Genomic DNA, 288358 nt, shown 5'->3' with positions numbered 1-288358 from the left:
TCAAACGCCCGTGTGAAGAAGGTAGCAAAGGTGCTGGCAAAAGCAACAGTTCTGTCACGAGTGGCACAACCAACTGCAACACTCACCTGAAAAGAGGGAGATTGTACAGGAACAGTGAGCTCATTTACTCCAAGAGATCATCTGTGGGACTTCCTACTGTAAAACTTGAGCAAGAAGCTCTCAATGCAGATTAAAAATCTCTGTCCAGTCCTGCTCCTAATTGTTTGCCTTTCCAAACAGGAAAGGAGGCAACTCACTCTGCCAGTATCTGTCCTCCAGCATCTCCTCTGCTCCTTGCCTCAGCTGCTAGCTGTTATCATTGATCATTACTGGCAGCTTCTTTCCTTCATCTGCTCTGAGCAGCCATTCACAGAGTTTTAAGACTTATGCCCCCACCTATCCTTTTTTTTCATGGATCAAAAGCTTAGACTTTCAGTCCAAAGGGCAAGGTTTTACTATCTCCAGCAGATAAAAATTATATTACTAAGTGGGAATGGATTTACCTAAGTTAATGGACTGATATTTACTAAAAGGGCCATTCCTCATTAAGATGGAAATTAGAACAAGGGCCTTAAATTGTTTATTGCTACAATTATCCCACACATTTATTTTATACAGAAATTGGTCTGCTCTTCATGGGAAGTTTCTCCTAAGCTGCTGTGCATATAAAATGTCTGACTCAAGCTCATTAAACTGCCTTAGTATGAAATTTGCCATAGACAGTCCATGGGTTCTTTGGTTATAAATTTTGTCTTTAATTTCATTTGCTTCAGTGAACCCATACAGGTGGCAACTGAAGACTCAGACAAACAGATGAGTTATCAAATTTAGTCCTTTATCTACAAATGTCATCAGGCTAAATTTATTAACTGTTTCTCTGTCCTCATCTTTATGGCCCAATCTAGCACAAAACTTGTCATGTTGTGACATTCTATTTCCTGTGAAGAAAAAAAGCCACCCTAAAAAGTCTGTTCAGAGTTAAATCTCTACAAATCACACTGTGGAAAACATTACTGTTTTTTACATGCTGCCACCTCCTTGTGTTCTGCTGAAATGCAGACAATATGACCAAAAAAAAAAAAAAAAAAAAAGGAAAAAAAAAAAGGAATTTAGAAAAGGTTGATCAGAAGCACTCCTGTTGTATGATACTCCTAAGCTTTTGTTCTAGCCTAGTTTTTCCTAAGAAGTGAGCAAGTCAAATTAAGTATCCATGAATATACATGTGAAAATTAAGTATTAAACCCCCACTCTCCAAAGACTCAGACTGAATAGGCTCAGATGCGACTGTGTAATACCAGCATTTCATGGAACCAAGAGACCCCTCACCATGTTCTGCTCAGCAATGTAGCACTCGATGTAGCGACTGGGATGTTCTTTCTTAAAAAGCTCTGAGAAGGTGGAGTTCTTTGTGTCTCCATCCAAAGCAATCACTCGATCATTAGCATGGCCCAGTTTTGCAAGTGCAACACCATAAGCTTTGCGGGTAGCCCACTGGGAAAAGAAAAATACAGCAATTCTGTTGGAACTGTCTTTTTTTTTTTTTTTCCATTTTCTTGTATTTCCATGAGTGCATGCACATGGAATTAAAAACAAATAAATAAATAAAACCATAACACAACTAAAAACATTTTAAATGTTAGCAGTATCAAAAGTACACAGGAGAAGAGTGACACACAGAAGAGTAAACAAAAATACAGTGAAGCATCAGGACACATCTCTGCTGAAGTCAGCAACTCCCTGCCAATCCCGCTGGGAAATTTTGAAAACCTTGATTTCCAATTATGGAAATTCACTGAACCTCATAGAGTTTATTTAATTACACATAGTTTGGAATATACATAGTGATCACAAAATGAAGACGAACTATTAGAGTCTTTATATTTTAATATATTCTTTCAATACCCAGTGAGTTGAATATCAGTGTGTCACACCACAGAGGTTGGTGTTTATCAGGACACTCGAAATAGGAGTGAAGAGGTGATTCAGTTGAAATTGTGACAAGGGATAACACCAACCCTCCTGCCACCCAGTATACAGCCTGACACTTCTAAGATACCTGACAAACAGTGAAAAAGGGAGTACCTTTTCTCCCACTTTGTAAGTTGGTGGAGATGGCATCTTAATGTTTCTAATATTTATTATAGGTGCATCTTCTTCCGGGAGGGCTGGAGAAAGTTTTTTCTTATTTTGGATTTTGTCATCTATTTCCTGAATGACTTGTTCAGCCATGTTTTTCGGAAGGGGCTTTCCATGCCAGCTTTCCTTATCTTCAACACCTGTGTAAGTAAAAGTACATTACAAATAAGAAAAAAAAACAATTCAAGTTTTTTGCTGCAGATTTTGCCCAGATGAAAGTGCAGTGGAGAATGATAGTCTAGTATAGTCTTCCAAGGAAGAACTTCCTTATTATTCCCACTGTAAACAATTACAATAGTATTCAATTGCACTAAGACAGACATGTTTAAATATGTAAGAAAAATAGTCAAATTCCATATATTCCAAACTAGTGACAAAATTCCAGTGTCTTCTAATGAAACTGTTTTTAAATTGTCATCTAAAAGACTTGGTCCCTAAGTGTGGCACAAGTAAATCAGTATGAACCCTTAACATGAAATTTTAATAGCTAGGCCTAAATAAACAAACTCCGCTGAGTTTCAAACAACAGTTAACCAAGCTGTCTAATTCAAACAAGACCTGAAGTTTTACAGGCTTTATTTTACTAGCTTCTCATGTGCACTGAGCACTAGCAGCAAAATTACCTCTCTAGCTGCTATGCTGCTTTTCACTGAGTAAGTCACTAAGAATAATGAATTTTGCTAGCTTACTCAATAAAATGGAATTAATATATTCACACTTGTTGTTAACATTTATCTGGTCAGAAAGGCAAATTCACAGGATGCTGCTAAAAGCTGTAGCTGAACAGAATCATGGCAACCCCTGACCCACTGAATGTGCATTTGCTCCACTCTGGATACAATGCTCAGCAGCTAGTGCACATCTTGCTTGGAAGAACCAAAATAATTTTCTTAGCACTAATGCTGTTGAGAAGTATGAAGAGTTTGAAAGACTTTCTGCATGCTATTGCTCACCCATCTGTCCACTAGACAATGACATTTAGATATGTTTCACACCAAGTGAAAACTACCAAAGGATCTTCGAGGCATCAGAAACTCCAAAATTCAAACAGCTGCTACTCTATGAAATAATCTACAGACTACTGTATCCTGTATTTCAACAAATTGCACATCAGATCATATGGAATAACCTGCAGCATGACCAGGCAGTTTATGTACCACGCCTCCTGCAGTCTTGTCAAAACTGTCAATGCAGCATCTCTCCCTGGTTTCCATGCATTTACACTGGACTAGAAAAGACTGGAGTTGTCACTCTCTAAAAGGTACAGCTGAGAGCAGATGAAATCCTACTCTGAACCTGGGGATCTGCAAAAGCCCACTCAACATGGAAGTGCACCTGCTGGATAATGTGAGGAACCAAGAGCCACATCTTTGCCTGCTTCCAAGAAGCACCAATCTAATGTCCTCCGTAAGAAAAGGTAACAAATTAAAAAATAACAATAGGGTGAAATCCTGAGTTTTCAGACTGTATGTTAGTATGAACAAGTCAAAAAGCTGATAGGATACCAATCTTCTCATTACGAAATCTTAAACTATATTTTTTAATGACTGCACCTTTATTGCAGCACTACGTACATATTATTAGATACACATGTACACAAAGCAATAGATGTTTTATTACCTGATATTCCTTTGCCCTTAAAAGTCTTTGCAATGATAGCTGTTGGCTGATGTTTGGCCTGGCCAAAAGCTTTGCAAAGTTCCTCCACACTGTGCCCATCAACGATGATAGCATGCCAGCTAAGAACACAAACAGATCAACTGTTGCTAAAGGGTTTTAGCATGTGATGCTCTCTGGTAGTCAGCAATAACAATAATGAACACTAACTTCATTCCAGTGCAGTGTATTTTTAAGAGACCCAAAGTATGCCAGAAACATGAACTAGAATTCATTTGAGATCATAACATATCACAGTCCCTTTTTTATAATGCAAAATGAGTCTCAGAGGGTTTAAGAGCTACTAGCAAAATGCAAACCCCACAGATAACTAAGTTATACTAGATATTTTCAGGCATATTAGCTATTTTTAATCAAAAAAACAAATTAAATACCTAGAAATCAATTAAAAATTGACAATGGGAGTTGATTAAAATATTGAAAATACTCCATCATAATTTGCATCACTGCTATGCTATCTGACAGTTCTTGTAATGGATTTTTGCATCTAAACAGGAAGATACATTTACAAACTAAATGAAACCAAATACACTCTTATGAGTAATGGCTTCCATGCCCTTTTTTCTGATCTACTTGCTATGACAGTACATTTTGTCACACAGTTATAAAATCTGTGTTTAATGTGATAAAAACTGCTTTAGGATCCTCTGACAAATTTGTCCTTTTATTTTTCCTCTAAACAAAAAATACTGCTATTTTTAATATTCCTGCAGTACAAAATCAAGCATTATGAAAGGCCATCTTTCTTGGTGATGGTATCCTTTAAGACCTGAAAACTCTTTTGAAAAATTCTGAAAAGCAAATAAAATATTTAGTTTCAAATAGGAGACTATAGTGAGCTTCTTCCAAACACATACCCAAAGGCTTCACAGCGTCTCTGGTAAATTTCAACATGATGCTGCAGAGGCGCAGGGTCACTTTGTCCAAGACGGTTAACATCAAATATAGCAACAAGATTATCAAGCTTGTAAAACCCAGCAAAGGCCATGGCCTCCCAAACAGAGCCTTCAGATAACTCTCCATCTCCAAGCAGACAATACACTCGATAGCTAGAGAAGAAATTAAAAAGAGAGAAGTTCGATGAGTAAACAAAACTGAATCAAATGCAAAACGCCTCTAACAACTCATAGTGAGAATCCACTGCTTCTTCTATCACAAACTCAACTCCCATTGCTCAGTGCCTTCACTTCAGACACATTATGTAACCTTAAACAAATTAAAATACTTCTGAGCTGCTACACATGAAAAAAATAAAACGAGGAATGCTGTACTCCTTTTCAAACCTTTGCCTCAAAAAAATCAGGTCTTAAGCCTCCTATTACCAGGCTTGAATGAACAGGCCCATTAAACGCTGTCACTGTGACTCAGCAAGATCCCTAACAATGCAGGAGAGGTTACTGTCTGCTTCCTCATTCCTACCACATACTATCTGGAAGGATGACCAATAATTTAATTTCAGGAAACCATAAACTGGGGATGAACTCAACTTTAGATTAAAGCATGCAGCATAACCAAAACCAGAATTAAGGAATAAGATAACCAGTATAATCATGACACTGCAGGATACTCTTCTAAACATCGAAGCATTTTATTTAGGTAACTCAGTTAACAGGAGAACTGCCTGATCTCTACAGAATTCAGCTGCTGTATTTTTCTTGTATTACCCCGCTCCTTTTTTGATGACAAAGCTTTAGAAATGTTTATTACCTATTGAAAGTGAAAAAGATTAATAAATCAGCCTTCAGATATGTAACATTAAAACAAAATAATCAAGATGGCTGTTAACAATTTCTTTTTCACTAGACATTAAGCTGCAACAGACTTTTGATCTGAACCCCACCTGCCTTCAGCTAAATCTGAACTCCTTCCACATAAGCTGCTCCCCAGTACTGCATCCAAGACCACCTTTTTCTTCTATCATGTAGGCACTGGTTAGATTTTTTCCACACGTAGCATCTGCTAAACTCAATTAAAATCAGCAAGTCATCTTTCACAGAAATGACTTCAAGCTAGTGAAGTGTAGGACGCATTAACTGGGCAGCCTATGCTCGAATGTACTAGAACTGTCACATAAAATACATCAACTCCATCAGGCTATTTTCCTCCTCATACATACTTGCCTTTAGACATCTACTTTTTTTGTCCACAAAACAAATGGCAGACGCAGTCATTTTTGTCTCTATGGAATCAAGTGCCTTTCTGATAACATTTTGAAGCCCTACTTTATGATTCAACAGTGCTATTATTGACCGTAACAGTTCTTACCTAGATACACATTCTCCATTATTTGTCATCTGACTTTCAACAAACAAATTTCTAGTTTGCATCTTCCTTCTAAGGGAACAAATACCAGTCTCAAAAAGGCTATGAATTCTTTTCTGGAAGCTGAGACTGCTCCAACAACTTACTGTCTGCTCTGTTCAGGAACATCACCTTGCAATGCTGTCAGGTTTCAAAAGGAATGCACAGATGCACTAATTCTTGCTAATCTTTAAATCCTTGGTAGTTTCACTGGCAATGGCTTTGTAATTATCGGGCTAGTAATCAATCGTTTAAAACCTGAATTTAAAATTTTGTTTGGGACTGGAGAATAAAGGAAGGTGGGGTGTTTTTTCCTGATGGAGATAAGAATATAATTTATTTTCACAAAATATTGCCACTGAATGCCTATAGAAATGAAATATGGAGATGGAATTACCTGGCTCTGTCAAAGAATTTGCCAGTGTATGCCATTCCACACGCAGCACCGAGGCCCTGACCAAGCGACCCAGTAGCCACATCAGTAAATGCTTGTCTCTGAGAAGAAAAAGACAATTATTTTACAGTTAAGAAACAGAGAAACTAAATTTCAGTGCTAGGAGATGGTTCAACATACATCAAAATTCAGTTTCTCAGACATAACAATAGAGTGCAAGTCCCTACAAATCCTGCCCTGTTTCCTTCCTTCCATTGATGATCAGTGTCACAAGCCAACTAGGCTCTCTGAGAGGTAACAGTATCTATGGCCCAGGAACTTCTCAGCTAGGCCTTCAATGGCAACAGTTAACTGATGACTTTTTGTAAAAAAGAATTCACTGAAACAACTGGCTGGGAATGGAAAGACTAATGAGGTGACCAAAGTTGATATAAATTCTTTAAATACCTCAAAGCTTCTCAAGGGATAAGAAAAGCCATGCTGGAACTTCATATAAACCTTTCTTAAAAGGAAAATACTGACATACAGGACTGTTGGGGAACTTCACTGCAACAATAAAGGTCATTTTTGCATGCTCATTCAAATGCAGACATTGAGGAAGTTCTGAAGCCATAAATACCATCATCCTTCTTAAGATTCTCTCTCTTTCACTGTGGCTGGCAACCAAGACTTGATGTGAAATACACGTGCTTCTTGTTTTACAGATAGTATCATCTTATATCAAAGGTTATGAACACTCACTGGCACTGGGTGTCCTTCTAAGACAGAATCAATTTTCCTCAAGTTCAGTAATTCTGCTTCTTGTAGAAAGCCAGCCTCTGCCCAAACAGAATATAAAATGGGTGCTGCGTGACCCTAGAGAAAAACATAAATTTTAAGCAAAGCACAAATTTCACAATCTCTTAGTATCAAGGCAAAATTTTACAAAAGTTGACAAACCCCAGAATGAGGTTTTTATGTCCACTAAAAAAAGACAGTTACAACACACTTGTACAAGGCAACATTCACACTGATGCTTGTTCTGAATTCCTTCTCGCCCCTATTTAGAGTACCCTAGATAGCTGACTACAGTTAAGACAAAGAATGCAGCAATCTCAAGGGCTATTTAGGTTGTCCTTGAGAAAATCAACATGAAACAGTAAGAAGGTCTCTCCCAGACAAGTAGCTTTGGTATCCCAATAAAAAACAGATGAGGAAGTGTTAACCCACTAGAACTTCTTTAATACATGTGTATTCAAGGCAAGTTGCAGTGAGTGAGGACAGGCAAAATTGTAAGCTTTATACATTCAGTCATTAGGAGCCAAAAAAGCATGCAGGCTTGAAGCCATTTAGCAGTTCTGGGCAGAAACCCTCATTAATTGGAGAGGTAAAGCAAACATGAAGAACTGATTCTCTTTCATTGTTTTACCACCTAAGCAACTGCAGCTTGCTTCTCATCCAATTACTTATTTCAGCAGGGCAATCACAGGTGGCAACAGTTCCATCCAATGCAAGGATTGATCAGCTATGCAGCACTTTTGCGAGTCACCACGTGAGGAACTCTGTCTCAAAGATGGAACCTGCCTCACTGGAGGCTCTTCATCTGCCATTTTGTACATCATGTTTTATGAAGGCCCTTCAACTGCCTTTATGTCATATGATCAAAATATCCCTGTGATTTGCAAGAGCAAAATGCAAAAGGGGACAGAAACTCTAATGGCCGGCCCAGATTGTGGTTTTAGGTGTTTTCTGAACCATACGGGCTTCAGAAGTAGTAGTGACTTTAATACCATACTGGCACAGTAGGAATGCAAACTACTCAACCTACCATAACAGTTTCATATAATGCTCCCTGAAAAGCTGACAGTAATTAGTGCACACTGTGCTGTGACTGCAGGCGTAACAGCATGGCTGCATTTAACAAGTAGAGCACAAAAGCTAATGGTGACTTACTCGTTAGAAAATTGGTTATGCAAAAATAATACAGATATTAATATTTCTTGATAGATTTTATAAACAATAAACCAACATTTATTATTTGGTATTAAAATGACTTAACATAGTGATGTTACGACCTTATCAAGACACATTATACAGACACTCTTAAATTATTTTTGAGTTTTGCTACAACGTAACTCAACCAGCTTTTATTTATCTTTCTGAAGCAGACAATTCCAAGCTCTCAAATATTTCCGATATATTTCTGTGTACATGGAAGCATAAGTAAGCATAAGTCAAGGAAGACAAGTCAACATAATTTACAGACAGACAGCTCTTTACAGACAGGCTGGCTCAATATAGCATAGCAGGTTTTTTACCTTTGAAAGAACAAACCGGTCGTTGCTGGCATTTCTGGGATCTTGCACTTTGTACCTCATGGTATGGAAAAACAGCACAGACATAATCTCTGCTGCACTGCAACATGATGTAGGGTGGCTACAAGTCAAGACAGAGCCAAGATTACCATTTTTCATTACTGTTTACTCAGGGTCGTATCTTTAAAATATCACTTTACCAGTCCCCTGGTCCTCAGCATTAAAAGACACAGTCTTAAGTGTTTTTGATAACCCATCCCATCTACCATTATCCCAATGCCAATCAGTCATCCTTGGAGACAACGGCAGCCTTCTTATCTAGTTTAAGTGGATGTTAAAAGACAGAGCCTGGTGACACCTCAAGGACATATACTGGAGCTCTCTGTTCCTCTTCATGCCAAGGAACACCATCCTAATTGGTGAAGCAGTGTCACCCTGTGCCTGAAATCATGCTCTGCCATTTATCTGACGACAGAAAGTCACACTGATGCAGAGGAAACAAAGAGCTTTCCACAGGACTTTAGCCACTCACTGACTGAAGGAATTAAAAAGCATGGCATTATGACTTGTTCAGGCCCTGCTGCACAGGTAGGGACTGGAAAGACAAGACTAACTTTCGCAGAAGGTTCTGGAGTATTTAGAACGGTATTACATAGGTACCATTTTATTTTACTGTGTTAGAGCTGATAGAACTAGAATTCTGATTTCTAAAGAGGGCATTAAATAATACAGTTCTTGTATTTAATATTCTACTGAAACTGGACACAGACATTTACTGTGTCCAGCAAACACCCAGATAAACATTGTAAAATACTAATCTGCTTAATCTTTGGCGAAGAGGAACCAACATTTTCAACATTTACATCTATATAAATTTGAAATATTTAACTAGTTGGTTTATCAAACACTTGTAAGTATCTGGGATGGTCTCTCCCAGTGAACTGTCTGGGATAATTTTTGCAATAATTTCCCACAGTGGCATAGCACCAACGAGAAAATATAAAGTAACATGACAAGGGTTATTTCCAAGTGGCAAATACTGAGTTATTCCAAGATAAGACAAGGTATATATTTCATTTGAAGTGTAATAGAAGGGCATACTTTTTATTTATCTGCACTACTGTAATTTAAATAATGATCACTGTACTTCTATGCACCTTGAAGGGGTGGCACTCATTGACCACTTGAGTGTGTCAGTCTTTTCACTTGTGACAAAGCCTAAAAGGGGTAAGGAGGCTCTTTAAAAACCTTTATTGAGTGTGGAAAGTAGTATTTTTCAGATTTTACTGGTGTAAACAGGATCATTCTTGACATCAGTGGTTGCTACTGAAGTACAGGAAAGTGAATGATGAACAGCAAGAAGGCTATTGCTATAGAAATCTGCACCAGCTTTGAAAATAACTTGCAGTCTCATCTGGCTTTCTCTTCTACCAATATTTTCCATCTTTAACACAACACTCTTAAAATATCTGACCCTACTTGTAAAGCAGGAGAAACTTACTATGAAAGTGTCACATTTCATTTCCCACATGTACATTTACCATGCATGTTAGGATTAGACAACACTTTCACTAGAACTTTAATCAGAATGTTCTCTCCTGGTAGTAATAAATCTTCCCTCCCAACATCCCCAAAAGTGCTGTAATAAGAGAATAAAAACATGCAAAACACTAGCAAAATATGAATTATGGTTAGTGTCCATCCCTTAGTAAGTACTCACACAAGGGGAACCAAAACAATTAGCTTTAAACCATGGTTCAAACATATTAGTAAATATATATGTATTTGAGTTAATCAGTAAGCCTTACATGCTTGTTTAAAGCTTTCATTCCTTTAATTTTATTAACTTTATACTTAACCATACTTCTATGAACTCCTGGTCTTGGTAAAAAAAGTTTTAAACAACCTAAAATGGTAGCATGTGGAAATAAAAAAAGTAGAAAAATTTAATAAATTACCTGAAAATTGGAAGAAAAATGTTCTTGTTAAAACTACAGGTTAATTAAATTACTTTCTACTAACAGAAATTACCCAAAATTTAACTACATATTGGATACCAGAAATCATTCTGAAATTAATGACACAAATTTTTACCTTAACCTATATCTATTGGTCTTCTATTAGCTCATACTCTTCTGTATAAGTTCTGTTAAAAGAATTCCTTGTTAAGCCTAGCAAAGTGTATTTGGACTACTTGTACAAGGGGAGAAAAAAACCCTCAGCAAGTCACTCCCATGATTCTGACACAATCTTCCACATTTTGTTCCTGACTGGATCAACACCCTAGAGCTTTGCTGCATGTCTGGCACCTCTGCCAGATTGCTCCTACTAAAGAACTGCCCTAACTTTGGAATATAGCTCTTTAGTGGGAAACCAAACCAAAGTACATGAGAACACTAAAACTCTGGATCCACACAAAGCAAGACTAAAATAACTACTACAACATAGTTTTATGTGTTTTGTTGTGGGTTTTTTTTTTTTTTTAATTACTCTGCATCAATTTATATTATCTCTATCTACATATTTTGACTAAAAATAGCAGTGGAATGTTACAATGGAACACTGAGTGAAAGACAAAAGCTAAATAATTGAAGGAGAAAACCTGTACCAAGTGATCATACCACATGTTATGAAATTTAACTGCCTCTTAAGAAACTCTTGCAACTTCCACTTTTAAGAATTTAACCATCTCCTTATTCTAGGAAACCAAGTGCTGTTTCAAAACTGCAGAAATTTATCACTAGCTACAAAAGGGACCAGTTTGGATGAAAATGTCTGCACTGCTTATCTAAAAGAAAAACTACTTCCACACCCAAAACCAAGTACCTTCAATCTTTACAACTAACTTAATCCTTTTTTTTTCCCCACCTAAGGCATTTTAAGCACACAAAATGTTTTTCCAGTTCAGTGGTTTTTTCCACTGGCTGGTAAACTACTTAAAGTGCTGTTTGAGCATCTTCAGGATCAGACTACCTGGTCCTTTAGCTCTTGTCCAGACAAAGGCTGTACTTTCTTTAACAAAGAAAGTACAAGTAAGGACCGCAAAAACTGGTGTGTCACATCTACCACAGAACCACCTGTGTTGCAATATATGCTACAGTTTACAAAAATTACTTCCTTGAAAGAAGTAGGCAGGTCCTGTTTCTTTTGAAGTGCTTTTCTTGCAAGTATTTCCTTCAGTTTTACATACTACACCTTTAACAAACAAAAATTTCCTTAACAAAGTCAATGCAAGCATGACAATTCTTTTTTCATTAATTGTAAGCTTCTATTTAAATTTAACTCTCACTCAAACATCTTTCTCCATTCTTAGTATATACTAGCAACTTAAGCAGAGCTTCCTGTCTCATTCAGGTTTTGGAAAACACATTCATAATGTGTATCTCTTTTAGAAATGTATGTGATTTGCCTAACACAACAGTTTCCCAGTGTCTTTTAGGTACATTATTGCACCATCATCTTGGTAACCAAATTAATTAATTAAGAAAATATATGACTTGTCAAGAGATTCTTCCATCCATAGCCCATCTTTCATAATCTGTTTATTATCAGGTTGTGTAGTAATTTCAGGCTCTGCACAATTCTAGTGTCAGAATAAGCTAGAGTGATTAATGAAATGCTTTTGTGCAAGAAGGACTCAGTATTGTATTCATGTATACATGAACCAGGATGACAAAGCTTGAGTAAAACTACTTCTACTGTTTCTTCATCAGTACGAGGGAATGCTTTTACTGTTGAATTTAATGGACCACAGAAAAGAAGCAAAGGCTGTGGCAAGATCCTTATTCTTTACTAGCACATCTGACAAAACAGGGAAACAATTTTCATTGTAGGTAAGACAATTGATACCAAACATGTATGTAGCCTGCTTAAAATACACATTAGAAGCTTGAGACTGGAGCCCAACCTCTGCTAAGCAGATTTAGCACAATTTTTCTTGCCTACACTTTCACACAGGCTTGTGTAATGCTGCCTGTACACTGCAGCTTTAAAACAAATCAGGAATTAAAAGAGCAATTGTTGGTTATCTTGTGCTTCTCTCTCCAGGCTGGACCAAACAAGCTACAGCTTTGTAAAAGCCCACTCGTAGGGCTAACTGAGAAGCTCTCTGTGTCTCAGCACTCCATTCTACAGGAAGAACCAGAGCATTTTCATTTGCTGTATGCAAAGGGAACGAGTAAAGTTCAGTCCCTGTATGCCTTGAGAAAGAGCCATGTGAGGCAGCACATGCCAGACACAGGGTGGAAAGTATAAAGCAATTCAAAGAAGCTCTACAATATTTTACACATCACCTTCCTCCACACAAACCGCAGCATCCAAAGGATTCCTTCAAATGTATTAAAAAAAACCAAAACAAACAACAAAAAGCACTTCAGCCAGTTTCAAAGAAGTCCAAAGGAGGAAATTGCAACAAGATGGGAAGCGCTCAAATGTATTATTAAAGCAGAAAAAACTGCTTTAATTTTACATGAGTAAGAGGGGATTGTTTGCAGAGATTTTTTTTCCATAGGTAAAGCACGATCAAAGGAAGGATAACCCTGGAATCTGCACACATCAGAGCCCACGCAAAATCCAGTCCAGAGGCCTGAATAAACTGCCCATTTGAGTCCGCGGGCATTTCACAGATAATCCCACTTGGGCTCACTTGAAATTCTGTGCAGAATTAGTTCCAACTGACGGGCACGAAATGAAAAAGAAGCCGCTTGCCCCTCAGGCACAAATTCTTTGGTTTTCAGTCCTGCATCAACTTAACATTCCCGGCCTCTCTCCGCAGTCACAACACCCGCCGGCCCCGGCACGGCCCGCGGCGGGGCGGCTGCTGCCCCCGGGCCGGGCAGGACCGGGCAGGACCGGGCGGCCTTTGCCCGCGGGAGCCCCGCACCTCGCCCGCGCTGCTGCCTCGCCCACGGCCGCCATTTCCAGATGCAGCGCCTCCGCATCAGGCAGCTTGGCGCGAACCCCCCGGCGCGCCGGCGGGTGCAGGGACCGCGGGCGGTACATGCGGTTTGTCCGCGACCCCCGCGCTGCCACCCCCGCCCCGCGCAGCGCAAGGCCCGCCCAGCCCGGGAGGCACGTCGGGCCCAGCATCCCCGCCCGCTCGGGGCTCCGCAGAGCGGGGGAGCGGGCTCTGGCCTCGGGAGACACCGGTGCCCCCCCCCGGGCAGCGGGTAACGGGCTGATGGGGCCCGGGGCAGCCCCCCCAGCGCCGCCCCGCCTCGGCTTCCCCGCGGAAGGGATGCCACGAGCCGGGACGCGGGAGCGCGGCTCGCCGGAGGGGCGGGCGCCGCGCACCCGCGGATCCGACCTGCGGCCGATCCGCCTGCCTCACTCACCCGGAGCCGGCCGCGGTCGTGGCCTTGATTGAATTGATGCGGAGCCGGTTGGCCGTGTCCTTCAGGGCCTGCAGCGTCTGCTGGTCGGGCTTGTGGTAATCCTCCATGGGGGCGAAGCAGCAGGGCCGCGGCGGCAGCGGGGCTGGGGCGGCGGCGGCACCGGGGGCCGGGCAGGGACAGCGGCGCGGGGCGAGCGGGCAGCGGGGCCGTGCGCGGGGGGCGGGGCCTGCGGGGGGGGCGGGGCTTGTGAGGGGCGGGGCCTGCGCCCGCGGGAGGGGGGTGTGGGGGGAACAGGGAGGCCCGCGCGGCGCCGCACGTCGCGGTCTCGCGGGGCCGGCGGCGCCCCCTGGCGGCGGCTCGCGGGGCCCGCCCTTGGCCGCGCGCCGGCGCCATTTGCCGCTCGGTGGCGTCAGGGGGAGGGGGCGGCGGCTCCGCCCGGCGCGGTGAGTGGGGCCGGGCCCGGGGAGGGGATGGGCCCGGGGAGGGGCCCGGGGAGGGGCCGGGCCCGGGGAGGGGCCCGGGGGTTCCCGCCGCTCCCGCCCGGTGCGGTAAAACTGTTCCCCAGGGTTCCCGCCCCAGGCCCGTCCCTGTCTGCTAAAGGCCTCCTCACAGGGGCCGTGCTGCTCTGCAGGGAGGAGCAGCAGTGACAGACCCTGTGGGTTCCTTTCCATCAGTAATTCATACTCAATAGTATACATGTAAAAATTGTACAGATTCAGAGATTTTTGCATAAAAGGTTCACGTCACCAGCCATCAGTCTGGAAACGGCATTTTCTCTATCAATTCCAAACACTATGACATTAAACGTACACACTTAACCAGGCAAGTTAAATATTTTATATTTGTTCTAGGAAGCTCAAGCAACACTAGAGTTCACAATCTTGGGAAAAAAAATTAAATGCTTAAACTGACAAGAACAACAAAAAATACTTCCCTCCTTGCTCATGAAACCTGGTATTCCTACCCAGCACGTATTTCAGTGTTCTGTCCACTGGTAGGTTGTCCTGGAAGCTGTATTATGTGATTTTGAACTATTTTTTAATTTTTAAATATATATTTTAAAATATTTTAAAAATCTGTTTCAAATGTAAACTGCTACATCTAGTGACCCAGTTCTATCACAATCTAATTTCAGAAGACACTAGGGATGTGCACCATTTATGCTAAAAAACCTTCACCCTTGTCTTCAAGACTCTGAAGACTTTGGGTTTCAGAAACGAAGCCATCTGCACAGAGTATCCACCCCTGAGCACTTGGGAAATTGCAGCTAAAAAGTAACACTTGAAACTCTTAGCAAGGTAAGATACTTTATTCCAAAAACTAACCAATTTATTATAAGATATAAAAGCCGACACAATTCTCTTAGTTTAAGTGTTTTCTTAAACTGCTCCATGAGTTGTCTCTTCAAAAGTCCTTTTAATAAACAACCTCAGAGGAAAAACTAAACTGGAAGTAGGCTATATGCCAGGAAGAAGGAAAAAATGGAGCCAAACAACCAGACTTGACAGTAGCAAAATGCAGAGTTCATTTTAGAGAGCACTAGACAAAGGTTAGTTGCTGCAACTGCCATTTGCTATGCTCCAAACTATATTCTACTTTCAAATAATTTGGTAGGTCAACTACTTGATTTTTTTTTAGAGAACCAGTTAGCCTTTTTTTTTAATTTTGATATTACATTTTGAAGTGATATTTACAATAAAATCTGGATATGGAAGAGCCTAATGAGAATCGCATAAGCCTTGATTTAACTTCAGGAACTCTCAAGACATGGCTTATGATGCCAAGAGCTTCCAAAGGCAGAGCAATGCCCTCTCTGGGCACAGAACCAAGAACTGACCTTGTGAATGCATTTCAAGGGTCATTGTGCAGATCTGCTACTGTGTCAAGGTACAGAAAGCCACATCAGATACACTGTAACATGCTATGTCTAAATGGCAACTTGGAAAAATAAATAATACTTGGTAGCTAGAAATGAGCTAGCTGTGTAGGAAACCACAGCAAAGAGATCCTACCTGAGGAAACAAAAAGGACTGCTGGACATGGTGGAAGCAATCGACAGCCATTCTTAGCAGCAGTTTCCCCATAATATTCCTGTTGAAATCCACTTTGGTTCAAAAATACATGCACTTCGTTTGTCCTTAAGGTATGATGCCCAAAGGAATATGGTCAGTACTGGGATTGTGAAAGATCTCAAGAGTTACAAGTAGTGTCTACAAGAGAATTACTGATTTAGGGCTCATTCTTTTCAGATTTTCAACTATAAAACCTACCTTAACAGTTGGAGAAATAACAGTAAATTCAAACCATAAGTTCCACATAGACAATCCTTAACTGAACCTTATACTTGCTATATACCAAAAAATATCTTGCTGGGGATCTGACTATGCCATAGACTCAAATAGGCCTAAAATCAATCTACTCTTGTAGAGGAAGGGTTGCTATTCTCTACAAGCCAGTTACACAACTTTCCCTCTTCCACTTTGTCCTCCCTTGCATCTTTTCCACTGTGTCTTTGCCTTTCTCAAGGCAACACCATGCTTGATTCCATCTGCGGCCTTATCTTCAGAAGGTAAGTCTACAGTATCCTGAGGCAGAAGTTACTGTCCTGGAACAAATACCCTGATCATTCCTGCTTACTGTGCTTTGGCTTGCCCTGCAGAGCAGTCTCAGTCTCATGAACTAGTTTCCTTTCAAATCAAGATGAAACAGAAGATTCAGTCTGAGGAAGCAGCTATTATGCCCCAGTTATTAATGAGTATTCAGTCCAACAGGACAGACAAGAGCTAGTCTGGAGCAGAATTCAAAAACACATATGTGGATATTGAGTCTTCAGCACTGTCTCATGTGCTCTATGTCCTGCTATACTGGAATCTCCTACTTGCTGGTGTAGACAAAGACACACAACTATGTAACTAGCTCAGCAGCATTTATTAGCCTGAGCTCTGCTCCATCCTTACTGATGAAAAGCAGAAGGGCAATTTTTCTATCATCCCTGCTGTTTAAACATCCCTCTTTAAATAGGTGTTGACATTTGGCTCAACCATCATCTGACAACAAACTTTGTTTCCTCCAGTGTTATCTGGACGATAGAAAGGCTTGGCTTAGATAATGTCATTGGGAGACGACTGCTTGTGAGTCACCCTCCTTTCCCTGAATCCTCATGCTGCATCACCGAGTGCTTATTTATGGTATTGTGTTGTTAAAGCAGCAGCTGAAGCATACACAGGATGAAATTCCACCTTGTGTCAGTGCCTCCACTTTGATCTACTGGAGTGGCACGTTATTTCTGCAACTTTGACTGTGTGATGGACTGTAAAGCAATAGCTAAAGTCATGGTATACCTTGTGTACAACAGTCAACATTTCTTCCACATTCTTGGCATTAGCCTCTGAAACCACATACAATATTATTACGATGAGGATGCAAATGTATGGACAAACAGTCTTGCTTCAGTATGTGCAATCACATCTTGTTAGCTTCAGTATTAATTACTAGACTAGACAGCTTCTTAAACACAGGCACAGGACACTTGGATTTTTCCATTGCCTCTTCCCCACATTTCACAGTCAGGGCATTATGTGCAACAGAAGCATGGAGCTGAGCTATGGCTATCATTTGCTGAGATACTGCAAAAATGCGTTGCTGACCTAAGTGGATGCAACCCTGTTTACCAGTGCAGGAGCTGCATGGACATAGCACTGCTGAAATTCAGGCCATACAGCTACTATGGGGCTAGGAGCCCAGTTATGCCTTAAAAACTGTTTTCAGTAAGAACACTGGGGGGTCAGGTAGCTCATCACCTACAAAATCCAAACAATAGTAAGGGAAGAAAATGAGTGGAGGCATGGAAGTAGACCGATGGGCTGTGTGCAGTTGCAGTTTAAGCATGGCATGGATTCCAAACTGTACTGTAATCTGCTAATCACCACTGGCATGAATTGTAACCTTGTTAGTCCTGAACATCTCCAAATAAGTGTACAGGATTTGATTCCATTTGCAAGGTACCTTAAAAAAGACAAGTTATGCAGTGGAATTCCGATCATTGTAGTCTGGTGAATGGGAATGCAGTATGTTCTCAGGCCAAGTCCCCTGCTGCAACGTTTTTCCGAGATTCAGTCCATACTGTTGTATCTTACTCAAAATAAATTCTGTTCTTTTGTCAGTAATAGCAAGTGGTTTTAGTTAAGCACAAGTGCACACTCAAGTAAACACTCTGTGAAAAGAATATTCAGCAGGCTGTGAAAGAATGGTTAGCTCTGCAGTTCCCACTGGAGCATGAAAAACACTTTAAACATCCTTTAGTTTCCATAGAACAGCAGTTGTCTCTGCCATGCAGGCTACAAACAGCTATAACCAGCAACCTGGAAAATTCAAGGTTCTCATGCAGCACCTGATCCAGAAATACCCAGACAGGGAAATCAATTCACTTTTGAAGTCCTCAAGAGCAAGATACAAGGAAAAGATACATACATGCAGAATGTGTTTGTCGTTCAGCTCAGCTATAACCTTTTCCTCAGATACAGCTGACAAAGTGATATGTAAAAGAAAAAAATTTATAGAAAGCTTCATAACAGAAAAGACAATTTTTGAGCTACAGGCAGCCAAATATTGGATTAAAATAATTTAAAAGTAATAGTAATTTTTATATCACCTCTAAATAACGTTATTTAGTAAAAAATAAAAATAAAAATGTAAAACAAAGAAAAACTTACAAAGTTTCCAAAATAGTGACATTTCTATGATATATGAAAAATGTTCAGATTAAGCCAAATAGGCCAAACCATTTTATACAGGGACTTTTTTTACCTCTGTCTAACAAGTAGCATATCAGAGAAAAAAAAAAATCATTGCATGTCTTAGTTAAAAGGAACTCACTGTGACTGGTTATGGAAATTGCTCTGCTGCTTGAGGATACTTAGGGAAGTATTTCTGCTAGGAATGCAACAAAAGCACAAAATTCAAATCGAAGTTTGTAATGCTAATACAGCAATATATGAGGGTATTCAGATTTGTTTAATCAATTGCTAATATTATTATTGTTTACAAAATTTTTGTAAATTCACAAACCAAATTTTCACTTTTTGCAATTTCTTCATATTATCTGCTAACATAAATACGAAATATGTAGTAAGAGTTTGAAGCACTTGTATCTTTGTCTGGAAGACCTCCTGAATACTTACATGTTCCACAGTCACTTTATCATGTTTCCATTCTCTAATTGATTATTAATAATCCAGTTTCTATGATGCTTAACTCTTCAAACAAGCTGGGACGTTACTTGTCACTTTAGACTCTGTTTAAATGAGTATCTGTATTCAAGTAACTGAATTTGGTAAAATTAAAAGAATAAAGTCATCATAAAGAAGTTATGCTAAGAACAACCTCTCAAGCAGCAATGCTTTTGTAGGTTGTGTAAATTTAGAAAGAAGTTGGGAGAGACTGCTATCATGACCAAATAAAGCAGGATCTGTTTATGATCTGATGAGTATAGAAAGAAACTGAAGGAAATTTCCTACAGACTGTCCTCTGCAAAACAATAGGCTTTAACTATTTTTGCCTTTTGAAAGAACAGCTGCAACAACAGCCTTTCAAGAAGGGAACTGTTCAAGAATGGGTGAGATGGATTTATGCCCAAGCATCCTCTAATTATGCATCACCAGCACATCCTTCCACATTTGCAAAAATACAGTGACTTCAGTTACACATGGAACAGATTGTTCAGCTAGCCTTCAGTAATAATAATATTTAGTAGTTAATGAATTTAAAGTAAAAAAATGTAATTAAAGGATCTTCCAATTTCTGTGCCACATAGCATCACAAATTGTAAGAAATAATTATATGTACTGCATGGGAAGTTATAGGTGTAGAAGTAAGATCAGGCTGTCTTTTTAAACAAAAATAAAACTACAGGTAGAGCTACATCATGGACACAGGCTCAGGCACAATGCATTATGCATCTGCATTACTTTCACATCTTTTATCCTAGCACTTTCCTTCAGACAGCGTTCCTCAAATCCTCAGAACAGTGATTTAAGTTTATTTTCAATGTACTGAGGGTATTTCTAACCAAGCCTTTGGGTTTTCTGTGAGGGTTTCTGCTGTGGCAGGATTTTTCTATTAAATCATTAGAAAGCAGAGATCTCTCCATATAACGGGTGCCCTGTGCATTCCTTCTTGATCATTACACCAGAAGCAGGGCTTGCTGTAAACCACAACAGATTCTGTACACACTCGAATCATGTAGGCTTTCATTTAACCCTTGTATCTCAATTCTTCTGGTAAGTAAATCTCATAAATGTCAAGTCTACATGAGAAAGTCAGGTGGATAACTTGCTAAGCCTTTCCCATCCCTCTTAGGAATCACAAGAAGTAAAGCAGGATGTGCAAGCCGTATGTTCTCTAAATTAAGACCACGTACTTGAGACAGGCTAAGAGATCTTTGCTTTGTAAATACTTTTAAAACTTCTTGACTTATTTATGAGGAGAAAAGAAACACAACTTTTGCATTTACATCACATACCTGCATGTTTTCCAGTAAGGCCTAAGGCAAAGTGCTTTCATTTCAGCCAGCATATAAAGAAAGCTTACTCCTTTGTGGTTATACTTCCCAAGGTTGTTTTGTAAAAAGCACCTTCTTCAATTTTAAAGAATGGATTATGGCTGCAAAATGGAAGATAAAGGACAACTAGGTATGAGCAATAAAACAAAGATAAAAAATGGGTACTGCTGTGAATCAGCCAGCTCCATTATGCAGTTTCATAACTGGAGGTTAAAAATCCTCATAGCAGACCTGGCAAATAATGTATTGCTACCTCAAGAGTTAGAGCAGGGAAATCATGCCTGACCATCCTAATTTATGAACACACCCTGAAATACCCTGCAGTCTTATAGGCAAACCACATTTGAGCTTTGGAAATACCCGAAGAAGGCATGCAGCAGTACCAAAACAAAACTAACTTAAATTCTATCCTTCAGGAAATAACAACACAGGCTGTACTTGTCTGTCTACAATATTCCTTTCACATTTACTTACACTCTTCTGCTATTCCTTCCCTTGTTCACTTCTCAGGAATGTTCTATTCACTGATTATTTTATTGCAAGTGCTCTTTCAAAAATGCAGCTACTGATAAAAATATTCTCTTCACTGCCCTCTTTTCCCAATGAACCTAAAGAGGGGTGTTGTATGAAGAAGGAAGTGAAAAACTGTTGCATAACTGATGAAGATGAGCTTTGCCATTAATGGCCATATTTCAGTTACAGGTCTATCACTGAATTTTAACTCTCCTAAATTAGTAGGTCAGTTCAAAAGTAAATCCCTCAAAATTTGGGAAAAAAAATGATTCACACTTGAAGTTGTGTGAAGATAGGAGGAAAAAAAAAAAGTCCTGTTGGGCACTGAAAACTTTCAAAATTGCTTAACATAGATTATACTTTCTGATATTTTGATTTTCATATTAGGTCACTCAACTCAAGAGAAATCTACCCCAACTATACTGAAGACTGCATTTAGTGATTTAACTACATCCCGTTCATAAATTAAGAGTTGTATGAATAACAGGTTTCTTATCCTCCATACTAGTGTTAACCCCCCCACTATCTTGTATATGGAGAATGAAACTTAGGTGAATCCTTACCAATTAATTTGGCCCACAAACACAAGCTACAACTTTGTTTAAAAATGCCATTTTTGTTCTTTTGGTCCCCAAGCCTGTAAGTGAAATTTGAATTTCAGAGGATGGGTTTTAGGAAACCTAATGGTTACCCCTCAACCCTATCTACTTCTGTATCGCCACTGTATGAGGAATTGACTTTATGCTCTCTCAGAAATCACGACTGTAGGACAAGCTAACAAGAGAGAAAAGGCCAAAAACATTTTAGTTTGCCTCAATTTTTTTGTACGGTGTCTGGTTTAGCTGTAGCTATACATATTAAGTCAGAAGTGTTATATTATTTCCAAACCAAAGGGCACTACTGCATAGGAACAACAGTAACCAGGAATATCTGGATCCAGAGAAGACAAAAAGGTTAACAGCATCAACAGTGAAAAAAATACTTCCTCAATATTGACCAAACAGGCAACATATCTAATACAAGCTCAGTTATATTCTAGGCCTTCACTGTTTCCACTTTTTCCTGAATTATCTTACAGTAAATCCATTAGTTTGGCCCTTGTTCTGTGTTGTAGTCTTCCATTAGGAGACTCTTGTATACAGTACAGGAGCCAGTTCAGTATTAACTACTAGAGCTGCAAAAACCGTTCCTCAGTAGCCTCTCCTGACAAGCGGTATGCCTTGCCATCTCTAACTTTTATGGGTATGTAAAATAGGAATAAGCACCTAGCTAAGATCAAGGGAACTGTGGCATAAGGTTTTGTTGAATTTCAAGATCTATTACAACAGAACTTCTGTTATGGTTTTCCTCCTCCTCAGCTTCCCTATCTTACTTTGTGAAATTTGGATCTGTCAGTTGCATGATACCAATCAGCTGTGGTAAGAGGACAACTGACATTTCCAAAGTCTATGATCAAAGACCAATACTGGATTGACTATCACGTGCCATGTCCAGATGAATGAGAGGGGATACCACAAAAACAAAGTGATAAGGAAAGGCACTACCACCTACAGCTGTAATTATGAAACAGGGAACTTGGCAGCTGCAATTCTTAATGTGAAAGGAAATTGGTCTGTTTATCAAGTCTGAAATGCAAGCCCACTTTACAGCAATACAGAGGATAACAACAAGCTGCTACAAGTGCTATTCACAACTGTCCTTCCAGCAGGCATTCTGCATTTTCTTTAGTGAATAAATGCACTTTGGTTTTGATCCCACTACTGAAGTAAGAAATTTGAGTTTCTTCTCTTGAAAATCTTAACCCTAAAGAAAGTCTGAACTTACCCTTCCAGTAGGCTACTATGTCTAGAAATAAAAGGAAACATTGGAAGATTGTAGGAGGTGCTGAAACATTTGTTTTGAAGTTTTATTACAAAAATAGATTTGCAAACATACAAAATTTTGGATGAAAAAATGCTCATTTTAAACATTTATGCAATAACTTAATAACAGCAAACATACATAGGTGCTATAAAATCCGTATCATACTAAAAACGTTAATGATGCAGTATCTACATTTATTGACTGACAATTATTCTCAGTTTCCAGAGATCTTTCCTGAATCCCCCCTTCCCCATAGTCTTCATATTGAAAGAACATGCAAATGGGTACAACTGGTGCATCCACAGAAGTGACAGAAATTACTAAAAGCACATAATGTACATAAAAACCCCTAACTAACCATATGCCCATACACTGAATAGATAAAAATAAATACACCACCAAATTAGAGATACTGCAATTTCTCCAACTAGAAATGAAAGGAAGATATTGCATATTAACATTTTTGTAATGTTGCCAGACAAAACTGAGGTGATACATATTGCACACGTTCCTCCTGTTAAGATATGCAGTACAAAGCAACTCAAATACTTGGCAAAAAAGGTGGCTGATTTGTTTAGAATACTTTTAAAAACAAGTAGTCCCAAATTAAAGTTTGTTTTCAAAAATATTTCAGAAATTGTATCAATGACTACACATGGCATAATGGTTGTCAAAAATATATAAAAAAAAGTAATTAAGAAATGCAAGCAAAAATGAGATACATCCAGCAGCAAGTGTGTAAGTATTGAGTTATTTCTACATAGAATTAAAGATTTTATATTAAATCAAGATCAGTTATTTTTTAAAATCTTTATTCAATCATTCTGTGAATCTTCTTTAATTTGGAAAGATTCTGCTTTTAAGTTAATAATTGTTAGGCACCTTTCATATAAACTTCGCATTATTAAATAACAGCTGATAAAGTCTATCTACAACACTAAGGATTTTGATTTTCCTGAACAATTCAGCAGCTGCAGGTTTTAAAACTTTCTTTTACTAGGTGTGAGTTTGGTGTCCGGTTTTTTTTTGTTACTTTCAAAGTGACTTAATGCTAGCCACAAAAAAATGTGCTTAGATAATAAAATGAATTTGAGGAGTATAGTCTAAACTAATAATGTTTTAATTCTCAAAACTAATAGATAAAATCCCATTGAGCCAGTAGTTTTAAGAAATAATAAAAAAAAGTCACTTGAAAATGGTCACAATAGTTTGTGATGACCCACAGTAACTTGCTACACACCAGTTATCCCTACATGCAGCTAATGTGAATCAAGCACTTCGGCAAGCTGGTAATTTTAGATTTCTACAAAAAGTTAAAACAATCAGGAAAAAGGTTGTTAAATAGCACAGTCCACATTTAAAAAAGAGATTCAAATTTTATACTGCAATTGAGCTTGTGTTTTACAATGTAACTTTTAAGTAAAGAGTTTATCTGTTAAACACACTACCATGGCACTAGCCATAAGCGGCAAACTGTAACTCTGTGGTGGTTCCAGTGTCTTGGCTACACGTAGAGAGGCTGGAATACACAAGTTCAGGTGCTCAAGATGAACAAGTTTGCTTGTAGAAATGCCTGCCTAGTTAACTATGTTTTCAACTGTCTTCCAACTAATTGTGAAAGTGTGTGAGGGAGTAAACCGATGATGTATTGCTTCTAGTACACTACAAAGCCAAAAGTAAAGCAAGGATTTGCCAGCTGCTTGTGGGGGTTCCTGGACAGCTGGAAACAAGTTAAGGATACTCAAAGTAGAGTTAAACTCTCATAACATCAGCGCTGCTCTAAACAGTATTACTCTTGTCAGCTGTATGTGACTGAAGAACTCAAAATACAACTTCTTCCTATCATTTCTATAGATCTTTGGATACAACTGCATTTAGCAAACAGTACCAACGTATACTATCAGCTTCCAATATTTCTACTTTTAGAAACTTTTATCAAATCTTCCTTTGAAGAAACCAGAAATTGTCCCTAAGAAGTAAGAAGTTACAGACTTAATCTTTGCTTAATCCAGATAAAAAGCAACTCTATTTGGTTTAGGCTATCCATTTTTGTTCAGAGGAACTGCTCATTGATTTGTCCCTTTTAGTGAAAGTTTTTCTACAAAAGCAAATTAGTTTAGACCATAGATGTAATTTGAGTCTCACTGTTCATGAGCATACACAGTATTATAACTCCAGAATTTAGGTATGAAGCTCCTATCTTCCTTAAGAAAGCTGAGTTTATATTGCTGAATTCAAATGCTACCATTAAAGACAGCATATTTCTTGATGAATGTGCATGACATTAGCATCTTTCCCTGAATCTTGCACATTTTTCTAACAAAATACTATATATTTAACTGCAAACACTGAACGCAAAGGCTGAGAGGAACTCTTTAGAAGGCAGGTAGTGCTAAAAAATATATATTTTCTACTAAAAAGCTAAGAAAAGAACTAAAATAGATCAAATACATAAAAATGTAAATATCTGTTGTATCTAAAACATACTGATTTGTGAACAAGTCACAATTAAAGCTCAATTACTAGTTTCCAATGAAATAAACATGCACCTTGACTATGTCAACATCAGCTAATCCTTAGGATATATATACATATATGTAAGGAGACAAACATTTTTTTACTTCATATTTCAATAGTGCTTGAGGGAAAGAAAGAAGCAGTGCATCACAACTCACTACAGATTATCTTTTTACTCAAACCAAAACTTTTCTTCTGGAAAAGCATCCTTTAAAACTACTATTGCTGGGAAAAGTTGGGACCTGAAGTCTTATGAATTACCTTTGCATGCCTTTAAGAAATAAACGCAAGCTATGGGCAAACCAACACAGCAGCATAAGAAACTATAATTAGAAATTTTCTGATTTCAAATGGGAAAGTATCCAGTTAAATTCTTACATTAGTTAACAGAGAATTACTAAATCACCTATAAGAAGCAATAGCATTTTAATTAGATAAACTTCAGACTATGAAATATGCACAAACAACCTGGGGAGAGGGCAACAGAAAAAAAGCATGCATTTGTTCCCCATCTGCATAGTTTTCAACACCCCAGTTCCAACACAACTGAGGAATGAAAGCCAACATGGTCCATTCTTAAGCTAAAGGGAAACAAAGTATTTCAATGATATCAAACACTGCGAATAGGAAGAGGGTCTTCCAATGGTGGTCTCCTAACTGTAAATTTAAACCAACTTCAACATGCAACAGAGCTACTCTGTTGCTTTAAAGCACAAACCAAGGAGATACAATCACTGAGGATTTGCGTATTTCTTATTTTGCCTTTTTAGAGAAAACCACCTTACCCATTTGGATACCTGTTTCATGTCAGCAATGCAGAAACAAATGTGATTAACACAATATTTAAAAGATAAAATTACGTGCATTAGATAGAGACTGTCAACATACTGAGCAAATCACATTTTTAAACATTTTGTTAGCTCCAAAGGCCTGGCTTGCAGATCTGCTCCTTTCCCACACCTGCCAACTTAATCACAAGGCATTTTGCTTTCCTCAGTCCCTCAGACTGGAACTAGGTTCCCACAACTGAATTTTGTTCTGCTGTGGTGTAGTGTACTGTACATAGTATTTGCTGGTTTAAATAGTATTGAGTCTGTAATCCTTAAACAGTGAATACAGCTAGGCATGAAAGCCAGAGCAAACATTTGCACATTCACCTTATGCTAATGAGAGCTCAAATGCAACTTAAGTCCCCTCCCCAATAAAAACAAAGGTTTGCTGGTGATGATCACAGTGAAAACTTAGATCACTTCTGAGAACATTACTTTTGTAAGTATTTAAGGAATAGTCTTTCCTAACAGGTTCAAATTCAAGACGTTGAAAACTAAATATTCTTTTACAAAAATAATAGTTTTATAGACGAGGCATAAATGTTTCTAAAATGAACACGTTTTAAGTAGATCTAGCTTCAATTATAGCTTAATGTTGTCTGTATTCTTGGTTAGGACTTGCAAGTAGACTTCATGAATAGTGCTGAGAAAACGGGAATCATTCTGCAGGAAAAAAACCAACACATTAGAAACATTAGTACAAAGATGCAAAAAAGTTTGATGCCATGTAAGTTGTGCATATGGATTCCCTGCAGTGCTATCTTAGAGTTAAGAGAAGGGAACTAGCTGCATACTTGTACAAAAGGCAATGCTTCTAGGACAACACACAGACTTTGAACCATGAAGCTGGTTAAGATAGCTAAAGAGATCACTAAGCACATTGCATGCTCAAACAAACAAAACAGGGATCACTAGGTCAGCCTTTGCCACATCATGTCACTTCCCTCCAGAGTCCAAACCTTATACACAGAATTCCATCCTGTGTACAGGCTCCATAGTCTGCAGGAGTGTCAGAAGCGATTTCGGTCAGACCAGCCTGAAAGGGATTGCAGTATGTTGTACAAGAATTCTCATGTCAAAGCATGACTGGGAAGTGAATTAGTTGAATCTATAGGCAGTATTTAGAGTTATTTCTTGAGTCTAGTTATTTCAAATTACAAGTTTACAAAACTGGCATTTAATCAGATAACTTGAAGATGTAATACACTTTTTACAAGACCTGAACAGCAAACTTGGTATCCTTCTTGGAGTGCTGTGTAAGTACTCCCATGCTGCAGGGTATGCCTATTTTGGTCTTTACTCAGCTATGTCTCTATATAAAGATAAGACTGGAGACAAATATTCCAGCTTTCTAAAGTCACCACAATGATGTTTTCAGACTACTGGGTAAGAACCAGTGTGCTGTGTCTCTACTGAGAATGAGAATTCTAGCAGTTGAGTTCAGCTGCAAGACTTACTGCTAAGGTAAAGTCTTTAAAGAGGAACAAACCATACACACCAACACAGAAAACAGTTATGGAAAAAGGAACAACATAGATAAATCAGGCAACCTAACTAATGAAGGAATCTGGTAATGGGCCTTTTTCGTCCTAAAAACTTCACTGCTGGGAAGGTATGATTTGTTATTTTAAGATGTGCATTTTGGGTGTACGCTCTACTAACGTCACCATGGAGGGTGCAAGAGAATCCTGAGTTAACAAAGAACGGTTTGTCATCCATCCTAACTTCACCATGACATGAGAGGTCAGAACTATCCCAATGCATGTCTACTCCCAACATCACAGATTTAATTCCACTGAACTTTTTAGTGCCTAGAAATAGCAGAACTAAAACTTTACTATTTCCATGTCTAAGCACATGCTTAGGTTAAGTATTAGTAACAGTTCTAGAGAACTGGAAACAGAAAAGCTCTCCTTAGGAAAGCAGCAACAAAGACAAAAAAACTAAACCACTATCCCATACCAGGACTTCTACTAGTGCAACTTTTTCCTCACTTGTCTGATGTACAGCTCTGTCCTTTTAAGTCTTTCGTCTCGCAACCAAAAGGAGCCAGCTGTGCCATACTATGTGCACAGTGTGGAGTAATCTACCCCTTCCAACAGAAAGGAATAACTTTCTTAATGTTTCAGGGCAAAAGGAGTTACAGGGGTACAGAATTTCTCAGTACTGACTACTGTCCTTGGAACCCCATCCCTCAGAAATTGAGCTCTGTAAAGTCAGGACCTTTATTAGATGTATCAGTGCTTCTTGAAGCTGAGACCTACTGAGAACAGTAGGAGGTATCGTCTGAATTTCTGTTGCTCCCAGTGTTAAAGGCGAAGAAGAAGTGGCTTTATTCTCCACTTCAGTAGCTTTAGTAGATGATTGCTGAAAGACACTTGGCGACAAGAGGATTGAAGGTGTTACTGTAGTTGTGGCTGTAACAAACTGTGGAGGTGCAACCTGTAAAAGAACCAAAAATTATCAAGCACTGTGTCCAGTAAGAACGAATGCTGTTATGAAGGGTGGAGAGATGAGCATTAAAAAAAATACATATATATTGTAATCACTATTATTCAGTCAGATATTACAGAATAACTGCTCTTGATGAATAAATATGAAGATTAATATAAATAGTAATTCTTATTTTAAAAGCTAAGGGATGTAATAGTCTTCAATATTCTTGTATGCAGAGTCCTTCCTCCTCATGTTGTTGCTACCTTCCATAATTTTTGAGATATAACACATTGAATAAGAGATTTTTACCTGCATAATCAAAGGATCAAAGGAGCCTGTAGTTGTTTTGCAAATTATTATTTTCCTTAGGAGTTTACAGAAAGGCCAGTCCTGCTTGTTTCTGCCTCATAACAGCACTGTAAATATGGTCAGTGGGCAACAACTGAGATACCAACTGCTTACCACAGTTCCCCCCCACCTTTATTTTTTTTTTCAAGAATACCAACAAACATTTAGCAGAACTATTTATTCACTTACTTGACTTGCTTTAGACAAAGTCTTCGGCTGTGGATATGTTTCTGATTCCTTGTTTTGTTGTACAGTCTAAGTTAAAAAGAAAACATAATTCACATGTTACCATCCACAGCTCAATTTCCAGTGGGGGTTCTCTGTTTTAGTGAAACCACAAAAATGCAAATTTCAACAGATTTTGGATTTAATTAAATCTATTATATAAAACTGATATAATCAATGGGAAGTTGGAAAAAGAGGAAAGATCTGAATTTATGTGTGATGGTTTCAGTATTACAGCAAACCTGTGAAGCTGTAACAAAACACTTCTGAAGGAAAACTACTATGGTTAAAAAAATAATCTAAACATGAGCACACTGAAATTGGGAACAAATCAAATGCTACAAATTGAGGAGTTCAGTACCTTGTAATCACTTTGGTAAATTGCCAGGAAGGTTAAATTCAATATGTTTCAAAAAGTTTTATTTAACAACCTCCGTAAAAATTAAATGCTGTTTTCTGCTAGAATTTTATAATTGTTTTAGACCTTTACCAACAGCATCCAGATATTTCTTTAGTCAGATTTCAAGACTACAATATAATACAAGTATTATAAGATATTAGAAAACACAATAAAAGGCATGTAGATAAGGTACTTCACTAAATTCCTGTGGCATTCTTCAAAAGGCTTATTACAGCCATTTGGAATACATCTTGGCAACATGTAACAGGAAAAACCCTCCACAACAGACAGTAGTTAGCTTACTTGAATTGCAAGGAAAAACACTTCGGGGATTGACAGTCCTTAATGACAAAAATAAAGTCAGCTTTATGAAGGCGTGACAAGCACAAGCTCAAACTCTTAAAATCTAATTACACAAGAGTTAAGTCTTTTGCTAGTTTGAGTATATTTGGACTATGGAGAATTTTGTCTAATAAAAATATACAGACACAGTGGACATCGTGGAAGGAAGAAAAGGTTCTAAGACTGGCATGTTAAGAGCTAATTCCCAAGGCTATCATCAAGCAGATGCTGCAGAATTGCTGTCAAGGGCAGTTACAGATAAACCTAGCCAGCTTTTGTAAATGCAAAAAATATCACAATTTTCAGTCAAATCTGTACCAGGCTTTAGTAGTACAGAAAATAAAAATATTGCTCAGAATGTACAGCTCTTCAATACTAGATCAAGATAGCTGCTGTACTGGGACCTCCTCCTCCCTCCGCAAAACGAATCAGTCCAAACATCTCAAAAAGGTGCTCACAAGTAAAATAATGCTAGCACATAGCAGTCACAGCCTTGAAAATTTTCAATAGCAGTAATTAGAAATTACTGTCATCCAGGGACAAGCACTGGATGATAATAAATATTAGGAAATTCATGCAGATATGAGTTTTTTTGTTCGGCATTTTTATTCTTGCTTTATCACTGTACCTAAGATGAAAGAAGACATAAATCAAACACTGGTTTAGCCTGCATGAATGTGAATAAAGTAATAATGCAACAAAATGAAGTCTTTGGATAACCCCAGAGGCAGGCACTACAGAAAGTTACTCCTTTTGGAGAAAAAAGAAACCCAATAACCCAAACTCATTAATGTCTTTACTACTGAGGCAGCCAATTATACAGCAGAGCAACACTAATTGATAGAAAACCATTTATGATAAAAAGCTACATGCATTAACCTTTCAGACTAGCAGTCACATTTTCTCCTACTCTCTTATAACAGATTTACTGCTTTGACTTATAGATACTCCTTCAATAAATAATACATTTCAGAGGTCCTTTGTAAGCAATACTACGATAAAACAACCCAAGGTGGCCAATTAGGCAAAATAAATTAGTTTATGATCCATTTTCTTAGAATCATGGAACCATTCAGGTTGGAAAAGACCCTTGGGATCACCAAGTCCTACCATCATCCCTACTCTACAAAGTTCTCCCCTAAACCATACCCACAAATGCCACATCCAAATAACCCTTAAACACATCCAGGGATGTTGACTCAATCACCTCCCTGGGCAGCCTATTCCAGTGTCTAACTGCTCTTTCTGTGAATATTTTTTTCCTAATGTCCAGTGTAAACCTGCCCTGTTGCAGCTTGAAGCCATTCCCTCTTGTTCTGTCACTAATTACCTGTGAGAAAAGACCAGCACCGACCTCTCTACAATGTCCTTTCAGGTAGTTATAGAGAGTGATGAGGTGTCCCCTCAGCCTCCTCTTTTACTAAATAACTAGAAATATTTCAATGTAGCCCACAGGTATCCCCAGCAGAAAGGGGTCAACACTGAGTGAGTAAAAAAATATTAAACCAAAAATAACCAGAAGTGGGAAATTGTTAATTAATATAGAACAGCACATTTTACAGTGGAAAAATACATGTAGTCTAAGAACAACCTAAAGCTTCATGGATATAAAAACCCACAGAATACCTGAAGGGGTGAGATTATCTTGCTGTTCAAGGCTGATGGCTTACTGTGAGATTCTTTGAAACTTTCTGGTGTTGCAAGCTGGCCAACCGAGGCAGAGATGTTTGATGTTAAGGAAGTCTTACTGAGAGGCTGCTGTTGCATTTGGTCATGCTGTGGGGTCAACCTGAGTTTCTGGAGAAGATCAACACTTGTATGGGATGTATTTGAGACAGTTCCTGTATTTGTTGATGTCAAGGGTGCTATAAGCTGGCTTTGTCCAGGCATTAGATTTTGTGGAGTGTGGTTCACCTCAGATGGCGGCTGATTCACTAGTGGAGTTATCTGCTTGGCAGCTTGCTGCATAACTTGCATTATACTGTTGCTTTGTTTCAGTCCAGGAAGCATCTGAGCAGGGGCAGCTTCCATTGTCGAGGCTGAATTAAGAACAGGGCTTAAACGAACTGAATAGCTTGAAACGTTTTTCACATCAGGCTGGGAAACTGAAGCTGGAGGTATTAGCATAGGTGTTAGACATTCTTGCTGAGTCAAAGGATTGGCACTGGTTTTAACACTTGGACTTTCAGATTTCCCTAGTGATTGTTGTATTACTGTTGACTGGTCAAAGGAAAAAGGCAAAAGCAAATTGTGCTGCTCTCTGGCAGAGGCGTCAGTCTGTAACTTTTCCATTCTCTCTGCACTGGGATATGGGGCTGTGGGCTGTTCCTTTGGTACAGACATTCCAAACAGTTCCTCCAAAGTCAGATGCTTCTGCCTTGACTGAAATGGCTAGAAAGAAGGGAAAAGTAAGTTTTTAGTTCAGAAACATACATACCACTGTGCATCTCACATCACCTATTGCAATTTCACGAATACTAAACTGAAAGACAACTAGGTAAAATGCATTTAAAATACAGTTTGGATATCAAGCATGCCCTATTTACAGGAATTTTTTACAGGAATTTTGAAATACATTTCATTTACAAGAAACATCCTGTCTAGATAAGTTTGTTCACTATAGCCTTCTATGGAAAGACTGTGGACTAGCAGTAAAGAAAGGGGAAGGTTATGGATTCTGTCATTAAGATGGCACCTGCCATCATCAACCAGCCCTAGCTACACAAGGCACTTTGGCGAGAAACTTGAAAGGTACATGACTGATCTTGCAAGATATGCTATAATGGAATAAATGTTACAGTATGTAAAATAAAACTGTATAATCCTAAGCAAATGTGTGTCTATATATATATCTCCTTGAAAAGTGTATACACACACACAATTACATTTTCCACTCATTTATTCTCTCCAAAAAATAAACATCTAGCCTACAGCACCGACACTGTTAGAAAAGTCTGATTTTAAATATACCATCTTAATGTTTTGCTGAAGTTGTTAAAAATGTTTCACTGAAGAGAAAAGTAACAGCTATGAACACCCTTAATCTCAAAATTTTCCTTTTTTTTCTTAATAGGTCACACAGAACCAGAAGTTATGTAAAACAGCTGGACTAAAATACAACATTCTGTTCAGAAGACTGAATGGCCTGCAGCACAATTCCAGTGTATTCTGATGGTATGTCTAAACAAAGATGCTATTTTACTATGACAGCTACTGTACCATGACATTGCTATGCTAGCTCTAATTTTACAAGCACAGTTAACAGTGTGAAGGTATGACAGCACAGGTAGCATGCAAGTAGCGTAATAAGAAAACCTTGAGCTTGAAATCATACTGACTTCTGCCCAGGCTACTAATCTCTACTGCCATTGTTATTAATTTTAAACTAGCTTAAAGTCAGGCACACTTTAATTTTGCACCCGAGATATTCTACAGTTTATAAATCTCACTAATTATGTCAGGAATTCTTCCTAAGAAGGTTGTTCTTTGTCTACAGATCTTACTGTTCTGGAGACCTGTCCTTCAACTGTAAAGATTCTGTTAAGCAGAGAGTCACACTTGATCTAATTTAAACCTCAGCTTTTCACTTTAATATGACAAATTGACTAGCTTTTAGTACATTACAACATAGCTATTAGTACATTACAATATTAAAGTAATAAACAGGAATGCTCTAATTCAATCAGACTAGCCCTGTATGTGGACACGATCTCAGACATTTATCATATGTACACTTGTTTTAATTTCACTGGTCACCTGTATCAATTAGATGAAAAATGCATCTTTACAGCTGAAGTGGAATGTTTTTCCAGTAGTCTTTCATTTGTCCATGTTATTAAAAACATTATTAGGAACAAACACATTTGTGATATATTTGAACTCACTTAACTTGCTTTACAGAATTATCACTTATGTTACCCAATTAATTTTTCCAGTATCTCTGCAGCTATTATTTTAAATAGCTCAACATAATTAAAAATATGTCATTTAACCTGTTCTATAATCAACTGTTTCCCTTTAATTACTTCAGAGCAATTTGCTAGAATCTTCCCAATTTTTCCTTTGCTAGTTACTTAATTTCTGTTCTGCAATTCTATGCACTGTCGGGTGGGGCACTTCAGCTGACTGTGTACAGGGAGTGACCCAAAAGAAAATACCTTCTTTTAAAATAAAGCCTCAGACAACCCAGCTCCCAGGTCTCAAGATCAAGTATGCAGCAAGCAGAGCTGTCTGCCAGGACTGAGTCTATCGCTTGTGCTGATCCAAAAGTGCATGTTCTGCTGAGGGGAACAAGGGGCTGTGACAGCCAATAATCCCAGCCAACTCCCCACTCCTCATTCTAATTCATTAACTGTTACTACCCCATCCCCTAAAACATATTCCTGCTGCCCATACCCTAGCTCATACCTGTCCTACAAATTATTTACTACTACTACAAAATATTTTGCTTTCAAGTATTAAATGCAAGGTTGGACACATTTTCATCCGGTATTTAATTTTTCAAACACGGAGGTTTATTGCATCAGAAATGCAACAGTAAATAAAGCAAGGACAGGAGGCAGCCCCTGCAGCTCACCTCTGTGGGGCATCTTCTGAGAAGAATTACTGCTGACCTTTCAGTGCCCACTGGGTGGCACTCTAAGCAGGCCCAAGTTACCGACGTCTTACAGTTACTGCATTTTTTTCCCAAATTTATCTCTAAAAAATGGAGCCAGATACTCAACTATTGCTACCTATTCCAGCCACACCAAAGATACTAAATATTTTATAACAATTTTCCTGTCGTTCAAAAGACAACGTTTATGTAAAACCAAGGTTACTTTCAATAGCATCTTCACTGTGGTTTGAACCTGAGCAACACCAACCTTCAGAGTTTGTAGATATTTGGATACATGCCAATTCAACATGCTGTATTTAATGCTTACCTGAAACAGATCACAACACTTCTATCACCACAATTTGAACTACATCCTTTCCTAACACCACTGAACTTTTTTTTCTCCCCAGAATATTTCCCTTCCTGCTGAGGAAGGAATATACTGTCAAAAAGTTCTTGACACAGGTAAAAAAAATCCCAAACAACACTCTCACTGCCCCCAACAAAACAAAAAACCCCAAAGCAAACCAACACAAAACCACACACACTTCTTCACAATCTAAGTATGAAGGAATTGGCCAAGCTGCCTGGTATCACTACCCAACAGTCATACAAGCAGAGCCTCAATGCAAGCTATTAAAGTGTGGGAGAAGAAAAGCAAACACATTTTCAGTTATGCCAAAGATAATTCGGTGCTGCCATGATGGAAGCACTTTCCATTTCTTGTCTAGCAATTCACTGTTTATTTATCTTAGCAAGACTGTAGCTATAGCTTTGAAGGTAGCACAGATAAACCTTAAATACATGCCTTAAACATAAGAAAACAGGGCTTAAGTTTATATATGAAAGACTACAAAACCAACTGATGCCAGATTCAGTCCAGTAATGTGGCAGAGATAATTTTTTTCTTGCTTCTTGACTCTGCAAGTCATCCTGCACATTACAACAGACTGACTAATTATAGAATGAAAGTTAACCCATTTTAAAATACTTGAATATTCATAGTAGTGTGACATAGCCTCATGTTTTCAAATGCTAAGTCAAAAACCAGAATTTAAGATGCTAAAAGTCTTCAAACCCATTAGTTTATTTAAAGCAGCAACACATTCAGCAGACAACTCTGCAGGCATTCCAAGAAGAAATATTTTGCTACCAAAACAAAGTAATGAATGAAAAAAATAATAGCACCTTATTTAGGCTTGGCTGAAACATACCTGCTCTTGCACTTGTAATGTTTTTTGTTCTGAAGGTTCTGTGCTTTCTGGCTTTGGAGGATTTGCATTTTGTTGTATTCCAGAACTTGAAACAATACTTAAGTCATTGATCTGATTCTGGGGGGAAAAAAGTTAAAAAATTAAACACAAGTACATGAGTTTTAAGGCTACATTTATCCACTACTATAATCCTGTTTACATGGCACTTTGACTGAAATACAGACAGTAAAAAGACACTGTGGAATGCACAAACTTTAGGAAATAAAAATAACAAGACATCCACCATCTGGTATGTATTCATGCAGCTTTTACTCTTATTATTAAAAAAAGACAACTAGCTTAATACTTTCCTCACTGAAATAAAAAAGGTAGACTTTTCAAGTCCTTAATCTGTTATCGGCCAATGAGGAAGTTTGCTGTACTTCATTAGATCAGGAACCCAAACTATAAACATCTTAGAAAAAAAATCATGTCAGAAATCATTCTAAGTAACTGGAAAGAGAACTTGTCACTGATTTACTTCCACCAGATTTAATTAACCATGCACATGTATTTTCAGAAGGTGTTAATTTGGTTTTCTGTGAACAAGGCAAAACAGAGTTGCATTATAACAGGCAGTATGTTTACAGGTTGAGTTTCATCTTTAATATACATATAAACAAAAACAGAAATTGTATTGCAGGTTAAATCACCAGTGAAAAATCCAAACTGTAGAACAGTCTAGCTTTCAATAGGTAAACTACACATTATGCGTAACTTAATATTATGCACTATTATGCTTAGCTGAACATTAGCACGACATACAATGATTGCTCTGGTCACTTACCCACAGCAGCAAAATACGGGTTAAACTTTTTAGCAGCAAGTTAAAAAACAATCTGAGTTTCATTATTATCTTGTTTTCAATTTCTAAATTACAACAATAAATACAAAAATATTGTGATTTAGGGACAGAGGTGAGAAGCAACTTCTCTCATCTTTCTGACTTCTAGCCACTAACTTGAAGGTTAAAACTGTGTCGGAAATGCTGGATGCCTTATGGTTACAATAGCACAGCTTCCTTGTCACTACAGGATGTTCCCATGCTTCTACTGAAACATACACACAACACCACACTATAAAAAACATCCATTCATTTAAAAATAATCTCAGAACTCATTCATTTTCACATATGGACTTGATGCAGTAAGCACTTGAAGGATTAAGCTGATTTGGAATCCTGGATTAAATCACTCGGACCTTCATAGATCTCTTTTTCGTTGTCTCTGCCCCCTACACATGCTGACACTCTGCCAATCTTATGTGGGCTGCACACAAGGATTACTGTATGATCCATCTGGAATGTCCCAGGCAGATAAGTACTTTCTGCTCCCAAATACAAATTCATACGTAATTACCAATTGCCATAAAATAATTAAAAGAAAAAAATTAAGACAGGAAAAAAATTCTGAAAAAGCCATTTTTAAATCAAGTTGGTTACCTAATCATGTTAACACTAACACACTTCAGCTACAAGGAGTTCCAAAATTATTGTGCCAAAGTTTTATTGCTAAAGCTGAGGTGATCAACAGAACATTCTCCAAACAAGTTTGCTTGAAAGGTGACCAACATTGCTCAATTCTGCTTATCTGGCAGCTTCTACACAACTAGCATCATAGCAGGCTATGGGATTATGTTCAACAGATTCTGTTCAGAGTTCCCATATGCACACACAAAAAAAGAAATAATTACTCTAGTTTCAGTAGTGGTCTAAAAGCATCAATATTGAAACATACGTAACAACACAAGATCAAGACACAAAAAACCCCAATTACATAGTAGCTTGACTGCAGTCCACGCCCTGTGTATCTGCCTATTGTATTACAGGCACCACAGACATTGACCATCCACCACAAAACCCCCAGAACATTGCCTGTTTGTCTACTTGCCTACAGAGCTTCTTACACGATGCTTAGGAACTTTGCTTCTAGCAAAAGCTTTTCAATGTTCTCACATTAAAAAGAACTGCAAATTAGTAGAGGAGAAGCTGCTATATCCTGAGTAATTTTTAAGCGCCGTTTGTGGAAATGTGTATTATCCAATACTGCAAGGACAAAGGGAGAAACACTTCATCACACCCCAAAAGGGTGGCACCACCAAAACACTGAATTTTGTTTTGTTTTATTTTTCTTCTTCCCAAAAAGCCTTGGGTATCTTCAAATTCATCTCAACTAATATAAAACTGAAAGATGCGTCATTTAGGTTTGATGCTTCCTTCCGTACTCTCACAAAAGCTGTTACTTCCATGATGCTGGCCTTCATACAAAGACACCTGTTCCCAAACAGCACTGATGCTCAGAGAATCAGAAGCAATTTATTATTTTTTTAAATCTGTATTTAAAGCATTGAAAAAACACACTACTGATTTTCAGAAACTATTATCTAGCCTGGGTCAGATGTATTTTATGGTTTGTCACATTCACCTGCTCTCAATCTAAATCAGAAAGTGACAACTTAAGTTCATTCATACAGGACTTAATCCATGTGTTCATTCTTTTTTTCTCATCCCACATTGTACTGCGAAAATACAGAATCCTACAAAGACTCAAATCCCAGGTATTCAGAGGCATTCTGCTGCACAAGCAAGCTTCTGGAAGGAATTGAGCACTGTACTAATCTGTTAACTCTTCTCCCACCAGTAAAGCCGCAAAAAACATACCACAGCTCTGCGATGTTATACTCACATTATTATTGCACACTCTTGTATTATTACACTTGGGGAGAGGCACATTCAGAATCTTTGTTTCCTTTTTTTGAATATGTTCATCCTACATGTACGAATTTGGTCCTCAGGACTATATAAAGTAATTATTTCCTAAGATAACTAATGTTACCCCTCATTACGTAAACTAGTGAATTTAACACTGCGAAAGATACTAGACTCATCCTTCTGAAATACATTTATTAAGAGGATAGACAGACAGTAAACAGGACAGAAGCAGTAAACTGGGGAACAGAGGGATAGTGGAACAGCATTGTTATACTTAGTCTACAGCTATTAAAAGATGTGCTTCACAGAGTCTACAAATGTACTGAATGACTAAATCTCTAATCCCACAAGACTTCTTTCGAGACTAAGCGACAGATGCTGTTGGATACAATTTTTATTTGCTATTCCCAGAGACAAAATTTTCTCATAGCAGTAGAAATGGTTGTAAAATGGGTCTATCAAGCTACATTTCAAGACAGAACACATCATCAGTATTAAACCTATCTTGACTGACATCAAAGACTGTTTTGTAGTATAGTGTACTTGAGAGAGGGAACAAGACTTCAATCTGAAAACAAGGTGATTGAAGCAATGGCAGAGAATACTCTTTAAACAAAACACAGCTGTTGTGTTAAAAGGTAGCTTTCTTAAAAAAGAGAAATAATGAAAAAGTAGGAGAAGAGTTGCCCACTAAGGTAATAATTGCAAAAATGTAACTTTTGAATTCATGAAAAAAAAAATATTTTGCAAACCCCCCACCATTTTATAATATGAATTTTTCCTGACATCACCCCTTCTCTCTAAGTCACTGTGCATCTGTGCTTGTATCACAGACATGCCATAATTCACAAAGTTTGTAGGCTTTTATTATTCAACATGCCAAGGCATTTTATTGTGCAGCTCTGTGAACGCTCTTGATTATGGCCTGAATCATGGCAGATTTCCTCCAGTGACTTTCAGTACAGAGCAAAACACTGAAAAAACAGTGTCAGGCACTATAAAGAATATTGACAATAATGTAGCTTCAAGATCACAAAACCAGACCTTTGGTGGTACATTCTTCTACTCTATTACATCTGTACCTATTTGTTCACATTTCCTTCGACAAAGATCTCACAAAACAAGACAGTAGATGAGTACTGAGATTAAGCAGCATTTGCAATGTTTTAGAAAAATATTTTGTTGTGTCTGCATCTCCAGGTATCAATTTTTAAAACTGTATTTTTTCCTCCCCAGAAAGTAGCAATTAAAACTTAAAGACTACAGAGGCCCATTAAATTATGGGTGAGGTGTACAACTGTTCAATCTTGAGTTAGTGTATTGCACAGGACAATTTAGTATATAAGAATTATTCTCTAACACCCCTCTTTCAGAAATCACAAGGCATGCAATTTCAGTGGAATCATGAGATATCCTAAGCCCCTTATTCAGAAGTAGAATAAGTGTTTTTACTTGTTCATAGTATCAGGAAAGAAAAACAAAAACTCTCAGATGTTTCCTTACTCGTTCATATTCATCCTTGGCTTTACTGAGCATTTCCAGGATGTCAATGGGTCTGTTTTCATTGCAGCCATTGGTCCTGCTGGGACTTTTTCTGTCCTGGGAAACTTGCTGTGATCTCTGAGCTTCTTGTTCTACCACTCTGTAACAGGAAAGGAGAAAGAGGACATGAAAATTTTACCTGGAGTTAACACACTGCAAAAAGCAGTGAAGTGTACTCCCAGCTCCCAGCATATTAACACCTTGTGTCCTGCCTGAATACAAACCTAATACATAGCTGACCGAAGTTTAAAAGTTTTCATTTGCTACAAGGTTTATACAAACTGTCAAATCACTGTACAATTTATTTCCAATCCAGACAGCACTGGTCTGTCTCTCATGACATTTGCCTACAGTAAACACAACTTCTGTAAAACCATCATAGTTGGACATTTTTTCAATAAAATACGTGGACATTCAAGCATGTGTTATATAAAAAGCACACATATTATACCATACAGAGTAAATTACATTTTTACTCTTTACTTCCTAACATGCATTTTTTCTGTCTTTAACCAAATCAAGCCATGTTATTGAACAAAATAAATTACCTGCAGGTCTACAACACAACGTTTTTTCCAGCCTTTGGTGCCTACAGTTCATTCACCACTTCTACTCCACTCCTACCTGCCTCAAGTGCCAAAACCCTTCAATTTAAAAGACAGTTATGATATGCAAGATGTGTCCTTGATACATTTAATTAAAAAAAGGCAGCATACACTTCTACTTCTAATCCATATGCAGTTCACAAGATATACACGGCTGTGCAATGCGCTAAAGCTTATCCTTTTGAAATAAACACACACCAGCCTGTAATCCCTTCTTTTTTAAGCCTGCATTAATGAAATATGTTAAGGAAAAACAAGCGCTGTAAACAGGGCAGAGCTCTGGAGCTGGCAAGTCACATGAGAACTCTCATATTGTGGAACTGATGGCTGATGGGGGAGCCAAGAGGCACCATCATAACAATCACATAAAGTGTCAATCATTTCAGGCTCCAGTTTCTTGGGGCACTCAGGGCTCAGGAGTAATTCTAGATTTTGTAGACTGTAATTAGATATTTATATATACCTGTATGAGACATCTCTAAGGAAAAAACAGGTCGAGTCTCAGAAATTTCTTCCCAGTTTTCTAGCAACTAAACCCATTTACTTCAGTAGAGTTTAGCTGCATTTATCTGAAGAAGGATTAGATGGCTTTTAAAAACTCAACATAGCTTTCAAAAATACTTGGAAAATGTTTAATCATACAAGCTGCATATTTAACCAGTTTATCATTATTAGTACAGCTTTCTGTTTGTAAGCAAGCACTCACCTGCAAAAAGAACTTGGAATGCAGAGGCCAATTGACATTGTCTGACAATTTCTAAGACCTGCAGCATGTGCTCATTTGGATGAAGCAGCTCAATACTGTATGAATGTTTCTATGGTGACACCCTGAGAGAACATTTTGTTCTAGCTCCCCACGTGGTCATACAGTCCTGACTTAGGACTTGTCTAAACTCAACTCGTAAAACTAGGGATGAGAAAGGGCAAGATAAAAGAACCAGAATACTTTGAGATTAAGTGTCAGAGTAATTGTATCAGAAAAAGTAAGTAGTTCAGTAAAAGGGAGAATTCTAGACAGCTGAAGTAATGTGTGTGCTGCCTGACAGGTGAAGCAAAGGCTTCAGTCTTGAGATCCTCCTTCTGCTCTTAACTAGGTGGTCCAGAAAGTTTCAACAAACCATCTTCCCATTAAAATAGTACTAACTGGTCTCATAGCAAAACATCTTCAAGGAGTACCTCCATTTCACAGAGATTTCTGAAAATCATGTCATAATAGTTTTCAATTGTCCATTATGAGGTGTAACCTTCTTATATTTGGGTTTTTTTAAAATAAAAATTATCTTCTTATGTAGATAACTCTCTAATAGCTATTCCTCCAACTTCTGTTTTGTGTAGATTACATTCAGATGGTGGTGCTGGAGTAGGTGTGAAAGAGTACCCTCACAAAACCTCCTGGGACATGCTCCCACTTTTAGTTTACTGCCTGTATATCAGAAGTCAGTTTAGGTCTGACTGTTAAAACAGGGTAATAAAGCCTATAAATTAACCTAAAAATAAAAAAACCCCTACAAATTTATGTCAGAATGCAACAGTTTCACAAAGATTTGAAAAACCCTTGTTTCTGTCCTACTTCTTCTAGAAAGCTCATCCCTCATAAACAATCTTGACTCAAATTAATTCCCTCTAAAGTTAGTTTGTTGAGTCCCATATTTTTTTTCAGTTCAGAAAAACCTAGAATTCTTTAAAATAAACCAACAGAGGAGTTCTGTGAGGCAAATGCCTTTGCTGGGGACATAAGTAAACTAATGCAAATCTGTACACTGAGCATGCTCTGCATGCAATCCAGGATTAAATCTTTTTTAAGCAAGGCCTGCTGTTTCTTTTTGTTATATCAGATAGTGGAAGAGGCACACATTCCTTTGGGGACACAGTAGCTGCTGTGACAGTTTGCTTAAGCGTATCTGCAGTTACAGCATTGAAAATATACCTGGCACAACCTCACAGAAGGGCAAGGGGAGGGAAAGAAGGGGAAGGAAGAAGAGGGGGAGAGAGAATGTGAGAACTGAAGTCTGTGATTACAAAGCCCACAAACACTAATTTACTTTTCTTTGGAAAGATAAGCCACCAAAATATAAATGGATGGCCTGCAATCTTGTTAACTCAGTCTGGCACAATAAGGTCAAGTCAAACAGCAGGAAAGGAGAATACAAATCTCCTTGAAACCTTTTATGGTTAAGTTTTTGAAGCACTGAGGTACTAAAAAGGCAGTACTCCTTCTTATCGGTGATACAGACACCCACACCTAAATGTAAGGGTGCCAATCCAAATTTCCACCCAAAACAAAGACAAAAAACTGTAGAACAAAACTGATACTCCAGGAAGACAACATAAATATTTATTTCAAAATAAACTGAACTAAGCCTGATGGAGCCTACTACCATGTGCTGAAACGCAGCTTTCCTTCTTTAAGACTCTATTTTTAAAATTAAAATGTGTATTTTAAGTTTTCTTGAGTACATCTTTCACCTCGGGATGAAATAATTCCTGCAATTTCATCCTCCTACGTGCAGAAAAGCACACAGAAGTATCAGCATTTTAATTTTTCTTCTGACTGCCTTCTACCTATTTTGGGTGAGAAAAAAGTTGATGTTTGTGGAAACAAATCTCAGCAAAATAGTATCAACCACTTTTCATTAAGTTTGTAACTAAAGCCTCCAAAGCGTAGCTTTTCCACCCTACAGTAACATGGAACTATAATGCCTTAATTTCATTTTCCCTAATACGAATCTTTAGATACTCAGAAGCTCTAAGGCACGCGCTTCCAGGTGAAGTGCGACTTCATTTGACAGGATTTTTAAAAAAATGTATGTAAATATACTTACATTAAATACTTTTCTCACCATGAAAACAACTGCAAATACTTGTTACCCCCAAATCAATACACAATTTAAAAAGCAACCCACAAAAAACTAGAAGTATTCAGACTTTCTATAATCTAATCATGAAGAAAGGCTTTAAGAAAAAAGCACTCAGATAATAAGACTTCAGGCTAGCAAAGATGATTTACACGTTTTTTATCCAAGTTAATGGCAGCAAAGACTAAAAATGATAGTAAAGTGAGGTCCTAACCAGCTCAGCAAAATTTAACTGTCTGCATGCTGTCAACATCCACCCAATAGATCTTAGGTGCACATTTGATTTCTCTAGTTTAACTTGTAGAAGTCTGAAGTGACAAAGCTCGATACGTATTCCCCAAAGTCTGCTTGATGCATTAACTCTAATTTCAGTTTCAAAGATACTTTTAATCCACAATCATTCCAATACCTACCACAAAAAATGCCCACATTTTCAAAATACATTTTAGCTTTTTGACCTTTCAAAATAATTTGTAATCTCAAACTTTCTAGGGTGCTGAGATCCTCCCACCACATGAATGTGTATCTGCATCATAAACCAGGGCAAAGCAATAATGCCAACTCTGGCACTTCTGCCTCTCTGTGTTAATAAAGGGAGGGGGGGAGAAAGGGAAAAAAAAAAACCAAACAACTTAAACAACAATCCAGAAGTTAGCAGCAAAAAGATTCTATTATTTAATAGTTTTGTTTACTCTCCTAACATCTCTTTAATTCTCTAAGATTCTACCTACTTCTCCCCCTATGCTCCAATGTTTCCACTTTAGTTAGGAATAATAACAAAGCCTTTAAAAAAACCCCAAAAACCAAAAAACAGCCCACCACCAAACAAATCACAAAACCAACCAAAACACAGTGGCCATAGTTTATTTGTATACACTTTCTGCATCAGATGATCCTTTGCCAGTATCTCTATACAAAATCAAGTATAAAATAAACAGTGTTCACACTTGCTTTCCCTGGAAAATGTCAACTAATACTTCAGCTCATTTTGTTACCACTTAACTGAAAACTTCAATGCTGCAAATTTTTTTAACCCCCACTTCTCCAAAAAAGCCAACTCACACCACAACATTTTGATTACTAAAAAAATTGTATCAGCAAGAACATTAGCATTTTCTGCATAAGGAGCGACAAAAAAAATAAAACACATTTAAGAAATATATTTTTTTTCTATATTGCATAAAAAGAATATTACAGAATAATAAGACCACAGTACTTACTTAGCCATGAGTTTTGCTATTCGATGACAGTCATTCTTGTCATAAAACCAGATACTGTAAATTGACACTTGGAAATAAGAAAAAAAGCAAGTGTAAGACAAACGGTTAAAAAAAAAATCAAATCATTAGGAAAAAAGAAAAACCCCCTCAGCAGTCCATTAGATCTGCAACATATGAATTGCCATCAGTTTTCACTTAAAAATTCTGTGTGACAGATTACTATTTAAAAAATAATCAGAAATAGCACGTGCAAATAAATACAACTTCAATCATATGAAATGCAAGAACTATAAGATGTTGACACTGTAAATAAGAAGTGGCAGGAATATGAAGTTTTAACTACCAGATTCCTTCTCACTACAGTTACAACATTCTGTTTTGAATTACTGATTTCATCACTTAAACTAGGCTAAAAATTTATTTTTTTTTTTTTAAACACATTCATTTAAAAATCCGTCAATTTTTGAAACTCAAGTATGACAGTTCAGTCAGAGGCTCTCTGGAATGTCCCCTCTCCAAATTCTTTTTATAAGAGAAGTAACTGTCTAGGAAAGAGGAAAAGCTCCAATCATACTGTCACATTCATGGAGCAACTAAGATTCATATTGAGCCCTACTCTTTGAAAGCATCAAGTTCACAGCAATGGGGGCAAAAGGGTTCCCTCTCAGCAAGACACTGGGCCCCATTCTGGCTTTCAGAATAAGTAAAATTACACTGAAAGTTGGCAGATTTAGACCCTGATCACTGAGCTTAAAGATACTCCACTGGAGTGACAAATTTTGTCAGTAGTGCCATATGCTATTCTTCATCACAACCCCACTTCAGAGGCCATTTTTACCCACGTACATACTCTCCTCTCTGTCCCCACAGTTGTGCCAACAGGACAAATCTGCAGAACTCTTTCCAACCCACTAAGCAGGTTATTTGAAATCTTGGTTCACCTGTAAAGTCTGTCAGCACATGGCGTATAAGTACATCAATGGCAACTGGACACCAAGTACATTACCATTACAATATTTTAATTCCTGAAAAAGACACTTTTAGCCTTTTAAAACTCATCTATATTCTGTGGTTCATGCCAATGTTTTTATGAAGTTGAAATCACTAGTTGATTAAAAAAATATGACTTAAAAGTGAAGGAAAGAAGTGTTAAAAAAAAACCCCATACAGCCTTTTCCAGCCAGATGTAGATTTTTATTTCAAGTTAAGTCCTTCCTCCTGCCCCCCAACTTTTTTTTGGCTCCTCAAAACACTCAAAAATCTCAACCAAAGCCCACTCAAAATTATTTCAAGCCATAGCCAAGAGGGCAGTTATTAACCAAAATTTTTTATCTAGACCTATTTACCCTTAGCTTACCGACCAAAACCCTTAAAAAAGTCATGCCCACACCTCACTTCTGTAACAATATCCTAACACAAACTCAGTTCTACTTTGCTTCTTTAAAAAAATTGTTTTATTAAATAATAACTATATTCCTTTGGGTGTTAGTTTATTCAGAAGTTACAGCTTAAGGAATAGACAACAAAGCTGTCATAAAAAATTAATACAGGATAATTTAAGGAGCTTTCTTCTTGTAAAAGATATAAGCCAATAAACAATAATTTCATACATGTAGCCAATGCTTATGAAATGTTTATTAATATTTACTTTTTAATACAACTGAATGGTCTACTCCATAGAAACCTGCAAATGTTTCCAGTTTGAGCTACTTCTTCAGTCATGTAGTATATTTTAACACTGAAGAAAAGCTCTTTCCCTTCCCTGACTCCATTATCAGACAAACTGCCAAGAGAAGAAAGCTTCTTCAAAAGCATGCTTGCTGAAGAAATGAAGATAAGGAACCTATAATGATATCTTAATGGGACACATGATAAAAGTCACACTTAATTCTGCCAGAAACAGACCTACAGAAGACCAGAAGTAGATTCAAATCTCAAGTTTAGTGTCCAGAGTATGAGGCTTTTTTCCACTTTGTACTACTGGCAAGCAATCAATAATGCAAAACATGAACAGTATTACAAAGATGTAAAGCAGATTATGAACAAGTAAACTTGGGCATTAGCTTAGATATGGTCCAACAGGCTGGAATGTTAACCTTCCTCTTTTCAAAATAGGACTAATTTATACTACCAGTTCTGCTCCCTTGCCCTAGAAGTTTGTGTGTGCATCTCAATGCATTTGATATATTTCTTGCATGCCATATATATCAACTGTATCGGATATATTTCTTGCATGCCTGCAAATTTAGCTATGAGCGTCCTTTTATTAAAACCAGAGAAGGCAATTACCAGTTCTTTTCAAATCATAGAATAGTTTAGGTTGGAAGGAACCTTAAAGGGACCCTTTTACTACACCCAGCATTAACATTACCTGAATGTTCATGTATCTAATGGCATATCTTTCTACTGCTGTCCTTTTAAGAGTTTGATCCAACAGCAGCTACTAAATTAAGTGACTCATTTTTCCTTTTAGTTCAACACTTTCTACCCAGCTTTTTGACACAGAATGCTGGACACCATCTTTAGTAATCATGTAGAAACAGTCTATAATCATCATCATCAATATCTTTCAGTTGGATTCACACTACATTTTAACACACACAAAGTCATGAGTAACTAATATCTCAGACAAATCAGATTCCATAAAATTAAAATAAGTAATCCATTATCTTAATCTACATTCTTCTCTGACATGTCATTTTTACTAGAATGAAACACTGATCCACAAATATTTATTTAAACACATAACACAACTTTTTTCCCTACTTGACTGGATCACAGAATCACACAATCAGAATCACAGAATCAATCACTAAAACTTGGCTGAAATTACTATAGGAAAAGAAAGAAATTCTGTGAAAATAAAAGCATTATGGAAGTCTTCCTGACCAAGACTAACAGCCAGATACATCAAATGGAAGGTCTCAGTCTCTTCTAAGCTGTGCTCCCATTGCTTCATGGGGCCACCAGCTTACTGTTCCCGTGCCACCCAGTTAGTAAATTTGAATTAAGAGTGGGAATAACAAAGTGCCACAGTGAGACAGAAACCTCTCTCGGTGGCAACATAAAATGAAGCTGCATCCCAAAGCTGTAGTTTCACCTTGTTTTTCATTGGAAGTAAGCAGAAAGAAGCAGTGTCACCATCCTTACTTTCCCACAACTTTGCCATTAACTCATTCTACCCCAATTCCTCCCTCTCCTTTTATGTGAGCTGAGTACATTTTAGTCCAGACAAGCTCCTTAATACCGTGCCAGTTTCAGAGATTCCAGACACCATAACTGTAGAAGAGTTTTATTTTACAGTTTCAATTTACATGTTCCTATACAATGAAGCAGAACAACTGAAGTGGGAGACAAAAACCTTTCAAACGCTCTCAGTAAAAGACTCATACTTTGAAACATGTCATACAAGGTAATAATGGAAACCAACCCGTTCTCATTCTCAAAGAAAAGCACATATATGCATCATTTGCATATGGTATATGCATCATTCTACACTTCAAACAGATCTCTCAAAGTTCACATTTCTTCCAGTAGCAAGGTTAGCTGAAATGCCACCTCTCCTCACTCTAGTATCTCCTTCATTGAGATTCCTCATTCACTTCTTATATTTTCCTCAATTTAAACATTAGCTTGACACATGGATTTATAAATCATTAGAATAAACTTTTTTTTTTTCTTTCCTTATTATTTTGAATATCTAAGGCCATTTCACAAATACAGTTCACAGCACAATCCCCCATGCAGTTGCACTGGAGTAAAGCAGCAGGTGGCAAACAGCATCCAGGATCAGGAACAATTTTAACAAACTGCCATCTGACAGTATAGTGCAGAATGAGAGGGATTACTGCTTTGCAAAGCTGAACCACAGTGGAACACCCCTTCTAGTTAGAGTGCCATCTTTTAGGTCAAACGAAATATTTTTAGAACTTCTTAACAGCTTTCAATAGTTCCTCCCCCTAGTTTGCATTGCTGCTTCTGTTATAAAGGTATCAAGAACAGGCTCCTTTCTTATCTCAGACTAAACCACTGGGTTAATGTGCTTGCTGGAGACCCATTCTGCTTTGGCAATCACAGAGATATGTTATACTTAATGCACTGACAGCCAGGAACAAAGGTGATAGTGTGAGACCTTCCCTACCAGTAAAAATGTCCTGTTTTGAAACCAGTCAGGAGCTCTCACAAAGAACTTTAAAAGGCATTTGAAAGAAATGTGACTTATTTTGCTTTTGCTGTTCTGAATGAGTTTAATTACTGATAATATAACAAGTCCACAAGACAGCACTTTGTAACTGAGTTTTCCACTTAGAGGTGTAAATTACCCTTGGACAGGAATAAGAAGCAAGCAAGAAAATAGAAAAAAACAAAGAACCCCACACCAAACATCATTTATTTTAATACCCGAGTTTGATGCTAAGCATCTCTTTTTGCAGCACCATGGAAATCAATCTCTCTGAACTCCCAAATGAGCTAGCTTGGATTAAAAAGCCTTTTAATCAAGACCAACACCATGGATACAGAGGGAAAGTTATAAATGAGAAAGACTTAGAAGAATATGTCTTACAGACTTGAAGAGGTAAGTTGGCTATTGCTTAAAGCTTTGAATAATTTTCCTCTTTTGTTAAGCAAGCTATCAACTATCAGCTCCAAATTCTCACTCTAAAGATGGAAACAAAGCACTGAACTTCCAGATTGGACTGTTACAGGCAGAACTGTATGCGTTTCTTTAAGACAGAGTTTAACATACTAGTCACAAAATACAATCTTAGGTTCATAAAAAAAAAAGTCAATGGGATTCAGTGCTTCATGAACAAATACTCTGAAAACTATAAAGAATGAGCACTCATCCAGAGGGAAAGTAAAGACAATGATCAAATGTACCTGGTAACACATATTCAGACTAAGCAATAATAAACAGCACAATACGTATGAAGTATAATCTAAAAAAATTCTACCTTTTAAAAGGAATTCAAAATTTCATTAAGTCAAACAATTTTTTTTAGTCATTTCTTGATTTGTCTGCATTTGGAGATACCTCCTTTCTTTAATTCTAACAATTAAAAAGTAGAATGCATTTGTATATTTACCACTGTAACTGATGTAATGTCTCACAGCTTCTTAGTCACACCCCTGTCATTTTTACTTTAGGATCTGATGTCTCATGAATAAATGCTTTAAGTTTTTGGGCAGCATTATATACAACTTTTAAAGCAGACAGACTCTCAAACTTTTGGGTTCAAATATTCTTCTACAGCTTGAACCCTATTATGTAGGCAGAATGAATTTGAGAAGAAAAATTCTGAAGCTGGGACAATGTGATATGCAAATCATTCTTATACCCTCCAGCCTCTTAAGGGTTGCTAATCATTGCAGTACATTTCCTCAAGCAAGATACATAAAAACACCCTTCAATAACAGGGCTGTTGCTAACACTCTGTATATGAGTTTTTCCTTGCATAACCCAACAGCCCATCCTCTTCCAGTAATTAAAGGATCTCAGAAGAACTTCACATGAAGCTTCTAGAGGTACACAACATTAACCACTGACTTAAAATTATTATGGAATTAGTCCCAAAAATGCAAAGGTTTTTCATGCTAGCAGGCAGCTGAGCAGAACTGGACGCTCTTCTACATGAAAACAATTTGGACAAGAATGCCCTAGTCTATCCATACAAATAAAACATGTATATGTTGAAGTTTGACTGCAAATAAAAAAAACTCAAAAAACAATGCCACCACAACACTAAGGATTAAGTTTCATGAATACTATGCAGATAGAGGCAAACAGCTCTAACAGTGAACATTTCAAACGTTGTTTTTTTTTTCTAACTCACACAGGGGAGTGTGGGAAAACGTGGGAAACTGCATGTAAGGAAAAAAATAAACACAACCATGAAATACAACATGTAAGGGAGTTAGCAGTGCTGAAATCATAAGGAATAAAAAGCCTAGATGCTGCTTTCTATGCTGTTAAGCTTCTTCTTGAAAAAAAAAAGCAAAGTCCAGCAGAGCACACAAAAACTGATCTGCTGCTTATGTGTGACATTCTGGGAAATAACAGTTGCAATCAGTGTGGACTGTTTCTGGTCATGCTACCACCCTCTTCTAGGAGACAGCACAGTGATGAAAGAAAGGATAATTTCTGATCCAAGTTTTTTTAAATTATAATAAAAAAGATCTAAGAGGAAAAAGAATAGTCTTCTTTACTTCAGAATACATTTTCCATACCCAGTCTATGATATTTTCCTTGCTCACCTTTGTATGAATTTCTTCCTTCCTTGTATTTTTCTATGTCATCTCTATCCTAACACCCATGAACCTCCCACAGATCTTGTGCAAATGTCCCACAGGAAAATGGGAGCTTTTATTAATGAGAGAAAGGCATTTAATTAGCTTTACGGCTTTCTAATGAACTCACACACAGCCTGCCTTCTCTGATTGCTTCCTTTAAGTGAGCCAATAGTCATTCCCACTTGCACACACCATTCCACATCAGCAAGCCCAGCAAACAAATGAATCAACTTCCTGCTTCCCGTATGTAACCAATCTCGTAATTGCAAATCTGTCACCTCATCAGCCACCCTACCCCTACCACCATTGCCTACAGCTCCTCTTCCTTACAAACCAAGCAACCTGCTTAAACATCCAACTAAATGCAGTATTTTTTCCCCCTATCAGTTTCTTTCTAGTAATTTACTTCCCTAATCTCTTAGAATTCTCAACTTGCTGACAAGTTTTGACTTTTTTCCTCTTGATGACCATTACAGAAGGAGGATTTCTAAGACTATTAAACAGAAGTATCCACCTACCTTAAGCTGTTATTTGCCACCATAATGGAATCTATCCTACTCCCCCCACAGATCCTAGAGGCTTTCCAAGGGGGAAACAGGAAGCGATTCACATTTGACAGTTCTTTTAGGTACACTGAAGCATAGCAGTGCTCCTATCTAGAATTCAAGGGAACATTCTGATAGGAAGAAGACATGGTGTTGAGGAAGTGCTGTATCCAGAAGGGATACAGGTTCTCCAAGTAATTCAGTAAGGGGGACCTGTCACTAGACAGCAGCAAACTAGTTTCAAGGACTTTGCCTCGAAAAGAGGACATGAAATTGTACCTTTTATCAGGAGGACCCTCTGCTCTGTGGGGTGCCTTTTATTTATCTACTTCAGTAACAGGAATTTCTTATACACATACACTTTCTGCTCCTCTCTTTATGGCCTACATAATTTTATACTTTGAGCTCTTTGGAGCTCTTTTAGCCTGTACCTAATTGGAACGGTACACTGGGACTCTGATGCTCCACTGATGACCCCAAACAGTTATAGAATTCAAAAAGAAGCAAGATACTGACTACTTAATCTGTATAACCACTATATCAGCACCCAGACTTGCTAGACTCTAGACTCCAGGAAATTTGCTACAGACATCTATTGCCTGAGTTCAAAACCTATTGTGGAAAAAGAAACCTTCAACCTAGAGCTGAGTAATTTCTCAGCTTCTTCAAGTAGCTACTGATTAATATTTAATTTTTCACTTGCAAAAGAAGACACTCTTAGATCTGTTCCTGGTGTTAAATACTTTCAAAGTCAATATTCACTATTCTTCCATAGTTTTTGTTAATGCTATAGCTCTTTAGATTAAACCTATACTAATACTGAACTTAGGATATGCTCTTCCTATTGATAGCAGGTGGTCATCATAATCTAATAACCCAGCTATCTAAGTAAATCTGGCACTGCAGACAGAAAACATCATCAGACATTTTTATTGGAACCTTTCCATTACATTACACTTGAAACAGATGTAACAGTAATCAGAATTGGTCTAAGATATAAAACAGATCATGCAGTTTGTATAGATTAAAGAAAGTTATACTCACAGCTAGCATTTCTGTAGAGAAGAAAAGGTTCATGGAGCTGAAACTCCAAATCTTTATTTACTGGTTCAACCAGGTTGTGCATGTTCAGTCGATTCACTATCGTAAAACCATGATAAGGAGAAGCCGACCTATTGTTTCAATTAAAACAAAGACAAGGATTAATACCTTGGCCAACATATGCAACTTCCTAAAACCGCTATGAATTAATCTTCAAATCTCTGTTGCTTTATTACCTGAAGCTTTAGCAGTCCTGAAACTCTAACAGTTGTTCTTCTATGCCATTTATTGGCATGCCAACTAATTTCATGAGTTAAGTCTTTTATTGTGCCTAAGATAACTTGTTTGAAAATTTCAGCTAGTCACAAGGAAACTTTTTGCTTAGTTTTTTTCAGTTTGGCTGGTTTCCTTACACTTAGTATATCCAAGCTTTGACCTAGAGCAAAGTGGACAGGAACCAGTTATTAGTATCCCTTCACAGTGCCAGGATAAAATATTGTGATTACCTGGCCTATGATAGTCTGTTTCAGGATGGGTTACGTCTGCATTACTTATATCTCTTACACTCAAGAGTGTGTTATTTCATTGTTATATTTCTGAGATGCCTGTAATCTAACACTTAAGTCCATGATGGGTTTTACATGCTGGTTCTCCTTCCCACCCCCTCGTCCCATCCCATGTAACTGGAAAATTCTTTCATGGCTTTGAAAGATCTCAAACTTTTAAGCAACTTTGTCAATTTACAAAGCTGTTAGGAAATTGCAGAAATTAAGTTAGAACAGATGATTTAATATGCCATCTGTATTTTTTCCATAATAAGTTGTAGGCCACAAAGGAAGACTTGGCATTTAACAAACTCAATACATTAACAAATGCTGTTTGATTAACAAAATAAGCTCGATAAATTGGTTTTGTTTGTGTGGATAAATATGCACCATTCATCAGGTTTTATGACTTTTCAGCAGTACTTCTGGGTGCTTTTGGCAGTTATTCACCAATGTGCAGAGTTTATTCTTTTCAAATGAGTACACAGAACTTAAGAGTTGGACAATAATTATGAGTTTACCAGATGCAGTAAACCCAGCGTGAAAACTACACACAAAGCCACCTGAGGTTTGTTTTCTTAAGGAAATTGAAAGAAAAAAAATCATAATACCCCTTACCTTTTGTACACAAACAGGGTCCCTTCTATGTCAGTTTTCTCCTACAAAAGAGAGGAGCTGCATTTAAGGGATAAGCTTATTCACACAGTTATGTAGCTTTTGTATAGCATTTTAATTACAGATTTATAATATTCTTGCCTTCCTTATTTTAAATATGGACAGTTAATTTGTTTGCAAATACGAAACAGTTGTTATTTAAACAGTGGCAATGGCAGCACAGCCAGCAACAGAACAAACAACTGCCTGGACGCTGTTTCATACCTCATGTTTCAAAGCAACTTTCACCATATGCTGGTGACCCGCAAGCACAGAAAGCCATGCACCTCTGGTGCAGCATAAAACAACGTCAGGTTCCACATACTCTGGTTTCTAGTTTTGTGATAAAACTGGCAGTCAAGCAGAAACTGCGTTTTGATGCAAGGATGGATACTAACAATTCTCAAATACCCTTCCTGAATCAGGGCTCTGTTCAACATGCATCAACAACAAATTACAGTTAAATAATAAAAAAGAGTCGACCCAGGAACGGCCACCGAGAGCAAAAGTCACCTCAAGCCCCACAGCTGCTTCGGCCTCAGCTGCCCCACCTCCGCGAACAAGGCTGTGCCCTCCCGTGCCCAGGCACGGGCTCTCCGCTCCCTTCGGGGTCGGCACCTCCGCGGGGGAAGGCACCCGAATCCCAAACTTCCCCGGGGGCGAGAGCAGCCCCCGCCGGGGCCCTGCGCCGAGAGGCCGGGACAGGCAGCTGCCGGGGAGAGGGAGGGCACAGGCGAGCGGAGTCCCGGCCCCGCCACCCACGGTCGGCGCCGCGAAGGTCCGGCCCGGGGCCCCGCCACCGCCCCCCGGGCCGGGCGTGGGGAGGGCCAGACCCGCTCCTCCGCACTTACCCACTCGTTGGCCTTCGGGCTGAAGCTGTAGAGCGCTACCTGGCCGGTCACGTCGGCGATGCTGGTGATGTACGGGTCGTGCTGCTTCAGGGCCGCCAGGCTGATCTCCTGCCCTGCTCTGCTCACCGCCTCCATCTTGGATCCCGGCACCCACCCGCGGGGGGGCAAGAAGCGGCCGCGCGGTGTCACCGGCGCACCCGTCCCCGCCGCCGGCCGGAACGCCGAGCCCCGCGCCTGCCGTTCCGCCGGGCGCTGAGGCAGCCCGGAGCGGGGAGGCTCCTCCCGCCCCTGCGCGGAAAACGCTACGTGGGGTTCGACCTGGGGCGGGGCCGCCGGGCCCTGGCGTGTCCCGCGGGGCTGCCGCGCACCGGGTTAGCGGGCGGCGGGCGCTTGGGGCGGCTGCGCCTCCGGCAGGGCACAGCCGAGCCCTGGGTCCCGAGCGCCCAGCGGGCCTGGCCACGCCGAGCAGGGCGCGGGGCTCCCTCCCTGCTCCCCGCGCGTCCAGCCGGCTGCAGCTCCATCCGGGGGGTGTCAGACGCGTTGTCGCTCAGATTCCCCTCACATTCCTGCGAGGAAAGGACTTTCAGTCCTTTGTGGAATGGGGGATCCTATCAACCACCCTACCCAGCTCCGCTCCCTGTTACTTGCTCCCCCGAGCATCTTGTGTCAGTTTATCCGTTTATGGTTGACTTCCTCTGAACTGCCTCTCCGCATCTGGGCGTGTCATGAAGAAAAACAGCCTTGTGTCAGTGGAATGGATTAAGCTAAAGATCTGTGCACGGTTTACACTGTCAGAGATAATTATTTTTATGGTTATTATTTATTTAAGCACATTAGTAACACTTCTGAGTTTGCCGGAGGGTGACGTGTGGAGCCCCGTGAGCCGGGGCACAGGCGGGAGGAACATCTGCACTTCGGGGGTGATACTGTTGGATCACCTGTTCATCCTTACCTGGTATCTGAGGATTTCACAGTCTGCGGTAGCAGAGTATGGAATTGTTAATATTTTAAAGAATTTTAGAACTAAGTATTTTTTTCAGGCATAGTAAACATATCAACTGTCCAGTTTGTACAATATTAAGTTTCCTGGAACAAGAACAAGATAACATGCAGTGCACTGAGCTTTGGTCCTGCTTTATTTATGTATTTATTTATGTATTTATTTATTTATTTTAAAATCATTAGTGGATTTTAAGAATGGAAAAGTATAGAACATTCAGTAGAACCAAGAACCAAAGCATGAATGACTTCCAAGGTAACATCACTAAGCTTCAACCATCTTTGTAGCATTGTATGCAATCTGACAGGAAGAAAACAGGCTTGTAAATTTCTAAACAAAACCATGCTTGTGGCAAGCCTCTGACCCTTCTGAGAATGTAAAGAATTTCCTCTAAGCTCTCTATTACTACAGGTCATGTTCTTCTACATTGCAGGTGGACATACTTCTGATTTTAATACAGTTTTACAGTATAATCCTCTCTGTCCAATGGCAGACATTTAATGCACAAGCTATAAACAAGGATCCAGCAGTTGTGTGGTTCCATAAAAAGTGTTTCTGGAAAGCTGTGGAAATATAAACTTCAAGTATAATATAATTTATTTTTTTTTTTAATTATGAAAGTAAAGCTTTTTGGAGAGAGCATTAATTTAGCTGTTTTCATGTCAGACAGTTCTAGTACAAAGACATTTATTGGAAAAAAAAAATGTAACAGGGACACGAAATTCCTTTTTCCTTCATCCCCGTATCTCAATCCTGAATCCTAACACCTAAGCATCAGTAAAAATAAATAAATAACATAAAATGGGGTCTTAGAGCTTCATAAACCTTCCATTCCCTTCTAATGGTTTTATCAGAGGAAGGCCCAAGCTAATCCCTAACATTTGGGTTTTCAGTGGTTCTGTTAGTAAAACACATAAAATTATTTCCATCAAGGGTTAATGCCACTTATTATTTTGTCAAAAAATACTTCAGTGTAAAATGTTTAGATATTTTTCAGTAACGAAAAGCTAGTTTGAGGAAGTTAGTGTGAAAACAATAGAGACAAACAACATTCCAAGGGCTAAAAAGAAAAAGACAAAATCTTTTTTTAAAATCTCTTTTTTAAAATGACATTTTAAACATCTGCATCAAACTGCTCCTTTCTGCAAGATTACTGTAAAGAAAAGATATATTTCAAAGCAAAAATCTTATTGGCAAAGGACAGTCTTGTGCTGTGCAAGAGTTTCTCAAGTGTGAAAACTTCTTGGCTTCATCTTGAATTAAAAGTGAAACATGAGGAGCATTGATAAAAAAGAGAAGTGGTGGTTTCAAGTTATGGATTGTTCACTTTCTTCGTCTGCTAATTTCAGTCCTGCATTTTAGTGAATTTACTCTCCCTGCCTTTCTTCACTGTTGTTGCATTGGAGTAAAGTATTTTATGTCAGAAATGAGTCTGCCATCTGCTTCATCCACCTTGAAGTGCACCCCAATATGTGACCTCAGTTTAAACTGAAATGTTAGTTGTATCCATTCTGTGATAATTGTGTATTGCAAATCTCTGTCCTCCCTTGAAGCTGCGCAGCAGTTACTGCTAGAGAAATCTTCATCTATCATTCTCTGTTCCTGGTTCATGCACTGAACCAGGTAGAAGTAGAATCATGCCCATTTTGATGTTTTCTCTCTGAGTGGGACAGATTCCACTTGTATTTCAACAAGAGAAGAGAGCACTACATTCTTTGTTTCAGTTATTCAGCTGAGGTTTTATAGGACAGGAGATGATGATTTATTACCCTAAGTACTACTGTCTACTTCATATATGTTAATATTAAGGTAGAAATAATAAAGACCCTCTTTTACACCTTCATTTGCTTGTGACAGCATGGCTGAGTCTCTCCATTGATGTCTGCTTTGCTGTTTGCAGTTTTTTATGCAAACTCTTTTTCTGGCCCCTGTTTTTCACAGAGCAGATTACTTAAGTATTCCCAAAGGTTATTTGGGCTGCAGTCACTCTCTTCAGACTTCATACAGAAAAGGTCTTCTTCAGGCTGCAGTCTCTTTGGTTTTCCCTTAGCTGAACACTGTCAGGAAAGAATATATTGCTGCTGTTAAGATGATGGAGAAGTGCAGTAAGCATTCCCAGTCAGTTAGTTTTCTGTTATTACTAGAAGTTGAATTAAGGTCCGGTGGAGTCCAGCAAATCTGAATGACTCATAGAACTCATATTCTGTCTTTACTGTCTTCCACTATAAACAATTGTCTGAAGTCTCTGGTTTCATGAGATATTTTGCAAAAGCCACACTTTTTATTGGTTTGCTTAGGGATGTTTTTCCTCGAATTGTAATAGCAGACAATTTGTAATTGCATTGTTATCTATACCTTAAATACCAGTGACAATGACTGCAATTCTACGTGCTACTTAATAGCAGTTCATGTCATGCTTAAGCATATGAGGAAAAGTTACCTTTTCTGGCAGTTATTCTGCTCTCTAGAGTGTATCATAAGCCTTCTGCAGGTCTTCCAGCTTGCAGCATGCTCTTCCTGCCCTAATGCTGCATCCACAGGTACCTTATTGCATAATCATGGTTACAGACATTTATTTTTAGCTGTGAAAAATCTTTCTCCACATTTAAGGGAAAGTTTTCTAAATTGTTACATATTACAGTGCTAAAGGGCAGCAAATTTTTTCCTTTTTACCTGGAGGTTTTTAAAATGTGGATTCTCTGCAGTATCTGTTGGTCACCAAATCAATTTCCTTTTATCCTTCTTCCCCTGGCTACAAAACTAAACTTATTAAAACATTTACTGATTGTCATCAGGATAAAATACCCCCAGATGTACAACTAATATCCTTTTTATTATTATTATTTTATTTTAGCAATTAATTCTATGATAAATTTGTCAATTCATAATGCCATACTTGAGTCATACACTAAAAAAGTTTATAAAAGTTTGTTAAATAAGTCAGTTCTCCATCTTCGCTGGCAAAAGGACAAAATTAAATCAGGTGAATGTGCAGCAAAATTAGGCTGGATCCTAACAATCCTGATCAGTAGGAATTGTTAAGCAATATTACAAGCTACTGAAGGATGGTATCGGGTCTCCTCTGTTGGTGTTTAGGATCTGATAATACAGTATGTGTTAGAGATGATCTTTACATGCTTGTTCTTGCCTTTGTGCAGAATCTTTTAGTTAAGGTAATCATTCCATTTTGCTACTGTATCATTCCTCTCCCACGTCTCTTAGGAGAGCAGTACCCCTTCACTTCTGCCAAACTAATTAAGTCAGAATTATGAAATAAGCTGAGTGTATGTTTCTACAGTTCTTCACACCAAAGGTGACAGTTTCTGGCCTGGGTTTTGTCAATAGGTTGGGGTTTTTCAATGACTGCACTTGCAAATACAACCCAGAGGGATATAGAGCAGTGGAAATCTAAACAATTATAATCCATGGGAGAGGTTGGTGTGTAAAGTGATTCCTGGTTTTGGAGGGTGATCACTTGGAAGTGACAAGGTATAGGAAAATAGACTTACCCAGCTGTAGGTATGGGATTTTTTCCTGTTCTCTGCTGTACCTAAAATAGAGATAATACATAATTACTTTGTAGTGTATCTGAGTTTCTCAGATGTTGCCATACTGAAATCTGAATTTAACTATAAATTACTTCGCTCTGGTTTTGTCATGTAATAATTGCAGTCATGATTCTCTACCAGGAATGGATGACTTCTTTTATTTTTTTTTTAATTCCCCCCGACTCCTTGTATAAATGGCAAAATGTTCCAGGAAATGTGAAGCAGGAAGCATTAAAAACAACAGTTAATTACTGAAATAATGTGGTTTAATAAAGTGCAAGGAAAATTACATAAAATCTATCTATGCGTTTGCTGCCATTTTGGACATGAGTATTACCAGCAGTTATGGTCCTTCTAAGAGATGCTAAAATAAACCATTGAACAAAGAAAAGGCATTAAATTACACTTACAATTCAATAAAACCAAGAAAAAGAAAATATTCCATTCAATTTATACAGTAAAGCTGTTCCCACAACGACAGTGCAAGAGGTTGAAATAGGTCACAGGCAACCCTCCTTACATTGCTCAAGAACATTAGAAGGATTAATAATTTATGGATTATCTCTTAGAAACAATGATCCAGCACAGGCAGGTAATCCAATCTTCTCTGTCATTCTAACCTGGTTTGCCGTTTCACAGGGGATTGTGGAAGGGGTGGCAATTGTTTTCTAGGAAGATACTGACTGCCAGCTTGAAACATGTAAATTGCTGAAATTTTCATCAAAATATGACAGCTCTTCTCTGACAAAGGTAGGTAGTGAAATCAGATGAGTAAAACTAACTCTTTTTAACTAGAGCACAGAGGTTTGGCTCTGAAATTATATCACGTTCACCCATAGCTCTGTCACTGAACAGAGTAAAGAGAGGAGTTTGTCACTGATATAACTTGGAACTAGAGAGAAAATGCTATTTCTGAGACTCTGCATTTTGCATAAATAACCAGGAATGTGTTCTTCTTGACTAAATTTGTCAAAAATTTAAATACCACTCATTTCTGAATACAAGCTTTTTTAGTGATCACAGCCTCTGTAAGTACATTAGACGTAGGTGTACAGCCTGACTTGTATTGATTTACATACTTAATGTAATATATAGGGCTGGGAACATACATCTTTAGCCAGTCTGGTCATATTTTATCCAACAGTAGATACAAGGCGTGCTGCTGAATATATCAGAACTGTAATAATTTGATTACTGAAAATGAGTCTATTGCAAATCTCCATTGTGGCAAATTAGCAATTGGACAAAATATTGCAGAAGCAAAGGTGTGTCATCAGGGACTCTCTATTGCTGTGTTCATTTTACATTTAGTTTCTGTTTTATTGGCATAATAACATTAGGAAAAATAATATGCAATTACTATCATAAGGCAGAGTAGCCTGTTCTCCTAAATTGTACAGATTATAGACTGCATAGACAAAAAAAAAAAAAGACAATTATATTAGGAAGGTTCTGCTCTGTACAGAGCTGAGAAATACATCAGGAATAATCGTGCATCATATTAGATACCCTGAACCCTGAGAACACTACTTTGGTAGGACTATGTCACTTTTTAACTCAGGTAATTTATAAGTATGGTTATCTACCTTAAATATTCTGTGTCAGTTTTATGGCATTATTGTGTGCTTATATTTTTGTTTTCTTGTAAACACGCTTTTGTATCCTTTAAGGTTCCTGAGCCACTTTTGATGTCTCTGTGTATCTAGTCCTTTCAATATTGAGACTACCACATCAATTTTAAAATGTAGGTTTATATGCTTCTTTATCTCTGAAGCCTTGCTGTAACATAACAAGTCAGAATTATTTTTAAATATTTTTAGCTGATCCTCTTGCAAAATATGCACCTATCATGGCAGTCATCTTGAAAATAGGTTAGATAAATTTTTTATGACCAAATGTGTAATTTTCAATAGGCTTTTCTTGATGTGATACAGTACTTATAAAGAAGATGCCATACAATTCTGAGAGTAAATAGCTTCTAGAGCTTTTCAGGCATGACTGGAAACAAATGTAATGTAAAACAGCCAGGTGATTTGGGCTGCTTTTGATACTTCTTAGGTTGTCCAATGTCAGAGGAATGGAATCAGTAAAGCTGCATTCTTTTCATAGGTTATTAAACCACTTCAGCTCTCTGCACCTTTGTTTTCCCAGACATAAAATTAGCACAATGTATTTGCTCATCATCATGAATGTTGTTGACATACTTTTTAAAAGAGTAATATAAACAGTGGGCATTTCATTCACCCGGGGAAGGGCTGGTGGATTGCTGATGTGTCACAAGGCCTCATCTGAAGGTGAGGGCAGCAGCTGCATCGGCAGCTGTCAGCCTAATGCCACCGTCATGACAAAGGAGCAGGTTCAGGAACACTGCTGTGCTCTGGCAGGGTGGGGTTCCTCAGGCCCCTCACTGCCACCTAACACATTCTCTGCATGCTCATCTGCCTACTGGGGTTGGGCAGCAAACTGAAAGACACACACATGTAGCCAGAGACCTAAGGCACAGCACTGCTTAATACTTAGTGTAGGCACATGTATCTCTGCTCTTTGCCTTGTCAGCTTTCTCAATGGTGTGTCATGTCCAAGAGTGTTCAGTGACATAATGACATGGATGTAATGCATGTCATATACTGAATTCTGCTCCCAACAGCTGTAGTCAAGAATCCATAATGTGTTTCTGCTTTGAACTGAAACTATGAGGCAGACCCACGCAGTCTGGGATGGGATGACCTTCCTCCAGGGAGTAAGTAAGGAGGGCGGGTTAAGAATAGAGGGAAGGAGTCACCACACTGGCGAAAAGGGAAGCTTGACTACATAATGACTAAGTAAATAAACTGGATGAGATCCTAGCCTCTCATTTGGCTTATTTTCTGTAATTAAGTCCTGGCTGATGGAGAATTCCTTTGCTGGCTCTCTGAAGAGGGCCATAAAGCTGTCTGCTGGAGATCCTCCGGGAAGCTCCGTGGCTGAGATGTGTGAGGAATGGCATAGGAAGGGCATTTCAAGGGGATGGCATTAACAGGCAATGCTGTGGAAATTTGCAATCAAACTTGCACAGGGCTTAGCATAAGAAGCTGCTGTAGTTCAGGCAGGGATGAAGGGCTGTGATGGGTGGGCAACTGCAGCGTGTAATTTTGGGATCTCATATCGCTTGGCTTTGGTGTTAGAAAATAAGTGATCTGATAATAGTGATTATTTAAGAACAAAAGCAGGAACATCTTATTTAGTTACTTTGCAAATTGTTTGTGTGCAGTTGTATGTGTAAAGCAAAATGGCAAGTAACTAGTAATATATTCAGTGTATAGATTTACTGAATTTTCATTTTTAAAATTAATGTAACTTTAGAGACTAATCTACAAATTAGAATGCTTACTTTGCCATGTTTCTCAAGGCAAAAAATAACTAATGTTTTTTGTGTTGAAACGATCTGCTGCATTTATACAGTAACTTTTCCCCAGTGGTATTTCAATGATAAAGTACTTTTATGAGTGGAATTAGTTTACTGAAATCCAAAGAGCTTGTGTAGGGCTGATACAATTTGTCAGGTAAGGACTGAAGAGCTCATAAGCATCTCTCCAGTAGGTTGTAATAATCACAAATTATTATTTAAACACCTCTTGAGTACCAGTTTACATGACAGGTTCTAGCGGGTTCTTTCAAAATTCATGGTCAATATGATGATTGCTTCTCAATTTCAAAAGATTTACCTCTTCTAAAGCCTATATACGTGATGTGGTTTTCAAAACAATTGAATCTAACAGACTTTGAGAGCTGCAGTCTAAAAAGTACAGATATGCAAAAACAGCTGCAAGACTAGATATTTCTTTTATAGTCTCTAACCTACTTCATGGTGGTTGTTTAATGGTCACACTTCTGCAAAGTGCTCTCCATGGCTGAGTGGCACTATGCCAACTACTGAGAGGATTGAAGGGTAGTAACTATTTGTTTTTAAGCAATGAGAGGCCTACTAAGCAAAATCCACTGCAAGTGAAATCTAGTAACTGAAGCACTGACTTTACCAGGTGAGAGTGGCTGCCAGTAAAAGGGCAGTTTGTCAAACACTTCAATAAAGAAAAAATAAATGTATAATAATTAAGGGAATTATGCAAATCTATTTTATTATCATCATGTCAGCAGTGCAGACAGAAACTAAACTTATTCCAATCCCCATTAATTCTTTATAACCTTGACAAAAAATCAGGGCACAGGATAAAAAAAATTGTCTTTGGTCTATCTATGTAAGCTGAGTTTTTAATTGGTATATCTAATTAGAATTTAATTATTAATGTTGGCAAAAACATATTCTGGTATATGGGCTATTTGCAAACTGTTCACTGAGATTATTATTTAAGATATCTCTTGATTGTTATTTTCAATTAACTTAGTAATATTGTAGTGATTCTTGAAAAGCTCCCAAAGCCATCAAGTGTTTTCCAGAGGTTATGCTAATGAGACATAGAATGGGACATCAAGACTAATTTATTATTTGAATTTGTACATAAAAAGATTTTTGATGCTTTTGTTACTTGTGTCTCATTAAAGTTAATCTAATACTAGGAAATATTTACCCTGTTTAAATATCAAAAGAGAATATCTTCCTGATTTGCATATGTATACACATAGCCAAAGGAATACAGTAGCAGCAGGGCTTGTATATCTACTTCTCTTATAATGAGTGAAACAGTAACAGAGGAAAGAGGCTGCTAGGACATAGATCTGTAGCATGATCTTCTGTTAGTTCTTAGTTTTCTGAGGCTTCTACAGTCTCTTTGGGGCCCAGATTTTCTCATATTTCAGCTGGAATTGCCTTTTTTTCCACTTTCACGGGGCTTATGGAAGAGGAACTTTGCAAATATCCATAACTTATTTTCCAATAGGAGACCTGGCAAACATACGTGAGGCTGTTAGGGGCTTCACTTATCTATGTAATCAGGGGGAGAGGTTACCAGCCTTACTCTGGATCTGAGTGACCCAGACTGACCTCACTGGTGGGCTGTCCCAGGCTGCTGGCTGGGCTGACCCTTTCAGCAAGTCCACAGTCAAGATGGGACTTGCTCAGTCAAGATGGGAATGCTCACTGGTGCTGGTATCAGTGCTATTTAAGGGGGCATCTAAATTTGTTCTCTGTCTAGTCAGTAGCTGAGGGGTATGGCTATTTGCAAATGCTCTTTTGGTGACCTTTGGCTTGCATCCAGGACCTGTTCCCGTCCTAACCTTCGGCTTGTATCTTGGTTTCTGACTTGGGCTCTTGACCTTTGGAAATAAGCCTGATTGCTGGACTTTGGGTGCCAGATTGCTTTTTGTCCTACATTTGGATTTTGGTTTCAGATATTAGCTCTATCTGCTCATTGCAACTTGGCACTTAAATCTTATTCCCCTTAGGCCACAAATTGTACTTCTGACATTTCTTTCTCAGCCTTTATGTAAATAAGCCAAAATTCTTGTAATCAGAACAGCTCTGTGTTGGTCAATTCTAAATGCATCCTTTAAACTGAGGATGCAGAGCCCTTTGGACACTTCTCTGGGAATCCTTAATTCCTACTCAACATGGGTAGTCACTTGGTTGCCTGATCTGCTGGGATAGGTCCTAGCCTCTGCAGGTGGGTGGGTGCCCTTCAGCAGTACCTCAGCCCTAGGTGGCCATGGGAAGTCTGCATGAGGGCTGGATATTCCAAAAAACAAAACAAGTGCAAAACTGACAAATGCCAGCACCCTGTTTGCTAGAAATCTGTTTCTGAGACACCAACATATAAATTCGCTTATTTGGGCAAACATCACAGAATGAAAAACCCTCCATAAATTAAAATTTACATTCCTGTAGTATTTTCAGTAAAAGCACAAAACATTCTGTCAGTTTTGAAGGTCAGATGGCAAGCTTCATGATCACAGGCATGACTACATGCTCATGTGAGTTTGTTTCCCTGGCTTTACAGGGGCTGTTTGCGTGAATGACTATTCCTGCAGAGCGAATAAAGGCGTTTGCAATCTGGTCCCAGCTGGAAACTTACTTCTGAAGCCAGTTCACTCTCTTCACAAAGCACAGATTCTTTACTTTATCTTGCTTTGTCTTGAGTTGAAATGATTTGAGATCTTTGGGTTGACTGCTACTCCATTTCAAATTGCTCCTTTCTGGAAGAGATATACATTTTAGAGCTCTTAATTCTTTCTGGACAGGTATTTCTAATAGAGATATTCTTTTGTCTGGGAGGAGAAGGGTAATTGCTGCCTGCCTGGATATCAGTTAATTAGCAGTCTCCTCACCAGTGGAAGCCTGGCTAAATTCACTGCTCTGCCGAGTAATTTATTAAATAACTGCAAGACTATTCAGGCAGCCCCAATAGTATTTTATAACAAAGCACTAATTACTTGGTATATTTAATTGCAAAAAGGGATGTAAGGAAATACAGGGCATATATTCTCAATTGCTTATGAAACTTTCTGTCACATCTTTCTCTTGGATCACAGAGCTCAGTGAATTAGATTCCTCAAGTGAGGATTCTGCATAATTTGGAGGAGTTACTGAATATCCTTTTCTTCCACAGCTAATGCTATCTTGGCCTGCTTAGGAATGCAGCATAACATTTCAAACAGGAGTCTCTGCCATAGCCTTAGCAATGCTGCTTAGATAGGGAGAATCAGCTCCACTAAGTGCCAAGGCTTGTATAGTGGCTTGGGAAATGTGTGGAGGAAATGCATGATAAACCTTTTGCCTGGCTCCCTTGTCACATCTTCTGCCGTGTGCTGTCCATTAACATGCCACCAGCTCAGGGAGAGCACTGGGCTCTGCCCAGATCACTTGGTAGCTGTCAAGTGGATAAGACAAGCTTTCTGGGGAATGGACTAAGATAATTAGAGGAAGATAAAGTTAAATCGCATACATGTGCTGCACTGGGTGCTGTGAGCAAAGGGGGCTTTATTCTGCAGCATGGGAACCAGATGGAATCCATGACTGTTCTGGTTTCTGAGGGAGAATTCAGTACATATGGTCTGGAATCAACACCTCTTGTTTTTTCAGTTCAAGTCACATCACCTGCACTCTCCTCCTCCAGCCCCTGCTAGTAATGATTTTTATTGTTGTCTTCTAAACAGAAAATCTATTGGTGAGTGCAAGCAGGTATGTGTTAAGGCAGCGTTTTGAAATTATCTGCTCTTTCTCTCTTTTGCTAAACTCCCCTGGGAGTCCAAAAGCCCAAGTTCTTTTCTTGTCTTTCCTGCAGGGCAGTGACAGCTGTTATTCTGAAAAGACAGGCTGTGTATTCTTCTCAGCAATTGGAAAAAAAACAACGAAACAAACCACAAGCTTTCTCTTACTCCAGTGCCTTGTCAGATTATTTGATGTTCATATATATCATATACTACTGTATAAATATTGAAAATGGAAGGGCAGTAGATGACACGGTTAGTTCTAACCCTGTTCTTTTAGGACCAATCCTTGCAAGCATATCCAAGGTATCTTAGTACACTAAAGATACACATGGTTATTTCCTAAGTATTACTTACTGAGTAACTCCAATGGTCAGTTTCAATGCTGGGATATGCTACCCAGGGAAGAAGTGCACTCCAGTTTTTCAGGTACTCCTTTCCAATACCTTGTTCCTGCAAAACTGAAGACATGTGTGTTAAAACATTATTTTATGCAGCTACATTATTTTATGAACTACATCTGTTGCAGCCTTTCTGCAGGGAAAACAAGGATTAGCTCCATATTTTAGCTCACTGAATTATTTAACATGCTGCAGAAAATTAATTTGAAGAGAGCACTTTTTGCAAAGAAGAAAGGAGACAAGCAAATGTAATAAAATTGTGGTCCTGGCTTGGTAGCTCTAGTTTGAACATGTGTGACTGTACTTCATTGTATGGTCATATAAAAAAAATTTAAACCCCTCTACTCTCACTGTTAAAATACTTTAAATTTTAGTTTTATCTAGAACTTTTCTGCCACATTTTCAATTTTTATGAAATAATGAAGCTTAATTTTAAATTAAGTTGATATAATAGAAAGAAAGAAATAATCATTTTAGATATTAATATGTGATAGGCAGAGACTTAAATAATATTTTTTGATGGCAGTTAGTTCTTCCTTGAGTAAATACCTGCTCATTCTTGCGAGGTGTTTGTGGTATTTAGGATGTTTCTAGAGGGTTGGATATGGGAGGTTTTACAACTGCAAAACCTCCTCTCTGATGGTTAAATGGCCTTTATCCTTCTCCAAGTATGTATTAGCAAAGGATTGTTCTGGCTGCCTTTTTTGTCCACTGTAATTCCTATCTACTACATGAATCTTACACTTAAATCTAAAATCTAATGGCCTTGAGGAACTAATAAATTAATATAACTTTCTACTGGGAAAATTATTGTGAAAAAAATTATTTTAATCCACTTGTGGACAAGTATTTGTGTTTTACCCTGAATCAGATGTACTTCCTCTGCTCTGTCTTCCCCCATGTAGGAGAAGGTGTACTGGGTCTATTCCCGCATTCTGCATGATACTGGCTCCTTTTCCTCTTGCCAGAAGTGGGCTTGGACAGGGAGGAAATAGTGCATGAAGCATCCACCACAAGGCCATTTCTCTGTTGTTACATATTCCCATGTCTAACAGGCTTTCCATAGTACAAGTTTGGAAGCATTGCAGGAAAAGCCAATAATGCCTTTCAGTGGGAGAGTTCCCACCTTGAAGAGCGATCGAGTGATGGAGTAGTGTCTATCATGGCCTTATTCCCCTCAAGTTCCTTTAGTACCATTCTGAAACTGCACCAGGACCAACCAGGTGGAAGTTCCCCCCTCATTCCCAGTCCTGGCAGAGACACTTGCAGAGCATACTAGACCTTGCCCAGACTTTGTGCTTCAATGTCTTCTATACACTCAGAATCCCAATAAAAAAACAGGGCCTTGGTTTTGGACAATAGTATGGTAACAACTGAATAATTAGACACACATTTCTGACCGGCTGGTAGGTAATTTAAGGCTTTGAAACTAAATTTGTCAAAAAAGGTGATGTGGAAACTATATTTGGGAGAAAAGCAACTTTTTGGTGTTTTTAGCAGTTAATGAGGATGAAGCCTGGAGAAAGATAAGTATTTGTTTATATATTTTCAAGAATTATACTGTAATTCTTCTTTTTTCTGTTAATATAAAATATTGACTTAACAAAATGCCCAGTGCATTAGCTTTTAAACACCTTAAAACTTCATAGTCTCCAAATTTGATATAAGCATTGAATTAGTAGAAGCTGTTTCTACTCTCTGTTTTTCCTCTGTCTCTGAAGATGGATTGCAGATACAGGATGTGTGATTTATAAAATCGCAGACACATTCCTAAAAGTTAGGGCAGCTTCAGTTAGTTCTTTTGAATTGTACTGTTTTTTGAAAGCTGATAAAATAAAATTTTTCCACTGAGCTGCAGAAAAAATAATTTTTGCTATTGGAAAACACCTAGTTCAAAATGTCTTCTAGTAATATGGAAGAACTTGATATGGAAAACATTGAAAATATTTTTTAAAAAATAATTGAATAACACATTTCAACATTTCCGTTTTTCATTTGGATTTTTTTTGTGTCCAAACATTTACACGTACATACTGCATGGAAAAATATTTCAACAGTGCTTGGTTGATATTTCCAAACTAGAAGAGAGTGAAATCCACATTTTACTAAACTTTTTGGGATTTCAGTTTTCTTTTTTACTCACTTAGGATGAAAATAGATTTTGGAATGTCTGGATTTCCCAAAGGATAGGCAATTTATTACTCCCACTCTAAGGGTTTTTGCCACAGAGCTCCATAACATAGGATCAATACCAGTATTAGACAAAACTGTGGGCTGGACTATGAAAGCATGAGAGCTGTTAGAATGAGAATCAGAAGAAAAGATGTATAGCATGTAAGGACTGTATATCAGTAAGACTTAGTTTAAATTTAAAAAAAAATTAAGACCAAAAAAATCATTTTTCTTTTCACCTTAACACTAAATCAAACAAATGTTCATTAACCTTGAGACTAGTAACTTCAGAAAAGAATGTTTTTTTCCCAGGATTTGTATCAGTGGAAAGCCCTTGGTCTCCAAATAAATAGCACAGAACTGTTTTGACAGTTACAAGGGATTATTTAAAGGAAAAAGAAGTTGCATCAAGATTTTTAGTCTCACTGATATCCGTGAGCATTGGATTAGGTGCTTAGATCCTGTTATGTAAACATTTCTGTAACATTTTTAGACTGTAATGTTTGGACTGTTACTATAGAACACTGCAGTGCTTTAATAGCTTGAGGCTTTAATACCTACACTTGAAGAGCTTATAATTTATTTTCCCTGTGCTACACCCTCCTCCCGTGTTAACCTATACCCTGGTGTTTAAGAGTATCACTCTTTCCGTTCTCTTCTCATTGAAATATGTGAAACAACTGCCTGGGGTCTGAGAAAACCTAAGAATGTTGCTGGGCCTCAGTGATCCTTAATTTGTACCAGAGGAGAAGTTGTCCTCTGCATTTTATTTTGCAGCTATTTCCTGTTTACCTGTGGGTAAGAACAGGTTCTTTTTAATCCGCTGTCCTTGCTTCTCATGCCTAGTGAGTGGAATAAATATGGCCACCCATCCTAATGCTGCCTTGAAGACTTTCAACCTATTTTCTCTTTTTATTAGTCTTTATAAGCTTTATCCTTCTATAGCTTTGTCCTTGTATAAAGAGTCCGTGCAAAGTCTGAGGTCATTGCCCAAGAATGCTTAATCCCAAAAAAAACCTTGCTACAGGTGTTACTTGGGGCTTCAGTGACACAGAAAGTCTTCGATAGACTTCACAGAGGAGGCCTGGAGGCAGAGGACTAGGGAACACTTGGTTTTGATTCATGGAGTTGGATGTTCACGTACAAGATGAAGACAATAGCCATCATTCTGAGGTCCTGTTAGAAGGAAATAAGGGCTTCAGGCTTGAAAAGACCAGACTCTTCCTTAATTCTCCATATGGCACTGACTTTTTCCCAATTTTTCTAAAACCGTATCTGACTATTCTCGGTAGCATTAAACAAAGGCAGCAAATTGATCTGAATAGATAATAGATGCCTTGTATTAGAACTGCTGAAAGATTGCACGTTGACAGAAGTGAATTGTGGTCCCTCACTTATTGTTCATTTGTTCTACACTCCTGTGTCATCTGTTATACCAGTGACACGTGAAATCATTGCATCTCAAAAGCATCAGCATTTGGCACAAAGCAGACTGAGAGTGCCAAGAAAATAGTGTTGGATATGTGACCTGTATCTTTTGCAAACAACATGCCCTTCCCTGACAACACAGGCAAGCAGGAGAGTGGAGTTCCACCTGTTCTTTTAATTTTATAATTAGTATTATAATTACTTTATAATATGTAAATTTTATGTTATAACGTGCATGTGTGTCCTGATAAACTTATGACAGAACTGTGGTTCTTAAGCAACAGCATTGTTAATTACTACAGTGAAAATAATTCCTTTGCTACCAGATTAAACTGATGTTGCATGGGCATGTGCTTGTTTCAATATTGCCTTTAATTCCTGTTTCCTACAGCCATCAGAGCTCTCATATGATGAGAACAATATGAACTTTCCATGTTAAGCAGCTCCACTGCTTTAAGAATGATAGTGCAGCCTCCTGCTCAAAGCAGGCATCATTACTGATCTCAGATGAAGTTGCTCAGGGCTTTGTCCAAGTTAAAACGGAGCTACCATAGTTTAGCTTAGCTTAGTTTTAATATAACTCAGTTCTTTACTTTGGGTCTTTCTGCATCCATATGGATATTTAGGCGGATGAAGGAGCTGAAGGGATGAAGCAGAAGGGCAAGTGAGATGATTTATTTCAATAGCAGTAATAATTCATGTGACCCTACAATGTAAAGCTGACTGTTGAAGTGTGAGATATTTTGATGCTATGCTCAGTCCTGCTTTCTTGGATTTGAACATTTGTTGGAGAAGCAGCCTCTGCTCTGAAAGGGGAAGAGAGAAAAGTACACTACACTGCTTGAGAGTAATCTCTTGTGTTGGTGGCACTTTTCATTCCTCAACCAGTCCAAGAAGACATATTTTCAGACATTCCCTAAGTGAAGTCGGGTATCAGCTGCTCAGATGTAATATTTGTGTGTGGCCTGGTCTGCCTCTCCTTTCTTATTTCCCTTGTACTGCAGCATAAATTTAACTTAAATGACCATATTAATACTAAGACTTCCTGGATCTTTTTAGGCATTCATAGTAGTTTCATAACAGTATATCTCACTTTATTTGTGAGCTTTTAGTGCAGTTCCCTCTCTATCACACCATCTTAATGAGAGAGGGATAGTTCTTCTAGCTTAAATTCTTGCATCGTACTTTGTAAGATAGTGTTTGTTCCTGACATGTGAAGGTATATTAGGATACCATCCTTGGAGCTTCTGCTTTCCTTTTCACTGTGTTCTTACTGTGCCTGTCTGTACTTTAAGTTTTATGTTCTGCCAAATTTTAGCCTGGAGTGACAGGAGAGAAAAGAGCATTATAATGAAAGTGCTGACAAACCCTTAGCTGTAATGACGTGAATGGCACAGCTATAATTTGAGTTTGCTGTGTTCTTTACTTTAAATCTTTAATGCTATTTTCTCTTTTTATCCTGTGTTGAGAAGTGGGATTACTCAAGTGATTTATGGCTTAGAAGTTATGCAGTTAAGTGAGTTGTTCAGTGGGGTGGAAGGACTTGTCTCTGGGGGCTACCTTCTTCATTTTAGAGGTGTGGAAAAGTTTAAACATTGAGGAGGAAAAACATGTTAGCAAGATGTTCATTGCTGCATTGCCCTTCCAGTGTTGCCATCAACTTTTTCCCCTGTGACCACTCACTCTAATGACATCTTATTTTGTGTATCTCTGACTGACATAAGGTCAGTGTCCTCTAAGGTGGAAGAAACAGGGCATTCTGTATTGTAAAATGGGGAAAAGAGAGATGCTTTAAAAGTGAGATTTTGCTCATGTTGAAGAAGTATTAGTTGATGATGTAGGCATTAATATTTCAGACTGTAAGTAATTTGAAGCAGGATGTTTGCATTCCTGTGCATATGGGTGCTGTCCAAAACATTTCTGACATTACCACAGCACAAATAATGAATGAACTAGATATGAATCCATACTGAAGTGCCCACTCACTGTCTGCATGTACCTGACATTGCAGCAATGGAAGTAAAGATCCCCTGGAGTTTCCCATTGATTTCAGTGAGAGCAGAAACAGTTTTTCAATAGGTCTTTTGAATTAGATCTCCAGCTTTTCTAAAATGGCAGGAGTCCTTTCATCTTGATTACACCCTGCCATTTTTTACTAGACAAGGACTTGGCTCTGAGAATTGCCTCTGGATGTTATCTGCCTGATTGCAGTTGGTTGCAATTACCATGTAGGAGGATGTGTGACTCTTGCTGTACCACATGACCAGGTAATGCTAAAGAAAAGGGGAATTATAATCCCTTTAGCTCCATCATATTATCTTCCCATGGTGACTGAGATTAAGACTGTACTAATTTGAACAAAATAAATGTAGCATGCATATATTGAAAAAGATAAAACAAGCTATATGATCTGATGGATGCTAACTCCCTATGGACATTGACTGACATGAAGATCAGCCCCATTTCTCCAGTGGGTAAATTAAACTCTCATCTTGGAACTTGGAGAAAACTTGACTGGGCAAGGCTATGAACAACCTGCTCGGACGTGGTCCTGCTGTGAGCAGGGAATTCAACCAGGTGACCTTCAGAGGTCCTTTCCAGCTGATATCGTTCTATGAATCTAGTCTACTAAAAGGAAGATTAGTAGTGGAATAATTGTTTGTTGTGTTGTGAATCTGTCTAAGCTACTGAATCAGTGGGGGCTTAGAACTGCCTGGAGGGAGAAAAACAGCACTGACAGGATCATTGAAGGAAGACTGTTCAAGAAAGGGAAGACCTTGCTGTTATACCAGGAACAGATTAGCTTATTGCTGTCAGCAAAATTAGGGTACAAATTTCCCATGCTTCCCGGTTTCTGAGATCTGTATTTCTCTCATTATTTATCATGATCTTTGAATCAAATTGTTTGTCTGTAGAATTCACCTGCTTTGTCTGAAATCATCCCACTTTTCCTTCACTTTACTGTATGGAAATTATGTTGATTCATGGAAAACAGATTCCTGTGCATCATACCTCCCTTTGCTCCCATTTTCTTTTCTTCTCTCCCTGCAATATATCGCAGGCCTTGCACCCACTGCTCAGGTTCTCTGAGGTATGATTTGGAGAGTTCCTGGAACTGTATGACACAGATGTGACTGCCCCAGGGAACACTGCTGCAAGCTCCTTTACTTGAGAAACAGCACAAACTCTTCAGATCATTGTTTCTCTTTTACTCCCCTCGGTCTTTCAAGATTTCACTACTTGAAGGCATGCAGACACACTCTCTATACAACTTAAGTTCTTAAGCTGGCAGCTACCACCATTGTCTTTAGAGGGACAATGCTTGTAAGAATGAGAACAGCAGCAGTTGGGGTGTTATCGTGATTCTCTGAGTCAGGTTTGATTAAAGAAGGTAAGAAGTCATCAGAGGAAGCTTCTGAGAATCAGAATTGCAAAACAGGTGATAGCAGCCTTCTCTAATTAAGTCTGACTCTTCAACTAATATAGTTTTCATCTCACATTGCCTCACCTTACCTCCAGTTAAATTTGGATTTTTGATTAATATTAAAAAGGAGGATTAAAAGCTTAATCCATTCATCTTTGTATAGTATTTTGAAATGTTAAGAACACGTGAGTCTAAAGGCTTGCTGATTAGGAGCCTGCTGTGCAGTGTGACAATTGTAATAAAATCCAGATGTGGTTTTTTGTGAATGTTTTTCTGAACTCTTGTTTTGCAGTGTGATGTAAAGAGATCATAAAGAAACCTTGGCAAAAAATGCACTTATACATCACCTCCGGAACAAGTAGATTGTGATCTCAGTAACTCCTGGATTGGGAATATAGGTACAGGAGGCTGATACACATCTTTTCTTGAGTGTATGACCAAAGTTATGCAATTATTAGTAAAACTTGAGTGTTAAGTATTATTCCAATTTCATTATGATTGCTCTTTGAGATGCAGATAGGAGCTGAAGTAGAAAAAATACTGACTTGTTGAGTGTCTAGTAAACTTTGAAAAAACTTCGAAAACGACCAGCATAACCTCAAGTGTAATAAATTCTAGACTTTTTCCCCTTTGTGCCACTTTTCCAAATAGCTTTTGGGAAGTCCAAGAGGAAAGCTCTAGAAAATCAAGTGTAAATATATATTATGCCCAAGAAGCCACATCATTTAATATCCCTGAATACTGAGGCAATATTTAACACTAGGACATCATGGCACGTGTACATGGCAACATGTAAATGCATATTGGTTCATATTGACACTTGTCTGGTTTAGCCAGACAGGTGTGTGGGTGTGCTCCCAAACACTTCTGCCCAGTGACTTTTTTTCTGGAAGCCTCCTTTCCACTGGATGCTAAGAGAAAACCAGAATTTAATTTTCAGAGGGACTGTGACAAAGACCTGTTGGAGAAAACAGTCCCTTCAGCTGCCTCCTTGTCTTGGGGCTCACTCACCAATTTTGATTAAGTGCTGCTAAAACTTTTCCTAACTAGTTTAGCATGTTTCCCTTTTCCCCACTTAAATGTATGTATTATGTCATCAGCAAGTCTGCATTCTATTCTGGGAATTACTTTCCTGAAGATTTCTCTGTGAAGATCTAGCATGTATCTTGCAGGGAGAAGTGTGTCAATGTTTGACACATTACATTTTCTTCTGTATTTGCGCTTCATCTTTGTACAGCAAGAGGCTAAAAATCGTCAAGGATATTTGTTGCTTGTCACTCTTATTTGTGCATGAACATGCACATACAGCCTTATGCAGAGACATAGAAATGTTGAATTTTAAAACAGTTAGAAAAGGTTATATATCCATGTTTATCCTCTAGGCACTGTGCTCTCACTTCTCTTTTGATGCTGATGGGAAAAGGCTTATTAATGGGCTGGTTCAATAGGCTTGTTAAAATATTTTCTTTCTAATAAAGGAAAAAAAAAACCTTTCTTTGAAATTCCATCATAGAATGAAATTACATCACTGATTTAGTCTTTATTTTCTGAATGAATAAGCATCTCATTTTTATACAGAATAAAAATTATTGTCAAGAAAAATTGGTCACAGTTCAGATGTTTTCTAACAGGGCATCAGCTGCATCATTGGAATGGTTTTTTCTCTTTAAGCTGAGTATCAGTTTATAAGAGAAAGAAATGATATGCTGAGCTCCACATTTTTCCTCCTTCCTTGGGAGCATATCGTGCTCCATGGCTGTGGTACATTAATTCTCTTGTGACCCAGCCATTCACAAATTAGCTCTCTCATCATCATCATTACAGAGAACATAGAATTGCGAACTTCAGTCAGGCAAAAATCTTGTAGGTCAGCCCACTTCATTTCCTCTCTGGTGAGAGATTGGTCTGATACCTCAAGTCTATGTAACCCTCCACTAGTGTGGACTAGGAGCAAAAGAGGAAAACAAGAAAGATGTGTTTGTGAAGGAGTGGGGGAAGCCAGTGGCACTGAGTTTCCAGATTATTCTGTTGGCATAAGTAGAAACTGGGACAACCACCACTGAGATACTTATTTTCCTCTCCCTGAAGAGTTTTAGACTCTTCTGTCTGTCCAGTGAAGACCTTGTATTTTTCTGTTTGGAAGTATTTCTTCCAAGGAAGAGTCATCCTGTCCTTTTTCCCTCAAATTTCCATGCAGGACAGAAAAACGGTTCCTGTTGTTCAGAACATTTGGCAAATATGTATCTGATATATGAGAAACAAGCTATATATTTGTTCTGTACAGCTTGAAATGAAGGCAATTTAGTAATTTTATAGAGTTAAATCCTCACACAACCATTTGTCTTCAGAAATATAATCCCTTTCGTTTTTCTGTTTAGAAGGTCATTTAGGAAATTATTTTTTGACCTTGTCTGCTCTTACAACTATCAGATCCACTCTTGTACTACACATTGTACACAGCATCCAAAAGAATTTGGAATGCTGTGTTGTGTTCACACAAATGGTATGTAATTTTTGCCTTCAAGGTTAAAGGAATAAACTCACATAATGCTGCCTTACTTTAGTATAAAAGACTTAATGCTTTATGTTTAAGAAAATGTAAAAGCTTAAACTCTGGTTATATTTTGTAGATCCATTTTGCAGTATACTGACTGAAAAGCTCATAGAATATGATAGTTCAGCTTTAAAGTCCCTCATGCTTGTGGGCCATAAGAGTGGAAATGTGTTTTGATAATGCCATTAAAGCTATACATCTAGCCAATTTACAAATATCTGTTTCAATTCTCTGGGGAACCTTGCTTTACTACCATGTCTTACTGGGTGGACATACAAATACATTCCCTAAGTAGCCAGTGACAAAAAAGATTATTTTGTATATTTATTTTGCACACGCAGTGGACCTCTCAGTGCCATTACTTATAGTGATGGGTTGTGGTCACTGCTACTGAAGTGAGACTCAGTCTTCTGGAAGATACAATTCCACATGATTCTAGGATTTTCTTGGTTATGAACACCAACTTTATTCAGGTCAGGCAACAATTTCATCAGCTTAGCTAAAAACATCTCAGGAACTCCTCTAAGGCAGTTAACAAAAATTTCATTCTTATGACTGCTGCACAGCTTTGCACGCTGCATTTCCATTTTGGACTAATGTGTAGGGTGACCCCAAAGTCAAATATCTGCTGGGATTTTAAACTTAGTTCTTAGGTTCAGATTGAGGATAAATGAAAATGGACGATTCTGCAGCTTCTCTGGTGTCAGAGCTAATTGTGTTTCTGCATGAACTCCTAGTCGAGATGAAGCCTGGTAGGGACTGTACTAAGCAAGAACATTTAGTTTCTTCAATAAAGCCTTCTCTTTACGGGCATGAAGCAATGTTCACAGAACCAAATGGAAGAAATAATTATCTTGTGATAGCTAAGCATCAAAATCACACACACACACAGATGCGAATTGTACCTGCTGTTGTGAATACAATCTGAGGAGTGACTTAAAAAAGAGATGCAATGATGAGACATAAGTTGAGGGGCAGGAAAAGTAGAGAAATAGTTATTTAATGTTTATGCAAACATTTCATTGCTAAAAAAATTTCATTTTTCTGTATGCCTTTAGCTGGGAGACATTCTGCTGAGATTTGGCTACAAAATAATCTGGATTATTATCTCCCTCATTGTCCTTTATACTCAGTAACGTTAAATGCACATAAACTGAATGAGAATCTTGTTCAGTGTGAGAGCAGAGAAAGAGAGGTTGAAACAAATAGATAACATGTATTTTAAAAATACTCTAGAATTATTAGATACTCAAATAAGTACTAATTAGCAGTTGATGGAGAATTTAAACCTGGCAATTTTAATTCCCAGATTTAAAGAACTGAAGTCGAGGGAAAATGACTGATGATGTATCTAGATTACAGAGATTGCTTGATAGGACCTTCCTGGGTTTTAAAAAAGTGAGAAATGCAGACACAACAATTCAGATATTCAAGGCATAGGACTAATCAGCCCTATATTTGGCATCCACTTCATTAACTGTATTCACACTGATTGACTCCCTAAAATAAATTAAAATACTTTTTGGAGAGAGGAATGTGCATTGTGTTAGAAATGGACAGAAAGCAAATCCTAAGGAATTAAACCAGTAACATTTTATTCTTCCTGTGCATATTTAGCTGCTTAGGAAGCCTATTTCCAAGGTTCTGTGACTTTACTTTTTCAGTTAACATTTATGAAGAAATGATGGGAAGCTCAATAGTTGCTTTCCCCCCCCCAGATTTCTAGTGGATTTGTGCAGGGAAAAGCTTTTTACAAATAACGCCTTCAGGAAAATGTCTTTTTGCTTTCTCTGCAGATGTATATTGCTATGACCACTAAAATGTGAGTTTGGAAATGGAAGCAGGCAGTAGCAGATGAGGCACCATTACCACTGTCTTGGGAACTGGAAAAAAGATGTGATCACAAGGCAACAATTCACTACTTTTTGGAAATCTAGTCACTATATTATTCTGTCTGTTGTAGTTTCAGGAGTAAAGGGAATTAAAGACATCATATTTATACATGAAGAGCTATTTCTGGTCAGTTTTGCACTCAATGTGTGGTCATAATTTTGAATACTATTTTAAGAAAAGTATAATATGTGTAATACACAGAGTATGATCTTTTAAAAATCAATGTAACTTAGCTGAGCACAAATGTGACAGGTCATTAGTTTGTATCTTCAGCATTGTGAGTGAAATGGCCGATTTAATCACAACAGTAGAATGTCCCAGCCCACCACCATGTGATACCTTTCCCTCTCTTTTAATGCATTTTTAAACTGTTAATCCTGCTGGCTCTGACACAGGCAGTCTCTAGCAAAGCCATTGGCCACACCTTCAGCTGCAAAAGTCTCATTCATGTCCTGACTACCAGAGCTGAGGCACCTACCTCAAGTGATGGCAATCATCACTGCACATTTAGAAGAACTAGAAAAAAATCTTTTCTAAAAAAAGAGGCAAAGAGTAAATAAAGTACAGTGCAGTATATATACTCTACAAATAAATCATGCATGACTAAAGCACAAAACTTGCAAAGCTACCAATGTCAAACAGGATTTTGTAACAGGATGCCAACTTATTAAGAAGGAAAGCTTATTCAACTGAAGAGTCAGAGAGAAAGTTCCACAAGTCTGTGCTTTCTAGATGGAAACCTCTCCAACAATGGTAATTTAACACAAGAGAAATATTATCTCACAACAAAGTTCTTATTCTTTTCACAAATGTAAAGTTACATTAACCTAAAAGAACATACACATACATATAACTTGTCATTTGCAGTCAGGTTTATTTTTGCTAACACTGTTAATTCTTCTGCTTCTTGCCTCTGATGCTTTGTAGCTGCTCTGCTTCCTACTAGCTTAGCTGATGAAATTATATGTGTCTGAGACCTGTGCTTCTTGTAGGTCCTCACACTGTGAGCTTCTATATACATGTTTAAATTACTTTCAGTAGTTTCTTATGCTGTCTTACATGCTTGTCTTTCTTAACAGGCAACTGTTTTTATACCAAAGTTTCACAGACTGAGACAGATCCTTGATTGTTTAGCTGAAATGAAATTATTCCACATAGAGGTGAACATTTTTATTGCATCTTTCTAGGAGGAGCTCTGGTCAAGAGTTTACTTCCTTGTTTCTGTAGAAATGTTAAAATGCTTTCTGCAAAATCTTTTAAAAACCTAGATTCACTTAACAGTGATTCTACATGACAGGATATAAAGTATAGAACTGTAGATTTTAAAACCATAAGAGATCACTGTGACTGTCTATTTTCATCTATCATTGTACCACATCCAACAGCTACAACTGAAAGAAAACTGGGCTTTCAGAAAAATATCCAACCTTGATTTGAAGATTTTCGGTGGTCCTTTGCAGGCCCACATTATGCACCTTCTTCGTAAGGTACATCTGTAATACATTGTATGCCACACTGCTGTTACCATCCTAATTTAGTAATCAAGAGGACAGGTCAAATACCATAGAAAACTTTAAATATAATACATTAATGAAGCTATTTTATCAAAACATCTCAATCTCAAAAAAAAAAAAAAAGTAGCAATGTGGTTTGAAAGATTTATTTTCCATTGCCTTGTTTTGACTTGCATGAATTACATTACCTTCCTTTAGTTTTTGTTACTTAAAAATTCCAGTGCTGGCTTTTCTATTATTTTGTCCATGGTTGATGTCAGGTAGATAGACCTATAATTACTTTTGTCTTTCCATTTACTCTGTTCAAATTTGGCACAATTTAGCTGTTTTCTGTCACCTGAATTTTAGTATTGGATTCTCCTTCCAAGCCAGGACATTGTCCTTGAAATTGTTAAAAATAACTGACACTGTACTGTTCACATCAGGAGACCACCAGCAACTGCTATTGAGGTATAAAACTGTTTTCTAAATAATTAAGCTTGATGTTTAAAAAGAAACAACAACTGTAGCAGTGGAGGAAAATTTAAAATAAGACACTTTTTTTTAAAAAAACAACTTTGCTGGAGTAAGAATTGGAATACTTATTCTCTTGAAGTGTTTCATGGAGTGGTCACTGAGCATAGGATGACTTTGCAGCACTGCAATTTCTGCACACTGAAGTGCAAATTGGAATGATTGGTTGTATGACTACTTAAAGATTTATAGTAGTTAATTTAGAGGTCAAATGGTGACGAGTTAACAGAGAAGGACCATCTTGCTAGTTTTTAAATAATTTGTAAGGCAAATTAATCTTCAGAAGTCAAGATAATCCAAAATAACAGACAATTACAGGTTCCCCATTTTCTCTAGTGCCCTTTGTACTAGATGTATCTAAGGGGATGTTCATTCCATATTGCTGTGAATACAAAGTAATTACAATTAATTCCAGACTAGCCCAGACTTGAAAATATATATAATCCTTCATCTGGGTTTTTAGAGAGGATGAGGCATTGCATGTCACTTCTAAAACAAATTTGACATCCAAGATAAATGAATCCTAAAGTAGAAAGTAATATTATGCTTTATACAGGCTGCCCAGGTAAGAGGTTCAGTCACCATCCCTGGAGGTGTTCAGAAACACCTCCATGGTTTAGTTTCATGGTGGTTTTGGGCTGATGGTTGGACTTGGTGATCTTAGAGGTTTTTTCAACTCTTATGATTCTGTGATCATGTGATGATTATGAATTCAGGATGGTTTTCCAAGAGGGCATTCTGGTTTACCAAAGCACTGCATTAAATTTTGAAATATCAAGGAAATGAAAGACACTTGAAGGCTTTTCTGGAATGGCCACATTAATTCTTTCTTTCTTGCAGACACACATACAAAATCAAATGTTACTTTTAGTAATGTTTAAAGTAACTTTATCACAATGGATAATGAGTAAAGTCTTTATGTTACTAAAGCTCTCTAAAAGAAAAAGAAAAAGAATTGTTTAGGAAACTTTTTAAAATTAATATGCCAGTCTCAGTTTTCTCAGTAGACTTTAAGAGATTTACTACTTTAATACTTTACGTCCCATACTAAATAGTAGATGATGATTAAAATTAAGCTCTAATGTTTTTTCTGGCTGCAACTTCATTGTGAAAATACTGTGGTTTGAAGGGTCTATTTCCATTAAAAAGTATTACCCTCTTCAAGACAATGTACTTTCCTGAAGATTTGTTGGTTTATCTTAACAAATTTGATGCTATATATGTCTATTCTGCTTCAGTGCCCATTTTAATGTCTTTAAATTACTGTAAGTTACTTCAGTAGTATTATGTATTTTTTCACAGTTGTACTCTATCATAGCAGTATTTAGTTTTTTCCTTCTCCTTTTCCATAAAAAATTATTTAGTATTAAAATATTCATCTTAATCTCATTTGATAATATTTTTCCATGTGTTTGTGGTTTTTTAAAATTTATTTTGTTTACAACTACTTTTAGTAGTGATTCTATTGCAAACCATGAAATTTGTGTGTATTTTACAGTGTGTAGAGTCTATTGTGAAAAATCCTATGTAATCCTTTGATATAAATAAGACTATTAAAAATATGGATCTCAGTTCTGTCTACTTGTACACTGCATTGCTACTGGCTTGCTATCTAATATCAGTGAGTTTTCTTCCATTTAATTTTCATTAAATCACTGGAATAGTTCCTGCAGCAGAAATTTAAGACCTAACACTATTGAAATTAACAGCCGAGCTCTCCATATTTTCAGTAATTCCATGATTTTATCCTAAAAACGTGAGCTTTCCTGGTGTTGATAAAATCAATATGAAACAATGAAGGCTGCTGTTCTGGGGTGCCCAGAAATCAGATTTATTGTAATTAAAATTCATTCTGATACAGACAATCAGTGTTGTGCTTATGTGGGATGCAATCCTACTGAAACCTGATTTTTTGGTTTCCTAAGCACATGCATAAACCTTTGTGGTGCTGTCATTGCAAGGGTGAATTTTGGCCTGACAGAAGAGATGTCTGCAGTGGGATTTTGCCTGCTTGCTCCAGCAAAACACTTGGCTCCAAGTTCTGCGTTGCCTGTGGTCGCTCTGTAAAGCAATTAGCTAACTAGCCTTGTTCTTAAAGCTATGCTGACATCAGCAGTGATGGTGGTGGCCAAAGAGTTTTGGCATGAATCTCTGTAATGTAATGTCATCAAATAGAGCATCCATAGAAGTTTCAGTACAGCCTGAAACACAGGATGGAGTGGGCTATTAGGGAAAGGTCAGTAAGGAGATAAGGAGCATATGGACAGACATTTAAATGAAGACTCATTCAATGACACAAACATGAAAAAAGCCACAAGGTTGTTTGAATGTTTATTTTAAAAGACAGGTATCTACAGAGAAAAAGAATTGCAAGTTACATAGTGTTGAGTTTATTTAGTGTGCAAAATCTGGGCAGAAGTATTCTGAAGCTGGTGAAAAGAACAGTTGGATTAAATGTATTTTGCAGCCTATTTTGGCAGCTCTTAGGCTTCAGACATCACTTTAATAACCTCTTCACAGCAGAAAATGTGTTAATTAATCAAAGAAAGTAAACAGTGTCACTGCAAAATTGCATGTAGAGAAGCAAAGAAAGCACTAGCTTCTCTTTTCTGTGGTTGATTTAATTACTTACTTGATACAAACATTTAATTAAACTAACTTTAACTTACAACAATTAGATAATTTCATTATTTATTTTTGTCTGATAGTATATTTTTAATCTAATAGGGTCAGTGAGTCCCTTCTTTGATGCTGCTAAATCTAAGGATGCAGGATGGGCCCGCTGACCTTTTATACAAAGAGCTAGTAGAATATAAGGTAAATACCCTGGCGTGAAGGTCTTTCAGCTTTGGGGTTATTTTAAAATGCTGGAATAGGTCTCCTGACCATGCTGAAATGCCTATTATTTCAGATCTGCCATCAGATTTTAATCAAATCAATGTTAAGGTTTCCTTGACACTGTGAATATGGGTGCTGCTGCTCTCCAGTGGTTCGCCAAAGTTTCTCCAGAGACCAGAAGCCACTGGTTTCTCTGAAATACAAAGACAGAAACTAGGGGGAGATTGCAGAACATTGTCTGAGACTTACTTAACTTTAAAGTAATGAAAAATGAAGTTGCAAATATACTATATTTGCAAAGTTTGTCCCATTGTAAATTGCTATGAAATGCTTTTTATTTCTTCCTAATGCTGTACATGGTTACTAATCTCAGGCTTAACCACTCAGGTTACAAGGAGTCATCTCTGCTTTCCTAGCTCTTTCTGATTTGATTTCTGAAGGCTCTGTTCATCTTGAGCTCTTTCTGCAGAATCACTGTTAAAGAGTCACTGTTGTTTGAAGTTTTCTTTCAAGTAGATTTGTCACAAATAATCTGCCCTCACAGCTTCTCTGTGTTACTGGTTATTCTAGACAGTACAAAGGTTAGTTCTTACTGTATTGGTCTTAAAATCATATTTATACAACATCCTCCTCTGAAAGTTGTGTTCTCTTTTCTGGCATTTCACTTCTCTTTACTTCATGGATACTGAATAGAAATGTGTATTCACATTTCTAACTTTATCTTGTTTTGTTACACATGCACAGGTTCTATTAACAGCTCAGTATGTAATTCCTTGTTGATCATCATATTTTGAGATCCTCTATTGTTTTTCTTTCCTTTCTGAGCAATCTTCTCACTTTGTCAATTCTAGCAGCCTTAAACAGTGCTGTTCTTGGGTTTGGGTTTGGTTTGGGTTTTTTCTACAGCCTTTCAGTTTCAGTTCATAATTCTCTTAATCCTCTTCAAATTTCATGTTTTTATATGTGTCATATACCCTCTATTTTTCCTCAAGAGCTCTTCTGACATTCTTAGTTATCCACATCAGTCTTACCTTTCTTTTATGCCTAGAAGAGCCAATCTTGCTCATGGTCTCACAATGCCTTGACCTCTCTCCTGTGACCCAACTCCTATTTTGTTCATTATTTAGTACTGGATGTGGCTGGATTGAAAGAAATACCAGATCTCACTGAAGTCAATGATATTGAAGTGTCTGCCTATTTAGGGGAAGCATTGATGTTTAGCTTCAGTGGTTCTGAGTCAGCCTTTGCCCCCAGGCCAGAGCCACATTGCTGGCTCATTTGAACAGCAGAGAAGGTGGTGCTTGGTGGTGCAACAGGCACAGACTGAATAGACACAGGTTTTGCTTGCCAAAAGGTAAATCTGTATGTGAGCAGGATGCTTAGTCAGAGGTAAGAATAAACTTAAATTGCTGCATTTGCCAATAATGTGCTGAATTTCTAGGAAGCCAGAAAAAGTCATGTAGAGTGTATCAGCTGATACCCCATGTGTACATGGCATCTGGTTTTACAGGTGGGCACCTGTGAATTGGAAGCAAGATCAAACTAGTTTTCTGTACACATTCTCCAACCCCAAACCTTTGCATTTGAATGTAATTTAAGTAGTGTTTGTGATGAATTTATAACATTGAAATATCTGAAAACAGAATTAGAATGGGAAGATGGAGAAAAGAATATTTCACATAGGTTTACAGTGTAGACTATTTGACAAAAATCCAACCTACTGAAGAAGCATTCCTGTCTATTTTTATACAGCTTGACTCCTCATGTTTTCTTAGTAGTTTAACAGCATATTATTCTAAAAAAAATAAATTCACAATAACCCTTTTTTGAAGTCTCTATGACATTTGCTTTCTGCACAGTTCTGAAGCTGTACCTCCCAGGCATCTCAGCACCATGCCTCACTGCCATCAACAAGGAACATTTTAATGCCTCAATATAATAAGCTACTCCCTAACTAGGGTGAGTGTTTGTGTGTGGGCATACATATGCTGTGTGTACCTCCATGCATTTCCAGGCAAGATCTACTGTTCAAGAATATGGGCAGCAAGAATATCAGCATTAGACTTCTTTTTGTGTCAGATATCAAAAGTAATAAAAGGTCTGCAGTCTTTTTTTTTTAAATTTATTTTATTTTTATTTTGCTGTTGTTGTCAAAACTGTCTGAAATATCTGAGCTCTTTCTTCTTTCCACTCTGAAAGAAAACATTCAACTACAATTTGTCCTCCAATTAGAGCTGCTCTATGGAGAGAAGGCACTGATGGGAAGAGGTACTTTGCAGAAGTCTTTACATTTTGGCAATCCAGGATCATATCTAGGGGCTAGTCTAATACCTGACATGCATTAATTTACCTTGGAGACTCTTCAAGTTTATGGCTGTCTGCAAGATGCTAAGAAACGGTATCCTTAGCCAGGAATCTCCTTGGCAAAGGTCACAATCATTTGTATTTCCGTTGAGAACACCCTGTGCTAAGGGCTAAAGCAGTTCTGAGGTTTCTCTGAGACAACAAAACTTCAAAAATAGTTAGGGTTGAGAAAAAGTCTTTGCTAGGCTTTTTAAAACAATTGTGTTTGTCTCAACTTTATTTCAAAGTTGAATATTTTCATCAAAATGTTACAGGAATTTATGAGACTATGTAACATACAAGGTACAGCTGTAACATGCCCATGTTTTGTGACTTTAGAATAGGATTTTGTATGCACAGGGCACTGAGATGTGTTTTATATAGCTAGATACCTGTGTTAGCTTTCAAGGGCCATACCAAACATCCTTTCTCTCTCATCAAGGGTTGTTTTACCCACTGAATACTACATGAAGTAGGTCAAAGTGTGCTACGGCTAAGCAGAGCCCTTAAGCCCAAATCAACTTAATCTAAATTGAACTTCTAAGTGAAATTCACCATTTAGTTTGTTTACAATTTTGTGAATTCATATGAGACAAGAGGAAGCAATCTGTATCTTTAGAGAATTAAAATATACCCACAAATGAACTCAATCACTGGCCTTTGTACAGATAAAAAAACCCAACAAACCCAACATACACTAAATCAGACAGAAGGTGAAAAGAAATTTTGAGACTGTACTCTACACTGTTGTCTGTCTGGTTAGGGTTTCCTTTTTTTCTTTGTTTTTGTTTTTGTGTTCAAACTATTTGTCTGGAACAGCAAACACATTTTGTAATTTTTATGGCTTCGGCATCTGTCCCTTTGCTTTTATTCACATATTTTCATAGCTATAATCTCTAGTTTCTTATTTGATGATGCAAATTTTTCAAAAGCAGAAATGGATAAAAATCTTGAAGAGCCTAGTGAGAGTAATTTTCAGGAATAATCCTTTTTTTTTTTTTTTGACAGGAAATAAAGGCCCCAAGCAAAATAAAAAAGCATCATCATATTAAATGACTGAAGATACTAGTGTCCAAGGTTTTCATAGCTAGGTTTCTGCATAAAGAAATGCTTGGAGAAGTGCTCTACAACAGCAAACTGGAAAAGCTCTAAGATATAATCCACCTGAACCAAAGTTTTATTTTGCATGCATAACAGAGCTTTATTGTGTTTGAAATTGCAGATTATGTTGACAGGTCTGTCAGCTGTCTCAAGCAGATATCCATAATGGGCTACATCCCCTTCAATGGCACTCTAGGTTAAGATGCCAGTTCCATGGTCACTGAAAGGAGCTTTACACTTAAGTTCAAAGCTGTAATGAGCTGCATCAACAAGCCAACTGTGTGAGGCAGGTGATTATAGAATATTGAGATTTGGCTGCACTCACTATTTTTCAATTAGTTTCAAGGGCATGAAGAAGAAAGCAAAAGTGTAACAGAATTTGTTACTTGTTTTAGGTGTATTATCATGATGCAAAACTGGAATATTTCCATTAAATTAAAGACATCATAGCACATCATCATTTGACATGCTTGGGCAGTAGTGTCTCTGCTGAAAACAAAACAATCCCCAAAGTTTCTAAGTAACAAGCCATACCCCACTAACACTTTTTGGTAATTGCACTTACTAGCAGAAGAGCATAAAAGAGAGTGTCCATTGTATTCCAAAGAAATTTTGCTATTTGCAGCTACTCTGTTACTGATCGAAAGCTCCTCTGTTGCTTTGTCTACTACTAGCATGATCCCTCAGTGCTTTTCTATAGGGATTTGTTTCCCTGGTCTTTGTGTTGTCAAGGGCTACACAGTGAAGTCCTATGATATGAAAGGATATTTACTTTGCTTCCTTATTTATGCTTTTGCCCTTTCAAACTCTTTGAACTCCAGTGGAAACACAGTTGTCAGAGATCTGACCTAACATGGTTCCATGTTTTGCTCAATATCACCATAAAGCCTGGAAGAAAAATTTTAGGTAGGGTAACAATCTTGATATCCTTTAGCATTCAGAGAAACAGGGAAAGGAATTTTTTAATATGCAACTCATAGATGTGTTTATATATTCATAAAACCTAAGACTGAACAAATATATGCAACATTCATGCTCAAGCCAAAGATGGGATATTGACATGACAGTCTCTGTTCTAACAGTGAGGCACTTAAAAAATGATTGGCATATCATCTGCTCTTGAGTTTATACCATCATTTCTGAAATATTTAATAACTGAAATCCTTTACTTCTGTGAGTAATGCATCTCATTGGATCTACTTGTAATAATGTCAGTTTTTAAGGAAAAAATGCTTTAAAAGCTTCCTCCACATCTGAAAACCTAGACTTGCATTTTACTTCAGTAGCATTTTATACTTTTCCCCCCTTCTCTGATGCAGTTACTGTGACCCCTCCCTCTTTTTATAAGCCTGTAATTTTCTTATTATCTATGGTTCCTCTGTCAGTGTGGGGTACCAACACCACCAAAGAGACATGATTATATTTTCTGTAGTAAGTACCAATTAGCACAGATAGGAACCTTTCTTTTCAGTTGTGAACTCCTACTTTAAAACTTATTTGTGCTAGTCCTGCTTATTATGAAACAGGTATGGGCAAGTCCTGAGTGCCTTTGCTGCAAATAAGTTTGGAATACAATTTGTGTCATATCCATTGTTGAATACATAAATTAATGAATTGGATGAAAGGATAAATATAAATATTTCCTGTCAGTTTCTTGCTGTAAGTGTAGGCTGTCTTGCACACTACACTGTGTGTATTCCTGTAAAAGGAAGAAAGAATCATGTGAAACTGTGTCATGATGCAGCCCCAGAATGAAGTAGGACATTTCTTGACCTTGGTGTGCTCAACCATGCAGCTGTAGTCTCCTACTTTTGACAAGGAACGTCTCTCGAAGTAATTTTAAAAATATATTTGGGAAAGATTCTTCAGAGAAATTAGCTAAATTTGTGTTTCTTGTATATGGCAAGTGAGAAATATTTTTTCAACCCCCATTATTGAGCTGTGTTTAGTAACTGGAGCAGAGACAGGTAAACTTGAGAATTTTATTTCACTCTGTACTCTGCTGTATGTTTAAAAAACATGAATTTTCACTTATTCCCTAGTATCTCTGTGAGTTTCTTAATAATTAATACAGAGCTAATGAATTTTACTTGTTCTGGCAAGAATACTTCCAGATACCACAGGAGAACGAGTTGGTTTAAATGGGCAAAGTAAGTTTACATTTGAAAGGACACCTTTGGACTTTCAGAGGGGAAATCAAAAGGGCTTCACAGGAAGAGCCAGGACTCTTGCCCGAAAGCGCAGTTTCATTTGTGCTGGGCTCCGCTTGGGAGCGGCCTTGGGCAGTGCCGCGGGTGGCTCCCACGGGGTGCGGGTGCGGTGGGAGCCGCTCCAGGGGCTGGAATTCCCACTTGGCGCTGTCGGACCCGGCCGCCCCCTCTCCCGCCGCCTCCCGCGGCGCCTGCCGAGCGCCGGTGCTGCCTGGCTGTTGTCTCCTGCAGTCGCTGTGGGAGAGCCCACACACAAACGTGTTTGCTTCAGTCTAAAATCTGTGCAGTGTTTAGTAGTCTTCCAGCCTCCGGTGCGGGGTTTTGAAACTCCATCACAAGCCACCATCAGAATATCCTGCAGAAGCTGGAGTGTGGCTTGTATTTATAAAAGTTACTTGTTTGCACGAGGCACATGTGCTGGTACTGTGAGTCATCCGTCCATTTTACTGTGACATTGTCAAGCACAATTATGTGTAGTGGAATTTTTTTGGTAGCTGGCTATGTTGCCCATCTGTGAAATCATCATTCTACTGAACACTAAAAATAGAGATGAAACTCTTCAGAGAAAATTTTGAATCTACTTAAATGACAGTTTGAAATGTGTTCTTGCAGTCAACAGTTTAAATATTTTCTCTCCTAAATATGGATACTCTAAATTTAAGGTGATTTAGTCCTGCTGTCACCACTTCAGTTCACCTTGTTAGCACAGTGATATAGTTGGAAATAATTTCTGGCTAGGAACTCAGTCTGGTACCCACCAAAGCCAATTTACTTGGGCCTCAAATGACTGGACTGGCATGGACATGTAGGTGTTCTGGAGGGTGGATACTTGCAGGGTGGAAAGTATTCATTAGTAACAGCTGATAACTAGAGAAAAATGTGAAGACAATCGGTGTCTGTAGGTCAGAGGGCAACCCGGGGAAGATGAAAAAGATTACTAGGAAAGGAAGCTTTGAGATAAAGAACAATAGAGTATCCAGTAACTTCTAATTGGCTGTATTTTTAGTCAAAGGATCAAAGCAAGTTAGTGAAAAGATATGATTAACACTGAACATAGCTAGGAAAAAATAGCTAGAAAATAGAGCTATAGCTAGGAGAGGGAACTGCTGGAAGAATATAAACTGTGTTGCTGAGTAATAGTATCCTAATTAAAGCCACAGAAAGCCAAAGAATTTAATTAGTCAGGAAAACACATTTCACTGCATTCTTAGTAATTTGTTTTGAAAAAATCCAACTGGATTTTGAATTTCACAGATTTCAATATGTTCAGAACAGATTACACTGTTTATACTTGCATATAGAGATAATGAAAAATATAGTTTCAGAGACAAACAAGAAAGTGTTTAATTAAAAATTGTGTTTGCAGTTGTTCCTTACTATCTGGGTACCATTATATAAAGTTCTGCTGAGAGGACGATAAAATAAATTAGGGCTTCTGTTGAGTTCATAAGCATTAGTGGAGACCATCACCTATTTCTTTAATCCAGAGACAGTCTGAGATATACTTCAAGCTGTAGCTCAGCCAAAAAAAATTGAAAAGAGCACTGTCTGCAAACCCCACTGCCTTCCCTCCTTCTCCCTCCTTCTCCCTCCCTGTTTCTGTACAAGCTTTCATAATGAGATTTTTTTTTAAAAAATGTACAGCTAAATCTCCAGCTAGACTGAAGTAGTGTTACTCATTTCATTTACATTTAGCTTTCAAAAATGTGTATTTTTGGTGAGCTTATATGCAAATGTTAAATGGGAAGACCTCAGTGTGGTAGGTTTATTGCATCTTGGATGATTTTGTTGAACAATAAATAGAAGAGGAAGAAATAAAAATTGTGCTTAGTATTAGGATTCTCTGCTAATGCAAATTAATAAAAACCCAATTAGAAAAGCCATGAAAATCTGTTCTTACAGAGGGCAAAAATTTTCAATGTTATATTCTCTTGGTAGTTTTTTTACCTATTCAGTCTCAAGTGTGGAGATGGTCAATAACATGGACAATTAAGCCTCCATCTCATCATCTTTATTCTATAATGGATTAATAGATTTTAAAATGAATTTATGCACATTTTTATCTGTTTTTGAGATACCAGTTAATGGGTTTTCAGAAGTAGACACTTTCTATAGTTGTCCATATAAACTAAATTAATAATAACAAAGTGATATTCTAAATTTTTTAGAGAGTCACCATTACTTGTTCTGACTTCAGAAAGATGATATTCATTGATCTGACATAAACAATATATGGACATATTTAAATTTCATCATTGTCTTTTTAAGATAAGAATTCAAACATCTTCAAACTCAAACTGTAGCTCCATATTTTTCAGACAAGAAGAATGAAAATTTTGGCATAAAGGGGAATTGCCTGAAATGATCAGCAAAATTAAAAAGAAATACATCAGATGGACAAGAATGCAAGTCCTTATTTGCAACAGAGCCATCTTTCACTAAAATATTCCTCCCATGTATAAGGATAGTAAGAGTTTAATATATATTAGCATACTAATAACTTCAGCTGAACTATTAGATTTAATAATGGATTAACCTGCATGAGTAAGAATCCCTGCCTGGGTAAGGACTAAGCTAGTTTTGTTGCTTCCCATTTTTTATAAAATTATGTGTGTGTTACGTAAGTTCCTCCCACATGCATTGCAATTGCATTTGTTCTTTATCCTTGCACTGAACTGCTGCACAATATTGCTGTTCAGTGCTCCACAAGTTCATGGTGGCTGAAGTTTTGGTTAAGTAGGTTTATGCTTCTGTACAACGCTCCTAAATTCTTCATGATGTCCAGAAGAGGCTGCTTCTTTGACCTTACAGAGGGAATAAGTCCCTAAAAAGAAAAAAATGTTATTGAAAGGTAAATGATGGTAATTTAGTTACAAATGTGTAATAACAGTATGATAATATTAAATGTATGTGTATGCTGCTCTACCATTCTTTAACATAAAGTAAATACACTGGATGTGTTTTTGTACAGAGTGTATGACAGATGAGGACACCCATGTTTTTTCTCTGAACAATTTCTGTTTCCATTGAAAATATCATCACTTTTTTGGTAACTGGTACACATTCTAAAACATCTGTATGATGCTGGCCATTTCATTCAGGAACGAGTAACTGAAATCAAAGTGACATGCAAGTGAAGCAATCTTAGTGAAATAATAACACAAAAATTTCTAGAAGAGAAAACAGCTGTTTAGAGAATAGTTGATGGCTACATTAATTAGCACTTTTATATCAAAATGGTATCAGTGTTCTCAAATACATTCTTAAAACTATCTAAAAGGACTTGCATTTCTTTTTTTAACTAAATTTTATGTTTTGAAAATATAGTAGATAATTTGATCTGGCAATAAAAGGCCAGTTAGGTTTTGAAATTTGCAAAACTATCTGCTTGCAGGTTTGGACCAACTGTGAAAAAAAATTATTTTTATGATTTTATTGTGAGAGTCATGAAGTTCGGTTTTGAGGAGTATTTGGTAGCTTCCAGTACATATTGCTATAAGTTGGAAGGACTGAGGTTAGAAAGTAGGCATCAGCAAGGCCCAAATGCAGGAATTTCATGAAAACTTTTGCAAGGGAGGCAGCCGTTTTCTATAGGATGCTTTTTGCTTGTTAGATTCAGGCTTTATTAGTTGTGGATTTCTAAAGACTGCCTCAGTGCTTAACTTTGTAAGCCTTATTCAAAAAAATTACTTAAGATACCTGAGTCTGGATTTGTAAAGGCACTAAGTGCCTAAGCAGGTTAGGCACTGACTCCTGATAAGCAGGGCAGGTGCCTCCTTCCAGGGCTTGCAGTGGCTGTTAGGCAACTAGTCTCAATTTAGGTATTTTTTAAATGTACCAAGTATTTTTCACACCTAAAGACCTGACTGTGGAGAAAAGAAGTCCTAGTGACTTTAACGGACATTTAAGGCAAGTACCTGAGTACATAGTAGGCTGTTTTAATATGTCAATCATATGCTGTAATGAGAGAAACCTGCCAAGTGGGTGTGGTACCTTCCTGATTAAACCAAACCAACAGACTGGCTCAGAACTGCAACAGCTGAATCCACCAAATCAGCAGATTATAAAAAAGGAAGCGCTCAAACCAAGGTCAAGAACTGGTATTGGGATTTTCTCTCTTTAGAAGATTTCTAAACCAGCCTTGCTGCTAATAGTTTTTGTCCTTTAACTTGCAAAGTTAATTCTAGAAGGGTTAGGCTCCATTGAACAGAGGGCTTCTTTTAAGGCTGGAGAATGGGCATTGTTCACCAGGTCCCATGAGAATATCAGTAGTTATAGGGTTTTATTGTTCTTCTTCTAATTGCTGTCTGTAGTTGTTGTTTCTAATAAATTAGATAGTTGTGGATGAAGGATGGCTAAAAGAGGGGATAGCAACAGGAGTAAGGAAGCGGCAGAAGAAGGAGATGGTAGAAGTAGTTTCACTGAAATGTTTTATTAACAAAATAACACCTTTGTCAAAGATGAAGGTTCAAAACCATCGGCTTTGGTCACTGCTTGTTAAAAAAAAAAATCATTAAATACTCTTTAAAAAACATTTGAAAAAAGTGCCTTGCAGAGCAAATGAATCTAAGTTCTAAAGCATCGATTCAGTTTTGAATTTATATGTCTGTAATCCTTTGTTTTGTGAGCTACTTTTTGTGGTGATTAAAATACTTGCAGTAATTGGAGGCAGCTGTCCTGAGTTTTCTCCTTTGCAAGGAGACCTCGTGGACCCTCCAGCCGTGTCTATCGGTACACAGCGCTTCTCTGGTAGTTTCAAGACCCCTGCAACCTAAATAAAGACTCTGGGGTTCTGCAGTGACAGGAAAAGTAAAAAAATAATTTTTTTTTTTTTTTTCAAAGGAAAATTTTTGTGAAATTATTTGGATAAAGCTTGAAAAGGTTTCAGGGTTAGCCTGGAGTCGGCAGGACGGCGCTTCAACAGGTGCGTGCGGGAAGCTCGGGGTTGGGCTCAGGTGCCGGGCAGGGCGCGGGGAGCGGAGGGAGCGCGCGCGGCCGGGAGGAGCGGGAAGAGCGCGAGCGCGCTGTGGGGCAGCGGGACAGCCCGGGGACACCGGGCAGGTGGGACCGGGCCGGTGAGGCTTCAGCTGTCAGTCGCGAAGGACGCGGTCACCGGAGCGCGTGGGAAGGGGAACGCTAAAGCCGGTCACGTCTCGCTGGCGTCCTGGGCGTTACTCCGGTGCCTGCCGTGTGGGGCAGCGCGAGGGGGACCGGAGGGGAAAGGGCTGAGGGCGGGTGGGCTACGCGGGGCGCTGCGCGGCCTGGGGCGGGACGGGTAAGCGGGGGCTGCGCGGCTGAGGAGCAGAAGGCGGGTGTGTAGGGCAGGAGCCCAGCCGGTGGGACCGGCTGCGCGGCGGCGAAGGGGTTAAGGCGGCCGCAGCTCTATTTGCGGCTCCCGGAGCTCCGGGCGATTAGAGAGCAGCTCCGCGTCCCCGCCCGGCCGCGGGAGCGCGGCGGCAGCAGCAGGTGGCGGTGGCAGCAGCAGCGAGGGAGTTAACCCTGTGGCGGCAGCAAAGCAGCGGCAGGAGGAGGGGGCTGAGGAGGAGCAGGCAGCAGCAGGAGGAGGGGGATTGAGGAGCAAGCAGCAGGAGGGGGACTGAGGAGCAGGCGGCAGCAGCAGCCGGGTTGCTAGGGATGGAGAGATCCCGTGTCACCCGGATGTGAGTGTCATGTTGGCCCAAACTCTGAGGGATTTGGCAGCGGCGAAGCAGCAGCAGCAGGAGGAGAAGGAGGAGCAGCAGCCCCTCGCGCGTCGCTAGTCGCTACCATGGGGGTCGGGTAGCTGGGAGCGCAGGGGCAGCGCACACCTGGCTCGAGGTGGGGTGGGGGGGCGTCTGTGCCCTTTTTTTTTTTTTTTCCATTTTCCTCTCACACGCTGGAGAGAGTGAGAATCATGAACCAGCACCAGCAGCCGGAGCAGCACCCTGAAGGTAATAGCCGGAGCGCCCACCAAGGGCAGCGGCGTGCCCGGGGCTGAGGGGAGGGAGGGGGCAGCGGGGGAGGATTTATGAGGGATTTGGGAGTTGGGGATTGGGGGGGATTAGGGAAGGGGTTCAGAAGGGAGTATGTTTGGGATGAGCGGCTGGATTCGAGAAGGGATCGGAAAGGGCAGGGGATGAGCTGAAGGCGGCATAAGGTGCTGCCGTCGGCGTGAGACCAGCAGGGGAGCGCGTTGATGTGTGTCTGTCTCTTGCCCCGAGGCCATCAATATCAGCTGGCCGCTTTGGGGGAGGACGCGGCTTGGTCGACGTTTCCTTCATATTTGTGTAATTGTGGATAAACCTGCCCGGAGAGGCGGCTCTCGAGGGGCTTCCAGGCGGTGGGGCGGGAGGGCAGCGAGGGGTACGGGCAGGGCAGGGCGTGCGATGAGCTCGCCCCCCTGCCCTGCCGGGGCGCATGGGGGCCAGACGCGGGGCTCCTCGGCGTTAATTTCTTCCGCCGGTGGGCTCCGGCGCTTCCACATCGCCCACCGTTGTTTTAAAATAATTTCTCCGTCCTCAATTAGCAGTAAGTTTCTGGTTTTGCCCCTGCCAGGGGGCAGATACTCCCCCGGGGAACGCAGGCACCCGGGTTTTGTTTCCCTTTCAAGTATTGATTTAAAAAGACGATGGATGGATAGATGGGTGGGAGGTTTATTTGCGCCGAGCCACGTTTCATGGCATCCCAAAGGGCAGGCGGAAGGCGGGGGAGATGGCTGTGCCATTGCTTTTTTATTTTGGGGGGTGAAGAAAAAAGGAAGGAAGGGAGCAAGGATGCTTTGGAAAAATGTTGGAGATAAATTTCCCACCTTTGCCCCCGAGGCGGCACTGCCCCCCGTGTCACCCGCCAGTCGATGCGCCGCTGGCCAGAGCTCTCCGCGCCGGTACCGGGTCCCCGCGGCAGCTCAGCCGCCTCCGTGGGCGACGCGCGCGGTCCCCGGAGGGCCCTCCCCGACCCCCCCAGCCCCCGCCGCCATCCCGGGGAGCCATCTTAGTGCTCCCGCCTCCCCTCGCCCCCGCCGCGAGCTCCGCACCCACTCGTGTTCGCGGCTCTCGCGTCTTTCTCGTTGCCTCTTTCCCCCCCGTCTAGAAAAGGAGGGGCACGCTGTTTGTGGCTCCCCTGCTCGACGAGCAGCATCGCTGGGGAGCTGTTTTCCTCTCCTGCCTGGGTAGATCCATGTCACAGTCATCCCGTCTGCCAGCCCTCATTCCCAGCACGTATATGGTGCCTTTCCTCCATTTTTCCCCCACCCAGGCATCTTCAAGTTTTGAATTTCACTTAGGAGTCTCTCCTTCCTACAGGTGTATGTAGCAGTAGGCTCTGTTGCTCTAGTCTAAGAGCTTCCGAGGAAAGATCCTTACGGGGAATGTGGTGTTTTGCCTCCTTTGCTGTCATCTGGATAACAAGCAGTTTATTGTTATTTGTAAGGTGCCGTTTATTTTGTAAATTCTGGTGAAAAAGCAAAATAAACCCCTGTCCTTTTACAGTGGTATCACAGTTCAGATTTTTACTGGAAAGGGTACCAGTGCTTTATGAACAGGTTTATCAGAAGACAATATTGAATTTTTCACTTGTGGGAGGCATCCACAGATTCCTTTCTGAGAATGCAGAATAGGGCAATATTTAACTTCTTTACAGGACTTTCTGCTCTCTGCACACTCCCCCCCCCCCCCATGTTGGTTATTCTTAATTCAACAATGCATAAGAACTTTAAAATGTAGTGAGAGAATGAGGAGGTATGTTTTAATAGGTAAACATGGTGACAGGAAAGCTGCCATCCAGTTAGGAAACAGCACAGTGAGAAGATTAAAAATGTGAAGTGTTTATGTAGCACTTGACACTTGGACTAAACTTGAAGTTATAATACTGATTCCTGAACATTTTTTGCTAATGTTCAATCACATATATATATATATGCATAAAGTTGTGCTCTGTAGTATATGTAATGGAAGCATCACACTGCCAAGGGGTCTTAAAATAATATTTATGTCAGAAATATGACACATTTTAGCATTAAAAATTATAACCAAGTACTATTTTCTTTTGTCCCACAGAGGCAAACTATGCAAGTAGCACCAGAATTCCTCTCCCTGGTGACGGACCAGCTATTCAGTCAAACAGTTCAGCACCACCCAAGCAAACTGTTCTGTCTTGGCAAGCTGCAATTGATGCTGCTAGACAAGCAAAGGCTGCCCAAAATATGAGTACCACCACAGCCCAGCCTGTAGGATCTCTGTCCCAAAGAAAACGCCAGCAATATGCCAAGAGCAAAAAACAGGGTAACACGTCTAATAGTCGGCCACCCCGTGCCCTTTTCTGTTTATCCCTCAACAACCCAGTACGAAGAGCCTGCATTAGTCTAGTAGAATGGAAGTATCCTTTGATGCAGTTATGTTTTTACAGTGTTCCTTGAGTTTTTGAATGTATCAAGGGGATTGTTTGACAGCATCAGAGCTAACACATTTTTTTGCTTGCAGGTGTGGTTAACTGTCATTAATGTTGATAGCAGTTCATTTTGCTTATGTTGCTGTTAAAGATACTCTGTGTCACTGTGACACAAATTAAGAGGCTATCATTCTGCAGAAGTAAGTATCTCAAAGTCAGAAGAGCTTATAGCTGTTCCTCTTGTACTGGGGGAGATAGGGAGCACATTCAGAACTTCTTGAAGTTACAAGATTACATTATATTCCAGCAAATCTCAGTTGCATTTGTTGCCCTTCCAAATAAGGGATGTATAGGAGTGCATCTAGCAGTGTTAATTGGGAGATGACCTAAGATGGCAAACCTGTATCTTTCATATTGCAATTTGGTTATTGCAATTTGGTGTATTGCCATTAGGGCAAATGAGTCAGATGTAGAAATCTTTTTAAAAAAGATTTTCCAAGTACTAAAAATAGGGAAGATTCTTAGTTAAGCCAAGGACTCATTCTAAGTACATACAAGTGTCTGAAATACATTAATCTTCTGAGCTTTTACAACCTGTGTTTACCACCAAGCATGTATGGAGGCATGTACGTCTGTAGATAGGATATCAGATATGCTGGCCTGTATTAATGATAAATTATATGCTGGGAGAGATTGCTTTATCTTTGGTTCAGTGGTTGTGATATGGAAGTACGTGGATTTCTTTGGCAGAACTGATAGCATGTTGATTTGGTATCTAATTCTCAAGAAAAGGTTTGAAATAGAAAATACGAGGAGAAAAATGTTTGCCTGTTAGCCATGGCAACAACCCTGTAACAGGAAACAGCTATTCAAGAGAGTAGATTACTGAAGTAAAACTCATTTTGTTACTTTAAACAGAACAGCCGACCTGGCGGTAGGAACTGTTACTCATTTACAGGGCTTGTTTTTTTTTTTCAATTCTTTGAACATAATTCAATTGCAAATTAAAGACTGTGCTTTCATTTAAACTGGTAGAAGTCCAACTAATTTCAGTAAATTGGCCTCTCCTTGGCTAAGGTCAGTTAAATGAAATTACTATGGATCTAAAGTGGGTAACTCAGGGCAGAATTTGTCCCAGTAGCACTACCTCATAAACCAAGGTTGTCAATCATACGCTGGTACCATTTGTTCATTTCAGTCTGGAGAATGCTGTGCACTGTGTTGTAACTTTTTGTACACAGCATAGCAGCTGTTGATAGGCTTTGTAAATATCAACTCAGCTCTTATTTTATATTAATTTGTCTCTTGAATTTAAAATAGTGTGCTCTGACAGTGAGAGTAGTAGTTTTGTTTTTTTCAAGAAGAGGAGGACATTGAAATATCATTGTAGTGTAAAAACAATATGGTATAGTGACATAACTAAAGGTGATGAAGTGTTTTTTCACAGCAATCAGTCAAAAGACTGCCTTAAAAGCAAGACTTGTAAAACAAGTGTTGATGCTGAAAGGTGAACTTGACTTAAAATTTTGCAGATACTCATACTTCATGAATTCCTTAACAAGACTTTTCCAGACCATTTGACATATTTATACTACTGTCCATTTTTGCCAATTGTGTGGCCTTAGCTGTTTACATCCCATTCCCAGAAGATGATTCTAATTCAACTAATCATAATTTGGTAAGTACTTCTGAGTTTTTATATTTGTTTGCTATACTTTTAAGTTGATGGTCGTGATTAGCTGCTAATATTTGTGACTATTTAGTATAAAAACAAAATTGGTCTGTAATGATACTTTAACATAAAATGTACACGGAATTGCTTTGTTTTTAAAAAGCTTTGATATATGCTCCCTCTGTTTAAAATAAGATTTTTTTCAGCAGTGATATTCTTTGGAGGAGAATGCACAGTAACATTGTGCTGAAAGTATGTGTGTGGTATAAAAACTGGAACTGGAGTTTCTAATGCTTAGATTGATTAAATATATTTTCTAGCTGTTACTGTGTTTCTGACACTTGTTTCAGTCCTGAAGTTTTAATGCCTTTCCTAGTATACTTATATATTATATACTGGTCTGTTTTCAATTTCTAGTGGTGTTATCTAGCTGTGTATTTTACTAGGTATCTTAGTTTTGAATGAGAGGATGGTGGGAAACCTTACATAATACATTTTAAAGTGATAGGAACATCAACGTGCATTTAAAAAGTGGTCGCTGCTGATATAAGTCATCTTTCAGAAAGGGATGGTACTGCAGTAAGTTGTGTGTAGAGGTGTATTTCTTTGATTGAAAATAGTGTACTAGTGTTGTGCTTGAAAAGTATAATAAAAACAAATCTGTTTTAATTCTCTGTTTTACTAAAACTTATAAAGGCTATCATACCCCAGGGCATTGTTGAGTTACATTGCAATAATTCATTTCTATACCAAACACCATCTTGAAATAGTGGAATTCAGTGGTTCTGTGCACTCAAATCTGCATGTAACTTTTATTTTGTGGTTGATACGTGGCTGTCTATTTGGGAACATGTTTATATAATTTGTGGTGTGTAGAGTTGTTTATTTTCCTAAAAGTGATCACTCTGTGCAGATGACCTATTTTATTTATTTTTTTGTTTATCAAGATTAAGCAAGTATAAACATAAAAAATGCTGGCAAATGGCAGAATAATTCAGGTCAATGTAAAGAATGATGTATGCAGCTGTGTATCCAACCAACAGTCTTATCTCTTTTTTTTTCCCTGAGAAACTCAGGGCACCAATCTCCATAGCTGTCAATCCGGCAAGTGATCCGCTAATAACTAATTTCATAAAGCATTATATGAAAAGGGTAAAGCACTTACTTGTGTCAGAGGCTAATAATTTAGTAAGAAATGTTTTTAGCATTACTTTTATTAGGCAAACATCTGGTGTTTCTGACCTAATTCTACAATGCACTGATATTTAGATAGAAACAGACATTTTCAACCCTGGTGATTTTTCTTTTTTTCATCTAATGTGACCAAGTTAGTCTAAGCAAACTTTTTTTTAATGTAAGAGATCCTTATCCATTTTAAGTAGAAAGGATCTGGAACATCCCCAATTATATGTATGTAAAGTTTATTTGGGCATTTAAATTTTCTCAAATCCCCACTTAAACTTGCATTCTGTTTATACTGATGTTGAGTAACTCCACTAAGTTTGTTCAAAGGTGGAATTTATCCTGATGCTGTACTTTCAGGTGCTGGGACATATTTAAGCCTGATAAGGGAACACATGGGCACATCCTGTATACATGACCTAATAAAAGAAATAGTTCCGGAATGAGAAGCATTGGCTTTTCTTACAACTAAGGTTCTACATAATGAAATACAGTAACCAGTGATCTGGCTTCATGTTTCTTTCTCTGGGATTTGACTGGCATTTTTTTTAATGTAAACCCATTTTGTTGAACTATTAGTGTGGATTCAAGCTTACTGTGAGGAACTAACGTAGCAGAGCTGAGTTAGGAATCTTCCGGCTTGCTTGGAAGACTGCTTGAGCATGTTTCCTGATGCTTGAGGTGTATGTATAGGTCAGTATTTCAGAGAGGGCTATCAATTGTCTTGAAGAAGAAATAGAAATTATTCTGTTCAGCAATGCTCAGATCTTTTGTGATACTGGTCTAAAAAGCAGACCAAATCTTAAACATGAGTATTAAGTCTTACAAATAGGTTTGGTAGGATTTTAACCCCCTGCATGTAGACATGTTCATCTTCTGCAAGCCCTGCACTGCCAGATTGATCTTGGTTGGAGACTGTATCCCACTCTGGCTTTAATTTGAATTAAAATGTTGAGGAAAATAAGATAATCTCCCTCCAGCCCAGCTGTTTGGTCCTGTCAGCCCCATAGCCTCTTATCCATGCTTTCTCCTCTCAGGACAGACATCCATGGACACTGTAGAGATTGCAACACTTGAATCATTTAGTGCTTTGGGAGAAGAGACCAGAGAGAGGAACAAGGGATGTGGTCTGCCTCCAGGGCCTTCACTTCCTCATTATGTGAACCCCAAAAGTTCAGCTTTATAAACTTTACTTCACATATGGATATTATATCTAGGACTTGGTTCTTAGGGAGTAAATCAATGTTGCTTCATTGAGTTGAATAGATTAATTGCTTTCCATCAGCTAGCTGAACTGTCTCCTAGTTATAAACAGAAAAAATATTTATGCATGTGGATTTTTTGCAAATACTGGATGCACATAATTTTTAATCAGTCATGGAAAGAGGAAGCAGTGGTACAAGAGGGCAAAAACCCGTGGAATGCTATTAAGTGGGAACCACAGATGTAAATTTTCTAGTTTTTCTTGGGCTAGGGAGATGATTGCTCACATAGATGAGAAGTTGAGCAGTTCTTTGACTTCAGGAAATCTGCAATGGCAGCCTCAGTCCAGGCTGTACATGCAGAATGGATATGCATCCCCCTTGTGAGGGGAAGTTAGAAGACAGCTTTTGTATGATGGAATTTCCAAGACTTGTAAGAGAAACCATTTCTGAGTCTGTTTGCACCTGTGACTGAGCCAGTGAAACACTGACCGTATAACAACCAGCTAACCACTGGCTGAGCTGTGAGTGAGCCCTGTTCTTACTTTCTCATGAATGTTTCAACATGTGGTGTCTCATCAACACAAAGTCAGTTATACACAGAAATAATGGCAGAAGAATTTTTAGCACAAATTAACCAAAAATGCAACAAACACATTAAGGAGGTAGATGTGTCTTAAGAGAAATAATAAATAATTTGTATGCATTTTTAAAAAATGTTTTAAAAAAATATATGTATCTTGGATATCTGTTATTCTTAAATCTGAATTTATTTATTTTTTTCTTTTAAATATATTTAGATGTCTGTGAGAAGGTTTCACACCCTTGTTTGTGGAACAATTGACTGTATATAGAAAACTCGCAGTGCAAATCAAGTGTACTCATGGACAGGTGTGTGTTTCTCTGTTGTTCACACACCTTTGCTGAGATGCAAGTAGTGATTATTGAGGTTTTTGTGATAGGGCCAGAAGTACCCTATGATACAAGAAGGAAACAAGAAATGAATTGCATTGGTGACTCTAAATTCTGTGTGGTCATCATCAATATGGTAGGATAGGAGTCCCTTTCATTACATGTTTTTTGTCTATCTTTTGATTTTCTGAGTTGACAAGCTTAAACTTCTGCCTTTTTGCTATTCTCTGAGTGTGGAGTGTCCACTACAGCTATTTTCTTGCACAGTGGATTTGGTGTCATCTTTGTTCTCTTTAGAGTGTGCTAGTACTGGGAGATACAAAACAATGCATTTTAAACAGAGCAGAAGTGCAGAGATAAATTTCACTGGATAGTGCTTAACTACATGCTGATGTTACAGTCCTTGATCTGTGGAAAAGTTTATCTCATCCCATGTCTAAAACAGCTTGTCTGTGGTGTGTGCTGGGAGATGTAGGAGGAAGAGAACTTGTATACTTTTTTATGGAACAGTTCTTGCATATCTCTCTACTGCATGGAGTGCAATACAGACCAATGAACTTTAAAAACAGTGCACTTGATTCTGAATTCTACTTAATAATTAGTCCCTAATCAGTTAACATTCTTTCGCAAGTGGGCCCAGTTCTTCTGCAAATAGATGCGTGAATCTATTAGTGAATGAAAAGTTATTTTCCCCTTCTACAGCAGAACATGGCCAGTGTACTCTGAGATGAAATCCTTAAGCTCACTACATTCGTATTTTAATGTGGTTTCTTACATCTGCCTTTGGCAGTTTCAGGTGAGCTGAAGTTTCCATGCTTGATTCAGCTCTTGGCAGTTTCATGTCTGAGCTTGATAAGAAGCAGTTTCTGGCAGGATGGGTTTCCTGTATATATCTGTCTTCTGTCTTTTCCATTTTTTCCCTGTCTGTGTTATGTTATTTCCCTTTGTGTCTTTTGTCTTTGTTAACTTCCCACTCATTTCTTGTTAACTTTTGTCTCTGCCCTCTGGCTTCCCTTGTGTTTATTCTTCTGTTTGTCCTCTTGTGCAGCATGCTTTGCTCTATTGCACTCTCCCACCTCAAGTTTTCTATCTTCTAACATTCTGCTGTACCATGTTCTCTTCTCCTGTGCTTTGCCTTCTACTGACTTTCCCATAGGTCTGACTAGCACTGGTCTTTTTTAAAATGTGCAGGCAGACAGGCAACATACAAGTCTGGATTTCTGCACTGATTTAAATGGTTTTGGTTATTCTTTCTTTCCTTTTTAAAAAAAATAAATAAGAACAGTAAGGTGGCATCCAGACTGAGTCTTTGAGGACTTGACCCCTGAAGTTTGCAATCAGTCTGCTTTGGTTGTACTGCATCTTGTGTGACAAGACTTTGAAGGTTTTCACTGGTCACACTGTTCTACTTGAGAAGAGATTGAGAACCTGTGCATTTTGGGAGACTTATGTGCATAAATTACAGCAAATTGGCAAATGCAAAGTCACAGGAGTAAAGGGCTTGACCCTGATGCATAAAGGGCTGGAACAAAATTATAATTAAAGACACTACGCTGCTGATAGCAGGATTCTTTAGCCTGGTTTCTGACTACCATTGTTGGTGGGGAACCCTCTGAAAGAGTGAGTTTCTGCACTAAAGGTCTCTCCAGCCTGTGCTTACAGAGGAAGTCAGATGATGGTCTCAGACACTCTTTTCACCCAGGCAGTTGGGACTGGGAGTGCTGTGGTGGGAGAGACTGCTACAGAAAGATACTGTTCGTATCCTATTTTTTGAGATTTCTTCTCTAAGATTGAGTTGGATCTTCCAGTGCCTACAACAGTAGGAAAGCCAGAGTTGTCCCTGAACTGTTAGTTGTGCCTTCAATCTAGGACACAGCATCAGAGTACTCTGATAAGAGCCGATTGAACTCTTGACTTAGAGGTGTCAGGCTTCCTATCCTTATCTCATTAGCAACCCCATGATTCATTCAGTGCTACAGCCACATGACCAATTAATCCATCCATTGAAAAGGTTTCTGGTTTTTGCCTTGCATCTAGTTAACCTCTATATATAGCTCATCTGAAAAGATTATTGCAGAATGTTATTGATTTTAATCACATTTAGAATTATATATGAAAGTTTTTTGTTTAATTGCTTTATGTTCTAAAATGTATTTTAGAAAGACTTCTACGTATATCTGCTGTCTGAGCCATGTTTGGTTTTTCAGTTCCAGGGTCCTTGATTGTTTCTCCCTCACTTAGAACATCTTCCAATCTGAGTAACGTTTTGTCACCGAGTTTCTGATCACTTTTCTGCTTTTGGATTCTTAGCTAATGCTTTCTCCTAATGTCTATGATAGCCGACAAAAAGTCAGTCAAGTTTCAGAAGAGATTAAGGTTAATTTGGACTCTACTGAAAAGACCTCCTTTTGCATAAGGGAAATCATGATGGAGACATTGCAGTGTTTTGTGTATATTTAGCCAAGTACCTAAATACTGACACTAAAGGCATTAGCTTAATTCTTTGTAAGGGAAAGTGTAATCAAGTTTAATTTGAAAGAAGATTAAAAAATATTGGATCTGATTGTAACTGGTTTATCATGGGAATTTTAGGTTGCATATCGATCCAAGACAGTGAAATGTGTTTATTAGCTCTGTGTATGAGTAGCCAGGGGGCCTGAGCGAAAGTCAGTACTTAATTTTGAAAAACACAAGTGTTAGGAGCTGTCTCTTTTCACACAGGCTTAAAAAGAAGATTGAATTCTCTCCTCATCAGGTTTTATGTCTATATGCATATGTAAATGCTCTGAGATAGTTCTGATATTTTTTTTTCTTCCCCCCACCCCACCCGTTATTTTTAATGTACGTTGATCAGCCTGGCATTTATTTTCTCATTCTAAAAAACATGAAGTAACTGTTTAACTACTGGAGCAGCCTGATTTACCTTTCTGGGTATTAGTAGTAGAGCTATTTGATAGTGATTAGATGGGACAGTACGCATCAGTAAGTAAGCTTTGCACAGCTGCAAGAATTCCTTAAGAGATGACAATTCTGGAAGGCAATTCTTAAAAAAATATTTTAATACTGTACTCAGCCTTATCTTCATAAATCACTTTTTAATATTAATGGCAGCCCAAAACTTCTATTATTATGCATTAACTAATTATGATTATACAATTTATTATATAATTTAACTAATAATTATTATGGATTGATTAGACTTTTATCAGTGCAGATGATGTATTTAGAACACTTTTTTCCTATGTGTTGTAATGCACACCTTTGCAAAACTGACAAACATTCTGAGTTGGTAGTGTTTTACACCCACTGCAGTCAGTTCCTGGGCTTATTCTGGCTGCTCCTGACTGTTCCAGTAGTATGAAATAGCTCTTGAGTTTTGTTGGTAAATGTAATTACCTGTGTCAAGCCCATCTCAAGTGGTCAATTAAACAAATTTTATTTCACACTCTGGCTTAAGAAAAGCAACATTCCTGAAAGAAAGATATGACTAAGATGACTGGCAATTTCCAACTGGTAGAAGGGTCACTTGGGTTTGTAGAGGTTTGGGAAGAACACAGACTAGTCTTTGTACTTCTTTATTTTACATGTCCCGATCCAACGTAGGATCTAGCTATTTCAACACAGATAAAAATAGCTGTTTGAAGTGCAAGAGTATCAGAAGAAGGTCTGCAAGGTACTTTTGCAGGTTTCAGTTAATGGCACTGCAATTGTGTGTGTTTTTTTTTTTTTTTTTAATAAATGCAAGAGATAGATTCTCAGGTATCCAAACCAGAAGGCTGCTCACAAAGATGTACTTAATTCCCATTTGAAAGGAAATGTTTTTTCCATGTTAAAAGTTGCAAGTTTGTTCCTATGGGGAATTCCTGCTAGGGGCTTGTCTCTCCTTAGAAAGATTTGCTGTTAGTGCGTTGCTGGCAAACTGCCTAGTGGAGGTACAGGATACACCAGAAGGAGTTCTTTTTCTATTATAGCCTGCAGTCCATCTCCCAAATAGAATAGTTCTGCACAGCTAGAAGGTGCTTTTTTTTTTCTGATTTAATTGTGCTGTGAAGAGTAGTGATTCCCTGCTCTTCTTTTGCCCTACTTCCTGCTTGATAAAAGTGCCTGCAAAACTTTAAAGAATAGATGCACCATGATAAAAGTGTATCTGTGTACTTCTGAATCACAGAATAATCTTATTAATTACTGTAGCAGTTGAATGGTTAGTGGGGAAAGTAGTTAGATTTGGTGTTAAAATTGTAGTTAAAATCTAAAGTGGCCATTTAAGACAAATGGGAGAAGTTTGTGTTTTTCATACTAACTATGGGAACAGAGTAAAAATTGATTATCAAATTCTCTGAAAAAAAACCTGAGCAAAACTAGGTTATAAAACCAGTTTATTGAGTGTATGTAAACAATATTGAACACGTAAATTTAACAAAATACTAAACTACAGTTTTATTCCTTGACAATAGCTCCCATGCTAAAAGAAACCTTGAAAATTGTTTCTGAAGATTTTAGTCAAATAATTAACACATACAATTGAATTTACATGTTGCCATATATCTGTGCCACACCAAAAGTAGATTGCCATAAATATGACTTGGATTTGTTTTATAAAACCTCTTTTAAAACTCTAAGATATGCAAAATGTAGATGATTCTTTTAAAAACAGGCTGTGTATTGTGTTTTTTTTATATGGTGTCTTGGTGCATGTGAGCACTGTGCCTTGACATGCACAGAGTTGGGATCCATGGCATTTAAAAGTGCTGGTCAAAACTTGATTATTCTGAGCAGGAACAGGGACATTCTGTGTGCTTTTAGAAAGTTGGCCCCTGGATACTTCAAGACTCATGTAGCTGTTAAGTTGCACCAAACCTTTCTTTGGCTTGGCCATCTGGAGGGACAGGGCCATGCAGAAAGGATAAATGTGTATATATATATTGATAGTGGATTTGGTTTTCAACAACAGGGTGTTTTTTTATTGTGTAATGTGCTGCAATACCATTTTAATTTAATGAATTGCAAATACAAACATCTCCCTCAACCCTTCAGAGATTGAGAGCAAGTTCCTGCTTGTATAAAATACACTTAGTAGCACTAATTAGCATCTCACTACTGTTAGTGTTTTTTCATGGTAATTTTTATGAAGAAAAGTGCTTTTAGAGCTCCATTCTTCTTGAAGAAGCCTTCATTAAACTGAGGGTGATTCTTTGCAGAAGTCTTGCATCTTCAGCATTTGAAATCAAACTCTTAATAAAGACTTTTAGATTTATGCTTGAAGTTTAACTATGAAAATAACATTTTCAATGATGTCAATACAGTTGACATGGATACATGATTTGCCTGTTCATGGTTAGTAGGGAGTATTCTTGAATAATGCTGTAGGGATTGATAGTAATGTAGAACTTTGAAATTATGTGCAGATTGATTTGCATGGATTTTATATGTACTTATGAACCAAGATTTTTTCCCTCTTATTTACTATTGAAAGATATTAAGCGAGTATGTGTTCAGTTTAATTGCAGACCTAAAAGTCTGGGCAGTGCCTAACTCTGTTGCCATTACATGATAGTTTTCAGAGTGGTCACTATTCATGTGAGAGCTGCTTACAAGCTTGAAATCTTGTAAAATTATACCTTTTGATAATGTCATTCTTGAGGATCTGAATCATGCAGTTTGTTACTGTGGTAAATTGCACAGTACAATCTGTGATCAGTGTTGATCAGTATAGCAGAAGGGATGATGACAGACAAAGAATTTGCTGAAGATCAGAATTTCCAAAACTTTTTTATTGCGTAGTTTCGAAGAAACTAATATAGGATGTATCTTGAGGAAAGTTGTCAAGCCCAAAGATTAATTTGACCAATTTTATCCTATGATAAGAGGACATCTGAAGCAAAACAGGTGGTATGTTGAATTTTATCATGCTTGGCAGCTTAAATATGTTACACAGAACTACCAGGTTGCATGTCAGTAAAATTTAGTGGGAGATCCAGCAGCACAAAGGAGCATACAGAGCCTGTTACATTTGTATGGCATAAAGACTGAAAAGCTCTTAGCAATGTAAGAACATAAGCATGAGAAATGTTCATTAATAAGGTTCAGTAGTTTAATAATTATGCTTTTCTGGGTTGGCTGAGTGGCTGCAGCAGTGCAGCAGCCTCCAGCAAGATTGCATCTTATGCTGCTCAGCTAATCAGAAAATGCAGTCCTTCCAAGGTACTGAGTAGCAAATACCCCAAAGCTGTATTATGCTTATCAGACATTTTGTTAGAACTGTTTTCACTCTGATGGATTTACTATGATGCCATTACTTTTTTTTTCAAACAATTACCCAGAATCCTTTAAAACACATACCAGTGATGTATGGCATGTCAGTTATTTATCATGAAATGCTATTTAAGTAATTATATGCTTATCTTCATCCCAAGAAGTTTTAATAGCTCTGTGTTCAGGTAGCTTTATTTGTTCAATAATTTATAGCAAAAGAAAAGCTGAAAGAAAACCTACCAAATTGTGTAGATCTTGTATGTTTTTTTAAAATAAGCTCCCAAAATCTCTTGACAATACTGACTTAAAAAAAACCCACCAAAACCTGAATGATAATTCAAAAAGTAATACAAAAGAACAATATTTGGCCCAACTGTACCCAAAAGTCTCACAGTATTAAATGATTCTTACTGCAGTCTGGGCTCTGATTTACTTTTAGAGCAAAGATGGATACTTCAAGGTACAAAGTCTCTGGCCTGCATTAGGAGTGCAATGCAGCCAGCTCTGTTTCCTGCTGAAATGCCTCAGCTGCTGTAATTATGGAGGCATAGTAAAGAAAGTTTCTCTATGTTCCAAATGGAATGGTACTTAATATTTCTTACATTTTGTCTTAAATGTAACAAAGCTATAACATTTAACTAAAAATTCCCTAAAAAAATGTTCTCTTACTGGCTTGTGATTCAGTTTTGTGTTTGCAATGTTGTGTGTGCTGGCATAAGCCCATTTAGGATCAGATGTGCTTGCCTCCTGTATTCTTAATACAGTAAGAAGATCTTACCCTGAACTTTGGAAATTGCTGGAGGCTTTGCAAGCTTAACACCTGGAGTTAATGCAGGTTGAGCACAGATAGACCAAGTATGCACAGACCTGGTCTGTCAGCATAGGTTATATTTGTGACTTTTTAAAGGACTTTGTCTCCTGTAGTAAAAGACTCTCAGCTGCTTCTCACTTCTATATTTTCCCTAAGCATTCTGTGGCTGAGAGTGTTAATCAATGTGGTTGAAAAACATCTGGACCACGAGTTGTGATGTAGCTAAGGTATAGCTCTGGCAGTCACATGCTATAGATACATATCTTTGAGCTTGTGACATCTGAGAGCATGATTGTAACCAAATGCAGCACATTTGGTTGAAACAAAATCAACAGACATTTCAGAGTTATTTTTACATGTGTTTTGAGAACAGGAGGGGAGAAACTTTGTGTTCCTCTTTTCTCCTGAAGGCAGGCTGTAGCAGGAGCCCACGTCATGCCAGGACCCATCAACCAATGCTGGGCTGTAGGGATGAGGTTTTACTCATTTTCATGCTTACAGAACTGCTTGTCTGATCTAAGAGGAACTCTGAATTATGTGGGTTAAGGAAATCAAATGCCTTGTTGCCATAGCCAAAAAGGTAAGAGAAGGTAGACAAGATGTTAGCCAAGAACTTCAGGAATGAGCATTGAAGTTTTTGGTTTGCCCTTAGCTTGTGTGTTCTTGGACTAGCTGTTCTTCTTTTTAGTGTTTTAGTTTCCCACCTCTAAAAAAGCTTTCTGCCTGAAAGGATATCAAATGGAAAAGTAAGTTTGAGGCTGTGAAACATTCAGGTGTGGTGATAGGGTTCCTATGATCAGTAGAACGAGATATTGGGAGTTCTCTGAAAACAGATTCTTGGTTTGCCTTTATTTGGAAATCCTTTGGATGTCTTTCTGGTGAACACTTTCTGGTGAATTTTGTTGTCAGAGACTATATTTTAAGTTTGAGAACGTAGAATGTTTTGGCAGCAAATTCTGGCAAAAAGTGATTGGTAGTGGCTATATAAGAACAGAAGGAACAGCTACTGTTCCCATAGTGATACAGCAAAAGCAGTGACATTTAGGTAAACAGCAGTAGGAAAGGAAGTTTGGGGGAGTTAATGTTAGATGTCTCAGAAGATACAGTAGGCTTCCATAGGATGTTTCATGTGTATCTGAAAATGCTAATGTTGAGCTTCTGCTTGTTATATTAGTAGCACAAACACCCCTCAGTGTTTGTTTGGTGGGCAGTTCAGTGGCTTCTTCGAACAGGTGATATTTGAATGAAGCCAAGGCAGGCAATATCCCTTTTAGCAGAAATTGTATGTAGCAAAAAAAGCATGATATCCTGAGTCTTCACAAATATGCTTATATGAACTGTCCAGCTGGTGGAAATGGTACCACTGAAGGTGTTTTTAGCATAACCATGTGACACATGGATGACAAGGGTATTTCTAGAAACCCTTGCAGCACTGTTACTGTTGATCCAAATGTTACATGCTTCTCAGTGCCAAGTAATTACTTTAAATATATGTATGAAATCTCAAATGCAGGACCTTGCTACTCATTTTACTTGACAAATGCTAGAGCTGAAGCACTGCATGAAGTTGTGTGTACCTCTCTGTTTATGTAGTGGTCAGTGCAAATTCTGGAATCATGTAAGGACTTCAGCTTGTGGACAAAGCAAAAAAAAGTGCATAAAAGTTTCATTTTTGGAAGAGTTTGAAATAAGTATGATGTACAAAGAAAAGGGCATTAAGTACAGGGTAGTGTTGTGGGAGAAACAGAATTTTGGAGACTATTTTACATTGAAACTCTTAGGAAAGTTATCAGTTAAAGCATGGATTTGATAAACTGTCTTCTGAAGGTTGCAGCCTAAGTGTAGGAGGGGTGAAGAACACTGACTGAATTAATGTCCACACAGGGACTCTACAGGGATGTATCTAGTCCCCTTTGTCCATGTTTGGGATTAAGACTGCTTCAGATTTTGTTTTTATTTTGGCAAGTAGTGGAAGCTCATCTGTCCTTCTGTGAGCTAAGTCTCAGATACAACTGGTAAGGAATCTGATCAGCTGTCAATGATTTTTACAGTATTTTGTTTCTTCATAGTCCTTGTCTGCACACAGTTACACATAGTCTGTGTAACTGCAGGGTATAGTGCTGATGCCTCTTCTTCATTGAAGTATTAGTGAGGTCACTGTTAACTGAGATACTTCAGTCTCCTGGATATTGGGCAGAATCATTTGTCTGGAGGAGGCATTTCCTCAACTGACAAGCAGCATTCAGTGTGCCAGACAATCCAACACAGGGTCAGCACTCAGCATGTAAGGTGACCATGGAACACCAGCTGTTTCTGCACTGTACAATTTGTAACTCCTTCTCAGTATGTGAAGAAAAGGGAAATCTTAGTGTATAAAAATGAAAGTTTTCCTATCCTTTCTCCTCTAGAGTTTTGGTGGAATAATAATGAGTAAAAAGTCCATAAGGTGACTGTACACAGGGACATTTCAGGACATACCCCACCAAGCTGTGATCATGTATTTTAGCAAAGACTTGCAAAGTCGCAAACTCTTCCACCCTTCTCCTTGCTACTCCTGGTTACTCCAATAATGAATAGTGCATGGTAACACCCTACAGCAATGAAAGAAAACCTTCAAAGTTGGATCCTTGAATTTTAATGTTACTGTGCTAATTTAAGTTTGTGGTGGAAAATTTGTTTCTCTAAAAAAAACCACAACAACAACAAAAAAATGAAAGAGCAGGAAGAGAGTAGGTTTTTGTCTTGACTTAGAAAGGGAAGTTAAAAGGACTTTTTCTGTTTAGGGTTGCCGTTCTCTCTTGAGGGTTCTGGACTTGTGTATTACAGATGAAGCTGCATTGCTTGAAGATTTGTCGTCTTCAATTTAACAATCTGACATCTTAGCAGTAATAATGGTGGTAGATGCTTCACTAGAAATGCATTTTTTTAGCTTTCATTTTTCAGTGAAAAAATAAATTTCACAAACTCCGTTAAAATAGTAACAAATATTATTATTCTGTCCAGAGGATAAAATTGAGACTAGAACCTTTAAGATTCTGTATCATTAAAATAAATATAAATCCATCTGCATCTCTATGTATTGATTTGATTATAAATGATTAGATGCTGCGCTCAGACAATCCCACTTGAAGAGTGTATCACCTTATGCCACGTTTTTGATGGCTGCTCATGTTTTAAATGAATGTCTTCTACTTGCAGTTAAGACATGTTAAATGTGAACTCTTTTAAACTAAGCCTAGATTGTAAATACTGTTTGTAAAAACTTGCCTTTCTAAATAACTAGGTCCTTAATTCAATTAACTGTACCTGTTTTCATATAAGAAGAAGGTCATCCAAATTTAAGTTTATATTTTACCATTTATAGTATTAACTCTGTTATGGAAACTTTGCACCTAGTCAACTCTTTCTCAAGGCTCCATACCAAAGGCTGTGCTCCTCAGAAGAAGAGTGAAGAGTCCACTCATGTTTTAAAACCTATAGATAAGTAGATTACATCAAAATTCTCAAAAAATATCAGAGGGGAAAAAGAAAATTTCTGATAAATATCATGTCTTCATGATGGAGTTTACTCTAACTGTTAAATTGATAAATGTTTATGAAAACTGATTAATCAATTTGTAAGTGAGTTATGTGTTATGTGCCTATTCACTTTACCAAATAGTTGAATTCTGGCACTTTTTATTCTATAGCTTTTCCTAATGTGGTTTTTCTTCCCATACTAATAGATTTTCACAAATAGCAAGATTTCTGTGATGAGGATCATGGCACTTCAAAATACATTAAATTGGTGGTTTCCCTCAGCTTCAGTAAGAGTTGGATGCTGCTGTGTTTTTCACTAACATGTGAAATGATTACTTGATAATTTCGTGCTTTATCTATTCAAGCATGCTGTGCATGAGTTAGGAAAAATATTGCATTTTAGTGTATAGCCCTGTGATTTTGTGTAAGTAAAATGTGTGCTATGTGCTTTTCAGTGACCTTCATTGCTAGGAATAACTGTAAGAAAAATATCAAAGACATGCTTAGAAATTCTTTGTTTGGAGGGCTTGATTTGGCCTGTATTCTGCTGTCCTAATTGTGCATAGTGATTGGAGACCTTTTCAGCTTGGACAGACACGAATCTTCCAAAGGGCAGAATCAAGCACTCAGTTTTGGTTTTATTTTACAATATTCTGTATACATCAGCCTAAAAGAGAGCAATGTGTTTCTTCTGAGCTATAGATTTCTGGTCTGTATACATTGTTTTATGTAAATTTAAAAAGCACTTGTGCCTCTAAAAAGGATTTAGAAGACTATTTTTATCAGTAATTTAAGCATCATAATTAGTTGGAAGTTAAATGTCAAGATTTTTCTTTCAGTTTGGATGTGCCCCAAAATTAACTTGGTCATGCTAGAAGCAACTCTGCTTTAGCAAGATTTTCCTTAACATAGAAACAGGAAATTATAGCAGCAGCACTGGGTTATAGCATCAGACCCCCAATCCTAGCTCTGACACTTAGGTAGGGGTCATGTAGAGAATAAAATGAATGCACAGGACTGCATCCAGTAGTCCTCATCTCAAGAACTTTCTGAGCTAGAGGGTAAGGTCTTTGTGTTCAATGGTTTTAACTGAGACACTGCACATCACAGTAATTCAGAAGTTCAATTCCCTATGTTCTTTAAGCATTTTGGAGGACTTAATCTGGTCATTATGCTTTCTTGTTACTAATTTTTTTCTAAAGATGTTTCAGCTGAGAGAAATTTTCTGACATTTCTGCCCACTGCCTCTGGAAGAATAAATGGATGGTAAGGAAATTAAGGGTGATAGTAGAAGCAAGCTGAGTGTGTTAATTCAGACCTAAGTTTCCTACTAAAACTAAATTTGGGCCAGGCTATTTGGCGAAAATTTTGTTTAATATTTTTGTTTGAAAGTGAAGTATTTAATAAACCGGAATAGTTTGTTCTGATACTGGGCGGTGTCCCAGTTTATGATGTGGCTGGGATGAGAGAGTGTTCAGAATGAATACTGTTGAAAGCTACAGTAGAGGCCTTAATATTGAGGGCATTTAAGTATTAATCAGGAAAATGGCATGCAGAGGGAAGTAACTATGTTCTTATGTAAACTTTGTTACTTTGATACAACAAGAGATTGTTCTCTTACAAGTTAAAAGAACTGGATTTATTCCATTTTTCAGACATATAAACTAGGAGTTTATTTCTAAAGTGTACACATACAAAAATATTTCCCACTTGACAACTAAATCTTTGGTGGTCTTGGCATTATAAGCCATTGTAGGTTTATTACATTAAAATATCCGTATGTGCTAGCGTGGGAGTGGGATTATTTTGTATAAATATTGCATTTAAGCTATTAAGTGTTGATGATGACAGTGCAGTGAGTCTTCTGACTTCCTTTGTTGATGTGTAGTTACTTTAATGAAAAGGAGTGTGGTTAGCCTTCAGGAGGGTAAGTATATATTCTACACCATTAAAGTTTCCATACATGGATGACTTGGGAATGCATTCTGAAGAGTTTCATATTTGCAATGTTTTCCTGCATGTATAAACATTGATGTATCAAAATTTGAAATGGGGTACCTTTTTATAATGGGATGTAGTGCTGATGAATATCAGAACTTAATATCTTGTTTTCCTTTATTTTACCAGTACCTCCTAAGTAACTGTTACCAACAAAATATTCTTTGAAGTCTGGTTTATCGTAGCAGAAATGATGGCCTTAACAGGACTTTCTTTGTTTAGTAAGAGTTTCAAAGAAGAATGATGATTTGTAGTCTTGGATGTCAGATTTATTATTTTTTTTTCCTGGTGGCGATCTCTGATGGAATCAAGGGCTTAGGTACTCTTCAGAAAAAGCAAACTCAAGAATTTATTTTTCAGAGGAATAGGTTTCTTTGTGTTAAGCTACTTTTCAGGTTGGAAGGAGACTAAAAGTTGTTTTATGATGTGTGTTAAGACTGTACAAATCTGATTTTTATATTCTGAATTTTCTACTGTAATACATTGATAATTAAACAGTGAAAACAGTAGAAAATCTTTGTGGAGAAATCTAGCTTTTTAGAGAAATTGTGTTATAAAATGAAGGAATGAGATACCAGAGAAGTGAAAGAGTATTTTGCTTAGTAGGATACACTAGCTATTAAATTCCTGGTTTCCAGTTTTGATTTTGGCAAGCTAAATGACCATATATTGTTTGCAACATTTTTGTGGGACTGATAAGGAGGGAAAGAGAGAAGAAAATTAATTTAGAAAATTATCAGCATCTACAAAACATTCAGAATTGTCAAAAAAGCTTAGATATAATTCTGAATACTGTGGAAGGTGAATGCCCAGTGTGTCACTTTTGGTAAGCAGAACTGGGGCTGCAGGGTGAACAGTGTCGGGTTAAGGCACCCAACCTGGAAAAGGTGTTGGTTGATCTAGACAGCAGGACAGTGGTCTTTTTCTTAAAACCAAACACTTAAAATATAACATGACCTTTAGCTTGAAAGGTAGAATACATTGGCAAAGGTGGGATAGATGTAATTTGTGTAAACTCATGTGGACATGTTTTAGAAACCTGTTAAATGCTATGTTAAGACTGATGTTTAAATTTGAAGTCAAGTTCACTTGTACACAGGAAAGATGTTAAGAGTAGTTTTAAAAATATATTGGAATTTATTAAACTCCAGATTGATCGTTAGCTCCTGTCTCTTCCTCTCTGCCAGAAGAAACCTTTGTCTCAGATCTGCCAGCCAAACTGTTGCTGTGGTTGTTCCCTACTCTGATGTTTCAAAGTGAGTTAACTGGAACAATTTAAACCATAAGCCTCACTTTTTTTTTCCAAAATAAGCAGTGATGAGCAGCTAAGAACAGACTGAATGAGGTTCTCCTATTCCATTCTACAGCTGGATCCCGATGATGTTTATTCAGTTTTATTTCCGAGTTAGACATGTAACCTGTGACAAGGTTTCCCTTCTATGAGGGATTCTGCAACCAGAATTTCCTTCTTTTTATTGGAAGTGCAGGAGGTGACAGAGATTAAGAGCTTTCTAATACACAGTAGCAAGGATTGGACCAAAGCAGGCAGAGGTGCTTGAGTGAGGAACTTACATGAAATGGTCTACTATGGATTGCAGTCTGTAGGATTTTCTTTCAATAATTTTACAACATTTAAATGCTGTGAAACTTCCTTTGTTTGTGGAGGGATGCAATTTAAGCATGAGTAAAAAGAGAAGAAATTCTTGGAATGGCAACCTGGGATTTTTTTATTTTATTTTTTTTCCTCTGTGAACTGTTTTGCAGAGAAATAATACTTCCATTAGCACTAGCCTAAGATGTTTTGTACTAGTTCAGGTAATTCAGAATTCATATTTTTCAATGCTTCATTGCAGATGCAGTGTAGAAAATTTAATACATACATGAGCATACAACATTTTATAATGAGACATTAGTATCAATTTGTTAAGCGCACAGATGGTACCTTTAATGCTATACAAGGAATGAAGAGATGTTGCCAAGTTCTTCTTCTACTTGTACTGATGTTGACTATAATTTGACAGTTTTAGAATTATATCTGATTTTAGTGCTGCCCCTGGGGTGGGGGGGGGGGGAAGTGGAAATACTGTATCTGAAAAATAATTAGTACTTTTTTTCAGATACCAGCAGAAACAGATGATTAATTATTGCTTCTAACTTGTAGTGAGAAATTCTCTTGTGATGCATACATGGAATGAAGTGAGTTCACATCTACTCTTGGGTGTATAATTCTTTTTCTTCTGCGTTATTGAATATGTAGAGTTTTCAGTTAGGAACAGCCTCTCTGTTTTCATATTTTGTAAGGTAAGCTGACAAATGCCTCTAACAGCCTACATACTTCTATATGAAAAGCGGGGATATAATTCAAATCATGTTGTCAAGCTGCCATTATCTTAAGGAACAGTGTGCTTTGCCAGTAATAGAGCATCTGCTCTCTGTTGACTTTGTCAGAGGTTGAGGTCAGTAATGGTATTAAGGGCTCCTGTATGCTTAGCAAAGAGCAGGGTGAAGCTTTTCTGTTTCTAACATGTTTTGTGAGTTGTTTTCCTCCACCACCATCATTGATGTGCCTGATTATAACAAACAGTATTGTTTGCAGTTTCCTTACATGTATTTGCATGTTGATTTTACTGTCCTCTCAGATGTGAGAAGCTGCTAATATTTCAGATGTTTTCAGACACACTTCTGGTGAATTTAACTTCTCTGATCATGAGGATAGTATTCTCATCTGAGTATCATATCTTCTGAAACCTGGATCTTAGAAGTAGAGGTCTGTACTCAGAGATTATATCACACCAAATCTGACAGTGTTGGGTAGTTCTGAGAAGTGATTAGGAAGGCTTAAGTGGCATCAGAGGAAACTATTAAGGATAACAGGTAGGAAACCAAGGTATAATGTAGGTGACCTGAATACAGCCCCTCGTGTCACCAGGTGCAGCAGAGACAGGGTATGTGAACAGCAGTTGCTGTCACTGTATTATTGCAGTGACATTCTGCTGATGCAGTAAAGCAGGGGCCATAGCAAATTGTACAGCAGAAGTGTACTTTCCTGGATATGTTTTGCTTGATGATTCTGAAGCAAAAGATACCTGAAAGGTGCTCCTGTGCCAGTGTAAATGCTGTTAGCTTATCCATTTCTGGTTGAGTATTACTATGTATCTTTTCTGAAAAGTGTAAGAAACTGAATTTCCCTCCTTCCTTTCTAATGTGAAATTGTCACTAAAGTCTGTTGTGATCTGCCAGTGTAACAAATGTTGAAGTATTTCAACATTAAGTCAGAAGAGCTTCTTCATTGTACTGGGTTACTTCATGAAATAACTTTAGGAAAAAATAGGACAAGATTTTTGCTTTTAATTAAAATGCAAATTCATCATTACAGGAGGCACATATGACCTTAAATTACTATGTAATCATCCATTTCTTGTCAGATCTTCTAAATAGTGCAATAGCATTAACATTCCTTGCAAGAGTTATTTGGGTGATCAAAAGCAGCTTCAGTTCAGCCCAGTATCCTCTGGTCAGCAATAGATCTTGGGTACAGAGTTTGTTTTTAAACTTTTTGTGAATGTCCTTCATTAGGTCATAAAGTACAGCTTCTTGAAACATGACTAAAAGTATATATTTTTGATCCTGCAAGCTGGTCTATGCATACCAACCTCTACTCTTGTATGGAGGCCTGTTAATTTTCCGGGTGTGCTACAACAGTGCCAGGAGAACGGAGGACTGTGCTCACACAAGGTGTTTTTAGCCTCACTTAAGTGCGTAAGCAAGGTGCTCAGAGTTGGAATGTGTTACTAGGGATCTTTTAAATACATTTTATAATTGGTTCTTATTGATTGCTTTTCCTTTCCCTCTGTGCTAGGTAAATATTTTAATACATTTGAAACACAGATAATGACTTAGTGTTGAAGTTGGGCTGTAGGCTTTTGAAGCTTTTTCTGACTGGCAGTGCGAGGACAATTCTCTCCTGTCACTACAGAGTTAAAGATTTATGGTGTTCCATATGTGACCCAGTGGTCATTTGTGTTCTTAGTCTAGGATACTTGCATACTTGATGGCTAACAGGTGGTACAGGTATCTGTCATGGTAATTTTGAGGCAATAATCTTGAATTTTTTTCCTTCAGAGAAATACTGAAATCAAGATAACAATTTAGTCTTAAATAATCTCAGATTTCTTATTTGAACATGGAGTTAATTTCAAAGCAGCAGTGTTGTTTGTGGGCAACTCTATAGCTTCCCAGAGCTGCTGCAATTTGAAACAGTCATAATCATTTTTATGATGATAATACACTAGACAGATTGTTCATTTTAAAAAGGAAAAGAAATGCACATGAAATTATGGGAAAAGATAATTTCAATGTCTGCTGCTCACATAGGATTAATTTTCAGATGTTCTCTAACAAACTGGAGTACAGGAAAGATGAGAAATAAACCACAGTTATTATGTACAGTTACATCTTAGTTTTTTTGGCAATGTTTGCAAAAGCCTGGATGAACACTTAGAGCAGAATGACTAAAACCAAAGTGAAACAATAGTATTTTCATCTTGTCTCTTGACTGCCTTCATGATTATTTGCAGGATCAAATCTTGTTTGAATTTGGTTGTGTTGTACACAATACAGCTCTTACGCTGTATATAAGTTCTCACAAAAGGAATGAAGCTATAGGATTTACTTTTTTTTTTTACTTCAAGGAAGTAGTGTATCTAGCCTGGTTCCTTGTCCAACTGCTTCTTGCCTAGGAGTTGTTCTTTTCTGAACTCAGTTTTGTTTGATTTTTAGAGAGTAAAAGTAATATATCATCTTTGGAGGAGACTGATTTCCTCAATTCTCAAAAATAGTATATTTTCTCTGACAAGAATAATAATGAAAATGAACACCAATAAAACTCCTTCTTACTGCACCAAGTTAACTAAACAGCATAGTCTAGTTTGATTTAAATGTATTCCAAAATTACTAAGAAAGAACTGGAGACCTGTTCCAACATGATCCATACAATTTTTGCTGACTGTGTAAAAATATATTAAAGTGATCATGTCTTCTATGTTCTTACATGCTGTATCTTAGGAAATGGGAAGCAGTGGTTATGTATACTGGGCACAGAATCTGCCTGTAAAGTTCTGTATTGTTACAAACTCTATGTTCTTAAAAGTAAGATTGATCATGATGGAAAAAACATTGTACTGGGCTGGCATGGAGATATACTGGTACAGCACTTTTTACCTGAGTGCTTTTTTTATATTTTGATCAGGTTAACTTTCTAAGTAAATGAACTGCACCTTTTGTAAGACAACAAAACCCCACAAAACTGAAGTTCCCTTCTTTAAGCCACTAACCTTGTATATGAATGTGTTACAATTTTATATTTTTTCCAAGTCTTGTGACCAACCCAAACAATTCACCACTGCAACTTGAAAAGCGGTTGATGTCTTTCTGTTTTCTGTTCTTGGCTAGGTCTATCTGCTCACCTGATGCTACTATTTAAATTCTCATACAGAGGTCCAAAGCATGAAGAATTACAACTTGTTTTTTTTCTTTTAACTTCTCCTTGTGATTAAAAAAAAAGCCAACCCCCCCCCCCCAAACCAGTGCTGTTCCAGCACTTCAGATTGCTCTCAATGGAATGTTATGTTTTTACTGGTATTTTTTGTGGATGTTTTTGCAAACTGGTTACCAGGAGCTCAATTGTATAATCCTGTTTTAATCACAGACTAGAGCAAATTGAAGGAATATTTTACATTTAAGCCAAACTGATCTGGCTCATTGGCAGAGACCTGATTTTTGCAGGAAGACCTGCTTGGTTTTCATAAATAAAAATAGCACAGGTGACCAGTTAAAACCTTTCTGGGAAAGATGCTGGCTGTGCAGGTCACAAAATGTTTGAAATTGTCATCCCTTCTTCAATGTTTTAGTGTCTTTTTAGATGTACTGGAAGAAAAATAAAGCACAAGTGCCTTGGCTGTGTTCATGTCTGAAATTACAAATTTCTGATTTCTGTTCCAAGCATAGATAGGGGAGAAAACACTTTCTAAAGAGAAATGGTAATTCCGTATAGGACCTTATAGGGTTTAAGGTGTTACCTAAAGCTTCTGATAAGGAAAGTGCAATGCAAGTGCCAACTAATAGTAGCAGTTAATCTGAGAAAAAGGATGATAGGTTGCTAACCTAGAAGAAAGGTTATCTATAACATATGCATGTTTGCCACATTTTGGAACACTTTCAGCTTAGTGTATCTATGTTTTAAGACAGTTAACTAAGGAATTGCAAGAACATAATCTGGATATATTTAGAAAAAAAATGAGAAATGTATTAATAACCTTGTTTTATCTACTGATACGTCAAATCAAAGATAGTTTAAATATATTCTGGCCTGGATTACTTTGCATTTCTCCTTCAGTAGTTACTCTATAGAAGTTTTCCTTATGGAGTAGTAAATGACAATGAATGTCAAAGTCATATACCCTGGGAACTCGTTAGCTTTTCTGCAATCTTGTAATCAGAGCTCCATATAAAGAAAACTTCCTTTGTGAAGGTATTCATATAAGAAGTAGGTCTATATTAAATATGTAATGGAGATTGCTTTAGATGCAATTTCCAAATGTTACTTTGCTACAGATGACTCTGCTCTTGAGTGATGTAACATTTGTTAATATGCTTCAGAACTTTAAATCAGCTTTGTCAAAAATAAGTAACATATTTTGTTTTCCATCAGCAGTCATCTGTGACTGTCCCTTCCAGGAGCAGAATTGCTTTTATCCTATAAAATCTCATTCTTCTTTTTTTGGTCCAGACCCCAGAGTAGGAGAAATCTGAGTTGATCTGCTTACTATGCCTTAGTTTTTCAAACCTGCTTTTACACTTCCAGTTGTGTAAAATGTTTCAGTTGTAGTCAAATGAGTAAAATGTCTGAACAAATAATGAAACATTTTAATCATCCTGTGGAATGGGCAAATACATGGATTGTGTTTAACTGTGGGACGTATTTTAATAGAATCCTTATTAATTTAGTAATAATATCCATATGCAGCTGCAAATTATTTTTTATTCAGTTGATTGATTCAGAATGTTTTGTTAACTTACAGTTAAGGATACCTAGGTTTATTTATTGTTAGTGTATTAATTTAAATTCCAAGAGGCAATTTAAATTCCAAGAGCAAAAGGCAATACCCTTTTAGTATTCTCCCAATCATTGTGTTACCCAAAATGAGATTTTTGCAAGCAAAAAAATTAATTTTCAATTTTGGTGCTCAAGCATGTTAGTTTAACCTCACTTAGCTGTTCAGCACTTTATTTTATAAGTAGCAATACAGGTATCTTTGCAATAGTTAAACAATTCTGCTCCTAGATTGGCAGTTTTTAGTACAGTATATCTGGCTCCTCTCCTTGCATAAAAAAAACAACTAAAGCAAGAGTATGACTATTCTTGCTAGAGGAGAAGTTTAAATATTAACTATCTTATCTGCAATATCTGTCAGGTTGAACAGGAAGAGAAACACTGTCCCAGGATTTATTAACTCTTATTTTATGGCCTGTAAAATAAATTACATCCATATAGAATAAAAAAATACTCAGAATTACTAGAACTGCATTTATTTAACAAAATAGCTTCTACAGAATTTTACTTAAGTATCAGAATAGGTATTAAAATGAAAATGAGTACAAAAGTAGAGCCTATGAGCACACAATGGCATGAGAATTAAGTTCAGCTGGTTTTATTCTAAATACTCAGTTACAGTGGTGCAGATCTTCATTGTAATAAATCATAGCTTCAAAGAAGCTAATGAGCACACAGCCCACAGCCTTAGTCAGTGACTAGCCAGTTGTACAGCCTTGTATTTTTCTCCAATTTATTCTGAATCTTCATTTGAACTGGAGTTCTGGTGCTGAGGGTCACAGTTGGGCACCAGACTAGGGAGAGTTAGCTTGATGGTTGGACTTTTACAGCCAAAACAGTTCTATGATTCTATTCTAAAACTTTTCTAACATGAGTAATGAAAAAAATTATGATCTGGAGAAACAACATTACCTGTTTCTTTCATAGAGTTCACAGCATCATAACGGGATTCTGACAGTTTTTTCATTTTTAATAGTGATTCAATCTTTTGTAGTATGGATACTATGGGAAAACAAGTTTTTAAACAGTGTATGTAAATACCCCATGTGCCTCTGTCTTCTTCCAAATAAGAAAAGATGTTGATTAATTTGAACAAACTAGTCTGAAAAAAAGATTTTTCTTCTGTATACTGAGGAATGCATGATTGGATTCTCTCTTGGAAATCTGGGGGAGACTTTATTACCTATTTTTTCCTTAGCATGACAGTTTGGACAGAGGAGGTTGTTGAAAGCATGCTAGTTGGACACTTGGTTATGGCTAAGTTGTGTGAATTCATTAAAGTCTTGAGGTAGAATTCTTAGATTACTTTTTTCTTTAGGAATCTGTTTCTTAAGGCATCAGTGATTTGTTCATTAAATACTGAGCTGTATTCCTGCAAAGAGCAAGAGTTTTTCTGAGGTGGTAACTGATTTTAAGTGTCTGAAGTTGAGGCACTCCACATTATGCCTATTCTACTTAAAATGGAAATAAAGATGTTATTCATCAAAGATCATGTGTTGGTTAAAAAACCCATGAGGTTAAAAAAAAAAAAAGCATGTGCCTTCCAGGCTTTTGCAGGAGTAAAAAGCAGAGACACCTGTTTAATATTATTCTGTACCTTTTCTCATGGTTTCCAGAAATTGCTTGGTCTTACAGTTTCTGTTTATCTGGCAGTTAAAAAAAGTTTATCTTTGGAAGGAAGTGTCCAGCTTCTGACACTTTTTGCCCCCAGCAGGCAGGTTCTAATGACTGTTTTGGGGGCATGTGGGTATTAACTGGAGAGGTCATTTGGAATAATTCTGTTGGCACATTTTCTCACTCAGCTTACAAAGTACCAGCCTTGCTACCCTATGGACTTGTGTCAGCCCAGGCCAAAAAAATTGCTCCCCCAAATGAACCTTTTACTTGGTTTACTCACCAAATGGACCAGTGGCTACTTCTGCCATTTTGTTAGTTCATAAAATACAGCAAATGGCTAGTGATGAGTAGGTTCTTCAGCAAAATTTCATGAGGTTCAGGTCCCACAGACACTCCAGCTTGATTCCAAAAGTGAGAACTGGTATTTTAAACTTGTTATCACATGTAACCCATTATAACTAGTGAAATCCTTTATGCATACAATGGGACCTTTTAAAACTTAGGGTATGATTCAGTTGTTCTTGCTTTAAATAGTACTTGCTCAAGGTGTAATTCTATTTGTTTTGATTATTAGATGGTTATTGTAACACTTAATCAGAATGACTCCACTTTTAATTCGCCTCCAAGGACATTTTGATGTGACTCATCCTCATGCTGAACTATTTTTAGTAAATATTTATATTCTTACATAGTACTGAAGGGAAATTGACCCTAGTATTGTTGGCAAAGTCCCTGCTCTGGAGGTGTTTTAAGGTGTAGATTAAATAGCAAGCTTTTTTTCCCATGCCTGACTCCTATGAAATTAGGATTTTCTAGACCACGTTATTGCTGAGCATGAACAAGGATGTGAGAGTTGGACATAAGCAACAAAATCCAAAGAAATTTAAAATAACTGTTTTCAGGTACATGCTAATTTTCTGTACTTAATGACCACTGCCATTTCCTTGACTGTGTTGATAATTTGGATGAATACTTTATATGTGCAGACATATGAGAGATGACTTGTTCAACTTCCTATATGAGGCCAAATTAGAGCATGAAGTGATAGTAATACAGAGATGGAACTGGTTTGTTGAAAATGCGAAGTTTTGTCTTTTTTTAATATTGATATCATTCAATGAAAACTGGCTTAACAGGTGCATTGTTTTCCTTCCCCTGGGTATATTGGAAGTCTATTTTTTCTGCACTGCCATCACCATGAGCACAGGTTTTCTAAGTTTGGTGCTGTGCTAAGTTGTGCTGATGTTCTCCAGAACATTGAAGCTTTTACTTTATCTTAGCCTGTCTTTGTGCTGTAAATTAAAGATCATATCATAGCAGGTAATGAAAGACTATTCAGCACTTACCTACGTTCCATTCTGTACAATTTATGAGCTTTTCTCCTGTGTAAGATTTTGATCTCAGTATTCCCAAATAAGGTAGTAATATTTCAAAATTGGAAGAAAGTCATGCTGTAAAGCATACTCACAGAAATAGTAAAGTTGTCAGCATCAGCTTCTAAAATACATCCTTGTTAAATATTTTAGCGTTCCATCATGTTCTCAATCATTTCCTTAGAAGGGACTGTTATCACAGTAGAGAATGTGTTACTTTTCTTTGAGCAACATGTCTGTAGTCAACAAGAAATAGTTTGAGGCTGATGACCTTCTGAAGTCCTGCCAGAATTCTAGTTAGGAAGTTATTCCATGGCTGTAAGGAGGGAATTAAGAATCCTGATGCATGAGAATGGAGGCCTCTAGGAGCAGAAGGTGATTTACATGTACCATGCTTTTCCTGAGGGGACTGTATTCAGCCGGCTGTTTTTAAAGCAGCAGCTTTAAAAAATGACACATAATTTCTGGGGACAGGTAATTTCCATATTTTTCTGCAGACTTTACTGTTGGCCGAAGCCTTCAGAGACATTTTTTGTTTCATTGCACCAAGCTATCAGAAAGGTGTTCTGATTACCTATTTGAGCAGGTCTTTCTGGTTATTGGTACTGGGGTGTTCAGATAATAAGAAGCAACAGCATTAGAAACCTGGTATATTCATGGTGTGAAGATATGAGTGAAATTTATTCTGATAAATTTTGAAAATTATATTTGTGTATTTGGGTCCTTGATAGGTAATCACCTGTTTTACCAAAAATAATTGCATTAAGAGTTTTCAAGAAAATAATATATCTAGAACTTCTTAATTAAGCTGTAGTAAAGATGAATAAAATGTAATCTGCTAACCAAAGCATCTCTAGTGGTTTCAATAATATGAACTATTGAACAAAATAAGCTGTACTTTCTGCAGGTCATTTGACATAAATATTGATGCATTAGTATAGGCAGTTAAAACTAATTTAGCTTTGCATTCTTAAAGCTCCCTTTCAGTTTCAGTGTGAATCCAGTGATTATTAATACAGTTTTTGCTAGATTTAGAAAAAAAAAAGTTACATATAACCAAGCTGCAGGATATTCTGTAGTGTACTAGGAACATATGATTATTTCATCAAGCGTTTGAAGTAACTTGTCACAGCGCAGTACTCTAGTGAGGAATTTATTTGGAGTAAGATTGTGCAGCACATGTCACTGTTTTCTTGTCATTGTTAGTGCAGTTTTACTAAATATAGTGAATATGAAGCAAAGAACTTCATGTTGGGGTAAAGTGGAACTTTTGCTTAGGTCTATCTTGTGAAATCAGGAGTCTGAACAAGGTTACTTCTGTAAGCTACAGATACAGCTATAGGAGCAAAGAGAACCTGAAGGTGTTCTGGAGGAGAAAAAAACAATTTGAAAAAAAAGATGATTTGGTCAAAATTTTATCTGCTTTGTAACTGGGCTGTAAAAATACTTCCTATCATGATCTTAAAAAGTCAAAAGGCTTCCTAGAAAGTACTGCTTGCTCAGCTCTGTTGAAAATACATTATTTTATTTAAAACTATTGATAATTCACTTCCCCTTCATTTAATGAAATAAACTGGGTCAATCTCTGCAGTCCCAAAGAAAACCATAATCTATGAAAACAATTTACATGTCTTTTTCTTCCCTTAAGTAATCCAATTTGTTCCCATTATCCATTTGATTGCATGACTTAGCATGGTGAAAATTACTGTCTGTGAATTTATGGTAGACTTGCTCAGTTTTTACAAACTTGCTTTTGTGTAGGCTGACTTAGTTGTGACTACCGTTAACTGTCTTTGTTCTTCAAATTTTATTTTGCTAATCAGCTCTTTTTTTTCTTGCTAGTCTAGCTAGAGATGCTGGTATCCTCTTTAACCTTAGTTACATCAACCCTCAAGTCTTGTACTTGTAGTTCTTTCCATGTTTTTTTGATAAGTTATTGTACATTGTTATTAATTTTCAGAGTAATCTGATCTGGAGTACCGAAGGACATTTTATAAAGATATGTCAATGCCTGCATATAATGGGGGTGAAAGAGTTCTGGATAGGCTGTGAAACATTTGGACAACATTAATGTTTTTTTCCATCCAAATCCTAAACCTCTCAGATACAGTGATTGTAAATGTCTTAATGCTGGATGCTGAAGCTATGCAGACTCAGAGATGTATAGTGAAAATTTTTGAATAAGTGGCATAAATAACACTACAGCTGTTTGGCAGTGGTTTTATTAGATGCCCCACTTGCATCTGACCATTCTAAAAATCTTGATGGGGTGCTCTTTGCTCATTGGCATGCTACTCAAAGAGAGCAGAAGGAAATATGTTTTTGGAATTGTATACAAGGTTTGATTAGGGACCTGTCAGAGCTTTTGACCCAGCTCCATAATGAATGAAGGCTTGAGTATTCACTCCTAATACTTAATAATAATTTCGTGTGTTGTCATTTTCTTCTACAAGTTTACTTAGGGTCTCAGCCAAGAAAGAGTAGAGGAGGTCGGAAATACACTTAGAGGGCAAAACTTGACTTATTAAAGGACACTTCTTTTTCCATAAAATAATTTCCTTCCTTTAGGTTGATTGAAGGGCATGGCTTTTTGGCCTGAAGGAAGGGAGAAGCTTTTATTCATTGAGCTGAATCACTCTCGTGTTTTTGTAGCTGTAATATCAAGTCTAGTTAAAAAACATTTCCCTGGGTTGCTGTGGTAGTCATTGTTGTCAGGCTGACTAGAGGCAAATCCAATCTAGGCTTTTGTCGTATGGGAGATGAGATAGCTATGATTTCTGCTTGGTTTTATAGCTCTGTTTTTGTTATTGGTAACTTCTGTGATTCCATCTTCAAGTTTCTGAAATACGAGTTCTGGTATGAAGCTGGCCTTGCTTTTTTCTTTTCTTCTTGTGCTGAAGTTACTTAAAGGATCCAGCTCTTGTTGCTACTTCAACAATTCCCCTGCTAGATGATATATCTTCAGTTATTATTTCCTGTGTATTTTCATCTTATATATGAACTCTATCTTCTGAAATATTTGGGGTTTTTCCCTCAAAGGTAGAATAGCTAAGATTTTAGCTTCATAAACTGTTTTAAGTTTTGCTGCTCACTTGATTATTGCCTTTGTTCTGCTGCTTCAGCTGTGCTGGTGTAACTCTGTACAGGTGTGTTGTGAGACTGAATTTGTATTTAAGGGGTCTCTCCAACTTTTATTAAACTTTTTAACATTAACTGGATCAGCAGATGCCCACTAGTTGTTCTCATGTGGTTGAAATGGTGTGGCCTTTGAGAAAGGCCACTGACAGGATGGAAAGAGGGAGAAACACTTGGTTTAATCCAGTACCACTGCTGGGAGAATAAAAGGCTTCTCAGTGTCCTTCCTGGTATTTCTTATAGCAGATTGGACCTAAAACTGTAGGTGTTTTGTCTATGTAGAATGTAAAATGAGGAACTGTGGAAAACCTGGCCTTTAAGTCCAAGTCCACTAAAATACTGCTTGGTTTAAAGGCTGAAAGTGCAAAAGCATAAATGCCATATACACCTGATGTGCATTCTGAACTCGTGTAAATTCATGTAGCTGATTCTAGTGTGTCAAGTGCTCTTTGAGTAGATCAACTTCATATTGACATGTCGTGCAGTGCAAATGTTGTCTCTTTGGCCTACTCTGTCTTTTCCTGGTTTAGGGGTCATCTGACCTACTAGAGCTGTCAAAAATTTCTGTAAGCTCTATGTTACATGCCATGAACAATTAAAAGAAATATGTTCATGGGCCATGTCTGATATGAGTAAGAAGTTTTACTGCTGGGTGAACTGACATGGATATACTGTGAATGTACAGTCACAGCCTCCACACTGGTCTCAGTTCTGAATTCTCACAGTAGGATTTCAAGGGAAGAACATGTTGGCAAACCACTGGGACTTGTGGGCTAAGACCTTCCAGCTGTGGATTTATGAAGTTTGAATGAATACATGTGAAATGATTGCAAAAACATTCCCCAACACTATGGTAAAATAAATTTCTTGCGACATAGTATTTTGAAGAATATTTCTGAATTCTGTTTTCTCCTCTGTGTCTTTCAGTATTGTGGGCTAATGAGTTTCCATTTGGAATGGGTTTTGGAGTTGATAGTTTGATTTGAAGTAAATGGTCAAGGCTGCCTCTGTCACTGGAAGGAGGACAAATATGTGCAGTTGTTAAGTGACTCAAAGTATAGTTACAACTATACAAGCTGGGCTGCAGAGCATACAGTATATAAGCACTTGTAATGCTTTGTGTGAAGATAGTAATGAAAACATTAGAGGGAAAAGGATACCAGCTTAATAGGTTATCTTGGTTTTGTGTGATTTTTGAATGAATGTAATTTCATCCATCTAACTGAAAGTTAAGGATGTGGTCTCAGTAGGTATAGTAATTGATCTTCTACAGTTCAGGGATGAAATATCTTACACTACATTTTTAAATGTTGGCATGGTTTCATTATTATTTTTAATGCACTTTCTAACAAATTGAGGTAAGGCAGCATGCAAACATATTAACAGTAAAATGTCATGTAGGTGTGTGATTTCATATTAATAAATATTCTATTGCAAATTAAATGCCAAAATAGGTTTTCTTTCATAGCTGATGAATAGAGTAAGTTCTCACTTGTGTCTTTCATGTAAGGCTTGTGCAACATTCATCATATTGGTATCTAATGATCTGCATTCTTTGTGGAAAGGGAATTTATTGCTTGAAGCAAACGGAACTATTTTATCTACAAAAAGATACTATCCAGACAGTCTGCATGGAAGTTGTCAGATGTTTTATTGTGAACCCCAAGTACTGTAGTTACTGTTATCTACTTAAAACTTTCTGTCTGGGCAAGTGATTGAAGACATGTTAAGATGGATTCTGAAGAACTTGATCTAAACTTTATTAAATTCAGATACTGACATTTTTCAAGTAGGCACAATGTAAGCACTACAAAGTTCCTGCCATGTAATCTGTAACTCAGGGCAGATTTCCCTTAGTGTGCCAAAAGGATTCAGCTCTTTCCTTGAGTTCTTCTGTTTTCACGCTTGGTAGAACAGAAAATAGAAAAACAATTGTTATGATTTACAAACTTATTTCTCTCTAAGTGTACATATGATCCTTCATTTATTTAAATGGTCATGTCAATAACTGAGTTTATCTGTACTGAATATTGACTTCAAATTGTGCCAGACTAAATCTTTGCACAGTTAAATACAGTCTCTAAACTTCAGTAATATTTACTATCTGGAAAATAACTTCATCCACAGTTCAGTCAAGGGTAAAGTTAGAGGGTGTTAGTTTTTTTGCTGTTTCTGCCAGACAGATTGTCCAGCTATTTGTTATGTGGACGCACATGGTAAGATTTGCTGTGAGTGTACTAGTTGATTATACTGTAGGCTAGAAGAACACTCAGAGAATCCAATTTGTTAAATGAATGATGGAAAGGTGAAAGGTTTCATATTCTGTTACAGTTTCTCTTCAACTGTGTTCTCTACTGATCTCTTCTTACATGAACTTTCTGTATTTACATTCATCCTAAGATGAACACACACAGGGTTTTCAGACTTTTTTTGCCCTAATCTCATTTTCCTGCTGAAAAAAAACCCACTTGTTTGTAAATGTAAATCTTAATAAAATGAGTGTCATTGATGCAATTTTAAAGTTAACAGCAAAGAGAAGCTGCCATCTTATGAGAGGCAGCCTTTAAAGAGAAAAGGTGTTCAGTATAGTAGGAGGCAAAAATTAAGGAATTACAATATTATATTTTAAAGAAACATTTGGCTGCATGATGTTGATGTGTCAAGGAGAAATTCTCTAGATTAGAATGGAAGCAGGTATAACTTGGATGTAAATAAATGCTCTGGATTTACATTTTCAGTGTCTTACCTCTGCTTGCTTCCTCTGGCTCTGTAGGTAGTGGTAAAGCAAACACGAATAGCTTCTGATGGATATATATTTGAATTTTCTCCCTTGCAGTCCACAGTAGTTGGCCAGCAGACAAACACCATGAAATACAACCAGGTCATACTGACCTACTTTATTTTTGAAGGGCAGGAGAATATTTTCTATCCTTGTTCTGTGCTTTAGATGCATTTGGAAATAAGCCCAAATAGAGGGAATTGTTTTGAAGTCTCACTTTCTTTCCCACTTCTTGGAACATTCTACTACAAGGAGTCACTACCAGTTACAAATATAAAAAAGTGTTGTGCTTTCCACTCTACTGTGCCAATAGTTTGTATATATACAGACTATTACAATATATGGACTACAAACTGTATATTTATCTAAGGTACCATTAAGATGTTAGTGAAATGCATGTAGTATTGGTTCATAGCAGTCTTTTAGCTGTCCCAGCTCCAGCAGAATGGTGTTGGGCTGGATTCCTGGTTTTAGTTTGCAGTGCCTGGTTTCATCGCTGCTGTATATGTTAGTGGGAGGTGGAGTGAGTGTTTCTGCATATGTTTCTTAGATGCTGGAATAGAGACCCTAGACTGCTAGAGTGCTGTTTTTTTTATCAGATTATTTCTTTTCCAGCCAATTCCAGTCGGTGGCAAGGGGTTTTGTTGGGAAAATACCCTGCATCAGCCAGTAGCTGAACTAAGTTTTCTTGGCCTATTCTTGGAACTTTTAATGCTTTTTCAGGGGGGAGAATAAATGACATCTCAACACAATTCTTCAGAAATTAAAATATGCCCTGTAATTTAATAATATTTGATAACAAATCTGTGCTGCCCCTTATATGACGAACCAAAACCTGAGGTATCATTAGTATTCATTATTCTCGGTTGCTAGATGGGATAATAGTTGGAACAATCTATAGTCTAATTTTCACACTGTTGTCTTTTAGCTTGACTAAGGAGTAAGTAATTATCTGTGTCAGCACATGGTATAGGAAAATAGTTATGTAGCATAGTCCCTGATAATCATACTTCTGGAAGACTGCAAATAAAGGTTTTTTTTAAAAAAATAATTATTTTAATGTGAACTCTTTTTTACAGAAATTTGGGCTTTTTCAATCTCAAGGGCTGATTGCCTGGCTAACTTCTCTCTTCTCATTTCTGTCACAGAATCTGAATGACAAGTATGTAGCCTGAAGACTTAATCTAACCGTATTTTGTAACAACAGTAAAAAGGCTTTGTATTTGTCCAACATGTTTCATACAAATATTGCTACAATAAAGTATCACTGGATACTTTCCAAATTCTGGATTCAGTCCTGCTCCTTTTGACTTAAAGGGGAATATTGTTTAACTCTAGAGATGATAAATACATGATAGTGCAGGCATCATCAAGGCTTATGTAACATGGGGGAAAAAAAATCCAAATAGACCAGAGTAATCCTTTTCTAAGAAAATGCATGTATGTTTTGGGGGTCTCCACAGAAAGGACACCCCATGTGTGAAATGTTACTAAGCTCTACATGTTTATGTAGAGAGGATAAATAATTGCAGTGCCCTAATGGAAATAACCTGGGGTCCCTCCAAAACTAGCCGAAGAAATTTTTATAAAATGAGATTGGGAAAAATAATGTTGATTCTTTGGTAGAGCTAAAGTAGAGAAAACTAACTCTAAGGATTTGAAGGTAGTGAGTTTAGAGAGGTTCAGTGAAACAGCAATATATAAGAAATGCATGTTTTAAAATTACATAACAGATTTATATGCATACTTTGTCACACTGGAAATTGCTTTCTGACAGAGGGTAAATTAATCCTCCTTTCCTGGATCAATTCAAATAAATAGGTGCAGAGGAAGGATAGTAGGATGACGGTAAAGAAAATATTTCATAAGAGGAAACTGTAGCAGCATGACATTTTTCAGCTAGGAAAACTGAAGAATGAGAGAGATTCTCATTGGGGAAACATGAGGGTGAGAAAAAAGCTGCTTAGGCTAAGGATAGTGCTGAAACAAGAACAACTGAGTATCAACTACTTGTGAGTAAAGTCACATTAAAGATGAGAAGAGCTTTCTAAACAGTAGAGGAGTGAGATATGGGAACAGACTTCCAGTAGGAATGAGCAGGACATTAATTTTTGCAGGATTGGGTCCCCCAGCTTCACATATTATCTAAATGTGGTCAAGTCTGCTGAAAAGAATGCAGCAAAGAATCAAGAAATAAAATAAGAAAAATATATAAATCTGACATATTAATAAACTCTCTTGGTCTACCCCTAAAATGCTAGACTGTACATTTTTTTTGTGAAATTGTTGAACAAAAAACCTGTTTAGAATATCTGCAAAACCATGAAACACACAAAGGTTATTCAGAACTGTTGATCGATGCTGCCTTTCTGAGAGGTGACTATAATATACAAGGCAGAATCTCTTGCTAGTGTTTTTGCCCATTTTTTCTTTAAAAAAATCCAACATATATAAACCCCAAAACAAAAAAATGCAAACAAAAAAAGTTCATATGCTTAACAAGGATGTGAACTAAGCCATGAATATGGCTGAATTCCCCTGAAGGAGGAGGAAGGTGTCAGTTACGATTAATCTGAACAACATTTATGGCCCTTGAGATGTGACCTCTCGTTACAGTAAATGTGACAGCATGAATTATTTTCAATTACAGTGAACTACATTCAGCTGCATTAGTTCTGACACACCTCACTAGGAGTCTGCTGCCTTGATAGCATTAACCAAGGGAAAAAAAGGCAAAACTTTTGGGTGCAAATGTGTATGTCACTTGAGCAAAGCCATTGGATTCTGACTATGACATATTACTGCCCCAGGTTTTACAAACTTCTATTACATCATTTGTTATATCCACTGGCACTTTCAGGTTTATGTCTTATGCACTGGATATTACAAAGCCCACCTTTTAAATATGCATGTATAATAAATTCATATGCTGATTTTTTTTTTGTGAGGAAAGATATGAATTAACCATTTTTCATCAGATAGTAACCTGCACCTTTACTTGGAACTATGATAAGCGAGGTTTAAAAGCTATCAGCATGTCCCATTTGTTATGATGTCCTCCCTTTCATGTTCATTAATACTATACATTTATCCTAACAAATTAACTATATCTCAACACAGGATATTTGTCACTTGACAGAGGTAGTTGTTAAAATGTCATTACTTTTTCCTTCAGAGTCCAATTATCATGCTTCAATTTCTACCTCTAAGCTTTCACAGGAAGAAAATATGCCCAGGGCAGAAGTCAACCTTTCACTTTTGCTACAGAGGAGATGCCATCTATTTCACGCTGTGCTAAGTATTTCACCGAAACATGAGGAAAACAATGCCTGTAGCAAATCAGAAGTTAGAAATAGCACTGAGGAAAAGAAATAGCTTTAATTACAGCACTTTGTTTCTCTTTGAGGACTTGTTTTGCATAGTATTGGGCATTTTTTTCTGCAATGATGAAGACTATAATTTCAAATTCAAGGTATTGGTCTGGAATCACACTAGAAAACTTGCCAGTTAAAGAAAACAAAAATGGTAGTTGTTTATTTCAAAGTGATTCTGAATTAAGGCTGTGTAGGGTAAATTCCTTTTAGACTTTGTCCCATGTTAAGGGCTGCTTTTCAAACCTACCTACATTTACTGGCTATTCAATGTTGTTGTAGTGGATTGTGAAAATATTTGTAAATAGCTATTTTAAATGTCAGCAACTTCCACGCCGTTAAGTTACAAAGATTTGTCTTTAGCTGCTATTAAAACTGAAAATTTAATCATAAAACTTTAGGAGCTTTTTTTAAATCACAATGGGAGTCTAACAGCATTTTAAACTCATGTGTTCTGGCAGTGAATTATCCTCTCTTAGATACTCAGATTCCCTAGAAGTAAATATATTTCTTTGTGCAACAGAGAAGATTTAGGAGTTAATCTGATTATTTTAATTGTTTTAAATACTAAGTTTGATACCAGAGAGATAACAAATGATTTAGAGTAGATCAAATAAAAAAATAAAGTTTGTGGACCAATCCTTGTCTTCCACCTGCATGGTTAAAGAGGAATGGGTAAAGAGATAGCATATTATGTTGGTAAAAATGAATTTTTATCATTCTTCTGGAGGTGATGAGTGCTATTTATTCAGTAATTTTCTTCGTGTATTTAAAAAGGTGGTATTTTATGCCATTTAACCACAGAGAAGCTTCAGAACTAACTTAAGTTAATTTCTTTTCTGCTTTTCATGAACTTAAGTCCTCACTTAAATGTACTAATGGTATGTGACTATTTTTAGTTACAGTATGTTGAATATTACTTTTGGGATGTATGTGCCAACTGATAACTCTTCCTCTCTTCTCAACAAAATGGCAAAATCTGTACGGATTGTCTACGTGGGCCAGGGAGGCTGAGGGTCATTAGTAGAATCATAAAGTCGTGTCATGTATGTAAAAGCATCTGAAAGTTCAATATGAATTTATGAGCACATTTTCATAGAATGCAAATGAGATTAAATTAGCCTAGCTTTTAACACAACCAAAAAATGACATGATTGCTGTCATTTTTACACATATTGAAGTTCATATAAACTGGAAAAAATATGGGGCTGACTACACACAAATATCCTCAACAAATGGATGTTTTTGGAATTCTGTGCATATAACATGAAGGAGAAAAAACTCTTCTGGGCTCTTGGGAGCTCAGTGATTTGCAGCTGATCAAAATAATAGCTTTTTTTTGCTGCCTTGGAAGTAGTAGAGACTCTAGTTCTCCGGGGGGAAAAAACCTATTTTTTTTCCAAAAAAAAGTTGTGATTATTTTTAAAGAATGCATATGTAAATATATTCTAGGGACTATCTCACTGAATAGATGGGAGAAAGTCTCAGACTGAAGTCTTACATCCACTAGAAAGCAGTTTTATAGATGCAGAAAAAGCAGGTGTTGGTAAACTCAAATTGTCTTATAATGATACTGGAAGTCAATTTGAAATGGTGACAGAGCAGTTACAAACAGATTGTTGCAGACAATCTCTGGAAGTCAAAACTGATATCCAAGACAGGGGAATAAAGAAAAAAAGAGTTAAATGCAGTTAGGATGAAAACAATAACAAAATAATCTTCCTGATAAGTGCTGTTCTGTTTGGGAAGTGGAAAATGAAGAAATGCAAAACCAAAATACATCTCCCAGGCTGTCAAATGGTATAGGAATGAAACAAAGACTATTCTTTTTGCATTGTAACTGTGAAATTCTGTTCTGATTAGAAGGAAGGGTAAGGCTTCATGATAGTGCTATTACTAGAACCAAGCAAAATGTGTTAATTTTTTAAATTAATTTCCAGAAGTGTGGACCGACACTGTTCATGAGCACAGCTCAAATCTGAACAGGTATAATAATCTTGCTTGTGGACTGAGTACAAACTGATGTTTTAGCTGTGCTATTTTTTGAATTTTTCTTGGAGGTCCTTGATATTTACAGAGTCATTCCATCTCTTAATATTTCTTCTCCTTGTGCTTTTTGTTTGCAATGTACATATATCCAGTCTACTGTCCTTTTGATTTAGGAAGTAAAGAGCTTCCGTTGAACACTGTCATGGCAAATCTGCTTTTTCTTGATTATGGAACAACCAGAGCATTCTTACTGTTAGTATGTAAGGAAATTTCCTTATAGTCTTTGAGCCTTCTGTTGGAGTTGAAGGGATTATAGAAGTCTTCTGTTTCATAGTTATCTAAATACTTACTGGGCATACAAAATGGAAATCTTCATCCTATATCTGGAATTTTCAAGAGAGTATTTCATTTTAAAAAGCTTTTATCAGTGGAAAAGCTTTGTTTTTAATTATGATTGCGGAATAAAATTGTTATTGAATAGACAATTCAACAATTTGGTTCAAAAACAATCACAGGATAAGAAAAATACTAGGAAGAACTTGTTCAGCAAACTGACACAATCAGGGATAAAATCATGCTTTAACATTTCCTTGGATATTGCAGACCATTCTCCTGTCTGTTTGGATAAATGCATTTTTTTGTTGTTCTTCACATTGTTGCTCTGAAGAGTATCTACAAGGAGTACTCTGTTCTGCCCTCTCCTATAGTTAAAAGTTCATTTCATTAACATCATTGCTGTTGACATTTTTATAGCTTTACTTCTAATGCTCTGGCAGGTTGCTCGCTCATAAGTAATGCAGTCTTCCTAGATTTAAGTGTTATCTTTTATAGAGCAGTACTGCATGCTATCTACTAACTATAAGTAAATTACTGTGTATCTCAGTAGTTAAAAAATTCTTTCTAGAAGAAAAAGATTCCAAAGAGATGATAAAGTATGTAGCTTGTTATCAGAAAGGCATTAGATCTTTCACAGTGGAACATGTTATTTACCAACTATACCTTCCCCTGAGTCTAGTATCATGTGTCCATCATATATTTAATTCAATACCTTCTGTATGAAATTATAGTGACAGCCTGATGTTAGGAAATATTAAACAAGAACTGAATGCATGTTTCTCTGAACAAATGTCTTAACACTGTTATCCCATTATAAGGGATTCACGTCCTCTAGTTCTTTTTAAAGCCCTTGTTAATTTTTTTAATATTTCATACCTGTAGCCTGTTCTGCTACAGAAGATCCAATCATCATCATAGGAGATGACTGCTCTACAAAAGCAGAGGATTTGAAAAACATGTTTTGTATCTTTCTGGCTTGCAGGAGGCAATATTAGACCACAGGTGTAGGACACAGGTCCCCAGTTGACTACTGGTCTAGGGGTCTGCTATTTAAAACTTGAGGATAATTAGAAAAAAATTCCAGTAATGCAATAGATGTAACAAAGTTTTCCTTTCATATTCTGAGACTTCAAAGTCAGACAAGGACATATGGTAGGTACAAATCTTGTTTGAGGGTTTGAAGGCCTTATTCATAGGAATTCCTTTAAGCTTCTCCACTGTACTAAAAAAAACCCCACACCAAACAACAAGAAACCTCAATTAACTAACACAAAGTTATTTAGTCTTACATAATTCAAGTTCTATCCTGCTAAAGGTATTTCAAAAAAACAGGCTATCCCATTGGCTAGTTTTTTAGCAAATCATTCTGTAGTTTTGAAAATTGACAAATGTGTGAAGAGCTACCCAGTCATGTATATGAAGGATTAATGAGTAAAGTACTGTAATTAAATTATTCTATTGATTCTGCCCAGTTCTTTTGTAATCAAAGTGGAAATTAGATTTGCAATCAGATAAACCTCCTACTCAATGAATGTCATTGTTCTGTTTCCCAGCTGACACTATCAGTGCAGAACATAACCACAAAACCAATCTGTTCTCCTTATTGTGGTGTTTTTTTGTTTGTTTTGTTTTTTTTTTCCACAGAGTTCTTACTTAAAACATTCTTAAAACACAATACTGGAAGGTTACAGAGCTGTCAATGAATAGTTAATTCATGGGAATGTTAACTTTTTGGTCTTCTCACCTCCTTTTCATTTGGGATGCCATATTCCTTCAAAGTGACTTGAAGAAAGCCAGCATGGAATATCTCCTGGAAAATCTGATTGTTGGGATACACTTTTGCTTTGGCAAACTCACCTACATAAAAGCTGAGCACAAAGTGACCTTTGACTGCTATTTGAGAGTTGCGCTTTCATACACTTCAGAACTGTTATTCAAAACCATTAAGCAATCTGAATATGACCATAGGAAAAAGGGGATAGGCTTGAATCCAGGCTATTGTAGTACCCCATGAATATGTTGACAAAGTTTTGATAAGTCTTTTAAGAAACATATGTAGCATCAATATAAAGTTTTAAACATACGCGCTCACAGAAGACATGGGAAAGCTCGCATGGGAGTATTTTTAGAGCAGCTTTTTCTTGTATGTTTCATGTTGAAGTGCTGAAATGCATTGAAGTTTGATGTAACTGGGATTTTGGTCTGGAATTTGTTTTAAGGAAAAACATTTCTCTTGCCTTTTTACCTACCTGGCCCTTTTTTTTTGGTTTCCCTTTTAATGTTCTAGGAGGTCTGTTCTCTCCTTGTGGGTTTCTGTGGGGAGAGGATAATTTTTAGGGATTACAAAGTTCTCTTGCTTTACAAATTGTCAGAGTTTGAAGATGCTCAATGAAGTAACTGACATCTAGTAACACTCTCACCCCCTTGGTTTCTAGCCAAAACCTTCTCTCTTACAAATAAATGAAACTGCTAGCAAGTACTGAAATAATGTTACTTTAATGCTTTTTTTGTGATTAGATGCAGGTTTAATTCTTTGCTTCACACTGACTTTCAACTATGTAAAGTAAAACTATGTAACAATGTGAGAGTATAAATACTGTCTCTTCTACTTATTTTGCTGACCTTGTTTTCCAAAATATCATCAGTTAGAGGGTGGCAGAAAGACATTCAAATAATTTGGATTCTATTCCAGTTATATTCTTCAGTGCTTACTTGGCCTGCTTTCTGTTCTGCAATCCAGATTCTTTGGCATACTGTGTTCAATCTTGGATAGGAGTTGTATGGGTTTAGGATTGAAACTCACATAATTTATGTATCACTGCCTTTCAGCATTACCATACCTTGCCTTTCACACCTGGCAAGTATATAGTCACTGCAAAGTGGTTGGTTCACTGTCCCTTGGCTGATAATTTGTCAGTGTGTAGTAAATTCATGGGGGGGAGGAGGGTCTGTTACAGTTTTAGTAATTTATGAGCAAATGTCCAAGATCATGCCATTTACCTTGTTCCTTCAGAACAATATGAAACAGAAAAACAGTCTTTGCTTCCAAGGGAGTGCATATAGTGTATTTAATAATGTACCTACAGAGTGGATATGTCTGCTGTTTCCACCTAGCTGTTATTTCAGCAGAGCTCTGTGGTACCCGTCAGCGAGCCAGAAGAGTTCTGCTTAAATATAGCATAGGAGAAAAACTAAACAAAAAGCTTGGATTTTTCCTATTTCATGTTATGAATGGGAAAGGCATATTTAGCATATGTACTAAATAGAGCTTTTGCATGAACAAAACCAGCATGGATCCACAGATGCCTGTAATCAGTGTGAAAAATTATTTGGATGCAACATTTTCCTGTCTCTACAAATGCTTACTTACAAAATTGAAGTGTTTATCTCCATTATTGTGTTATTTACAAGGTATAATGGAAAAGGCATGATTCAAAATATGAGAGGCAATCACACTCAAAGATAAAATGCAAGTCTACAGTGCGTTTAGAGGATGTGATTACAGGAAATAATGAAAAAAGTAATCAAAGTGTTAAACATGATCTGCTTATTCATCTGTCTCTGGCTGCCAGAAACTGTCAGATGAAAGTAAAGGCATTACTGCTACCTAATACTCTCTTTGAAGGTTGAGATACTGTTTCAGTGATGTGAGGTATTCAAATGCTACTTCAGACTACACTGACAAAAAAGGGAGTTTAAGAAAGTGTATTATGCTTAACTACACTTCAGCATGTAGCTTGCAATTCCATTTTATGTGCTTGTTGTGCTCAGTATTTGTGATGAGATCTAGAGGGTGAACCTGTTGTTATCTGGGACTGTACCAGATACCTGGGACTGTACCAAATTATTGTGAATTATCAGTTCAAATGAGATGAAAATATTTTGTGTCCTCTTTTGGAAACATTTGGCCTAATGCCAGATTCCTGCCTGGAGTTATCCTGCATTTTACCTGTGGACCAATGTGTTAATTTTAGTTTTATTCTTTGAGACTTTCACAACAAAAGCTAAATATAATACACTATTAGTAGTAGTTACTTTTGTAAATTCAAGAACATATTCGGACTCTGGCCGGACATTATCATAAAGGTTAGGAAATGTATTTTCAAAGTTTCCCAAAATGGGTTTCTGAATGCATAAAGTCATAATGTAAGTTAAGATATGAAAGCAGCTTAGCTGCATCAGTACTTTTTCCACTGATCCCTTACAAATTTCTGAATTTCGGGAAGAACTACTTGGATCTTTGTCCACACCTTTGTAAAACATTTTTCTTTAGCATATATATCTTGATGGGTTGTCTGTTTGATAGTTTTTCAGCAATTACTCTTTGAGGAATGGTGCAACTCAACTAGAAACATAATTTAGTCACCAAAAGTGGAATCCATATGAAATACAGTGTCTTCATAAGCTACCTCCTGTTCTCACACTGTCATCCTAATCCTCAGGATTTCTGAGGTCTGTTCAACACTTCATGCACCGAGATACAGGGATGAGGGTGTCCTGGAAGCAATTTAAGGGGGACATTGCTCGTCAAGCATAAAATGGTCTCTCAGAACCATGACAGGAAATGCCATGTGCACTTGAAGTATGGAAACAATGTCTGTTGTCTCATGTCTGTATTTAAAAAGTGTAAATATGGGTATTTGACTACATTTTTTTGAAGTTGCTTCAGAGCTTCTCTATCAAAAGAGAAAGCTGCACTTTTAAGAACACCAGTGCAGACATCTGACACAGATGAGAGCAGTAGCTGTATTCCATCAGGTGGATTAGGACTGATCAGGAAAATGCAACATAATTTAAATGCATTTATTCAAATAGAAATCCTTGAAACACTGTTTACTGAACTTTCCTTTCCTTGTTTGGTATCACGTATCTAAAAACATGGTGAACCCACTATTTATTACCAAATTCTTGAGTGATAAATAATGTTAGTTCTTCTGATAAAGGGAAAGTAATTTCCATGTCTAATTTATTAAGTAAGTTATTTAATCATCTATAAAAGCACAAAGTAAAGCTTCAGGGGTGTTTTCTTTTTGGTAGGTATATGGATTTCATGTTTATTTAGCTTTCTATACTTGGAAACTGCTGTAACATTTTCCACATATGGAAAAACAGGTTTTCTTTTCTTTTTGTATTACCGTAGTGCAGCTCACAAATGATTTTCAGGGTACATGAAGTGAAAAATAAAGGATTATATTTTGAAATGCCAAACTCAGTCACTTTCCTGTTTTATAAATGCGTTTTCCCAGTGGCAGAATTGGAAAGAATGGCTGTTTGCCAAAAAGATAAATGGCTTTGTATTTTGTCAAGGCATCAGTCTCACACCTTATTTAACAGAACATGAGTGATTACTAGTCCCCAAATCCGGAATGTCAAAGATTCTGATTTTCTGTATGTCTAAACTGTAGGAAGTTGATCAGTTTGTTTACCTCTCTTTAACTGAGTCACTTTATCTGCCAAGCAGCTTTTACTCTGATACATGTCACTCTGGATGCAAAAATTTATTACCCAAGTTAAGAAATAATTGGAGCTCTGATGCTCAGGGACTAGAAATTAATGTGAGAAGACTTAATTACATAGCATAATAAATTAACATTTTGCAAATTAATGACTTTTTATTTTGAAACAATCTTGTGAGACATCTTAAGTTAAACATGGAGTTCTGGTGCATCACATTACAACATGTAACAGTAGCTTTCCCTATTTCTTTCAGAGATTTTGAAAAGATGAAGATAATAAATTATGACTAATGTACACCATCTGGCTAGAGTGGGGGAAAAAAATTTCTTACTGAGCAAAAGGGTTTTTGCTAAGCTGATTTACTTAAAATAAGCAAATGCATTTCTTCCCTGAGAAAAGGAAGCTCAAATGATGTCACTGGAACTCTGTGGATAAGGGTAGCCTTTATTTTGTACTACATAATCAGTATCAAAGTGGAGCTCATTGGTCTCTATCAGAAAGGCACCTTATCCTCTGTCTTGTTGTTGCTTCATATATTCAGGAAGAAGATTGCTAAGATGTAAAGGTTTTGAGCAACATTAACAGAAGTGCTAGCCTTGCAGGAATCAGCCTTTCATAGAGAGAGATGACCTAGCTCTGCATGGAATCAAATCAATGAACAAACTGCTATTAATCTACAGCAATAGGGTTAGATCCTTAGTAACACAGACACATTTTTGGGCTCTGCATCTCCTTTGGATTGAGAGCTGTTAGTTTTTTCTCTGATACTTCTGTGATGCAATATAGAACTAAATGCAATAATAGAAGGTAAGAATTATGGACAATTTCTCATTTAATCTGGACAATTTCTTAGAACTCAGGTTGTCTTATCAGTTTCTTTTAGTACAGTTTTTGTTTTTCAGGCAGTCTTACGTGTTTCCTTATTTTTTGTTTGGTTGTCTTATGTCTTAATCTTCTTATTTCTGTTTTTAATGGAATATTCACTTAGAAGCTCTCCAGTGATTTGAAAAAAACAGGATGTTCAGGGATAGTTCTCTCTATTGCAGTGAAAAGAAAGCAAATAAATGTGTGCATCATAAACTATTAGAACTGCAGTCTTCAGTGTGTATTTTAAAATTCTCTTACTGCTTTAGATTTGTTTCTACATGGTAACTCTACCTTTGCAGATCATTCAATAATACTGAAAATGGTACAATACATGAAACTTTGTTGACTCTTGAGTAATGGTTGCTTAAGCTCTGAACATGCTAGGCAACATATTGCCTAGAGTTGTATTGTGGTTGCAGAGGCGAAAATTGATGTCCATAGTGACTGGCAAGAAGTTACCGGAGTGTGAGAAGGAACTGCCAGTACCTTCCTGAGGGTGAGCAGGTTGTCAAGTTTGCAGTTTGTATTAGAACATCTGTTGGCTGCCGACTTATTAAAAAAACCCCAACAGTCTGTAAAGAAAGCACAGCCTGTACTTTGGACTATTGTTATTAACTACTGGGCCAAATAATTCATCTGGCCTCTGTGGAAGACACAATTTGTGATTTGTTTCTTTAAAGACAGTGTGAGAGTGTGAAAGAAAAAAGGAAAAGAGAGGAAAAAGGAAACACTGGAAAACAATAGGCCTCTTTGGCTGTAGTTGTAGAGAAAAATCTGTTAATTTTTTCAAGGTTTTCAGAAAATTGTGGCTCTTGAATTGCCCAGTGACTGTTGCTACAATGCATCTTTCCCTTGTGTCATTGACTCCATTAATAACATGTCTTATTCCATCTTGTATCCATTATGAATATACATTTCTAGGGGCAAACTGGAACCAGGCATATATAGGCTTTACAACAGGGAATCAGGATGGAAAGAAAATTTTCCATTCTTCCACAGAAAGAAAGGAAAACTTTCCCAGTTTTCATTGCTAGGTGAAATTCAGGGGCTTTTACATCTTGTGTGTAGTGGGTGTAGGTAGTTGTACATGTCCTGATTTGATGTGCACTTTTCCCTGTGATCATGTAGGAGCTATCAGAAATAATAGAAATTACAGAATTGCTAACCAGGAGAGACTTCTGGAGGCTACCCAGTCCTTCAGCTCCTAGCAGGACTGTCACCAGCACTGGATTGAGTTAGCAGTGTACCTTTGCCCAGCTGCCTCTCCATACCTTCCTGCTTTGAAGCTGCATGTTCCCTTTCTGCAGTACCCTTCTGAAAGTTTTTCTTAACATCTTGTGAACCTCTGAACATGCAGCTTGTGGCTCTTCCCCTTCCTTTACTGTGTGCTGCTGCTTAGCATGTGGATTCATGACCTTTTTAACCCCTGTTCAACTAGTTGTAGTCTACTGTTAGACCTTCACTTAGCCTTTGCTTAGACTGAGAGGAGTTTGTCCTTGCTGGAGAGGAGATTTTTCCTCCACTGGGTTCTGCACTTTCTCAAAACCCTTTTTGAGCTAAGACATGAAGCTGTAGTAGTGTGGCAGCCTCAGAGCTCTGAGTTGATTTGCCTCTGCTAATGTGACACTGGACATGGTTGCCCTTGAGGTCATATTGGCCCAGGAGATCTCATCCATTTCAGTGTCCTATGTTCCTTTATGCAAAGAAGTAGTTAAAATTTTGCATATATGAAACTTCCTAGTTCTTTTGTCTCAACTTTTCTTTTACTGCTTTGTTTTTGATAAATTTTTACTCCTAGTAAACACCAACCATAATATTTTTGTCTTCCTTCTGTTGTCTTACATTATTTTTCTGTATCCAAGCTGCAGACTTATATGTAGGGAGCTACAGACTTAGTTATGTGCAGGGAGACAGAAATAGCTGTTGTTGTAAAATGTGGACATGGTAGGATTTGGTTGTATTTCAACATTTTTGCAGTATGTTTCTCAGGTTTGCTGATGATTTGTTATAGTCTCTGGTGCTGTCTAGCAATTTTTTTTCCAATAATTGTTCCACTTTATTGGTGATAAAGTATTAGGAAGTATGAGAAGAAAGAGGATGTTCATCAGTTTCTCTGGGCTGGAAGATCTCATGCAAAATATGAGTGGAGTAGAAGCTGCCTTGGGTGAAGCTCTACAGTGTTTATGAAGTGTAATCAAAGCAGAGGAAAAAAAGTATTTAATCTCCATGCTATATTTCAGTACATGAGAGCAGATGATTGTAATCCTTACTGAGCAGTTATGGTCCATGTATTTAATGCTGTGTATAGTAAGTGAGCAATATAATGTGTTCCTGAACAATTTTTTAAAAAATGAATCATTCTCTGTGTCTCTTATTCTTGGCTGTAGTATTTGCATGGCAACAGGTAACTAAACAAAGTATTATAAAAATTGATGAAATTATGGTTTCTGGAGGTAAAAAGAACAAAGGTGCTAACTGATTTGTTTTGATAGCAGTGATTTCTCTAATGTATCAAAATCAAATATGCTATTACTATAGAAGGAAAAAGCCACAAAAATTACCTGATAAGCTAGGAAAAGAGATTCTGTGTGTAGCTCTGTGCAAAAGAAGAATTCTGCTACAAGGAAGGCAATAATAATGTTTTAAAAAAATTGAAACAAATCTGAAGTTTGAGCTTCAGTTGAGCATGTTAGGATGATTTAGAGACATTCTGGTGATTTGGAAGGAAGAACAAATCAATGTAAACTTCCAAGTCAAGATGAAACATTTGCAAGACAGAGTGTAATTAAATTAAGACCCTGTTAAATAGCTTATAACTTTTTGAATCTCCTTAGTATGGCATAACACTGTCTCAGACTCCCTTATTAGGTAGAACTCTGTGGATCCTAATTAAATGAAGGCTGATATAATAGTGAAAGTAAGTATTCCATTGCACGCCTTTTAGGGATATTTCCAGGGTCCTGTTCTACAGCATTTTCTAGTTTTAATGAATGCAAAGAATCCTGCTGACTTGGATGGGAGTATTTGCTTAAGCAAGGGTACAGTATGCTTCCATGTTAGTAGATACAGAGCCTTTTCCTCAGAGAATGTGAAAAGAGGAAAATATCATGCAATTATGTAAATATAACCTTGTCAGCTATCATTAAATGCTATGAAATTAAAACCTGTAAAATAAACTGCCATCAAGTATTATATCTCCTTAGTTGTGATCAATACAATTTATCCACTTGCTGCAAATTATAACTAGTAGAAGAACTGTTAAATTGTGTTGTCTTTCACTGTACTTTTTTGTCTTTTACAGGAAAAAGTAGAATATGCCTTCCTGATAATTTTTACAGTTGAAACATTTTTGAAGATTATAGCATATGGATTATTATTACACCCCAATGCATATGTTAGAAATGGATGGAATTTATTGGATTTTGTAATAGTAGTAGTAGGGTAAGTAACTTACCTTTCATCATACAAAAATTTTAAATCTTTGCAGTGAGGCAGATATAGGTCTGTTTGGCTGTGAGTAACAGCCTACTCTTGATTTCTATTACTTTGGAGTAAAAGAATGAACTGTTATGAAGAAAATATTCAATAAAAAGTTCCAGAAGTTTTCAACACTCTCTGTGCTGCAGGCTGTGTTGCACAATTAGTTTTATAGTATAAGTTCCCAGGGAATTCTGAGTTCTGACATGTATTTTCTTTGCTTGTTGTCTTGCAGAATCTTTTCCATTAGGTTTTCCAAGTTTAACTCCTGATGTCTTTCCATATTATAAAATTTGGTCTGTTCAGGTCCATACACTTACTTCATTTTTTCATTTATCCCTGTACTGTGGTTATGTGATGTTCATCTGTTCTACAAAGACCTCTGAGAGAACCCAAAGTGGAGAGGGAGAGGTCAGGGGAGACAGAGTTAACTGAGTGATTCCTTGATCTTCCTGGAACCTGATTCCCCACTGGGGTGCTGCACATAAGGCGCCATATATATATGATTTTGGCTTGTCTAAAAATGCCTTTTTTCACCCTGTGTCTTGCTGTGCCAGGAAGCCTTGGAGAACTTGTTCTGTTCCTCAGAGGAAGGACTTCCTGAGCCTTATGCAAATTACAGAAGAGTGGAACATCCCACATTTACGTTATACACCTGCTTATGATAAATAAGATTTTGTCAGAAGTTTTGTGTCAATATTTGTGCTAGTTCATTAGAAAATCCTACTTTCAGCTCTCTAGGGTATAAAAATTAAGCCATATATTCCCCAATTCCCTAAATATTGTGGAGATTTTATTGAAAAAAGGGAATTTCCAGTACTGTATATTTTACTTACTCAAAATATTTATTATATGGAACATAGAGAACATTATCCATATATAGAACTTGGAGAATATTACCCACATAGAACTTAGTATGTTGCAGCTTGCTTGAAAAGAAGACCTTGGCATGCAGTGTGCAATTCCAATTTCATTTTTTAGTTCAAACTATATCAGGGGTTGTTTATAACTGACAAGTCACAGAAATTAGAGTGTGTGCAGCTCTTAAGTCCCTTCATTATAATAAGGGGAAAACAAAAGACGCAAAGTAAAGGAATTTGCGGTAAAGTATTATTAAATTTGATCAACTATTATGAAAGCCCAATTTGTAACTGCTGGATTCTGAGATAGTAAATGTTACTGAGAAGATTGTATTTGCGCCAGTTGCTTGATGTTCAGGCAGTTTTGGTCCAGAACTAAAATTTGTATATAAATAGATCTCTCATCAGGTCAGGTCATTCTCAACAGATTGGCCTCTGTGCCTCAAGGGGAAGCTTGGTGGGCAGGTGTGGAGACTATCATACATAAAATCTCTATTCTCTTGCTAGGCAGTCACTTGGATAGACCTCTTCCCTTTTGTCAAGTGACCACAGAGTTACAGTAACCCTGGAGCAGTCTAATTAACATGACCTCTATCTTTTGCTGTGTCCTGAATACATGATAACAAAAAAAATTTCCATTAACTCACAAAACACTCATCATTGGAAGCTAAATTGTTAGGTCAAATGCTCACACTGAATCTGTGGAAAATATGAAGAAAAAAGGACTACATCTTATCAAATACCTAAAATATCGCATTAAGATTTAAATCCTAGCTCAAACCCAGGAAATGTGTAATATAAACTGTTGTGTTGATTGTTATCAGCCCACCCAGAAGACGAGGTGAACCTTTCATTACATATCAGGCACTGACAAAGCTGTCAGCAATATTTTTATTCATTTAAGAAGAACACAGCCCACATTAGCAAGCACGAGTCCATTTATTTAATTAATGCTTAAAAGCCCAGTGAAAAATTGATTTTCATATGTGACCCAAGGTGGATATAGAATCACTTCTGGATCTGATTCTGTTTCCCTAGTTTTGTTGCTAAATTTCATTAGGTGTTTTAATAGCTTTGAAAGAGCTGCCATGATGTCCTATATAGAAATTTGCTTTGTGTGCTTTCTCAGCAGAAACTGTAGCAGTCAAAATGCATAAATCTTAATTATACCAAAGAAATCTTTATTAACAAAATAAAAGTATGTATAGAGACTTTTACTCGCAACATCAGATTTGGCATTTAAACCTCGGTAAACTGTACAGGAAAGTAAATGTAAATTTTAATAAAGGACATTAGAGGTTTTATACTGTAGTGGCTTTACGGTCTGAACATAAAATAACAGAGCTGTAGATATAAATGCGAATGTTATGTTTTCTCCTGACTTTGTCACTTTTGAAACCAGTCAGAGTATGAATTACTTTCAGAGGTATCTACTCCTTGCCTTCATGGTATGCCACGTAATTTCCATTGAATTCTGTGAAAGAACAAGGTACTGGTAAAGAAAGCTTTCATAGCACCTTCCTGTGGCTGTGGCCCTTTAATTCTTTTAATGATGTGTGAACTGACAGGCTGAAAGCAGCTTCTCTTAATTCAGGACTTGTTTCAGAAGTATATTTAGTGATGTCTGCCTGTAAAGCATGGATAGTCACTCTGAAATCATCGAGGTGGCTCATTTTCTTAGAATAATGCTCCTGTTAAATTATAGGGCTGAATCAGAGCTTAAAATATTAAATGTCTGAATTTCTATGGTTGTAGCAGTATGTAGGCTCCTGGTAGTTGTGGTGGCTGGGTTTCACTTGAGAGGAGAATGAAGCAGAATAGGGAAGGGTATTGACTGATCCAGGTCAACAACTTGCTTAGGGAAGAGAAAGCCTGCAATATTCTACTTTGGGCCACCTATTAAATATTACATGTTTTCTAGCAACTATCCAGCATGACAGAGTTGTGAAAACTTTTCTTGCTGAAACAAAACCCTGCACATTTCAGGAGTCCTTTGTTTCACACTTTACAAGTGTGAAACATTTTTGCAGGATTACAAAACTCGATTGGCTTGATAGTCCTATCAGGGAAGTTCAGTTCTACAACTGTGGAACTACAGACTGTGCAAGAAATAACATGGTTTGCATGGTGTAGCCATAGTCTAGAAAACCATACATCTGAAATGCAGGTCCAAACTAAAATAGAGATTATGTTGCACTTCATCCACTTGCATCCCTTTGAATTGCTTCCAGACTGTTCTGATGAATGACTAGCTCATTTCTGCTGTGAAGAAATACAATAAATAGGTCATTTGGGAATATTTTTATCCTCAAAGTTATCGTGTTAGAAACACACCTTTTTGCTGTTATTAAATGATGGTCTCTAATGATTTTTAATATATTTTTTTTTGCTGCCTGTATTTAGAATATTGAACTGCAGTGACATTTATTAATATATTCCTCCAAAATTAAACCGGATGGTTTCTAGTTATTATCTATTTCATGTTCTAAAGAAAAGACTAATTCTCCAAACCTTACAGCTGAAACTTTTGAACAAAGTGCCAAAGTAGCCTCATTTATTTAAAAATAAGACTCTGTGTACAAGTAGAATGCTAGTTTATTTGATACTGTGTGATCATCACATTCTGGAATGATTAGAAACTCTTGCACTTCATAACTCTTCATGTCATGGTTTAATATATAAATACTCCTCTCATTTTGACAGCTGAACAGATTTTCAGAATTATCTGCAGTTCAAGTAATTTCCTAATACCTTTAATTGCATGGTAAATGGATGGTGATTACCTTACCTTTTGTGTCATTTTCTAGATTATTTAGTGTAATATTGGAACAATTAACCAAAGAAACAGAAGGTGGCAGCCACTCAGGTGGCAAACCTGGTGGCTTTGATGTCAAAGCCCTAAGAGCCTTTCGTGTATTGCGACCTCTCCGGCTTGTATCAGGAGTGCCCAGTAAGCTTTTTTCTGTTTAATTCCATTGGAATGAATACTGTAACTGGTCTGATTATTTAACTTTCTTGTTCCAGACACTAACAGAAATGAGATAATTTTAAGTTGATTTTTTTGGTTATCTGGTTATGTATATAAAGTGAGTTCAAGATGAATGATACCATATTTCAGGTTGAACAAAGGACTGTGAATTCAGTCAGTGTATGATCGTCTTACACAGTTCAATAAGCAGACAGGGGAATACACCTTTTTAGAAGCTTTGTATAAAGGTAAATTACATGGTAAGATGCAAATATACCAGAAAATAAAATTCAGATTTTTTTTTAATTCCAAAACCTTGCAGATCAGAAAGTGTAGGTGATCCTAAAATAGTTTGTATGTTGGTAAGTGTATGCCAAATCACATTACACATTTCTTATTTCCTGCCCCCTCCAATGCACATGAATGCCTTCTGTTTATCTCAGTAGATCTAACAGACAAATTAGGAAAATTAAAAAGCAGAACATAATCAAAGGAAAGCAACTGAATTTTCTGATAATTTATCCTGTTGTCTTTTAATACATTATTAATTGCTGAAATAAGAGGTTCACAGTGTACAGTTCATCTCTTTCCAAGATATTCAAAAGAAGAATCCTTGTGCTGTGTTTGCTATATCATAGTCTAGATACATGGAAATTATGGTGATGGTAGATATTTAGCAAAAGAACTTCAGTGAAGAAATAGGCAGTCTTGAGAAACGTTAGAAGGGAAGTCTGTTAAAAGTGAGACACATTTTGTTTTCATTAGTGCTGGGGCAGCTCAATTAGACTGGGATGTACATCTTTGGTAAAATGAAAATTTGACTAAATATTTAAGGAAAGAAAAATGGAGGATTGAAAGTGATGTGAGGGATAATTGATAAAGTAATTTTATTCAGAGGGAAAATGTATTTTCCCAGGTAACTATAATCTATTTATCTCTCCAAACCAAAAATGCTGTTCTGCTTTTGGCTGAGCATGTGTTTTCTGAGGACTTCCCCAAAGTTCTGGCTGTAGCCACACACTGACTACATGCCCTTTCTTTCTAGGAACCCAGAAAATCTGGTGACACTTTTCAAGTGTTGACTTTTATGACATAACCACTATTAATGCAGGAAATAATTAGAATTTGACACAAAGTTTTAGATTATTATGAAGTATTTTATGTCATAGGAACATTTTGCGGTTCTGGGCAGTAGAATTTTTTTGTTTTAGAACTGACTCACTCTGCATGCCTGCATCATTAATTTCTAACAATGTGTAAGTATAGAAAATTTGATAAGGCAAGACACAGAAGTCTGGTTCGTATCTTATATCTTCTTTTTTCTTTTAGGTTTACAAGTTGTCCTGAACTCCATTATAAAAGCCATGGTCCCCCTCCTCCATATTGCCCTTTTGGTATTGTTTGTAATCATAATCTATGCTATTATAGGATTGGAACTTTTTATTGGAAAAATGCACAAATCTTGTTTTCTTATTGATTCAGGTAAGTCATTAAACTTTTTACTAAAGTAAGGAGTTAATTTTCTTTCAAGACTGGGATTTCCATTTGAAATAGAACACGGACCAAAGCACTAAAACTGCTGTAACCAGTTTTCATTGTGGATCATAATTTTAGGGAGAGTGCATTATATTTTTAAAAGCAACAACAACAAAAATGCATATCAGAGACTAAAACGTTCTGAATAGGTTTTCATTTCTGAAATGTGTTACTGAAATGTCATTAGTCAAGATAATAAGGGTCATTATCCACAAGGGACAACTCAGTAGTTTTTTTTTCTTCCCCAAAGGGTTGATATTTCTTTATGCAAAGTTAACTCAGATTTTGAGAACTGAAAGTTCTGATTTTTTGGTCAATTTTCAGATATACTAGTTGAAGAAGATCCAGCACCTTGTGCATTCTCAGGGAATGGACGTCAGTGTGTCATGAATGGCACTGAATGTAAGGGTGGATGGGTTGGACCAAACGGAGGCATAACCAACTTTGACAATTTTGCATTTGCAATGTTGACTGTGTTCCAGTGTATAACCATGGAAGGATGGACTGATGTGTTATACTGGGTAAGTTCATCAACCACCAAGTTTTGTTCACTTTCAAACAAGCCTCTGTGTTCAAGTGAGAAATGAGCTGTTTTACAATCCTTTCATCAGGAAATCTTGGGGAGTTTTGCAGGAGACAAGCTCAGCTGCATACTTTTTCCAGTCACAGCATTTGACTGGTCTCCAGGCTAAAAAGACATTCAGAAACAAATTTATTCATTGCTTATTTGAGGGTTTTTTGCCTATTCCATTTGGATAAGTGTAATATTATGTTTATGTCCTTTGGACCAGCATTTTTTTCCATACAAGCCTACAGTTTTAAGTATGTCTTTTCTGATTAAGCTTAAGAGGTCTCTTTTTGCAGTACTTCTGCAAAATATTTCACAACATTAACATAAATTAGAACAAAGCAAGCTCCCAACTGTCATTGCTTGGGGACTGCAAACCATTTGCTAAACAACTCACAAAGAACAAATTGCAAGAGCTGTGAGCCTGACATTGTCTCTGTAGAAGCAGTAAAAGATATTTCCAAAATGTAAGTGTTTAAGTCCCAAACTTTAAATGCTCTATCATCAGTTATGGAGACTCCACAATCTTTAATCATAAACAGCTGGACATAGACTGAGAAACTGAAGTTATTTTTAGTTCTGATTTTACAAATGAGAATGGAGGACAAAGAACACGGAGATTTTTAAAGAAACAGGGTCATGTAAATATACAGGTAGGTATTTCTCTGATTAACCCCATTCTAGTCTTAGGACATTACATTCTTTTGTGAATCTTTAAGCACCTAAATATTTGACATGAGTGATTTGTCCCAGGTTTTTCAAGTCTGTGACACAACCTACCTGCCATAGGTGCTGAAAATCACTGGGAATGTTCTGTATTACAGAAGCAAATATTTATTGACCTAGAGAAATATAATCAAAGTCACATATTCAAGTGGCTTTGGTATCTGTCTTAACCAATATTTATATAATGAAATTATAGATCTGGTTTCTTTCTATCTGTAGACCAACAAATTACCCATTGTCAGCTGAAATTACTTGCTGAGAACAAGAGAAATGACAATTTGTTAGTTTTAATTTTACCCCTGGATTAAGCTGACATAGATTTAGCTATTGCTAGTTAAAAATTGGAAAAGATTTTGTTTTAATTGCAAATTGTGAAAATATTACAGGAATACTAGATTGTAGTAAAAAAATGTCTAAAGAATCTAAGAATACCGTTTTAGCCAGAAGTGAATGGGTTTTGTGGGTTGCTTTTAACCTAGAAATATGATGATACACACAGACTGAGTTTTATACAAAACAAACAAAATCAAACACAAAAGTATTATAAACTGCACAAAATTCTGATTTTCATTTGGTCACTGTGTGAAGAGTAAAATTAACTATGTGGGCATATCTTGCTAGCAGGTGTAATCTGAGTGGGTGAAACACGTACAATGTTTTGCATCATGATTTGTGGCATTCTGTTAGCAAGAATGACAGCTGAAAACGACAGCTTCCGATAACAGTCATTAGCACAGCTCTTTATCACCTTGTTAACAGCAGTAAACTTGGCTCAAAAATTCTCCAAGCATCAATAATGATTTTTCTCTTATGCACATCTATTATAGATTAAGGGCTTGATCCTGCTACTGCTAGGATCCTGGTGACTCACATGGACATCCTGCTGCTCACCAGTTTGCGTCTGAATCCCATATGTAACTCATTGGATAGCATGTGTTACATGTTTCATCCACAAAAAGTGTGACTCATTGCCAAAAGTTAGACTTTATAGGTAGCATCCTTGTTTTTGCCAGAACGTTTTTAGTCAAAGTTCTCTCTTTGCTCTCTAGCCCTAACTGAAGGCTTACACTATTAGTTTTGGACCCCAATGCAGTCCTTGTTATTGGCAAAGAGGCAGCTTCTGTGTGCCTGGTTTTTAATGCTCTGGCTCACATTCTGAAGCTGAGACCATAATATTCTTTGCCTCATTCTCAATTTGTGCTAGAAAACACTCAATTACAAAATCTGAGTCTGCATTTGCATATCTGCCTCTAGATTTTTTCCATGTCTTTCAAACATCTAGAAATATAGTCTATTAATGGCACACATATTTTGTAAATTGCTTTTTATTTTTAGCTATTTCACTTGATATGTAGGAACACACATAATGAGCAGTGGTACTTGCCAGTAAACCCCTCAATTTTCTTATGAGTACCAAAATTATCCCATTTAATTCTACTCGTTTTTGCCATAGTGAAGTTATCTTGAGTTACTACACTTGAATAATCTACCCTGACACTACTGTAACTTGAGGGAGAGTTGGGCAGGGCCTCTGTGAAACAAGCTCCAACTAGGTTGCCAGCACAGGTGATTCAATGATGAAGCAACTGTAATAGTGGCTACTGAATTTTACTAAGTCAATTTTATGGACAGGCATTGCATTACTAGCTGAAATCTCAATGGCTCTTCAGTTCTGACACCTGACTAGCACTGTTCAGATTGATCTGGAGATTTTTGAGGTTGAAGCACTGGAGCTGAAATTGCTGAATATTGGCAGTGATGTCCTGCGTGGTTTTGTCTATTAATACACCGACTGATATGTTAACAGAATATTTTCACAGGGATTCATGTTTAAAATACACAATTCATTACTTAAAATACCTAGACAATCTAAAATAAATAACTTGTATAAGGTTTAAGGAAAGGGCTGCTACTTTTTATAATATATTCTTTACTGTTATGTCAACGTCACAGAACTGTCCTTTCCTGCTGTTTGATAGTAACACCTTGTCATCAAATATGTCCTCTATTTATAATTCCTCTGTTTTTCTAACAAAAGGTGTGCACTTAGAAATCTGTTTCTTCCTTCAGAAATTAAAATTTATATATGCCAATATACTCCTTGTAGCATCTTAGAAGATTTGAAGAAAATCAATCCTTTCTGTAAACAGCCTGTTCAGGCTGCAGTGCAGTTTTGTGTATGTGTAGTATGCAGGTGTCTACACAGCCATGGCATTAATGTTACTGGAAGTAACATCAAGAAAGAAGAGACTGTATCAGTATTTCTTTAACTGTCTTTCCATAACCAAATATAAGAGTTGTGGCTTCCTTACTAGCTTCTCAATAGTGTAAGTTGATCTTATTTTTTTATTGAACGTAAACAAAAGGTAGAAAATCACTCTTTTCTAGCTTGGTGAGGATTTGTAAAAAACTACTAACTCCCACATAAACCTATGCATAGCAAAGAAAATAATTAGAATAATAAATCAAGGTAGTCTGTTATTTCTCAGAATGTCAATCAGATGATCAGAAATTCAATCTTCTAATCATGTCACATTTTAGAATGCTCCTAGTTCAAGAACGTTAAAGGAGAACCTGCTCAGGAGTATTATAAGGGGATATAATGAAACCAGCTGATGTGCAGCCAAAGATTTTTCCTAAACAAAAGAACGTTTTTTGCAAATGTATTTAATGAGAGAACCCCTGGACTCGGGCACAAAACGTATTAGTCCATAAACAAGAAGTTGCAGAATATATCTGAAATATTATCAGAAATGTGATCAGAGTGCTGAGCAAGAATCTCTAAAAAATCTTGATCAATAGTCGAACAGGCAATAATAATCTAGAACTTTGAATTGAATAATTCAATCTGATAGGATACAACTACTTTGAGTGATTTAAGTCTTATTAGTCCCATTACAACAGCAAAAATGGAAGTCATATTATTGCATCCAAACAGTACTTGTCAGCAATTGATTTCAGCTTACACAGAAGTCAAGGAATGCTCGCCAGCTTTTCCCCCCTGTGTAAAACAGTGGCAAATATTCAGCAAACAATTATTTTAAAATAATGAGAAAATATGCTAGAAAAATACCAGAAAATATTTGATTATGCCTTTGTCTGTTTTGTACTAAGGATAGCTTAATGCTGTGCTCTTAGCATCACTCAGCACCACTCACGGGTCATCTAAGGGAGACTCTTCAGTGAAACAAGGCAGCTCATCCCCAAAGGCATTGATGTGCTGGATGCACAGTGCTCCCAGCCCCGGATGACTACATAGCCAGAAATTTGACACATGATATCCAGCTGGAGAAAGAGTGTTAGATGTTTTGGATGACAGTATTAATATACTGCATAAATCCCACTTACAAGCCAGGGATTGCAGGCAGGCTTTTTTTTGAATTTGCACGTTAATTATTGAATTCCATTTTATGTTAAAATCTAGCTTAACCTCCCTGCCTTTAAGGTAATGATTTGGACTAATTACTTTCTTCTCCAGATAGAAAAAGCTCCAAATCAACCAATTTTAGATTGCAAAGAGACAAGACTTAAATTACCAATAAATTACAAACCTCAAAAGAGGGCATGATCAAATGCAGAGGTACCAAGCTAAGGAAGATACATATTAAAAGTTTGAATTAGCATCAAAAGGGATGGTCATACAATGTAATTTTTTCAAATGAGCATCTTAATACAAAGACCCAACCTGAGGAGGATTTTACACCACCTCACAGGGAATCATCTTTCCCATGAAGTGAACTTGATTTACTTTGACAGGATGTCTAGTATCTCAGTCTTAGCTGACTGCTGGCCTGTGCTACAGTCAAAACATGAAACTCATTTCTTGTCATAGATCATTGCAAATACCCAAAAGAGCCTACTGTTTCTCCCCAGAAAACTTAAACAAAAGGGATAGAATTTGGATTAGAAGTAGGCTAGACTTTAGGTAGTGCTAAGAACTCCAGAAGTTGAATAGCTAGTTTCTTCCAAGAACTTTGCCACAAGAAGCAAACAAACCTTTTCAAAATATTCTAGTTCCCAGATGGTTACAGGATAACAGTTTAGTAGATAAATTCACATAATATTTGGGGTTTTTTTCATTGTTTCTACCTAAACTAAGGTAACAACTGTACATCATCAATCCAAATCGTATGTGCTATTTTGCTTGCATTTTTTTTTTGTATCCAGCCTTTAAGAAATACTAAATAAATGCAATTATGATATAATTTTGTAAGGTATGTGTATAGGTGGCATAGGAGATATGAAAAGTATTTAGTACATGTTACCAAAGTGGATACTATGTTAATTTTAATACATTGTAGCTAAATATTTAAAAATAAGCACGCTATTCATCACATTAGTTAATTAATTTCAACAGTTTCTTGAGCTCTTAGCTTTAACAAAGCAAATCAGTACATAGGTTTTATAAATTTCTTACATGTAATTAGTTTGGGCAATATAGATAAATAGGTAGAAGCACTAACAAACTGTTAATTCTAAATCGATATACTGCAGTTCATGAAGGGATCAAATGCTTCCATTTCCTTATACCTGGAATATGGATTTTGTTACACCTGGTGGAGTCCTCCCACAATCCAATAGAAAACCTTCTCTGAGTTACTTTTTTGTAGAGGACAGAGCTCTGCATTTTGTTCTGGTAGCATCCATCTGCTCTGCAGATTCAGCCTAGGATGGCTACCTGAAAAAGAGAGAATAATTTCTTAGTAGTCACATTTGACATGTAGCCATTTCTTGGAACAGTTCTTTGATTGCCCACTCCAGTTAGGAAGTTGATTAACGAAATGCCACCCACAGTAATTGGCTAAAATAGCATCAGATGCTTTATTTTCCACCTAAGCGGGAATAAAAAAGACCTGCATCTATACTTATTTCTAATTAATATTAGGAAAAAAATTAAACAATCAGCTTTTCAACAATACATATTTATGTGACTACCTAAATTAAATACTTTATTAGCTAACAATGGATAAAGATAACAAGGTAGAAATTGAGGTCTGTTTAGATACACCAAAGCAAATTAATAAAACTGAAGCAGTGTCTTACAAGTCGAGGTGTAACTTGAGAGGTCACTTACATGTCTTACATGCAACTTTATAGCATGGTTCACATACAGAAGGTGGGCCAAATTTGGAGGTTATCAAGTAATTACAAGGTTCTCTAGGTACTGTTCCAATTTTTTACTTCTCCAAAGGGTATATTTCTCTTTAGCCCTTACTGCCTGAGCTCTGATTTTCCATTTGTTGCTGAGCTGAAACAAAGCAGTGGTCTCTGAGTTCCCATCCCACCAGTGGGTCTCTTGGCTGTGTCTGTGTTGGCAGCACAACAAAGCTGAGTCTGGCCAACCAGGAGAATGTCAGAGAAATCTGTGCTTCAACCCCAGAACCCAGATAAGATTGAAAGTAAAATTACATGCTTTTACAAACCAGCCTGGAGGCTGCTCTGCTTCAAGCACAGCCTGTTTTAAGTCAGCTTTAAGTTAACTCCACTTCAGCCGGGAATATCCCGGAATACAACCTTTGAAGCTAGAAGGCTTTGAAAAGCTGTCTGTTACACTCTGAAATGAGTAGAATAAATTGCCTGTGATCTGAGCTTTTGTGAACCCACATTGTGTGCTTTGAAGAATACAGGATTATTCCCATTAAAAAAACCAACTATTCATTTCTGAAGGATTTTTACACCTCTTGAGAGACTGAGTTTGTCAATCTTAGTAATTCTTAAGATGATTAGGTTGATTATAGTTTACTATAAACACACCAATTGTGTGTCTATTGGAATGTTATAAGAAGTGGAAGGTAAAATTGAAAGCTAAGGAAACTAAAACTTAAATTAAGCAAGCTTGAAACATCATGGAAAATAGTTCAAAATCGGTTCATGCATCAGCATATGAGATCTGTAATAGTACAAATGCAGAATTAGAGGCATTACTGCATTGCTTTATCATTATCCCCAGTTAGGGCCTAGATTAGTTGATACATACCAAGAGCTTGCAACAATTTTCAGTAAAATATGATGAGATCTACAGAAAATAAGACACTGATTTGCATGCAATTGCATATGAGGTTTTTGCTTACGACTACCACAGATAGAGGTAAATAATATTTTAATGATTTATCTGCTGTTTTATATGGCTATGTCTGCTGTAAATTTGGCTTTCTCCCTTTTTCACTTCAGAGTCTTGGTCTCTAATCATCTGCTCTGCATTGTAGTGACAGTTGACTCCAACTACAGCAGAGCTAACAAGATATTTCACTCCAAATGCCAGATGAGGCTGATTCAGACTGTACCAAGTTTGTCTTATCAGCTTAGGATAATTCTTCAAGGCTTTGCAGACATATACTTGCAAACATATACATTTAAATATAAAGAGCCAAATATACAGTGAAAAATCAATTATTCTCCGCCAATTTAACTTGCATAGAGTAACCTGTCTCCAGATCTGGTAGCATCAAAGAATGAGCTCTTTTACAAGGACTTTTGGACTGTTGGTTACTGCATCACTCATGAAAGGGATAGGCAGAATTTTAGAGCTCAGTTCAAAATTCTTTTCAAAGCTGTTTATATATACAAATCTAATTTAACATCTGTTTGAAAGGAGTGAAAATGCCAGAGTGTAACTAAAAGTGGCATCTGTGGAAAATAAGCATTTTGAAACACTTATCTGAGTACAAGACATCTACTGTTATGGTGAAACAGAATTGAGTGATATGAAAATGAACGTGTCCTTCATGCCATCCAGCATCTCATCTGTCCTCTGGCTGGCATGATGGGAAAGCTAATTAGAATTTAAATCCAAATGGTAAGACTAGATCTGGAAGAAGGTATAGAAGGGCAAGGAGGATGGTACTTGGGGGTGTTATGGACGTTAAAAGCTTAAGACTCAAAAGGAGACAGGACAAGTCAATTGAGAGCCATTAAATATTACACCCCTTTTGGTACAATACATGTCTGAGCCACAGAGGGTGGGAGTCTTGCAAGAATTTTTGATGAGTGTATGAGATGTGATATCTTCTAGATTTCCCTAGTGTTAGTTTAGCATAATTCAAAGGGTTTTATTGTTTACATTTCTTAGTTGCAAATTCCATTGCATCTGGAACTTATTTTCATAACTTTTTATTATGCACCTTAGGTGAGAAGTCAGCATCAATCCTTTTAACTGAGAATGCCTTGTTTCTGAGGCTGGAGATTTTCCTCACATTTTAACTACACATTGCATCAATTTTTAATCAGAAGGCAAATTGACTCTTTTAATCTGTCATTAATTTGAAAGTTATGGAAAATGCCACTTGGCACACGTGGAATGGGCAGGAAAGTTTTCTGAAAGGAGATGACTGCTTTTTGTACTTTGATCTCTGGCGTTAATGCAATCAGAAATATTACTTCATTAATAGATACTACAGTGCTTTACTTGAATAGAGTTTGTCTCTAGAATTACATGGCAAAAGTCTGGAGTAGATGTGTTTCATTCTGTTCCTTTTAGGAATTTAATCTTCAATTAGAACCAATGTGTGCCACTAGATTAAGGGTTCCTGAGTTAGGAATGCTTTTGAATTAATTCAGCATTTGCCTAAACCAAAGCATTTCGTCTAGCACTATTTAGCTGCAGTTTCCAGCTTTTACATCACAGGCCATTAGTCCTAGACAGATTGGCCTAAAAAAGTGGGCTTAAAATCCAACTGGTTGTTTTTTTCTGGATAGGCCTTTTTAGGTTTCCATGAGTATGTTTCTTAAGTCTGTCTTCTGATAGGTATAATGAGCTCACTAAGAATATACAGTGGAAATGGTCTTTATAGAAAAGCTTGTGTGAATCTGCAAAGAGTGTATTTAAAAATCAGTTACTTCAACCTTCCTTAAAAAACACACAACAGTAAAAACTTTAAAACTTCATGTAACCTTGCTCTTGATACAATGTTTGTTCAGAAGTGTTTCCAGAATATTTCCATGTTTTCTCTGTTTCTAAAATTTTATTTCAGTTTTTAGTTTTCCTAAAATTATGTTCATGTGTTTACACAAATTCATTCTCATTTAAAAAAAAAAAAGGTCTGACTGCTTCTGACTGTATTTCAGGAAAAAAGTATTTCAAATTCAATGTTAGAAATAAAATATTGCTTGTGCTATTGAAATAGGTATTACTTTCTCTTTTCTTAAAGGACCATTCATGTAGCTAAGATGCACATGGACTAAAAATCTGACAATTCAATATATTTCATCAGCATTTTAATTTGAGATCTGAAACATAGTTCGTATTCTACGTGTTGAAGAACAAGTGTTGCAGTGCTCCATTTATGTTTGATAACTTTTTTGGTCTAAATGCTACATTCACTCAGTGTGTTGTTTTGCAGTATGTATTAGAGATGCAAAGTGAATATGACAAGTGTCTTCTTTCTTGTGCTGCCCTTGGAATACTGAAGGAATGCATAGAGTGCTAAATCACCTGAATGATGACATTCTCTTTTTCTCTGACTCTTTATTACTATAGTGATCTACTCTATAAGATCATCTTATTTCTTGCAGATGAATGATGCTATGGGATTTGAATTGCCATGGGTGTATTTTGTCAGTCTCGTCATCTTTGGGTCATTTTTCGTACTAAATCTTGTTCTTGGTGTATTGAGCGGGTAAGCATACACCTTTTTCATCATGAAGGCAGAGTCCTGAATTCAGTTGCCATGAACACACAGGTTTTCTTATACAGGTGAGACTTCAGTTGTGGTGACATCTTTTAATAAATCTCTATTTCTTTATTCTCTAGAATAGAAAATTTTCATTAGCTATCATATAAAATATATCAAAATCAGATTTTCAACATACCAATATATATTTTTCATGCTGAATATTTGTGGCACAATTATAAAAATTACTAATTATTATCTGGTATTTATTTAAATACTATTTTAATTAATCTCCTAAGGCATCACATCTACAACATTGGGTAAGTAAAGAAATTAAATATTTTTTAAATTTTTTTTAAAGACCTGAACAAAACAAACTTTCAGTGTTAAAACCTATGTGATCTGGCAGCTGCAAAAAGGACTCTGCTGTTTAATGAGTGACTGAATCATAACTTATTTCCTTACATTTTACAGGTAAATGATGCAATAGGATGTGAATGGCCATGGATCTATTTTGTTAGTCTTATCATCCTTGGCTCATTTTTCGTACTTAACCTGGTTCTTGGTGTACTTAGTGGGTAAGCAGTTGAGTTAACATTGTGTTTGCTACTGCTACTTGTAAGATGGCCTCTGCATTTACTCAAGCTTCTGAGCAATGGCTTTTTTGCATGCACTTGAGATTCTTATGTCATCCTACCAGTGCTTGCTCTTTTGACTGAACTGTGTGATTCTATTGCCTGTATCTGTCTGACATCACGTTCACCATGCTTGCCAAAAATATTCATTAAATGAGGCAATGATCTTATTATTCTATAATATTCCATCAGGGAGAAACACTATTTTGCACACAGAGATCGGTGATGCACCTGTGCAAATATTCTCCTCTATAGTTACAGACAAGTGTCCTTTTTTGAAAGTCCTACTTTTGCTTTTGTTCAAATATACGTAAAGTAATTGAAGTGTTAATAATGTTTACCACTCACAATATGTTTGTAATGGGTGCTTCAAGATCTGTCTTACAGAAAGAGTATGACTAGACTACCTCGACACAAAGTTTTTAGTGCTTCCTGCATTGTAGAGCTGTGTATTGCTGTGACAACCTGCACCAGAAAGCTGATATCTTTATCAATAATCAAGTATCAATTTAATATACTTGTCATAGAGATGTTGTCACAGCTTTTTGTTGGATTGTGTAACTCCTGATTCCAGCCAAGAACTTGGTGTCAGCCGTAAAACTGTAGTTTATAGCAACAGTTTGCAAGGTTTTCTTCTTGCAAGGTTTTCTTCTTGCAAATCTCCCTTACTAAGAATACAACTCTGCCATTTCCTGGTTTCTGACACACTTGAGCTCGGGAAACTCCTGTTAATAGTAAAGATATTTTCTGATAAATAAAAGATCCAGCTAGCAACTGAATACCAAAAATATTATTATAATTGTGTGTTTTAGCTTTGTTTGGGCAGCCTTAGGCAAGCTGTGCCATCTTTTTAAGCCAACAGAAAAATTTCTGTAGCATAGAAAGGAGCCAGACACCAGTGCTGACGGTGTCATCAGGCTGCTGGTGATGTGCACAGCCCTATTGACGGCTTTGCCACGTTTTAAATTAGATTTGAAATAAATTCTAATGCATAATTATATTCCTGGAAATCAGGCAATCAAACAAAATTTCCAGGTGTTGGTAACTATGTTACAAGGATGTTTTTATTGATGAATGGTTTTACAATGTGTTTTTTAAAACCTTAAGTCATCTATCTGTGACAGACTACTGTTGAACGCTGGAAACAAGGGACAGTGTAGTTTTACCTTGCTGTCAGAATCACTGTAGAAAGTAGATGTTTAAAAGCAAGGAGATAGTGCTAAAAAGACTTAGAGTTTTAGATTTAATCTCTTCCTTCCAACACCTACCCTGCAAGCCTAATACAGTCCTATTTGCTTTTTTTTTGAGGGACAAATGTGCAAATTGTTGCAAAACTAAGGGACTAGCTTTCATGTTACAGCCACACTGGGGAAAGAAAGACAGAGAAGGACAGATAAATTAAGGTAGTTGGGATGTAATTTATTTCTTCTTTTGATACTGTTACCTAACATTGCTGCATGACTGAAGATTAGGTTTTCACAGTTCCTTTCCTTGGCCCTTAAGAAGGTCATAAGCAGGAATTATTTTTCTTCCCATTGTGTGAAGCTGTCCTGTGGTAACAGTTGATATTCCCCTTTTTCTGGCATGACTTGAATTGTCATTGGTTTCAGAATTTTTGTTTTTAAAGTAAGTTGTGGGAAAATAATGCCAAATTTGCTGTTTTGTTGCACGTGTTCCTTTCTTCTGTTGAAGCCTTGAAAATCTAGAGAAACCCTCACAACTAAGCTTTACATGTGATTTAATACATATGAAGCACTTAATAAAGTTTGAAACATTGTTATGTATACATTGGAACATGGAGTTGTTCCTTTAGCTGCTGTTACAACACAGGGGAAGAGGTGACCCCTTGGCCTGGGGTTCCATTCTGCAGACAAGGAATCATTAGTGATTACTAAGCGTTGCTTGATCCATAGAGCTCTAACGCTCCTCAGAACCTGTGCTGGCTTGCCTTTGATTTCCAGCCAACAGAAATGTTAGTGTTGAGTGTGATATGAACTCTCCTTAAATTAATAAATTCATCCATTCCTAAATTTATTTTCTGCCGTAGTGTCACCTAACTGCAGTGTCATTTGAGTGCTCAGGGTGCTTGATGAGTTTTTTTAATCCATCTTTGCCCAAAATACGTCAAAGAGCCTTTCTAACACTCCAGGTTTTTATTTTCTATGCTGAAGAATATTATGCTAGTAAACTGAGACATGATATATAAATATCACCAATGATTGACATTGAGAGTGGGAGAAGAAAGGAAGAGAGCATTCCTAAAAGACACCTGTTGTACCAAACGAATGTTTGGTACATAAGTGAAGAATGTGTCCTGGCATACTTGTTTGAAATCCTGACAAGGGCAGCATGGATTTATTTTTATCTTTACACTGATTTATTTTTATCATTAAATTCCATTTACATATAATATTTTTCACATTTTTTCTGTTTAAACGTACCTGTCTAAATTTTATGGTTATAAATGATGTATTAGTAAAATCCTATGTATTTGTATTCCTTAGCAGAAAGCTAATCTTTTTGATTCTAAGCCAGGTATTAAGTGCATAACACATGAATTCTTTGGTTTTTATTTAGAGTTAATAGTTTTATGTTTTATGCTCTTCAAACCATAGCATGAAACTTGGTTTATGATAAGCTTACAAATAAAGTTAAATTATACTAAACAAATCAAACTTGAAGAATGCAAAAATTACACTAAGTTAATTGAAAAGCATGGCTTTGCATACAGATTTTGGAATTGGAATCTGAATGCCTAATACACACACCTTCCCTGGATAAAAGTGCTACTTCCTGTAGCATCCAGTTATGCTTTGTAAATTGAAATCTGTCTGCTGTTTTGATCTGTTTGCAGTTTTAAAATATTCATTCATTCTCTTTGCACTCCTTTGTTACTCTGTGACCATCTGCCCCTTTGTATTTCTGTAATGCCTCTTGTGCACTGCATGTTTGATGTATTCAGATACTTTACAAATGAATGAGAATGATGATTTGGGAGATCTTTTGTTTTATGTCTAGCTGTTTCTGAGGGTGAGTATTTCCTGGTGATTTGTGCTGGTTTGGCCAACTAAAAGTGACATTCTAAAAAAAAAAAGAGTTCATATTTTTAATAGCAGATGTGTAAATTACTACAAATAATGTGTGTGTGGAATCTGCCTGTGGTAAATATTTTAAATTCTGCATGGAAGCTGACTGTGGAGTTATTTTTTCTAAATATTCACTTGAATAACAAGGATGAAGAGAATTCATAGGCTTGAGGTAATTCAGCTCCTTTGAAATAGTCTATTTTTTACTCTGTTTTAGGCACTAGTGATGTTCACATTCTCAGAGGGAATTCTCAATTGAAAAGCTATTTCAGCTTGCAGGACTTTACAAGAAAAGCCATTCTATAAAAATAATCCAGGTCAGGTTTTAGAAATGGGTCCAGATCCAGCTCAGCCTCCATTTCCATCTCAAATTATTGCACCAGCTTTAAAAAAGAGACCAGAAGTTATTCCAGCTCCAGCAATGACCTGTACAAATGGTTTTAGACCCAACTCTAGATACACTGTCCAGAAATGGGCTCTAGATTCAGCTCTAGAAAAGGGATTGTGGATCAAACCCTCTAGAGCAGCTCTAGTGAAGGTCTCTACAAAAAGCTCCACAAGTGGCTATAGGAAAGGGCTCCAGAACATGATCTAAATCTGTCTCCAGTAAGTGGCTTGGCAATTGGACATAGATCCAGCTCTGAACTTAGTCCCACTTTGGGAAGGGGTTCTAAAATTGGCCTACGGTCTGTTTCTGGAAAGTGGTGTAGAAATGGCTCTAGAGGCAACTATAGATGTGGCTTTGAGAAAGGGCTCTAGTGATGTCTCTTGGTCCCGCTTCAATAGAGGGCTCCAAAGAAGGATGTAGCTCTGGCCTGAGACTTGGCAAACAGCTCCTTCTTAAACATATTACAAAAAAATTGCTCTAGATCCAGCTCCAGAAATGTATCAGGAAATTTATTTGGAAGTGAGGTTCAAAACATGCCTGTTGGTTATTTCTATCAGCGCAGTGAATTTCTTAGGAATTTAGCCAGAAGCCTGGAACTGTCAGCTGATCTTTCATAATAAGACTATATATTTGAATTATTTCAGTATTTGGAAATATAGAGCAAAATGTTTGCAGCTCTGGAAAGCTGCCATAGATATATGCAAATATCTTTGCATTTTCATTATCTTGGGCTGATCTGCATTTTGCTCATTCACATTACAAATTTAATGCTGTGCATGGCTTCAAATAATTGTTTTAGCTCCTGGAAATTGCAGGGTTATCATGACATGGTCAAAATCTATTTCTATTATTATGTCTTTTGACCCAGCAGCAGGGAGTGGGCTCAGTCTGTCAGAAACACCAAACCACCCTTCTTTAGTTAGTGTAAATTCCTCTGGTTATGATGCAAGGACTAGACAATGCATCTTTGGGACAACTTCACACTTGGTGGAATGGCACAGAAATTGCCACTGAGAAGCTGCCCAGCAATTCTAGCTCTGTGAAGGGTGGTTGACTGCTTCAGGACCTTGCTTTTACAAGTAACTTTGGTTACACACAGTGTATTCAACAGGAATAAACTGGACCTGTATTCGCCAAAGTCATGAAATACTAAGTACAGAAACTGGGAGCTGAGGACAGGCCTCCTTTAAATATTCTAAGATAAAAGACCAGAGCATATCATGATTATTGGAGTAAGAGACAGGGAGCTGAAATTAGAAAGTTAAGTAAGAAATCATGAAGTTAAGTTATAAATTATAAAGTTATGGTTATTAGAAATTTTTACAAATAAAGCTAAACCTTAAAAAAAAAATAATGGAGTTGAGAGATGCTCATCCACCTCAAAGTACCTTTTGATGTATGTTGAAAGCTAAAATACACATGCCAGTAGTTCAGCATGCATTAAACTGTTTCACTATGAACAGAGAAAATAATAAATTACAAAACTTCATAAGTTATTTAAAGAGGCATGGCTTTTAATGATGCATAATAATCTATTCCTCAGGATAGTCCTTGTCATTAGGGGATGGTTTCTGCTGACAGCATTTTCTGCTCAAGGCATTAGTATTTCTCTGGGTAGTCATGGGAACAAATAAAACCTTTGAAATGCATTTAAATACATTTCCAATTTGAATTTATTGCCTTGCTACAGGACACCAAAGATTTGACATGTCCTTACATACATCCTCCTACGTGCAAGTGTTGCAGGTTACTAAGAGAGTGTTAATTTTTTCCATTTCTTTCCCACAGTATTTTTTGCAATGTATATACATAATGATTCTAAAAGCAAAGGGTATGTACTCATCCATGCTAATCTTACAGCAGTATCTGTCCATTAATGTTATAAAATATGTTGGCACAGATAAGTTTATTCACCTAAGAACTGTTGTCTACAGTATATATAGAAAAAATCATAGAAAGAGACATTTGAATAATGATGCACCAAATAGAAAATGGCAGTGAACTGTCGTCCGTAGGCTTTCAGCAAAAGGGAAATGAACTGGTTTTGACAGTGTTCCTTTTCATAGCAGAGGGAAGGCTTAATATAAGAAAAAAAGAAAAAGTAACTCTTTAACTCTTTCACATAGATATGCAGACTATACTTTAAAAAACAAAGAAAAATGAGATACTTTGGCACTAGATCTCAGCAGGTTTTGAGCTAAAGCATATTCTTCTGATTGCTGTGCGGCTAGTGAAAAACTTAAAAATAGGTACAAAACAAGGAAATATCCTTCATTAACTAATTGAATATAATAAGTAAGCAGCAACTACTTTCAGCTGTATACAGCAATAACTCTAACCAACTTTAGACAGAGTTAACAAAACCAATGGCAGTAGTTCAGTACTCTTGAATAAGAGCCTGAAGGAAACTGGTTTTATTTCAATCCTGTTTGACCTTAACACACCAAAGTTTCTTAGGGATTAGTCTTGTGAGATGAGCTTACTGAGGAGCACCTGGCAGGTAGCAAACCACATCAGTTTCAAAAACTGTGTTGACAGTGCACATCACAGTGGTGGGGTCAGTACACTCAGGGGTATGGTCCTACCCCCAGTATTGCCAGTTCTTCCTCTAAGAAATCCAGTGTGTCCTGAGCCAAACGGGTCTCTACTCAGGACAGAATGAGCACATCTTAATATGAAATTATAAAAACAAAGATCACATCTCAGTTTTTTTGCTCTGTCAAATTGTGCACTGTCTTGCTGTTTGACAGCTTCTCCCATTGCCTTCATGTGCACTCTGGCACAATAATGCTGCACAGGCCCTCTGCTACACAGAGGTTGTGCTGGAGTCATTGAATACACATTTTGTCAGTTGCTGACAAACCATATAGAAATAACTATGGGTAAGTAATACCAGTTTGCATTTCCCCATCAAGAACCCAATGCTCCTTGCTCAAGGGGAATTCCTACTGTTTTGGGTTTTTTTTTGTGCTGCAGCAATGATTTTACAGTGTTCAGCCCATGAGCTTTTATTATTTCTAAAAGAAAGGGTAACGTATATATATCTCCAGCAATTAAAGATGTGATTATTTAACCTCTTATACATCTCTAAATCTGTTGCACATTGTACCCAGCTGTGAGCTGTTGTCTGTGCTTATCTGTAACAGTTTAAACAGTTTGAGTTCTCTGATTTGGTTCTGCTAACTTGGTGGTTGGTATGGTTACCACTGTGTGAAACCTCTCCTGTGAGTCTGGTGGCCAACACTGTACTCCAATGAGTACATTTTTGTTGTTATGTGACTGTTCTCTGTGAATAAATGAGTCTGGGATGTCTGGGTGACAGTTCTACATATAGCATTAACATAACACTTTCCATGTATCAGAGCCTGTGTGCAGTAAGTTGCACACAGCAGGAGATGAATTCTCTTGCTCACTACATTTGCAGGGACACAAAAGGGCAGTAATGCAGCCAACAGAGTTAGTATCCTGGTTTATGCTTAGACATCAGAGGCAACTGTTTATTTCCTATTATCCATGCCTAGTGATCCACAGAAGGCACAGCAACACCCATGTTGCTGCACAAGCCCCCTTATGAAAAGTGTCAGCCTTTACCATGGAAGAACTTTCAGCTTACAGGAGGGCAGCATAAGTATCTCCTTGTCTTCTTAGTTGATGTGTCCACGAATTACAGAGAGAAGGAAGAGTGTACCAGATACTCACATTTAAGCAAATTCTTGTCTTAGGATTTTTGGTTAATATGGCCCTACCTCAAATTAAGATGTGAGAACCAAAGAGCTGTACTTGAGTCCCAGTAGGTACCCCCTGCTGCCACCTCCACCCTGTTGCATCAAGCCATTCCCAGCTGATAAGTACTAGCAGGAATTACTTCACTCTGTTGAAGAAAGAAAAACTTGCCACAAAAGCAATTGCCCCAGATTATTGAAACATGAACTCAAAACTTCCATTTTTATATACTTCTGCCTCAACTACCATTGGTGATGATGGGGTTGTGCCCAAACAAACAGAGATAATCTTTCTACAAGGAGACCAGGAATTTTGGGCAATAAAAATAAAACTTGCATTTTATATAGTAGCCTACTTACCACTCAAAATAAGTTAGATTATGTAGGTGAGTCTCTGCATAATGCTTTATTTTACAAGTGATGTCTCCTTTCTGCTGCAGATGCAATTGACAGAATTATTTACACTATGGCTGCAATTTTTAAGCTTTTCTCACTTTACAGGGTATCTTCATATGCTACAGTTTTTAGTCATTTAACTAGGTCAAAATTAGGCTGGCTGGGGCTCGGTTGTCTGATATATTTGCTTTAGTGGTGAAATGAAAAACTGAATTGCTTCCATCTAGGGTAGCAATAGACTGTTTTGAAGAAAAGATATTTTTGAAGGCAAAGAGGCAATTAATTATAGAAGGTGTTGTTACACAAGTTATGCAGGCCTGGTTTGTAAGATTCTTCAGAAGCAGAGATTTGCAAAAATCTCTTTCTAGCTCTGCTGGCCTGGAGTCTTAATTTTGAAGCATATTATCCTTTATGATATTGTGACAGTAGTAACTCTGGCTTTTCCTAGTTGAATGAGGACAAAAATGTTACTTCAGTCCTATATTTCTATCAAAACTACTTTAATTTGTTTTATTTTTAAACTGAAATTTTACAGGCAATAAGCCTGACTTTCATTTCACTTGCTGTTGTCAAATCAGAATAGCTCCTCAGGTCTTACCAGTTTGCAACCTGGATGGAGGCTGATTTAAATAATATTTTAGTTGAGAAACCTTGATGAATGCTAGAATAGTCACAACAACCCTTTAAATGAAATTTTTGTCAGTTTAGTCAATGAACAACCCCCTCCAAAAAAATACACTCTTAAATGGCAGATCCAGGTCATTTTATCAAACCAGATAAGTTTGAAGTTACTCTTAGCACAGGCATTTGTAAAACCAAATATTTATGAAGCTTAAGTCCACTTACCAAAATTAATGTGGCATTTTCTAAGCCTGTCAGCTTCACAGGCTTCTGGACTTGAGTACTGGGTTGATGACAGGGTGGCCAGTTCAGGCCATTAGTCTAACCAGGTCAGTACCTATGCTTCCTACACAGCCAAAAGCTTTTTCTTTCTACCCTAGACCCAGCCTACACTCTCCATAGCCATGAAATGCTGCACAAGCAGTGTAACAGTTGTATTTCTCCTTTCAGGAGATCATCCAGTGTCTCCATGTATTCATTGAAATATTCAAATACCTGGTTGTCTAAATGTCTTTGTCAGAAGCTTTAGAGTGTGAAAGTCTCTTCCTCATCTCACCCCCATCACCTTTTTCAAATACTTTCTTGGAAAAAATTGCTTCTGTGTAGATAAGTTGATCAGGTATGGGTTTGGTGATCAGGTAGTGAGATGGATCAAGAACTGGTTGAAAGGAAGGAGTCAGAGAGTTGTAGTCAATGGGACAGAATCTGGTTGGAGGTGTGTGACCAGTGGAGTCCCTCAGGGGTCGGTACTGGGACCGGTGTTGTTCAACATCTTCATCAACGACCTGGATGAGGGCACAGAATGTACCCTCAGCAAGTTTGCTGATGACACCAAGCTGGGAGGAGTGGCTGACACACCAGAAGGCTGTGCTGCCATTCAGAGAGACTTAGACAGGCTGGAGAGTTGGGCGGGGAGAAACATGATGAAGTTCAACAAGGGCAAGTGTAGAGTTCTGCATTTGGGGAAGAAAAACACCATGCACCAGTACAGGTTGGGGGCTGACCTGCTGGAGAGCAGTGTAGGAGAAAGGGACCTGGGAATCCTGGTAGACAGGAGGATGACCATGAGCCAGCAATGTGCCCTTGTGGCCAAGAAGGCCAACGGCATCCTGGGGTGCATTAGAAAGGGTGTGGTTAGTAGGTCAAGAGAGGTTCTCCTACCTCTTTATTCTGCATTGGTGAGGCCGCATCTGGAGTATTGTGTCCAGTTCTGGGCCCCTCAGTTCGAGAAGGACAGGCAACTGCTTGAGAGAGTCCAGCGCAGAGCTACAAAGATGATTAAGGGAGTAGAACATCTCCCTTATGAGGAGAGGCTGAGGGAGCTGGGTCTCTTTAGCTTGGAGAAAAGGAGACTGAGGGGTGACCTCATTAATGTTTACAAATACATAAGGGGTGAGTGTCAGGGAGATGGAGTTAGGCTTTTCTCAGTGATGACCAGTGATAGGACAAGGGGTAATGGGTGTAAATTGGAGCATAGGAGGTTCAAGGTGAATATGCGAAAAAATTTTTTTACTGTGAGAGTGACAGAGCACTGGAACAGGCTGCCCAGGGAGGTTGTGGAGTCTCCTTCACTGGAGACATTCAAAACCCACCTGGATGCGTTCTTGTGTGATGTGCTCTAGGTGACCCTGCTCTAGCAGGGGGGGTTGGACTAGATGATCTTTCGAGGTCCCTTCCAAACCCTAAGATTCTATGATTCTATGATACTGACAGGAAACTCATTACATTTCAGTTCCATTTAATCCCACTTTCTTATTTGTGGCATTTCAGTAACATATGTGTGTTTGAGGGTTGTCACTTTGACATAGTGATAGAAGAAAAATATTATAGAGCCAGACTCCTCCTTCCTATAGAGAAAATTCAGTCTTCTAAGATGTTATACCTCCTTAAAAACAGGTTTTAAAAATAAAACTTTCAGGTATCATAGAAATTAAGCAGCACCATCACATCTCCCACTTCTGATAAATTGCAGCACCATTTAACAATACTATGACCAACTTGTATGCTGTATTAAAGGGAAAGTTCACGGTTAGCTGAATATATAAAAACCTGTTTTTAATTCTCTGTGTGCAGTCATTTTAATGTAAAGTCAAAGTTAGAAGGTAGTTCAGTCAGAGGAGAAGTGCTGTTGAAAGTATCAGCTTTGCCAACTGTTTAATTTTAAAATTGTTTCTCATTTCATATAACAGCAGCTTTCATTTAACTTTGCCCACACAGATCACATATCCTTCACCCTAATGAAGAACACCTGAAGGACTTAGCTGAACAAAACACAAATACTTGGTAAAAGCTAGCAAGGCTTGTTATTTATGATTTCACCCTATGTCACCATAGGTCTTTTACTTTTCCACCATGCTTCCTGTGGAATGAGAGTCAAGAGTGTGTTGCCTCAATCAGATGTAAAGAACACTCTGAAACTCTCCCTGAGAGAAACTTAAACCCAGCATTTCAGAAACCAAACAATTGCTTGTGGTGTTGTCGCATTTCCTGCCTTTTTGTTGTGTTTTAACAGCCAATTATCCTTTAGAGAGATCTGTTGAGCTCACTGGCTTTCTTGAGCAGTTTTGTGAGATGGTGGCCTTTGAAGGACCTTGGCCTTGGATGCTTGGTGAAGAGCAGCAAATGCAAAGCAAGCACTGGCATTTTGACAATAAACAGTTGCAAATTCATGAAATCACTATAGCCATTTTTTAGGTTTCATTTTAGTCCTATTTTAAGATTAACAGGTTAGCCAGAACCAACTGAATTTTAAATACTGAATTGGTGTGTGGCTACAATGCAGTTCAAAACCTCTTTGCCTAACCCTAATTGTACATACTGGTATTCAGGTAAATTGGCAAATGTTTGACCCTTGTAGCAAAGGGAGGTATGTGTTTAGAGCTGTGTATTGCACCAGATGTTACAATAACGTCACCATATGAAACGTGGTGCAAGAGTTTACTTGATAATTGCCTGGAGTCTTATATTATTGAGAGAATAATAGATTCATAGGGTAATTCAGGTTAGAAGAGATCACAGTAGGCCATTTAATCCAACCTCCTTCTCAAAGAGCATGACTTAATTATTTTAATTATCATACCATGATAACTTAGGGATTAACCCAAATCACAAAACTAAGCTAGACAGTCAAATATAGTCTTGAGACTGGGGCAATGAGACAGAGGGTTCCATTTCCATAAAAAGGATGTGTTTCTGGTCTGTGAGAAGAGGATTTCTTGGTTGCGTTACAGAGAGCAAGAGGGCAAAACATCCACATCTCAAACGGCTCGTGTGTCTGTGCAGTATGTAATTAAGAAGTAGCTTATTAGGGGAATTCTAAGAAGCATGTACTGAAATAAGTATGTTTGGACATGGCAAATAAACCGTGGAAGGATTTTAGAACTGGCTGCCAGAATTTCCTTTTCACTGAAACTAATACTCACCTTTCTGAAATCACTTCATTACTGCTAGTCAATTCCTTCTTGTAGCCTTACGATAAAACTGATTTTAAAATATCTATAGAACAGCATGTAACTGAATGGGGATTCTTCTGGTATGGGAAGTGTCAAGAATACTGCTTACTTTTCAATTAAGTAAGAAGTTCTGAAAGTTGTGATGTAATATGATAGGGATTTTTATTTTCTTTTCAAAGAACCTCTCAAATCTGATATTGTTTATTCAGTTAGTTTTCTATGTTTGTGTGTCATTCTGCAATGTCAAGACCTAGGTCAAAATGCCTGGGAGTTTGACAATCAGTATTTTTTTTTCTGCTTTATCTGAATTTGATAGAGAATTTTCCAAGGAAAGAGAAAAAGCCAAGGCCCGAGGGGATTTCCAGAAACTACGTGAAAAACAGCAGCTTGAAGAGGATCTGAAGGGATATTTAGACTGGATTACACAGGCAGAAGACATTGACCCTGAGAATGATGAAGAGGCTGATGAAGAAGGAAAGCGGAACAGTACGTGTTCTTTACTCTGTGCTGCTTCTGGGTGGGACAATTTGACTCTTTTAATGGTGTGAACACCAGGGTGAATGCAGCCCCTCTGATGTCATGTGCTGATTTCTAGTTTGCAAAAATATTCGTTAGCAGAGCAATCATGTGAGTATATTGATACTCAGTCATGGAAGATAAATCAGAATCTTCCAACAAAATTCTGCTCTGAGCCATCCATTTACAAATCCTTGCCTGCACACAGTCATGACTGAGACTTAAAAAACTTGCTTTGTGTTCTGTAAAAAGTTAGTGCATATGAGCTACGTGCTACCAAGTATCATTGCAAATCCTCAGTCAAGAAGAACATGTGTTTGCCTGTTAGGTGCACGCAATAGAAAAAAGAATATAAAAAGCTTTAAAAATGCAGCCGAAACAACAATCAGTAAATGACATTATGCTAATAGTGAGGATTTTTTTGAGTTTTGAAGTAGAGAAATGACATTCCAGATTGTCCTTATATTCAGGAAAACTATATAAAATCTTATTAGTAGATGTATTAACTGAGTGTGGAATAAATGAAATCTTGTGGAACTTTTGTTTGACATTCAGAAATATAATTACCACTTAGTTACAGTGTGTTTGTTTGGTGATAGTGTACAGTGTATTGTAATTTGTGCTGCAGTGGCCCTCCAGAGCTTCTGGCTGGAGTCCTAATGTAAAAGAACAAGTTAGTTTCATGATATTGCAGCAACTGTAGGAGGTATAATCAATTTCTCTGTGTCAGCAATTTTGAGTAACAGCAGTATTTTAATAATTTAATAGAGGTGATTTTAGCTTCCTAGCCATGTTTGCATAGAGGCAGTTAAAATTTTCATGAGAACTTTTAGTGCTGTACATAAATGAGAACATGGATTCATAATGTGGTTTATGATTTAATACTAAACATAAGATTCGTCTAAATTTCAATATATATACACTAATGATAAGTAGCACCTTATTATTCATGTGATGCTCCAGATAGTCATGATATTTATTCATTTAAATGCTATTGAGTATATATATAAGAAAATGCATCTACAAGTGGTTTGTCAAAGGCAACTCAGAATTTAATTTTCTGGGTTAAAATTGACATTATTACTGTTCTTATTCTTTCAATGCTGCTAGTTTATTGTGAACTGTTCTTTTAAACCACAGTACTTTTCAGAATTAGTAGAATAATTAAAATGGTTTGCTATTGTTATCTGTTTTAAAAGTTATTTTGTGTTGCATATGGCTAAGTTTTAAAAAAATCTTAACATTTTTCATTTCAGAATTTTATTAGTCCTTTAGGTTGCAATAAAAGCAGGGAATGAATTTGTGTTGCTGACTGAAAGAAAAGAAGATGATTGTGTGAGAGGCTGGAATGCAACTTGTGGGTTGATGCTGATGCCAGCATCACCCAGAAAGGAATAATATATGTCTGTATGAGAACCTGTAGAAAAACTAGAGGTTTTATCTAGAGTAAAGAAGAAAAGCCAGGAAGTTCACTTATACTTGGTGATTGCTACTAATGTTGCATGGAAGGAATATGTAAACTGAGTATCAATACTAAATGCTAAGACTAAGAAGTAAGATTGCACATTTCATGGAGTAAATACAGATTGTGCAAGACTGCCAGGCAGAGCTGTAGGTGATTCTGACTTTGCCCAAAGTGTTGCACAACCATGTGGTCAGCTCTGGTGCTGATGGACTTGGTTTCCAAGTCTGCAGGTGAAATCCCAGTAACTTTTTTTCTTCCTGTTCAGATTGGATGTTAATATGCTGTAGAAGGAGCATTTGCTCCAGCATTCCTTAAACAGCTTCTAGGTCATATAGTTCTTTCATAAATAAAAAATAATTTGTTTGCATATTTAAGTTTGAGGGAGCTTTTGGCTCTAAACTGTTAACTTAAGCATAATTTCAGGGTAAGTTAAAAGTTGAAGGAGACTTGCAGACTGAAAATAGGAGAACGAAAGTAATTAAAAGAACTTTAAAACAAATCCCAATAATCTATCTTCAGGCATGCATGTGTATTTTGAGTGGAAATTGCCAGTAAACAGGCAATCTTCTAGCACTCCTCTGAGTTTCTGCTCATGTGCTTGAAACTGTGTGGCTTGGAATTTAATTTTTAATATCAGCTGCAACAGGGTGCAAAGGAGGAAGAGCTGCTGAATTTTCCCACCTCCTTGCGACTGAGTCATGCTCTGCTGCACGTCCTGTTGCGTGGGGGGGTATGACAGACAGCACAAATTATCTATCCAGTTATTCCTTGAGCAGCTTTTGGGCTAGGAGCATGGTTAGGATAATGACATATCTGTGTGGAAGTGAGGTGAAATTTAGCTAGTTAACACAAAGTTAATAATCTTGAACAGTAAGCTTAAGAAAAAATTTAGTCCAAATATTATACTGGTGGTGTGTTTCTAGAACTGCCTTTGAAGCATAAGGTAGGGCTGGTTGCACAAATAGGCAGAATAATCATTGTCAGGCTTCTAGGCAGCTATGTCACTGCTTTGAATACCTAAACTTCTGGATGATGAAGATTTATGGTGATGGGAGATCACCATAATGCTCTTTAATCACGTGGAAGAGCTCTGGCTTTAGGATACAGAATGGCAGGAAAATGCACAGGTTTCAAAGGCAGGTAAATTGGTCATTAATACCTGCTTACATAATTCTTTAAAAATGTAGTTTAGTTCCTGCAACCCGAGCATTTTAATATTTCTAACTAGAAAAGTCACTAATTTATATATTAACTTCCTGTATTTGCACCTCTTTGCTGCTGGTAGTGGGCAGGTATTCAGTGTGGTTGAATACCGGGATACCTTTTAACTGCTAGAATTGTAAACATGCCTTTCGTTCAAGTCTTAAGTCTTTAAGAACCAATACCCAGTTACCCCGAACTTCCACTGACTTCAAAGCACTGCAAATTTAGCTCAAAACGCGAAAATCGGTGAGAGGTGAGGGATTTATTTCTGATTAGTTATGCCGACGGTAATTTAAAGTTGTTTTGCCTAACGTTGCTTGTGTTGTATATATGGACACGTTTTTATTTTTTGCGTTGCAACTGCTGCCATCTACTGTGTAAATGCTGGGATTACTTGTACTTGTCACGAAGGGGTTACATTGGCTGACTTAATGGAAGAGAAGAAGAAAAGCAGACTTAGTTGCTTTGGCCGTTCTTCCAATAAACATGGTAAAACATGGTCTGATTTGCAGTTGAACTTTCTTTTGTGCCAATACTGCATTTGATGTGTTAGCTTTTGGAAGCACATATTGTATGCATTTTATTTAACCAAGGCATATATAACTTTAGCATGTAGACACTTGTGCATGCAGTTCTGCTCTTTAAGTGCATGTCTGAAATAGGCCGGTACTGCAGTGCTCTGTCTTCCTAAAATGTAGTCTTTAATCCATTTGGAATTCCACTGAAGTGTTTTTTGTGACTGTTCTTGTAGAAGCGTATTTCAAATTCTGATGTGAATAACTTAATCATACTATTTTATAGGCTTTATAATGGATCATGGTGTAAACATAGATCAGTGTGACAATGATATTTACTGTTTATTTATAATAAGTTTACTGTAGAATCTAACAAAACAAACTTTTACTGTATCTCCTCTTGTTATTGATGGTTTTGTTTCTGTAATTTGTATTTTATTCAATTTCTTTCCCACCCGCAATGGAGTTGGACAGGCATTTCAGAGTATGATAGTTATTTTCAAATCTACACTCTTTTAATACAGGCAAACACATTGATTTGACATAATCACAATTGTAGTAATTAGGACATCCAATTTTAATCCTACCTATGACAAAGTTACTGAAGCAACTGACTTCCTTGCTGCCCTAAGAATCATTGTTGTGGCTCAGACTGAGGCTGACAAAGTTGAGCCAGTTACTTTAGATAATGCAGACTTTTAAGCCAGAAATGGCTAGGACGTGATGGACTTATTTTTTACACATAGAAATTACATGAAATTATGCTTGAAATTATTTTTGTAATTGTTACATATATTGTGAAAATAGCCCAGCTTTACAGGCTGGAATAATTTTCCCATAAAAATAAGCCAGTGGTTGCAATTTTACTTTGGATATTTATTTAAACGTAGCCTTTAAACCAGCAGGTTCAGGTTCTAATGTCAGTGGTGAAGCAGCATGGAACCTGCTGAAAACTTGCTGTCATCTACAGCTGCAAATGCTGTCTTGCTGCTCATACCTGACCCTGCCAGTCAAAAGCATTCTCAAGTATGTGTGCACTGGCTTAGTTCCATCTGTCTTGCAGGACAGGCATACCTTTTATGAGCAGTATTTTTCCAAAGTACAAATGGGTACCTAAGTCTGTTTCTTTCTGTATTTGTGAGGTTCTTATGCTGATCTGAGTAATTCAAACTTAAGACTACCACTGGACTAGAAATCCCATCTTAAATGTTTTTCTTTGTATTACGCCTACTTCTATTTCTATTTAAAGCATCACATCTGTAGAATGTACAACATTCCCAAGATTCATGTCATCCTCAGGCTTCAAGTGGTTGGTTGAGAAATGTTTGTGTAATGAAGACTCATTGGCTCTCCTTCCACTTCTGTGCAACCATTCAAACTTATTTGACTTTCCATGGGCTGCCTGTAAAAGGAGAGAGCCTATCAGAATGCTTGTTGATAATATCAGCATTAAATCTGCACCATGAAAACCCACACCTGGTTTACAGCATCATGTAGAACATCTTCCAGGCAGCCTCTCCCTAAGCTGCATTTACCTCAAAGAGCTTCACAGTCAGAACAGATAGTACCACTTTTCTGATGTGTTTTTAGGTATTCAAAAGACTTAGGAAAATTTGAGATTAATTTGCAATGATAATGTTGCCTCTTTGGGGATTTTTTTGTTGTTGTTGTTGTTCTGATTCCCTATTTAACTGCCTCAAAGGTTTGGTGTAAAGGATTCAGAAAAAATGTACTGATTTGAGAAAGAACTAGGAGAATGCTGGAGCTCATGGAAGTGGTTGGATGCTATTAGCAGACAGAAGATGGATTTTACAAGGTTGATCTAAAATTTTGTCAGTACAGTACCTTTTAAAATAATTTTAAGGTTCTCTCCAGTAGCTGTTATGGTTTATCTGAGTAGCTGTGCAAGTGACTCCACTTCTGCAGCTCTCTTTCTTCAGCAGATGTAACCAGAAAGCTACACAAGGTGCATCAGTGCAGAGATGAGGTCAACCTGTGGATCAAAAACACATGGCTGAAGTTGAACCAGATTAAAATATTGATGCACTTTCTAGAGGAAAACCTTTCCAACAATAATGCTTGCCACCACAGTTCAATAAATCAGGGTGTAATTTCTTGATTCTACAGTGACACTGAATTGTCATATTGCAGGATTGTGGAATTTATTTCTTTCATCTCCATCTGGCTAGGATATATAAATGCTTAGAGACACTGACTTGGTCTTAGCTAGGCATTAGTTAAGTTGTGTCCTGGAGTGGAGTTTGAAATCTGTGTTCCAAAAGCTGAAAACTGTTTAGAATAAATAGTGAACATTAAAATATGAGGAGAACAATCTCTTTTCTTATCTGCAGAAATAAAATATAATAGTTGATATGTGTGACCTATTTTCTATATACTCAGGAAAGCTGCATGCTCTATGGGTTGTTCATATTGCCTAATGCAAGCATTCTTTTGTTTGAAACCTGTTATAATTGAATACCTAATTGAATACTGACGCTATCTAGAAATCTAGATAATCTTTCCAGAAGAATGCTGGTAAAATAAGGGCAAAAGGTGAATAAAAGAGAAAAATTGGAATTTCCTTTTGAATACTGGAATGCCAGTTTCATGATCTCAAAGCTGGCCTTTCTAAGATCAGATGGTCTTTCAAAAGTTCACTCTTTGTGCTGTGCTTTGCCCAAGGAACACTGCCCTTAGAATGCTCTGGTCATGAAACTGTGTCTTTTCAAGACTTGCCAGGTTGCTTGCATTAGCAAGAGTGGCTGTGGTCATGCAGTGCTGTTGCTGTTTTCTTCTGGCTAAAGATTTACTGACTTGCTAGCATTGCTGCAGCTGGACTTCCACACGGTGCCTTTCTCAGTACTTCTGTTGGGTTTTTCTCGTGGTGTATAATTACGGCATAACAATAGCTGAATTTCTCATGTAAACTGAACTGTCTGTAGTTGTTTTTTAACTCTTCTGTTTTCGTAATGCAGCACCTGCAAGTCACTGATAGAGCAACGGCCCTGTAACAGACAGTAACATTCTGCCTGTATTTAGTAATTAGCAGGTCTGGCATTGGCTTTGCTAGAGACAAAGATTTTTTTTTTCCTTGGTACTTTGTTTTACTTCATGCAGTCATGTTGAGAAAGGGCTGGAATTTCTTGCTGTGGGTTAATGCATCAAGTCTGGGTAGACTTGAATTAAAATTATATTACTTTACACTTTTAAAAAATATTTGTTGTGTATTAAAACAAGTATCATTTTTGTGACACTTTATGAGGAACTGGGTTCTAGGTACTGCTTTTACATGAGGGAAGGGTTGGTAAATTTGAAACACAAGTATGAAACACATTGTACATCTAGTGCCTTTAAATGTGGGCCCAGATCTGTTTTCATGGCAGTTCTAATTAAGAGTGTATGAAACAAGACTTCTGCACTCATATATTGCAGTTTTCCATCACAAATGCTAAAATATTCATTGTTATGTGGCTGTGATGTGCTTCCTAACAGCACACAGATCACCCAGCACAAAATAATTTCAGTTCTTTATGAGACAGGGAAACTTCTTGCATTTATTGCAAAAGACCCCGGCATTTTAAAATCTATTAGTTCTGAAGATCTGAGACTAGGTCTGAAATAGTTTTGTAATTTTTTTTTTCTTCAATGTTTTGAAATTTTAATGCCTGAATTTGGGGTGTCATCAAAGATTGGACACTTTAATTTGGAATGAAATTCCTTTTGAACTCTGTGACTGAGCTGTGAAGTTCACACAAGACTAGCAATATTATTTTTTAAAAACTGATTTATAGAGAAGCATTATATTATAACTGTGGCATTTGCAGGTGCTAATCAGGATTTTTTCATATATAAAGCAATTGGAGTCAAATTTTAAAACAATCATCAAAACAGAAGAACCTTGTGAAAGAAGGTTTTGCTGTGCTTACTGCCTGAAGTGCCTTGTTTATTCAAACACTTGCATGGACATTTTGGATCGATCTTTGTTATGCCAACTCCGTGTTTAACATTTCATGTACTTGGGGACTTATATTTATGGGGACAGATTCTCAGCTGTTGCAAATATTTCCTGAGCATCTAGCCTGCAGAGACCTGTCAGCCTCTCGACTTGGATGGAATTGATGGGCATGAAAACCAAAGTACCCTTTGACACTTGCACATATCTCTGTGTCAGTGTTGAGGCAATAGAGAGGCTGTGGAGAGAAAGTGTTACTAACAGTTCTTATTTTGTACCTAATCTGTACACAAATCAGAAAATTCAGGGTCTGATTATCAAGTTTCACTTATATTAAGATGTGTGTAATTAAGCCTGCTTTAAGCCTCCTTTAGACTACCAAAATACTGAGCCTTCCCCAACAGAAACAGGCATCGCTGCCCTTCAGCAGCACGATTGTCTTGCAGACACGAAAGCAATGTTCTTCCCTGGGAAGTACTGAGAACTTTCTTCATAATTTCCTAACACCTTTTGACATATGTTGTCCTCCTTCTATATTTCAGTTGTTTTGAAGATAAATAGTGATAACCAACCTGCAGATGAGTTCTGCCTAAAACCCCGTTAGCTACAATGGCTAACTATTCAGTAATGGTCCTCTAGATGTAATCCACTGTGTAACAAATATAATAATCCCCTTTTTATTAGTAGCAACTCTCATCATCCTTTGTAGTACCCCTCTGCCATTCCCAGTGTTCTTTCCTGTCTGCTCATACAGTATTTGCAGGCACAATTACTTCCTAGTACCTTGCCTTTGATCATTCATAATGGAAGTAAATGCACAGAATGGTCAATATGACCAGAATGTTATAGATAGATACTATTTTCAAGAAAACTTAGATTATATTTCTTGGACTTAGTGAGCGTGTTAACAACACTTAAGCTGATAAGCATCTCTGAAGTGATAACAGAACATTTCTCTCTCTCGAAATGAAAGCTCACAAAATATAGTTCAGGTTTATTTCTTTACTAGGGTAGCCTGCTTTGTTCACAAAACTCCTCTGCATTGATTCCATAGTGCATTTTCAACAGTTATATTTAATTATTTAAGAGAAGCGGAAAAAGAAATTATATGCTCTGGGATTCTGTGTGCTTTCTTTTGTTACAAGAGGAGGACTGATGAAGTGTCTGACTTCATCTGCTGTTCCTCAGATCTTCCAAGGTCTCATTAGACCTGCAAAAAGTGGAGGCAGTAGAACAGGAGATGGCATTGTGTGCAGGGCCTGGCTTGGCTATCACATAAAGCAGTTTCTGTCTCCTAACAGCAAGCATGCCCACCAGTGAGACGGAATCCGTCAACACAGAGAATGTGAGTGGAGAAGGAGAGAACCCAGTATGCTGTGGGAGTTTATGGTGAGTACACAGGCTGTTTTAAAGTAACTATTCCATCATCTCAAAATTGAAAAGAATCATTCGTTCCTCATTGTTTATTTAGCCAAAACTGCTTTGAAATAGCTCTGTATGATACTTGGAGGTTTTTTTTGGCTTTCAGTAGTTAAATATTAGACCAATTGTTACAGCATTAAAAGTACTTGTAAAAATTGTAAAGGTAAGATATAAAACAAGTCAACTTACCTTTCAGTGGATTCATGTTTTCCTGAAAGCTTTTATAAAACATAATTAAGAACCAAAATAATAAGAAAAGAATGGAAGCCCCCTCTGATGTGTAAAATGAAACATTTTCTGTTAAATCTTGCATGATTTAGATAATATGTATTTTTTTAGGCAATAGCTGAGTGTATGGGAGTATTTCTATATCCCATGGTGTTCACTAGGTAATTTGCTCAGATTTTCATGACTTCCAGGCAGACTCTACATGAGCATTTTATTTGCTTAGTTTCAAAGGAGGTTTTCTTTCACTTAGAAACTTTTAAAGCTTTAGGAATGGTATTTCAGAAAAATAAATAACAGACTGTAGAACTTCAGCATTCATGATGCAATGTAAGAGCTTGTTTGTATGTATATGTAATTTCAATGTATTGATTTTCAGAATTCTAAAGAGAACAAATTTGTGTTAATTATTTTTTCCACATTCTTAAAAATGTGTTTTACTTTTTTTTCTAGTCAAGCCATCTCAAAATCCAAGTTCAGGTCAGTATTTTCCTCTCTATTAATCCCTTTATTTTCTTGTGACTATTTGCACCTCGTGATAATCTCATAATTTTTCTTTATTTACTAACATTACATTTTACTGCATTTTACTGCAAATTCTTCCTTACAGTTACTAGTGAATTACAGGAATAAGTATCCATGAACACGTGGAAATCAAACTCCCTGATTTGCTTTGCTGATATTTATGGCTCTCTCTTAACTTACTAGAGGCATTTGGGAATATGAGCCTCTATTTTCAAGTATGATTGCAAAAGGGAAGTGGTATAAGCATCATTAAGAACTAAGTGGGTGTACCAGTACAAAATCCATCAGTTTCTTAATTTTACAGACTTACAGGACATATATTTAGTAATTAGAAAGGATAACTGCAAACACAGAAGAGATACTACTTTCTGTTTAAGAAAGGTTAGATTACTCAGTGAAGGAACAAAAAATTAGCTGTGTGATTTAAGGTGTAAGTAAGCATTAGGTAGACTTAGTGAATTGTGAAGGACAAAGACACTCCTACTGTTGCAGACAACTCACAGAACAAATATTTTCTGCAGAAAATTTTCAGTGACAGAAGGAGACAGTCATGAAAATTTGGCAACATCTGGCATTAGCAGTTTGGGCAACTTCTAGAATAATTCCAACTTTTAAAACTGATCTCAGTGCTGGATGTTACATCAAGTGATTCATTGGAAACAGCAGTGTGTTCTCCCTGCAGCAATGAAGAGCAGCATACCTAGGTTTATTCTACTAGTCTTACTAGCTCTAATGACCAGTTGCAAGCAGTTGGAATGGACTTGTGTTCCCTCTGAATAATTTCTTTTTTAAGATTATGATCTCCCAGGCAACAGTTCTCTTTTGCTTTTTCTACACTGAGATTTTTTTTCATGTGACACTATGACCAAGCTTAATTTTGTCAACCTTTTGAGATAGCAAGCTGGTGACAGCATATAAATGTACCTCACTCTGCTGAAATCAATGGGACAGCTGGCCATTTAGAATGGTAGCTATTACACAACTAACTTTTAAGAAGTTTCATCATGTCAACATTTGCTCTCAGGGAGAAAAAGCACTTTGAAGAGCAGTTGGCTTTGCAATGCTACAAAAACCAGACTGTATCTGCTCTTCTATCTCTATAAGGATCTACAGATTCAGAGATCTCATCCCATTACTTCTGAATGCTTAACATCTCATATTTGCAAAACCCATTTTTCTGATATGTCAGAAGAATGTAATTTTGGTGTTTTTCATTGGAATAATTAGTTTCTAAAAAGGTCTGTTTACCTAAGACACAGAAACTCTCAGTTCTGCAGCAAAGCCCTAGATTATGTGCTCAGCTGTCAGGGATGTCCTAAAATAATTCTGAGCCAAATGCTAAATCTTGGTCTAATTCTCAGTCTCTGGTTTGATCCTCGCTCCAACTTTGGGAACGTTACTCTGCAATGGCAGCACACTGTGTTTCAGGGCTAAGTAAATCAGGACATAGCTTATCAAGGATATTGGTTTGGCCATAAATGTCTTTACCTTTGGATCAAAAAGGAAAATACATTTTATTGCAAGCTAGCATGTCTCCTGTGCCACCAGTGAAAATGGAAGTTAATCCTTGGAATATGTTTCTGTACAGTCAGATGGGCACTTGGTCAAGAGCATTATGTGGTAGCAAGACACAACAATTATCTGCCAGTTTATTAAGTGGAGGTGTACAACAACCACACATTATGCTAGGGTATATGTGGGTAAATATCTGTGCTGCATATTTGTAACCTTCCAGGTGGAATTTGAAATGTCTCGGTACTAGAACAACTGTTTATTTTCTCCTCACAGAGACAGAGCTATGATTAGAGGAAGGTGAGGATTTGCTAGTTGAAGAGATTTGTGCACATTGTCCTCTGTGAAGATCCCTCTTTTTAATAATCTGCTTCCTCATTTGTCAGCATGACTATATGATCATATTAATCTTCAAGTCATGCTAAAAAGCTGATTCTGTGCCCTGAATCCTGTAACTGAGGAACAGAAAAATAATCTCAAAGGCTTCTATTTTTTCATAATGACTGAGTGCTCTGGTGCAATTCTTCTGTCACATGTTTTATAAGTAAGAGGAGTGAAGTCTAGGGTCTCTGCACAGATGCGAGCACTCACACTTACAGAGGAATTCATCTTGGACATGAGTGTTTACTGGTGAAAGCAAGAGGCCTGCCAGTTTTGCAGATACAGGGATGTTTTGTGTGTGGTTCTAAACAGGCCAGTTTAGAAAAATATCGTGCTATAATGAAAGGCTGGTGGTACAAAAATAATCTAAAAATTAATGTCCCTACCTTTGCACAGGTCTAGTAGCAATTTACAAACACATGAATAGCAAGTAAACAAACTAAAACTTAATAGATTCTGCATGACTGACATTGAGTTCAGTCAGGCAGGCTTCAAATTTAAGGTGGATTCAAAGTGTGGATTCAAATTTAAGACAAGGACCTAAAGGACCACCAAACATGAATACCTGAGTGAATGAAATTTGAAACACATTTGTAAGAATAATGATTTGCTCATAAATAATTATGAAGATAATAAATTATTAAATTATAACAAAAACAGTGAGTGATTGGATTTGTTGTAACAAGCAGTGTCAGCTGTGAGTGTCCTCAGCGATTTTAGTATCTATTCAACTGCTACGTTTTGTGAAAAATGCTTCATAATTTCACTAAAACAATATAATATAATTGCAAATTTATGAAAATTGAATTAATCTTAAAAATAAAAGGGTACATTTCATTCTTCCTGAAAAAAACTATGCTATTTGGTTAATATTAGGAGGGGCAGTTACTACAAAATAGAAAACTGTTGAGTGAAAATAGTGTAGTTTATTTTCCTATTTTATATAGGCACAGGTTTTTCTGGCACAACAGGCCACCTGCTTCAGTCTGCTACTTACAGTTTGTTTATTTACTTTTAATGATTTAGTGAAAGTAGAAAATCACTCTTCTCCTTTTGGAATTTTTGCTTTATTTCTGTAGGCATTTTACGTGTGCTTACGTTCATTATTTATACACTTCTACATGTGACTGCCATTGCACACCCTCTGGCAGCATATTTAGATGCTCACCCCTTAGCTATACTGTTTTGTCACTGATTGCACAGACCTTTTGGGAAAAAAAAAAAAGCTCAGTTGTCTTCAGAAAGCTTGGAGATGGCTTTTGGCTCCTATGATTAGAGATATCAAAAAAATCTTATTCTTGTCTCATTAACTTCAATGATAGGATGTTCTGTAAGTTTAAAAAAAGGCTGTTTTACCTACCCAGGGAGTGAACCATCCTGGTGATGGCCATGGACATAGTGCTGTTTAGCAGGTGATTGACATGCTGAGAATGTTCTTGAATATTGTGTTGATTTAGGTCAGGAGAGAATATTTTTTCTTTATATGGTTAGAATACTGCAAAGGCTTGAAACATCTTCGTGCTGATATCTGAAACCAGTGTTAATTTCCATTACTGTAAGTACAGATTTAAGGTGCATTATTCTAAGATTTTAAGCTCGGTCAATGCTTGAATGTAGTGCCAACTTCAGTTATATTTAGAGTGGTGTTATTGAATATTGGTTCTATTTTCTGAACCAAATTTAAGGCATTTCTTATTTTATTCATGCTAAATACAATACCTGCTAATTCAGACACTAAAAATATTTAAAAATTCACCTAGTTATTTGCAAAAATTTTCAAAAGCCACAGTTCTGTGTCTTGGTGCTGCCAGAAGGGCTGCACTGCCCTTTCCCTGTCTCAGCCACTCATTCTTCTTGCTCTTGCTGTGATGCATTAATGCAGTGAATTGGATCAGACAACTGACCATCTAAAATCAACTCAGAAAAAAAGAAGTTGGTTTCCACCAGTCAGTTCTCAGGTCTAGCTCACTTCACTAGGGCTAGATTTGGCAAAAGGGAAAGAGGGGATCAGAACAGGGAATCTAAAAAGGAATAAAAAATTAGCACTCACTAGTCTGCAACTACTAATAATTTACACAAGTATCTAAAGTTTTGTGCACATATTTATGAATATGCACCTGCTCACACATACATACTCGCACTATGTTCTGCACAGAAGAAACCCTCCTTAACTCCATGTGTGTTTTCTTTATAATAATAAATTTGTTTTTATTTGAACTTTCAGTCGACGCTGGCGTCGCTGGAATCGATTTAATCGAAGAAAATGTAGAGCTGCAGTAAAATCTGTCACATTTTATTGGCTTGTTATTGTCTTGGTCTTTCTGAACACGTTAACTATCTCATCAGAGCATTATAATCAACCTGACTGGCTGACCCAGATCCAAGGTACAATCAGAAAGTATTTGTCCTGTTTTTGACTATGGATATTTGCATTCTCTCAGTGGCTACTTTTTTACTTTGCCATTTTGTTGTTTGCTGTCCTGAAGGATGTTCAGCCAAACTGAAGGGAGATACAAGAAATGATTGAATGTATTTTGTTTCCACAACTGTAACACAGCTTCATGGAGTATCAGCAAAAAGCTAACAACACTAAATTGTAAATACCTGTACTTTTATTGTTAAACAATGCTTGAAAGATGAGGAAGGCAAAGGTAGCTGGCACAGCAGAACAAGGTGTGTTGCTTAAGTTAAAGTGTGAACTCAAGCTGTGAGTTGGGAAGCAGTGAGCTGCACAACGTATTGAAAAGAAGAATAGTTGACAGGGAGCAGGAAGCTTTGCATCTGTGTGTAACTTCTGCCACTTAGGCATCAACCACAGCCCAACATAAAAAACATACTTAAGTCTTAATCAAAAGTCTGCAAACGTGTATAGAAACTATAGTACTAATTTGCTAAAATAAAAATGGAATCTATGAGACAAGTCAGGAATGTCTTTTTTAATTTATTTTTTTATATATTTTTTCCAGATATCGCAAATAAAGTTCTCCTGGCTTTATTCACCTGTGAAATGTTAGTAAAGATGTACAGCTTGGGCCTACAGGCTTATTTTGTTTCTCTTTTTAACCGCTTTGATTGCTTCGTGGTTTGTGGTGGGATTGTTGAAACCATTTTGGTGGAGTTGGAAATTATGTCACCGCTTGGGATTTCAGTGTTTCGCTGTGTTCGTCTCCTGCGTATTTTTAAAGTAACAAGGTAAGATTAACTGATACTGCCAACACTAGGGACAGCTGAATGCTGATCAGCAACTCTTTTGTAATACTTCATCTTGCACTGCTCTGTTACTGTTTTGTTTGGGGTTTTTTTGGTGTGTTAACACACGCGTTTTAATTTATAGGCACTGGGCATCCCTGAGCAACTTGGTGGCATCCTTATTAAACTCAATGAAGTCCATTGCTTCACTGTTGCTTCTGCTTTTCCTCTTCATCATAATCTTCTCGTTGCTTGGAATGCAGCTGTTTGGAGGCAAATTTAATTTTGATGAAACTCAAACAAAACGGAGCACCTTCGATAATTTTCCACAAGCTCTTTTAACTGTATTCCAGGTAACTTTCTTTCATCCTGTATGAGACATTTTACCTTAGATGATAAAAAAAACTGCTTAAGTAAGCATGTTGCTTGAAAATAAAATCACAAATACTATTTATTCAGTTTACTTTAAGTAGCATTCTGCTCACTAAATTCAGTACTCTGGTAACTGCACCATTTGTTTCATGTCTTATTTAATCTATATGAAAAATAGCTGTCATATTACTTCACAAAATTAAATTTTCTTTCTTTCTCCAAATACATAACTAGAAGAAAAGGTGGAATGTTAATTTTGCTTTAACAAAATTATTTTCTTTAACTTCATTAGTTATAAAATACTCTTCCCAAGCAGGAAAAAATAAACATTGTAAGAGGGCGTATTTGCATGTATGTCATGCAACTTACTATAATATAAAAATAAGCATACATTTCTTTAAAGAGACACTATCAGGTTTATAAAAATTTTAATGCAACTTGCCTGTTACTTGTGAAAAGATAGGCCATGCTTACAGTTCTCACTATTTAATTATTTGTTTTAATCTTCCCAGATTGGATACTGGAATTAAACTATTTGGTTTCATCTTTCTATCAGTTTTCACCTTCAGCTTTGCACATAAACAGACCACCAGTTTCATCTGGTGGTTGCCCAGAGCAAACAAAAAAAATCTTTCCATATAATTTTAACATAAGGAAATCTTAATGAGGAAGTTCTGTCCACATTTGACCTGACAATGCTCCTTTAAAAAATTAAGGCTGTATTTACAAACTCAACTGAGTTGGATTTTATTCAGATTATAGGGGGCCAGTCCCTTTTAAAACTTAAATTGGGTAGAGCAGTTTGCAGAACTAACAAATGGCATACACTAGAAAAGATTTGTGGCCACTATTTCAAAAAAAGAGAATCTTGAAACATATACAAACTTGATTTTCAAGAGTGGTGAACATTTGCAGGCATTACTACATATGTGGCATTACTGAAAGTCAGCACTTTTATTTTTTCGTGGCAAAATAAATAAAATTGTAAGCTTCTCTTTTTGTTATTTTTGCCTTTGAAGTTCAGTGATGTAAATGCATAGCTTAAAATAAAAGCTAGTGGAATTAAACTCAAGCTTTCAGGAGATGCTTATTTAAGTGGAAATTTAAATTATGCAGGAAAAGATTATGGTATTGCTTTATGTATAGAGGTCAGCCTTATTGTGTATTGTGGTCAGAGGAAATTTTTTTCTCTATAGCTCTTTTGATGTCGAGTTACTAATAATCTCTCAACATCTTAGATTCTAACAGGTGAAGACTGGAATGCTGTTATGTATGATGGCATAATGGCATATGGTGGCCCATCATCGTCAGGCATGATAGTCTGTATATATTTCATTATCCTCTTCATCTGTGGAAACTGTATCCTTTGCACTCACTGGAGACATCTCCAAATGGGGCTGTGTGCCAGGGATATAGGCAAAAGTTATCTGGGAGAGAGTAAATTGCAGTGGCCCTGCAAGCACTTTCTTCATGTGCTAAATCCTTTAGGCAGGCTTTTTTTTGTACACCCTTTCCCTAATAAGATTCCAGTGATCCCTGCATCCATTTCCAGCCATCACACTGGCAGAAACCAGAGAATTTTTTCTTTCTTCCTTCAGTGGAAAGCAGCCTTATTCTACCTGCTTATCTCTATTTGACATCTTTCCCTCTAAAAGTGCTCGGATGTGTTCTCATCTCCATGGCACTGATGTTCTGCTCCTTCTTTTGATGCCTGACACAGCCCTGTTAATTCTGACACACACTGACAGTGAAGCCAGTGATCCACAGTGCAGGGACCAGATGAGAGAGATCTGCATGGAAGAATGTTGAGTCAGTTAGGATTAAGTCTGCTAAAACATTCCCCTTTCCTGCCTTCAGTGTACTGGAAGTACCTCTGTGGTCCCATGTAGCAACAGAAACTAGTGTCATTCTCAGATGATCTTTAAAGGTCATAAAAGGGCAAAAACTTTCTATTTTCTGTACTATATGATATTTGTATCAGTATTTATACTAAACTGATACAGACTGAAGTACTGAATTTGATCTAGATTGTTGTGGACACAGAATATAGTGCATTATAAAAATGAGTCTTTCAAAATGCTTGAACAGTCTTCACTTTTAATAGACAATGTTTAATATTTGAAATTTTCTCTGACAAGCATAAAGTTGAATTTATTATTTATTTTATTTTCCTTTAAATATGTCAAGTATTCTGCTGTTTTTAAATCTGTAATACTAATGGATCTTTGCTCGTTTTGCACCACATATTAATCTAGTCCATTAAATAAGTGTTATTTGCACAAAGCTTCAGCATCACAAAATTCTATGCTGTAGGTTGGGAACTTGTGTTTTGTATCTCTCATGTTGGCAGTGTTTATGCTGATAATAAATCAAACAAGTACAGTAAGGCATAATGTCCTTAAAATGGTTTGAAATAGATATCTTGCTAAACGTCTTCTTGGCCATTGCTGTGGATAACTTGGCAGATGCTGAAAGTCTAAATACAGCTCAGAAAGAAGAAGCTGAAGAAAAGGAAAGGAAAAAGAATGCAAGGTAAAGTAGCATGGGGCGTTGAATAAGCAGGAGAGGGAAGGAGGAGGGCACTGAATTATATAAGGATTTTCTTTTTATAAATGTCTTTACCATCTTTAAAATTTATTTGACTCAGGAAAAAAATAATGAGAGTTGACCTAGACATTGAAACAAAATGCAATTAGTATGATTTTAGATAAAAGTTGGTTAGTAATTGGGAAAATAGGGTGAATTAAGGACATAATGATAAACCAACTGATATTTCAAGATTGCAGTGGTAGGATTTATTGCACAACTCAAACAAGAATGTATCTGCTGTTGGCAGTGCACAACTCCCTGTGGAATCAGTTCTCTAAGCCTTATATAGACAAGAAGCAAAGCTTCCTTTCAAATCAGTACAGACCTATTGAAGTCAGTGCAAGTTGTTTGTATGAGTCCAACAGCACAGTTTATCCCTCTAGAAAGGACTAATGATCATGCATTGAATTTTTTAGGGCTTAGCTACTGGAATTATAATTCAAAATTATAATCTTTTAAATGGATCATTGCATTCACATGCCATAGATTTTTATTGCTCTGACACCTGCAGCTGTGCAAATATTTTAAAACCTTGTAAAAGATTTAAATCTTTAAAAATCTTAATCTAGCTTTAGGTATGCTCTCCTAACTTTTCATCAAATGGGTTTAGTTCACTTAAAATCTTCCATTTTTACATGACCTACTTCATAATTGTTCTTGTATTGTTTTGTAGAAAAGAGAGTCTGGAAAATAAAAAAAGTGAGAAGTCGGAAGGTGACCAAAAGAAGCCCAAGGATAGTAAGGTGTTTATTCTAAAAATTCTGTCTTTTCTAAGAAGCAGTTTTACTAATTTTGCTAGGGAATACTTTTCAATACTTCTGTGCATTGTACATCATCCCTGCATTATTTTCCAGGCAAAGGAAACTTAGTTTTGATGCTTTGCATCCTCCCAAAATCTATTAGTCCAGAAAATCCTTATAATTTTAGAATATCTTGAAAAGTGAAATCTCTTAGAGCATGGAATAGTTGAGGTTAGAAATATTTGATGTTATTTTAGGATTCTTGTGGGTATTTTGCCTGGTAAGTCAAATGGAAGAGATTAGTGAATCATGAACTCTGACTAGAATGATAAAACATTCTTAGTAACTTTTACTAAAGGCTGTTGGTTATATTCACATTGTGACCTGCAAAGGCAGAAGAATGTAGATACTATAAAAACATCTTTTGAAAATATGTACTAAATTTTCAAATCTTCTTTGTTCTCACAGTTCCCGTTTCAGAAAACTCAGACCCAAATGGGGATCAAACTCAGATAGGGATCACCTCTCTGACTTCAGAGGTGTATTTGGTTTGCTATCTGTTGAGCTCTATACTCCAAGCTGTATGTAAATTAATTTTTCTTCTTGTGCATCCCTTTCATTGCCGTAGGTGACAATCACAGAATATGGAGAAGGAGAGGATGAGGATAAAGATCCCTATCCACCCTGTGATGTACCAGGTATGTGTATACCAGCCAGAAGAGAAACACATTTAGTCTCATTTGCTAAAATACCCTAAAGTGGCTCTTGCTGAACACGGAATCAATTCCTTTGAAGTCACTGAAGTGCTCTGTTATCAGTGGATAAATGGGTCTGTAAGCTGCCAAGTATTATCTTTTCCTGCAGCTCCCTAGACAGTACAAACAGCCTGTCAGTTATTGCTGTGAGCCTGGAGACTGCTGTGGTGATACTATGAATGTGAGAGCTAAACTTTTCTGAAATATTCAGAAAAAAAGGACATCCCCGGACTAATGATTTTAGTAAATTTTTTCTTGGCTTGTTCCAGTAGATAAGATACACTTACCTAAAAATCAGTTCTGTCTGATTGGATAACTGTTGCAGCAATGTGCTCTACCTTTTGAGCACTCAGTGCTCAACCAGCTCCCAGGGCCCAGTGCCCCAACAGCACAGCACAGGCGTGGACCCATGGGCAGGGGCTGAGCTTGGGAGGGACTCCAGAGCACACGTGCAAGGGGTGTAGGTGGAGTCCCCAGGCAAGGCTGGTCAGGGCTGGTAAAGCCTGTTAGTGCTCTCAGGACACTTATGCACACACCCATATATGCACAGAAATATAACTCACAGCTATACGCACATTCATATATTGATTCATAGATTTTTAAAACCATGCTATGAATACACGTTTTCTTTAAGCTGTATATATTTTAATACAACCTATGCTTTTATACTGTTACGAACAAAACCTCAATGTTTTTTATTTTATAGTAAAAAAGTGTTTAATTTAAAGTAGGTGAAGATGAAGAGGAGGAGGAGGAAGAACCAGAGGTACCAGCAGGTCCACGTCCCCGTAGGATATCTGAACTAAATATGAAGGAGAAGATCACGCCGATCCCTGAAGGAAGTGCCTTCTTCATCTTCAGCAGCACCAACCCGTAAATATAGTTTTGAAAAATACTGGTTTAGACCAGCAAGATTTAGCAGTGAAGGAACAGGTGTCCTTCCAGTGATATTAGGAATAAAACTCCAGTATCTTCAACAGGCTTCTCTTCCTAAAATTTTCTTAATTACTTGGTAAATAAAAATAAGTTTATAAATATATTAATTTATAAATATATTAATTGCTTCCCACTGTTGAAGATAATAGCATTTTGAGCATAAAGTCTGTCAAGTCTGCACGTCTGAAAAGTACCCTTTAATGTGTATTAGCTATTTAATATGTTAGTTACTGGATATAAAAGCTGTGACATAAGATCTGAGCATCTTCTGCATGACACAGGATTCCTAGTAACCCTAGAAACCTTTGTGGGGCAAAACATATGAGGAAGGAAAGAGAAAATTAGAGAAAAAAAGATTAAATTAGGAGAAAGGTTGTATATATTGGGGTAACAGCATTTTCCTGATTCAAGCAAACACTGAAGATTAGGACAAATTATCTCAAATATCAAGAACTGTAGTAGTTGGATTTTGAGGGAGACTGGAATATTTCACTGCTCAGTTTAACTCCAGAGCAGTTGAAGTTCTACACTGATGAAGGAAGCAAGCTTCAGTAATCAGGAAAAGCCATGACTGGTTGTTGGATAGAAGTGAAGAAGTGAGCAAAATTTATTTCCTACAGACTGAACAGGGCTGTTACATTTACATACAGCAATTTAGTAAGCCATCCTAGGAGGGAGCTTTAGTTACTCGGAATGGGAAAGTGCTCTCTTCTCTGTGGTAAAGAATAAATATTTATTATATTATTTTATTATAATTAAGTTTAGAATATGGTGTGATGATCAAGATATAGTGTTTTGGGCTTGTATCTTGTTCGTTGCATGGTTTGTCCAAGGCTCTTCAGAATTTTTGCACAGACTGAAAAGAAAGCAATTCAGACCAGTAATTTTAAGAACACATGTGCTGAATGCAAGAACATTCGGTTTTGTTGAACATGTCCAGTTGCTTTTGGCCTCAAATAATGCTACATATTTTCAGGCCCCAACAGCTGTCTTACTTAGCTAAGATAGACTATACTCAAATCATCTACTTAGTAACAGGAGAACAAATTTTCCCCAAGGACCTTCTACAGCAGAATTTAGAGAACTTCAATGTTAATGACTTATAAACCTTATCCTGCCTTTTTGCTGATTCAATGCTGGACCGACTTACTCTACCCAGGTGCTCAGTAGCATTTGTAGTAACTTTGGGCTCAGTGACTCTAAGCATAGCTACAGTTCCACTTCATGTTGTGTGGTTGAAACTTAGTAGGACTGGATGTTCAATTTATTTACAGTTTTAGAAATCAGAACAATATCTTCAGCATTTGCACTGCTTTTAGCTGCTGATGGTTGCTCTGTGCTGGCAGAGTAATAGAAAATGTTGTGTATCAGCCATCTGCTGAATTCTATTTGCACACGTGGTATGTTTTTGTGTCTCTTCTTCAGAATTCGAGTGGGATGCCACAGACTCATCAATCATCACATCTTTACCAATCTTATCCTTGTCTTCATTATGCTGAGCAGTGTTTCCCTAGCAGCAGAGGATCCAATTCGCAGCCACTCTTTTCGAAATAATGTAAGCCCCTTCATTTTTATGTCTGAAGAGAAATATATCCTCACAGGATAACTATCCTTTGGGACTAGTGCCTGGTTTTTAATTTTCAGTTTAAGAAACTTTCCTGTTCCTTTTTCAAGTCCTACATCTATATTTCTTTTGCTTTAAAAAGACCAAGTAACTTTATTTATGGAATATTATAGGTATTAGAACCATTTATTAGTTACATGATGTTTTCCTTTTCTTGGATATAGATATATCAGAATAAAATATGTTCAAGCTGTACATAATCTTTATAATTTTAATATTTTTTCATAATTTTCAGCTGGTGAACCTGTTATGCATTTCCTAAATCATTCTTAGTGCCTCTCAGTGTTTGACATTAATTTTAAAATGCCAGTTAAAATGATCACTGTTTACAATGTCTTGTCATCTTCATTGACTCCCTTATATGGTTTTGGGGAGCTCAGAGTATCACTCTGTTAGTGAGTGCATGGATTTGTGAGGAATTTACCTCTTCTTTCAAACAAGGTATTGCAGCTACACTAATGAGTTTGGGTTCCACCACATTGGACCCAAAGATTCCTGGTGCACCCTATCAGAAACAAAGCAAGTTTCACTTTTTTCTGAATGCAGATGTAGGATGAGGATCAGAGTGTGCCCAGCCAGTCAAATGCCATTTCAGCTTGTATATAAACCTGAACATTTGGAAATTCTTCTCCATTATTTTTAAAATCTACTTATACTACCAAAATATTTGTAAGAATATTAATTTCAGAAATGTCTCTATTATTCAATGAAAGTGTAGTTTCTGTGGTGAGTGAACATCTGTGTTCTCCTAAAACTAATTCCTGGATCCCCGTTATGAGTTCTTAATATAGCACAAGACTTGCCTGTTACTCAAATACCCAATTATTAGACAGAGAAACAAAAATAAATCCACTCTTGTGATTACTAATATTTGTCTTACACTTGTTGCCCTTGAATTAGTGGTGCAGCAAGCCTCATGTTATTGTGCATTGTGTGTGCTTTAGATTAGGTGTGAAATAGCTCAGGTGTTGCCACTTGGTAATAGTCTGTGGGGATTTTTGGGATACTTTGACAGAACCTCCAGGCCTCTCCTGTCTTAAATATAAATAGATCTCCAGAGATTTCCATGGAGTTAGGGAAACTCTTACAGGAAAGATGGGCCTATTAGGTCAGTAGAGGCTGTATCCCTCTAGCTCTTGCTAGTGCAGGTGCAGCCTCTGGAAGTCCTCTTTTGGCTCTTGACGTTCTCTGAACATTTTTCAGTAACATTAGTAAAAACTAAAAAGCTAAAACTTTCCTCAAAGGTAAGAAGAGGTTAAAGAACAAAGACACTCTTCATGTACTATTCAGCAGCGCTGTGTGCTTCCCTTATCCATAAAACTGGTCAGGTGAAATCTTATGAATAAATCACACTAATGGATTAGAAGAAGAGAGTTGATAGTTAATGCTGAAATTGTTATTGTAGAAATGACTTGAAGAGCTGGTAATTGTTTTTTGCAACTAGAGGAGTACTAGGTAACTGGAGAGTGGTGGTAACTGAAAGGCTTATTCCTATTTGGGAAACAGATAAGATGTGTGATTTCAAGGGAAATTTCCCTCTTGTAAATATTCACAAATGCACGAGACCTGCATATTTTTCTCGTTGCTCTCTTGAATGATCATGTTCCTTTAACTGGCCAGCTTCACAAGGGAATGAAAGTTTGCAAACTGAAATGTCTTTAAATATTTTCTTTTAACTCTAGAATTAATTCCTTACTGACTGATCTGTGTTGAATGGCTTTAATATTTGCCTATTTTTTCAGCTACAGCAAGGGACAGAAGGATGTGACCTTCAACTGAACATGGGGAAAAAAAAAATTCCTTTTATTTGCACTAATCTAGGAATACTTTCTTTGTGTATTGTCTCTATTTAATTTCTCCTTCGCATTTTATTAGTTGCTGAACCACATGCAACCTGTTTCTGTGCACAACTGTTTGGTAGTTGGATTACTGGATCCTTTAAATTAGTGCTCTACTGCAATGTGTGTCAATGGCTAAATGAGGTGCTAGTGGTATGGCCACCTTGAAAGGGTGCAATCTTGGTTGTAGTGAAGTGTATGTCAGTGTTCCTGCCAACAGCAGTGAGGTCAATATCACATCCACAATCTTTTTAAAAGTTTGCGTATCACTCTGCAAGCTTGTTGTGGGTTCCTTTAAATTTTCTACAACTAAGCCACTGCCAAGAAAAAAAGAGTTGTAGTGCTAATTTTAAATAGTTCAGTTATTTGTTAAGTTGCTTTGTGACACTCTAGCCCAATCTATACAGGAACAGCACAACATAGTAAAATGTAGAATGATCTGCAATCTAAAAGCATCCAGAGGTTCAGGGTTTTTTTATGTAGTACTTTGGTTTTAAAAAAATAATTTATTATTAACAAGTATTTGTTCTTTGTGTATGATTCTGTATGTCTGCTAAAGGCTGAAAATTACCTGTGAAAGCTGGTAGAGGAAAGTCTGAATGGGAAGTGTTGCTCATTGGGTCCTCTTAACTCTTTAGGGGTTAAATATAGTTTCTAAGCACAGTGGCATCTGATAAATTTTTAATTAAATGTGATTGCACAGTAGCTGGAATTTTAATCTACTTTGTCCAAATTCCCCATCTGCCTACTTAGATTAATCCAAGTGTTGTTGTTCATATGGTCTAAATTGTAAAAAATTTATTAATAGATGGATTTCTCACTGTGGCACATATTGTACCTTGCAGATACTTGGTTACTTTGACTATGCTTTCACAGCCATCTTTACTGTTGAAATCCTGTTAAAGGTAATGACTTGTTAACTGATCCTTGTTGACGCAAAAGCAGCTTTAGCAATAATGTTTGTAACTTTTTGTTTACCTTCCAGATCCTAGGGTATGCAGATTATGTCTTCACTAGTATGTTTACATTTGAGATCATTTTGAAGGTAACAGGTTTTTAAAGGAAGTTTGTTTAAAAGGATTTTCCTTGTGTGTCACCTGCCAAGAAAAGGCACTTGGAGTGTTCTTCGCCTTTTCTCTAAGCGATCAAACCTAAACTTTTTTTAAACCAGAGAATATTTTTTTTTTTTTATTTGACAGTTCCTCATAGTTTTGACTGGTTACTTTTTACCATTGAGTGCATGAAGAAGCTGATTTTTTTATCATTACATCAATTTAATACTTCATTTTTTACCCTTTTTAAACTCTCAGTTGACAGAAAAGGGAAAAATAATTCACTGCGCATGAGCTTTTCCTACTCCTTGCTCTGGCATTTCCAAAAGAGATAATCAGTCTTCTAAGGAGGGAGCATGTAATTTCTCATTTCTTTTGCTGAACTTTATTCACAGAGCTGAAATAGTAGATAACTATTTTCTTGCAATAGGACTTGCAAGATATCTTGCATTTATCTATCTATATACTAAGATACTTTGCATTTATCTTGGGCATACATTTAAATACATAGAAAGGCATAAATATGCTTGCTTAAATGTATTACCCATGCATGAGCCAAAAATTGGCATTTTAATGTAGAGTTTGTGTACTGATTATTAAGAATATCCATTGGGGTTACTCAGATTTCATATGTGTGGGGCTTCCCCTGACAAAGAAGCCACATAACTGAGGATGTGATTCACATGTAAAGAAAATGCTGAACAAAGAAAAAAAATTTTTTATGGAAATTTGCAAAAAAAATTTTTCAGAGATTTATGCAAGATCCCTGGAAGTTTAGTGCTGTGTGTAGTTATCATGAGATTTTGTTTGAGTAACCCTGATCTATACACTTAAAAATTTCTGGTACACTAAGAATCTGTACATAAACTTTGCATTTCCAGTTGAGAATTAAGCTTAACAAAATCTCTTCTCCCAGCTTTTGCTCATATTGCTGTGCATACTCTTCACAATGCAATTTGTTTAAATACTAATTGATGCATTATTTGGGCTGTTTACAAGATAAGCTGGACTGTAAGTGGTAGACTATTTTTATGCTTGCAAATATTCTTTGAGACTTACGTTTATTCCTTTATTTCTCGTTTGCAACAGAGGAGCTTGCTTATAGAATTGATTAATCTTGTAACACTTGTAGCATGCTAAATAAATACCCAGGTTTTTTGCTGGTAGAGAGAGCCCAAACAAAAGGAAGGAACACAGCACTGAAGAGAACTGTAGCATGAGATCAAACTGGTTCCTCACTCTACATTTGAGAAGCCATACAAACTGTGTTACCACCATTTCTGTGGCAGAAGAGAGTCTGTTAGCTTCCACCTGCTCTGAGCAGCAGGCTCTAGAGCTCCTGCAGTTTCTCTAGGAGACAAATTATAGAGCATGGCATAGAGAACATTAACAACGTCTTATGAAAAACAACATTCCTACTATCTGCAAAAGATTCTGACACTAACAAGAGTTATCCCAGGGAAGTAGGAAGCTCTAGAGCCTGTTGAAATCGGACATTGTAAAGTATTACAAACAAACAAAATAGCCAAAAATGTTGATGCTCCTGACTCCCAGGAAGCTCTGCACTGCACACTCGTGTATTTAAAAAGGAAAATAAATTGTACCATAGAAATGTAACAGACAAGCAGAACGTGACACATGTACGCACACAGTGCCTGCTTTACTAACATGTCTCAGACACTGGCTTGGCTTGCTTCTTGTGGCTGGAGGCCTCCATGTCTTCTGTGCTGGGTTTTGCATTGTGCTTTCCACAGTATCCAAGTTGTACAGAAGCTGTGTGTGTTCTGCAAAGAGTAAATTCAAGACTAGAACTACATTAACAAAAGCATTCCTTAATTTCCAGGCAAAAAGTATATGAAACTGAAATTAAGATAACCAGAGGCAATATTATCAGCTGCAGAGAAGAAACTCATAAATGTCCAAAAAACAAGCATTAAACCAGAATAACTCATCATGTGGAGAGTCTCCCTGTACTCTGTCTTACTGCCTGCTCTGCAGACATGAGGATTTCCACATTATATGGTTTTGAGTATATAAATAACAGAAAAGCTGCAACAGCAATTTAAAGCATTTAAGAATTCTCCAATGTAATGCTTACATGGTGCTGAAATCCAGCTTGCCATCCTGTGTGCAGTGCTTGGGAAACATGAAAATATCAGAGCAAAGGTCAGGTTAGGACCTTGCGCTTTTAACCTTGCCCCAGCTGAGCTAATAGCCCCACTGGTGTGGAATTACAGGCAAGATCTTTATATAGGGAGATATGTACTTCACCTGTATTTTTAGGTCAATATATCTTTACTTTTGTGAAACTTTGTGTGCTGCTAACTGATAATATGCTACAGTGGGAGTGAGTGTAGATAGATGTAGGTTTAATATTCAGGGTTATTTTTGTGTTAAACTCCCACTTACTTTAATGACTTCAGCTCTATACAGCTGTAAGTGAAAAGAGCCAGAAGTTTATTGGAAATTCTATAATGTAACTATGTATCTTTTATAACATGGCATAGGTTAGAGCTTTAAGATTTTTATTCTTCTAGTTTTGAGGAACATTCAGTATTTTGATCACGACAAAAGAAAATTTAACATGAGATTAAGGAGAGAAGGTCTTCAAAGAAAAATGCCTTTAGTTGTTCCCATTGCTCTGGAGATCACAGCTTCCCCTGGCACTAGGGCTTTTTCATACAGGTCTGTAAATCTGCACTTGAGTGATGACACAGTAGACTGAGATGCCCATTGACAGTAGCTCTGTTCTACATTGTGGAACAGTCTTGAAAGATGTAGTTGTCTGCTGCAAGAGCCAAAGAAAGAAAATCTCTTTGCTCCATCTTGAGGAACAGAACATAAAGTGATGGGTTTAAAATGCACAGTCAATGTTAGATGTTTGCTGGCTGGCATTTAGTTTTCTTACCTGAGAAAAACAGTGAGTACCTGAGAGTATTTTAAGAAGAGCTTAAGGCTGAAGAAATAAGAACCCATGTTCTTGAACTGACTACTACGTATTCTTTAAAGGTATCCTTATTTTAATTTCAAGTTTAGTTTCAGTGTTTCAGTCAGAATCTTGACCTTACAGTTTAGTAAGCAGGGAAATTATATGGTTCTTGCACTCATTTTTCTAGCAAAGGCCAAATCAATTCAGTGTAATCAGCTCAGCCTAATAAATTCTCACACAAAATATAACATTTGTTGACATCAGAAACAGATGACATATTTGCTGGTCTTGCTTGAGTGGCATTTGTATGGCTTATGTCCAGCCATAAGCATGTAAATTAAAGATTTAATGTACGTAGTGGGATTGGTTTATATTGTGATTGCTTTTAGAAAGTGGGTTAATAGTGTATGTATTCACACTCTAGGCAAGTGTCTTGTAAACAGCCTAAATGTGAATTTGAGTAAATTGAAATATAGACTAAATTTGTAACAATTCTGGTTTTAGATGACAGCTTTTGGAGCATTCCTTCATAAAGGGTCCTTCTGCAGGAACTATTTTAATTTGCTGGATTTGCTGGTTGTGGGTGTTTCTCTGGTATCATTTGGTATTCAGTAAGTACTCTACTTATAATGTGAATGATTTGCTTTGGGGTTTTATACTGAAATGTGTTTCAGCTCCTTTTGTTCCCTCATTGTGTGTGGGTGTGCAGTACCAGAATTCAGGGCTGGGGCTGGCAAGAGGAAGCATTTTCAATGGAAAGAGTTGTAACTAGTTACTAATACGGGTTGGAAACAAATTACTACTTGCTGCTACTACTGAGAGAGCAAGGAAGAGCAGCATGACACTGAGTGGTATAGCAGGTAATTCCTGGAGCTTTAGAAGGTCTGTGTACCCTCACTTGTGCTATTGCCACATCTACCATGTTGTTCTATGAGCTTGCTCTTTCAGCATTGACCTGCTGGGATATGTAACTTGGCGGAATTTGAAGGGGAGAGAAGCTCTACCATACGCAGGACTGTAAACCGTGGCAAAGAGGGGTTTTTTGCATTGTTTGGGTCAGGCTAGACATAATGAAAGAGTTTGAAGGTGCTTATTGATTCACTGAGCACTTCTGCCTCATGTAAAATCATCTGTGAAACCCTTAGTTACTCAGAAAAGAGCAAGGGATGAGTGTCACTCAGCTGCTTCCACTTCATATTCTGCTTGTACTGGGGTACCTATTAGTCAAGCATTCAGTTCCCCAGTATGTTCTTTAAAAGGCTGCCTGCTGTTATTTCAAAATGCAGCCCTAGATCCTCAAAGAGAATGTGAGTAGTCTGAGATCTTGTAATCTCCAGCTGACTGGAAATTAAAATATTTGTTGATATGCAGGATTTACACTATGTCTCTGAAAGAGCTTGTCAACACTGAAAAATACTTTGGGCACTGTTTTGCTCCTGACCAACATTAACTGCATTACAATTTCAGACAAGCTTCTGAGGTATTAATCCCCAGGTTGCTTCAGAAATAAAAATAATCCTTATGGCATTTATGAGATTGATACTATTTCCTAATATTAATAAAAGATTAATAAATACTTTTTAAAATCTTGCTTATTTATCTTGATACTTGAACTATTTCTTTTTTTTTCCCCCCTCATTTAGATCGAGTGCCATCTCTGTTGTGAAGATCCTCAGAGTTTTAAGAGTCCTGAGGCCTCTAAGGGCAATAAACAGAGCAAAAGGACTCAAGGTGTTTATTTTTAAGTTATGTTTCTGTTGGCCTGATTCTTTAGTCCTCCCACAGGTTAAAAATTCTTGTGCAAGAAAAACTGTCTGGGAAAGTTCACAGAACAAGGTTATAAATCAGTTCCTGATTCTCAAACATTCTAGGCCAGGTTCTGGCCACAGTTACAGCAGTTTATCTGTGGAGGAACACCAATGCCATGGACAGCAGATATTCGCTTGTTGTGAACAACAGAGCAATATTTTGTTTTTCCATAGTTCTTACGTAGTTTTGAGTCAGTTCATGTCAATGGGTCTGTGTCAACAGCCTTACAGACCAATTTAGATAAGTTTAATTATGATAGTAGGTATGATACTTACAACACAAAAATAGTTATTTTAAAAACAATCGAGTGTGATAAAATCAACTTCTACAGTGTGTTTTCTGTGATACTAAGTAACAAGTTGTATTAAAATATATATTTTTTTTCCCCTTCTTTCCAGCATGTTGTTCAGTGTGTCTTTGTGGCTATTAGAACTATTGGTAATATCATGATTGTTACAACCCTGTTGCAGTTCATGTTTGCCTGCATTGGAGTGCAGCTGTTTAAGGTAAGTAGACACTCACAATGTCCACTGCATCAAGAAAAGCAAAGCTGAGTTGAATTCTTGGTGGCTTGTTCTGGAACTGGCTTGGTTCCCATTCTGAATCAATCATAGTATAAATATGTTTATTTTTGCATACTCTGCATTTTGTCATTGCTCTTTGTTTTATATGTAGGGAAAATTCTACAGGTGCACCGATGAGGCAAAACAGAATCCCGAGGAGTGCCGGTGAGAACATCTTTAATCTAAGAATGTGACACATTATATTGCCAGTAATTTAAGCTGTAGCAAATATGGCAGGCACGTGTCAGGCCATCTAGGTTTGTGTGAATTGAGGTTAGCATCTTAAATCCACCACAAGACACAGGTTAGCAAGGAAATAAAATAAGCTTAGGGAGGGAGTGAAATGAACAGTTTTGAGGAGAGTGTTGCATAACTCTGAGGCTAATTTAATCTTTCAGGAATGACTGTTTGTTTGTTTCCCACAGAGGGATATACATCGTTTATAAAGATGGAGATGTTGAGAGTCCAATGGTCAAAGAGAGAGTCTGGCAAAACAGTGATTTCAACTTTGATAACGTTCTGTCTGCTATGATGGCCCTTTTTACAGTATCCACTTTTGAAGGCTGGCCAGCGTGAGTGAATTCTCCCTGTTTTCACAGCGTTGCTAAGACAGTTCTATTTTCCAGGACAGTTCTCTATCATTTACCGGGCACTTTTGGGCAACAAGGCAGTCTTAAGTGATAATATAAAACTTATTCATGGAGGAAGGAAAAAACCCTTCTTTTCTTCTGAATTTGTGCAGTTTTCCTGTATTTCTTCATTCACTTCTATCTATAAAGGGCAAACTTTTTTTATTGATTGCTAATCTTTCAGCTATTTTTGGAGCTATTCTTTAGCTCCAATGGAATTAATATTTTTAGTTGTTTATCCATCGATGCCCTTTAAATATTACTAATATGAACCTTTTACACCTTTGAGTAAAACCTTTTACTAAAAAATCAAGCCATAGTACACTCTCAGTAGGCCCAGGAAGACCAAACTACCACTCACTATTTCTCTCTGTGAGAAAAGTCTTAGAGAAGAGCTGTATTTGGGGGGGAAAAATATAGAACCATCTGGTCATTACCTTAATTCTTTTGGAAAAAACATAAGTTCGTGTGATGTGATTCTTCTGGTTTTGATATGCTTTGTAAGCACTGTCAGTTACTACAAAAAGCAGTAAATAGTAAACCATTTTTTAAATCTGTCCTATCAGTCTGCATATTTTACTCTTTTGTCATTTTAATACTAATAAAGATAAACTTTTGTTTGTTTTTCAGGCTGTTATACAAAGCCATTGATTCAAATGGCGAGAATGTAGGACCTGTGTACAACTACAGAGTGGAGATCTCCATCTTTTTCATCATCTATATCATCATTATTGCTTTCTTTATGATGAACATATTTGTTGGTTTTGTGATTGTTACATTCCAAGAACAGGGAGAACAAGAGTATAAGAACTGTGAGCTGGACAAAAACCAGGTTAAAATAAATTAAGAACTCTTAACTTTTAAAGGATCTTTTATTGTTTATACATTAAGAGCTCTCTTCCTGCTTTGGGTCAGAAGAGGGCACCAAATACATATTCTAGTAAAAAAAAAAAAAAGGAAATAATAAATAGCATTAACTGGTATTCAGGTCACTGTATGTTTCTCTTTCTGAAATTCCAAGGTATCAGTCTTTTTGTTGTGAAAGGTGTTAGATTAAGCATGTCAGCTTCTTAGTGTCTCACTTGTTGGTGTCACATTAAGAAGAACACAGCACTTGACAGCTTATCCATGGGCAGAGGCACATTTTACAATAAGAACAGGAAAAGAAATTGTGTTCTGAATAGTCTGAAAGTTTTAAATATGAAAGTGTTCAAAATGTTCTATGCTCTTTTTTTCTTATTGATTTAGAAATTCTCAAGGGATGTTCAGATTCAAATTTTAAAAAGATATCTGTTCCCTTTTAGTGCTTAATCCTTTGACTGAGAAACTCAGTAGTCACCAGGTAGTTTTGTTCAGCTGTAACACACTTAATTTAAACAAAACTAAGCATGAACCTTTAGCCAAAATTAATTCTGCCTTTTGTGCCCCTCAGCCAGCTTTTATTTCTGTTCTTCAAAAGCCAAGTGGAAGGCCCAGCCTGCCTGGACATTTCAAGCACTACTAGAGTAGGAGATGAATCCAGGAATAACACTTCCTCAGTATTTATTTTGCTGACTGTAGGATTTTATGCTTTGCCAATTACATCGGTTGTTGAAAACTTAGTAAAGACAAAGCATGACTTATAGATTAATAAATAGTCATGTTATAATAGTTATGCTATGTGCTGCAAGTATAAATACATATAGTCTACAGTGTAGTGCTATATAAGTGAAACACTTCAGAATTTCCATGAGCATTATTTGATTCTTTGTATGTGGCTCAGTAGTGTATACAGTGAGATGCAGTTGTAAATAACCAAGTGAGGATTAGTATGCTGCTTGATTATTAATACCATATAAATAACCTTACAGCAAGTAGACTGCTTTAATACTTACATTTAACACATATTAATTATATGCTATTGCACTTATTAACTATATTATTGTTTGATTAACTGCTAGGTATACTCTGACAATTTTTGATGCATTTACTTTTACAGCGTCAGTGTGTGGAATATGCCCTGAAGGCACGTCCTCTTCGTAGATATATTCCAAAAAATCCTTACCAGTACAAGTTCTGGTATGTGGTGAATTCCACTGGGTTTGAATACATCATGTTTGTCCTCATCATGCTGAACACGCTTTGCTTGGCTATGCAGGTAGGAGAACCAGAAGCTCTTTTGAAGCTGTTGACATAAATTGCAGGGAAAGATATGGGCGATATAATACCTTTAATTTATGGCAACCTTAATTCTTTCTATGAAGTGAAATTAAAAAAAAAAAGCACCTCTGATCATAGTGCTCTTCTGTGACATGTTCTAGTCTGTTAATCAGTTCTCTGAAGTAAAATTGTTTAAAACAGCTTGATATTAGGTCTTCCTAATAAAGCTCCTTGAGCTTTATCTTGCAGTATGATTTACTTTGTAATATATGTGTGTATTCCCACGATTATCCATGTGCAAGAAAATCTGAAGAGTCTAATTTTGTTAGCAGAAGTTTCTTTCAACCCCTTAGATTCTTTTATCTAACATATTCTTTTATGTTGTGCCTTTAAGCATTACTTCACCTCTGTGTAGTTTCTATGCACTGCTCCCTGTTTGATTGGATAGGACTAGATAAAATAAAAGGTGTCCCTTCCAACCCAAACCAGTCTATGATAGTTCTCTCATCCATGTCTGTATCTTCTTCAGTTTATAAATGCAGCAATGTGAGTTTGGTGTGTTAATGCAAATCTCACACGAACATGTTTTCATATATTAACTCTCTGTCTGTATATACCTGTGTGTATTTTTGCATTTTTTTACTTTTTCTACATCATGCGTGAAGTTCTTTGCCTCCTACCTCTCATATCTGTTTTCCCAATTTGTCTCTTTCTTTTCTCTACCACTTCAGATTTTGATAAGAAAAAGTTTACAAAACGATTCTACTTTTTTTAGTAAACTTGCAGACACTATAGCCTTTTAAAAGTATGGCTCCTGCACAGTACAGGTTATTCCTTAACTAACATACTGCAGCCATTCCAAACAGCTGAGGCACAAGGTTATGTCATTTTGAAACCTATCCTATAAAACTTGAGAAACTGCTCTTGTCTAATACTGCTTTGTTGAGGGAGCAGTTTTCCCCTCAAAACCATCTCTCAGGGTATTCCCTTAGGATGTAGAGGAATGACAGTTTTGTTCCACTGAGTGCCTAAGGAGAATAGATTTAAACAACTCCATTTTTGTCCAGAGATGTTAAGCTAGTCTTGTATGTGTATAGATGTCCATCATAAATGCAACTAGAAAATATTTTGCTGTGCTGCATTTTTGCCAACTTTACCTTAGGATGCCTTACTTTAAATATTATGCCCTACTCTAAATATTTTAAAGCCTTTACTTTAAAAATTTTTGTATTTTTCATTCACAGCATTATGGACAGTCTAAGCTCTTTAATGATGCAATGGACATCATGAATATGGTTTTCACAGGAGTGTTCACTGTTGAAATGGTTTTGAAACTGATTGCATTCAAACCCAAGGTAAGTTTTAGATATGATTTAATTAGGTCATCATCACAGGAATTAAGTGTAATGTAAGTTTCACATGACCTATATATTATTCAAAGAACAAAAAGAACCTTCATTTCCCACATTTATCTGTCAGTGAAATCACAACAGAAATGTTAATCTGAGAATATGCAACATGTAACACCAGGAAATGAAATGCAGGTATCAGAAAAAAATATTACAAGGTGGTTGATGAGAACTGGAATATTTTTAAGTAATAAAAATGTCCCCATGTAAATCAGGTACATTATATCCAGTTACAAGCATTACCACTTCTCCTGTTCATGGCACTATATTCATAACTTTACAGGAAGTTAGTCTCCAGTGAAGACCTGTATTATGTTATATTTCTAATTCTAAAATGCAAAATTATTTCTTTATTAAATATAGCCAGGTGCTACAAACATGCACATAACTAATTTGCATATTCATTTGCCTTTTTAGATTTTTGTTTTCAATTATACATACACAATATTTGTTAGAGTAGTGAGTAGTTATTTTCTTGCCTTAAAGGGACACTGTCAAAGTGAATAATACAGGCAAATTTTCAAAAGTAGATTTACAAGAGAAACTAATAACTGTAATTAGTAATTGAAAAAGATTAAAATCAGACTGGCAGTTAATGCACTCTTTTTGCTCAGCTCTCATACTGCATTTATGACCCTGCAAAAGTTAATAATGAAAAACTAAGCTAAATTTTGTTTTCTATACAATGAAATCAGTGTTTATTCTGGGTTTATACCTCTGTAAATAAGTCAAGTGTGGTCACCGACTGTGCATGGAATTTGAAAGGAGCCATACACGCTATTTGATTACTGATCTTACCATCCAAGGCTGGTATTTTTCATTTTCCATTGCCCTTCTTTTAATCAGGATATCTGAATGTGTAATTGTGAACTGTGCCCTTCCTTGGTGTTCAGGAGAGAGCTGGATGCCTCTAGGCTGTGGGGGCAATCTTACTCTTGCTGTAAACAAGCTGGCTCTGACAGCAAGGCAGCCGTGGCTGCCCACAGCTCAGCATGCAGTAGGTGTAGAACTGCTTTCCAGCTTTTCAAAACTATTTATTCAACTTGCATTTAGTCATGAGCTTGGCTGTGAAGCCTGAGCTACTTGATTTCAAGATAGCTTGTATTTGCGTGCAGAAGTAAGCAAATTACACATCACTTGAGGTCTGGTGTTGAGATGTGAAGTGTGGAGTTTTGGCTGAACGCTTACCCACTCTCCCGTAGTCTCGCTCTGCACTGTCCAGTCCATTGTACATTTCTAATGAATTTATTTGTATTTTTGTGTCACCAATCTTACTTAAATGCTAAGGATTTCACATGAAAAATAACATAATATGAGGTCCCAGAGAAGATAGCTCAGATATGTAGCCCACGGTGTCATGAGTATGCTGATTGTGTTTCTTGATTCGTATTTCCTGTTCTATATCTTTGTTTCACACTGAAGTTTCAGAAGACTTGGCTGCATTTCATCGTCTGCTCTTTGAAGGAAGATTGTGAATCCTTGTATGGTTCTCCATACGCTTGTGACTCTAGTGAGCAATAGCAGCTAATGCAAAATGTAGTGCTCTGATCCTGAGTGTAAATATCACAGTGTTCCATTCATATTATGATCTTCTTCCTTGTTATCAAATGCAGTGTCTTAATATGGGTCTCTAAGACTTTGTACAATTTGAGTTTTATCTTTGTTGCTACATGCTTTCTAACTGGATGCTTTCCAGGGATCTGAACACTGAGAATTTCAAGGGCAGACACTGTCAGTGAAAGGTCCTTACTTCCTGAATCTTGTTCCTCAATTGGTGAAGAACAGCTTAAACTTGTTAGTTAGCAGGACAAGGTTAAAAAGCCATGATATTAATCGGACTTTTGGCAGAGGTTAATTAGTGGGGAGCTAAATATCTTTAAGGGCGTTCCTGTTATTTGAAGATTGTAACTCCTAAAATTGTCACATACTCTTTAACAAAACATCTCTTGGCAGGACATGGTATGTAGTTCATTAATAATGGCAGAGCCGCTAGCAGTCTTAACCAGCATGGGAATGTGTCATAGTAATCTAAATTTTAAGCTAGATTCATGCTTAAAACAATTAATTCCTTTAACTCACACTGGTTTAAAAATAGAAGGAACAATCTGAAACCAAATTTAGTGTCTTGCTTTAGGGTCCATGAGAAAAACGGATTAAATTCTTTCATGTTTGTGTCACTAGTGAGTTTCTTAATCTAGTCTGGCAGAATGGACAATATTATTAATGAAATCTATGAGTTTTAAATATTATTTGAAAGATGCTCAAAGTGCCAAAAAACCTCCATTACTCTGTAAAAATAAGAGTAGGATAAAACTGTGTTAGTTTTTATCTCATCTGCTTGACAGTGTCCCCTTAATATGTTAACAAAAATCCTGTGAAAAATGCAATCTTTTGGTTTTGCTGGTCGTGCAAACTTCAGGCTACTAGAAATTATCGCTGCTTTTACTATGATATTGTGCTATTTAAAATCAAAGTACTGCAGACTGCCTTCCAGCTGTGATGTATGTAAAACTTAGCTAAGTGGTAGGCATTAAAGGTGATGCTGAGTGTCTGGCACACTTTTTGACTGGGAGATTGGAACACACAGTACTTGACAGAACGAGGCCCTAAACTTTTAAACAGGATACTAAAAGGACTAAAATATTTGTGGTAGATCTATAGAAACATTCTGCTGTCAATTCTCTATGCCTACATATTCCCTGGATTTGTGATTTTATCCTTCAGCATTTCTCAATGAACAATTTTTCATAATGTAAGTTAAAAGAGCAGGCATTTTTTCTTCACATTGTTCTTCATATTTGCTAAAATACAATACTTATCATGATTTAGTACAGTGCTACAAAACAATATAGCTATGAAATCTAAAATAAATAAATCAACACATACCTTATGTGCAGCTTCTTGATAGCCAGCTGTTACTTGAACTTGTAATGATTTTCCATGTCGTTTTACATCAGATTTTTGTAAGAAAAAAGGAAAGATGGCTAGTAAGTGAATTGATCTTGGGTCATTGCAGTGGTGAAAACAACTTATTTGCATGATGTTTATTTGCTGTGACTTGTCCATTCCTCCCTGTTCCAAAACCATCTTTATTTTCTCTTAGTTTTTTTTTGTTTATTTGTATGCTTTTGCTTTACATATTACTTTGAACAATATTTGTCTATACTGATGGAAAAGGTTTCATAAAATAAATGTGTAAAGTATTTGAGCTGTATTGAATAAAAATGTGAATTTGCTGTTGCAGTGCCTTATGCTATAGCATGTCTAGTAAAGTAACTATAGCTGAAAGTAGCCTTTGTTTGGAGGACCTTTTTTGGCTCCTGTTGTTGTAGAGGAAGAGGGATAGCACACCTCAGCATTGTGCTGATTATGTTTGCTGTTTACCAATAATCTCTTATTTTATGTTCATATATAAATATCATTACTTTAAAATCAAAAAAGATACTACTTTTAAATAAGAGAAATAAGGAATATGAGTTGTAAGGAAGAAAACTGAGAATAGCTCCTGTTCTTTAGCTGGGAGCTGCTAATCTCTTTAGGATTATAAATTTCAGTACTGTTGAGGTGGTTCAGCATGATGTTTTAATAGAAACTTTGGGAACAGCTTGTTCTCATGAATCAGGATGAGTAAGGAAGGAGCAATAAGGAATTGTGCAGGAGCTCTCAGAATTCAGTTTCTAGAGCTTTTCCAGAGTGACTGGCAAGTTAGTATTTTTAATTTAATTACCAGGCAAGCAGAATGTATGCGTACAAAATGTTTCAGCCTTTGTCATTTAATGGACATTCCTTAGTCGTGGTTGGCTGATCCATAACTATATCTGCATGGGAATAGGGCAAGTTACTGCAATTCTGAATGTCTTTCATAACGAGCAAAATTCACGCATTGCAGGAAACTTGGAAACCTTGTCTCTGTAAAGTTGCCTTCAATAGCTTAATACATCTTGATTTGTTCCTAGTGACAGACTGATCCTGGAACCTACCTCAAGATTTCTTCTGAAATATCTTTTTTGCTCAAACATGCAGTTTTGATGCCAGTAGACACCTAATTGCATGAAAGCACTCTATAACCATTTGCAGCACTGTGCCAGTAGCATACACATAGGGAATACATTTAAAACCATGAAATGTCAGAAGGGTGCCTAAGCAATTAATGAAAATGAATTTTCAGTTATTGGACTGGCTGCATTAAAAGATTTAAGAAATTGTTCAAATGGCCATGGTTCTGGTCACTGATTTCACTGGTTACAAATTCAGGCCCTGACTGCAAATGTAGTGTGAGTCCCTATATTAAAACTAGCTCATGAACAGAAGATTATGTCAGTTCCCTAACATTTATGCAAATTTCCACATTAATAATTTTGCATGATTAACCAGTGATGAGCTTTGACCCTTTGAATATTTTTACCAGTCACTTAGATAGGACTGTCCTTAATGTTAAGGAGGTCTCAATTGGCTTGGACTTGCAGAAATATTACTAAAAGGATTTTGTCATGCTTCTTAGGGTCTATATTTTAGAGTTTTTTTGGCCTTGCTAGAAGTCCAAAATCAGTTTTGGTTGATGGCTTTTTTGCCAACATTGTGCTTACAGGACAGTGTATTCAGCATGTGTACTGCGTGTGTGCGTGTCTGTGTGTGTCTGTACATGTATATATATAAAGTGTATATATATACACACACATGCACATATATGTTGCTTTTCCTTCAGTAGGCAATATTGTTTGGTTTGTTTTGTTTTCTCATTAGACCACAGGTTTTGTTTAACTAATTTCTGTTTATGCAAAACTAAACAGAAGTATGCAAATATTTGACATTTCATGTGTAATCACAAACGTTTGCACCCTGCCTGCTCTGTTCAGGGCTATTTTAGTGATGCCTGGAATACGTTTGACTCCCTCATCGTTATTGGCAGCATAGTAGACGTCGTTCTCAGTGAAGCTGATGTGAGTATACCCCAGCTTACTTTCCCCAGTCCCTACTTCTCTTTCTCTGTCTCCCCACTATTTCCATCATCTGGACAAGTCACAGATTTTGATCTGATGTTTCTAAAGTTTGAGTACAGACCAGTCATAGGTCAAATATGTTGATATGGGAAATAGCCTTTTTTTTCTACCAATTTTTTTTTAGCTATGGAAGGGAAAGATTAGATTGTATAGTGGTACATCAGAGAAGCCTAGAGTGTTTCTGTGTTATAACACTGTCCTTTTCTTCTCTTTTTCTGTTTGTGTTTTTCTCTTGCTCTCTTTCTGCTGAATGCTTGTCCTAACAGCACTATTTCACTGATGCATGGAACACTTTTGATGCCTTAATTGTTGTTGGTAGCGTCGTTGATATTGCTATAACAGAAGTTAATGTAAGTAGCAACTGTTCATGCACTAAAAAGTAATTGCTGTCATCAACAAATACATAAAATGTAAACTATCCCTCCAAATCCTTTTTTAGAAAAGTATGTTTTATACTGGAATCAAAGACCAAAACATGGTTAGAAATGTTTGTACAAGCTGCTATTATAAATCTATAGACCCATACAGTAGCACATGTGCTCAGTGTAGTGAGACAATGAGAGTTATGTTTTTATATACGTGTACAGAAAATATTTAAAATATTTTATGTATAAAAAAGGAACTAAACATCTGTTAATATTTTACTTGAAGCCTAATGATTTTTGTAGGTAGCTTGACCAAGATAATCTAAGTTGTTTCAGTGGGTTAGTTTAACAAATTATTATTTTTTGGGGGGGAGGTTTGCTTTTTAGAGCAATGGTAGCATTCATATGTCATGAGGTAGCAGATGAAAAAGTCAGGCTTTCCATGCTGTGGAAAATAGAATGTTTACGTTTTCCTATTATTTTTTCTTTTCCCTTCTGTTTTGAAATTTGAATCGCTCTTAAAGTAGTTGGAAAACTCCATCTTTTCACCAAAATGTTAACTGATAGCCCTTACACAGACAGGTGTTTGGACAACAGAAGTATCTTCTCCAAGGAAAAAATAGGGGAATACTGATTTTTGCCTGTTTTCTATCTGACTTGCTGGTTTTAAGGAAAGCTGTATCACAAATATAATTGAAAGATAAGAACCTATCTGCAGTAGATATGCAAGTGCCTCCCGTGCTTACATGTATTTTTGTTTGACTAGTCAAAATAAAATTTCAGAGAAAAGTGCCTCTTACCTCTAATACTTCTTGAGATCTCAGACAGGGAAACTGAAGAAGGTGAGACTTGGAAAATCCTCAGGGAGCACACAGACTCAGTAGGTGAGGTTAGCACATTCCACCTGCTGAAGATCTTAGACTTCTCTGTTGATAATTCTGAGAATTAAGTTCCATTAATTGTGGTACTGGTGCAGATGAGTATAATATCTGAGGAGCATAAAAAGACCAAGCATTAGTTTTCCCTAATAACTGTAAAATGTACTTGATGGTGAAGATGTTGAGAAATAGCTCAAATGTACTTCTGTGACAATAGATGTCCCTGTATTTAACCCCATATTTAACACTCTAAGGGCAGTGTTAACTTGACAGCATTACTTGTAATTGATCCCTGCTGAGCTTTCAGCTGTGAAGAACACTGACATTTCAGTAATTCACTCAGTTTTCATGAAAATATTCTGGAGATACGTTTCTTCAGGAAAAGTACACACCACAGTCAGCAACTAGCACTTCCCTTCCCCAGTTTTTTCATGCTGTTCTCACTAGAGAAAAAGGCTCATCTTTGCTCTCTTCTAGCACTGCACAGCAGGCTATTTGTGTACTAAGTCTTGTCTGTTTCTGGTCTTTTCCACTTTTTTTGTGCTTTGTTCAAGTCATTAACGCATTACAGTTTCAATATATTTCTGGGCTTGATTTCCCATTTTCAACATGAAACAGTGAATACTGCAGAGTGTCCAGGGAAATTTCTTAGATTTTTATTACTTCTATTGTTTTCATTAAAACTGAATTAGTCCAACTTCATTAGTTTTGTTTAAATTTGCACAATCCAAATTCATGTTTAGAACACCTTAATATTTTTGTGGAATTCTGAGTTGTGCCATTCCACCTGTACTTTTTTCCTAACACTGACAGTGATCCTGGGAAATCCACAGCTCTGCTAAGATGCTAGCAAGACTTTGTTTTCAATGGAATTTCAAGTGAAATTGAAATGGCACCTGTGAAAATTCCCACTATAAAAACTTCTTAAACTGAGGAAGCTCAGCCTTGTTTGAGGGGTGATCTGAAGCAGCAGAAATTGCTAGAGCTGATGTAAAATCAGATCTTATTGCAGTTGTAACTGCACAAGTAGAGCCACATTAACTGAGCAATGCAAAAGAAGACTTGAAAGAATGTGAATATCTAAAGTAATGCACCCAAGATGAATTAAACATTGTTACAGGTTTGCATATAAAATTGTTTCATGCTGTGGAAACAGCTCAGCATCATTCTAGTCTAGCTGTGTACATTTAGACTAACTCCAAAGGCCAGCAGGTTCTTCTACTATGTCGTATATTTGTACCTGACCCATTTTTTCAAGAGTGGATTGGACTTTCTAGTTATGTATCACCTTGAGTTCAGTATTCAATTCTGGAAATTAGATGTCATCTCTCTATTTTTTTGGTCCCTTTTCTTATTTTTTTAATGTTTTACAACAATGTATATGGTGTCCTGAGGCTGATTCTTCTGATCCAGTAATCTCACATTCACACAGAATCCAGGAATTTACTGTTTTGAATATTTTTGGTGCCTGTGGAAATCAGTGTTTAATGTGTTCAGCAATTTACAGGACTGCTCAGCATCCTCAAGGACTGGATCAATGACCAACTCTAGAAATGAACCACCTCAGAGCAACATATATTTCGACAATGCACTATTTTCTATGATTGTTATTTTAATTTGCTCTGTCATTTAATATCCCTTCCTTTAATCCATTCTTCTTTTATGAACCTAATTGATTTTCATGTTCGTTTTATTTTTAGAAATTTTTAGAGGCAAGTATATTAGTAAATATATATATATGGTAGCAATAAAAAAAATTAAATCACTACTAAACCCTACATAATTATTTTTTGATTTTTTGACCTGTTTTCAAAAAGTTACACATGACATGCTAGATCTTGTGTGGTCATAAAAATGGTTCCTTTTCAACTAAAAATGCAGAGTAATGATTGCCAGACACAGGCTGTGGTCAGTTCATTCTGGGAGATGGACATTAATAAATTAACACAATGAAAGACAAGTTGGAAATAAATTCTGAATAAATGAGTAATTTCTTAAATAGAAGTGACAGACAAGTTTCAGTCTGGCCTGACTGCATAGAAATTATCTGTCAGCTCAGAAACCATTTGGATGACCAGCACTGGATGACTTAGAGGCATGATCACATTGTTACAGCAGTAGTTAAAAAGGTTTTTATTCACATTTTTTTATTCACGTTTCTTTCACCATTCATGTGCTGCCAAAATATCGATAAAATAATGGAGAATTCACTTTCCTCTTGTTTTGTGCAAATGTTTAATGCAGTCCCCATGACTAATTTAATCCTTGAAGTTCAGAAAATTCAAGTTCTTTGCTGAAATAGGGCTTAAATGATCAGCTTACACCACTGTAAGAGCTGGCAGTGGTTAGCAGCCATGTCATACATGGAAAAAGTCCCTCACAAAACCAGAGTTGGCAATTCTGCCATTCACCAACAAGGAGCACCTTTATTGCCCTTTCAGCCCCCTGCAGTGCATCGTGTTGATTTGCAAGCAGTGGGATGCTCTTTTTGTTTGCCAGACTGCAGTGGACTGTGTTCTGCGAGGGCTGGTGCTTATTTTTATATAGTTGCCCACTCATCTAGTAACTGGTGAGACAGCTGGTCTTGCTTGTGTGTAGAAGTGTATTAAATACCTCATATCTGCCTCCTGTAAGAGACTCTGGATTCCAATTTTTAGCAAAACCACTGCAATTCAGTTTGAATCCTACTTTATGCATCAGCATAATAACTTAGAACTTCTGGGTTTTTGCTAGTAATTGATATTTTTTGCTACTGTTAATACATTTTGTACACTTTTGCAAATGTATCTCCTTAGGCTTAAGGATAGGTCAGAAAAATACATTAACATAAGGTTTTGATTTTGTTAATAGGAAGACTTATTGAGATATGTAATCTATACTGTGTTGTAATATTGAATTTGGAAATAGAAGTAAATGTCTGAGCTGCTTTCATGAAGTTGTTAGTACTAATAATTTATTTACTTTTTTTCATACCTGAATATATATTAGTTTCCATAATAATACCTTATGCCATCAACATGTTAGTTATGAACTTAGAGTTTTAAATCTCTTAGAAGTAAAATGATCTTTTTTAAACCTGCTCTGGGTTTCTTCACATTGATTCAAAATATTTACTAAATTATGCATATAATTTGAGCATTTAGTTAATGTTGAACAGGGAATGTAGAGAACACTGGTAAGACTGTGTATAAAATTACTTGCCACTATATTTGAATTCCAGTAATTATTCTCTGAACAAATTGTGTATGTATGTGCAGACATGCACACAGACAGACACACATGCACTACACATTTCTGAAGATATTTTGGCAACCTGAATGCTTTCCTATATATGTTTTTGTCATCACATGTATTTGTCATTCAAGTATTTCCTTCTATATTTGTAATCACTATTGCACCACTAATTATGTGTTCATTTGTTTTGGCATATCTTCTACCTATCTTTGGCACAATCTGTAAAAAAGAAACATTTGACCACCACCATTTACTAATATCAGCTGGCTTTCACCTTGTTTATTTTTTCTTAAGTGCTGAACTACTGTTTGCTTCCAATGCATGATGCAATCTGTTTCACACTGTTCACAGTTTTGACATTGAAGCTTTTTTTCAGTGAGGATGTTTATTTTGAACTTTTGTTGCAATATGGAGAGTGTAACGAAGAGTTTCTGCTTGGGAAACGTGCTAAATTTTTCATAAGCAGCAATAAATGCTTGAGTGAAATTGGTAGCAGATTGCAAATATTTTAACCAGTCAGAAATTTAGGTTGATCATAGATTAGTATTCTTTGAGGTTTGGGATTGGGGAAGAAAACTGCTGTACTGAACTTTAAGAAAAATCATGTTACTGTCTATTTGATATATTAATAATTGCCTTAAAATTAAGTAGTTATGAAGTGCTTTGCTGAACAAGCTTCTGTGTGGGCTAGTGTAGCTGGCTCATGGGTGACAGAAAAGGCAGAATAATTGAGTAATTCCCTGTCCTCATTTACCTCCTTGCAGTGCATCTGTTAGCCAAGCAGTGAGAACAGAGCTGTTGATTTATTCTAGCTATGTCCTTTAGCAGACACCTAACAGGGATCCCAGAGGCACAGCTGTTGTCTCAGGAATCACGTAGCCCCACAGGGGACAAAAACATTGTTATACTGACCAACCAGTCCTGAAGCATTTGGGACATGAGTAGGATTGGAATGATTGGTGGAAGGTGAGGGGAAAGGGGAGGTGATAGGTAGGTAGACTGTCTGACCACAGGAAATACTTTGCGTTTGCATTCTTGTCAGCAAACATCATCCAAAGAGACACTCTGCTCAACCTGCCCCCTGCTCAGTCTCTAGTCTAATCTAATACTTGCCCTACATATAGATAACGTGCCACCTTCTTGTGTGTGTGTGTGTGTCCAGTAATGTTACTGAAGTTACAAATAAGACTGTGTTTGAGTAGCATATGTTGTTTCCGTATCTGTAGGAAGCAGATGTTCTCTGTTATTGTCTGTCTGTTAATGTTACTGAAGATTGTGTTAATCTAAGTTTCTCAGACCATAGTATTACTTCATGCTGGATGGACACACATAAAGAACTTTGTCTCTTAGATGAGCATTTCCTTTATAAAGAAGTATGGAGAATGTTTTCTTTGGGGTATATCACTATATTAGCTTTGTTATAATTAGTAATAGTAATATAAACCAAGCTGCTATATTATCAGAGGGAAATGCCAGAGAAGGTAAAAAAATAGGTACACTCACTTTAAAATGTCAGTACCCAAACCACTTGGCCAATGATGGGCAGAAGTTGAATATTTTCAGCTCCACCAGAAAAAAAAAAAATCCTCTGGTATCAGGAGTTAATTTTAATTTTTTCTTTCTAGCATCTATCTCCACGTTGGTATTTTTGTACAATTTACTTTTTGTGAACAGGGCTTTTTCCATTTTCATTCCTGGCCTCCACTTCCCAGTGTCCATAATTTGTAATCTCTTGCATATGAAATCCTAACGTCCCAACAGCAACAGATCAGCCATCAGAAACAGGCAGGCAGGACTGGTTAGTGCAAGGAAGCTGAGAAAGCAGTTTGGGAGGAGTGTGTGTTACCCAGTCCTGTGCAGACACAAGTACATCCAGTGCTCTTCAGGTAAAAAAGTTGATGATTTTGCACTCATCGTTCCTGAGCACCTGCAGTAGAACTGTTTCATCTCTGGCTCCATTTTCAAAAGTGAGAATTAAATAACTATTAAGAAAGTTGTATGCACAAAAAGGGTTTTTTTACCAACGTCTCTTTTTTGGAAAGGTTTTTTCATAACCAAATAATGAGGCATACTCATTGTTGTTTTCTTCCAAAAAGAAATAACCATCTGTAGGACTAAAGTATCCTTTTTCTGTTCTTATGTATCCCATTACATATTTTTATCCTAATACTATTCTTAGCTTATTTGGGGCTCAGTGAATCTCCTATAAAATGGAGAGGGAAAAACTCCCAGATGCAAATGCCAGCATTTTACTTATTTTTTTGTGTTAGTTTGTGATGATACTGTAATGTAAACTGTTCTATATCTGTCAAATACTTAATTGAATTTTGATGATATGAAATATTGAATGCTAACGAAATAATTTGTTCACTGATTAAGACAGTATCAAGCTAAGCTTGAGTCACTCACCAGGGATTAATAGGAGGTTTCAGGCATTGTGTGGAGAAGGTGTAATGAAACCCTTTTTCTTAAAAAATTTCAGATAAAAAGGAATTTTTTTCTATACCAAAAAGTCAATAAAAATGTAGTTCTGTGTACACTACTAGTACAGGTTTGTGATTGATGTAGGTAGACAACTTTGCAAGACTATTTCCATGTTGTGTGATATTTTGGCATTTATGATGTTTTTGATTATGAATTTCCTCTTAATCATTATTTTGATGGTTTTATTTCAAATTGCTGAATTATGCAGGGAGTTTCTAACATAGCAATGTCTATCACTGGCAGCATATTGTTTGTGTATTTTATATAAGTATTTACAAAGCTTAGATGCTGCAGCTGATTTAAAAAATACTCTTACTTAAGTCTAATGAGGGTTTTGGTTCATAATAATGCATCAGTTTAGTAATAATCCCATAAAATGTTTAAAACTCTATGTTTCAGAAAGTACTGATATACTGGCAGGGCAGTAATACATTTGTAGATTGAATGTAGTTGAACAGTTATTTTTACCTCATTTGCCCTTGTGATACCTTTTATTTAAGTTTTTCAAAGAAGTAACAAACAAAAAAATAGCACTTAAAAATACTGTTAATGATCTGACTTCAACAAAGTACTACCTATTCTTGTTTTTTTACCACAGTATGTATAAAATACTACCAGTATTTTCAGTAGAATCAACTCCTTTCCTTCTCCTCAGGTTTTATCTGAGATAACAGCCATATTTTAATTTTTTCCCAGTGAAGTGTGGCACTGAGCTTGTGTGTAATGCATCCACAATGTGTTGGAAGCAGCAGTGAGGAGGCATCGTGGTTATTGCTGCTCTGTGTGACAGTAGTTGTTGAAAAGTTCCTCATTAAAAGGAGGACATTTTAGGCAAGAGAGTAAGACCCATCACTTGGATCTAACATCCACCATGTCCTTTGTTCTAGTCCTATGAGTGTTTTTAAAGATGCTTCCATTCAAGAAGATGCTGTGAATCTGTCAGTACACATGGACACCTGGTCCTTTAAGCTTTGCTGCCTGATCTGCTAAGTGTTTGGCAATTTAGGGCATCAAGGCAGTTTCTCCAAAAGATAGAGGCATTATAAAGAGAGAAGTGAGTTTCTGCTTCAAAGGATGGAATTTGGCTCTGTAAAAAAGAAGTTGGTGTGTGCCTGTCTCCTTGTAGCTCCTGAGGGTTTTACAGATCTGTAACAAAAGGGTCAATCAAATCCTGAACCCTTTCTCCATGCCTGATACTGTCACATCATCTCAGGTACAACACTGCTTTGTAGATGGTGAGAGAGCACAAGTTTTGCCTTCTCATTTGCACCTCCCTGGGAGGGTTAGCCTTCACATTGTTGTGCTAAAAATGTTTGTCTATCACTTTGGCAGAATGAAATTCTGTCCTTGTTAAGCACTGCAAGACCCAGTGTTCATCAGAGTTAACTCAAGTGAATTCATTTGCTTTGATGTAATATAAACCACAATTACTCAAATATGGTTAGATTCCAGTGATGGATAATCTTAAAAAAAACCACAGCAGAAAAGGGATCTTGAAAGCCTAGTTTGACTCTACAGCTTTGTTCTAGAGTTTTACTTAGGCTTATTGCTACAATTTCATACAACCCGTGGAAGTCGATGATAATTTCTCTTTGTTTGCATAGGAGCAGATATTTTTTTTACTTTGTCTTGAGTCTTTTAAACATGTTTTATACTAGCAATTTTTATTATGAGTCAGCCAACAATGTTTAAGCATGAGTCAGCCATCATGAAATGCTAAAGGGAATGTTTTAATAAGGATATTAATGTTTTGTTCAGGACGTATATTGAGTTGAAAGATGTTAATTTATACTTAGCAATGAAAAATGTCTTTCCCTCTGTTTATGGTTAAGCTGATTTTTTTTGATCTTTTATTTGATTTTAATATTTAATGTTCTTAATTTCTTAAAGCCAAAGCCAACTGAAACAGTCACAACTGATGAGTCTGGGGTAAGATTAGTAAATTGACCCCAGTGGTTTTACCTCTACTTGAGTTTATTCTTTTTACCATGTCTATTTTCCACCAATTTTTTCTGTATTTTTCATAACTGTCTTATTACAAAGGTGTTATGCAGTGGTTTGCATTCATTGTCAATGTATTATTGAAGTCTACTACAAAGCCAATATGATCCATATTAACAAACCAGAAAACTTGGAAATGCATGTGATGTGTGAAGCATTTCTACAGGTCCTGTGTTTTTAGCATGTACTTTTTCCTTTCATATCATGCTTATCGAGGTGAAAAGGCCCTCAAGAAACATTTTCAAATCTTACCTCTTCCACCTTTGCATTTGTTGTTGTTTTTCTGGAAGTGTTGCATGTTTGAATCTGTATTTGGTTTGACTTCTCCATGATGCTCTTCAGAACTCTGAAGACAGCGCTAGAATTTCCATCACTTTTTTCCGTCTCTTCCGGGTGATGAGGCTGGTGAAGCTGCTTAGCAGAGGAGAAGGAATCAGAACTTTACTGTGGACATTTATTAAGTCATTTCAGGTTAGTAAAATTTCTTTGAATTTGCTTTATAATTGAAACAATTTATACACAAAGTTTTATGAACCAATAATCTGTAGAGTTTTGTTGGTAATTCATGCTATCAATAATGATATATTTAAATATATTTGCATAATGGTGTCAAAATAAACTTTACCTGTTACTTCAGTGAGTCCAAGGGTCATTCTTTGTCATTTAATATTGGCTGGAACCATGAGATTTCTGTGGTACTTCATAAAAAAAAAAAAAGTATAGGATAGTTTTGACACATTTCCACACATTAAATGACTACGAAAGGGGAATTTAATATTTTTATATATATATATATAAACTGATTTCATAAGTGTAACAAATATGTACTTGAATCTGTATTTCCTGATTTGAATATATATCACCTGAAAACTCCAATGAACGTAGAGTTAATGGAACTTGTAACTGTATAGAAGGAAGTGTCTTTGTGTTATCAGAATCAGTAATGAAAATAAATTAAAAACTGCTAAAAAGGATTGCTCTCCCCAGATTGATGGCAGAAATAATTTAGAATATAATGGAGCTGGTGTCCATTGCATGCAGCAGAATATTAAGAGTGACAGGCAATAACATTTTAAACACTTGCATAGGAAGAAAAATATTGGACAAGCCTGTGTTGCACAGAGAAATTATTTTTGTAAATTGAAATTGTGGTGTGAAAATATTAAAAGCCAATGCACCTGTTCCATTTCTAGGCCCTGCCTTATGTTGCCCTTCTGATAGCCATGCTGTTCTTCATCTATGCTGTCATTGGAATGCAGGTAATTACTGACGTTTTTTAGCATTAAAGAAAGGTGCAGTGTTGGCTACTCTGAGACTTGCTACAGTCCTTACTGAAACATTCCTTTGATAGTGGATAAGAGCTTTCAAAGTAATGTAAAAATCCTTTTTTGCCTCTGGTTGTGTTAGCCAGAATATTCAAAAAGATGCAAGAGAAGAGCTCAGTGTGATCTCATAGTGTCTTGGTTTGCTGAAAGGAGCCACTGTGAAGTTTATTCCTATGCATGAATGTATGAAAGAATGCATGGCTTTTTCTACTATAGATTTTTGGGAATCAGACATGAAAAATCCAGGGTTTTTTTTAAAGGTGTTCTATATGTAAAGGATAAAACTAGGAAAAGAATCTGGTTTACAATCCAGGAACATGTAAGAGCATAATGGTGTTAATCTTTCTAAAGTAAGGAACAACCTTTACTGTATTGTGAATGGAAAGAAATATCCTGGGAAAAAAGAATGGTCTTGTGCAAGGAATTCTAATTTAACTTTGAAGAAAAGAACTCATTTCCATCTCTGGCTGAGACAAGGTGCTCAGACTCTGTGCTTTGGTTCCTACCTTTCATCTCTTTCTCTATTTAGCTTTGATTTTTTCAGGACAGCAATTATTTCTTACCACAAGTATGTACAATATTTAGCACAGTAGGGCTTTAAGATCAATAAGGGACTCTAGGTGCTAGTTTAAAACAAATATTATTTCCTCACCTGAAATAGAGGCATATGTTTTATCATTAAAATGGTTTATTGATACAAAATTCAATTATTAAGAATGATCTTGTACGTGTGATAAATTTACTGCATTTACATCAGTATCAGGAGAAATCTAAAGAGAGTAAAGAAAGCGTATTTGTGAAAGTGTTTTTCCTACATACTGAAGCAAGGTTAGACAGCAAGGCCTGCAGCTTCTGGCGGTACAGGTCACTAGGATGAAAGTCAAAATGCCATTTTATATACCTGTAGGTATTTGGAAAAGTGGCCATGAGGGACAACAATCAAATCAACAGAAACAACAATTTTCAGACTTTCCCCCAAGCTGTGCTGCTTCTCTTCAGGTGAGTAGACCTTAACTCTTACTTAATGCATCCCATTTCCTTGATCTATGAAAAACATCTGTAGCTCTTTTACCATGGATTTGTTCAATGTGTTTCCAAGAGAGAAGTATTTTAGTTTAACAATCTCATACTCTCTATGCTGACTGTCCGTTGGCACAGCAAGGTTCTAATCAGGTAGTACAGACCTAAACTCATTACAGCCATTGGGGCTGTAATTTCTGCTGCAATGTATTCCCCAGGGAATACATCCTCATTTGTGGAGAAATTGTCTTCAGGTAGAGCCCATAGTCAGCCCTGGCATCACTGTGTAGGTGTTGGGAAAGGAGAAACTGTGCCCTTACTGTAACTTTTAGAAGCATAGCTAGCATGACATTTTGAAAACATGAAAGGCTGTTTGAAAGATAAAGAAACAAACTGTTCTCTGTATTTGCTAAAGAGATTACAAGAATTACGGAGTGTAACTTGCAGAAAGGAAATATCAGATAAGCAGTAGGCAAAACTTTCTGATGGCAAAAATATCTACATCCTAATGTATGAGAATTATGGAAACTCCATCAATAGACAGCTTAAGAAGAGGGTAAATTTGCCAGAAGTGCTTCAAAGTGTCCTAGAGCAAGGAGTGACAAGGAACAGGGATGCCTCTAAAGATGACAGCCTTGAGAACTCTCTTGCCCATGATTCTGTAACTCCGTGGGGCTCCTATGCACTGATACTACTCTGGCTGGCAAAACTGGGTGGTCATTCCTTATCTGAGACCAAGGGCAACACCCAGTAAGATCTAAGTCACTTTATCCATATGAAGACTTTTACCTTTGAAACTAGGTAATGAATACAGCCAAAGATGTCATAAATGTGTAGTTGTCTTTTAAATATTTGGAATCACGGGCCTGTACACAGGCATTACCCAACTATGCAAAAAAAATGCACGAACAGAAGTTAGACACAAGCATTTCCTCCAGCATGCTGAGGAAAAGGCAATTAATATTTTACAAATGAATACTTTCAACTTTTATGAGAGGTTTTAATGTACAACATTGCATTCATACACAGCAGCTCTACTGCAATAAGTATTTAGCTTGTAAATCACAGTTTGACATTCAAATTTTTACTTGCTAGGCTTTATGGTGCATTAGTGAACCTTATAAAAATGGATCTGCACTATCAGATCTATGCTTGTCATTTCTGAAACATGCTCTGCATTTTTGAAATTAGTTAAATTAGAACTCTGAAAAGTTCACAATCTGTCTTCACATTTCTGCTTGTATAGCACTGAGCATTTTGTCAGACCTTGACAATGAATACATCTTTAATCCATGTTGATCAAATAATGCCTAATTTATCTTTGTGACCTTATGAAGGTGTGCAACTGGAGAAGCCTGGCAGGAAATCATGCTGGCATGTTTGCCTGGAAAACGCTGTGATCCGGAATCCGATTACAATCCAGGGGAAGAATACACATGTGGAAGCAATTTTGCCATAATTTATTTTATCAGTTTTTACATGCTTTGTGCATTTTTGGTGAGTCTAGCTTGTGCTTATTAACAGCGATGAGCTTTGGCACTTTGGCTTTCTTCTGAAGTAAGAGAGTAATGGGTTCAGAGAATTATTAAAAATTCCGTATCTAAAATATTTTTGCAAAGTTATATTTTTCTATACATAGTCCTAAGTCCTGCATCCTAGACCAAATTTTACACTGAAGGGGATGAAACACTGGCACAAGTTGCCCAGAGAGTTGGTAGATGCCCCATCCCTGGAAACATTCAAGGTCAGATTGCACAGAGTTTGAGCAACCTGATCTAGTTGAAGATGTCCCTGATTGTCACAGGGGGGATGGACTTGGGTGACCTTTAAAAGTATTTCCAACTAAACCCATTATATAATTCTAAATTCTCACATGCAACATCTTGTTCTGACCACGTGTGCAGGAGGGATTGGTTGCATGTTTGAAAGCTAAATTAACAGTCTTTTCATCAGCTATTATTTAATGCATTTATCAATAGTATCATTAAATATTCATTAAGAATAAAGCTGCAATTCCTTTGCTATTTGTATCATTTAAACTTAGCAGAATTTGGATTTGTGTCTCTCTGCGCTCAAACTGTGGCATACGAGATGTGAACAGTAACCTTTCTTCCCAATCCATGGCATTATGGATTATTTGCTCTAAAAATAATCTTTGAAAAATGTTTTTCCTCATTGCAGGTCTCTGGTCTAAGCTGGTTGATTTGTTCTATTCACAGCACTGCTCTCCTTGCAAAAGGAGAGTGGTCGAACAGAATTCTGTGAAGTAATATAAACATAAACATTCTGCTGCTCTGTATCATCTGTGTTAACAAAGCGCACCCAGAAGTCATTGTTAGTACATTGAATCCTGTTAATACAAAAGCTGCTTCTTGAGATCTGCACTGTGTCAAACTCATGTATTGGATCCATTCTTTTGTTTCATGTAATGAGATCTGGCAGATCAAGGAAGAGAAACAAAACCACACAGCCTATGTCAAAGGCTGAGTAATCTAAGGCAGCATCACACTCTTGTCATATCATTAGAGTTTCAGTTAAGTGGTTAGCAAGTATTTTCTGTGTTATTTTATGATATTTGCAAAAAAAAATCATCGTTTATTAGAGCAATTTAATTGTTTGAATTCTTACCCTGCTACCTTGTAAAATTATTTTATTTATTGAATATTTTTTAAAATTTCAAAATAATTAAGGCAGATTGTTCTTTATTACTTTTTTTAGATTATAAACTTATTTGTGGCTGTCATTATGGATAACTTTGATTATTTGACACGTGACTGGTCTATTCTGGGTCCCCATCACTTGGATGAGTTTAAAAGGATATGGTCAGAATATGACCCTGAAGCAAAGTAAGTTAGAGTATTTCTCTGATAAGATTTATGTGGTAAAAACAATAAAAGCAGAGCACAGTATATTCTTGGGGAATGGATGTATGTTTGGTAACTGATGTGTCTTGGTCCTAGGGGAAGGATAAAGCATCTTGATGTGGTTACATTACTGAGACGCATTCAGCCACCACTTGGTTTTGGCAAATTATGCCCTCACCGAGTGGCCTGCAAGGTAGGTTTTACCCTGTTTTCTTTCTAGGTTTCTCTCACAGTTCATTCATTCAGTTCTGCCCCATGTGTCACATATGCACAGTAACCCTGTCTGTTTACAGAGTCTCCTTCACTCTCAAATTTTCCCAGTTTTTTTCAGGATTAACTTAAACCAGCAAAATCAGTGTTGCTTCTTTCAATCTACTCATTTGAGTAGCTCCCACCACTGTAAAATTCTTCACAAAGCATAAGAATGAAAGGGGTTGGTCTGTAAATCTACAGTTAGTCCGTTGTTGTCACATACATGAAATACCTCATCCCAGCATTTCTGGTCACTCAGTGTCACATATAAGACTACTTCAACCCAGTGACACTTCTGAATTCCCTTCAGTCTCACGGAGAAGAGGGTGGTAGTTTACTTTAATTGACAAGTTTTGATACAGTACTTCTACATTTGTATTTATGAGAGGTTTGCTGCATGTGAAACACGGAAGTGAGATTGAAGGATGGGGACTGCAAGCTGATCAACCAAGCTGAGGTGAATAACGGTGTGCAATGCAGTATGTAGCAGGGAGTAAGAAGAATGAAAATCAAAGGGAATATAAAGTGATGTAGAATTTGTCAGGCACAATGTGTAATGTAGATGAAGATTAATTGCATTTTAATATAAAAGTTGAAAGGCAACACAAAGGAACTGAATAATTCAGAACTATGGATATTGTGGATTTAGCAATTTCAGCAGGAATAAGATCAAGCCTTTTAATTGAAGGATCATTACAACAGCACTGTCATTTGAGTTTCTTTTTTATCAGTTTTATAAATAGGTAGGTTGATGTAGAAAACAATGGATTCAAATGGAATGAATGCCACAAGGCATATGTCACAATGCCATACAAAGCAAACCTATATCTATACATTAAGATGAATTATCCAGTTGAGTAACACTTTTAAACTTGTAGAAGAAAATCCAAGACAGACATTAGGAAAAGATTGTGACAGATTGAATAGATTCTTCTGACAGGCTCACAGGAGTAGTACCCAGAAAAAGGGTCTAATGCAAAGATGGACTAATCCAAAGAAGAAAGCCACTTTCCCACTAATTCAGTGCAGACAGCATGAGAGATGCATGACATCACTGAAGAGTTATGTGAGAAATTAATCAGCTTACACAAGACAGACCTGGTGCTGTGGTTTTTCATGGAGCCAGAGGCAGGAGGAACCTGTGGGAAACCTGGAATATGGCTGCAACTGGAGTGCATGCTGTTAAAGAAATACATTTGTCCTTAGTACTTGCATATTGTCACTTACAGTCATAGCCAAGGGCTGGGCTTCAGTGTTTGCAAATTAACTCAATAAATAACTCTTAAAAAATACTGGACAGTTTTTGCTTTTGTATAAGCATGTATGGTTAATATCAGAAAGAAGCAGTATTGGGTGGTTATTATATACAGTCAGGATGGAAGACTCAACCTTTTTTGAAGACTGAAATAGTTTTTATGTTTCTCACTGGATATTATTGGTTTAATACATGAGCTTTTCAGAAATGAACATTACAGGAGGTTTTTTTCAAACAATGCCACATCAAATTTGTTTTCTGTTTCTCATTTACAGAGGTTAGTAGCCATGAATATGCCACTAAACAGTGATGGAACTGTCATGTTCAATGCTACATTGTTTGCTTTGGTTAGGACAGCTCTAAAAATAAAAACAGAAGGTAAGTTTCTTGGCTGTAAAGCCTTCACTGCACTTGTCAGAAGGTACAATAAGAAGAAGTTACCTTTTACTTTATTAATTACCTTGGACACAAGTAAGGCTGCCTTACTATCATTGGATTTAGTTTGCTTTTGGATCATAGCTTGTATCCACTGTTAGGAATGAACTGCTAGAAAATGAAAGGAAAGGGATAGTGAGGCCAGAGCCCAGGAAATCTCAGAAATTATTATTCACTTTTATCTGGTCAGAAGAAAACCCACAAAACAAAACATATAGCAGTGGCATAACAGGAGTTCTAGTGCAAGGAGAGACTGTGTTCCCTTTTCTATCCAACCAAGATGCTCCTTCCTCACTGCTCTTTAATTTGATACCTTGAATTCCCCAACTGTTGCACACATGAAAGCAACAGCCCCAGTTTGGTCAAGGCCAGTGGACTGGGTTGAATGCATTTCTGCCATTTGCATGAGAGGGAGAAAAAAAATACTATTGTGTTTAAAATAATACTGCCTTCTATTTTCATATATATTTTAATTATTTAATAATATTTTTCTACTTACTGTTCCATGCCTTCTGCCTTTCTCAGCAGAATTTGAATTCCACTGCCAGTAACTGATTAGATTAATCCCCCTCAGGCATTGCTGTGGCTCAGGTGTAGCACTGCAAGAAATGAAAAACTGCTCAGTAGTCAGTTGCCTGAACTCTGAAGCCTGAAGACCTGAGTAATTACTACAATTAAACAAATAGAGGCTCAGCTTTGTATCAAGAAAGAAGTGGCTTGCAAAGAGCAAGTCATCACTTTCTCCACAATTCAGGTAGAAGTTATTAAGCAGTGACAGAGTAGATTTGTAAATTATTGTTGACCTCTGTAGTACTCCAGAGACTGAGTTGAAAGCCCCAGGAGCTCACTGCCTTCCACCCTTTTCTCTCTTTAGTTGTTGTAGTATTGTTACTTGCTACTTCTTGGAGCTTAGGCTTGCTGCTAAGCACCCTTTTCACTGTCTTTATTTATATACAGCTAATTAATATGCAACGGATCATTCATTGCAGCTGGTTGAAACATCATTACCATCTTCCGTTTTTCTGTTCCATCACCACAGGTAACCTAGAGCAAGCAAATGAAGAACTTAGAGCAGTTATAAAGAAAATATGGAAGAAAACAAGCATGAAATTACTTGATCAAATTGTTCCTCCAGCTGGCGGTCAGTCTGATAAACTTTGCAATATGCTGTTCTCTTTGTGCATTTTGGTCTTTCTAGATTGTTAGGAACCAAAGAAATAAAATTACTAGATTTTGCAATTATAATGTCAATAAAGGCCAACAAACAGTAATCACAAAATAAATATAGAGAAAATTACATCCTGTTACACTAGATAATACATATAGGACTGAAAAGTACAACTTCCTTAGATCAAAAGGAGAGGAAAATGTTATGGTTATTTTCTTGCTTGAAAAAAATAGCTTATTAGCCCTAAACCTAGTCTTGGTTTCTAGTAATTCAGCAAAATAAGCTAAACTTAGTTTGATTTCAATGCATTGAGCAAAATAACGTTTTGTACTAATTAAGCTTGACAATAGCTTATTTCACTGTATATGTTGAATACTTCTGGGAGAAAACAAAAAAAACCAATTGCCATCTCAATTTTTTTCCCCTAAATTAATAAAGCAAGAAGTTAAATTATCTCAGTTACACAAGTTTAAACCAGAGCAGTTTCATAGTCAACAGATAATGGAAATGGTTCACATGAGATACGGATACGGCCCATGTAAAGAGATCCCTAAATTCTAACGACACCAATACATTTGTGAGATCAAGGCACGTGTAATAATTGTTCCTAAGTGCCATGAAATGACATGTCAGATATTTCTTATCTCTCTCTCTTTAAATATATATATTCTGATATATATATATTTAGCCTTTTTCAATATATACATTTTTATTAATATGCTGTAGTGTAGGTTTAGGTGACTGTTTTTTACTTGCTTTTTCAAGTTTTAAAGGTGCAGGATCTGTTGGGCTGTTGCCCACACCCAGGATGTATTTATCTAGACATCCAATACCGAGGTCCATTGTAATCATCTGGTATTTCTTGTAGTTAATTGTACTTTTATAGTGTTACTGCAGCTTTCAAGACTGATCACACTCAGGTTTGGAAGCAGACTCAAGATCCCAGGCCCGGTGGTGGTGGAGGCTGATCCCTTTCTGAAGGTGATACTCTCAGTCTCTGGGGGAGGAGGAGCATGCTGGCTGCACTGCTGTTCAGCATGACCCCAGAAGCAGCATTAGCTTTGTCGCTGGAGGGAGCCACTTGCTATTGGTGTAGTGGCTGCCAGATGATAGTGGGAATGAAGGCAAAACTCTAGCAAATTTGACTATCTGAATGGGAACTGATACTGCACATTTAAAACAACTTTTTGTGCTCTACTCTTGTTTTTAGCCTTACACCTAAGTGCTTGCATGGCATAGATGAACTGCTTTGTTATTGTTGTAACTATGTGCTTGAGCTTTTTCTGCAGCCTCTGTTCCTTTCAACTATGAGTCTTCCCGAATATTCTGAAGCAATTCTGTTTTAGGGTGGTGGCATGGAATTAGTGTTGCCTCTTGCCAACTTTATTCCCCTACATTTTTTTATTGAAATAGAGATGCATGCTTCAGAATAGCGAGCTGTGCCTGCCTAAATCAATCTGACAAAGAATCTGTAAAGATTACATTCCTAGAACTAATCTTACATAGTAACACACTGTTAACTTCAGCTTCATTTCATTGCTGAATATAAGCTCTATATTTATTTTCAGCTATACTAAAATTCATGCTAATATTTATTCTGCAACTTTAGCTCTTCAGTGTAGGTAGAAGGCTGAAAACCTGGATCACTGCTCAATGGATAGGAAACAGTGTGGCTTCTACAACCCAGTATAAATAAGAACATGTTGGGAAGTCCTTAAGTTGTATGTTGCATATATATTTTTTTAATTTCAGTTTGGCTTGTTTCTTTGCAGGCCTTGTTATGTCTTACCTGAAAATTGAAAATACTGTGGCCCACGTAGCAAAACAAGGAATACAGCTATTTTACATTCATATGCCATACGAGTGTAAAATAGCTTCATATACAGAAGAAATTACTTACTGTTGGTGCTTAATATTCAATAGAAAATTGTATAGGACAATAACACTAGTGACAGCTGATAATAACAATTTGCTAGGGGACAGAAAATTCTATTCAATGTAGATCAACAAAGCATCCACATTTTATATGTTAAAATCACTTGTGCTTAAAAGCACTGAGTGGTTTATATTTTTCTCCTGTTCTGCCTTTGCTAGTATTACTGACTGCATGACCCTGCCTCCAGAACACAAGCAGAACAATTTTTTGCAGAGCAGAATGAAATTAATCAGTATAACATTTTTTCCTGAATTATAAGTAGATGCACTAGAAATTATAATATGTAGTTAGTTAATTATTTGTATTGCTTAATTAACTAATTACAACTTAAACTGTTAACAGCAACACATTTTCAGTGCAGAGAAATGGAACTGCTTTGCAAAAACACAGAATGTTAGTCCAATGGCTGAATGTATGAATGAGTTAATATTCTTAGGAGACTAGAGAGTAAGAGAAGTACAACTCAATAAAGATTCACCTACATTTTCTAAACTCCCCAGTATTCACCTGCAAGCCCTATTAATCCTGCCTAATACTTTTTGTCCTCTTCCAAAAACTTCCTGCTGAAACAGTTTCTTTTGCTGCCACTAATTGCAGTTACAGATTTGTCTATTCTGTGGTCAGTTATGCTTAGCTGCCTCCCTATACCTGTCCATATCTGGCTCTATGTACATTACTGAAAAAACTATGTCAAGGATGGCTCCCCTTGGCCAGGCTTCAGTTCTTGTGTGCACGTGTCTGCAGTACAACTGACTGTGCCTGTGAAGTACACACAGACTTTGGTATGCACACTTTTTAAAAACTGGTAATGTGTCCATCCAATATGTTTGGAAAATGTTCGTGCATGTTCAGAGCGACCAATAAAGGCCACTCACTTCTGCATACTGAGACTTTGCAGATGGTGTCATCTCAGGTACACTCAGTAGTTGTGCTACATCCTAGCCTGACTTGAGACATGCTCTAAGTGCAACCCATAGTAGTATATGTCCTATCAAATCTGTCACTTCTATGTTCTTGTTCTTTCTAGGAGCCATTTGCTATATCACGTCCTTGAAAGTTCTGTTCAAATACTTGAAACAAAATAGTATAAAGGATGGGGAAAGGCACTGTGACCAAGGCTACATTGCAGACCAATAGATTCAGCTAAACGAAGGAAAGCAAGTTTAGTTTAGATGCTTTCCAAGAGATCTCTTTCTAATACAAAAGACCATTAGTGTCCTGAGGAGCTGCCATGGGAAATTACAGATGAACATCAAAGCAAATGTTCAAAAAAAGTTTAGGAATCAGATTTTTTGAGTCAATGAAAAAGCTTTTACCTGCTGAGACTGAATCTGTAGACTAGTGAGCTTTTCTTGTGAGCTGTGGAGAGTTCCTCCTATTTCCTAGCAGGAACTGGGGGTACTTGGACCTTTGAAGAGATGTCAGTATTTGGCAGAGCAGGCTCTTAAATGTGCCAGGATATTTCCTGAAACAGACTGGTCTCCCAACCAAGGTATTTTAAACTAATTATTATAATTATTTTTGCATTGATACATTTAAAGACAAATAAAATGCTGGGAGAATGCATCCCTAGTGCATTGTTACTGAAGTTCAAGCCTGTCATACTTTCTCACACGCATACAGCCCATTTCAGATATTACAATGAGAGGAGCTTATTTTGAATGGTGGAGGGTTCATTTTGAGACATTTTGTCACAGAGGTAAAAAAGAGTTTAAACGGTATTGTACGTGAATTGGATTTCTCCACCCTTTTTATTGATGTGAGGGCAAGTCACAAAAAGAGGAAAGTTAATTAAACATAAATTAGCAGGCACTGTCATAATACAGGTAAAAATACTATTAAAAATACTATCATTAGTGAGATACATTGGGACATACTATTGCTGAAATGAAAGACAAGAAGACTCTGCTTTAATCAAATGTTAATGTATGACATGGTATATGACAATGGATCAGAGAATTTGCTTCACAATCAATTAGAAGGCTTGCTGAACTGAATGTGTTTATATGTATAAAAAAAACAACCACAAAACAAAATGAAAAACCAAACTCAAGTCTATCCTAAAGCTCCATTAGAGAGAGAAAATATGACGAATACAAATGGCACAAAACTAAAAAATAAAAATTCACACTTTCTAGCAAAAGTGTGTTAAATGTGTCTGGGTACAGACACGTTTATGTTTAGTCAGGTCACAACTGTAAATAGTAACACAGATTCTGAGGGACATTTAGTACTTGTCTGTCCCAGCAAGGGCAACTGGAACAATGGGAACTTACTGCCCATCAAGATGTGGGCCCTAACAATGGAGAGAACTTTGACACCTGAAACACGCCAGCCTTCCTTTAAGTATGGCAATAGCCAACTAGCAACCATGTTGCAAATAGCTATTTCAAGAAACTGAAAAAATCAAGAGATTAGGCAACACAGCAGAGAGGGAAATAGCAAACTTCATGCCAGAACAACTCTAGGGGAAAAAAGTATGTGAAAACAAAAGCAATGTTTTTGAAGAGAAAACTTTTTCTAGTTTTCTGGCAAGCGTCGCTCCTCAAGAGAATAAACTTGCACAGCTGAATGATTCAATGGATCTCAGAAAGCAAGCACATACACTTAGTATGCTGTGAACCAGGTGACATTGGTATCTTCATAAGGTACCTGACTTTGAAAACTTGGAAATTTGGATTTTGTTCACAACAGTGACTCTCTAAAAATGCTAGATTTTACTGCATTTGCTGCTTGCATATTCTTTGAATTGCACTAAGTTAACTGATGGAAGTTATTTTCATTTCTATCAGCATTGCAGAGCACCATGTTGTTTTGTGATTACTATTTTCATGATGACTTATCTAGCAGGTGGCTAAGGACCACATCTTCACTTAAACAAGAGCCTCATAGAAAATATGTGAAATTGTAACCTCGGTGGAATTTCCTCAGATTCTACAATATGTCTTATTGGGTGACAATAATATAGCAGAAGACACAGCCCAACATGAGCATCTGGGACATAAAAATATAAATAAAGGACACAAAAGTCAAACTGGAAGATGCTCAGCTATTACAGTGAGTGTATGATGCTAATTAAAAATTGTACACAGCAAAGCAGGCTGTAAGGATATCTAAGTCCCTTTGCAATCAGAACAACGTTAAATTGATACATTCACTAAGCAAATATGGTTCAGCACTGGAAAAAAAAAAGACATTGTAAATGGGACCTTTTTCTTTTAGAGTCACTCTTATGAACATATTTGTACGTAAGACATAGTAGATTTTCATTTTAATCCATTTCAAGTAACTAAAGCCAGTCTTTCAGCTTCTATGCATATACAAACATGTTTATGATTTTGTTAGAAACTTATACAAACTGACTTTAGAAGTACATGAGACTTGGTAAAGTATTGTATTTTCTTCTGTGTTAAGGATGCGTTCACTTAACTGACTGAGCCTAAACTGCTTGCTAAAACATTGCTTTTAAGCTAGTTACAGGTTCCATTGTTGTAAGCTGAAAGCGTAGTACCTATTGTACCCATCACATTGTTCCCCCCAAATCCGATACGAGTGTACAGGCTATTGATAAATGTGCTGACCTGGGAGAGATCTGTCTGGTCTGTTCGTTTAGATGATGAGGTAACCGTGGGGAAGTTCTATGCCACCTTCCTGATACAGGACTACTTTAGGAAATTCAAGAAACGCAAAGAACAAGGACTGGTGGGGAAATATCCTGCGAAGAATACCACGATTGCTCTGCAGGTGATTTTGTTTTTACATTCTTAACTAACCATTTTGTGAGCTTACTTGAAATAGCAGGTAGATGAATATTGATTGTGCAGTGCTGCAAGGATTTTATTTAGCTGGGACGCTTTTGGCCCTTATTCATCAGAAAAGTAAAACATAACCCTGCTGTTCTGCCTATAACAAGGTAAGTGCAAAAAATTATTCTCTGTGGATTGCTCAAGCAGTAGCAATGGTTATAAAACTTCTTTGTAAGTCCAGTTGGTACATCACAATTTAAAGCTGATGCTGAAAAGAACAGATACGTGAAGTTCTGAGCTATCTTTTGTGTTCTTTGTTTTGCTTTAATTTTTTGCTTTAACTAATTTCTTGTCTTCCTAGAATGCAATAAGCCAGTTCTCAGAAAACTTCCTAATATTATTACGTTTATAGTAAAGAAGTTTTTATATAGTAGCATTTTTCTTCTTAATTCTTGTTGTTCCATTTCTTTTCCACTTGTGATTACTGGTTAAATACTTTCCTTTCAGTATTTGTTAATATTTGTAAATTTTCAACTTCACATTCATCAGTTTATTTCATAGGAAGTAATATTAGCATGCTACATTCATGTCATATACTTCTGTCTGTTCCTTAAAACAAGCTGTCAAATGAAAACCAGGACAATAGATGTGACCATCTGTCTCTCGAAGGGCCTGCAGCAAGTCCACAGAGTACATGTGATCTAAGAGTGTATTCTGAAAACTTCTGTCTCTTTGTATTATGAACATTGAAAGAGGCAAATGGAAGGCTCTCCTCAAATAATTCCAGACATCATACCCTGCACCATTTTTATTGGATCGGGACTTTCTGAATTTCAGCTAATGCTGAGTAGATTCCTACAAACTATGAAGATATTTAATGTTTCTGGTAGCTTTTTCATCTGATGCCAAAATTTAGGAATATGTTGTGAAAATCCCTTTCTCAATGGGGAGAAATGTGTTAGCCTGATTCAGGTACTGATTTCTGTATTAAAGAAAAGGTTTGTACCTTGATTTAGCAAAAAGGTCTTTGCTGTCTTAAGTGGGTAATGTGTTTAATTCCTGTTTCCTAAGAATGTCTGCTGGCAGCTCTGACACACATTCTATTCCAAATCATGATAAGCATGAGATGCAACAGGCAAAGAAAGATTCATCATGGTTCTTGCTACAGATGTGTGAGCACGTGGCTTGCCAGGACAGTATGACCTATATTTGCATAGCATGGGAGAAAATTATAGGGAATGGAAGAGATAAAAAGACTGGAAACAGTTGAGAGGGAAGTGAAAGGTACCTGATTTTTAGGAAGGACTTTGCAGACTTCATTGCAGAAGCATTTGAACAAAAGGAGCTCAGAGTTAGTTTTCAGCCACAGCACTACAGTCTTCCACTTTTGTGCCTTTGAAGTCGCACAAATAACAATGGAGAATCCCAGTTTGCCAATGTGAGTGTGCTCTCTTGTTTGTCATCAGATTGTGCTTCCTATTCTATAACAAAGATGTAGGGCAAGTTAAAACGGAAAGAATTAGCTCTTCCTCCGTCTTTAGACAAATATTTTTCAATTCAGAACAGCTAAAAAAAATTACCATGAACTTCTGCTAGGAATCTACAAAGGCTAATGGGATTTGAGGCATGGCACTTAGTTGTTTGCCAATTAATAAAATGCTCCTGTGGTAATAAAATGAGCCATGCTGGTAGATGGCAAGGTTGTTTCTTTCTATACATTTTCCTCCCTTCTACTTTTGTCTTTCTAACAAATGAGTAGTAACTCAATTTGATTTACCAAATAAATGAGGAAATGCCATTTCAAAGAAACCTGAAATCTATGGTTGAGAAAAAGCCCAGACTTATGGGGTTTCAGTCCCATATAAAGGAATAATATAATTCAATACTGGAAGCTACAGCAAGTCAAATTCAAAGTCAAATTGCCACCTTTTTTAGAGTAATTAATCATATGAGGACACAGCCTTAAAACAGACCTGGGTATCTTTCTAGAAGAGATTTCTACTTCAGCAAGGAATTGGTTACTTCTGCTCAATGCCCCCCAGAACAGTTCTGTAGGATGTGTTATGGGAAAGTTAATATAAATGATCTCAGAACATCCTTTTGGCCTTATAATGTATAAAAATGTAATGTCTCTCAATTTTCAGCCTCTTCATTCCAGACTTGCTTTGGCTAAATCTAAAATGTTTAGAAAACTTTAATATTAGTTTAAAAAAACTTATGTTCTTAACTATTTTTGGCAGCATAATTTATAAGTATCCTATCAAACTTGTTTTTCAACTGCAGAAATTGTGTTGAATGATCCGTGAAAGGCTGGTAACTGTGAAGATGTTCCTTAATTCTTAGAGAGCTAATAGCTGATTTTCCATTTATTTTCTCAAGTACTTTAAGTAAAAGAATGTTTGCATATCTCTCTGATAAACAATATGCTGAGAAAAGCAGAAAGATGCAATATCACTCTCTCATCCAGTTAGGGAAATTGTGATGATTCATGTCAATATATGACACACTTTCATTGTAAATACTGAAGGAACTCCATATAGCAATCACAGTGGACTTATATCTTTATTATCCAGTTAATCCAGATGAATTGGGTTTTATACATCCCCACATACAAACTGTGCAGGCAGTACTGCAGCACCTGACTTTGCTTACTAAGTTTACAGATTGTAAACAAAAAAAAGTACTAAATTAGTCAACCTTCCTTCCTTTCTGAAGGGGAAAAATATCCTCAGCTACACCTGAGTTCCTGCCACTGGAATCTGCCAGTAAATGTGGGACCTCTTTGCTTGGCTGTATTTACCTTTTTGTTGTTTTGAGAACTTTCTTTTTGAAATTAGAAACTTCTTGTAACCAGGGCAGGGACATGACTTCAGCAGGAGCTCTTACCTAGTTTAAAGAAACTAAAGAAGATTTCACAGTGTCTACTAGGCGTGATAACACCACTGAAAACAGCTTCTGCTTTCTGACTGCTGGAAGACATGAGAGCAGCAGAAGGTGGGCTGTCTGGTTTTTCAAGCTCTGTCATTCAGAACCTTCCTAAGCTAGAAATGGTTTACTGAAAGCTTTAAATAAGATGAGGAAAATACTTTTATCAGACTACAGTAAGAAAAGGTTTTCCAGCCATCCCATTCATCTATTTGTAAAGAACAAGACCAACTGTATTTTCATATTCTTGTCAACATCTCACCCAATTGCAGATCAGTTGACAGGTTGAAAAATCCTTAAGCAAACCAGCAGAGGAAAAGCAATGTCACCTGTTCCAGTTTATGTCAAAAGCTGTATGAGAAATAAATGTTCTTGTACTTTTGCTGACATCTGTAACTTTCTCTTGGAATGCTTGGAATTATCTGCAGCACTAGTTAATCAGTTAAGAACATGCTCCCCAAGGATCTCATAAACCCTGCAATTGCTGCATTATCTAGCCTGTCCTTCCTTATCTCCTTTCTCCAGCAAGAAAAGGAGAAAACAACATGTTATCAAACTTTACAATCTATCCCTAACCCTTGAATGAAGCAAGAGGTGAGTTACAGATTTATAATTCTGCTGATTGCTCTAGTTGGTCATGTCCCTCTTTCCTGACTTCAGGGCATAAACACCCACTTTGTGAGAAAGGGTATATGCTCCTTGTGACAAAGCCTGTTCTGTGTTTTAATTATTTTTTAACATAGATTACTCCTTTGCCTTCCTGAATTCCTCATGTTCTCAGTGGTACTTTGGGGGAAAGGGGTGGGTTTGGTTTTTTGGGTAGCTAGCCCTGGTCGTATTTATGTATCTGACTAGTGATAAAAGTATGCATAAATAGGGAATCACACTAAGGGAATCCTCTTGGCTGCTGCTTCTCTGATGTAAAAGATATCACGAGATCTAAAGCATCAAGAAACAGACAATGAGAAACTAAAGGGCATTTTTTCCCCTCCAAGATTCTAAGAGTAATGGGGAGTTACACTGCCTTTCTGCCAACAAAAACAAAGCAATTCTTTAAAGGAATTGCATTTGACTCCACTTTCACTTTGAAATGAGCTGCACTTTTCTTGCAGTGCCTTGTCCTTTTGAATCTTCTAAGAGGATGTTATAGCAGATCTTGATCAGTGCCAAATATTTCACAAGACTGAATACATTGAAATTGATGTTGAATTCTCTAATGGGAAAAGTCACACAGCTTTAAAAACACCTGTTGTGAAGATTATTTTTTTTTTTCCTGTTCTGTTTCTCTCTAGCCTACTTGAATGCCCCTCTCTGTAAGGTAGTGATACTTGATCATGAATTTGATAAATAATTCTATATTGCTCAGTTTTTCCTCAAGGATGCAGCATTTGCCGTTAGCCTTACACAGGCAGCTGTTTGGGGACATAAAATCAGAAACACAAAAGAACTCCAGAAAGTGAAGTGGGTCTCAGGAGATTATCTGCTCAGGCCATTAAGTAAAGTCTTTTTGCTGTGAAGTTTCAAATTCCACTTCAGTCAGAAAAGGACACTTGTAATTATAACCAACATCAGTTTGTTTAAACTTGCATATTGGCACAAAAAAAAACCCTTCAGAAACGAAATAATAATCTTCACTAGAATAATAACGATTTGTCTGCTGCAGACCAAGGATTTTTATTCCTTATAAAGGCAAGAAGAGCAAGTGGTTCTGAAATGACAGGTCACTGGTTCATGTTAGCTATCTACAGTCATTTTTGTGTTACATACGCTCCTAGGACATGAGACAAAAATCCTTAGAGCTCCACTGTTCACAGTGTCTTTCTTATGGTATTGACTGATACTTAAGCCATGAAAACATAGTTCTGGGGAAAATCAGAACAAAATTGTATTTGTAGCAGTAGTTTAGGAGATGTCTTTTTGTAGTGGTGGAAATTTGTATTGAGCCAAAAAGTAGTCACGTTGCTTGTAAAATAAATGTTAAATGAAGCTTGAACAAGTTTAATTACTTTCACCTAGTGCTCAGAGTGAATGAATTAATTCTACCCTATTTTTCCTGGGTGAAAATTCTGCTAACTATGTAACATTCGCATCTATATTTTACATTTATTTGCACATAATCCTCCTTGTTAATATATACAAATAAAAGTTAAAGGATATTTCCCTTTCATATCACAAGTTCCCAAAAGCACTGATTTATTGAGCTGAACTTGATTTTGAGAATGTATTTCAGATTAAAGTCATTACTCTTTTTTCTCTCTGCAAATTTTATATCAACCCTGCAGTAAACAGTAGAAGAGAAAATCACTAGTAGGCTTCAGCAGAGGGGTTAATATGTTGCTCAGGTTCAATTTAATTGTGTTTCCATGTTCATGTTGTGATCACAGGAAGGTTTAGCTTGAAGGGAGTCTGGGTTTGACCTAAAGCACAGAGCTTTTGTGCAGCTGTAGAGCAGTGCACTCAGCCTCAGCGTTAGCAGATGGGCTCTGGGGAGAGGAAGAGCACTGGGGAATCAAGACTTGACTACCATGTCTCTTATGTTCACTGCTATAGTGTAGGTCTATTCAGCTATTTTTCTGCATGCTTCCTTTTGTAATGTAGTTCTTGCACTGTGTTATGGTAATACTAAGTTCAGTTTCTTTTTATGTTAAATTGTTATCAGAGCTTTGGGGTGTTTTGTTCTTTTTTTGTTTCCTTTGCTATAAAATAAGCAGGTGGTAAAAACACACTAAATATCTACAAATTTAATGGTTTATATGAAGATTTTCAGAGTCAGAAGCTTTCAGTATTCTGAAGCTCTGAAACCTAAGTATTTAAAATTCATGTTTATGCTTTAATTCAGATCCAGTGAGTTTATACAGCAATATACTTAAATATCCATCATTCTAAAATCCATAAAGCAGAACTTACAAATGTCTTTTCCATTTCTTGGTATCACTGTAAGATGCTTCAAAAGAGGGAGGGTTGTGTATTTTATGTGACTAGGTGATAGTGATTCTTATTAGTTAAATAAGGATATTGTACTTGCAGTTTTTAAGCTTAAACTGCATCTATATGTAGGTTGCACCATGCCTCAAAGTGGATGTTGGTTGAGTTTAGATATAGAGAAAAATATCTTTTAGTAGTTCCAATATTTATAAGAAGTTAAATGTTTTTCTAGAAATCATTACTCTGGAGTCCTGCATTATACACAAATTCCTTTATATAAGACATAGATCCAAAATGATGCTACTGTTTTATGCATACTATAGATGTGGAAAATTGATTTTAAATCTATTTGTTTTTTGTTAAAAGTTGTCTTTTAAAAATGTGTAACTGTTTAATGTTTTAATGTTTGATTTAACTTTTAAATGTTTTGATGTTTTGGTATTAGATGCTTTTCAAGAATCTTTAAGCTTCTCTCTCTGTAAATGACCAATTAAAAAATATAACTATTAGTCATACAACATTTTTTCTCACTGAGGCACTCCTACAGCTCTATTATTTCAGCATTTGAAAGTCCATTTGTGTCATCTCAATGCTGTGTCAGAGACAGGGGCATCATTAATTGTCTCTTGAGATGCTATTTAGGACACAGCACTGGTGTATTAGTGTCTTGTGCCATCTTGAAAACATTGCAGGTGCTATTATGCCTCATAAAGCACAGCTGCACAGAATTACCATGTTAGCTGGAAGTCATCTTGTGCGTTTACAGGAAAGCCTATTTAAAGACATGCTTGGGTTTATTATGCAATGATGTTGTTCAGGGCGCTCTGTGTCAGTGGTTTGCTAACTAAGGATGGGACTAATATGTCTCATCTTTCTCATGCCTACAAGGAAAAAATTAAGCAAGGAAAGCCTCAAAAATTACATTTTGGAGGAAAGTGTCTGAATAAGAAACAACTTATTTTGCAAACTTCTAGTGAAATCTCTAGGATAGAATTAGAGGAAATCAAACCCAGTAGCATTCATCTCTTCTTCCTGTAATTCAAAGAAATAACGAAATAGAAAAACCTGAGTAGAAAGAACAGATGTCCTCTTGCACAACAGCATAAATAATTCAATTATACAGGTTTGATCAGTGTTATCCCTGTAGAACTGGTGCCTAGACCTGCCTCTTGCAAGTTTTATCTATTCTGTTAGACTCTTTCATCTTCCAATGAAAACAAAATTTGCTAAAAGGTTTAGGGTAAATGCACATAAATATTAATACCCATAAGAGAATAAAATAGGTTTTCTTTCCAGCTACAGGCACAATAGACAAACACCATTTTGTAGAGCAAATAATAATACTCCATTGGAAAGTTAGAGACAGAAGGGAGCAATTTTGTGTTCTGCAACATGCTGGGAGTATTAAACACATTTTTGTAGAAATGTGACCCACCAGACTGATTTAACAGACTGGTGAGCCAGGCAGGTTTTCAGCCTGGTGAGCTGAGTTGGAAATTAAATGTATATATGATGGCAGAACTGACCTCTTGCTTGAAATCATGTGAATTTTATTTTGGTCCTCAAAAAAGGAAATCAGTATTTATTATTCACATTTCCACTTATTGAGGGGAAAAATGTAAAGGTGGCTTTTACTGTGGAAATGGCATAAAATAATCGAAGCTTCCTTTAATAGAATGTGGGAATTCTCTGGACACAAGAAAGTCTTTAGGAATTAAGAATCTGCCATTAAAAGTAAGGATATAAGGGAGACTGGAGAGAGTGTGACCCTTACCGCATTCCTTACCAACCAAAGGGAATGTTACAGAAGTTCTTTTATAGGTCTTTAGTGTCTAATCGTTCCATTTGGGGAAAGTAAACAGGATTTAGCTGTGATTTCCTTTCTTCTTCAGCTCTGATAAACCATGCTCACAGACTTTGAGGAAGCAAGTTCCATATAATATTAATTTTTTTATTTATTTATTTTTAAAGGTCATTATAGCATGATGGTTCAGGAATGTGGCTAGTCTTGAATCATTATATGTATTGACAACAAAAGGTTTTAATGTTCTACCTGGGGAAATAATTGCCTCCTAAGAACTTAAGCAGTCATAGCGAAAAATAAACAAACACATCTCTAGCAAAGGTAGGCAAATTTCTATCCAGGCTCTTTTTGAAAATTCCCATCTACTCAGGTTTTTTTTTTTGTAAGAGAAAAAAATATCTCAAATTTAATATAGCAGTTTTTAGAACCTCACAAATGGAAGACAACATATACTCCCATTGCCTTCCTGTGCACTATAAGGTTCTTGCTGGGCAGACTAAAATGTTATATAGAGAGTGTGTATCAGAAGGGCCCTTCTTCCCTGTAAACTCATGGGGAAATGTGGGGAAGCTTGGTTTGATTTCTGTGTTCTTTTAAGAGATCTTTGATTTGTTTCTGAAGTGCTTCAAGGTAAAGTCAAATGTTTTATCAGAACATGCTACCTCTATGATCCTCACAGAAGGCATTAAATTTAGTTCATATGAGAGATTTTCCTACTGACATAGAAGTACCAATTTCTTCATTTTTTCATCAGCCCCACTTCAGTGGTAGCTGACTGATCTAATGGAGGATTGTTTATGAGTAAGAGTTCAGTGTGAGACTTTGTCTCACTATGTGGTACTTTCCTGTCATAAAAATTGTTCTTAGAATACTTTTAGATTACACCAGGTAAATGAGGCAGTACATGGGAGTAGTCATTTTAATGACAGAGTACACAAAATTGTTGTAGGTATTTCTGTTAGAGCAAATAAACTGAAGAATGTTTAAATTTTGCAGGCAGATGTTGCTTGTAGAACATGTGGCTTCTGTATTGGATGTGAGTGAATAAAGCTGATTGGTTTAGCTTAACTAGTTTTATATATGGTGATCCCAGTTTTAATCTTCCACTGTTGACTGTGTCATTTACGAGAGGTCTTTTACATGAAAAGGAGTGTTGCTGAAGAGAGAGGAGATTATGAAAGCTGCCTCCTTTCTCTTGTAATGAAGGAGTAATTCACCAAGATGTAAACCAGGAGGCATTTGGACGCTTAACCAAAATTAAATCCCTATTGAAGATGCTGCTGCCAAACACATGGCTTTTCTCAGCTTTTAGGCATGTATTTCTGGGGCTTTGTCCCAATTCTGCAGACAGGAATACAAGCTAGTAGTTTTTGACAGGTTTAAACTATTCAATACTGCTGTCAGAGTGCTGTGATCACAGGAAGGCTTAGCTTGAAGGGAGTCTGGGTTTGACCTAAAGCACAGAGCTTTTGTGCAGCTGTAGAGCACTGCACTCAACCTCAGCATTAGCAGATGGGCTCTGGGGAGAGGAAGAGCACTGGGGAATCAAGACTTGACTACCATGTCTCTTATGTTCACTGCTATAGTGTAGGTCTGTTCAGCTATTTTTCTGCATGCTTCCTTTTGTAATGTAGTTCTTGCCCTGTGTTATGTTCATGCTAAGTTCAGTTTCTTTTTATGTTAAATTGTTATCAGAGCTTTGGGGTGTTTTGTTCTTTTTTGCTTCCTTTGCTATAAAATAAGCAGGTATTGAGTGTGAAATGAAAGTGACTGCTCTTACTAATCACTGGATAATGAAAATACAGTAGTAATCCTCTGCTAAATAAGTACTGCCTTTGCCTCTGCTAAATTAATAGAAGCCTTTAGTCTTCTGCTTTGAAACCTGTGCCTTAAAGGGTTAATTTCCCTTTCCTTTAGCACCTTACAAAATTATAACAAAAGCTAAATTATAACAAAAGTCAAGACCTTGCTTAGCATAAGAAGCAGGAGAAAGCACAGTGTATTCATTAAATGTATATTAACTCTCTAGTAAATGATTTTTAGAGCCTTGTTCAATTATAGCATAACTCCCAAAGTTCATCCCTGAGGAAGAAATATAATTGCCAAATACATGTGGCTAATACGATTAGTCAAGTGCAGTTTTCAGGAAGTCAAATACTTACATGAGTGAAACCTGAAGAGGAGCCTATAGTAAATCTACAGCGTTAGATGCATATCTTTTTGGTTCATCCCTTTCCAGGCTTTCATTGCCCACACTGCAGAAATGCCATTTTTCTCCCCAGCAAGACATCTATTTCTGTTTTGAGCTGAAACCTGACTGCAAGGGTGGGGTGTGCTCCAGGGGATGTGTGCAAAAGGCAGTGTGAATGGGACCAAGCCACAGTTGGTGCCCTCCAGGGTCCTTCAGCCCCATCTGGAGCTGCAAAACACACAAAATTCTCTGCACATCTTCATGCTACCCCAGAGCAACATGCAATGTCATGCCACAGAAGTACAGATCTTATGGGCTGGGACAGCTGTCATCTGCATTAAAAAATGCAGACAATTAATAAAGCAGGCTTTTAGATCATAATATTTAGCCAAGTTCTGTGCATGACTATTAGTAGGGTAAGTGTAGTGTTAGTAAAGGGCTAAACAAACAAATATTACTTTTGAACCTGAAGATGTGATAAAAACAGCTGCAAGAACAAGATTGCATTTTTTGCCTCAACCATGACAATGAGACTTCAAACAGGAAAAATATTTTCTTTCTGAAGTAAAGCAGGCCTAAACAAAAGTACTCTGTTCTTGGCCCTGAGTATGTCTGTTTTCTCCCTGACATGCAAGTCTTTCCTTGGCAGTTTCAGCATTATCCCTTTTCCTAAAGGTTGCATGTGGTAGCAGGCTTGAGAGGACTATGAAGTGATACATGCTGAGGTCCATGCTACTGCACCTAGATGGTTTTCTGTCCTAAACTAAAGCTTTATATCAAATATCTGCATATCACAGTGCAGATGAGCTGGAATGATTTCACTGCTTTCTTTTTCATCTGAGCTCTGCTAAAACTGCTCTTGCTATAGCAAAGATCTCCTTGTATTTCCTTTGTGGACACAGGCTGCAAACATGTTTTTAACATTAAATATGCATCTCATTGAAATGCATTTTTATTATAGTTCTTGCTGATCACTTTTATTACAAGATGAATTTTGTTTCCAAAGGGTTCCATAAACATTAGTGGTCTTTTAGTCAGGACCTACACTATGATAATAGACATGATCACTTCAGCAGGATTGTACTGGAATATGAGCCTTTGATTAATAACAGTAAAGAGACATATAGTAGGATCAATCCTCCATGGATGTCAGGATACAAAACTTGTTAACTGTCCTTTAAAATCAATTTACACGCCTGTAATTAAAGAATGAAAAAGCATTTGCATTCCTAATATATTATGATATTGTCATTGATTTAGGCAGGACTAAGGACACTTCATGATATTGGCCCTGAAATACGCCGAGCTATATCCTGTGACTTGCAAGATGATGAGCCAGAGGAAAACAATCCAGAGGAGGAGGAAGATGTTTATAAAGTAATGTCAGAACACAGCTACGTGAATTGTTTTGTCTTATGCAATTAAAGAATGAGCTTATCCCTGAATATGGAATAATAATACCTGCAAACCAGAACAAAATACGTATTTTATAAATAAGTGTGTTTTTGTATAAATCTATAAACATAGCATGACCAGGGCACTTGCATCCCATCATAAATTTAGGGAGCAGTTCCTGCAGGGTGATTCTCCCACCCCTAAATCTTTCTCATTAATTCTTATTTTTTTCTTAAGTAAATCCTAAGAAAAGGTATGAGCATTGCCATCTCAAACATTGTTAGTGGCAAAGTTGAACTGGAAGTGTCTTGACTTCTGAAGTGGTAGATAGGAAGAAGAGACTGAAATTCTATGCACCCAAACTACAACAGACATGTAGCTGCATATTTTAAAACCAGTGCCTGGGATTACACAGAAGGCAATTAAATATAAATGCCATTTCCAATTTCCTATGAAGGATATCAAGAACCACCGATAATGAAACCCAAACAAACCCAGCAGTTTTCATCTTGTATGCTATAGGTAATCCATTTAATGGTGAACATGTAAATTTGTTATTAGAATCAGGAGTGATCTGCAAACCATTGGTCAGACAGCAAGAAAACATAATTTTTTGCATGCATTTCAGAAGCAGCAGATATAAAAGCATGCTTCTGCAGGAGTTGGGTCAGGAGCTGCATAGCTTGCTATTGTCCTTTGCAAAAAAGGAGGATGTGGCACTGGAGACAGTGTCACAGCTACCATCAGTAGATGCTTTTCTTTGCCAACCATCATTACCTCCTGTCTTCCCTAGATTGAGCTTCAAGACAGACTGCTGTCATCCAAGACCCACACCTGGCTAGACAGGGAGGCTACATAATCTGGGTCAGATGTAAAAGAGAGCTGCATGTCATAGTCATAACTTAGCACTTCATTCTCTTTTTCACCGTCCATTACACTCCTCAGGGCTGATAAAGAGTTACTTCTCTTTCCTGTTCCTCTGCAAAAGGAAAGAATGGGAGCACTGAAGCTTAATGGTACCTACTTGAGATATGCTTGCAAGCTGTTGCATGGCACTCCATCCTGTCTGAGTGACGCCTGTTGCAAACTGATGCTCTGGGAGAATAGGAGGCAATTCCACAGAAACATTCTCAAAAATTAAGCAGACACGTCCCTTTCTGAGGAAGCTGGTGCATGTTCATGTACGGGAATCTGGGTTTCTCCTGTGTAATAAGATGTGGAGAAAGCTGGATGTCACATTTAGTTACATGAGAAAAGAATAATGATCAGAGCATTATGTCGGTTTGACTCTGAAATACAAATACTGTCATTATCACAATCACATTGCTATCACTTCAGGAGATTCCACCTGAAGCATCATAAAATTAGAAAGAAAAATCACAAATTATTTTAACTGCTACTTTTGAATGCATGTAGGAGAGTAAAGTAAGTTATCACTGTCAAAAATATGTTCTGTTCAGGTATCTGATGTAATTTTTTCTTTCTTTTCCCCTAAAACAGAGGAATGGTGCCCTCTTTGGCAACCACATAAACCACATTAGCAGTGACAGACGAGATTCATTTCAACAGATCAACACCACACACCGTCCCTTGCATGTTCAGCGGCCTTCAATTCCATCTGCGAGTGATACTGAGAAAACTTTGTATTCTCAGGCAGGAAATTCTGTATACCACAATCATCATAATCACAACTCAGTAGGAAAGCAAGTTCCAAACTCAACAAATGCCAATCTCAATAATGCCAACATGTCTAAAAATGTTCATGGAAAACACACACATTTTGGAAAACATGAGCGTAGATCTGAAAACGGTTACCATTCCCACTCCAGAACTGATCATGAGAAGCGTAGAAGGCCAAACAGTAGGAGGTAAACTTACAAATATGTATTTGCTTTTAAATAAATGTATATATCATGAATATAAAGTAAGAAAACATATGCTACATGAAATTAATTTGTATATTAACTTTATTTCTGTTGTCTACTGATGTATGAAACATTAAAAATATAGCTCTTCTGTATGGGAAACATATATAACTTTAATAAGGTTTGAAAATAGTAAGGTTTTTTTATAGTTAAAGTATTAGTTACAGCACAGACATTGTAATCACCAACTAATTTCTCTAACCTACGTGATTTTAAAATATCTTTCTCCTTATTTTCATGGCTTACCTGGATAGAACCCGTTACTATGAAACATATATTAGGTGAGTTGATATTTTTCTGACATAATTGAAGAGGACAAAGTAGGTTTTCCTTTTCTTTTCCTCTCTCTTCCTTTTTCTTTTCCTTTTTCTTTCTCTTCTTTTTTTTTTTTATTTTCTACAGTACAATTTTCAAAATTAACTGGATGACAATGCATACGCTGAATAACTTAAGTGATGATTTCTAAGTAAAATTTTCCACTGCTTGTTCTAAAAGGATAAACTTCTGGTAAAGTTCAAAATTATTCAAGTCCTTTTAAAAGTCCAGGCAGGTTTGTGTTGTTTTCAAGAGACAAAAGATCACATCTGATGGTAGCCCTTTTTTAAAATCTACTTGCATAAACTGAAAAAAATACTGGGTTTAACTTTGATAAATATTAATGTGTACAATACAGAGTACTGGAAGTGGCTCCCCAGAGAGGTTGTGGAGTTTCCTTCTCTGGAGACTTTCAAGATCTGTCTGGATGCCTTTCTGAGTGATCTTCCCTAGTTGTGGGGTTTTTTTGGTCCTGCTCTGGCAAGGGGTTTGGACTTGATCTTCGGAGGTCCCTTCCAACCACTAATATTCTGTGATTCTGTAATTCCATTTATAGGGGTTCCAAAATCTTGCCTGGTGTTGTGTCTGAATATTATCTAAGACAACTTTTAAAAATAAGATACATTGTGTTATTTGGGATGCATTGCTAACTGTACATTCAGTGCTATTTTTTAGTGTCTAGATTTGCATATCTGTTTCAGATTTTTGTTGGACTGTCTCAATGAGGGCTCCTTAATATTTTAGCCATTTGGCAAACTTCTTGAGAGAGGCTGTGTTTCTTCAAAATACTCTAAATTTCTATTTTGTAAAACTGTCTTAAATATATTTGACTTCACTGAACACCCTCATGTTCATTATTTTCCTAATTGTACCATAAGGAAATAACGGGAGATCATTTTGTCATCTTTTAGAAACAGATAAAATAGTGAAGTTCTGAACTGCAGTTCTGTGCAATTTACTATAACACCACATTTTGACAAGACACTGGTTAATGTTTGCCTTTTTTCTTTCCCCTTTTTAAAAATTTATTTTCTTGGAAGCACATTAACAGACCTGTGTATAAAATATACAATATATCATTTATATCAATAAAAATATTTAAAAATACAAGTATTTGCTGCTTACAGATCTGACTCTGGTGATGGGCGTCGACCTACTATTTGCCGCGAAGAACGTGAAGTTCAAGACTATTGCAATGATGATCATTATTTGGGAGAGCAGGAGTACTTTAGTGGAGAAGAATATTATGAAGATGACAGTATGTTGTCAGGAAACAGGTGAGGACATTTTTAAACTGGAAAAAAATATATCAATAAATTAGGAGCATATCTGTAAAGGCTTCACTAAGCACACTTCTGCTGAAAATTCCCTAATGAAGGGAATACTCCACGACTGCTGGCAAGTGAAATGGGGGGTAGGAATAGTGTGTGCCAAGTATCTTTTGCATTTGGCATCATGTGCTCACTCCAGCAAAACGTCTGTATCAAATTCAAAGGAAAGCAGAAAGTTCCTTTGAACTGAGTGTAGACTAGAGACTGCATAACTGAAGAAACATTTCATTTAGAATTAAAATTTCACATACAATGAAAGATGGATCAAGCTCAGATAAAAGAACTTTTACAATTTGTTTTCTTCTTTTAATTTAACCTGAAAAGAAAGGTGAAACTGGTAGACTATGGACTGAGATCATGAGGAAGTACTAGCTGGACCAATGAAGTATTTGACTAGTTCCTTCTGAAAACTCTCATTATACCTCTTTATTAATAATTCTCCTCTTGACGTTATTTTTTGTCTCCTTAATACAAACACTTAACACTGTCATAGTTGTCCTGGCCTTTATATGTTTGGACTAGGTGTTTTTTAAAAGTTTTATTCGTATTTCCATAAGCTTTAAGGAAATGCCATCAACTGAATTTTAGTCATAATAACATCTCAAAAATACCCTCCACTTTTTTTTTGTTTTGGAATCCAGCCCAGAAGTAGAGGAATGCATTGCCATTTTATCTTAGATCCATAACTGCATATGCAGAAATGCCAGACAATTCTTCTCCTCCTATACTGTCTTTCTTTGCCATCGGAATTCTGACAAGATTGATGAATCTGGTTGGTTTGCCTGAAAGCTAAATGTTATGGAATTCTGAGGTCATTAATTTTTGTGTATAATTACAGGCAAATAACATCCTTCCAAGATTCAATTTTCAAAAAGAAGCATCCAAAATCCATTCTTTGAGTTTCTGTGCTCCGCATGTTACCCAGGGTTCACAAAAGAGCGTGACAGTAGACTAGAACAGAGGGGTTTTTTTGTTTTTAAGCAATGTACCACTGAGGTCCTCAATTTTAGTCTGTACTTGTAAGAATAACTTAATTGAAAATATAATTTGATAAAAATTTTACCTGGGAACTTATTGTGTAGCTATACTAGTACAAACCTGTATGCTTGCTATCTCTAAATCAGTTTGTCTGCAGAAATTGGATTTTTAAATTGAGTCATATAATTGCATAATGTAATCTTTGGTTATTTTTCTGGAGAAAGTGTAGGTTTGAAAGTTTTCTAGAGAAATATAATAGATTAATTTACAGAAACTGACCGAAGTAACATTTTCTTTATTGTGTTTTACATGCAGGCATATGTATGATTACCACTGTAGATATCACTGCCATGACTCTGATTTTGAGAGACCAAAAGGTTACCATCACCCACATGGTTTTTTTGAGGAAGATGATTCACAGACCTGTTATGATACAAAAAGATCTCCTAGGAGACGGTTGCTACCTCCAACACCAACACGTAAGTATATTAAGAACAATTTGTTTGTAAATCTAGAATTATTTAAATACATTCAGACTTGTTCCGATTTAAAAAGGCTTCTTTTAACTTGGATTCCAAACCTGTAATTTCTTGTTTTCTTCTTTACTGTTGCTAGTGGATTATCGTTTATGGCAGAAATATCTATTCATCCTCCAAGACTGGTCAGAGAGCCTATATATCCTAGTTTTTAAGTCAGTCTTTTTAGTATCTCTTGCCTCACTCATCCAGTAATATAAAAATAACCATTTTATTTTCCAGTTTTAACTTGATTTGATAAATGAAGAAGAGTAGGGTAGAATGCAGCAGTAGGTTGCTTGGAAACTTTGATCACAGGGTTTCAATCCATGTGCCCTTATTCACACCCATAGGTGTGCAGTGTTGCAGTGAGTCAGTGCCATTGTCTCCAGTGACTCACCTGCTGGCACTTCCCCTGTCTCCAAGCAATCGTGCTGCACAGTGATATTGTAATCAGTTCCATTTACAGCTTTACTGAGTAGTGATTTAATAAATACTATAGACTGAAGATGGATAATTTTCAGGGAACAGAGAACCATGAGTGAGCTTAATGGTTCTTTGGTTTTGTGGGTTGTTTTCCTTACTTTTGAAGTGCCTTTAGCTTTTTAACATGAGTTTCTCAAGTCCCTGTGAAAAATAAAATTGTTATCTTGGGCTAAGCATCTTATTTCAGATTAACATTGGCACTTTATTACGCTGAGAAACAATGCTTAATATTCTGTGTTTCTTCTGAGGGAGAAAATGTTTCAATGTATAGATTGAATTACTGTTGTCAACAGATGTTTTTACCTGTTTCTTTAATTTTTTTCTCCTCCTTAGATCTTTCTCTTGATTTCTCCTTGTCTTAAGCACAATATTGCTTTATCCGCATTTCTAAAAGCTCTCATGCTTCTTATACTGGAATTTTGTTTTAATATGTTCCAGGCCATACTGCAGAGATAAGCAGTGCTAATCCTCCAGTGAAACTAGGCAGAAATTCAAAGCTCTTGGATTTTGGTCTTTGAACCCTGGCACTTCACAGAGAGGAAGCACTTTGGGTTTTGAAGTGCAAAATAAACCTCTTTCCGAGGTTAAATGAAAAGACTGGTTTAGTGCATAAGAATCAACACTCAGCTCTATGCAACCCCATAGTGTCCCTAAGGGTGCTTTTACACATGCCACGGTCAGCACAGCCAGGTCTGTTACATGTGTGTTTGGATGATGCCATCTAACAAGTGCCACCCAGACAAGACAGGTTCACTTCTAGAATAGTCTCCATGTTTTGTCTGTTACAAGATGAACTGGCTATCTAGCAAAGCCAGAGTTGTCTTTCATTCTGATGATGCTGGCAGCCAGAGTCACAGTAAATTTATTTATTTATTTATGACTGTAAGGACCCAGTTGGTAGGAAAATGAGGTTCAGTCCTTTCCTGTCTTAGACACCCTAAAGAAAATTCAGGTATAGATTTAAACAAGTGTTTCAGAGACGTGTACTGGGATCATAATTCAACATCTGAGATAAAGTCTTAGATTGTTTAAAGCTACAGAAAGCTGTAGTAAAGGACAGCAGCAAAATACATGATTACATAATAAAGGAAACCTTCTTCAGCAATACTGTCAGTCCTGAATCCTCACTTTTGGCACTCAGCTCCTTAGAACAAGACTAGTCATGCTCTCTGCTATTTGGCTTTTTGACCTTAAGGGGCACAGATGGGGAAAGTGGAAAGAACATGAGTCTTGTGCTACAGAGGGTAAATAACTCAGATGAATGATAGTGGAATGTACAGAAAGTTGCTACCTCTTAGAGGTAAAAGATATCAGGCAAAGGGGAGACTGTGGAAGGAGACTCCTATACATCTTTCTACAAGCTTTTCTGATAGCAGAGGAATTTTAAGCCAAAGAAATGGATGATTTGTATATCCATTCCATACATTCCGGGAGAACAACCTTCTTTAAAAACATCCTCTGGGGTCTTCCCATGGTGGTGTTGCAGGAGGAGAAGTGAAGGCTTCCTGTGAGTGCAGCCTTTGCAATTCATTTAACTTTTCTGGTAAAGTTTTGATGACAGTGTTATGCAGACATTTCTTTAGAGGAAGCTTACACTTTTTATCTCATGTTAAAAAGACTAGATAAATGTACTAGATAAGATGGCATTTGCTATCCCAGTTCTGATGTAGGTTGCATAAGGATAACGTAAGAAGTCTTTTCATTTACACACTGTGATGTCACACGATCACCATTGGGCCTTCTGTCATAACCACGTATTTAATGTGCAGGAACACAACTGATAAATTTTAGAGGTTCAGTATCTCAGCAGATTTTAAAAGAAGCTCAGACCTATTATTAAGAACTAGTGTATGGGTTTTTTGGCATGGGGAGGAAGCCTTGATGTTCTCACCTAAAGAAAGAAAAAAAAGAATAGGAACTATTTACAGCAAAACCCTGAAGTAAAGTGTCTGAACCAGTCTGCTGCATTATAAAAGCTTGCTTTGTGAATGAGCTGCTTCAAGTTCTGTAATGTCAGGCTGCTTGTATGGTTTTTACAAAGGACTGCATTTGCTCGTGATGAATTTGTCCATTGTCTTATGATCAGCTGCTTGCTTCTGTTAGCATAACTTATTTCTCACTGGGGTTTGTGGTTTTTATTTGTGTGATAGTTGACTCACACTGGAATTCTGGAAATAACAAACTTTGAGGAACAGTATTTTGTTTTCCTAATGAATTCTGGTTTCCCTGTAGCAAATAGACGATCTTCCTTCAACTTCGAATGCCTCCGCCGACAAAGCAGTCAAGATGACATACCACTCTCTCCCAATTTCCACCATCGCACTGCTTTACCACTTCATTTAATGCAACAGCAGGTAAAAAAAAAAATTCTTATTTAGCTCATAGTTAATTAGTTTTTTCCAGCTTCTGTATTGTATTTCTGATTTACATTGTTGTTTGAAACAGTAATAGTGATTAGGTAGTTTTCCTGTGCACGACTTCTAGGCCAAGTGTAGGTTTCTGGTTTCTAGAAGTGAGGCTTCTCAAACATCAATCTACAAAACATTGAGAATGAGTATCCTCTCAATTTACTGTCCTGTTCCTCCTTTACATGACTATTAAACATTAGAAGATGTTAACTTTGCATAGCTGCATTGGTTTGAACTAGCTGCTGAAATGAGAAATTAGTATGACCAAGCATTTGAAATCACTCACTTCTAAAATTCTTCCCCTTACCAGGTCATGGCTGTTGCAGGCTTGGATTCCAGCAAAGCTCATAAACATTCACCAAGTCGTTCCACACGTTCCTGGGCTACCCCACCTGCAACCCCTCCCAACAGGGACCATACTCCGTATTACACACCTCTAATCCAGATCGATAGGGCTGAATCAACAGAACATATGAATGGTAGCCTGCCTTCCTTGCACAGGAGCTCCTGGTACACAGATGACCCTGATATTTCCTACCAAACATTTACACCAGCCAATTTAACTGTACCTAATGACTTTAGGCATAAGCATAGTGACAAACAGAGGAGCGCAGACAGTTTGGTGGAAGCGGTAAGTATTCCAGAAACCTCTGTAGTAGACAGGAGTGTCTGTCTGTTCCGTTTTTTTTTTTTTGGTTAACTTTAAAAAGCATATGATTCAGTCCACGTTATCTCAGAAAACTTAGTCTTTTCAGTTTCAAAGCCCAAAACTGGTTTTAGGTAAAGATGTGGGGCCCTATTTGTAGTTGTCAGATAGTAAAGGATTTCTACTGAATACACATCTTAAGATTAATGTGTCAGAGAACTGGAAATATTTCAAAGTGATTTGAAATTCAGTTTTCTAGATGAGGGTCAGGTATGAAGTGTCCTTCTGCAATGGCTGATAGGGGAGAGATGATACATATGCCTGTTCTCTCCATTGTTTCTATAGAAATATGTCACTATTCTTGCAGTAATCTGAATAAAAGAACAAGAGCTTTATGAATGAGTGTACTAAATGCAGACAGGCGAATAGCAACTACAAGGATTTATTTGTAGGTGTGCTAAAGAATGTTAAGAATGCTCTTTTATATTAAAAAATATTTTAAGAGTATATAGCATTTCTGAATCATAGCACTCAAGAGAGGGGTTAGATTCTTGCTTCCATCTGTCACTTCCTTTCCATTGCTATGAGCTAAACAATATACTTTGTTAGCAAGTGGGACTTCAGCATTTCTACCATGTGCCCTGAAGTTTTGAGAACATATCCAGAATTCTGTTTCAGGCAATTGTTCTAATTGCACCATCTGTGATACATTAACAGTGTATCAGTAAAAGTGTATCAGCTTGATGACTGATTTTTATCAAGGAGTACTCCCAGATTTCTAAAAAGCCAGATATTGCATTATCAGTTATATTATTACATAACTGATACAGTGCCATTTAGGAGCCATTTGACTGTTGATTAGATTGTTCTTTACACATGCAGCTTTGCTGTGGGTTGCTGTAGTGATTCAGCATAGGGTTTCCAGTATTTTTCTACAACTGAGAAATGTTGCTATGACCTGTCTGTTCTTCTGTAATTCCACTGTAAACCTCATTCTCTTCCCTCCATCTGCCAGGTACTTATATCTGAAGGCCTAGGAAGGTATGCAAAGGACCCTAAATTTGTTTCAGCTACAAAACACGAGATTGCTGATGCATGTGACATGACTATTGATGAGATGGAAAGTGCAGCAAGTAATCTTCTCAATGGAAATATTAGCAATGGGACCAATGGGGATATGTTTCCCATTTTAAGCAGACAAGATTATGAACTTCAGGATTTTGGTCCTGGCTACAGTGATGAAGAACCAGAAACAGGACGATATGAAGAAGATTTAGCTGATGAAATGATATGCATCACGAGCTTATAGTATTTAACAAGGAGAATGGTTTTAATAACAGAAAAAGTGCCTCATGGTTTAAAGATGCTAGGCACTAGCTGGAGTGAATAACCAATCAAGTTTTGTACAAGTGATGTCACACCTCAAGGAAGCCATAACTAAGTTGATTATCTCCAGGTTGCCGAAATATGATCAGAGCTGCAGTAAGTCAAGTCTCCTCCCACAGAATCTTCAGTTCCTCTGTAGGAACAAGGTTATTTTGAAACCAAGTAGATTGTGACAATCAGTTTTTTGAGGGCTAGAGCAGGATTCTGAGGTGTAATATCTTGCCTGTCTTTCAGGCTTGTGCTATAGTCCTTTGTAGTAGAGCAGGATTTTGTCAGTGGAAATGTCTGTGTAACTGGCACAAAATTGGGTGGGAAATCGCAACATGAGTGATGACAACCAATAATGTCATTGCCTCAGTACTCACATATCAGCTACCTGTTGCATATCTGTTCTAACATTGCTTTCAAACTTGCCTCCTGATTTCTTAATGGTCTTCTAAAGTACAGTTTGTTATGCTCTACCTGTTAGAGATCGTTGGAAAAAGAAGTTATATAAAGAATAATCTGTCATATGTAACACCAGTTTACATAGGAAAATATCATTCAGATAGTCTGTTTTATGACTATCATGTTAAGGGCGAAATATACTGGAATCATTGCATTCTTACTAATGCACTTGCAACCAGGTTATAGTAGAATTAGATAAGATAGTTTGCTAAAAATTATATAGTAGAAATTATTGTAAATGAATTGTAATATACAATGATTTGTATTTGTAAAGAGATGTTCTATATTTTGTAATTATTGTACCGTAATTGAACTGCAGCAATATTTATGGACCCTGATTATTGTAACTCTCCACAGAATTCTAGATATAAGTATTTTTACTTGGAATATATAGATCTATAGTATAAATATTTAAATAGAGCCACCTCTCAGTGTAAATCTTTTTGGGATAAATTGTCAAGTTTGAACTTGACAACAGAACCTAATTTTTTTTTAATAAGGGAGTCGAATTAATCTCTCTGCATAAGGGATGCACAGTTGACTATTTACAGTCTTATACTTGGAAAGGTAAAAGATTTAGTTATTTTAACTTTTGATTAAAAAATAAGCTGTATTTTTTCTTAATTAATCCCATGCTACAAATAAATACTAAAATAATTTAAAAATTTGAAATTTCATGCCAGGATATTACTGGTCATGAGACAATTAGTTTTGACAGTGTTATTATCGACATATACCCTACGTTGATAGGAAGCATCTTGGGTGGAAAATATTTCACAGGTAAATGAAAAATTTTTACTTCTATACTACTTTGCTTGGAAAGAAAAGAAAAATTATAAAATTATTCTTCACAGAACCAAAAATCTTGATTATATAAGGAGTATACTATTTCATTTCCTCTACCTTTCTGTTCTTCTATGGATACTATTTCAAATATTTATTTTTATGCAATCAAGAGAGGGCTTAGATATTGTTCACAATGCAGTAAAATCCTAAAATGACTTTGAGGCTAATACAACCTTGGAGGTAAAAAACAAAATAATGAAAGCTACTGTCTATTTTGTTAGCACTGGATCACAATGACTTGTTCTAACAAGTTATCTTATCAGGTTTTACCTGCTAGATAGCAATCCAGTTCACATTTTTACAAATGTGATGTTTAAAACATGTCAATAAACATTTTGTACATAATGAGAGTTTCCTATGAATAGCTTACAGACTTCCTCTGAAATCATTCTTATTTCAAATGCCAGGATAAGAACTTAAAGGTTTGTAAATTATTTCTTGACCTACATCATTTTGTATTAAAACAAATGCAAAATGTTCTTCAAAATAAAACTGTGTAATAATTTTATTATACTTGGGACTCCTTTTACTAATAATTTTTCACCAAGAAGCTCCAAAAGTTAAATTCTGTTTGCACTGTTGGAAGAATGGGAGGGAATGTGTGGAATATAGTCACCAGTCTACACTACCGTAGTGTGCAAGTCTTTCATGAATGATTGCTGTTAACCAGAAAGAATCTGAAGTATTTGGATAAAAAAGAGCACTCTTGCCCCCCTACTATCTAGAGGATTATTACTTCCCTAGATACAGATCTATAGAAATAATTAGGAAAAATTGGCTAAAATCCCCTAAAGTGTTAAAACAAACCTTTCATGCTGTCTGCCAGCAAACACTTGGGTAGGTTACCCAGCATGAGTCACTTTGTTACGCTTTCCCAGCTTACAGAAAATAGTCCTTATAAAAACAAATAATTAAGGAAATTTAGTTACAAACCATGTTCTATATAGGTAATTTTTAATGGAGAACATATATGCACGTACATAGAATAACTGTTTAATTTTATTACAGAAGTATAGAAAAAAAAATTTGTACAATTACATGGTAATTGGCACCTTTAAATACTACCAATCATAGTAAATAATAGAGAAAAATTAGTTATCTCAACAACTAAAGCATATTTCATTAGGTTCCAGATTTGTTTATATATGTGTATTATCACAGAAAATATTAGTGATTAATTAAACATACCTATGTCTTCTACAGCGAAGTAAAGTCACTGAAGAAGTGAATATATAAAATATATTCATATTTGAACCGTGCTTTCGGAGCTTGGATGATAGAAAAATAGAGACTCAAAATTATAACACTGTAATAAGATATGCTTGATTGTTTTCTCTACAATAACTCATAATTTTAAAGAAATGCATAAATGCTTTTATTATTCCTCAAAATATGGTTCTATGTTTATTTTATAGAAAATGCATTTTGCAAGCCCCCTTTCCAGTTTTCCAGTATTTAAATAGCTGTCTCATTTAGTTGCAGACTAATTATAATCAGACACTCGGAAAGGATTTTAAGCTGTGGAAATTAAATATAATGCAGTTTTACAAATATTGCTATTTTCTGCTGCTTTTAAAAGCATTTCTCACACTAAAGTAATTTATGATGGAAATGCTGGTGTTCTCACAGTACTGTTGCTGGCTCAAGCTATGCTGGCAGGTCTAGTGACTTTCAAATTCTGACATGAGCTTTTACTGTTACCTGGTTTTTAATGCATAACGTAGTACATTCTGCAAATTTATATAAATATATATATCCAGGTAGTACTGGGAGTGATATTCAACTCTAGAATATCTTGTACCTGTTCCAAGTATTCCTTAGCAGACTTGACTGTTAGAAGTAAGAACGATTTTAACAGGAATTCAGTATCAGCAATGCAGGAGAAACTAATGGTAGCTTGATGCTACCTAAGGATTTCCCTAAAGCAACAAAATTAGCAAATACCTGAGCCATTTTTTTAGCCCTGCATCAAAGGAATGTCATGAAGGAGCCTTAATGTTCCATAGCAGTGAGGCCTAAATTAATAGAGCAACTGTGGTTCACAGTAATGAAAGTATTAAGTATTTGGAAAAAAATAAATTTGTGAGGTGTCTGTATGTTTAGAACTGCAAGAAAAAATGATGATGTTTCAGAAGAACCGCCTCATTATCAAATTGCCCAATTCCATATGTACCTGAACATAAGATACATGTGCATTTTGGCATGTATGTCTAACCTTGCTGTTTCCTTATCTATTAGAGCTTCACATAACAGAAGATAGCTCTGTTTGTGTTCAGTAATAAGTTATGTGAGGCACTGACTACTTAATCCTCTGCAGTTGTGTAGTAACAGTTCCCATCTTGTATGCCTGGAGTGGAAACCCATGTTGTAAATCTGTAAATGCAGGAACTTCAATATTCTATCTTTCCAAATTATTTCCCCTCTCAACTGCACAGGATTGTAGGAAGTCTCTCCAGTAAATGCTACTCTGAGTATCCTAATAATTTGTATTCCAAATGACCCTAAGAGACCTACTGAATACCTCATCTAAAAAGCACAGGTGCTGCATAAAGCCTATTTGCCATAAAATGGTGCACCATATGCAGTTCATGCTTTCCCCTGGTTCACAGCTGCATCAGATGGATTGTCTTACTATAACAGCTAGTCAATCACATACATAGAAAGGGTTTACCTGTCTCCTTTTGGATCAGAGTTCACTGCTATCATCTTCTATGTTCAGTACTTTTGTTTACTCCTTTTGGATCAGAGTTCACTGCTATCATCTTCTGTCTTCAGTACTTTTGTTTACTCTTTATGCAGATACTCTAATGAATTCAGTCATTTGCCTGAGTGGCAGGGCTTTCAACCACTGCCTTACAGCAAGCAGCACCACGTAGAAGTATCTGCTTAAGCATTTGCAGTTGTCTCTCTAGCCAACATCTGACTGCAAGTTTTTTTACAATCTGCTCAAATAGTGTTAAATTCCCTTTTTTCTGCAAAAAATTAAAAAGTTTATTTTGTTTACCAAAAGTCCTAAGCAATCTTAGGCTACATAAGCTTTTACTTTATAATTTGTCAGCTGATTAGTCAATTTATTTTGGAATACTTAATGAATCCAAACAAGTCAATAGATTAAATGTCATTGAATTACTTCAGTTTCTTTAAGTGTTTTGTCTTTTTTTTTTTAATTCAGTATCTGAAAGTGACTGAGAGAGAAAACAAATATTAAATAACATGCTTCTTGCTTTACACAAAATAGCACAAATTCATCTCTTCCATTCCTCATGAATTGCACAGTATTTCTGGTTTATGTGCACAATTTGTCTTGTAATTTAGAAAGCTTCTCTTCAACAAAAGATTTGAATTGTATCACAAAAGGTCATGTTTTACTACTGTAAGTAGCTTAAGCCAACTAATTAAAAAAATTAATAGGTAATGTAAGATAAGAGAATGCCACAAATTAATAGTTACTTCAATAGGATATGTTGTTTTGCATAGTATTTTTTGTTGGCATATTCTGTATGAGATGCCAAAGTACTGATGAAAACCTAAGTAGGAAAAGATGTGAAAGGATGAGTGTTTGTTTACCTCTGTGTTTCCAAGGTCTTGGGCTTATATACAGGAACATTTTTTTCCTGAAGTGATGGGAGGCCCTTAATTATATCTGCAGCTTTCTCTGCTATCATAATAGTTGGGGCATTCAAATTCCCACTGACAACACTGGGCATTATTGAAGCATCCACTACTCTCAAGTTTTCAACACCAATTACTTTTGTTTGGGGATCAACTACAGCAGTGCCATCTGAAACCTGGCCCATTTTACAGGTGCAAGAAGGATGATAAGCACTATCAGCTTTCTGCCTTACAAAAGCATCTATTTCTTTGTCAGACTGAACATGGTTTCCAGGTTGAACTTCAGGCCCACGAAATTTTTCAAAAGCTTTCTGAGCAAAGATCTCTCTGGTCAACTTGATGCACTGGCGGAATTCCCAAATATCTCTTTCTGAATGGAAAGAAAATAAGAAAACTGTAAGTAGACCCTGAATTTAGTAATACATACAAAATGCATAACAAGAACAAACATCAAAAGAAAAAGGCTGGAGACAGTCTCACAATTATTGCTGAATGCCAGATAGAGTATTTTTCAGAGAGAAAAGAACAGCACAATGCAGCAAACACAAAGAATTTTGACTGCATCCAAGAATTTTGGGTCTTACAGTGCTTTGCACAATGGCCTCTTTTGATACTGACTTTTATAAACAAGAAATAAATAGCCATGCACCAACCAGTACTTACAAGCTGATGTTGAGTAGATGTGAAAATCTGCTACTGAAACAGCACTGACCTGTTGACATGTAGTTAGGCTCAATGATAGGATGGTCTTCTGGGTCTGTACTCTTCAGCTTCAGCCAGCCCACGCTCGTGCTCCTCATGGGTCCCACATGAACCTGCAACACCCACACTCTACTAATGACACATGCATTTCTGAATTCAGTATGATTTGATTTTTTTAATTTTTATTTTCAATTTGGACAGGCTTTACAAATTAAGCAAATATGAACATTAAAGGGAGATAATGGAAAATGCTATTGAACATGTTTCCATTTTATATAGATTTATTGTAGATATAGTATTCCATAGGGGTAAAGAAATATACCTGTCTTATCAACTCACAGCTGTTCTTTTAATTTAAAATACAACCATTTCAATTTAGTAATAACAGAGCATTCTACTACAAATAGCATCAGATCAAACTACTAGCATCACTGAAGAAAAGAGACTAAGAATAAGAAACATGTATATTCAATGAGAGTTCCCCAACACTAGCGCAGATTTTTGTGTCAAGATGATAGTCTAAAATGGGGCTTGGATTTGTGCTAGTGAATAAATGAGTGGCCTCAAACCTCTGGCTAAACCACTGTGGAGTAGGCAACACCTTGGTTTAGTTTTGTACAGCATCTAGCATAACAGTGTCCTAATCAATAGCACTATGGCACTTCAGTAGTGCAAATACTTAAACAGCTGTTCAATGCTTGCACACTTTCCTAAACATAAAAAGTAACATAATTTTGGTAGCAATATCAAATAACAAGCTCTTTCCACTCTTTTCCCGCTCCCCCCAATATAGGAGGTTAAGCCAACTTTCTGTATTACACTGAACCAAATATTTTTCAGTAAATAGTCAAATTACCAATGTTTATAATAAAGTGTAAGCTTCCTTACTAATTGCTACAGAACACTACTGGACTATGTTCTTCAACAACTCACCTGATAAGCTTCCATTGTGGAAGCAACCCGACCATGGTCAATCACCTGAGAAGGGAGAAAGTGGAACTGAATGTCGGGGTGAGGGACCCCTGGTTCACTTCGGATAAAACCACCAGATTCTAAGTGGGCAGTGGCTCCCTCACCTAGAAAGTATAAATTACAGAGAAAATGCCCTTAAAATACCTCAGAAAAGCAAGAAGTCCACTTTTTAATCTTTGGTTTCACTACTGTGAATAAATTACATATCCAGTGGAAACTGCAAGGAGGGCAAATCCATTATGAAGAACTTGTAATTTAAGCAATATGCATCACTTTCACCTGCTTTTTAATCACTAGATAAATGTAAATATGCATAACTTTGGAAATTCTACTTATCTGAGAGTGAGGTGTTACAATTATCACGCTGTAACCTGCAGGCCTAGGGTCTAACTCCAGAGGCAGGTTTGGTCCCAGGATCCTAACAAGTGTGGAAGAAACCAATGGCAGCATCCTGGTGTTACTGCCCTGCAGGGTCCGTGGCAGGCAGTACAGCTCTCCTGTGGTAGCAGGCAGAGCTGTCAGCAGCACCTGCCCTGGAGGGGAAGGTGAAGAGCCTGCAACGCTCCTCATGTTATGTTATTGTTCACATCCATTTAAAACCATAAGTTAGCCCTCAACGTTTACCTGCATGGTAGGAAGCCACATATACCCAGCATAAGTTGTCAAATACTAACATAATAATACAGCAGTTGATGAGGACCTCAACTTTGGCCAACGTATTTGACTGAGTCCAAAGATAAGTTTTACAGGTTTTTTTTTTTTTATGGTACAACTTAACAGATGTGTTACTGTAAAATGTATGTACCATTTTAACAAAAGTCACTTCTGATTTACATGCAAGCCTAAAGGGATCTAATCAGAGCTATTAGGTAATTCTTTTGTGGTAATTATACTGAAAACTTAATTCAGTTAAAGAATGTTTTTACTGACACGATATGTATTTCAAACAGATTTTTTTCTTCTTTTTTTTTACAAAGCCTTTTCTCAGTAGCACTGAGATTTTTAAAGGCAGATTTTTGTTCTTAAAATGAGAACTATGAAAATTATATATTTAAATTCATAGATAAAAGGCTGTAATAATTCTAAATCTATCAATGGTAGAGTGATTGCTTTCTTTGTTTCCTACCTGTGAACTTCCAAAGCCATTCTAAACCAATCTTCACCATGTTAAGTGGCTTTTGTGCATTATATAGAGTAATAGGTTTGGTGCACTTTTGCTGGACGTACACTTCTAAATGATCTTGAAGGTTCTGGCCTACTCCTGACATGGGAGTAGAAAGGGGAAGGAGGGAGAACAAAGGAAAAAAAAAGAAGTTATCACACACAGAACAATTATACACAAGATTTGCAACCAGAAAACAGCATAAATGGGAACTAAACTAACCTCTTATAAGAGCAGTGATGACTAAGACCAAGACCATGAGTTTTATCAGCCTTTTGCTCATGTCAGAATAAGGTTTTACAAAAACATAGCGTAACTAGAATGAAAATAGAAATTTAACAGCAGACATATCAGTTTTTCTAGAATTGCCAGATATGACTTCTATATACAGTACTAGCTTTTCTAGTTTAAAACAAAAGTTCATCTTACTCCTTCTATCTTTGAGTATATATGACAGTGGGAGTTTATACAATCTATTGTGGATCAAAATTCATTCAAAATTCTAAATGGTAAGTAAGAATGCTACTTTACTTTAAAAATACTCAGTGGCATTTTTCAGAAAGCCTTTTTTCACTATCAAATATGGTGAAGAAAGTGTAGGAGTTTATTCCCCAGTTCTAAAGTCAATGCATGTTTCCACTGATTTATAACACAGTTTCAGTCTACACAACCTGACATGAAGACAACGGAATTTCATGGACTTGTTTAACTTAATGGTTTTTGAATTACATCATAGGAAGACGCAAGGTTAAAATAAATAATAAAATTACCAGGAAGATGGCAAACAACAGGGATCCCCAGTTTTTTTAGATCATCTGCATTGCCAATCCCAGACAGCATAAGCAGCTGAGGAGAATTTATGGCACCTCCACTTAAAATAACTTCTTTACTGGCAAAAGCCTAAAAAGAAATGATCAAAAAAGTCCTAATGTTATTTAGCTTGATCTGAATGTGAGCAACATGTCAAGAGCTTCTGTTCAAATATGCCATTCTGATACAGATTAGACAATCTTTCCTCACATTTTTCTCATTCTAAATGTATTCCTATGTTGCCAGAAGTTCCTGCAGAAATAAATAATCAGACTTTCACTTTGATTATTTCTGTATTTATTCCCATATTTACAATCCATTCAAACTGCATGGCACACAAACATTCAGGTCAGCCAGTACCATGGCTGCCAATAACTCCTGTGCCACTCACCACAAATAAAAGTACCTATGATGCTCAGCTCATTCAGCTAAGTGTCACTTCCACTTTCAATAATGGTTTTCAAATTAAAACTGAAACTCCTAAGGAAGGAAGACTTTGAATTCAGAGGCACACCAGCTCAAAAATTCTCAAAAGCTTATTTGCTTAATTAAATCAAACCTAATGTTTAGTTTCTTAGCTCACCATAGTCACCATAGTCCTCAGAAGTCTCTCAGCCACTAAAGCACCACTCAGACAACTCTGCAGACATATATATAATTCTGTTTTGCTGACAGACTTCTCATCAAACAGTTTGAACCTTGAGCGGGTTGTGATACAGGCTGCTAAACTATTCCTCCACCTTTGACTCAGTTTTCTGTGCTGGGTAATTCTTTTTCTAGAACCTTCTCTGCAAGTATTTTTGGCACATCTTTCCAAGCATTTCTGCCCCCAAATACTCTCATTTAGGAATACCAAAATCTTTGTGTCATTTGTATCTGGGGGCTGCCTCTTCCCTGTTGACACATCTCGTAATCTTAGGAACAGAACTGCCCCCTTAGTGCTTTTCACTGTTAAAAGGGAAGACAGTGTGGACTAAGAAAAAAATTGGCATCTCTCTCCCTTTACTTTTTGAAAGAGAATGATGTGGGCGAACCCAAAATTGTTCAAACTACCCATTTCTATTTCGATGAGATGGGTCATGAACACATAAAAATTGGAGGCACTCCATCCTCCCTAGTCGCATGCATCTTGCCTGTTAAAATATAAGATACCCTATGTATACACACTGAGTTAGTAAGTCGATTGCAATCTGAATAGTAACTATTGCACATGAGAAAAAAAAAAAAGATTCAAGCTTCACCTGTCCTTATGAAAGAACAACTGCACCACAGAAGAAACAAAAAGTAAGCAACAATTTATATTAAATGCAAATTCTAATGTTACCTAAGCTAGTCCAATGTTTTAAAGCAAAAGTAATACTGTAATATTTATCTGTGAATTCAAATATATCAATGTGGCTACATTGAGAGAAAAATAGATGAGACACAAGCAAAACCCACAAGAGTGCAAGCAAACATATCTAGTATCGCTCATCTGCCTTCCCTGCTTTTGTAGAATGTCAGGTGCTATCATGAGTTGTTTGTATTTTACAAAAGACATTTAGCTTCTAAAGCAACATAAAAAGTGTCATTTTTTCCCTGTAGCGTGGTGAAGTGTTAAGAGATTAGCATGGAGTGCATATTAATAACTTGTAGTAATCCTGTCATTTTTGAATGGTACATGGGCTATACAGAGATTGTTGATAGTAGTAAGATAAAACGTAGTAAGGACATACATTTTGATACATTGTTTCCACACTATTTATCTGATACTGCCAACAGACAGCTAGTGTTGATACTTTTTGTTTGCTGTTGTTTTGCTCCAGGCAGTCATTAGTTTGCTAAGATACAGTGTATCTGTGACATTGAATCGATACCTAGGTCTGTATTTTGTGTGTTATACAAATACAATTATTTATACTTTCTATTGTGCACACAGAACTGATACAAGTTGGATCCAGGTAGAATTCAAATGTGCTCATTAGGTCTATACTCATTGTAGTCAGCACTGTAATTATTCCTAGCCCATATACAGCCTTTCACTGTGCTTAAAGCTAAGATTAAAAGAGGAAAAACTGACTTTGGAACATGTATGTAAGGGTTCTTCAGTCTATGATACATTAAAAATGTCCTCTTTAAATACACTTTTCAGCTTTATTAACTCTGAAATTCCAGGAATGTTCAATCTACCTTTCCTGCTTTTGTCAGAGGGCTTACTGGAGTCTCTGGGAGCTCTCTGGGACCCCAATGTCTACAGAAATAACAATGAAATCACTGGCTTGATGAATACGTTTTGAATCACGCTTGAATCAGATTTTGATGATCTTTTAATTTTACTGATGGCTGATGTAAAAGTGATCCTACCTAAAATAGATTATAAAAACAAAAAATGCTTTGATATAATCAAGTCTTTCATCTTGATGTTCATAATGTAGTAAAATTATTAGCTCTTCAATCCTGACAGGTATAACATTTTCCAGAAAGTAAAAGCAGACAAGTCCTGTGATTTTGATGTTGGGGAAAAAAAGGAAGAGAAATACTTTGAAGGTGTATTTTTTTTATATATGCTATAAATATGTATCAATCACTATGTATAATTCATACAGGTATTCATATGTATGAAAATTCATAGCAATTAAAGAATTTTGCAATTAAAGTGGTCCAGACTTCTCAAAGTCTTTGATCCTATGTAATTAGCTTTTCAAGACTTTCTTCAATAAAATTAATCTTGATAATGGAATAAGAACATCAAGGAGAGACATTGTTTTCACAGGCATTTAATAGCTCATTAAATCAATTAAATTTTCTGCAACTTTTGTTTTATTATCTTTACCAATCCACTTAGAAAACAACAGATTTGTTCTGTGCATTAGAAAATGAACAGTCTATTAATATTGCATTTTAACTTTTAGCAGGTGTTCAGTCAGAGAACACTTCTCTGTTGAATTTTGTAAGCCTTACTGAACTTAAACCATCAAGATTTGTACTATTACTGTTACACTTTTTATCACTGTTTGTGACTAAATATCCTAAGTTATTAACATATTAATCCCTTTTAGACAATTTTCTAGTTACATGCTCCCCTATCAGATGTAATACTAAAGAGTTAAGGGAAACGAGAATGTTTTAGGTCTTAAAGAAATCAATGGATTCAATTGTACATAAAAAGAACTGTTTGTCCATAAATTTAAGTTGTAATGGCAATTCAAGCTTCTTTCCACATGATCACATGTTCAGTGGAAGTTGCACTGAGACTGAAAAATGCTAATTCCTGAAACAACCAGAAGATATGTTTCATCACTACCATCCGAGAACTTAATACATAATGGCAAAGTAGAAGTAAATTACTCAGTATCCCTTAAACCATTCAGTTTTGAGTATCTACCTGTTACAGATTTTCCTATGCCAGAACAGTAGTTTCAAAACTGTTTTTCAGAAACCTCAGCAATTCAACACACTAGTCAATACACTGAGACAGTGCATGATTGCACCATAGGTTCCAGCCAGAAACTTTACACAACACTCTTCCGTGACATCAGCTATGGAAATACAATGGAGATGTTAATCTCTAAATTAATACAGCTGAAATTTAAACTACTGTAAACTAACACATAAGGAATCATATACTGGAAGTGATAACATAGCATCTGAAAAGCAGACATTTTGCATAGTAAAATGTCATTTTAATAAAAGTTTATTAAAAAAAAAATTTGCTTGGACTTGTATTTCTCATACTGGAAAAGAAAAGCCTCTTACCTTGTTCCTTTGCCCATTTTCCACATACTCAACACCAATGCATTTTGTTCCTTGAAACAAGACTTTTGTTACAAGCGTCTTCACTGCTACTGACAAATTTGGGCGTGATAGGGCTGGGCGAAGGTAAGCACTAGCTGTGCTCCATCTTTGACCTACAACGTATATTTACATTAAACATCAAAATAGTCATGCTCAGTTCTTCAAGATTTTGGCCAATAACCATCAGGATGTTTACAGAGGGAAAGCCTTCATAAATTTTATGAAGCAAGTGTGATTTGATATAATAACTAAAGATTTTATTTTAACTTCACAATGACATGCTGAGAACCTACTGTTCTTCCCAAATTTAACTATGAATCAAGACTTGCATGCCAATGCAGGTTTCACTGAAATACACCTTAGACTGATTGCAAGCTGCTGTGAAATGAACAGTGTAATTACCACAGCTGTTCATTAATCTAAACAACCAAATGGTATTCAATGCACATTAAATGTCCATATTCCAAAATGCTTTCAGAAGAACCACTGGTGGGTCAGAAATACAAATTACTTAAGGATTGCTTTATGATTTACCTTGGTGTACAGTCATGTCCATCCAGCCAAATCCTTCTTGCTGATAACCATTCATATCATCTGTGAAGGGATACCCAGCTTGCTGGGTTGCCTCCAGGAATGCATGATGAAGCGGATGATTTGTTTTCCCTCTTGACACATGCAGGGGTCCGCTTTCACCTCTGTACTGATCTGGCCCCAGTTCATGTGTCTGTGCCTTCTTAAAATAGGGCAAACAATGTTCATAGTCCCATCCTGTAGCCCCTTCCCTGCTCCATCGATTATAATCTTCTGCATGCCCACGAATGTACACCATAGCATTGAGAGAAGAGGAGCCACCCCACACTCTTCCACGGGGCCAGTACATAATTCGGTTATCCATGTGCTTTTGTGATGTTGTGTGGTAATACCAGTTATATTTCTCATCACAGAGGTTGTACGTTAATGCAGCAGGCATATGAATCTTCCACAACAGTCTTTTACTACCTAGGAGGGTATCTTTAGGGCCTGCTTCCAAAAGTAGCACAGTACTGAGAGGGTCTTCAGTCAGCCTGTTGGCTAATACACACCCCGCTGATCCAGCTCCAACAATGACATAATTATAAGAGTTTGCCTTTTCAGAACTAAGTTGAGATGAAGCACGTGAAATTTGGACTTGCTGTTCATGGATGCCAAATATGTTCTTCAATATGTGTGCTTTAAACAGAGTTCCTGTTACTTTGTGCATCTGATTCACAGGACTGCAGCATTTAACTCCTCTCATTAAGTATGCCATCTTTACTGATAGTATCACTCTTGCAGAATTTCTAAAGAAAATACAGTGTTTTACCCTATTAAAACAAAAATCCTAATTAAGATGTAAACATTTAATACAGTGCACAGCCTCTAAAATGTCTGCCATTTTCAGGTACAACTGGTATACTATCATAGAATCATAGAATCCTAGGGGTTGGAAGGGACCTCGAAAGATCATCTAGTCCAACCCCCCCTGCCAGAGCAGGGTCACCTAGAGTACATCACATAGGAACGCATCCAGGTGGGTTTTGAATGTCTCCAGTGAAGGAGACTCCACAACCTCCCTGGGCAGCCTGTTCCAGTGCTCTGTCACTCTTACAGTAAAAAAATTTTTTCGGATATTCACCTTGAACCTCCTATGCTCCAATTTACACCCATTACCCCTTGTCCTATCACTGGTCATCACTGAGAAGAGCCTAACTCCATCTCCCTGACACTCACCCCTTACATATTTGTAAACATTGATGAGGTCACCCCTCAGCCTCCTTTTCTCCAAGCTAAAGAGACCCAGCTCCCTCAACCTTTCCTCATAAGGGAGATGTTCCACTCCCTTAATCATCTTAGTAGCTCTGCGCTGGACTCTTTCCAGCAGTTGCCTGTCCTTCTCGAACTGAGGGGCCCAGAACTGGACACAATACTCCAGATGCAGCCAATGACAATGACAATGACAATGTCTCTACAGAATAAACGTGTAGCAGTGAAGCTTCTTTTTGGCTATCCCTAAGGTGAAAAGCGCCATTGTTTGAAGTATGTCTCCTAAGACAAGAAAGGCTAAATCTGTTCATCTGTGGCTTCCTACCTTATTACTAAAATCAGATCCTGCAGAAGTGCTCCGAGGACAGTTACAATCTAATATCACCAGATCCTTAGGCTGAGTAGAAGTGGTAGTTCTTTTTACCACTGCACAGATTCAGGTAAAGGGATTAAATGCAAGATTTTCACTGGCCATGTAAGTCTCACAGGTACCAATGCTGCTAGCCAGACTTCAGTGTATTTCTTCCCCTTAAAACCATTCCTCTTGGTATAAATTATTAGTGAAAATGGATAGCCTTGGGCTGTAAAAAGTATTTCTGAAAATATACTGAATACTGTATTATGTTTCTGAAGTCTGATTTTTCAGAAATAAGTTATGATGTTAATGTTAATTTTTGTAGATTCAAGTTTCATAGTTATTCAATATTTTGTAAATATATAAGCTCTGTATTTTTGTAAAATGTCTGAGTGTTTGCACTAGAAGAAAATGTTTTAATGAATCACTGAAATAACAGACTTTTTCTTACTAAAAGGTAGAACAGATCCATACTCTTTTTTTCAAGTGAAACTCTACAATGTAAAGTTTGTGAGAGCACACAAGAACTCAAGGCTCTGTAACACAATTAGGTGCAGGTTCCTAATAAAAGCTTTTCACATGCAACTGTCTTGATTTACAATTTGATGTACAATCTCATATAAAAAACTGTGGGTTTTTTTCCTCTCAGGGAAAGGACAGCAGTAAGCCTAGATCTTCTGTAGGAAGATCCTTCTCTAGGAAAACCAGTAACAGGCTATACAAACCCACAAATATCTGGAAAATTAACAATTAGCCATGGAGAACAGTTCGTTCTGTTACAAAAAAAAAAAAAAAAAAAAAAGGATGCAATGGATAGGTCTGAGCCCACAGTTCCAGAGTGGATACAGCTGACTCTCACATGGCTAAATCAAAATTGATGCCAGCTGAAAGTGGAGGGGAAGGGGGGGTGGGCAGTGGGGTAGTCTTTTACAGGTGGAGAGTATTAAAGGATTATTTCTTGAAAAACAGGTTTGGCAAGTTCCCGTGATCCAGCAGAGGAAGACCCAAAGGTAGAGTGTTTTTTGCTTGTTTTATTTTTGTTTGTTAGGGCTACAATTCTGAAGCATCTATTGTTTCTGGAACAGCAGATAGCTGATGGGGTTGGTAGAATATGGGCCTGGGCCTTGACAATCTGTGAAAGTTACTTTATCCCTTTAATGTGAGTTGTTTCTTTTTTTTTCTGGTGGAGGTTCACCATTATGGGATTCCATTATCAACCTTACTCCTGAGGAAAGAAACCCTCAGGTTTTGGTCCTACGAGTGGTCAACAGTTATTATTTAGGTAGGGTTCACATACTCTGGAACAACTGCTGGCCTGCTTATTTTGGTATGGCATCCATAATGCCACCAAATATTACTGTTTCTCCTAACCGGAATGCTGGCTGCTAAGCCTACAACTTGCCTAGTTTGGCTATAAAGATGGTAAGTTCTGCAGAATCCCTGGTATTGTGTTCAGTTGGAGACTGACTGACTTTGGTAGTGCTGGAAACTGCAGCTCTACAGCTTGCTACAGCATAAGCAATGGCTTCTGAGCTCCTGAAAATGCTATCTTATGTGACACTCCAAAGGCAGCATTGGTGTTACAGGACTATGTGTTTTTGTAACACTGAAATCTAGACCCTTCTAAAAGCTGATTCATTAAGGGTCTCTCACACGTACAGGCTTTAAAACTCACAGACCAATTCAACCTTTTATTGAAGGGGTTGGTCTCAATGAGATAATGGAGTCCTGAAACTAGAACATGATGATACTTCTCTTTAATCTGTGTTGTGCTATGAACATGCATGAGTGTATCACTGTTCAAGTTCTTCTATGGAAGATAGTCTTGTGGAATTTTGTGGGAGTCTCTCTTTGAACAAGAGAACATCAGTCAAGAAGCAACCTAACATATCTTTGTGCTCAACTTTCATTTAGTGGCTCTTTTTTGCCAGGGAAGACTTATAATCTGTGCAATGTTTCTAATAAATGTTTTTCATCAAGAATGTGCTTTTTTCAAGTAACTGGAACAAAAGTCAGGTTGTTATCCTAACAGGTAGAGTCACCTAAGGCTTTCACATGTGCTAGGGAAGCTAACCAAATTTACTCAGTAGGGAACTACAGTTTCATAGCCAGCTTGATTAAATATTGTAGTGGCTATGTCAAAACAAAATATGTAGAAATAAGGAGATTCAGACAACGTGGTTCTACTAAAACACTCTGTACTTGCCACCACCAAGTTGTCTTTTGGGCCTTGCTGGATATTACTGCATGTCTTTATCTGGATTCTCACATATCATGACCTCCTTATGAATGTGTAGTAAGAGGTTTCTTGGGAATCAGTGAACTGACCTGCGGAAATGCATATGGCAACAACATAAAAAATATTCACTGTATTTCACTAGAGCTTCAAAATCTGGACCACATTTTTTAAAAGTACATGTTTACAGATATTATTACTACTGAGCAGAACCTACAGGCAGTGAGGAGAGTAGGAACATCTCAGCAGGAAAATTCTGTTGCTATAATTATATATTTAATCATAAACTAGGTAGCTAGAAGCAGGCAGTAGATTTCTGAAGTGAGGTGTTTGGGGCTTCTGAGTACAGTATCAGGCTTGAATGAGAAATATGCCCTGATGTACCCCATGGGTACCTACCATTGCAACTCTACAGATGTTGATTTGGGGTAATGTGTGAAAACAAGCTTCTCTAAGGGACAGTGAAGCTGTGAAAGGTGAAGAATGTGTTACTTCACTTTTTTTTTTTTTTTTTTAAAGGGGAGAGAGAAAGGGGATAAAGATATGCAGGAGGCTATGTAGGGTATTGAAGGACTTGTTGTCTCTGTAAGAAAGCTAAACAGAAGTGCTAGGATTCAGCCCAGGAACCTTTCTTTCTCCTAGACTTCTAGATTGGAAGGGTTGATAGTCCATAACAAAGAGAGGAGGGTAGGTACCCTGCATGGGGGGAGGGGATATATTGAAAAATGGATGGAAATGAAACGGTTCTGTAGGCAGACAAGGTGGCTAACCTAAAAAAGTTAGAGGGCACTTGCCATCATTACTGTTAACCAGTTAGAGCTGTCCCATTCTTTTGTAAAACTTGGAAGCAAGAGTGATCAAAATTGTGTACCAAGATAGGGTACCCACAGTCTGGGCTAGAAGGCTGAATTATCAGCCAGGAAAGCTAAATCTACTGTTCCCTTTAAGTAACTGAAGTAGAATTTTTTTAATCCGCTCAGTCATGTATGTTTGTCAGATTTATTGCTAGGTGTTATTTCAAATTTTTATTTGCTGCATTTTGTTGTTGTTTTACATCAAATAGAACAGGACTGGCAGAGTAACAGTGAGATAATTTTTATCTTGCAAAAAGTGAGTTGGAAGTGAAGTCAGTTAACAGTGTCCTGGTCATAATATTCAAGTGACTTTATAATTGGTGTGTATATGATTTGCAACTTTCTCTGCTTTTAAGTTGTGAAGTGCAGAGGTAAAAAATTCAAGACATTCTGATTTAAATCATACATTATTGGATTGAATGGATCAAAACACTAATTTCAATGCACAGTTCTCTTTGTCATATTGACCCACAGCCACCCTCATCTATGTGTGGTCCTCCTGCATTAACCTTATCCTACCCCAGTTCCTCTAAACTGATCCTGAAACAAAGACGTGGTCAGTGTGGATTAAACTTTACTCCCTGTCCTATTTTGCCAAGGCCGAAACAATAATAACCTCTCTGGCAGGTGAAAAATACAACCTCCTTCCATGGAGAGATGATTCATGGTGCAGCAAAGCAATGGGACCTTTACTGGGCATCTGCCCTTCATTACACTGACAAATTCTGCCAGACCTGTCTGTGTAAGAGTCAGGGGGACCAGATCCTCAGGCAAAAGCAGCTTTTGCCTTTTTTTCCCCCTCCCACTGCAGATTGTGTACAGTTTAAATTCATCTGCTGTGGGAGTGTTTTGGAGTAACTTTCCCTCCAGTCCTGCTAGTAAGAAAAGTTCATTCACTTACAGAGCCTTGTAAATTTCATTTCCACGGCTAAAACTATTCAAGCCCTACTTACCTCCCTATTTCCTCCTTTATGAGCAAACGTATCTGCCGGCCTGAGGCGTCGGGCTGCCGCAGCCCCCTGCGGGCTGCCCGCGATCCTGCTCGGGGGGGCCTGCAGCGGCTCTTGCTCCACACGCGGGCCGGGGACCAGGGCTGTCTCCCCGAGGAGGAGGGCGACCGCGGGCCTGCCTCGGTGCCCCCCGCAGGACGGGGCACCCACGGGCCACGTCTCTCTCCTTCCCGGACTGGAGGCCTGTTCCTCCTTCGGAGCCGCTGGTGTCTGGGGGCTGCCACCTCCCGCTGCTGCCTCACTCCTCTCTCCCGGCCCTTTCTCCACAGGCCTCTCGGGAGCTCCTCAGCCCACCGGCTGCGGCTCGACTCGCTCGCACGCCCCGCCGCGCTCCCCCCGCATCTCCCCAGCCCGGGGGTGGCTCCTGTGAGGCGCTGAGAGGGAGCCCGCCCCGCCGGCGGGAGGGCACGGAGCTGAGGGCGGGCTGGGCTGCGGGACCCCCGCGCTCAGGAGTGGCTGCGGCAGGGGGAGAGGTCCGCGGGGAAGGCAGGGCAGGAGAGCGGCTGGCACTTCCCACAGGAACGCACCCTTTGGCCTCCGTGCAAGATGTGTAAGAGTTGTTTGGAAACCCGCCAGGGCGGCTGCGGGCCGAAGTCCGCCCCCTCACCCACCTCGCTGGAGCCTCCGGGCGGCCCCGCTGCCTCCGCTCCCGCGCGCCGGCCGAGACGGGGCCCCGAGCTTCGCCTGCGGGTGTCCAGGAGCGGCCGGAGCAGGGGCCGGTGGCGCGGCGGGACATCCCCGTCCCCTCCTTCTAACTTTCAGGGAGCGCTTTCACTTTTTTTCACCTCGCGTGGGTTAGACAAAAGGACTTTTTTCTTTTTTCTTTTCTTTCTTTTTCTTTTTTTTTCCTTAAGGCAAATACATTCGACGGGGTTGTCAACTTGGGTGCGAAACCGTTTTCTGAGGAAGAGCTGGGAGCCGTGAGACGGCCCGAGGTGAAGCGGCGGGAAAGCCCCTCTCCCCTCGCGGGGAGGCGGCCGCGCGGGCAGCGCCGCTGCTGCTGCTCCTCACCCGCCACACGGGCGGTCTGTGCCGCTTGTAGGGGTAGGGCTCAAGGGCTGCTCGAATCTGCAATTCCAGGGTGTAATTGCGATCCTTACCTGCGTGTTTCCAGGTGAACACGGGGTTGGACTTGAGCAAATAGTACGAGTTGTGCCACTGCATCAGTTTGTGTTAACTGACTTGTTAACCTTACCAGTGACTGCTACTTGGTTTTAATAGTCATCGTTGAAATGTGTGTGTTCAAGAGTATCCCAGCGGGCAGCCAAAGTACTAGAAATACTACAGGGCCTTTGTAACTGACGTATAACTTTTCTATTGGCTTTGTCCTCTAAGTGTCTTCAGCATATCTGACTTCAGTGCATGTTTGTTGTATGATAAACTGCATTAAAAGTTGGTACTGGGGAGAAGATCCCATAAAATTCCATGGGAAATGGCCAAGGATCAGAATTGTGTGAAGAGCCAGTGCTGCTGCTTTTCTGGGCTGCTGGAGGATGAATCCAAGAGTGTTGTTTTCCCCTTTAGAACTCTCATGGTAGAATAATGATGCTATAATGAAGACTAATCGAGATAGTTGTTGCAAGAAGTTACACTTTCTTCAGGCATTTTGTAATGACAATAGTCTCTGCTACAATGCCTTCAATATTGCCTGTAGATGGTGATTATTTTCCCAAGTCCTTCCTTATCACTCTGCTTGGATTGTATGGGATGATTAATTATTTTCTGGGATAATTGGTTGTTAATGTTTTTGCTCTTAGATAAGCAGAAAATAATTAACAGTCTCTGGTTGGTTATTCATACTTAGGCACCAAACTGTGAACTTCTGAATAATTAATCACTCTTTTCCATTAATGAGTATCCCCTGTGGAACTGTGAGTAAATATGTAGCTATTTGTAGAGACATGAACAAGAATCACTAGTTATTTTTGTGTTTCCTACAGAAAAAGAAAAGTTGTTAATTTGTGATTTCTTCACTTTCAATGAGTTCTGCTCAAAAAATGCCCTGTTATAGAACTTCTTCCCCACAGACCTACCTTCTTCTTGGGGCAGTCAGTGGTGCACAAGTTCTATTAACCTGTTTTTTAAAGGTTCATGACAAGATGTTCTATATTGAAATTCGAAATATGTTCCTCGGAAAAAAGCATAGAAACTTCTGTGCTTGAGATTCAAAGACAAAAGAAGAAATTAATTATTGCATAAAGGGCATAACTCATTTCTCTTTTGCCATAGAAAAAATAAGTCAGTTATTAGAGACACTGTAAATACAGTCACAAAAGCAAAAAATGCAATATTAACAGTTCTCTGCAATACACATGTGGTTGATGTGTTGTTGACCTGATCATACAAAATTTAAGCTTCTCCTTGTAATTATTTGAATTTTGTCCCTTGGCACACTGCTGATGTGTAGCATTTTATGTATCTGGTTGTTCACAGGTGTCCTACTACTCAGTGGTAAAAGAGGGATACAGTGAAAAACTTAGTTTTAAAGTTTGTTTCTACCAAAGTTTGAGCTCTCTGATCTTCAGCAAGTCTTCCTTTGAGAAAGTTGCTCAATTTCTCTTCTTCAATCTTTCAATTGTACTTGGGGCTTAAATATTAATGAACATATTCCCTCTGCTGTTCTTAGTGAACTCCTCAAATATTGCTGCAGCTACCATGTAAACTTCAGAATGGTACCCTTCTATTTCTCCAGCAGTTAATATTAGTTTTCTTAATTGTTTTCACAAAATAGATAATAATCACTTTCACAAAGTAGTTTATGATTGTTTTTGTTGCCTAGTAAACCTCAAAAGTGGCTGCAGTACCTAAATATATCATTCAAGCACTTTAAAATCCTTTATTGTGAAAAGTACATATTTACATAAAGTGTAATAGTATCGTTACCTTAATTTTGTAATGTAACCTCCTTTTAAAAAGACAAAATTTAATGTCTTTGCATTTCATTGAATGCATTATGGAAAACTTTTACTCTTGGGGGTATGTTTGCATCCTTGAATTTGTCTTTCAACTGAGGACAGAAGTTAATGTTTCACATTTTTGCTAAATATTTGTAGGAATAGTTGCATGCTAAAACAAGTGTCACTGGCAGTCATGCAATTCAAGAAGTACATTATAACAGAGATGGGTGAGTTTTTGTGAGCAATACTAATGCTGCACTGCTAGTGTTAGTCCTATTAGAGGGTGGGACTTAGATGCAGGAAAGTATTTTTGTTATTTGTATCAGATGTAAGGTAACTGTTTCAAGAAAATCTGGTAACAGTTTTAGGAAACAGCACTTCTGTCAGGAGCCCAAACTGTAGTACAGAAGGAAATACATGACAGAAATCAATCTGTGCAGAAATCTCATTTAACTGTGCATCGGAAATATTCTACTTTATTTTTTTTCCCCTAGATAATTCCTTACTTTTCTAAGGGTGGATATGACTGCCCAAGGCCTACAGAAAGTCTAAAAAACTCTGTGCAAAGGGTGAGTATTTCTCATTCTTGAGTCATTATTTAATACAAACTAAACAGAAACTGCTCAGTGTTTTCTGTTGCACTCATGTATATTTGGCAGATTTTCCACAATATATTTGCAAACTGTTTTTGTAGATGGATATTTGAGTGTCAAAATTGTGGTAAAAAGCATGGGATTGAGGTTGGTGCTGGCTATATAAAAACGCATCTAGTTGTTTTGAGTGTATTATATTTAAACAGGGACAACTGGATAATTCCAATAGACAATGAAAAGCTGGCAGCAGCTTTTGATGATAACAGGCAAGAAAAAACACTTCACTTTCACATTCTCAAGTGTTTCCACTGAATACTATAATTTATTATATAAACAAAATACCAACAGCAACTGTACTTTGGGTTCTCCATTTAACTTTTTCCACGATTGCTTATATAACAATTTCACCTTCTGGTAACACTGGAGCATGAATCAGAGTAAGGCATCAAAACCACAACCTGCACTCCTCAGCTATTGCTTCTGTGTGCATGGACCTGGAACGAATCTTGGCTTAACATCTGCCATGTCAATATCTTAATCCTCAAATTCCCACACTGTGAAATATTAATATACGTAACCTATATAACATAATGTAGTGAATCTGGAGATAAGTGTGCTACTCTGTGCACAGAATTCAATGCCTACTACTCAAAAGATGAAATATAACAATGCTGAAGACACTGTACTAGAAAAATTTCAGTTAAAGTTAGTTTTAATAAAATACAAAAATATCTATCAGCAGATTAATACATCTGTATTAATGAGAAGATTAATACATCTGTACTTGAAAGAGAAGGCATTTGGGGAAAGGAATCTTCAGTTAATCATGCTCCACTGTACACACATCCATTACCATACAAACGCAGCTCGCTCTCGTAACATCCTGACACCAAAACGCTGCCACTCTCGCTGATATATCCACAGCTCCTGGGTTGTATCCAGACAGGCTAGAACGGCACCTCCTTTCCATGCAATTAAGCGAGGATCCATATCCTAAATTCAAAACACATTGCACACAATTACTGGTGTAAATTTGCATAGTTCTCCAAACTTGTATCCTAGTTTTTCCAACAGTGTTTACCACTAAGAATCTTGGAGTAAAGGGAGAAGTTTTTCAAGATTATTCAGGAAAAAACTGTGAGATAAAAATATGGAAAGAATATTTTGTGTTTAGTGAAGTTGAAAAATATTCAAGTTTTGATTTTACAATTTTTTTCTGATTAATTCCAAATGACAATTGCTATTTTAATGCCATCCTTCCTTTTACTTTAACAGTAATAAAAAACCCTAATGGAATTTCTTGCTGAGCAGACAGGCTAACTCCATGGGCCTGTACCAAATGCTTTTTTAAGAATATGGCCTTTAGATAATAAGCACTTGGGTGATCAATACTAGTAAGACTTGCTACCCCTCTAACCTCCTGCCTATTAATTGGAGAGTGCTATGTTATGAGCTGAAAGCTTTCCTAAATCTCCTCAGATATGCAATTTATCTGTGGTTTTGAATGAGCAGAATTTTTTTTTTCATGTTTTGGAGATTTCAACCAACCACAGTTTATTAAACATTTAGCTATCAATCAACAGTATACCTTAGGTCTTGTGATGACTTCAACATTTTCAACAACTCTTCTAAAAGAAGGAGGCATTTTGTTGAGAATTCGGTGTTGAAGAAACTCTTGAGCTTTATGAAACATAAGGCCTCCTCCCACTACCAAAATGGAGCTATACATCTTCTTTTTTGTATCATCAGATGCTGGAATGAATGGATATATAGAAATATTTTTTTAAATTTATACAGCTTGTGTTTGTATTATAAAGAATTTATTGCAAGTTAAACCAGAAATAAATCAGTGTTTACTTTAAAAAATATTTTTCTGTTCCTTGGAGATTCAAAATGTCTAGCTCAAGAAACCTCAACAAAGATAAGGAATAGTGTAAATAGTGTAGCTACTCTAGAGATGATTAAACTTCAGGACATACATCTTACTTTGGTAAAGTATAGGAGTTACCATAAATCCACACTGATGTGTGGATTTTAATGAACTGTACAAATGTCATTCTTACCACAGCAGTCGATACTATGAAGAATGGCTTTGTCAAGGCCCAAGGCTTTGCCTTCAAACTGAGAAATTGCTGTTTTCCTGGACATGTGTGCAGTTAAAGGTTCCTCTGAATCATTTCCAGATATCATACAATCACTCTGGGAAGACCCCAGTTCCACTTCTTGTGGGTACATCCTCTCTGAAATATCTGAGGTTTGGCCTCTCAAGTCTCCCTCAAACGCACCAGGCTTCGACATAGATTTTCTATCAGCTGTAGCTTTTGCAGACTTAAAAATGAGAAAACACACTGAACTATGAAAAATGCAAAAAGATCTTCAGCAGCTAACAGAACAATACAAAGACTTAACTAAGCACCCTTGTACTTTCCTTCATCTCTTTGCACAAAAAGGTTAAGCACTGCATAATTACTTTATTTTCATTTTAATCCCCACTTTCAAAGTGAGTATTTTATCTTGAACTCCATCAGATTCATCAATGCCATAATATGAAGCCCTCTTAGACTCTGAAAATACACAGCTGTAATTAAGCCTTGTCTAGACACCCATAATTCCTTACTCTAAATTAATTCTTTAATGCTTCTGACCTAGGTAACGAACTTTGGTTTCTGACATGAGCTAATGAGTCCTGACTTTATTTCCTAATTAAATAATACATAATGAAAAATAAAATTAGCATTCACATACCTGCTCCTGCTTACTTTGTGTGGCTAGCAGATATTGTTCATCGTGAGGATCCTCAGGGTCACCTTGTGACCTGTGTTGCAAAGTTGTCATTTTTTGTCCAACAATTCCAAAAGTTGCTGGATAAAACAGAGCCATTGGAGCCTGAAGAATGAGAGATTTGGCATGGTTTTAATACATAGGTTTTTGTGGGTTGTTGTTGTGGTTTTTTTTTGGGGGGTGGCATTTACTATAAAAAAAAAAGAAAAACCTTGTTCTGTTTTTCTCATAATTCAAAATTAAATATACATTGTTTCCTAAATAGGTCTGTAAAAGGCTGAAGTGTCTTCAGCTTTGTATATTTAAAAAACAAGCAAATAAATACACTTGTACACTTATGTAAGTTTCTTTACAGATTCTGGCATCATATAATCAGTAAGCACTAAAATGCAGTTAAAAAATTAGAAAATTCAATGACGAGCTGAAAAACTGGCATAATTAGCATTAATTCCTTGCACTTGAAAGATAAATATTTTATTTTATTTTATTATATTTGAAGCCACAACCACTCTGGCTAAAGCTAGTGAGAAAGTCTTACGCATCCACTAATGAGTCATTAGGCCCATTCACACATACAGTAAATGATTTTAAAACTATCAACAAGCATATGTTAAGAACAGTCCATAAATCATAGGGCAAATACAAATTGAGGCCCTGATTCTGAATACTGAATATAATTCTTATAATAAAAACAAAGAGAATCACCTGTAATTTTTCATCCCCTAATCGGAATTGATATAATAAAGCTGGAGAATCTGGATGACGAATTTGGAATTCATGGTCTTGCAATCCAGAAATATCCTATGTTAAAAAATGATGTAAACACAATTTTATATATTTGTGTATCAAGCTGCATAATCTACTTAAACTGTGGGAAACAAGAAGAAGGAAAAAAACTCTTCAGACTATTAATTCCAATTACCTATTCTTGATTTCTTTTTAAGTCTTCAGCTTTCTACATGCCTAAGCCTCTAAAACTGGAGTTTGTACAGAAAGGAGACCTGCTGGCAGATGTCACAAAACAGAAGTTGAAAACCAGCAAATATGCAGTTACTATCAGCTTCTTTCAGTAATAAGAACAAAGAAACTAACTTTCTGAGAGTTGGAATTCCTTTTGACTGGAAGAAATCTAAAACAAGTTACAAATACTTCAAGTCTAAAGTTTCTCCAGCTTTTGCCAGTATTCTAAATGAAATACCACATTTTATTCCATTTACAAGCAACTGTAGACGCACAGAAAGGTTTACTAGAGTAGCACACTGTAAAGGAAAAAGAAATTACTTGGGAAAATACACTATTGTCCCTTCTCACCTGGTCTAGATGACAAAATGTCTCTTTTAGGTGCTGAAGAAGCAAGCAATCCAGCTTATTAGTTAACTGACAGTCTCTATAAGGGAATCCTGCCCGTTGCATAAGCCAATAAAAACACCTTGACACATCAGATCCTCCATATGCAAGGCACAACCTAAAGCAAAGAGGAGAGAAAGATTATTTATTTGCTGAAATACTGACCTATAGTAGCACACAGAGTCACAGCATGTCTAAAACATTCCTGGTGTACCTATGACTTCCACATGGTTTGCAGAGCATGGTATCAGTTCTGCCTATTTTCCTCTTTTAAAGACATCAGAATTATTTAAGGTTCCTATTATAACATGATTCTGTTGCAAGGCTTACAGTAAAAACCCCTGTATTTATACAAAAGCTTTCTTGTTTTTAAAGTCAAGTATTTGGTAAGCAACTAATACCTATAATAATTCTGCATATTAAAAAATAAAAAAATACCTGGTGTTGCGATGGGAAACACCATCTTCCACACAGCAAACACTTGTCTTCTGATCTCCCACATCTACTATACATGCACTGCTTAAACCACTTCCAAAGGTAGCACAGACAGACTCCTGGTGTACCACAATTCCTAGCAATATGAGAAGAAATTGTATCCAATTTATGCCAAATCCTAGAGCCATGTTGCTGACATTTAAGGGATATCTTAATGTATTTTAAAATCTACTAATAGTCTGACTCTTCATTGAAAGTTTGTATATTTAGTGGAGGTGGGGTGGAGGGACTTGGCGACTTTTTATTGAGTAAGCCCTTAAAGTCCTGAGAAAATGTTTTGAATTTTATTGCTCTTCTACATTTAGTGTATGCACTTAAGCCAACTCTGAAACCTGTAGAGAGGACAGTAGCAGCATCTTACATCATATGCTTTTGTTTTAAAGGCTAAGAATCTTAATTCTCTGTAGAGTTAACACTGTGCATTTTAGAAACACCTGAGAAATCAGACTATTGCTACTTTCATCTCAGCTGAAGTGAGAAGCCCACCATTGGAATATCTAAGAGCAAACCAAGAAACTTATTTCAATGTCAGCCAACCATTTTGCCCCATTAGAAGAAATAACAGTTGTGGGAACAGAAAAAGATGAAAAGTGCTAGTCCCAGCCAAACTGGGATTGATGTGCAAAAATGTGCCTTAAAAGACAAAAAATATCTTTATGCTATTATCACTAAGTGCTTGCTTATGTATGATTTTACCTGAGAAGCCCATCTTCATTAGGATCATATTTACTAATTCTTTCACGTGTTGTTTATTATAGATGTCTGGAATTAGTAAAATGCACCTGTAGTACTGGAGATAAGAACAGTGAATTAAAGCCAGCTCTTTACATTCTTGGATGCCTGATGCTAAGGTAGAAAGCACAATATACAAGTTATTAAAAGAAGCAAAATTATAGAAATGGAGTGAAGTACCAAGTTAAGAATTTATAGGCCCCTAGGATGTTCAAAAGCACATCAGTTATAAGAAAAACAGATGTTCTGCAAGGAGAAGAAATTTATGCAAGTATTAGGCAACCATTCATCAATTGCCTTGTTTTCAGTCATCACAAAAAAGACAACAAACCCAAACAACGAGATTGTGAAATTTCTAATATAGGATTTCCAAACCTCCTTGGTAGAGGTTTGCAATTTTTGTCTTACAGACTGCATGGAATTCCACATGAAGTCTTTGGAACTAGCAGATAGAATGTATTTACTAGGAAAACCACCCGTAAAAAGCTACCAGTAACAGAAGGTTGTTTCTCTTTTATAGTAACATCTTCAGAAGTGGGTACAGAGTGGATGCAGAAGCTCACGTGAATGTGATGACAGCTCACCTTTAAGTCTTTCAGTGGTATTTCCAGGTATTTTTGTATTGCATGTGACCATATGACTTCAAGGTCTGCTAATACAGCCGTGAGGGAGCCACCAGGTCCTGTGTGGAGATTCAGCTGCCCTCTTCTAATAGGCCAATGTATATTATAAGAATCTAGTGGATTAACATACAGTGCCTGAAAATAGGAGACAGTGTCCTATGGATTGCTCTTCCTAAAAGATTAGGTACAAGTACTTGAAAAATATTTCAGAAGCAGATACAACAGACATACAGCAGCACTCAGACTGATATGAAAACAACTAAGTGGATTTATTTTTAACAGGGTTGTATTATAAAGCATTAAAATAAAAAGACATTAAATAAATGTTTTAAACTGTTTTAATGTTCACATTCCTGGACATAACAGTCTATTTTTCCATTATCTCAAATTAGTAACTAAAATAATTTAAAGACTTTTTGAAGCTCATGAATACCTAACTACTCAGCAGTGATTCCACATACCGATCCTTTTATAATTTTCTTGCTTTTTCTCTGAATTGAAAAAAGACACACAAAGCTCTCATCTGGTCCCTGCAGAAACAGTGACTTACAGCAGCAAAGGATCCAGGTTACTTGCTAGGCAAATGAGGGAAACTGGTCTTTCTGAATGATGATAAATATTCAGTTAGTCTATAGTAAAGCTTTTCATGTACTGCTTGACCACATTTATATGCCTTTCAATACATATCAACAGATAGCAAACTGCTAATGATAACACAATTGTATTAAAACAAAATACTAAGCCTCAATTCAGTGAGGAAATTAATCTTACCTCTTCTCCTACCAAAAATTCAGGATGATTTGATGTGTTTGTCCACTTGGCTCCAGAGCTGTGATCTAAAATAGCTGGCCGCATCTGTCTGTTGTATGACCTGGCCTGGAATTCAATCAAAACAAATGCTGCTAAGAAATATTTTACCAGTCACTTTTTATGCATGAAAGAAAAAAAAAAAAGCCACACACACAGAGCCCATTTTAAATCTTTGTTTTCTCAGATCTTCAGAGACAGAGCACACATCAGCACTATCTATCTTTGCTGTATAAATATACCTACTCTTGTGCACCGAAACAACATCACATCAAATATCGACATGAACAAACAATTTAATAAAAATCTTAACAATGGGTTACCTGATCAGGTGACACTGGTATACGCCTTGCACCATTTGACATCTTTTTGGACCATATTGCTTGATCCACCATTTTAAGGCCATTTTGTCTCTGCTCAGTACTTTCAGGTTTCTAAACAAAACTCACAAATACCCAACGTAAATACTTGCTGCATACTGGTAATACTAAAACTATTATTAAACAATGAAATAACTAGTTGATAGACTACATAAAGGACAGGTTTGTAAAATGAATATATACTTATTTTTAAAGAAACTTTGTAATATCAGAGCTCCTAACATGTATTTGTCTAAGTCAACTTGACTATGTTCACTGACTGTAATGGCTATAGGACTTCATCTCCAGAGTGATGAGCTCAGGACACAGCGCAGAAAAACGCATGTGTACAAACCCTCAACTAGTCAATTTATTAGGTTTAGTTCACTGTGAACAAAACAAAGCCCCAGCTTAAGGCTGATGCTCATCTACTGACGCCAGTAAAGTGGCACCTACAGCACATTAAAGGGGAAAAAAGTTTGTCTTGAGACGTATGCCTCTATGAAAAAATGTAACGCGCGAGGGGAAGACACGCATCACAGAACCAAAAAAGCAAGAGAACGCGCAGTGAAAAGCTCCCCTGCAGCCCGCTGGGAGCACAGGCCCCGGCTTACGTTCAGCCCGTCCCGCAGCAGCCAGCTGTCCCTGTAGGCCGCCTGTCCCTGCTGCTTGTGCCGCCGCGCGATGACATGGGGAATGCCCACGGGCAGCGTGTCCGTGGCCCTCCCGAGCCGCAGAGTCGTCGAGCCGGGGTGTATCACCACGATGAAGTTGCTCTGTATTTGCTGGAAGCACCACAACGCGCACAGCAGTCAGCCCGGGTCCCGCAGCCCCCGCGCCCACCTCCAGCCGCCCCGGCGCCTCCCCGCGCCCGGGCCGTCAAAAGGCCGCGCCAGCCCCAGCGCAGCCGGCGGGCAGGAAGGAGCGAGCTCCGCCCTGCGGGGCCGCCGCGGCCGCTCTGCCCCTCACCGCCCCGGGTCTCACCTCCTGCAGGGACTCGGGCACGGCGGCGGGGACGATAGGCCGCTTGACGCCGCGCTGCTCGCGCTCCCGGTCGCGCTCCTTGTCCTTCCCGTTCTCCGCCTCGCCCTTCTCCGCCTGGGTCATGCTCGCAGCGGGGCCGGGGCCAGGCCCGCCCGGCCGCCAAGCGGAAGCCGCCGCTGCGAGGGCCGCGCGGTGCCGGGCCCGGCCTTGGCGCGGAAGCGGGCGGACCCGCGCCCGGCACCGCCCCTCCGGTACCGCGGCGGGGCTGGGCGGGGGGAGCTCGCCGCTCCAGCCGTCCCCTCGGCGGCGACGGCGCCTGTCCCGGGCTGCCTGGCTCGGCTCGCAGCGGGGTGTGGGGAGGCAGCGGCTGCGCCGAAGGACTGTCCCGGAGGACTGTCCCGGCCCCTGCGCCGAGGGAACGAGCAGCGGCAAGCAGAGAGCTCGGGGAGCCGCTCCGAGAGGTCTGACCTAGCGGCAGCCAAACCCCGCCAGCTGGGCTGTTCCTGGCGGTGGGGCCGGGGGAAAGGCAGTACTGTCCTCCAACAACTTAAAAAAATACCATAGCAGAGCTGATGTACACGTGACACACCTGTGAAGAACTAACGATGACCGACCTACCTGTACACACCTGATCTGCGAGTGGGAGGCTCCTTCATGGAGACGCGACGTTTGAGCGGAGCTGAGGAAGATCTGATTATTACACGGAAGGCTGCAGTTCCACAGCAATTTTAAAAGCTAGTAATCTTGTG

The 288358-nt window shown here is 37.2% G+C and overlaps 6 protein-coding genes and 2 long non-coding RNA genes across 11 annotated transcripts in view; 3 read left to right on the top strand and 5 right to left on the bottom strand.

Annotated features, from left to right (window-relative positions):
* Nucleotides 1-13298, top strand: part of TMEM40 (transmembrane protein 40) — a 43177-nt gene extending 29879 nt beyond the window's left edge. The window contains exon 16 of the transcript XR_007890326.1: nucleotides 12850-13298. The gene's annotated coding sequence lies outside the window, so the exon portion shown is untranslated. The remainder of the gene's footprint in view (nucleotides 1-12849) is intronic.
* TKT (transketolase) overlaps nucleotides 1-14344 on the bottom strand; it is a 23092-nt gene extending 8748 nt beyond the window's left edge. The window contains exons 1-9 of the mRNA XM_051627346.1: nucleotides 14136-14344; nucleotides 8806-8923; nucleotides 7250-7363; nucleotides 6512-6609; nucleotides 4671-4862; nucleotides 3757-3875; nucleotides 2083-2276; nucleotides 1327-1491; nucleotides 1-86 (exon numbers count right to left, since the gene is read on the bottom strand). The exon at nucleotides 1-86 is cut by the window's left edge and continues 71 nt beyond it. Of these exons, the coding sequence (XP_051483306.1) occupies nucleotides 1-86; nucleotides 1327-1491; nucleotides 2083-2276; nucleotides 3757-3875; nucleotides 4671-4862; nucleotides 6512-6609; nucleotides 7250-7363; nucleotides 8806-8923; nucleotides 14136-14242 (1193 nt within the window). The 5' untranslated portion in view covers nucleotides 14243-14344. The remainder of the gene's footprint in view (nucleotides 87-1326; nucleotides 1492-2082; nucleotides 2277-3756; nucleotides 3876-4670; nucleotides 4863-6511; nucleotides 6610-7249; nucleotides 7364-8805; nucleotides 8924-14135) is intronic.
* Nucleotides 14345-23089: 8745 nt separating this feature from the next.
* DCP1A (decapping mRNA 1A) lies at nucleotides 23090-55052 on the bottom strand. Its single transcript, XM_051627700.1, has 10 exons — nucleotides 54878-55052; nucleotides 53991-54031; nucleotides 52831-52958; nucleotides 44951-45017; nucleotides 40232-40370; nucleotides 35980-36096; nucleotides 31795-32559; nucleotides 29391-29456; nucleotides 28641-28859; nucleotides 23090-27080 (listed from the first exon to the last, which is right to left on the bottom strand). Exons 1-10 carry the CDS (start codon nucleotides 55010-55012, stop codon nucleotides 27000-27002), a joined length of 1758 nt encoding a protein of 585 aa, XP_051483660.1. The 5' UTR covers nucleotides 55013-55052; the 3' UTR covers nucleotides 23090-26999.
* A 39797-nt stretch (nucleotides 55053-94849) lies between these two features.
* CACNA1D (calcium voltage-gated channel subunit alpha1 D) lies at nucleotides 94850-259235 on the top strand. Of its 2 annotated transcripts, none has more exons than XM_051627843.1 (50): nucleotides 94850-94886; nucleotides 96990-97308; nucleotides 98893-98998; nucleotides 146205-146344; nucleotides 150048-150190; nucleotides 151538-151690; nucleotides 152069-152265; nucleotides 162122-162225; nucleotides 174264-174433; nucleotides 182900-182987; nucleotides 183699-183725; nucleotides 187888-188048; nucleotides 188630-188855; nucleotides 188998-189205; nucleotides 190463-190583; nucleotides 191642-191756; nucleotides 192487-192556; nucleotides 193182-193251; nucleotides 194037-194181; nucleotides 195670-195799; nucleotides 198552-198611; nucleotides 202192-202298; nucleotides 203331-203418; nucleotides 203895-204002; nucleotides 204172-204224; nucleotides 204485-204631; nucleotides 205319-205520; nucleotides 206667-206825; nucleotides 208072-208182; nucleotides 211194-211223; nucleotides 213093-213176; nucleotides 213503-213586; nucleotides 222088-222126; nucleotides 222541-222669; nucleotides 223392-223457; nucleotides 224431-224522; nucleotides 225881-226040; nucleotides 227262-227389; nucleotides 227504-227600; nucleotides 229190-229292; nucleotides 230389-230490; nucleotides 236067-236197; nucleotides 247305-247421; nucleotides 248940-249307; nucleotides 249619-249645; nucleotides 250807-250956; nucleotides 252304-252467; nucleotides 255222-255343; nucleotides 255708-256028; nucleotides 257059-259235. In XM_051627843.1, exons 1-50 carry the CDS (start codon nucleotides 94850-94852, stop codon nucleotides 257350-257352), a joined length of 6573 nt encoding a protein of 2190 aa, XP_051483803.1. In that variant the 3' UTR covers nucleotides 257353-259235. The 2 variants fall into 2 exon arrangements, with proteins under 2 accessions (XP_051483803.1, XP_051483804.1); XM_051627844.1 differs by lacking the exons at nucleotides 198552-198611; nucleotides 213503-213586 and adding exons at nucleotides 177543-177620; nucleotides 198692-198751.
* LOC127388381 (uncharacterized) lies at nucleotides 201263-250893 on the bottom strand. 2 transcript variants are annotated; one of them, XR_007890365.1, is made up of 11 exons: nucleotides 250805-250893; nucleotides 248464-248641; nucleotides 229849-229948; nucleotides 229375-229460; nucleotides 228758-228838; nucleotides 222824-222896; nucleotides 222451-222609; nucleotides 214402-214590; nucleotides 211123-211160; nucleotides 206733-206852; nucleotides 201263-201546 (listed from the first exon to the last, which is right to left on the bottom strand). It is a non-coding gene; the product is annotated as an uncharacterized LOC127388381 (long non-coding RNA). The 2 variants fall into 2 exon arrangements; XR_007890364.1 differs by lacking the exon at nucleotides 201263-201546 and having other exon boundaries at nucleotides 205542-206852.
* Nucleotides 259236-259659: 424 nt separating the features above from the next.
* On the bottom strand, nucleotides 259660-276405 carry CHDH (choline dehydrogenase). 2 transcript variants are annotated; one of them, XM_051627841.1, is made up of 8 exons: nucleotides 275935-276405; nucleotides 270289-271097; nucleotides 269716-269867; nucleotides 265941-266070; nucleotides 265135-265269; nucleotides 263970-264112; nucleotides 263047-263149; nucleotides 259660-262704 (listed from the first exon to the last, which is right to left on the bottom strand). In XM_051627841.1, the coding sequence occupies exons 2-8, from the start codon at nucleotides 271040-271042 to the stop codon at nucleotides 262286-262288; spliced, it is 1836 nt and encodes a 611-aa protein (XP_051483801.1). In that variant the 5' UTR covers nucleotides 271043-271097; nucleotides 275935-276405; the 3' UTR covers nucleotides 259660-262285. The 2 variants fall into 2 exon arrangements, with proteins under 2 accessions (XP_051483801.1, XP_051483800.1); XM_051627840.1 differs by having other exon boundaries at nucleotides 270289-271073; nucleotides 275935-276017.
* Nucleotides 276406-277702: 1297 nt separating this feature from the next.
* On the top strand, nucleotides 277703-285809 carry LOC127388382 (uncharacterized). Its single transcript, XR_007890366.1, has 2 exons — nucleotides 277703-279457; nucleotides 285357-285809. It is a non-coding gene; the product is annotated as an uncharacterized LOC127388382 (long non-coding RNA).
* On the bottom strand, nucleotides 279784-287837 carry ACTR8 (actin related protein 8). Its single transcript, XM_051627838.1, has 13 exons — nucleotides 287610-287837; nucleotides 287240-287410; nucleotides 286590-286700; nucleotides 286231-286335; nucleotides 285421-285594; nucleotides 284801-284894; nucleotides 284048-284180; nucleotides 283574-283727; nucleotides 282968-283063; nucleotides 282227-282367; nucleotides 281545-281809; nucleotides 281070-281233; nucleotides 279784-280474 (listed from the first exon to the last, which is right to left on the bottom strand). The coding sequence occupies exons 1-13, from the start codon at nucleotides 287730-287732 to the stop codon at nucleotides 280331-280333; spliced, it is 1875 nt and encodes a 624-aa protein (XP_051483798.1). The 5' UTR covers nucleotides 287733-287837; the 3' UTR covers nucleotides 279784-280330.
* Nucleotides 287838-288358: the final 521 nt, after the last annotated feature.

The sequence above is a fragment of the Apus apus genome, chromosome 9 (genome assembly GCF_020740795.1).
Source record: "Apus apus isolate bApuApu2 chromosome 9, bApuApu2.pri.cur, whole genome shotgun sequence".
NCBI classification, from domain to species: domain Eukaryota; kingdom Metazoa; phylum Chordata; class Aves; order Apodiformes; family Apodidae; genus Apus; species Apus apus.
The sequence above is the reverse complement of the archived record's forward strand: the minus strand, read 5'-3'. Positions and strand labels throughout refer to the sequence as shown.

Coding starts and splice junctions, on each gene's coding strand:
- DCP1A (XM_051627700.1), bottom strand. CDS start 55,012: ATGGAGGCGGTGAGCAGAGCAGGGCAGGAGATCAGCCTGGCGGCCCTG. Junction 32,560..35,979: donor CATTACAAGTGCAAGAGCAG/GTATGTTTCAGC, acceptor CCTTCTTTCTAG/CCATTTCAGTCAAGGCAGAA. Junction 29,457..31,794: donor AGATAATCTCACCCCTTCAG/GTATTCTGTGGG, acceptor TTTTTAACTTAG/ACTGTACAACAAAACAAGGA.
- CACNA1D (XM_051627843.1), top strand. CDS start 94,850: ATGAACCAGCACCAGCAGCCGGAGCAGCACCCTGAAG. Junction 198,612..202,191: donor CTGTTGAAATCCTGTTAAAG/GTAATGACTTGT, acceptor TTCTGGTTTTAG/ATGACAGCTTTTGGAGCATT. Junction 203,419..203,894: donor ACAGAGCAAAAGGACTCAAG/GTGTTTATTTTT, acceptor CCTTCTTTCCAG/CATGTTGTTCAGTGTGTCTT.
- CHDH (XM_051627841.1), bottom strand. CDS start 271,042: ATGGCATACTTAATGAGAGGAGTTAAATGCTGCAGTCCTGTGAATCAG. Junction 269,868..270,288: donor GGACATGACTGTACACCAAG/GTAAATCATAAA, acceptor TATACGTTGTAG/GTCAAAGATGGAGCACAGCT. Junction 266,071..269,715: donor AAAATGGGCAAAGGAACAAG/GTAAGAGGCTTT, acceptor ATTTCTTTTTAG/GCTTTTGCCAGTAAAGAAGT.
- ACTR8 (XM_051627838.1), bottom strand. CDS start 287,732: ATGACCCAGGCGGAGAAGGGCGAGGCGGAGAACGGGAAGGACAAGGAG. Junction 286,701..287,239: donor TGCTGCGGGACGGGCTGAAC/GTAAGCCGGGGC, acceptor AGTTTTGTTTAG/AAACCTGAAAGTACTGAGCA. Junction 284,181..284,800: donor AATGAAGATGGGCTTCTCAG/GTAAAATCATAC, acceptor TCATATTGCTAG/GAATTGTGGTACACCAGGAG.